Here is a 264,290-nt window from a genome sequence, read left to right on the forward strand (position 1 = left end):
TGGTCTCTTGTCATAGGTGAAAACTGGGACTCTGTTGAGAGGTTAAGGTCACTATTCAAAAAATAATCCTCAATTTATGAGGTGAAAGATTCTTTGATTTTCTGCCTCCAATTCGTTTTGCCTCTCTCATGTATCTACAGTGAGAGTTGAAAATATCTCAGGACAAGGATGGCTTGTAAAGAAATGCAATGAGACCATAGAAAACTGATGAGATGCTTTCTGTGGAAGCCAAGCTGCAGGACAAGAGAGGCAATTCACAAGTGGTAGAACAGCTGGCAGCTCCAACCCACACCATCTGGATTTGTGTGATTTTATAATATTTATTGTCACTAACTCTGAGAGGAATATGAATAGAGCTGGCTGCAAGTGGAAATGAGCTGGCTTTTCAATAGAGCGAATTGTGTGTGGAGCCTTGGCAGGGACACATAGAAAAGGAAGCATCTGATACCAGCCGGCCAACCATGAATTACCACTTCGTTGGTCAGGCTGGCTACATGAAGCAACAACAGAAAAATTTTCAGTCAGGCAAGGGAAACCCTGCTGAAACAATGGCATTTCAAATCTATCATTTAGAGAGGGGAAATAGAAGGTTGCCATCTCTCTATCTTTAGTCTGAAGCTTATGAGAGCCGTGCCATTTTTTTCCTTAAAACCTTAGCACCAATAGATGTGGGATTACTCAAGAATCTTACACTTATATTTAAAAAAAAAAAAATCCTTTTTGGGTCTTAGGGCTAAGAAAAAACTGTGACCCACCTCTACCAAACAGCCACAGATAATGGAACAATCCCTGAGTGCATTTTCTTAAATTTTCTGATTTAAGCCAGTTTGTGGTTTTGGGGTTCTCATATGTGATTGTGAAAGCACTGAGTTGTCAGTGTTGAGCATACTCATGTAGGCAGTGCGATGGCTGCCTTAGGAAACTCTTCTCTGGAGGTGCCTGTTTTGCTCCATGAATGCCAAAGGGAACGCTACTGCTCCTAACACAGCGATCCAGGTTAGAAGCTCAAAGTGGGACAGGAGCAGTTTAGGGTTTTATGTTTCTGTTCCTCATCTGTGAAATGGGATAATATGTTTCTTTCCTTCCTGCAGATCAGCCAAAGGATAAATTCCTCTTCTTCTGGTACCATGAGTTGATGATTATACAGAAGCTCAACCTGTCTTATTTTAAAATGTTTTTACTTCTCTTGGGACATTAGGAAAACTTAAAACTTTTCATCTGAGTTTACTCAATCCATACTTACAAAGGAAGACAAATAATGATATCTTCTTTCCTTCCCCTCTCTCTCTGTCTTTCTTTCTTGATCTCACACATTTCAGCCCTGTGTGGTTTGGGAACTGACCTATTTTTGATCATTGACTGTAGTACTGAAACAACAGAGAAATACATGCTATAAAATATGAAACAAAAATTAGCATTTTATTCTAGTAGGCTATATATTTTCTAAATCTTTTCTTCATCTTTGAAGTCAGGTTTTCTTTTTTTTTTCTTTTTTTTTTCTTTTAATGGAAAAATACTGGATCTCTATTCTGGGATTCACTCCAGAGCTGAAAACACTAGTATTTGTAGTACATCAATTTACAAAACCTGGTAGTTAAGCTGAAGAAAAATGTAGCAAGACATGAATGCCAGAGAAGATTAAGTGCCTAGCTAAGAAACACACAAAAATGCATCTTATGTCCAGCTTGCACTGAGCGCAGTGCCTCAAAAGGGAAAGGGCAGTCGCAGAGAGCAGCGCTGGCTCTTCTGTCCTTTGCTAGCAGAAATGGATAATAAAAGCAACAGCAGAAAGGAATGCAAAGATATGGCACTGGCATTAACAAGATACCCCTCTAGAAAACCCTGCAATGGCGACAAAAATGTCTTCAACACTGAAGACTGCTCTGTAACTAGCATGTCAAGAGGACAATGAGAAGGACACCAGTTTATGTGCATCTCTCTCATGTACTGTGGTGAAGATAAATCAAGAAGTAAAGGAGGAAACTCAGCCATTTCTGTCAGCAGCGTGGTGTGAGCTGGCTGTGCATCTATTGAAAAGGAGAAATTCAGCTAGAGGATCAACAAGAGGGACAGAAGACACAGTCTGTGTGAAACATGCTCTTTTCTCCAAATAGCCCCAGGGCAAAGCAGATGTGTGCCTGGTATGGCCCAGCTCTGGAGTGCTCTCTCCCACTCTCCAGGAACAGGGCTTGCCTCTGAAAAGTGTCTGTGCAGCTGTGAAGGCAAATGGAGAAGGGTGGATCCTGAGCAAGGTTCAGGCAGGTTCAGCCACTCAAAGCAACTGCCTGCATGTTAGAAGATTTGCAAACCATTGTGAGAAAGAAACGCTCCGTTGAAGTAAGTGCTTCAGGTATGTATGTATTCTTCATCCCTTTCTCAAGGCGGTGGAAGAGCCCTCACAGTGCCAGAGTGCTGGGAAGGAAACCTTCTAGAGGCAATGTACTTTCAAATTTCTCCTTCCCTTATCAAGCGATATTGCTCTTCTACTTCAAGAGAAAGGACTGAGAATCTTTCAACCTGTCACTGACTTTATCCATTTAACCAGTTTTTATGTCCCCACCTGGTGAGAACTCATTGTAGATGGAAAAAAAAAAAAAAAAAAAAAAGGAGACCTTGAAGCACAACCTAAAGAAGTGAATCCCAGCTGCACTTGCTGGGCATGGGACACCTCCTGCTTTGAATGCCCCATGTGTGTGCACCAGGCTCTGCCCCTCCCAGAGGCTTTTCCTGAATGAGTCTGTATAACACTAAAGAAGTTTCCTTATGATGAGTTTCCCAAGGGCATTTTGTACAATGCTCCATCACAAAGCTATAAATTCATTCACTTTGTATTGCATTCGGTAGTATTAAGATTTGAGTGTTCAGAGGAAAAAAAAGTCCTATTTTGGAAATGCCAGCCTGTGTAGACAGGGGTGAACATGAAGTGGACAGCAACATCTTCTTTTTTTTTTTTTTCCCTAGTCAAACGTGCTCACCCAGAGAACCAGCTGCTACAGCAGCTCAGACATCCCCAGGACCCAAGTCCTAACCGGTGACGGGCTGCAGAGGATGGACTGGGCAGGCTGGTGGTGGCAGCTGGCTGTGCTGGCCTTCCCAAAGGTTTCTCACACCTCAGCCTCAGTACTCCGGGCTCACTGCATGTGTGCTGTGATGCCACAGGAGACTCAGTGTTTAAGTGAGTGGTCTTTATGTGTCCTCAGCCGTAAGACAGAGGGTCAATGTAGTCTTGAAACAAAATTCTTCAATTGCAAATAATTGTTAGCAATCAGTCACTAAGATCCCTAACACAGAAATTCCTAAAAACAGATATATTTCACAGTCAGATAATACATTATCTACTCCTGAAAGAGTAGGAGAGTTGTATTTTTTTTTTTCTAATGTGTAACTGTTGAGCAGACAAATGGAAATGTGACCGTTATATAGAACATGGCATGTAGTAAAGAGAAGAAATGCTTCAGCTTCTTGGCAGCAAAATTGAATTTAATCATATTCAGCTCTTTTTTCCTTGTCCAGGCATGTCCAGAAAAAATCAATCTTATGATCAACATGCCACAGGAATCTCGTTTTTTTAATTTAGCTCACTAAGGGATTCTCTTTTGATACTTCTGATCAGACAGGAACAATTACTGTGCCTCAGAGCTCTCCCCTGCCTCCAAATCTCCAATTAGTCACATCTTATAACATTTTCCAATGTAAAAATAAGGTCATCTCTTCAAGTGCTTATGTCTAAATCAGGAGACACTATGGTAACTCATTCACAAAACAACATCTCACTCTTCCCAGCCACCCCAGGGCCTTCTGCATCCAGGTTTTCAAAATCATCACCTTTTAAAAGCCTTTGTCTGGGCTGTAAGAAAGCCACTGATTAAATTTTTGTTTGCTTGAGATACCTCCTGGTCTTTTGAGAAGTACACAGGCTAAGCCAAGCACTTGAATGCACGTGTTTCAGTTCACTAAACAGACCTTCTGAGATCAGTGGGATACTGACACATCCAAATTTGAGCCTGTACTTCAGTGCTGTAAGTCCAGAACTTTCTCCTTAACTCTTCCAGTTTGTTTCTTTCTTTTCAGAACTTTGAACTATGTTGTGTGTTTTTTCTTCAACTATGCTTCCAGTTGTGTCCTGGAGAAAGGTCACAGTCTTCACAGCTTGTTGATTATCTTGTTTGATTACACTTGGCCCTCAAAGGCAGCAGCTTCTCACCTACCTTTGGTTAAAATGAAAAGCCATACTGAGCAGGACAGAACTTGAGCCAATTGCTGAAGCACTTCCCCTCTGTACTGGTGTATTTTTTTTCTTTTAGGCAAGTACCAGAAAAGCTCTTCAACTGTTCACAACAAAATGTTAGTGGGAAAAAAATCCCTTTCTATTCTAAAAAGGTCGTGAAAAATGAAAGAAGAGGCTAACAAAAAACCTCCAACTCTTATTTCGTATGGGGCCTGGCTCTTCCTCTGGTGTGGGACAGAGATGGGGCCAGCCCAACTGGGGAGCCAAGCCTGAGTCACATTGTGAGAACACAAGTACTCACAGCACTGCCCACCCCACCTGGTGGGACTGGCAGAGGTGGGAGAGAGATCCTAATGCCCCAAAGACCTTGGAGGTGTGAATCCTCTGCCTTCATCCCTATGCACAGCATTTCCCAGGAATCAGAGCAGGAGATATTCGACAGCACAACTAACAGAGGCAGCCAACAGCAGGCGCTGGGCTTGGCTTCAAGATCTGGGAACTTCTTCTGGGATCTTAAGGAGATTCCTGGGACCTATTTGGAGATAAAGCTGCAAACGAGTTCATTAAAAGAGGTTAGCTGAAGAAGTTTGCTGCTTGCTAAGGGCTCTGGAGTGTTGTGGAGAGACTGCCAAGGCCCGTCAGCTCTGTGACTGTTACCCCCTGCTGCTCTTCCATGGGGGCACCAGTGATGTCAGGGGGGACCTGGAGCATATCAAGCATGACTGCATGGATCCAGGGATGGTGGTTAAGGGCATGAGGGCCTAAGCAGTGTATCCTCAGTCTCACCAGTGAGGGGAAGGTCTTGAGGCACAGTGGATGGATCCTATAGGTCAACAAGGGGTTGCACAGCTGGTGTCAATAGCAAAGATTTGTCTTCAAGTCCTTGGAGGCCTTTCTGATGATTGAGAACTTCTTGGAAGAGATGGAATCCCCATGACCAAGCAAGGCAAAAATGTCTTTGCCAACATGATGGCCAACCTGATGAGGAGAAGTTTTAAACTAAAAGAGATGAGGGAGAGAGATGATGACCTATAATCAAATGAGGAATCTGTTGACAAGCAAAGGGTATGGGATGATATGGACAAGAAACCTATCTTATAACCAACATAAAGCAAAAAGGAGCAGAAAGAGGCCTGTCCTGAGGGTATGCACACAAATAAGGGTAAGCCTACATGACAGCATGATGGGGGGAAGATCTCATACCTTTTCTGGGAAATCAGCACAACTGAGAGTTGCCTTTATGTGAGAGAGCAGCAGGGGTGCAGCTGGCTCTGTCCTGGGAGGGGTGATAAGCCAGCTGAGAGCTTATAGGTCAGGGTTAGAGGGTAGATCAACATGGCTGACATTGTGATGAGTGTCTGCTACAGACCACCTGATCAGGAAGACGTAGATAAAGCCTTCTTCAGAGAACTGGAAGAACCAAAATACAAAAATGGTGTATATATATACATAAAACCAGAAAGGTTTTATATACATAAACCCAAGACTGCGGTGAGGCACCACGGGACATGGTCTCCTCCCTGGGAGGAAGCATGGGCCTCACCATATTGGAGGCCTCAACCCAGAGAGAGTTCTGGGGCAGGATACCACCGTCCAAGGCTCAGGCAGCAGGCAGTGCCCGGTTGCTGCCCCAGGGCTGGGGCAGGGGACTGGTGGTGTCCTTGGGGCAGGATGTGTGCACTGAGTGAGGAGCTGTTGGCAGGCGAAGGAGTCGCAGAGGAGGTGAGCAAGAGATCGACAGGCTCTTTGCAGAGGCTGAACAGCCCCGAGGTCCCTTCCAAATGGAATTATTCCATGATTCTGTGATAGGAGGACAAACAATTGTAAGCAGATCTTCCTTAATAGGAGCATGAAGGAAACTCTGAGCACGTGTAATTTAATGATAGGCGGTATGAATGGATTTGTAGAAATATGCTAATTCAGTCTTAATAATGCTGAATAATACTGAAGATGTAACCTAGGAGTCTCAATCCAAGGTTTTGTACCTCATCTTTGAGAATGATGTGAAGCAACAAGAATGCTGAGATGGCTAAAAAATATGACCTTTAAAGAAATATTGAACAGACTCAGACTGTTAACCTAAAGAAGGCAAACTGAATGAGAAACAACACAGGAGCCTGCGGATGCTTCAAACTATCCTTGGACAGTTCCAAAGAGGAACCTGGTCTGTGCTTGTGCTGGATATGACAAAAATGCAGTATCCTAAATCTTCACAAACTCCTAAAGCACTGACCTATTTTCTACAGCCATGTGGACAGCCTATCACATCAAAACCCCTTGGTGCCAAGAAAAGAATTTTTAAGTGTTTTGACCCAGTGAAGCAAAATGAATTAAAATGCCATAGTCTGCTACATTTACCTGAGTTTCAGCCCTGGATAATTGCCTTTTGATCATGGCGAAGAATTGTCCCCCTGGTTTGCCTGTTTCCACAGATACCTGGGAAGCTTGCTTTCACCTTCACATTCCCCGTTGCTTTGCCACAGTACTCCCTAGCTGAGGCAGATGGTCAAGGCTCAAAGCATTGCCAGACTATGTGTCTTCATCAACAAAACAGTAAGCACGGATAATATCAGAGAGGGAGAAAGTGAATATTCATAGATCCACTGCCTCTATAAACATAAACAATAATGTAGAGAAAGTGAGGCAAGGGATTAGTAGAGTTAGATAGAAAGAAGTGACTTGGTTTTGTTTGTTAGTTTGTTTTTCCTTGGGGTAAATATTTAGATGAGTGAAGATGCTATATTTTCTCCACATTCTCATCTGGTAGGTTGAACTTGGCTGCATACCCACCCAGTCACGCTCTCACTCCCCTTCCTCAACAGTACAGACAGAGAAGATAAGATGAAAAAGTTCATAGATTGAGATAAGGACAGGGAGATAGCACACCAATTACCATCATGGGCAAAACAGACTGAACTTGGGGAAGATTAATTTAATTTATTGCCAACTAAAATAGCATTGGGTGCTGAGAAACAAAGATAAAACCTAAAATACCTCCCTGTCCCTGCCTTCTTCCCAGCCGCAACTTCACTGCTCCATCCCCAACTCCCCTGCCTCCCCGCCCAGGGACATGGGGAATGGGGGTTGTGGTCAGTCCATAACAGCTCCTCTCTGCTGCTCCTTCCCTCTCACGCTGCTCGCCTGCTCCAGTGTGGATTGTCCGTGGGCTGCAGTCCTTCAGAAGAACCCCCTCCAGTACGGTCCTCTTCATGGGCTGAGGGGAAATCTCTGCTCCAATGCCTGGAGTGCCTTCTGCCCCTCCTTCTTCTCTCACCTTGGTGCCTGCAGGGCTGCTTTTCACTATTTTTCACTCACTCTTTGTTCTCTGGTGGTTCTGCCCTTTCTTACACACACTCTCCCCAGCGGTGCCTCCACCTTGGCTGTGCCCTGCGGTGGGTGGGTTGGCCTCCCCTCACAGAGGCCGCCCCGCTGCCAGTCCCCGGGCACCTGCACCCAGCACCTCCCCATATTCTCTTCCTCTTAATAAAACATGTTTGTGTTTGTATATTATTTAAAAATCATTATTTGTTTATTGACTTTGAAAAAAAAAAAAAAACAAACCAGTAAGACTTGAACCAGCAGCTTTTTGCTTGTGATGGCGTTTGGCTTCTGCTGGCGGCTGGCAGAGGGGTTGCAAAGACACTGAAGTCTTCCACAGCTGCTGTTAAGTGCACACGTGTGTGCAACAAGGCTGTGTCCCGGGGTTCAGGTCGCTGATCTCCAACCTTCTCTGGAGCTGAGGCAGAATTTCTGTCCACTGTTGAGAATGATAGAAGAGTGAGTCAAAGACATAAACCCCACCAATGTGTTATGTACCCTGCTTTCTTGGCCCCACTCCCATATTTTCTCCCAGAATTGTATTTCAGTAGTTCAGGTTGCCTCTTTTTTGTCTGTCCTGAACCAACCATTTACTATAACACAGACTTCAGTAAAATAACATATACAGAATCAAAAGAAAAAAATGTTGTCCCTGTTTTACTTTCACAGGTCAGGAATAACTTTATTATTCAGAAGATGTGAGAAAAATCAGTATTTTTGGCTTTCAGAAACAGGGGTGGTTTTCAAAGTTGTTGATGAGGAAGGTTCACATTCCTATGCAGTAGCTCAAAGAAGTTTATATATATAGATGCAATTGGCTATAATATGTACACTCTATAGTATAGAAAACTTGTAATAATGGAATGCATACATTCCTGTTTCCTTTCTCTTTTCTAGTAAAGAAGTATATTCCTGTAAAGATTAGGAAGTAGGATTATTTTTGTGACCTAAAGCTGTGTTTCTCATTTGTCTTCTGAAATTTCCCTTTGACATACTGGACAGTTTCATTCATCACTGCACGAAAGCAGCCAGTGACCAACAAATGAAGAACAGGCTAAGTGATAAATTGCACAGACTAATTGTACATCGAGGATGGGATTCCTGGTAGCGCTCGGAATCTTCCCTGACCTAGCAGTATGTGACGTGAAGGTGAATATCAATGACTCCTGCATTCTTAGCTCAAATGTTCCCTTGAGTTGACCTACAGTACGTAAAAGTGCTGTTACCAAGGTTCTCCACAGAATTTACTTTTTCCAACCAGAAAATTTAGTATAGGGGAAAAGAAGACTCCAGACACTAGTTCTGGGTTTCCAGATCTCCAACAGGCAGTTAAGGACAGGACCCTCTCCAATTCTCCACAAATTCCCAATAAATGTCCCATATGCATACACATCTCAGCTATTTGGTGGACACACTTGAATGGTGAGGGATCGATGTACTGTTCAGGTGGACAGATAGTCAATGTTTCTTCACCAAGCCCACCACATGCAGGAGACCTCAGACTTACTCTGCAAATACTTGTCATTTGAATGGTAGATCTGTGGCAGACTGGATACACCCTGGCCACTGCAGATGCCCTGGGCACATTCATAAACTTCTGTCTAAGAAATCTGGAACAGAAATATGGCAGGTCTGTAATATAGATATAATGCAATACAAGTAGCATTTTTAAAAGCAACTAATTAACAGCATAAGGTCCATATTCCAGAATCACTTACACCTTCAAGAGTCTGCTTCATCAAAATAGGATTCAGTGTATATTTTCCCAAAGTGCTTACATCTTTTTTTGGTTTGAGTTTTACACTGTTTATGGCTGTGGTCTCCCTGAGGTTTGCTACTGGTTTGACAGTCAGAGAAGTATTACTTAATGCCTTCACAAAGTATGTACAAGGTCATATCAAGGTATCATTCTTTAATCAGGAACCCTACAGAAAACAGCTGAACAATAAGCGTACTAATGGCCCTGAATGTGCTTGTATCAATATATTATTTCACTGCATAAAGAAATCAATGTTCTTAAAAAAATTCATTGCAATCAAAAGGACATAGCCAATTTGAGAGTGCTGTTTACGGAATAGCTAGTGACCAATTTTCCAGTCCTCCCATTTAAATTAATGAATATTTAAAGAGGAGACTAATTTGATTTCCCTAAAACCTGCCCAGTTTCATTAACACAGCGGGGGAAAATACAAAATATGTATTTGAATGCTTTGTTCTTCAGGAAAAGCTATTCTACCTCTGATGTGTGGAAGATTAAAAGAAAGCAGTGATTAAAATAATATTAACACAGTTTGTATTACTCCTGTTATTTCCCAGTCTTAAATTCCATCAAGTAAAAGATGCTTACATTCCTTTTTTTTAATGAGACTTTTCAGAGAATAATATAAATGCTTTGTGGGAAGGCTGAAAAACCAATTTTTTTTTTCACAAAGCAGCAGCAACCATTTGGAGGGGAGGGCGACTCCAATATGACAAAGGCATGGTGTGGGCTAGGTTGTCTCCCAAGTACAGTGACACTATTAAAGCCATTCTGAATGTTGCTGCATATGAAGACTGTAAATGATACAGAAGCAGACCCTCATCTGGTAGAACAAAGATTGTCAGAAAAATCTTTCTGTTTTTTTTTTTTTTTTTTTCTGGATGAATTTCATTTACCTTTTCAACAGATTTTAAATCTTTTGTAAAATACTGCAAGGGGGCATAGCACAGTATGAGACTTGTAATCAGCCTGAAAAGAGTGACAGAAAACTGGCTCATTTGGTCTCTCTCAATGCTTTCCTTTATTCTAACCCGTCTGTTCACAGCTTAAATCACAGGAAATTTGAGTGTTTAACTCTTACAGCAGGTAGCAGAAAAAAGCACAAAGGAACCTGAGCAAAATATTTGAAGTAAAATCTAGATTCAGGAACAAATCAGTGGCATGACTCACTTGCGTAAACCAATTATTCTACATGCATAACCTTTATTGTTGTTGATCCACCTGAAAAGTGAATGCATAGATTTAACAGGAAAAAAAAATATCATCCTCATTTTTTCATGAAAGAAGTAACTAATTGAGTAAAAAGAAATTTGGAGGGAAAAAAAAAAAAGAGTATATATTAGCTGACTAACAACAGATTTTCTGCTTATCTTTGTGTGGAGCTCTAGCAAGAAGTGCTGGAGTATGTATGGCTGATACCTATCAACCTGTTTGTAACAGCGTGTAATAATGGTCAGAGGTCTGTCAGCCAGATTTGGGTCCCTAAGGAATTGTTTGCATGGAAAAGTAGGCACCTGTGGTTTGTCTCCTTACCTTCTGCCTAAATAAATAGACATATATATTTTACATCTCATCCTCAGCCTCCTGGGACAAGCACCATCCTTCTGTTATATGTTGGTACAATAGTTGCTCTGCACCATGCCTGGACTTTCTAGGAGAAACAAAATGTATAGGGGAACAGAGAATACCTGAAAAACATGAAGTCTGGAAATATCTGCAAAGATGAGTATATCTTCCCATACCAGGGCCCTTTGTCTGAGACTGGGACAGTTGTATTTTGCCTATCTCAATTCCATCTAGAATTTCAAGCAGATACTACCCTAGGGATATTTTCTTTGTCACTGCTATTTCTCCGTTGTTTCTTTAAAATAGAAACAGAATTTAACTTTCAAGAAACACATGCTGAATCCACTAAACCCAGTCTTTTTAATACCACTTTATCAATATTAAATATAACTCTTGTGCTCCACATCTAGAGTACAGAACAAGGGGGATAAGATATCGTCTGATAACATTATTCAGCATCCCCAAAGCTCCACTTATATAACCTGAAAGTCTCTGTACTCTAACTATAAAGTTTCAACATATAACTTGCACTGTACATCACTGTTAGTTCTGAATAGGCTAAGACAGTACTTACAAAAAACTAAGAACTTCAAAATCACTAACATTAATAACTGGCTTAATGAAAGACTTGTCCTCTCTAAGTCTGAGCAGATGCGAATGGAAGTAGAATTAGAATGAAACTTGCTCAGGGAGCAGGTGTCAAGCCATGTTACAAACACACATTACGTATATGGTCTTTCATCCAGCTTTTCTCAGCAGGTAAAAATTTTGTTTCTCAGGTCTTCCAGGCTACACCTACACTGCCAGACACAACCGGACACAAGGGACTTGAACACTCCCCAGGGGACTGTCTCTGTTGGTTGGTGATTAGCATACTTTGTGGAACAGCTTGGGCCCATGTCAAACAACACATTCCCAGGCAGATTCCCAATGCGCGTCCTGGATGTATTGGGTTTGCATGGCAAGATTTTGATAGTGTGTGGGGGGGGTACAGCGGCAGCTTCTGTGAGAAGCTTCTAGAAGCTGGCCCTGTGTCTGATAAAGGCAATGCCAGCCAGCTCCAAGATGGACCCACTGCTGGCCAAGCCCAAGCCCATAAGTTTCAGTGGTGGTACCTCTGGGATAACGTATTGAAGAAGGGGGGGAAAAAACCTGCACAACTGCAGCCAAAGAGAGGAGTGAGAATATGTGAAAGAAACAGCCCTGCAGACACCGAGGTCAGTGAAGAAGGAGGGGCAGGAGGTGCTCCAGGTGCCAGAGCAGAGATTCCCCTGCAGCCCGTGGTGAAGACCACGGTGAGGCCGGCTGTGCTCCTGCAGCCCATAGACCTTAGCAGTGAAGCAGATATCCACCTGCAGCCCATGCTAGAGCAGGTGGATGTGCCCAAAGGAGGCTGTGACCCCATGGGAAGCCCACACTGGAGCAGGCTCCTGGCAGGACCTGTGGCCCCATGGAGAGAGGAGCCCACGCTGGAGCAGGTTTGCTGGCAGGACTTGTGACCCCGTGGGGGACCCACGCTGGAGCAGTGTGTTCTTGAAGGACTGCACCCCATGGGAGGGACCCACGCTGCAGCAGTTTGTGAAGAACTGCAGCCTGTGGGAAGGACTCACACTGGAGAAGTTCATGGAGTCTCTCATGGGAGGGACCCCACGCTGGAGCAGGGGAAGAGTGTGAGGAGTCTTCCCTTTGAGGAGGACGGAGCGGCAGAGACAACGTGTGATGAACTGATCACAACTGTTCCCCATCCCGCCTGCACAACTGCGGGGGAGGAGGTAGAGAAAATTAGGAGTGAAGTTAAGCCTGGGGAGAAGGGAGGGGTGAGGAGAAGGTGTCTTTAATATTTGTTTTTACTTTCTCTTTACCCTACTCTGATTTGATTTGCAATAAATTAAATTAATTTCTCCCAAGTCAGGTCTGTTTTACCTGTGACAGTAATTGGTGAGTGATCTCTCCCTGTTCTTATCTCAGCCCATAAGCCTTTTGTTATATTTTCTCTCCCCTCTCCAGCTGAGGAGGGGAGTGATAGAGTGGCTTTAGTGGGACCCTGGCATCCAGCCAGAGTCAACCCACCACACTGGGCAAGGTCACCATGCTTTGGGAGGAAAGAGCAGTTTTTAGAGAACAGCCCTTTGCTCATATTATTTACTACCACTGTCATAGCTTTGAAGGCTAACATTAAACTAGAACAATTGGTGTCCTACACAGACATGGATGCAGAAGCACTGGGTAAGTTAAATGATAGTCAGTAGGGCTCTTTCCACTTATGGCACTCAAAGATTTGGCTGAATGTAGTGAGTTTACCTACATATCACAACACAAGCTGTGATTGCTTCCTTTGGTCATTATACTTTTCCCAGGGCACAATAGGCCACTTAGAGTCTATAAGAAATTATATAATTTCTACAAGGAGGCTGCTCTTTCCCAGGTTAACTCACCTTAAAATTAAAATCAGCTACATTACCCCAAACCAGATTGATCTGCCACGTATCTTAAAATGGAGAATTTGCACAGGGATGTGTGAGGACTGTTCATATCCTCTTTTGGCTGTCTCTGCCATGGGGGTGGAGATAGGGAATTGAGTCAGCAGTAACAGTAGTGCTCATGGTAGGACCTGAAATAATGTCAGCTATTTCCAGAGTGACTTCATATCTATCCCATTAGACATTTTCACAAAGTGCAGTGTCTACTATGTTCCCAAGACCTGAAGTTGAACCCAATATTAAACTGTGGATTAAAACTCTGTAGCTCAGACATCTAGGTATCCACGTTCTCAATTTGGTGGTCTATATAAACAATAGTATTTTTGATCCCATTAAAATAGACACAGAAACTGAATTATTTTCTGTTAAATTCAGTTTCAGTTCAATTCTACAGTGGTAGCTTTCCAATCAACAGCAAAACACCTCCCCACTGGCAAATTTGATTTCAAAACACAAGCTGTTTTCTTAAAAGTGATTCTGTAACATGTTAAAAGGATCTACTGTCAAGAAGTTATACTGTGAAACTGTCCTCTGTCTGGTAAATAAAAATCAGATACATATCGACCTTTGTGTTGCTCCAGCAGAGATGGTTTATCTGAATAGTATTAATCCTTCCAGCGAGGAGAAAACTGCTTTTGAAAATAATGTAAAATGTTTCAGCAGTATTCTTTTGAGTTTTGAGAATGTCACCACTGAGCATGGTGATGCCCAACAAAGATATCTGAGAATGCTGACTTAAGAAATGACAGTTCTGCACATTTTTATTACATTTCTTCCATCAAAATGAGCTCAGTTTGGTGTGCTAATGCAAGAGCTTTTTCAGCACTGGCTCTGAAGAGCTGCAGTCAGATTAACATTAGTCCTCCACATCATTTAAAGGGAGCCACAGTTCTGCAAGCCAGTTTATTTGTACACAGAATGTATTTTTAACAGCAACAGCTTCTAGTATTTTCTGCTTAAACTGCTGGGATTACGTGAAAGAAGCTAGAGTTATCTCAGCAGCTGCTTTGTCTGGACAAGACTGTAACAAATGCAATTTTGCTGTACAAAATTTTGGATTAAGAAAAGTCATCCTACTGTGGTCATCCTTCAAACCGATCTGAGACTACTGCATCCCCTTCTCCATCAAATCCTCTCTTACAGATTTGTGATAATGGTCCATTTCAAAGTACTGTGCTTCTGTAACACAAGCTAGAAACTCACTTGGTGAGGTGTGCTTTTTTCCTTCTTTCTCCTCAGAACTAAAGCAATATGGGATGTTACACCATTTGCAACGAATGGCGAACAAATGTGCTGTTTTACTTTGTAATCTCTCCAAAGCAGGGACATCACTGTGAATTTTATTGACAGAACCCTGGGTCCTAATGTATAATGCATTTCTAGGGGCCCACACCAGCATGAAGTGTTGCTAAACATATATAACAATAAGAAGGGCACAATGGCAAGGGAGTCTTGATGGAGTTGTCTGATAAACTGATCTTCTTCACACAGCATGCATTTTTGTAACAACTGAATACAAAAAAAAAAAAAAAATACACATCCCGAAGCTGGGAGTGCATAGGCCTATTTACAGAATGTGTGAACGTATGCTGTAAACTTGCCTCTAAAAATGGATTTAGTGCTCGTAGCAGAGGAGCAATTGAATATAAATTCCAAGTAGAAAAAGCTACTTCTGTTGATGGGTGTATTACTAGTAGAAGTAAGGAATGAGTGGGAATTGATATCTTCTTCTCTGATTGATATATTAATTTGTACAGTTCTGTGGTGCTACACATATTGACTAGTATTCACCATTTAAAAGACAGTCATATAGTCTAACCTAGCAGTTCAGACATTTTGTGCATTCAATTAGACACCTTCATGGACTATCCAGCCCTTCCCAGGTGCCTGAGAGAGATGGAATAAATTTTTTGCTGGCACTGTATTTCTTTCTTCATTGAGTGGAGAGAACACAACTATTATTATAGACTAGACACCTGTGGTTTAGCCAACTAAATTTAGATTATTTAAATTCTACTTTCAATGTCCACAGTTTTTCAAGGGTGCTGAAATGCTGGAGATTATATTAAAAATATTTTGCAGCTACAAGAAAAGCCTGTCAGTGATATTCATACAGAGCTCAATGAATTTAGTTTATCCAACATAAACTTGAGAGAAGATTTGATTATAGTGTAATTATCTGAGAGAAAAGGTAAGGTATTCAAAGCTTCTTTACTGATGAGACTGAGAAGGCAGAAGGAATTTTTAGCTGGAACATAGAGCCAATCATGTTCAGTTTGAAAATGGTCTGGATCAATAATTTGGGAACAACTTTCAGGGAAGTTGTTGCTTCTCCATTTCTTGGCACTTTGAGGTTTGAATTCAATGATTTCCTGCAGTACATGACACAGTGAAATCCAAACTACTGGGCTTAAACCAAGGTTAAGTGAATAGGAGCCAGCCTGCCAATCTGAGAACAAAACCGGTAGCATAAAGTCATGAACGGGATCACGGGGAACAGTCCATTTCCCTGGATGGGGTTATTGTACTCTCCTGGGGTTTAAATGGCTGATGGATCTAGTCAACCTCTTTTTTTTTTTTTTTTTTTTTTTTTTTTGGCACCTGCTTATCTGTTCTACTGCCTGATTAGAAGTTTATAAGGTGGGAAAATCTTACCACCATTTTTGATGTTAAAAACAAAACAACACCTCACATCATAGTATGAAAATAAAGTGATGCTTAGCAACAGGAAATTCAGTGCAATGTGGACTCCTTTGATTTCAGATTTCACTGATTAGCTTTATTTTAGCATATGAGAAATGGAGAAATAGAATTCTGGATGGCACAATGTTATTCAAAATCTCTCTGTAATATGCTGTAAAACCTGATTCTATATAGCAATGTATTATTCCAGTTCCCTCACTCCTTAAAAGATGTAGACACAATTATTTTTCATAGAAATAATCAGTTTTCTATGTGGTATATGGAAGCACGGTATGTACACATGTTCTACAACTTACTCACATCAGTTCCATTTCTCCTGTCACCTATCTTCACACTGCATCAATTTCCCCTCTCATTTATCGTGTTTTGCCTTTATTTAGACACCCCAAAATATAATTTCTCACATGCACTGAGTGCCTTTTCCTTGTGAATATTCTGTCAGATAAACACAGTTTCTCCTGCGAAGTTTGGTACACTAAAAACATCACTCTAAATAACAAAATAACGTCATGGAGTCCTTTCTTCAGTGCCCCTAATAAGAGCAATTGCCCTAGATACAGATCAGGAAGAACCTTAAGTTATAGGCCTACCTGTGACGATTTTGGTAGTTGCACCACCTGATTACGGTGCAGGGTTTCTTTCATTTGATATCTCCAGCTTGTTCATGCCCACTTCATACACAACTACTACCTTCTTTGTTCCTTCCTGTGGCTGTCTTGCTAATAAAGATATAGCAAAATATTTAGGCTTATCACACAGTCTCTTGTGCATTTTTTGACTGAAGCCATACATGTAACCCTATGCTGTCACCCCTGGTTGAAAATCATATGTGTCTATCCTTAACAGTGATCTTAGGTCACTTCAAAAGGTATTGGTATAGAAAGGCAACGAATGCTGATGATCTTCTTAAAGATTTTAGGAGAGGGTTGTCATGCTCTGTGAGGGATATTATTGACAGGTCATCCCAAAAGACTCTTAATTAACTTGGAAGGGGTTAGATGATCCTGCTTAATTCAGCGTGTGTTCTGTCAGGCACCTAATCAATCATCTTCTCCCAGAACATACTGAAACCATAGTTTGTTGTAGCCTGAGGTGAACTGGGACCATAATTTGGAATAATATGAGAAAAGTATTGTCCAAAAAAACCTTGGAAATAAAAAAAGAAGCTTGGTTTGGTTTCATGAGCTGATTGTATCTCCTTGACTCAGACAATAAGGATTCCTTTGGAACAGTTGAATGGCAGCTTTCACAGCATTCCTCAGGAGATATCTAACAAATATTATGAGAAATTCAATAGTTGGGTTAGAAAATTACTGTGGGGACAGGAGGAAAACCAACCTTCCATTAGCTTTGCCCGTTTTTACTGCTCTTTGTTAGTGTTCTCATCTAAAATCCTTTTATCAAGGTTTTCCAACTGCCATTTCCAATTACTCTGGATTGAAATTTGTCCATCAGGATAGGAATGTTTGAGCAAAATTCTATTTAAGTTGCTTTAACCTCTTTCTGTAAAGAGAGGAACAATGAACTGTTTACCTTACTATGTTTTCAGACTTTTGATTGTTCCACTGTTCTGAGCTCCTCAGAGAGTAATTTGGTAAAGTGGCTTGAGGTAGGTCTGGTGAACTCCTGTATTTATAGTTCCAATTCTGTCACTTCTTCTTGGACTAGTACTTTCACTTTTTTCCTATCACCCCCTTCACACATACAAAATAGTAACTGGAGGAGCCAAAGAGGAATTAAAGAGGTATAACCACCCCAAAGCGGTGCTCTCATGCCATTACACTGCTGTGAACTATTTCTTCCATGGCCCACTTCATCCACTCATTTGTTGTCCTAACTTCCTATGTTTAGTCTCATTAATATTTTAAGCTCTTAAGTCAGGGCCTGTCACCTTTATTTCTCTGTGAAGTTGCATGAATGCATTCTGCAGGAAAAATCAAAATAATAAAAAATATTAATACCAAATATTTTGGGGCAGTATACAATTCTGAAAACAGGGCATTCTATCCACAAAATATATTCCTTTTCACCTTTAATTATTATTATCTATTCTGAAGTGGCAGTTTAGTACTTCAAGTAGACTAGCAACATCTTTCAAAATCAGAGTTTAATCACAACATAGATTTTTTTTTCCTTTGAAATCATAACTTTGAATTTGATCTAGACCAGAAAAACTAAGAAATTTTCTGTCCATCTAAATGTCATTTGGGATGGGATTCATCAATCAAAATTCAGTTGCTTGCAGTATAAGTATCTGCATAAAAACAAGGCATAGAAGATCCAATTTACCTGAGACAAATCCTTTGAGATGGTTCTGTTTCTTTCCCTGAACTATGCCGGACTTCTGGACAAGTAGCTCATCTCTATGCTGAAGATTAAGTTTAAAGTTAGGTGAGATTAAGCTAGTGCTGGTGCTCCCTTCTTCAGCATTTTTATGCTTTAACTCCAGTCTCAAGGTAACTTGCTGCTTACTGTAGAATACCAGTTAACATCCTTTACAAACCAATTATAAGCTGAATGATCATCGCAGCAATTGAACTTTTCTCTGGTGAGGCAGCTCCTTCCTGGTAAGCACTTGCTTGGATACTGTGGCAAGGAAGATGGTTACGGTCCTGCTATTTGTGATATACTTGTTATGTGGATAAGAGCTGCAGTCTATAAAGCTGTCAATCTGGTGGTTTTTTACCAACAGAAAACTTGTTTTAAAGTGAGAGTGGAGGAAAGGGCATCACAAAGAAGTAAATAGTATCCTTCTATATTAGTAGCTTATGCTTATCTAGGGAGTATTTTTGATCCCAAGGTACTTCAGACAGCGTATCTGAAATGTTAAACGAATAAGATATTGCAAGAAACAAACTATTACTTCATGTCAGCAAGGACTGAAGGTTGCAGAAGCTTACAAGTTGACTCGTCTCACTGAAAATGTCAACATCAGCCAAACCTCAGACTAATTCAATTATTTTCCCTTTACAGTATGATGTCCAAAGGAAGTGTTCACAGTGCTTCAATGTCTTCAGCTCCCCTGCACATTTCAGTCTGTCTCAGAGCATGATGCTTTTGGTCCCGAACCCCTGTCAGCTCTGCTAAGCGCAGACAGCAGCAGAGCTGCCACGGGAGCTGACGTGTGTCACAATTTCCCTTGGTCTTTCTATTGCTCTGGTTCTGAATGAACTTTCAATTTGTCAGTGTCTAGGGTACATGTATTGAGGGATCCAACTTGTAGGGATTAGAGAGATACAAAATTCCCTATGTTAAGGTTATTACATTAATCTGCTTCATTGAAGGATGAAGCAGACTGGAGAAAGGAGTGGTTATCACACAGGCCCTGGGGGCTTAGGGCATCAGGAGAGGAAATGGAACAATTTATTACAGTGTATTTTAGAATACTTTCAAAGTTTGAATTATCTCTGTAATTTGAAATCTCTTCAGATCTATCAGAGCTTATCCAAAGATTGACAGAAATTAAAAAGAAGTGATTTTTAAAATCTGAAAGTGTTTGAGCACAGTTAGCAGAGATGAATGAACATCAAATTGCTGTCTCTGACACATACATGTGACACAGAAGTAGAATATAGATTAGGTTTTGGACCAAAATATTGATGCTGTAACCAACCTTTCATTCTTGCAGCTTCCTTGGACATACCACCGAGGGTTTAGGCCTAATGGCCAAAACTAGTAATGGAAACACCAAAACATTCTCCACAATGGCATCAAAGTACACCAGAAGCTTTTATTTTTTTGAATATCAAACATACACTGGTTCGCCACTGCCTTGAGATCTGTGTCTTCACTTAGATCTGCACAGTAAATATAAAATGTGACTTCACCAGGAGGGCAATGTTAAACATCCTTGCTACCATTAAACAAAGCCCTGTGTTTGGGTCTGGCTCGCTTAATGAGTTTGGGTCCATTAATTAAACACTCTTCACCTTTTTGCTGCCAAGCCTTTAAGCATTTTTAGCTGCTTTAACAGCATAGGTACATTCACTGCTGCTGTCCAGCATGTCATCTTTTTCTTTGCTCCTGTATTCATTAAGGCTTCATCTTCATTCTCATTGTATAGACAAGACTTCCTTTACAAGATTGATGCTTTGTTTCTGCCAGAATAGATCCTACTCCAGGTTTGCCAAAGCTCTGTGATGATATCCAGGGGGATGACTTAAAGCAATGAGAGTCTAGGCTGGAAGAACTGTGCTTTGCTGGGTTACTACCTGAAGGAAATCCTCTGGCTGTCTCAAAAGTAATTTTCAAGATCTGCTTTTCCTGAAATTAATTCCCTAACATGGGAGGGGCTTCATCCTAGCACCCAGAGCCATAGTTCTCCTGTCTTTAATGCAGATTTCCTGTGGGCTACCCCCTCAGCACTGCCCCAGACCAAGATTGAGATCCACATGAGATCTGTATGAGATTTATGGTTGGGAGTCACCCATAAAAATCCACAGAGCTTTTGGGAAATTTCCACCCTCAGTTCTCAGTTCTCATGATTATGCCTTAATAGATTAATATGATTCACCTGCTTTACTTTCAAGCTATCAGGTATGAGCTACACACCTCAAACAAACATGTAAGGACAGAGATCCTGCCAAGAAGAGCTCAAATCCATATTTGGCATGACTCAGTGAGTGATGGTGATTATGAGATGAAAGGGAGGAGGAGACAGGAAGGACAAGATCTGCAGCTAAGTCAGTTGTTTGGCAGCATGTGGAAAGGGATTTTCCAAAGCAATTTGGAAGACCTGGAAGCACTGACAAAATGGTTTTGGGCAGCAGGACAGACAGTCCTAGATGAGTAGGAGGGGAGGACAATATGAAATAGGGAGGCTGAGTGACATTAGTGGAAAGATGAAAAGAGCAGAGGAAACAGAGAGTTAAACTGTTTAGAAAACCAGGGCTGGCATCCAGGTCTGGTCTGTGAATTAAGTCCTATAACCAGGACCAATTTGAGGCAGTAGCAGAAACCACAACGTTTTTGCACAGCTTCAAACTGCTCCCCTGTGCTCCTATTTCTAACACTTGTACAGATTATTGTCTTCTTTTTTTCTCTTTTTACTAACCCCATTTCAAAAGTTTGAGTAGGAAGTGAAACAAAAATACTAGAATTCATAAAATTTTACTGCTTTATTATAAATTACAAACCTTAGTCTAAAATGAAATACATAGAAAGAATGATGAGCAGCCTTCTGCTTTACTTTTAGTATTTAAGGTCTGTCATACTTTCCTCTTGCTATGTGAAAAAACCTATTTCCGTCTCCTTATGGTATGTATTAAAAGTACAATATCTCTAGGGACAGCTAAAAGGAGAGAAAGCCCCATGCAAACAGAGGCACTGCACAAACAGAGGGTCAGAAACATTACCAATCCCAATGAAGTAATAAAAAATAAATTGGGAGGTACATGGTTTACAGATTTACCCACTGACATGGTTGGGATACAGGAAGAATAGGACCGCACGCCTGCTGCCTCCACTGTGGCCCAGCCACCCAACACAGATCTGGGCAGGGTGCGTGCAGCAGCTCTGCAGCTGGGCAGCTCTGTGCTGCCTGGGCTGCAGCACGGCTTAGCAACCCTGGCAGCTTCCACAGGCTTGTTCTTTACCCTTTTTCTTCCCATTGTATGTGGTTCATGCAAAGAGATCCAAATGCACACGTGTCTCTTCATCAGCTTCTGCTACTTTCTCTAAGGGGAGTGTGGGGGCTAAGCAAAAAGTCTCAACCAAGCCAGGCATGCTGTTTTTTCCTCTCAGAGTAACTCCATGCACTTTGCAGGGTTAATCTGCACTATTCAGATACAAGAAAATGTAGTGGAGGCAAATGCTGGGCAGGGTAATTTGGTATTGTCTGTAGAGAAGAGAAAGCAGCATCTTTCCTCCTTGCTCATCCAGGGTTTGGCTGAGGCAACAGCAGCAGGATTGACAGCGTGCAGCTAAATAATCAGTGTTGGAACAAAGGTATCTCTGGAGAGAAATCTTCCTATCTGAATTGTAGCTATACCTGTATAGGAGTAAAACACGGAGTTCCTTTGGTACACCCCCCCAGGAAACGTGCAGGAGGTCTGTGAGCAGCTCCTGCTCCCCCTTCGAGTTTGGCCACAAATCCTGCAATGCAGCAAGGACAGGGAGCTCTTCAAATAGTTTGGACTTGTGGGAGAGGTTTTTGTACTTCCCTCCCCAGCTGAGCCTGTAATCTTTGCATGGCTGAGATGAAATAGCCTCTGACACAAGGAGCAAAGGGATTTCTTCAGGGAAATGTAAATGTGTCCTATTTTGCTAGTTAAGCTGTGAGAGTCTCAGGCTAGAGAAGGCAAGCACATTTGCTGGTTTTGCACAATAGAGCCCAGGTTTAGCTGAGGACTCTTACTGCATCTATCATACAACAACCAGCAATAAACAGCACAATTTTCCCTGACAGCTGTGTGCTGAGAACTGTAGAACTTTCTTGGAAGAAAGGGCTTGTGAATAGCTCTCCACAGAGGAGAGAGTGAAATGCTGAACAAGGCTTGTGCATGGGAGCAAGCGCCTCTGCCCCTATTGGCACGGAGGGAGGAGGTGGCCCAGGAGGGCCTCTCTTCACTCACTGAATCCAAAGGGATGGATCTACTGCATCCCAGCTGAGGTACCACAGTTGCCAGCATTTAAAGGCAAATTCTAGACCACACATCTGTATAAAAGGGTGTACTGGCATCACTACTACTTTTTCTGATGATGCCAGAAAAGCTACTTCTTAATATGGACACCAGTGATTTATTTTCTTCTTTAAATTTTGCTTTTATTACAAGTATATGCAATACATTTATGGGAGATAATGCAATGTCAGCAAATGTTGAGTAAAGGCAATTTTAAAGGTACTATAAGGCAACTATAAAATAGTTGCTCCTTACCTCCCAATACTACTGAGCAATATATTTCCACTCAGTATGAACAGCCTTATGCAAAAAATTATGTAAAAAAAAAAATATTGTCCCTAGGACGTTATGATAGGCTAATAATTTTGCCGTCTTTTTACAGTTATCACTTCTATTAAATATCTCACTTGATAACAAGTGATGGGATGTGGTTGAACAAATTACACATTCCTGAGCAGAATCCACCAAGACAATTTTTTTCATAAAGAAGACTCCACTAAGACTATACTCTGGACTGCTTTCAAGATGTAATTTTTGTTGTCCTAAATAATTGTGTTCTGTTGACATTTGGTTAGTTAGGATGTTATTTTCTGGGGTATGCTATAGCACTAAAGTAAATTGCCCTAGGATTTAAAAATTACATTTGCTACATCTTTCATCTACAAGAAAAGGTCAAACCTTAGTAAGTTGAACAACTACTAGCAGAAATTGTCACTGGGCTATAGTGAAAATAGAAATCTCACAAAGCAGCAGCTGCACTCTAGAGAGATTAGGGAGGTGTAGGACCTCATTGTGTGGATGGGAAGAACAAACATCAGCTGCTTTCCATAACACCTCCAGAGTCTTCTCCCCTCACTAAACCCTCTCCAAAGCTGTTTGCCAGGCAAGTTCTCCTTTCAGGTTTCCCTGAATCCTCTAAACCCCAATTATCTGAAAAAGGATTTACAAGCACAACAGCTTGTCCTGCTAATTTTTCTTCAACTAGATCATTTTCTCTAATAAAAGACATCTTTCCCTGTAAATTGTGCTTCTCTTAATAACAGGCAGTGGTTGGAAATTCCTGTTTACTTTACTATTTACATGAAAAGTCATTGTAAAAAAATCACAGGGATTAGTCTTGAGAATGAGGCATAATACGCCTGGGAAATTGTTCACAGCTGTTCATCCAGTGACAAGAGCAGCTCTATAAAAACACAAAACTAAATAAATTAAAATTATTTAAAATAAATAAATTGTACATAAGCTTTGCCAAAATTCTTATGTTTGATATTTATTGATATGTTTGATAATGCATGGACAAGTTTTGATATAACTTGATTAGTGATAAGACTTCAACATGGTCAGGAAGTTAACCTGCTATTTGGTCCCACTGGATCCTCTTGAGATATCTCAGTGTTTCTACCATTTTATGTTGCCACCACAGAAAGAACCGATACCTATTAAAAAAACCCCACAGGGTAAAGACAAAGTTTTGCAGACAAATCCCAGATGCTTTTTATATTTTTATCTAAAAGAAGTAGTGAGTTTTGTTGTCTCTGAGATTATTCATATGAATAGAGATTAATAAATGGTTAGAAAGTATCGCTTTAAAACTAATGTCACAAAGAGTAAGCAGTGTGAATTATTTCATATATCAGTAATCCATTTCATATATTCAATAATCCATTATTTCAATGGGACATCAACTCAAAGTGTTACTGTCACAGTTAACAAGATGATTAGACTTGGAAGGGGGAGAAAGGCTGTTCTGGCCCAGACAATGATCTTCTCCTGTGGAATAGAGCTTGGTTTCCTGGGGAATGGCACAGAAGACAACAGGAAACCTTGTGAAATTAAATCAGCGGTAAGAGCTTGGAGTCTGTTATGAAGATGTGTCAGATCTGCTGTATTCCCCAAGCCAGGAGCAGAGATGTGATGCTGCAGCCTCCCAGCATCCCCACTTTACTGCCCCTCCAGGGTCTATTTTGACTCCTGCACCACAAAGTTTGAGAGCACGCTTCTTCTCCCTGCAGCCTTTGGCACATGTAACAGCCCCATCCCGACTAACCACGTAGTTTCTAAATCCTATTCTTGGTGCCTGTTCAAAGACAGTCCCACTTGCCAGAAGTCCATCTGAAACTTTTTGTTTCCTTTTATAACATCTTGAAAACCATGATTTAAATGCCATTCCTGGTTGTAACTCTAATACTTCAACTTAAGGACAGAGAAGTTTTCAATTCAGGGGACTACATGTGAAGACTCATGTGACTTCTGACCCAGCTTCTAGCAACAACAAATGTACCTGAGTCTTCAGAAGCTGAAACCATCAGATATCGCTACCTCTCCTGAAGGAAAATCAGACTGGTACCTCACATTCAGTGACACATTTGATTATCTGCTGCTCTTTCTAGTAGCCATTGACATTTGACTGTTGTGGCAGCACGGGCTTTCCCACATCACCGAGTGTCTGTCCATCTGGTTATGGTGACGTGACTCTTGGCTACTCTTCCAGTCTTCTACAGCTGTGCTACAACCGAGGCCAAAATGACAGATTTAGATCCCACTTGTGCTTTTTGGGTACCATCCCTGAAGTACCCAGCAACACAAAGCTGCAAGAGATGCTCTTTGCCTAAGGCCATGCTCCCTTAGTGCATGCCACAGGACAGCCCGCTGACTCACAACCTGTCCCCTTTCAGGGGACACCAAGCTCCACCCTGGCCTGCATGTTTCTTTTCTCTATGAAAGCTCTACGCAGAACCCAGTCAGAGCAATTTTGTTTTTTAAAAACACATAAAAATGCTAACCCTTTAAACATAATCTAGCATAGCTTCAGTATTGCTTGATCTCCTAAAGATCAGCTGCCTAACATTATCTAAAGTATCTTGACAAGTATAAAAAGACGGTCATAATTGGAACAACTTGCTTGGAAATGCACTACCAAAATATGCTTAGCCTTTGGACCACTGTACAGTCATGTGTCTGTCATAGGTACCACTTGGACCACTGGTAAGAATGCAGCTGTGGGATTTCATTTATTCTGGAATTTTTTTATTAAGTATTAATAAGAACACTAGGGATTCTGTTTGTCCATAAACACGTTTCAGACCAGTCCTGTTTGTTATTATTAATTTTGCTTTCTTTTGTTACTCTGGAATATAATCACTGTTATCATTGTTCTTTAATATAATTTCAGATGTGATGTCACCCAAAGACTTCCTTCAACTGGGAGCAAGGTCCCCTGGAATTGGAAAGACTATGGATACATGGGAAGACGTCATCTGTGCCCTGAAGAATTTCAAATGGAATTCAAAACACGTTGTAAGAATGAAGAATCAGATGGAAGATGAGCACAGTGATGAGATGAATAATCATGAAGCTGTGGTTACATAAAACACAGCTCTGTGATACCAAAGACTCACTAAGTCTGATTTTGTAAGTGTAATATAAGAAAACGCCAAGAATATCAGCTTCACCGTGTCTTGGCTGTTAATGGATGACTAATTTCTTGGAGGCTTCACATGTAGGCTGCAGAAGGCAGTGATGTCTTGAGGAGGATCTTAAAAAGGATCATGGCCCCACTGCAGGATGAGTGCAGCATGTACAAGGAATGATGTGTGAAGAAGATTACAGTCTTTTGTGAGCAAGGCAGAAAAGGGAACCTTCGAAGCTGGTAGCATGATAATGAAAGGCAGAAGGGCATCATATTCTGAGACAAAATCGGAAAAGTAGGGCAAAGTGAAACTGTGTGAAGCCTTGGCCATGGGGCGTAATGTCTCAGGTTCAGGAGAGGAAAGGATGAATTTGTGAAGACTTTCAGCAGGGTGGGAGAGCAGGGCTGCTGGCTTGGGAACACATTAGCTTTTGTCTCATCTTCTGATAGTTTGAAAGGAGTAATACAGGCAAAAGGAACCAAATGTGTTACTGTAGGCTTCACTGCTATGGGAGATGAGGAGGGTCTGAATGTCAGTATGTAAAGCATTAATGATAATATACTTTAGAAGGAGTTTCTTCTGAATTTAAATGCTGCCTGGATATTTGGAGAAAGGAGCAAAATAAAATGCATGTAGTGTACAGGATGACACAGGGACAGTGACAGTGGCAGCAGTAGCAGAGAGTGAGAAAGTTTGAGAATTTGACAGGGAAGATGAGGAGTTTTGATTTTCCTCAGTTAAGCCCATGATTAGATATCCAAGGGGAGATGTCAATTATTGGCCAAATTTCAGAGGTCAGGGCACGTAGTTAAGTGAAGAGGCAGTTTTGGATTGCAGATAGAAAAGGCTAAACTGAATTTGGCTGGAAAGTCAAAAGTTCTAGCTAATCATGGAAAGCTTAAAGGAGGACAATATTTCAGAAAGAAAATTTAGTTAATTTGCATAGAAAACATCTAATATAACAGTAATCAAAGTGGAGAACAAAGATACGAATTTTTGTGAGGATACCAACTTTTCAAATAGACTAATGTTTTAATAGGCCTTACTAATGCTTAATTACAGCTAGATCTTTATTAAGGAACTCAAGGAGAGTACTCTGTGATTCTTTACAGTGGAACAATGTAATTATTGTGAATCAACTCAACATCTTCATCTTTCTCTCATGCTACAAAGGGACATGAAAGTTACATATTTGAAAGGATAAACTATTGTTCCAGAAACCAAAGCTAGATAAAATGCAGGACAAGATTAATGTAAGGCTACAATTAAATGAATAAAAACCTTGTGGTATAAAAAGCTTTGATGATGGGAATGAAGGAACCAGCAGTTTGCAAGATTGTAACATGTAATTATTGCTAATAACCTAGTTTTAGTCTAGCACTTTTCAATTTAAAGTCTCTCAAAATGTCTTAGAGACTATATTGTAAAGGTATGCTTTTAAGAGTTTCATTTTGAGCTTTTTACAGTCGGAGAAAGTAGTAACAGTACTTGCAAAATTGCCACCATGAGCAGAAAGGAAATCAATGGCCATTCAGAGAACACAGTGCAATTTTGCTCAGCCTTTAGTGCAACCCCTCCATCTCACGTCTCCAAATTGCTTCAGCTTCACTGCTTTTCCTTACCCACTCCCACTCCCAAGTCCCCACTCCTCTTTCCTTCAGTGTCACTCTTTCATTATTTCTCACATGATTTTTCAAGGTCCCTTCCTATCAAAACCAAGGCCTAACATGGACCAAATATGATATTTCCTTCCTCGCAGAGTTTGTTTCCTGTGTTCATTCCTAAATTCAGTGTCACCTTTGCCCAGCGAGTGTGCAGATGTAGCGGGGACAAGGCAGCCCACTGCTCCATGCTGAGGAAAACCCTGGGACTAGGCAGGCACATCACTGATTGACCCAGAGCACACCACAGCGCTTGTGATTAACACAGCCTGGCTGCCATAGCAGTAACAAACCCAATGGCAAATGGAAAATGCATTAAATTAAGGGCTGTCTTTATACAAGAGACCTGTTGGATAGTGATTTTATCCTGGGCGAACACAATCCAGCTCCACACCAACAATTAGTAAAGGTAACTTATTTTTTTTTAGAACAGAAAATGAAGAACAGAAACTTAATTTCCTGAAGGTATTACTAAATGCAGGGAAATTACTCAAGAAGGAGTTTGTCTTGGTTTTCTGGCTAATAACTCTCCCTCTAACTTCTCTGCCAGGTCCTGTATACAGCTGATCAAGACTCACATATCTCACCTGAAGGACAACAGGACAACATTTACAAAAGCACCATGTCCCCATCACAATCACAGAGCACTGGTAAATGATGGGCTTATGGGAAAAGACCAGGAAAAATCTGTTTTTCTTGTTTTTCCTTGCAAGCACTTTACTCTCTTTGTGACAAGCACTGCTCAGGAACCATTTATTGTTTGTTTCATATACTAAAAGCGTCCAATATATTGTTGCATTTCTGTTATTGAGGCTAATAGAGACATATTTTTACAATAGTTAAATTTTCCTTTCCTGCCATGCTACAGTCTACACATATTCTGGTGGATTTTAGGATGTACAGCTTTTTTCATAGTATCATTCATTGTCAGTTGTACCATGGATCCAAGGCCCAAAGATCAAATTTATTTTCTCCAAAATGGAAATTGCTGTGCCAAGGAAAATCAGCTCAGCATGACACTGCCATCTGAGAGGGATTCTGGGCAGGAAAATACTACCACATTTGGCAATTTGTGGTCCTGATAAAGCACTATATTTATTTTTTTTTTTAGTCTGGTTATTAATTCCAACACTGTAACTTCAATTATCAGGTCTGTTAAATATCCTCTGCAGTTCATGTTACTGCACCACTTTAATGAGATGCGATTCAAATGAAAAAGCAAGTGTGGAACAGATGAAACAAAACAAATTGTGTATGAACAAAAATATAGTAAAACCTCCTCCTTATAGCTTTTTTACAAACCTCTATTTATGTCAGAAAGTTAGAATTTTTTTACGTTTGCATTTCTCCGTTATCTAGTAAACTGAAATGTGGCTTCAGTGCTACATGAAATACAAACTCTGAACTAAGCTGTCATTCACTACTGCCCCAAGATTAAATTGACATTTTGGATAATATTCTATGGCATGTAGTGTAAAAACAGAACCCACTCTTATGAGATGCTGAGAATCACTGATTTCAATGGAAAGTGAGGGCATTTGGACTCACTATGAACTTTCACTTCATGCTATAATATCAGTGTTTATACCAGCCCATCAAACCCTGTGTCACCTCAGATTGGAGTCAAAATCAAACATGGAAAGAAGAAGATGACAAAAATACAAAAGGACACACTGGTGCTGAAGTTCATTTAAATTTAAAAGTAAAGCTTCTTGCCAGCTGAGCTCTGTGCAGTACTTGAGTGGGAAAGTAAGAATAGAAAAAAGTGTATGGTAGACTGTGCCTGTCATGCACAGATGCATTTTTGGGAGTCACAAGTTACCTGACTGAACCTGGCATGGACATGCTGTGTGACCATGAGTAAGACTTTCTAATTTTCCTTCCTGTAAAAATCTGCAAGGTATCAGGTGGATGGGAAGGTTGAGTGATGCTAGCAGTGCATTCCTACATCCTTCGGTAAGTGGGAGAAGGTGCAGAAATTGTATATGGAGACAGCTATTTGAGGAAAGCGCTCCACAAGTTCAATGCATTTTGACCTTATGCGACCTAAGAAGTCATACTCTAGAATAAATGGACTAAACACATTAATACCTTGGTGGGAAAGATCCTGCAGAACTGAGAAAGACAGTTCCCTTGAACCAGTCACAGATTTCCAGAGGTGTAGATGGAGAAGAGCATGGTGAGGGTTGTAATATCTCTATTAACACTTCTTGATTTGTTGTACAATCTTCTGTGTCATTTGATGTGCTTGTATTTGCAGAGCTCCTCCCATTGATCTGGGGGCTGCATCTGCCTCTTCTTTTAATGATACAGACAAGTGAAGACAGAAGATCAGAGCTCTGTGGATGGTGTGAATGGCTGCGTCTGGGGAGGTGTGGAAGAATGAGTGTTTGCATAGCTGGAAGATAATGCACTGCTTCACATCATTTATCAGAGAAATCTGAGACCAAAGTCGTGGGGAGGAAGAATAAATACAGAGCTCTTGTGCTAGATATGATTTCTACAATATCACTTCAATTATAAAAGCCATGTAAACAGCAGGAAAATCACAAGGGCAGCAGTAAAAGTAAATGCATTCACATGAATCCTGATTTAGCAGTACTGGCATTTTTATAGAGGATGTTTCATCTTTGTCATTGCTATGGGAATAAAGAGAAGGGGAAATAATAAGAGCCTCCTGAATTTCCTCTGATTAATCCCCTATATATTTTCTTGTCTATTAGCAAGAGTTCAAAAATAACTGCTAGACATAATAGTCTGACAACGCAAGGGAATGATCAGGGGAATTTTATATCCTCATTAGCCAATCGTGCAAAATACAGTTTCTCTGATATTGTGTCCAGATCACTCCTTTTTCAGATAGCTTAAACCAGTGGCAGTATTGTACAGAATCTGAAGCCAGAGAGAGCATTACATTGTTAGAGACTGGCCTCCTGTATAACCACGCTGAACACTTTCTCCCACCTGCCCTTTAGAGTAAGCCCAATAGCTCATTTTGAATATAATGACTTTCCTAAATGCCTTCAGACCTGATGCGAATACAATGAGAGAGAGAAGAACCACCACTGCAGATTTTTAGCAATAGCCTACCACACTCATCGTGAGGAATCTGTGTCTTATTTTCCATTTAAATATGTCTGTCATAGTTCCTGGCATGACTTTCCCAGAATGGCTGAAGACATAGTCTCCACTAATTTTTCCCATTAAGGAATGTACACTTTGAAGTTAATTTGCCTCTCAAGCTCTCTTCTGATACACTACACAGTGTGACCTTTCAAAGAATTGGGTCAAGCAATGGGAACAGTGACACAAAGCTGAGCGCAGTAACTAACGTGTAAAAATACTGAAAATCTCTTCACCTGGAAGCATTTGCTCCCACTCTAAGATCATTTCCGTGAATCTCTCATGCACATTCGTTAATATTTCAGGATTGTTCCAAAACATGTTGCTATTAAAAACATGTGAAATAGTTCTGTACCAGGCTTGCTTGTCTTGGGGGTAAAAGCATTGCTTCGACCCTTTTCAGTGTCCTCTCCTACTACTGATGAGATTTGCATTTTCCTTCACAGTGACCTCCATTCACCTTTTCACTCTTTCTAATCCCAAGTGGTTTTCAGGAGTCCACAATTTGCCAATAAATACCCATTCTGTTGGTTTGGACTAAAGTTTCTGTTCCTGTATATTAGGATGTATTTGCTGTAGGAAAATATTTCCTGTATGAATGGGCTAGCATATTGAATTATTCAGATGTCTCAAAAGACTGTCTAGCCTTCATCAATATTTACCACTTTACCACTATCATCCAACGTTTCTGTCAGGAATGAACTCAGGATTATTTCCAGATCTTCACAAAACTTTCGGCAGTGTTCAGTCTACTGGCGATGCTTGCAGAATGTTTGCCAATGATTCCCCACTGAAAATTAGCGTTTAAAATTTGACTGCTAGACAGGACCGAATCCATTCTAAGATGTATTTCACTGATACTGTATTCCATATATTTTTTTATCATAATGATGTCTTATTAAGGAGTCTGGATGTATTACAATTATGTGGTTATCTTTATTAACTAAATTTGTAAACTTATCAAAAAGCAAATGATCTGTATTTGACTGGATCTATTTTCCATGCTTTACCCGTATTAATTATGCTGCCAACTTTTATTTCATTAACAAATGAATCCCATACAGCTTTCAGACTTCTGTGAGACACAATTCATGTATAATTACCTGGGTCATTCTGCTCACAGTATGAATATTAGCACAATATTAGTGTTTTCCAGTCTGGAGGAATGTTCATGGCATATCAAGGTGAACATATAGCAATGGCCCAGAAATCTCCGTCACTAGCTTTCATTCATCCGCAACCCCACAACTAATTCCAAGTTTGCAGGAGTTTTTATGGATGTAATTGCAAATCTCAGAGTCACTAAAAATAGCTGTGACTAAACTGTTATAAAATCTTGTCTTTCCAGGCAAGGTACACTGTGTTTCTGTGTATTAAAGAGTACAATTATCCTATGGCTGAGCTGTCATTCTAAAGCCAGATTACTTTCCTGCAGTGTAACATGGAGAACTACAAAGTCTTGCACTGCTATCTACATTTTTTCCCTTCTGTGTAATGGCTAATTCCTGGAACCAGTTTTGTGGTTTCATTAAATCCCTTAACACTTTCAGCAAAGTTCCAGGTCGAGGCTCATCAGATGAGCAATTGGTAGACATACTTGATAATGACTTACATTCAATATGAAAAAAAAAAAAAAAAAAACCAAAACCAAACCCCACAGATAAAATATGTTGCAATTTAATTAGAGACTTATTTTTAGACAACAATTTGTGGTGTCAGTATTAACTCACCTCCCTTCTTTTCCCTGAAACAATCTATTGAATATTACTATAATAAGGGAAGAAGAAATTAAAAAAATAAATGATTAATCATCAAGATTCTGGGGGTTTTAGGAAGAATTAATAACTGAGAGATTTGGGGGACTCTGATGGAAACACTGTAAAAATAAAATGTCCCCTTTTTTTGATAATTTTCTAAATTAAATTCTAAAAGTGTAGCATTTTCACAAACAATGTGCAAAATATGTATGTATATTTAATGAATTCAGATCTCTTACTGATTTTCAAAAGTCATCAGAGATTATTGTGACCCTCTAGTCTGACTTTCTACAATATATAGAGGACTTCCAATGACGTTACTGTTTCTTGCTTCACTCCATCTAGTATCAGCTGGTAAAGATCAAACTTTTTAGAAACATCTAGTGCTGATCCAACTTCCCTGTGTGATATTTCAGGCTTAATTATCTTCCTTGATAAAGCTTCCAGTTTATTTCTAGTGTGAATTTCTTTTACCTCAACTTTCAACTGTGTTTTTGTATAATACTCTGAAGGTCCTCCATTAGCAACATTTCCTTCCCTTTGTAGATACTTCTGAACTGAAAACAGACTTTCCCTTAACCTTTTCTTTGATAATCCAGATATATTGACATTTTAAGTGCCTTGCTACAAGGCATACCTTTCAATCTTTTAATCATTCTCAGGGCTTTCTTCTCTGAGTTATGTCCAATTACTCAGTGTTTCTCTTGAAGTATAGATGCCTAGCAGAAATTGCACTACTGTCAGATATATTTTTCCGAGTTCTGCTTGGTATGCGTTTTTTTCTACACCCAAACTGTGTATTGGTATGGACATGACCTGCACCCAACTTGCTATCAACCACAACACATTTTTCAAAACCTGTGTGACTTCCCCATATAAATCTCACAATCCTGCATTCCTTTTATGCTGAAATACTGCTTCTACTTGTCCATAGCAAAACACATATAGATTATTTTGCTCTCCTTTGTAAGCAATCTAGATCTCTAACTACTGCCTTCTTTTTTTTTTTGGTCATGTATCAACACTATATATTTGTGTCATCTGAATGCTTTATCAGCAATAAGGGCATATTTTCTTCTAGATCTTTGATAAAAAAGTTAAGCTGAACAGGGCCAGGACCTGAGTCCTATTTGGTCCTCACTAAAATTATACTCATTTCATGCTAATTTAATAAAGTTAATAATGAACTAAGATGATTTTTCCTTTTGCTCCTGCTATGTTTAAAAAATGTCTCTCTTGTGCCCTTACTTCAACTGGCTACTGATTGGTCCATGTTCAGTTTTCCTTTTCTTACTAATTTTTGAGAAATCTTATTTCTTATTTACATCACTTTCTATCCAGATGACCTCTTCTCTGAGCATGCATATGTGTGTTTGGACAATAATTGCTTGCACCTATTTCTAGGCTAATTTTCTAATACTGTGTCCTTCTGGTTTTGAGTATAGCTTTATCTGGGACTAGTAAACAACCACAAATAGCTCCCCATTACCTTGCACATTCTGCTCACAGTCTTTCTTCTGGATAATGTGTCTCACAATCACATTGTGCAGTGCAACTGCAAAGCCAATTAATAAAGGAAAGAAATATCATAGTGAAGGTGAAGGACAGGCTTGAAAAGGGACAGGAGCAGATCTGCTAAAGTGAGGAACAAAACCTGCTAATTACAATAAAGTGAGTAGCTTGCCAGTGAAAAGAGAAAGGAAAGGAGGGAGAGCAGGAGTTGAGAAGAGTTGTCACAAGGCAGGTGACTTGGCAAGGAAAGTCATACCTGGAAATAAATAATAAATATTTTTTAAAATAATAACTATAAACATACCACCCCTTGAAAAAGGGAAGAGGGCTTAGTACCTGGAATGAGACTTAATCAGCTAAATGCAAGTTCAGGACCCCTAAGTCATAGCTGTATGCTTTTCAGACTCTGAGTAACATCAGAATAGCATGGATGTCAACTCACATTCTAATGGAGGCTCAGTTAATTGACAAAAGTGGTCTGAAGTAGTTTTAGACCAGCTTGTATCACTCTGAATAACCATAGAAAATTACATATGTAAAAATATCCAAGCTGTTTTTTTACCAACACAGAGCTGTGCTCACACAAGGAGCATTTTGCTGGCACATATGGCAGCGTAGCTGCAGCAAAAATCACTCTGAGCACAGGGATTGTCGAAATGTAGCTGGTAGATGCCTTTTCCCTGGTGTACAGATGTAGGTCATATGCCTGACATACAGGTTTAGGCACACTGCTTGAGACTGTGCTGACCATAAACAGAACACACACATTAATATACATCAGTAAATGCTTGAGCCAAATTATGAAGGGGTGTAATAAAGATAATAATGAGTGTTGCAAATAGCCAGGAGCCATGACATGACTGTGCTTTATTATACTGAAAGAGCTTGATAATGAGCATGAAGTGGGCATCATTTAATCAGCTCAATTTTTCTTACTAAACATATTAGCCCATTGGGACAAGCCTGCTTGCACGGTTTAATAAAGAACATTATAGAAAAGAATTATATTCAGTGATGTTGTAACCTATATATTCAAATGAAAAATGAGGTTAAAGTTTAGAGAGACGATTTGGTAAAACTTCATCATTTACTACATCTACCATTAAAACCTCAGATGTAGTGTTTTTAATTAAGCCTCTTAGCTGTTCCCCAATCTGACAAGGCATTCTTTGTCTATCTTAAGGCCATGATAGCTAGGTCAGCAGTCTACAAAGAGGCATCATCAGTGCACAGGGAAAGATACTAAAACAACATATTAATGTATCTCTTGCTTACTACAGGGTTAGCAAAAATTTATTAAGAAAACTAACACGCACTCACACCCCTGCATAAAGTCCCACAGTGTAAAAGGAAAAAGGGAAGGGAACAAAATTTTTCCCATAGCATAAAGAACACATCGTAGATGAATGGAGGATACTTTGCATTTTGAAATTCTCAACATCTCACAGGGTTGCACTGAAGCAGAGATGTCACTATAAGGCACAAATTGTTTCAAAGATTGATGGGCCATCTTTTACTCTATGTATAAGCAAAAGAATGACAGTTGTATTCTAGTTCAATCCCAGAGAAAATAGATACATCATTTTCCTTGACTACTGTGTGCAGTTCTAAATTGTTTAATCTCTAAAGTGATGCTCTGGTGTTGGAAGAGATTCAGGGAAGAGTTTCAGAGGATCAGATCTGGGGAAGGCTCCCATAGTTTCGGCTGAAGGAACAAGCAGACCAAGATCATCCCTCTGAATATATACAAATAGGAGTAAGAGGAAATAATCTGGATGTACAAAATTGCAATGGCACAAAGAAAGTGAAGAAGCAAAAAGTGGTTCTTCCAATAAAAGAACTAGAAGCCTACAATTACAGCTAACAGGAAGTTGGTGCAAAACAATACCAGAAATAGCTGTTCACACAATGATGGTGTGCTTGGGACACTTGTTGCCAATGGAAGCTATAAGTGCAAAATGTTTGCATAGGTTTAAGGAGAGGCTGGATGAAGGCATGTAGAGGAGAGGTTCACTTTGGATCACTCAACATAGGAAACACATCAGGCTCAGAAAATTCTCTAAGCTGAAAATAGTGGGGGACTGGGAGACTAGTCAAGGTATCAAATCCTCCTCTCCTGTCCCCACTATTCTCTGGCATTCACTTGTAGCTGGAGACAGGATACTGGACAAGTCAAGCCCTTAATCTCCACCATGAACAGCCATTCTGATTTTTGTTGAAGTAGTTAAACTCACTGATTTAAAATTGGAAGAAGACTCTGGAAAAAAATCCACCTATAAAGTGGCCATTCATTTTCTCTCATTAACTACATGGTTAGGGACCCTGATATCTGTTTTCCTTTTCCAAGACAGCCAGTCCTTCTTTGATCATCTACATCATAATGAACCATTGCACCTGAATTAAAAAAAAAAAAAAAAAAAAACCAAAAAAAAAAAAACACCTCTCCACTGGAAGAAAAAGAAATTTAAAAAATCTTTTTACAAAGCTTTAGCACTGCTGGACCCTGACCTTTGACTGGGCAATGCTTCTACACAGACCATCATAATTAGTAGGAAGAAAATAGAGAAAAGAAGTCTTATTTCCTCATCTATTGTGGCTTGTTGAATTTCAGAGAACAGTAAAGGATCCCAGCATAAGTTTTCACCCAAATCAGCCTTAATACACTAGTGTCCTTTAACGCACCAGCCAAAGAGATATTTAGGAAAAGGCAGCAGTTCCCAAAGGGTTAGTTAATAGTAACCAGTGCTTCTTTATTCTCTCTTGTCATCTTCAGCAGTATTGCACATTTTACCAACCTCCTTCCATTGCCTTAGAGGACTGCAACTTGGGATTTTATGAGTAGTCTTCAGTGCTTTCTGCCAGTGACCAGCTGGGTGCTGTGTGGAAGGTAACTGTCTCTCAGTGTTTCTATTCTGTGCCTAACAGAGTAATGGACAGGTGATTACTATTTTTTTCCTACTTTGATTAGGAAAACCTGGTTTCTGATTACTGCAACAATTTGGAATTAGGCAAAACATATTCACTTTAAAGATACTTTGTCCCTAATCAAGACTCAGCTGGCTTTTTCTGAGACCAGAGGTGTGACATAAAACATATAATATATTTCATAAGCTGTTATCCAGAGGTTTGGTGGGGTGCAGATCTCCTTTGTTTGTCCCCTCCACACCACTCATGTCCCCTGGCCTGCCAGGGAGCATCAAGAGCTGCTGTCAGTGGGATCCAGCCCACGGGCACCCCAGGCAGGAACAAGGTGCAGGACAGGAGGAGCAGAAACCTCCTGGGAGCTCCAGGCACTGCTGCTGCACTTGCCTTCAGCCTCCTTCTTGTACTGTCCCCCCATCTGTCCCCCAGCCCTGCAGGCAGCATGACAGCAGAGCACATCAGCAGAATCCCAAATGTACACCTGGGGGGAAGGAAAGATGCTATTTTGATCTTTCCTCTAATGAAGAAATGACACCCAACAGCTCAGCTGAAACCCATCCAATGCCATACCTGGCTGTGGAAAACCTCTGGTTAAACCTCTTACACTGCATTTACATGGTTTCAGTCAAAAAGTCTGTAATCCAGCAAAACTGGGGACAGGGTAAAGTAAAAGATATTTAATATCAGAGGTCTGTGGGCTCCTTTATGGCATGAGGAAAGCAGAGGGCTTACACACACACACACATGCATGTGCACACAGAACATGGCTCTGGCCAGAAACTGGAAGAGCATTTGGTGAAGAGCAGGTACAAGTTACCATTTTAAGACTCCACTGTGTCCTTTGGAGGACAAGGGAAACTGAGCCCCAGGTATTACCTAGGGCTTGGGCAGGGGTAGGTGGTGAATAACCCTGCAGTATCCCAGGTGTAACTGGGAAAAGATAAAACTGAAAGGGGACACCACAACTCACAGCAAAAGAGTACCCTCTACTTCCAGCATCTGCACAAAACAACACAGTGTCGATAAGGATGAGCAAATGGATGATAAAATGTAAGAACTGTTCTGAGTTTTACAAAAAATGGGCAGGAAAAGATGGGAAGCCTGGACAATATTAAAGAACATATTTAAATCTCCCAGGATATCAGAACTGTACAGTCAATATTAATCTATTGAATTTGCCATAGGAGTAACATTAGTTGATAGAAGCCCTGTCACTCTCTCTTCAGTTTCTAAAGAAAATCTTTAGTAAAACATGTAGTAAAACAGATTTAGTGGTATGAGACAGTCTCTGATAAAGCTGCTATAACTTCGCTCTCCAGTATGTATTACCCTGCTGTAATTATACTTGCTGCAGCAGTATTTCCTCAGGGCAAATCCTGCTGAGAAAGCTGAGAGGGGGTTCTGTGTCGATGGCAGAAATCATGTTATTTTTACTTCACTGTGGGATTTTCTAAATGTTTCCACCTGTTAAATAGAAATTAATTCTCCTAGGGAGAAAAGTAAGACTTGTATAGAACCTGAAAACTTTTCTGAATCTTTCTATCCTGTAGTTGTTGAGATCATATTGCAGAAGAAAAGCATAGATATGAGTCACAACCTATACATTTTATCAATTTGATGCTGAAAACTTCTGTTTTTGTGATAAACAAAAACTTAAGACCTGGAGTTCACCAACAACCAATACTTACTACAGGGGTAAATCACTGCACAATCAGTACAAACGACATAAATGATGCCACTTAGGAACTAGTTTGAGAAGAAATCAGTCCATAGCTACACATGCAATGTGGGGCAACATCAAGATGGTTGTGCTTAAGAGATGGCATTTTTGCAGTATGTAATGAAAGACTGTGGCCCATTTCCCGCAGTGAAATACTTCTGTTTTGCAATTCTGTGTGAAGATATTTCGCCCCTAAGGAAGCTGAGTATGACTGGGCTCATGCATCCTCCAGCACTATCACCTCACTTCCCCATCAATAACAATGAGGCAGAGCCGGGACAGATTACAGCTCAGCTGTGCACCCCTACGGGTGCTGTGTGAGCCTTTGAGGACTGTTGACACTCGCCACTGGTTTGGACATCTCTAAGGTCTCTGGTTTCTGGGTGACGCAGTGTCTATTTGAGACTGACAGAGAAGAGAATTAAGTTCTGTGCCTGGGCTATGCTGTGTACACAGGTGTAGCTGAGGAATTGGGTTGGTGGTTCATGGCAGGAAAAAAGGATAGAGAAAGAGCAGTATGTAATTTACCTGCAGTTGTCTGAGTCTGTGGTTTGATATTTGAAGCTAAAAATGTATATGGGATGTGTCAGAGAGAGGACATTACACCTGGACCTGAAAAACACTCTTTTTCTCTATCCCCGAGCAATTATTACCCTTATATGTGTAGTGGCAATAATATAATTTCCTTAACAAACAGGGGACCTGTGAAAGTTAATCAATTAATAAGTGTGAGGTAGACAGATATTGGTGTTATGACCTGCTCTTGAGGTATTTGAGGTGGATAAAAGAAGGTCGTAAGTATTTGGAGGGAGAACTTGTTGAAAATGTGCACAACCAATTGCTCAATCACACTGAAATATTTTGAGGTAATGAATCAATGTTTTCAAAAATTTTGTGTGAAATCAAAATAATTCAGCTTGCCTTTAGGATACATTAAATCACAAATTATGATATCGGTATATTCAGTATAATTTGTTCTATCAAAAAAAATGAGACGATTTAATTGTTTGTCCCAGTGTAAGATCAAAAACTTTGGAAACCATTATGGGTTTCTAATGGAAGAGAGAGTTTATTCATTTTGACTTTTATGTGGCAGAGGTAGTGGAGGTCCTGGCTGAGGAAAAAGTATGACTTCTTGGAGGTCTGTCCATGCTCAGTTACAATGAATGTGATGTCAAAAGCTAAAGGTATTACATTAATGTTCTGTGCTAAGTGAAGACTCCCTGGGGAATTGGTTAATACCTTATGTTCCGTGTGTAGGTATATAAAAAAATCTTCTAATGAAAAGTTCACGAAGCAAAACGTCTTCAGTCAAGGCTGTCAAATGCATAGTCTCTTCCTGGAAGCAACTCTTCCATGCACTTATGACTCTGGGCTGCCAGCTTCCAAATATCTAGTGCAAAGCTAGAGGAAAAGTGGAGCTCTGTGCTATGCATCAGTATGCTGATCATTTCTCAGCATGAAAACAGAAATGCAGAGGAAAAGAACTTGGCATTAAACCTTGAAAATGCAATGTCTGCTATGGAGCCGAATACAGAAAGTTGTTGATTTGTCTTTATTCAACACCATATGTGAGGAAGGTACGCATCATTTCAGTTTCGTCTCCTACTTGTTCCCTCTTCCTTTTGGTGGGTGTCACAGACTTGTTCTCACAGTAAGCACTGTGCTCCTCTCTCTGATAAGCCAGCACCCATTTCTGAAACCTAGTACTGCCTGGCTGGCACGCTGCAAATGCACACACTTGCCAGCTCTTGATTGCAAGAGAAACACTATTTCAGGATTTCAGAACAGAAATAACCCTTCAAGAAGATGTTTATGTCTGAGAAAGAAGTTGCATAGCTAAAGTCGGACATAATTAACCAAATTCTGATTGTGTTGGTAAGTTCCTTCTTATGTTCATATAATATTAAAGACTTGAAGGGGAAGGAGAAATCACATTAGATCATAACCTTCTCTTTGCCAACATAAATACCTTCCTGTAGTACATCTACTATTATTTTCACTGCTGGTGTTATAATAGTCCCAATAAACTCTATAAGCTCTTCCAGGAAAATAATCTCTATCTGAATGGCTTGCACTTTGAAAGAGTAAGCAATAAGAAAGTTTGGATTTTGTTCTCTTTTTGTTTTTACTTTCAAATTCATTAGAAAGCAGATGGAGGTGAAAGAAAGGCCGTACTTAACAGAAGGAGAGCATGTAACAAATGACACATTGAAGGCTGATATATTAACACCTTTTACTTAATTTTTTGGCTCTGGTTCTCACAAATGCAATTGTTTCCAGAAGCTTATCAATATTAATATTAACCAAAAAAAAAGAGTTACAAAGCTGAACAAAGGATAAAATATTTTGAATAATAATTAGCCAATTTCAAGCTTTTATGTCACGTTGAAATACTCTCCAGACTACCATGCCAGACTGAATATATAGTAAGACTTTATCCAAAAAGCCTTACTAAGAGCTTCTATCTCAGAATTTAGGGCTGGTAATAATTCACTTGCTTAATATTAAATTACTTCCTTGGAGTGGATTTACTGAACATCCTCTATAAGAGATCCAGTAACACCCCCTGACAGGCAGCGGCTGCTCTCAGCAGAGCCGCAAAGCTTGGCACAGGTAGGACTGGCTGGGGGAGCCCCTGGGCTGTGGAGGAGAGCCCCGGGTTGCACAGCATCAGAGGTTGTGGTGAGGAAGACCATGGGTAGCCTACGAGGGTGGGGGGGCAATTGCAAAGCCACAGAGAGGACTGCGTGTCAGGATGAATTTGGGCCAGAGGAAGACGACAGAGGCAATCTGAAAAGCAGATCTTTGAGAGCTCATGAAGTGCAGAAGAAATTACAGAGGACAAAGAATGGCAGACATGGTTTCTATCTTCAGAAAGGGAATAAAGGAAACCCTTGAGAATTTTAGAGAGTTTAGCATAATTTCAGTACCTGAGAAGATTCTAGTACAGATTATTACATGGTCGATTTATGAGCACCTAGAGAATAATAGGGTGATAAGAAACAGCCAGCATGGATTTGTGAAAAACAAATCATGTCAAACCTATTTGATTTCCTCTCTTGTTAGGCCTGCTGATTAAGAGAACAGTCACTGAGACTTGTTCAGTAGGGCTTTTGACACTGTCCTGTTCTCCAACATTTCATAACACAGTGGGAGATGGCCTGGTTGAAATTACTGTACAGCAAACATGTTGCTTGAAAAAAATATAATGAGAATGATTCACATTCTTATCAACACTCTCTATCAAACCAGACAAGCATTTTATATGGGCTCCCACGGGGGGCTATCTTGGACCAGTTCTGTTCAATAATTTCATTAGCAGTTCAAATGATGGAATAGATGTATACTAATTTGCTGATGACACAAAGCTGGGAAGCATTGCAAACTTTGTGGAGGACAAGTTTAGAATTGAAATTATCTTGAAAAATAGGAGAAGTGGCCTGAAATCAATAAGATTAAATGAAATAAAGACAAGTACAAAGTACTGCATTTAGCAAGCAAATGCACATATATAAGCTTGGGAATATCAAAAGAGAAGGGCCTGAGGTTACTCTGCAGGAAAGGATCTGGGGTTACAATGAACCACCATCTTAACATGAGTCAAATGCAGGAAGCTGCTGCTCAAAAAGAAAAATATTATGAGATGTATTGGCAGGTGTGTCAGATAAGATATGGGAGTTAATAATTTGGCTGTTCTCAGCTGGAATACTATGTCCAGTTTTAGTTCCCTCCTTTGAGAAAAGAGGGTCCACAGAAAATAACCAAGAATGCAACAATTCAGACACCCTGACTTCAAAGAAAACTCAATATATTGTTTGCTTTCTTCATAAAATGGAAGATAGAGGAGATATAATAGTGGTTTAAAAAAGCCCCAACTTTTAACTGGACAGTGATTAGTTATGTTTCTTGTCTACTGAAGCAAGACAACAGTTAAATTTACAGTAATGCAAAATTATGTTATATATTAGGAAGTATTTTCCAGTTCTCAGGCTAGTAGGACACTGGAAAAAAACTTTTAAGGAAAGTTTTTATATAACCTTCACTGGAGGTTTAAGAAGAGATTAGACATGTCTCTTAGGAATTGTGTGAAAATACTTGGTTCTTCTGTAAAACAGGGGTTTGGCTTAATTGGTGTTTTTTCAGTCTTGCATTTGTATGATTTTTGGGAAGCTTTTCCTGATAATCTGCCACAATTTTAAATATGTGCTCCATAGTCTCTCATCCTGAATAATTCTTTTCCAAACAGATACATCACTACTACGTTTTCAGCAAAAGATGCTTTGATCTGGGGATCTCACTGAAGTCAGTGTCAGAAATCCTGTTGACTCTAGTTGCTGCCCCAAAATGGGGCTTTCAAGTGACAAATTCAAAAGTCTTTAGTAACTGTGAAAGGTTGTAATTTAATCTCGCTTCAGAAAATATATGATGTGAACTCTGCCACCTGGCTTCTGCTAGAGAGAAGGTGCTGGTATTTTTATCAGACAAAGCTGGGTTAACTCCTGTTAGAAATGCTAATGGCCCATTATATTATTTAAAGAGTGTACAGACTGTTTATCTGGTGCTGTTAACTGGTTATATTTCATTTGCTAATCACATCAAGCAAAAAAAAAGTCATGTTTTTTCATTGCACCAACTCCCTGGGTTAGTCGCTCGCTCTAGGCTAATCCTGTTAGAGCTGCATCTGGGCAGAGGCATTTCTGGCAGGGGGAAGTCCAGAGACAAGACAAAACTCTGTCCTGCCAAGAATGGTCTTGGCTGAGATTACAAGGTTATTAAAAACTGTATAAGCAGCCAGCAAAGTGCAAATGTCCATTGCACAGTTTTGCAGATAATTGGCTTGCTAGTAATGCCGTCCCTGGCACTGAGAGGACCTGGATTATGCACAATATCCAGAAGAGTAGTTGGAGACCGCACAGGACTCCCACACCGACAGCGCATCAAGCCTTACCTACAGTTCAAAAGATAATATGGGTGATTCCAGCAAGAAATCCAGGCAGTGGGTACCAACAAACTACCTCGCAACATATCAAGTAAAACAGCTGCAAAGGATGAAATTTCTTCATCTATGAGTTCAGAAGAATGCAGCTTATCCTCCCCCCAAATGTACTTGTCCACAGCAGCCTGTGATTTTCTCTGCCAGAAGCTGGTCTGCAGTAATCACCTCTCCTGACACCTCACTGCCCTCCGGAGATGAGTGCAGACTTGCGCCTGCCCCATCACCGAGTGCATCTTGGTGCCAGGCACGCAAGGGTATCGATGCTCGGGAATTTCCTGGGAGTCAGTAGGCCTTGGTCTGGAATTTGCTACAGCTGTGTTAATACATTAAGTCCTAAAAGGCTTACAAACATTTTTTTCTTTGGCTTCCCTCAGCCACGTTGCCCTGGGAGAGATCTGCACAAGCAGCTGCTACTTTGCTGTGTTTCAGAAGGGCCTCCAGGCAACCTGAAATCCCATTTCAGTCATGGGACTTTGGCTGCAGAACATGCCCTCTCCCTCTCTGCTTTGCCAGAAGAGAGATGTGATACTCCTCATGGGCATGCAGCTTTGTCTTTTCTTGAGGCTGAAGCTGATAGCTGAAGGCTTGAGTTTAATTTTTATCAACTCGCTTGCTATATATCTGTATATGTCTGTGTGCATGTGTGTATCTTGTTCATAAGATCTTAGCCCTTCCCCTGTTTATTTTAAGTTATGGAATAAGTAACTCTAGAAGTTTAAAAGTAAACATTGCAGATCCAACATAGTGGTTTGCATAGTGAGGCTGCAACCATTTCGAAAGGAGATGGAAGCTCTATGGTCCCCTGGGATGCCCTGTAGCTCTCAAAGCTCTGGGTGCTCTGAAAACATGCTTGCATGCCTGGCACTAGCATATTACTGGTTGGGTGTGCTGAAGCTGGTGTTTTGGAAAATCAGATCTGCCCGCGTTTGTCAATTCAGCAGAAACACAAGCCTGTACAGCCTTTTTTCTTTATATTCATATGTCAGCATTATAGAAAGCTCACAGCAGCTTCTTGGTATTGTTGGCTGGTGGGCAGCCCCACGAGGTTTGTAAATGGCGTGACTACACAGGCGGCATGAGTCATGGACCATGAAGAGGTGTGCTTGTGTCTACCCTTTTTCCAAAAATGTCAAAGGCTTTCTGTAAAGTGCTCAGGGGGATGGTTGTACGGTACAAGAACAGCCTTCCTGTATGTATAGGCCTAGCTTAATCCTTGCCCAGAACCCTCTACTTCATTAGCCTTTGAGGATTTATCGACCTTATCAAGTTCTTGTAAATGAATGACTTGCTTTATTTTTTTTAGCAGGTGGCTGAGACTATTAGTGAACCAGTTTATGGTGTATGTTTGAAATGCAGGATTAACTTCTGTCTGGGGGTGAAGCTGTTAAGAAAAATCTTTTTTTTTTTTTCCTTAATCTAATACTTACTTCTCCTGATGCACAGATATTCTTACTAATCGCTCTAATTATATAATATAGAGTAGCTAAATCTTGCTTTGTTAGCCTCCTACTTGATGGCACATTGTAGGTATTGCTTGGCAAAGAAGCCATCCCTGTGTTACTCTGAGTTCTGCAAGTAGAAAAGAACCATGGTTCTTACAAATGACTTAGCTATTTTGATTATTTATGGTTATGTCGTGGTTTGAGCCTGGTCCCCCCCCATCCTGGGAATGGGGGAGAGAATTGGAGGGGTTAAATGAGACTTGCAGGTTGAGATAGAAACAGTTTAATAATGGTAATAAACAATAATAGCAATAGAAAATATAAACGGGCAATGCACAATGCAATTGCTCACCATCTGCTGACCAATACCCAGCCCGTTCCCGGTGAGCGATCCCGAAATACCAAGATCCCACAGTCACAATCCTGGAAGTGAGAGAGAGCCCCTTCCCGACCACCCCTCCTCTATACAGTGAGCATGACGTTCCATGAGATGGAATATTTCATTGGCCAGTTAGGGTCAGGTGCTGTGGCCGTGCTCCCTCCCTGCTCCCTGTGCCCTTGCTCACGGGCAGGACATGGGGAGTCGGAGAGTCCTTGAAATCTCAGCAGCAGCTGGAAACATCAGTGTATTATCAACACTCTTCCCATACCAAACCCATTGCTGAATCTAAAACACAGCACTATTCTAGTTACCAAAAAGGAACATAAACCCTATTCCAGCCCAAACCAGGACAGGTTATCATATGACAGTATATCAGTTTTACAGATTTCAATATTTATTTCAGAATAAATATGACCTTAGTCCAACTCCGTGTTTATTTTTATTTTGTCTTTAAAATACAATAGAAGTATAAGAACAGTATTTCTTTATCCAAATTTTCTGAATATTTATCCAGTCACTCATGAAGTCAAAACCAGACATGGGGGAACCATTCTGCTCTGGTTTTATAAGAACCTGAAAAGTTATTAGCAGAGAAATAAGCTATATAACCAATCTTCAATAAAAAGAAAGGCTGTAAGCAGAGAAACATCCATGGATATGAGTTATATTACACAGAAAAGAGTCTGAATGAGAGTGAATGAATGACATCATTTCAGGATGACACAAGTTCATAATAGAGAAACAAAAGACAGTGTAGAATTTCCAAATAGTCTAACTACATTGCCAAAAAGATCATGTAATGAAAGATGAAACTGAATGTAAGACAGATAGTTGCTGTTAAATTAACTGATAGAAATGCAAGGCAGAAGGCAGCTGCATCTACCTCAGTACTACAATAAAGAGGACAATCAAATAAATCATAAGAGAGAACATGAACATCACCAGGCATATCTCACTGAAAAAATTTCAACAGAAAATAAAAAAACAGATCAAATAAATGTTAAGCTGTATTAAGAAGATGATAAAGAATAGTACCAAATCAGAAGACCAAATACTTCTGCTGCAGGTCACTGAAGCCTTTTTAACTAAGCTAAAAGGAGGTCTCTAGAGTGCATAGTTTCAAATACTTACAGATGAAAACAGTAAAAACAGTAATATAAAAAATATGCATAGAATGTATTCTTCCATATGAGGAGAGGTTTTAAAAGTTAGGGTAGAAAAATGAGCAAACATATAACGCAGAAAATAGGAGAGAAACTGAAGTCTACTACTGACGAAAAGCAACTACCCTTGTAGAAATTAGAAAATCCTCAAAGACAATTCTTTTCCACACATTATACAACTGTCACGTGGAATTCACTGCCACTGCTCTTGAAAAGTTAGCAAGAGTTAGATACTTCTGAGAGGAATAGAGCAAGTGGGCTTTATCACTTCCCGATGCCCTGTCACATGGTAGGGAGAGGCTCTGCCATTGCACCACAGTCCCTTAAGCATCACATCTGCCAGCAGTCTTAATGACATTAAATGCTGCTGTACTAGCCAGGGTGAAAAATGCACGAGGCATATATGCCTTCCCGCTTTCCATGGCTTGCCTTGCAATGAAGAACAATTCCTCTACACACGGGGTAGTGCCTAGCCTCCTTTTTGGAGATACAAAGCTTAAAATCAAACATGCTGTGCCAAACCAGTTTGCTGCTGGCCATCACTGGAGGCAAAAACAGGATACAATTGGTCTGATTGGGTATAGTGCAGCTCCTGAGGTTTCTGCCAAGCATAGCTGTCATTTACTCTTCTGGGAGGAGACAGGAATATATAACCACTTAGTCATTGCATATTCTCTTTGAAATATTTTCCTTCTAATATTCAGATTGCTGAAGCCTGGTGTGAATTTTAAATTAAGGAACTAGCAGGGAGAATTCATTTCTTTTTGTTAATGGCTTTTCCTTTCAAGCCACATTATTATTCAGTTGCCATGGTTTATCTGATTTTGTAAAGTACCCAGGGAGATATGATAATGATTGGGCACTTAGAAATACAGTGATAGAGAGACATAGTATATCTGTGAAGGGTAGAATATTAACTTTTTCCATGTTGGTGACCACTCACTGCCTTGGTCAGTTAAAATCCAGACCTTTTTTCCCGTATGTATTGAGTATGTTAGATAATTAACTTCCAAGAAATGTTACTTTCTCCACTAAAACTGTTAAAATTCCTACTTAACCAGCAGAGAACAGATACCCAGCAGAACTATGTCTTCTCTAGAAGCAAACATGTATTTTTAAAGTAAAGAACAAATTTTGGTTTCAAATGTAAGCTTCCCAGTGCTTGCTCATTTGTGGAGTTCTTGCTTTAAAAGCTGCTGTGTGCTAACTCTCCTGCAGTCATTAGGAAAGCATATATGCGGTAAAGCTCTGTGCACTTCATTTCCCACAGCCGTCTCCAGAGCCCACAGGTCTGCTGCAATCTCAACATCTTATTTACAAGTTCTCTGGTGTGGGGAGAAATCTCGCAAGAGGATATTTGTATTTCAACTTGGATATGTCTGTAGTGCCCGATATCCAGCATGTTCCACCCCAAACAGAGCTTTTCTCAGCTCTAAGAGTGTTGTCTCCAGAATACACATCTTCCTGCACCAAGCTGTGGGAGGGATGCTCTCAGCAGCCTTATCTGCCACCATCTCTCATTGGATTTAGAGGCACCAAGATTTTCTGAACTATCTTCAAATGTTATTAAATGCACTACAATAACCCAAACTAGTGCAAATTAGGGCATGTGCCTGGAAGAGGCTGTACCAGGCTCTGGCTGGTTGTGCAAGCCGAAAAGCAACTTATTTAACAACCTCAGTTCTCCATCTGGCCTTTTGCCTACATATTTTGAAGAATTTTTACCTTCCCAAAGTGCTCCTAATGTCAAGTTCTTGACACGTACATTTGTGTCCCATGCTGCCAACTTGTTCTTTTGCTGGGTGGACTCTTATCATGATGAATAACATGATCAATTGTCAAGCAAAAATAGGATCCAGCCCTGCACATGTCTACTGCCACGTGTGGCAGTGCTGCTCCTGAAAGGGGGTGGGCACCACGCTTCTGGCCTCACTGCGTACTTGGCCTAGCTTGAAGCACTTAAGCTGTTCTTCAGGCTCAGAGGAATAACTTGCATGGTTAAGCCATAAGCTTGTATTAGAGCATTATTGATCATGTCAGGTTGCTCAACGTCTTGCGGGATCAGTTCCACAAGCGTGCAGGCTATGCAGGTGAGCAGAAACGAGTGTAGCAGTGAGGTTGCATTGTGTCCTGCAATTTTGAATGAAAGCATTGCTTCAGCCTGCACACAAAGTGGAAACAGTTTTGTTCTGTAAATGATAAAAATCACATAATTCCAAAATATTTATATGAAGTACAAACACTGTATATTCAGGTAACCACTATCAGACTATCCGATACTGATCTGCTGTGTTTTTATAGGAGGGGGTGTATGCTTATTGGTGCATCCACATGTGTTTATATAAGGTTTTTATACCTATTTTCATGCATACATGCCATTTGAATAAAAGATTCATAGTAACTGACTGTGGATGTGGCTTTCATGTTACACTATAAAACTATTAGGATGACCTGATATTTCTTACTACAACTTACTTCCTAGAAATTTCAACCACATTAATGCACTTTTTATATCTTTCAGCTTTAACCACTAAGATGAAACTAAAAGCAAAGACAAGTAATTATAAATGTAGCAATATGATGCATTATAATCCATAGAAGAAAAATAGTTTACAAAAATCTCCAATAATAATATGTTTTCTACTTCAAATCTAATTTATTAAAATTAAGTCACTCTTCTGCCTGTAATATGCTTCTTTTGAGACTATTATTTCTTTTAAGCTCAGTGAAGTATCCAGTTGAGACCAGAACTCTCTCTCTGAGTCAATCTTATCTTAGCAGAAATGTGGCCTCTAATATTATACAGGCACAGAGCCCTTTGGCTTTAATTGCCTTGCAGAAGCCCATGTTCATCCTTGCAGGAGGAATAACAGAGCTTGTGGCCTTCTCACTTTCCAAATGGTTCAAGAGACTGCAAAAGACACAGGCAGTGCTCTTGGTTAGACTTGGAAGGTGATCCAAGCTTTTGCCAATAGAGCAAATACCTACCTTGTTCTTGATCAGACAAAGCTTTAAAAAATAATGTTCTTGTAATCTGTGGTACATTTCAGGCTCACATCCTTTCACTGCCAAGTCAATTAAAAATAGGTACTGCTACACTGGAAAGAACTCAAAGAAAGGCAACAAAGACTTATAATTACAAAGTAGACCCGTGGCCTCTGGGGCAAAATAAAATAAACTTAATGCAGAACATACAAAGGCAGCACAGAAAAACAGCTCCAAAGAGACAGTGTAAGATATCCAGAAGGTAACATCAAAAGAAAGAACAGGAATTGTTTTGGGTAACCAGAATTAAGCCTTTTAAAAATAACCTGTTTTGTTAAACCCTGAGATTGTTAGGGATGGAATTATTTAAACAGCTAACCAAGAGGGTGATTTTGTAAGGAACCTTGGTGAGGCACTGGAACCAGGTGTTCCAAGCCCAATCAGATAAAACATGAAAGATAGTACAGAATTATAGTGATAGAGGGACACAACATCCTGTAGTACTGGAAGGAGGTTTATAACATGGCTGAAGCCAACAGAGGTCAGAGAGCTTGCCTTAAAAATTGAAGTTTAAAAAGATAAATAATGGATGCTGTAGGGAAGCAAAAAAGAGCAGCTCAGATGGTTACTGGTTTCTGGGGACATAAACTACTGTACAGACTTTAATGAGGTATATAGGATGGAGTGATGTGCTGAGGCATCAACTTGAGTGCTTTGCTTCTGCAGGCAACTACGACAAAGCCTCATTAGTAGCTGTATCAACATAAATCTTTTAAGTACTTAGTTCTCATGGCCCCCCTAAATTCTTTAGTGTGATACAAAAGGACTATGCAGCAAGATGAAGGCTTGAAAATGAGACTGGGCACATTTGAGCCCCATGCAGGAACAACAGCACCATGAGGCTGAAGAGGATTCTCATGATGGGCACCTCCACCCATGCACAGCTCCTCAAGCAGCAGCTATGGAGCTTCTCAGGCGAGGGGAGTGTCTGGGCACCTTATCCAGGGCAATGAATCTGCAAAGGCCACAAAGCTGACCAGAGAGTTGACCAAAAGGGAAAAGGCTGAACAGAGGAGTGAGTGTGTCTTTGGTTTTGTCACTCTGAGACTTAAGAGGAGTCTCCAGCCTGGCTTCAGAGCTCAGACTTCTGTGCAGGTTGCCTGAACCAGACTTTCCAAGCAAAAGAGCTTAAAGGGGGAGAGAAAATGGTTGTGTGAAAGGAGTACCAAGGAGGGAAAAGGCTGAGAGAATTGGAAAGAGGAAATAAGGGGCAAAGTGAGAAAAACCAGGAATCAACATCAGTCTGTAGGTTAAGGGGTAGGAAACTTATCTAGAAATACCAGGTTTCTGTCCTTACCTAAATGAGTATTTAGCAGAAAATACATTGCAGCAGGGGCTGGCATTCAGGCAAGTGTCCTTGCCACTCTGCTGTTATGGAGTTATTCCTGCTCTCAAGGAGTGTATCCTTTTCCCACAAGCATTTCTATGAACACCCAAAAGCAGATAACAAGACTCTCCAGGGACTTTGCAGAAAAACATTTACTGCTTGTTTCAGTTGTTTAGGCATAAATACAGTGCCAGGTGAGTTCCTTAAGCTTTCCCTCACCTGCTTCTTCGGAGTACAGACCTTCTGTAAGTCCTGTGGTGCATCTACTGCCTGTGTGTTGATGTCCTGAAGACAATCAAGAGGTCTCAGGCCACCAAATCCTTCATCCCATCTCCAACAACTACCAGGAGATGACACCAGCCCTCATGTAGGCGCCTGCATGCAGGGGCCTCAGTGTAAGTGTATGTAGGTGTCACTGAAGACGAATCACACCCTTCACTAGCAAAAGACATTGATCGTAACCAGGTTTAGGTATCAGCTGCATGGACAATTTGGGGACATACATTTGTCCGGCTACAGGGACAGTTTGATCTGGCACATCTCTACCTCTCTGTTGGTATAGACCTAAATCACTAGACTCTTCACATCCCAGGGAAATGGACCATATAGCCTTGGACAGGAGGTAATAGGCAATATTGTCCCAAGAGATGCAACAGAAAAGTATCTCCTAGTACCATTCTGAAGGTCCTAAGGATGCAGTAAGGATTGTGTTAGACAAGAAAATGGCACATAAGGCTTCCCCTACCTTCAGGGTGAGATGCTCTATAGGGCCCTCTTTATAATAGGAGCAGGACCGTAGCCCTTTTGCACTGTAAGGTGGTAGTTAGTGAGAAATCAGTGTTGTAACTAACAGCTAAGATGAATCTTTAATATAATCAGGACAGCTAGAGAAAGAAGAAAGCATTTATAACAGGTTTCCATATGTGTGGAAGAAAGTTGTTCCTCAAGCTGATAAAAGAAAAGAAATCACTAAAAAAAGGTGATTGAACTGGGATTTCAATCTTCGGTTTCAGGTTTATAGAGCCAGAGGGACTGTCCCATCCCCAAGGACAGGTGTCAGCACCCAGCAGTCCCTGAGCTCATCAATGCAAAGAGGGTGAGCAGAAACACCAACGGCACACAGGAAAAAGCTATGATTGTGGACTATCTATAAAGGACAATCTCGCACCTCTCAAAAAGCAGACCTTGTAGAGAGGCTTTGTTGCCCTTTGCCTTCCCGAGTTCCCTGCTAGCCTGCTACAGTAATTCTAGGAAAAGGAAAGGGTAGGGAAGGCATCTGGGGAGGCTGTTCGTATATTGGTGATTAGAGCAAACAGTTCATGTAGAGTACAGAAAGCAACAACCCGCAGGGTTATGGAAAAATGGGGTGTAGAAATATAATATGACAGTTGGGCATACACCCATGGTTTGGAGCATATCCATCAGGGACATGAGGTAGGTTTGCCCCCACTTGGCTCTGTGGTTCTCAGCTCAAGACATCTGCCAAGGGCAAAATAATGGGTTGCCCAATCAAGGACGGTACTTTTTTCTGTAAGCTCCCTCTAAGAAGTGGAAAACAATGCATCTTTTTGTTCCTATGCCAGAGTTATCCAGAAAAATCACCCCACTATCAAGACCATCACATTTAATTGAACATCCTTGGGTATTTTAGTGATCTTCTTGCCTCTCAGCTACACCCTGGAGAAGATTCCTGCTTCCATTTGCTCTCCAGCCCTGAGACTGATCAGAGTCACATAACCCTCCCATTGCATGTCAACACTCCAACAAATGTTGTATTTTATTAAAATAGCATTATAGCCTCTTAGTGACTTTCAAAAATCAGGTCATTGCCAGATCAATGCGGCTATGTTTATTTCATTTCAGGGATTGATTTTGGTGCTTTAGGAGGATAAGCAAATGGCTGATAGCAGTTGACTCTCTGGCACTGCAGCATTAAGCAGTCTGACTGTAGGCTGAACCAGTAAATCTCTGCACCTTTTAAATTTCATTTCTAAACAGTCTGAGGGCAAAATTTTTACTCCCAACCTGCAAATGACATTTTGCTTCTGGTACTGTTCTTTTGTATGTCAAGAGCTCCCATTGATATACAGAAAAGACAATATTACAGTCAGGAGCCATGCTGCACATCTGAGAAATGGTATTGCTCTTACAATGCCCTTACACGCTGTGAAATGCCTCTGTAAGAAAGTGGCACACAGCATTCACGTTTACCATCATTCAGCAGCTTCCATAAGACATGTGCTCCGGTTACAAGTAAAAAATGTTCCAGTTATCAGCCCTGTGGGCTCAGATTGGGCTCTGCAGTTCAAGCTGCCGTCTTTACTTCTCACGTGCCATCACTAGTGATAAAGTGCCGTGAGTCATTTCAGTCCTCAGAGTCACTTGTATACATCTGTTTTCCTGCAGCCCAGATGCAAAAATGTTAGTATTCAGTAAATGACTCAGCTGATAATGTTTTACAATGAAAAGCATCCGGCTAATATCCCATCACTGTGCTGGCTGTTCTGGGATAACAGGAATGAAACTGTGTTAAAAAAAATAGTAGTTTTACCGCTCCAGGAATCACTGATGACCCTAATATATAGGTTTGTATATGGGAGAGCATCCTATTGTACATAGTTGCTTTTCAGAGCAGTAGAAGGCTAATGGTTGCCAAGTTGTTATAACATCCTCCTTGGATGTGGCATGTGCCTGTTATGCACAGCTGCCTTCATCCTGTAGGTCAGCTGTAGGGAGAGCCCCCTCCTCTTGCTTGGAGAGGCTCTGCTGCTCGCAGGGAGCCGATCAGGCATGGCAGGCATTGGGCAAGCAGGCCAGCTCTGGGTGAGGAGCATCCCCACATGTAGAGACAACCTGCTGCCTTCCTGAGCCACTGCACGGTGCTAAGAGGCGTCTCCTGAAGGCATTTGTCCAACAGAAATGAGGCTTTTCATCTGACCTGTCCTTATAATTATTATTGTTTATTTTGCCACACGATAGCTGGAGGTACAAAATATATTTAGTCAGAAAAAAAAAATAGGGGTTTATGGCATTCTGAACAGTTTCCCATAAAAAAAAATTTTCATTTCCCAGAAGACATAAAAGTCCTGAATCTCTCATAAATCACCCCAAGACACTTTTGTTACAAAGTAATTGAGACTCTAGAGCCTCTTAACCTTCTTTTAGCCCTATTTTTCATCACATCTCCTACAGCTGAAGAAAGTCCTGCTTGTGGTAGGAGATCATATTTAATACATTACCCTATATGCCCTTGTTGGACCTCAACACTCACTTTCCAGTACTTTCCAAGGTAATACAATTTATGCTTTCTTTAAATCTCTTCCAGTGCTAGTTTTTTTTTAATAAACCACAGTCAGCTTTAGAAGTCCAACTTTAACAGAAGTGATTCAATAGCTACTCGATTGCCTTGAGCTTCTTCAAACAGTGCTTGAAAGGGAGGATGTGGTGAGACTGATAATGGGGTATGGCGTCTTTTATTCCCAAACTGCCAGACTGCAACCAATGCTCTTGAGGTCATTCTGATTGGAAAAACTATATGAAATATGCTTGTAGCCACCTTCATTTTCTTATGGCCCATTGCTTACTGAAAAAACGCCTGCCACTGCAAGGTGCAGAGTTATGCTGCATTCTGAGCAAGGGGCAGCTGGTGAGGATGAGCAAGACAACACTTGCAGCCTGTTGTAGGACTTTTGATAGTGTTTGTAAAAGTACCCTCTGTTTTGGTTGGGTCTTTATTATCACCAAAACAGTTGGAAAGTAAAATAAAAATATGGTCCCAGAAAAGGGGAATAATAAAGAGACTTTCAAATGTACGGTATTTTCAAATTCTCCATGGTTTGCAAGGCAGTCTTACTACTTTAGGAGACTTCTCACTACTTTAGGAGACTGTCATTGTTTCTGAACATATAAACTTAATATGGGAGGAGAAATGTCTTAAGACCCTTTTCTTTTAAGGGTGGTGCTTCTCGCTCAGGTGAATGTTGAGAGACATTGGCAAAGCAGTGTGGAAAAGCTGTGCTGAACAGCTTGAGCCATAGGTGCTCTGTGAGAATGATATCCATACTGCTCCCAAACCCCAAAACAAATCAGTTTGATAGAGCAGATTGATAGAATATCTGATGCTTTGGGGGGCCTGGGATATGCAACATGACCCACATGAAAGGACATACGCATGAAAGGACAGACTACTTCTGTAGCACAAAGAGGATGCAGAGACTTCTTGGACCATCTGCAGGTCCAGGTCTGCAGGTCCCACCTTTGTGACAAAGCAGAGCTTATTTTCCAGCCCTGCTGATGTAACAGCTCCAGTAAGCCAATTCAGCATCCCCAATATGAGCCTTCCCAGAGCTGATGTGGAATTTAAGGAAGGCAAGAGACAAATTGCAACCTGAAGGTACCTACAGGTTAGACATTTTTCTCACTTAATGCTTTTAGTAGAAGAATTGCATTTCAACCTTTCTTCACCAAGTAATGTTCTTCTCATAAAGCGGCACCACAGATTATTTCCAGGGTGGCAGAAATACATGGCAGGAAAATTCAGCAGAGCCAAGGAAGCGGTGTTATGTTAGTCCCAAGGGTTTAGCATCAAGTGAACTGACCTTAACAGCAATATTCTGCTGCCCCCCAGGGGAAGGAAGGAACATGTATGGATGGGCTCTGAGTGACCTGTACAACTTCAACCCCAGCTCCGGAGCTAAACTTCTGCTCCTGGACCGGCTTTCTCCAGCCTCTGTGCCTCTGGGAAGCAATGTTTAAAACTGCAATGTTTAAAGGAGAGAGCCAGAGGCTGTAAAAGCGGTGGGTGCTGCAAGACTCTTTATTGCCTTTTCACACAATGAAATACGGAATGATGATTGCTTACCTGGGTGTGCGGCGAGAAAGGCGAGGTAATGCATATGTATGAGAAATCTAACTGTTTGCAGAAACAACAATACTAATGTCAATAGGCACAAGAATAACTTCCCGTTGCCAAATAACATGCATTATTTAGCAATAATACATGTGCATAAATAAGGAAGTGCACCGACTATATTTGTTCTTTCTTTTGCTTCTGAAAACCATTTGTTAGTAGTACAAAAAAAATGTTGTTCATGAAAATAGACAAGGCTAATCTACTACACAGTTGTCTACACATTTCCATAAAGATATGATGTTCAAAAGAATAGATCTACTCTGCTTAAGATCATTCTAAATAAATGGCCCCTGAAGGCCACAGTAGGTAGCATGGAAACTGGAGCTTCCGTGGCTTTACAAGAGAAAATTGTTGTCCCACAAATTCCTCCTGTCTTCCTACTCCGGCTTCTCCTCTGTATTTAGGCCCACTGCATGTTGTCCAGTCCAGTGTTAAATGGTTCTGGAAAATTACTGAGGTCGGTTTGATGTACTCCTCAATAATCAGTTTCTTTACCATAAGTGTATACCACCATTTGAATATAATGTTTGCATTTGTCTATGCTGATTTATACTAGATCATGTTGTTATTCTGCTGGCAAAGGACTGCAAGCTCAGTTCTGGGAGTGCACAAAGAGTGAGAACGTGGTATTGAACTCCTTGTGCTCTTTGGTCCTTCCAAGTTAAGAGATGAAGCAATTGGTAATGCAAGTCAGAAAAAAAGTACTGCCTGACCCTCGGAAGCAATCACAAGAACAAGCACTTGTGTTTCATGTGATTACTCTTCCTCCACAGAGAAATAACCACATTAACCCATGTTAGACAGGCTATTTCTCTAGGTTTTCTACCTGAAAAGTAAAAGCACTTTCAGGAAAAAAAGAAAAAGGGACTTTTCAGAAAAAGTAACAGCAATACAAAACAAACCTGAGAAAATCAGTGCTCACTAAACAATTCCAATGGAAATGCAAGATGTATACAATAACTTCATTATCTTTACTGCAGGTAAAAAATGACACTTGATGTTAAGACTTCAAATCCAGGTCTCAAGGCTAGGGAATGTGCATGCATCAGGAGCTGAAATAAGGCTGCTGGACAATTTTAACCTGAGTATTTCTTTGCATTTCTGCCCTCCCCGTTTATCTCCGATGTGAGCATCCCCAGGGTGTGTACTGGCAGGTCCTGTAGCTGGTGTAAGTGCCCTCCAGCCCTGGGCCACTGCAGCAGCCCTGGCAGGCAGGGCACGGCAGCCGGAGGCAGCAGACCCTGCCTGTTCCAGCAGGTTCTCCTGAGGGCTGTGCTGCTGGGGTCTGGTAAATCTTCCCTGAGCACCCGTGTGCAGAGCTTCCCATGGCGTCTGCCACTTGATCCAAATTCAAGGAGAGTGATGTGCATATCCCCAACACGAGTGTGAGCCCTTGCCAAACCACAAGCCTTTGCTTGAAAGCATGAAAGAACTTTTCAAGGAACTGGTTAAGATCATTTATTTAATTTTCTTAGCTTTTGCATAAGCTTACTCTTGGGTACAGCTGAAGTGTATAAGCTTTTTTTTAAAAAAAAGATAAAAAAGTAGAGTGAGGCAGTTGGCTGGCATGGAAAATGTCATGGCTGATTTGCAAGCAGATAAGAACAGGTCCTTTCATTATCAGAGATGGCTCAGGATTCTGCTTACTGCAGGATATGCCTTCACTCATTGCCCACATGTGTTGCCATGCAACATTTTCCTCTGCTCTGATCTGTGTCCATGGCTGAAGTGAGGTGACCCCAGGTGGTGGACCTGCTGTACAAGGGGCTCTCCACCTCAGCACAGTCCTTGCAGGCTCCTACTGGAAACATGTCCTCCTGGTACATGCATTCATTGGACCTATAGAGTCAACCTAGTCCTTAAGTCTTTTGTAAACACACCATTCAAAAGACCCCAACTGCATAAAAGTTGAAGTCTGTCCTACCTTGACTTGGGAAACATTATCTTTCTGGTGTCTCAAAATCATTCTTGTCACTCTCATTAAGACACGCTGTGTCTAGCCTGTCTTCTCCAATGTAGTGTGCTTCAGATCAGGAGGATATATATTATGTATGCATTGAATTAGAGGTTAAAGCCACATCTAGGATGGTGATTATTCATCCTTACCATCTATTTCCAGGAGATGTGCAGGACTGCATGGTCTCAACACACTTGGATAAGGTCTATTAAAAGTTCTCCTTTATGCTAAGAAGATTTGAAAACTCTGCAGCCTAAGCAAGTAAGCTTCCTGACAAGATTTTTTCATATTATGTACACTTGGTTTTATCCTAAACTGACTGTAATTTGTTAAGATACGGTACACAAAGAAATTAAACCATAAACTTTAAAGCATCCATCAATTTCAATTTGATTTGTTTAAAAAAGCTAAATTATGGGTTAACTCAGAAGGTAATAGAATTCAGAAAGAGAGTACTTGTGATACAAGCAGTCCCTTCATACATTAATTTTCATTTTTGGTGAGATGAAGTTTGAAATTAGATTCAGATTGCAAATTATAGCTTTGTATGGGCTCCCTATTGCTAGCTCGTGAAATACTTAGATTCCTGAGGATGAAGCAATTTTGCTTCCCATAATAGACTGCAAAAGCCTTATTTCCCACTGGTAGAATAATAGGTCTGCATCTTGAAGTGAGAGCGAGCCATAGCATTGCTCCTTGACTTGGTCACCAACAGGGATTCATTAAACTAAAACATATAACTGAAGAAGAAATGGTGTCATAAGGTGGATTTCATTTTAATTCAAAGCTTATCTTTTTCACTTCCCCACTACTACTAACACTACAGCCTGAATTCTATGAAGGAGTCTGCCCATCCCTTAATGCCATACACATGCTTTATTTACCTTTCCCCATACACTACTGACTTCTTGCTTTGTACCAGTTTTCAGGCTCCACAACACTGACAGATGTAGAGGGAGAAAGACACTTGTCCCTTGCATAAACTGGTGGATTCATTTAGCAGAAAAAATCCATTACATTTAGAGAAGGAAGAAGGAGTAATGTTTATGGCAGCAAAGCAGATGTGTGATACCCCGTAACCCTGGAGGTAACATATTAAGTTTGTAAATTGTCTTCCTGCTGTCTCCTAAACATCCATGGCTGTATTCATCTGTTATTATTACCTTTCTTGGAGCAACAGGGAGGAAGGCTGTGTGGAAACGGAACTCAGCAGATGCTGGCAAGCACCAGCTGGGACCAGGTCTGTCACTGGGCAGAGGTTCATGAGCTGAAATCATGATCAGCCAAAGCTTAAATACCAAATGAAATTGTTCTGCTATCTCCTGTGGCATAAAGAAAAATGAGTGCTGTGTGGGTACAGAAATAAAATTAAGTAAGAAAAGTTCCTATAAGAAGAATGGAGCAGATTAAAAAAAAAAAAAAATATGGAGAATGACTGGAAAAGGTTTGAGTTTGGTGTCTGGTGCAGAAAAGGACAGATATTAGGCGATAGTTCTGACTTTTGCTGGTTCTGAAGCATTTTCTGCTTTTCATAGCTCACAATTAACTCAGACTGATAATGAAATTGTGTTACTGCATAAAAAATGAGGAATAGTGATGAAATTAAGCAAGTGTCATATGTACTTCAACAGTACAAAACAGACTTTGCAACTGATCACAATTTTAGCAATTTATATTTCTAAGCAGAGACCAGACTGGGACTGGGAACTGGAACAAAAGATTCAGAGGGAAGTTCCAGCAAGACCCAGGATTAATCCTCAACAAATTAAACTTAGATTTGTTCTAAGTAAAATTGAAATCCAATCTGGTATGAAGCCTCCAGAATGTGACTAGCTCTTTGACAGTCAAGAGTCAGACACTTTAATAAAAAGGATGCAAAACTTGAAGCTGGAACCATCAAAAAACAGTGTCAGAAGTTATATGTCCTTTGGCAAACATCATGAGCTATGATGAGATCTGACCTTTGGGAACTAATGAGAGAGTTACGGTGGAGTATATCACTCAGTGAGAGTTTACAGAGAGCCTCTATAAGGGTGCTCACACTACATGGACAAAAACACACCAGCAATTTCACTGAAAACCTTTGTATAATGGACACCATGCAGGGAGATGGAGCATGAAATCAAACAGAATTTTTATTCATTTTTAACTGAGCAGAGGTGAATAAACTAACAGTGCTAAAAGCAGCGATACTAATGCTAAAAGAAGAAATACAGGGAATAGAAGGTAAATGTCTAAAGTTCAGGATGGAGAGGGAGAAATCCAGCATCTCTGAAGTGGGATTGGAACTGCAGGGAGAAGAACAGTTGAATAAAGGCTTAGGCACAGCAGAAATATCTGCATTCCTCTGTTGGAAACATGTCCATCCTTTGGTCTCACTAAGAGCATGTGCTCATTTGAGAAGCTGGGAACCAGAGACACAAAGAGATGGTATGGGGATGTATTCCAGGGGAGAAGGGAGCTGCTAGCAGAGTACAGGATGGAGCTGGAAAGAACATCTGCCCCATGATTCCTTTCTTTAAGAACATTCTTCTCACGTAAGGCAAAAATAAGAAAAGAGGACAGTTTCATTACTCTGCAAACCTCAGAGCAGAAGAATCAGAAATGTAATGTTGAATATATGTAAAAAGACATAGTTCTTCACTGATGCATGGTTTCAGAAGGATTTAAATCAATATGTAAACAAAACTTTTCCTCCACTTGTAACACCTGAACAGCTGGAAGAAATGGCTGGTATTTGTCTATGCTTCATGCATCAGGACTGTAGCATTTTCTCACTAGTTATCCTCACTGGACTGGCAGTCAAAGTCAATGTGTCTCCAGCATCCGTTGGTGCCTATCTGCGGACAAATTGAACCAAGACACTAGTAAAAGTAGTCTGGAGCCCAGAAAGCATTTTAACTGACCCAGGGCTAGAGATAGCTGCTAATGCACAAGCACTGAGTGATGTCTGAGATGCCTTAGGGCATCTGAGCCTGGTCAAAGTAGCATAAGCTCTATGTTGACATCTCACCCCAGTGAACCAGCTGCTGCACACCAGGTGGGCTATGCTAGGGGATCCCAAATGGTCTTTAACACTCTTATGCAGGCAACTGTACCAAGCCCTTCAATGTCCCACTGGGTACTTAGACATTTACCATGCCTGTGAACACATTCATGCAGACATCTGCACTTAGACATTGTAGCCTTGAGCTAAATTCTGCCCTTGGAGTCTTATATATAGCAGATGTGGGAGAAAAGGAGACACAGTAAGGTTTATGGGTATCTCATAGGAAGTTTAAGACCATGTCTAGTAGGATGCCTTTACAGGACAGAGAAAGTGCCATGGTTCCTCCAAGTGGTGAAACAGGTGTGGACACCCAGCCTAATTCATCACCCGATGATTGCTGGTGTGCAAAGACATGTGACGTGTGTGAAAAGTGAAAGAAGCTGATGGAAGTGTTCAGAGTTGGAAAGCACAAAAAAATTGTACATGGATGCCTCCATGCAGATTATATGCAAGACTTCTTGCAGCTGTGGGGTTAAAACTGAAGACTGGTGGTTAATGTACTGTGGGTCCTAGCAAAAACAGGCTGTTAGCACACTCAAGAAGAGAAGGAGGCCTTGGCTTTGTTTTGTGACTGTAAACTTTCATGTCTTTATTTATGAGAGCCATGTGTGCACTGAAACTGATCATAAACAGTTAGTAGCAGTGCCAAAAAGAGAGCACACCAGCTCAAGCTCTAAGGAAAGAGACATCTATTTTTTCAGAGCTAAGACACTGATGGCCACATGTCACCCCATCTCAAAAAGAAGAACTAGAAATTACACTAATATGGGCAGCAAGGTACTGAGTGGCTTTCATGGAAGTTATGGTTAAATAAGCAAGAACTCCTGGAATCATTAATAGGATTGAGGACTTAAGTAGAAAATGATTGTTCATAGAATCAGAATAATTTAGATTGGAAGGGATCTCTGAACATCACCAAGTCGAACCTCTTGCTCAAAGAAGGTCCAAACCCACAAAGTTGCTCAGGGACTTTCCCAGCTAAGTGTTAAAATCTCCAAGGATGGAGATTACACAACTTTGCTTGGCAACATGCTCCAGTGTTTGACCACTCTCATGATGAACATGCCATGTTCCAGCTTTTGTCCATTGCCTCCTGTCTTACTATCTTGAACTCTCAAGAAGACTTTGTCTTTGTCTTCTCTACCTTTCCATCAGGTTGATGAGATCCCTCCTGAGCCTTCTCTTCTCCAGACTGAACAACCCCAGCTTTCACAGCCTTTCTTCATGCCACAGAAGCTCCAGTCCCTTAAACATCTCAGTGGCCCTTCGTTGGACTGTCTCCAGTATGTCCATGTCTCTCTTGTGCTGGGGAGCCCTGAACTGGACACAGCACTCCAGGTGTGGCATCACCAGTGCTGAGTACAGGGGAAGGATCAAGTCCCTCGACCCTCTAGCTAACTCTTGGGTAAAGCACGTGGGTTTGCTGTATCCTTTATTGCACTCGATGCAAGACCTAGAGGGAACCATTGCAACGGTCATGCATGCTGCATTAAAGCAAGCAGAAGGAAGTTCTTTTTCACAAACCACCCAACATAACTGTGGGCCTAATCACTGCAGTCTATTTTAGAAGCCAAAAGTATAAATTTGTTTAAAAAAGGATTAGATGAATTTGTTAACACAGACCTACCATTGCCTATTAAACATGATAATTCAGACACAAGCTCCATCCCAGGATACAGCTAAGCTGCCAGCTGCTGGAAGCTGGGATGGCATGCCAAGGGGAAGGATCATGTCTCCCTTCTACCTTTTCTCTTCGTAATTGCTATATTTCATTGTCCTCACTGAATTACCGTGGAAGGATGAGCTAACATCTAGCCTGAAAAAAAGTAAGACCTCCTTGAATTAGAGAATAATAAACCCCAGGTGTATCAGCAAGGGTCAGAGGTTCAGTGGGAAGTGACAAGAGGAGAGCACTGAATAGAATATGTCTGACAGCACCACAGCCCCTAAGAGGTGCTCAGTGATGCTTTCCTAAAAGCATGAAAACATAGGATCACAAAAATAGCTCAAGGGTTGACAGGTACAGGTTGTATCTTTTTGTTTCTCTGTATAGCTGACTGCATAGGGCTTTAAAAAGGGTGTGAACACCGATGGGGTGAGGGGAAGTGTGCAGCCAGGTTCTGGAGAAATGACACTTCAGTGCGTTTGTCTGTGTTAAGATATTCTTCATGTCACTGAAATATGTACAGTGAGGGGCCCTCCAAACTGCACTGTGAAAAAATAGGTAACACCCCTGCACACCTTGGCAAAATGTGCTGCTGGAGGCAGGAGGGTAGGCAGGCTGGTGGCTGCTCCAACTTCCTGGGGTAGGCAAATTCCTACACAAATAGAATACAAATTAGGGAGGATTTGGAGGAGGCAGGCACACTTGTAAAACACTTGACAGGAATTCAGTGGAGCAAAGACCTGAATAAAATGATGTTCACGTCAATCTGATTTCCGAAAAAACTCCAAAACCTGTCTGGTCCCAGCCAAAGCATGGATCACTGATTGCCAGAGCTGTTGCAGGATGAGACTGCAGAGGGTGATTAAGGCTCTTAGCAGGTGGCTGGGATGGCATATTCCCAGATTTTTTACCAGTGTAAAAAGAAGCCTTCAAAAAGAGATGGAATTTGGTTTGAAGGCAACAGAAAGGCAAATGTTAAGGTATTAAAAAATTATTTTTTAAGGAAAATATGGAAGCCTTTATTGCCATGTTTTATATTGGCCTCAGAAGATATGGAAGGAGTTGCTTAAATTTATTGCATGTGTCAAAGAAAGGAGGTCAAGACACATATAAAATCCTGGACTGGTGACACCAGAAAATAATCAAGTCTTTTGTGCAAAGTACATTTACTTGTGCTTTTGGAAAAAAAATACAGCCCAGTTGTCCGAGAAGAGCTTCCCTTTGTTTCTGCTAGGGATGAGCTAGCTAGAAAAATACTAGCTGCTTGGGCCACAGATTAGGGACAAAAATCCCAGATTAATGGCAATTTTTAGAAATATTAAGCAATCCATGTTATTTCCATACAAGGGAAAATGAGGAACAAAACTGGCACTCACTCAGGCTGGGTGTGGAGCCCTTCCTGCAGGGTAGCCCCTGGGAGCAGCACATAGTCAGATCCCGGTGCCTGCTTTCGGCAGCACCAGGGAAGAGCGAGTCATCCTCTCTTGGTGTTTCAGTCAACAGAAAATTGAAAACAAGAATGCCTGAGAGTTGGAAACCAATGCCAGAACCGCAAGGAACCTGAAGAAATACAGTGCAAAAGAAAAATGTGGGTATGACTTGGAATCCTGGAAAAGTCCATCTCTTCATCAAAATGAAGCTGTGCAGAGCCACTGTGGGAAATAGGGATCACAGGCAGCAGCAGCCTCACTGTCACCTATGAGACTGCTGCCCAAGCTGATGCACATGGTGGAGGAATGATTGATACCTTCTTCAAGCCCCAAAGGGAAAGAAATAAGAGGTATGAAATTAGACATTTTGTTGCAAATAACTCACAAAGCCTCTTCAGGCTAGTACAGACAACAAACATATAATTCAACCCAAGAAAATAACAAGACCTATCACTGCCCTGCTACCACACAGAAGCAAAGGAGAATTTTTAATCAGGACTTCAGGAAAGATGATAACATAATTTTACAGTCCTTCAAAAAGCATGGGAGAAAGTATAACATTGTGTGTTAAAAAATGGAAAAGAGCAAGCCCTGAGGAAAAATACTCTTGAGGTGTTGTTGGGTGTTCTTCCTACTATGGAAGGCAAACTGCGAATATGCAAGCCCTCTTGCTTATTACAATCTGTTTCACATGGCTTTTTTGCTGTTTGCTCATATATTACTTCTCTCTGTGTTAATCAGTCTGTCTGCTTTATTTACATATACTGTGACTCCTCTCATTTTGATGTGCCAGTACTTCTCAGCCTGAAAGCAGGAAGGCACAATTAACAGAGCTGAACGTAAACATGCAGCCATCTCTCCCTGAGTCTCAGGTCTTGTGCTGCGGCATCATGTCTTTGCTCTTGAGCAGGAGGACAATGCAGGTGACCTCCCAGGAGATAAGATGCAGAGTCAGAGTTTTTTCAAGGATAAGCGCCAAGATATTACCCTAAGTCCTGGAAGCATTCCCTCTTGCCCCAGATTAACCTTCATTTCAGCTCCAGGCCAGCTCACAGCAGACCTCTACAGAGCTGAAAACCTGATTAAACTGCAGCAAACAGCTTTCAGGAGCCAAGCTAGTTTTTTTAAGGCTTACCAAAGTATCGCTACATTACAATGCAAAGTGCACTGAAGATATAGTTTAAGTATAACTCAGTTTATTTACACATATCTCCGATCTCGAGAAGAAAAAGCCAGAAGGCATGCAAGACAATTCTTTCCTTCAGGAATTTTACCAAAGAGCAAATCCCTATTTCCCAGGCGTCAACTTTGCTTTAGGGACTGATGCAAATCAGCACCTCCAGCAGAGAGCAAACTATTTTGCTGCTCCTGCAATTCTCTCTCTCTCTAAGCTGATTCTGCATAAAACCATCACATAACTTGAAACTCAAGGTTTTAAGAACAGTAACTGTGTTTAACATAGCAAGTGTGCAATGCTTGCCATAATAATATATTTATTCATGAGCTGTCTCATAACTGAGGAAGCATATTTTACCATAACACTCAGCTACATTAAAACAGACACTCTTTGTAGTCTGGCACTATTTTGCTTGCTCCGGTATATTGATACAGCTAATGACCACAGCTTGTGCTTTTTTCACTAATCACAGAAAATCCCTTCTTTGATAATACTGGGCTGTGACAGAATAAGAAGAATTAGGACCATGCACCAGAGACCCGGGTTCCCCTGCAGAGTGACTTTGAACTGCCATGCCAGAGCAGCAGAGAAATGGGATGTCACTGCCTTTAGCCGCAGCCCCAGGGATCAGACAATTGGCCTTTGTGAGAAAAACCAGGAGTAGCTAAAACTGGGGAGAAAGGAACAGCAGAGGATGATAGCCAAAACACATGGGCGACATCAGTTTGGAGTACCTGCCTGCATGCATGCTGCTCAGGGCTAGGGGAAAACATGATCTGATTGCAGCAGTTATGCTTAAAAAGCCCCAGTAATTCTCTTTCTATCACTGTGTGATAATTTGCCCCTTTTGGGATAAGACTGTTACATGCACCAATACCCGTCTGTACAATTTTGGGGAGAAGAGTGGATCATTTTGGTCCATCTGAAACACATGTAAGAACATGTCAGACAGAGTACATCATCACTCCACAAAATTATCACTAGAGGAAACTCTACAGTTTATTATGCATTTAATTTCTGTACTAGTAAATTCTTTGCCAGAAATCTGTGGCTTTACCTTAACTTCCCAGGGATCAAAGGCCATTTTGCCACTACTCTCAATAGGAGCAAGTCCAAAATCTTTTAAAATGTCCTAACCGGCTGGAGGAAGCATTCCCCTCCTATCAGTGTGCACCGTGCACAGAATCTTTCTTTCAGAGACATAGGAGGAAAAACCTGCATGATCTATTGAGTCAAGCTGCACTGTAGGGACAGAGAGACAAGAACAGATTAGACTGGTGTATACAAACACCTGCCCAAAGAGTAAGATAAGTTTTCCTCCATGCTGACAGCAAATGAGCAGAATTCTCCATTTGCTTTCCCAATAGACAGGAGCACCTAAGGTAAAGGTATATTACAAATATGCCCCTTGGGAGACTGATGCTGTGTTTTCTGATGGCCCGTCAGCTTGCTACTTTCCCTTGATTTATTTGAGCAGTGGTGTGTGTCTATCTACAGGGTGCATATTTAGAGGACGTGAGAGTATCTACTCAATTACTACAGATAGACATCCAGGAGTGAGATTTGGCTGCTTTGGAGGTATGCTCTCTGTTTACTCCTAAGCATCAGTTTGGATGACAATCTCTCATATTCATGGTCCAAAAGAAGTCACAGATGATTCATGTGATTTGAATCTTATCCTTGGTTTCAAGTGCTTGTATGTCTTATTCCATATCTAATTAGCCTTGCAAAATCCCAGTTTGCAAACACTAATTGGAAGCATGCAAGGGTAAGTGTTCATGTAAATCCTCCTCTGCATCTTTGGATGTATCAGCTGCTACAAGCAAACAAATCTGACACTGGAAAAATGTCTGGGAAGTTTTGCCCATGCAACTTGAAAATTTTAGCCTGTATGTGTAAAAAAAAAAAAAAAAAAAAAAAAAAAAGAAGGAGTGTTGTGTTAAAGATGATTTAGAATAGGAATCAGGAAGAGTTACAGACAGGCTGAAAATTGCAGATAGCAAAGGGAGCAAATTAGTAGTAAACCTACAATTTGTAGACCTTATAATTAGCAGTGGTAGAATAACACAGAGATAAATTAAAAACTGTTAGTGGAGTGACCAGCTCAGGGGACTGATAATAAGACTGTATTTTATTTTGAGCTTAGTGTCTCTTGCCAGCAGGTCACTGATTCTGAAAATGCCAGGTTGAAAACCAGCAAGGATCACTACTGTCTGATGCAAAATTGGTTTACTGGTTCAGTCTAATGTTTCACTGCCAACATAGGCCCTGTTGTTTGCTGACTCCATGAAGAGGCCAGAGGCTCAGTGGATGGAAAATTAAAATTGCACCTCCCTAGAGAAACACTTGTCTGGACAGAGAAATCCTTGCCGAGGAGTGAGAGGCAAATTTTCTTGTTTCTTATATGTACTAAATGTGATTTTAAATATACAGTTGACATTTCTAGTACTGTCAGTCAGAGCTTTTGACCAATTGCTGACAGACCTAGGGACACAGCAAGAACTAATCATTAGGAAGTAGAAGACATAAAATTTAAACTCAGTATATTTTTAAACATCAGGTTGACGAATTCTGGCACAAAATACCAGGAAAATAAGTGGATGATTCTCCAGCTTTTGATATCAAGGCATAGAAAAGATACCTTCTGAAAGAAATGTTCATCCAAGTTACTGGATTTATGTTATCAGATTCCTGCAGGGTTATCTAAGTAATACTAAACTGTATTATAAGGGACATCTGCCTGTTGGCATAAGCAGACTGTCTTTTCATTGTGAAAAATGCATGATAGTAAGGAAACTTCAGTTCCTAAAGCACGATCCAAGTCACGAGAGAAAGGGAACATCCTTCAATTACTACTGTGTTATAAAGAAAACATTATGCAGAAAATAACTAAAGAACTACCCATAACAGTGACTTGTTAAAAGCTTGGGGAGGTATGATAATTTCACATAAGTTTCTATTAGAAGCCAGTCAAAACTCAATTTAATGTGGCCTTCCTTCTTCTCACAACTTCAGTCAGGTTCTTCTGTGGCAGATAATGCCCTAATATTTTTTTTATCAAACGTAAAATTATTCTTTGGTGTTAATGCCACACTACCTTCTAAGTCACCTGGTCTATCCTTTCTGTAAGTCCTCCTCCTCAGTGTTTCTAAGCCCATCGTTTTCTTGGTTGTGTTATGCTTTGGCAGTACCAATGATACATTACTGCTCCTTCAACAGATATACCTCCAATTCATCAGTCTTATTATATATGTTTCCAGCAATGTTTATTGTAATAGATATCTCATATTTCTTTTCTTTCTCTTACTGTTCTCCTTTCTCTATCATTGTCCCTTACAACCTTTGTCCACAGTTCAGGTCTTTATGTGTGTACAATACCACTTTACGCTGGACAGTTTTTCACTAGAAAATTGACTCCTGATTTACAGTGGGAAAAATAAAACATGGCCTCAGGCCTTTTGTCTTGAGATTTCTATCTTTCTCATCATTAACGCTTAAAAACGCCATTGGGTGATTTCTGCTGATACATTCAGCTCCAATGCAACATTGTCTCTTCCCCCAAGACCTCCCACGTTAAAAAAATGAAAATAAAAAAGATACATTGTCTTATCTTTCTATGATAATACAATAAGCAGAAGGAGGGGTTTGAGATGCCCTGAGAGCATTAAAAAAGGTGTTTGTCATCTCAAGTGACAGAGAGGACTTAGTCACCATAAAATCTACTAACCATAAACCGCACAAACTTCACACACATTTTGTGTTATTAGTATTACAAAGCATTTATATAGTGCCATACATTTCTGCAGCCATTTCTTCCAAGCAGATAAAGCACATTCCCTTCCTCAGAGAGCCTGCAATCTAAATAAGTCAAGACAAATATTGTATGTGATAAAAAAAGAGGACAAAAGTTCAGGGGGAATTGATGTGTGGAGACAGCTGATAAGGAGGAGAGTGGAAAGGGAAATGATTAAAGATTGCTGTTTGGGATCTTCTCAAAACTAGGGAGAGGCTCAGCACATGACAAAGTCTATGGCAATAAATGCAGTACTGGTAAGACCTCAGTTGCATTTCTACTTTGAAATGTGTTTCACACAGAAGTGCTGCTGGGCCATAATGGCTCCTTCTAGTCTGCGCAGATGAATTATACATAAAGTGAGTCTGCATGAATTATACATAAAGTGGGCATTGATTTGGGTACAATGTTTGTATATGTGGCCAGTTTGGGATTTCATAAATGGGTCCGATTTTCAAGAGGGGTGTACTAATGCATACAAATACTGTCCTTCTGATGAAAACTCTCAAGTTGGACACCCAAGACAGAGGCATCTGATACTGAAGGGAAGGTTATAGTTTGCGAGCAGGGTTTCATCGGCTGACGAGAGCTGCTGGCTGCACGCAGCCAAGAAAGCTGCTGATCCAGGGAAAAACAGAAAGTATTTCAAAAAGCGCTGCTTCAGCACCTATGCCCAGCAGATAGAGGGTGACTGTGGGGCTTCCCAGCTCCAGCTGGAGCTGTGGGGTACACATGGCCACAAGTCTTGTGGGGCACCCTCTCTCTGCTCATGGGGCCTGGAGGTGGTCTGAGTGCTGGCATTTCTGGGAAGGTGATGCAGGGTCCCCCAGGGAAGGCATGCACCTGAACCCCTTTCTGCCTGCTCCACCAGGCAGCCTGAGCCAGGGTGGGAACCTATTAATTCACCTTATTGTCTTCCTCTGGAAAGAGATGTTGTGCTGTGTATAACAACCCACCAAGGGAGCAGGTGCTGCTGGGATAGAGCCAGAGCCTGAACTGGGCTGCAGAGCGTGGGACTTAGCACGCAGGACGTGCTCTCCAGATCACCCCCTGCCTCTGCTGTCAAGCAGCCTTCAATTTAGTGGCCCATCCTTCACGTCCTCCAAAACCGACATTGCCAGGCTTGCCCTGTCATTGCAGAGGAGACTGTTGCTCTCATTAAATACATCACAGGGCTTCACTGCACAAGCAGGGTCTCACTGAGGTCTGACGCTGTGATTTCAAACTTTGGTTTATTATTAATATTAAACTTCTTTCTGTTACTTGCTTCAGGTGGCATAAGCAAAAGCATAGCTATTTGGATATACATCCTCAGGGCATTTACCCAAAGCCATACGGGTTATTCAGAGATTCATAATAGCTACTTAAATGGCTCAATGAAGCAAAAAAATGAGCATCTTCAAAGTTTGTAGGTATAATCCCATCTATAGTTCTATGATCCTTGTATCAGTGTACACTTTAAAAAAAGGCTTTGTGGGGCATATAATTTATGATATGGATTGGGAAGCAAAACCAACATAAAGCACTGGGGAGAAGGGAAACTTGAAGTTAAATTGAATATTCAGAAAAAAAACAGGAAAGGAGGATGTAAACAACATCAATACATACATAATTCAAGAAATCCCTCTAAGTGTGCATTTCACTTTAAAAAAGACTTCTAATTATGAAAGGCACAGGAAGGAGAGGAGGAAATAGATGTCAAATACTAGCATTTGATTAGGCCTGCTTAAGAGAAGTAAGGGCTAATATTTAGGTCCAGATCCTCTAAGTGTATAATTTTTTCCATCATTTTTATTATGCGCATTTTAAGAATTATGCATAAAATACACAACATGAACTAGCTAGATACTCCAAAATATGTCACCTGTCTCCCTCCATAAGCACAGAAGGTTGGGACCTCCACCTTCTGGATGAGCCAAGCCAGTGTCTAATTATGTGAAGTGCTAATCTCTTCCTACAAAATACTGATTAGTCTCAGCATGCCACAAGAGAAAAGGTGTCAGTGCAAAATCACTAAAGAAGCAAAATGGTCTCCCCTTAGATGGGACAGAGTGTTTTCAAAAAAACTAGGAAACATTATTCCTCAAAACAGCAAGCATGACAAATGGGAACTAAGATCTGAGTTTAATCAATTCACCTCCTGTTCAATAGCAGGACCACAAATAGAAGTTGAAAAAAGAATGAGTCCGGAATGGATTTGTTTCAAAACTGGAAACACAAATAAATCCCACATTTATTAAGTATGTTGTTCTTGTTGGGAGACAAAGTGGCAGCTCAGTGTAGAAATGTAATACCAGCATTCAACAGAGATTCAGTTCATCACCATTTTCTACTTTAAAAAAGGACCTCCCTCCAACTCAAATTGCATCCCAGCAGTATATATTGGGGGCCTTTCGAATTTCTAAAGCTTTTTAAAATAATTTTCAATACCATAATGTTTTCAGTTTTTATTGCCATCCTCCACAGAATCACAGAATGTTTTGGGTTGGAAGGGACCTTAAATATCCTCTAGCTCCAACCCCCCTGCCCTGGGCAGGGACACCTTCCACTAGACCAGGGTGCTCCCAGCCCCGTCCAACCTGGCCTTGAACCCTTCCAGGGAGGGGGCAGCCACAGCTGCTCTGGGCACCCTGTGCCAGTGTCTCACCGCCCTCACAGTGAAGAATTGCTTCCTTATATCTAATCTGAATCTACCCTCCTCCTTGTCCTGGGTTTGAGTGAGTGGTGGAGTTTTTTGGTGGCAGGGGAGGGGGCTATAGGGGTGGCCCCCTGTGAGACGCTTCTCAAAGCTCCCCCAGCTCCAAGCCAGCTCCACCTCTGCACCAAAACTGAGCCAATCGGCTGCGCCTCTGCGATAACGTATTTAAGAAGGGATGTGGTGACGGGCAGTGGGACTTGTGAGGAGGAGTTGCTGCAGCTGCGTGAACACCAAGGTCAGTGGAGGAACGGAGGAAGAAAGGAGGGGGGAGGTGTGCCGGAGCAGAGACCCCCCTGTATCCTGTGGTGAGATGGCAGGGCGGGCCCCCCCTGCCACACATGGGGGTCTGCGGTAGAGCAGACACTGACATAGGGCCTGTGAGGGACTTTGCATGTTCAGTTAAGGTGATTGTGCCTGAATTCAGCCAGGACCCTGTGAGAAAAAGGACCCCCCGCTGTTGTAGTTCAGCACTGGGAGGATTGAAGCATGCAGGGGTGTCCCATGCTGCCAGAGCAGCTCAGGAAGGGCTGAAGCTGTGGGAGAGACTCCAGTTGGAGAAAGTTAGTGACCCATGATGGAGCAGTGTAAGGAAATGTGGCAGCCCTTGGGAGGGACTCATGTTGGAGAAAGTTTGTGGAGGACTGTCTCCTGTGAGAGGGGAACCACAATGGATGAGGGGAAGGAAGAACCAGAAGTTCCATCCCCCAAAGATGGAAGAAGCGGCAGCTCTGACTGCACCCCCCAGTCCCTGCCCCTGAGCTGCTTTGGGGAGGAGGCAGAGATATCAGGATCAGAGCTGAGCCTGGGAAGAAGGGTGGGGTGGGGGGAAGGTGTTAGTGTCTGTAATAAATTTATGGGGTTTTTTTCTTCCCCTAACAAGTCTGTCTTTTGCCTGTGACCATAATGGGTGATTTATCCCTCCCTGTCTTATCTCAAATCCCAAGCCTGGCTTATTTTCTCCTTCTTAACGCTGTGGGGAAGGGGGAAGTGAGAGGCTGTGTGGCTCTCAGTTGCCCTCTGAGCTCAAACCATGACACCCCTCATCCTATCACTACACTCCCTGATAAAGAGTCCCCCCCCATCTTTCCTGTAGGCCCCCTTTAAGTACTGCAAGGCCACTATAAGGTCTCCCTGGAGCCTTCTCTTCTCCAGGCTGAACAACCCCAACTTTCTCAGTCTGTCCTCCAGTTCATGTTTGCTTCATTACATGTCTCATCATACCCAAGAGAGAAAGTTCTACACATGATGACTGAATCCACTGCAAACATGGACAAATCATACTGAGGAAAATGTTTTAAGATGATATTTACCCAATGCAAACAGACACCATCCACCAAGATGCTGAGATGCTTCCTGGGTTTATAACTTATTAGGCTGAGGCCATTACAGGTCAGGGACAGTATCTTCCTGTGTGTTTCCAGAGGAAATATCTCAACGGTGTTTAGTTCTAAAGAGGGACTTTTGGTGCTGCCAAATGCCAAATTACTGAACAGTAGTCATACCTGAGCTAGTAGGGATTTGACCTTCTCCATTACTAAGACTGGTCTCAGGGCCACTAATGCTGCAGAGTAGGGAAGGAGGTGAAGGACTCATTAGCTGATCTCTCTTCTTGCAGGCTGAGCTGATGCCAAAGGGATGCTTGCAATGTGCAGTGGGGGACTGTGTCAGGCATACCTTCTCCATCAGCTGTGGTAAGCATGTCTCTCATGAGAAGCTGGGCTTCTGAAAAGGCTCGTGTCCCTCTCCCTTACACACCTACCACCAAATGTCACTGTCACCATTACACTATCAAGCTGAAATTTTCCAAGTTGTAGAAAAATAATTCAAAAAGCATGGGCCAAATTATATAATTAATTGAGGGTCATTGAACAAGAACTTCTGGTTTCACTCCTGTATTAAGGGGTACTTAAACGCTTTATTTATACCAGCCACTGGACAGGATGCAGAAACTTTTTCTCCTAACAGAGACTGTCCCTGAACTATCCCTTGCTTTCAACTGAGTGTGGTGATCCGTAGGTTGCAGTTTTATGATTTATTTCTCTTGCCTAAAACTTGAACTGAACATCTGGTACTGGCAATGACTCCTGGGGTTCAATCTCACCCGTCTTCAGCCAGAGCCATCTTCCCCCTACAAACTGCCCAGTGGTGCAATTGTCACTGTTTCGTTTTCTGCCTTGGCAGGAGAAGAAAAGATCATGAAACATCACATCACCTGTCCAGGAGGGGACAGTGAGGAGTCCTCCTATCTGACTTCTCTCCATCAAATCACTCGGGTTGTCTCCATCCCAAAATACTGGTACTCCTTAACAGCAGATAGCTGAAGCAGTACTTCTGCCACTGGGGTTGTCTCCATCCCAAAATACTGGTACTCCTTAACAGCAGATAGCTGAAGCAGTACTTCTGCCACTGGGGTTGTCACTGGCAAAATATTTCTGCAGCAGAATCCTTCATTTTCCCAATAATGATTTAAACTTCTTTTGAGCTTAAACACCTATGAGCCCTGTTATGTTAGAAATCTAGTCAGGCTATTTCTCTCTACTTCCAGTGCAGTCTAGTAACCCAAATGCCTCATTTACAGTTATACCTAGAGAAAATATAGTATCTTTTTAGCCTTCTGTCCGTGTTGCTGCTGTGGTTCACACTGTTAATCAACCCCTCATGTAGCATTAAGGTTTAACACTCTTCTTGCTAATATTCTCAGCTGTGTTAACCTGTCTCTAATTCACACTCTTCTTATTTAAGTATGCTCCAGCAGTGATTGAGCAGTGTGAAAGTGCTGCCTGCAGGCTGGTGGGGAGAGGGGGGGCTTTGGGATGAGGGGAACCTTTAAAGCCAGTCCTGCATCACCGTAGTCAGTTGCAAACCCTCAGTGCCCACCACAGTTCAAAGGAGCACCCACTGCTCCCTGCTTCTCTCCCTTGCACCTCTGAAAAAGTTACCTTGAGGTTTCTTACAGTAAATAGAGTTGTAGAGAGCAAAAAGGTTGAACATCTATGGCTCCATATCGACTGCCCCCCCCTAAAGTAAAGCCTTGGCTCATTTTGTGTCTGTACTCTCTCTTATCTGCCTTCTTTTTCACACATGTCCCACAGATTAACACTCCTTTTTCCTAATGATAGATATTTAAAAGATGCTTTCACCTATGTGCATGTTTTTCTGTTGAGGTGAAAGAGAAAAGAGAGTCAATGCAGAGATGGAGGCACTCATTGGCCCCATCAAACAACAACACAATTCTGGAGGCAACTGCAACAAATAGCACATCTTTTACATATGTCAGATGATTCAAATTGCCTTTCTGTCGATTTATATAGAGCCAATAGGATGGATTTATTTCAGAAGTCAAAATCAGAAAACATTTATAGATGTATAGAAATGACTGATGATGCTGCAAGCACTCTTTCTTGGCATTGCTCCATTGCTTGGCTTAAAAAATGCTTTTGACAAAGCAGAACTACAGTCTGCGAGTAACTTTCTTCATGGGTGATCAACTTTAGCAAGAAATATACAGACCAGATAAAAAATCTGGGTAAATAAACTATAGTTCTACTCTTATGAAATACAGGGTCTTTGAGAAGCTGCCTCCTTGTCCTTTAGGTAAAACTTCATTTTGGTAATCAAGTTCTATTCAGACCATTAACAGTTTATAAACTCTCTGTGCTATGTACAAGTTGTAAAGTCCCCATTTGTACTGCACAGTGCTATCAAGAAAAAAATCACAAATATCTAACGTAAACTTCCCTTTCCTGTAAGCTTAACCAGATCAAATCAAACACTTTGACGAAGTATTAAGAGTGGGAAAGCCATCCAGTTGTCTCTTCTGTTTGCCATTTGGTAAATCACCACTGGAAGTTGGTAAAGGTCTGTCTGGGAACAGACAGTAACAAATCAAAGCTGCCAGTGTCCAGTCACAGAAGCTTGTGCAACTATGATACACCTTTTACTGGACAGATGGGTCCCTCCTTGCAGTTGTTCCATATTCAGGCTGCTCTCTGCATCCTTACATCTCCAATAAACGGACTTCATAGAAACGCAATTGTGGTTTTTGTATCATTCGAAAGAGTCATTTCTATATGCTGTAAAGACTCTTATACTTAACATACATGAGGATTCAGTTTTGCATCAGGGTCCTTGACTTCCATATACTCATTCTTTACCACAGAACTTCTAAATATCAGAAGCACCATTTTATTATAATAAACATATGCTCTTTCATTATCCATATGTTGTTGCATATGTTAGTATTTCCCCTTTCCTCTCTCAGCTTTAGTGTGTCCCAATCCAATTAGCCCATGCTCAGTTTGTCTATGTTTTGAAGTATCAAGAAGATCTTATCAGGAGGCAATATTATAGCATCATATGTTAAAATGTTATTTCTTGTAGCTTAAGAAGTCCAAATAAAAATAGATTTTACAATCCACTATGGAGCCTCCAGTCTGGCTGTATCATGTAAGTGATTAATTATTCACTTTCATTTTATGGAATTTCTTGTAATGTAATTACATGAACATCTCAAATTGTATTTATAAGTGATAGAATGATTAAGATTTTAAATATCTCATTTACATGCTAGTAGTAATCTTCTCATGAATATAAGATAAAAAGTTATTGGTTTATGAATTCTGTCTGAATGAACAGTATTCACAGAATTTAAACAATATCTATATAGCTACTTTTTCTCCCCTGACTTTTTATCTCCAGATGCACAGAAACACAGTTTTGATTCCAGAACATGCTCTGCATTTAAATAATAATGGAGCATAAGATAATAATAGAGCACAAGCTCTGGCTGAAGAGTAATTCCAGCTCTTCTCCATTTCTGGCAGGCACACGATTTCCATACACTAAATTAATTACTATAGGAGCCATAAAGGAAATTCTTACTGGTACATACTGTTACACTGCTATGACATACAACTCTTGAACTTTAATTCATTTTTCAGACACGTTAAATTCAGGTCCCTACCTCGCAGTATAGAACATGGCAGCCTGTCCACATGTTAGCCTATTCTGCAGCGCGTTTCTGCATGCAGTACGTGACCATCACTAGCATAGCCATAGCCATACAGCACTGTCTTCTCCAGGTTTTAGGATAAAGTCAGCTTTGCAGAAAAGCACCTGAGGTGCCTGGTGGACACCAAGCTGAACAGCAATGCAAAGAAGGCTAACAGTATCCTGGGTTGCATTAGGAGAAGTGCTGCCAGCAGGTCGAGGGAAGTGATCCTTCCCCTCTGCTCAGCACTGGTGAGGACACACCTGGCGTGCTGGGTCCAGCTCTGGTCTGCCCAGTACAAGAAAGACACAGACATACTGGAGCTGAGTCAGCAAAAGGCCACTATGATAAGGGGTCTGGAGCCTTTCTCCAGGCTGGGAGAGCTGACGTTGTTCAGCCTGGAGAAGAGAAGGTTCAGGGGGATCTTAACAATGTGGACAAATACCTGAAGGGAGGGTGCAGAGAGGTTGGATCCAGGCTCTTTTCAGTGGCGCCCAGTGAGGCAATGGGCATAAACTGAAACACAGGAGGTTCCCTCTGAACATCAGGGAATACTTTCTCACTGTGAGGGTGTCCAATCACTGGCACAGGTTGTCCAGGGAGGTGCTAGAGTCCCCATCCTTGGACATATTCAAAAGTTGTTTGGACATGGTCCTGGGAAACCAGCTCTAGGTGGCCCTGGTTGAGCAGGGTACTGGACCAGATGACTTCCAGAGGTCAACTGTTCTGTATTCCTGTGGATCCAGCAGTGCTTTTGGGTATCCATGAACTGTAATGTTCTGGAGACTGTTAATGGTGTGAATCCAGGATATCTGATTCTCATCACTTCTTCACTCTGTACTCTGTTTATACTTTCATCTTTAGAGCTCTTACCACTTTCTCAGCCAACCTGCTGATTATACTTCAGACAGCATTTAACATCATCAAAGACGAAATATCGCAATAGTGTCAGATGGCTTTAATGCAACTTCGTTTCCTCACCAAGAATAAGCTAAATTCTGTTTCTCTAAGCATTAAAGTAATGCAAGGAATGATCTACCAATTAATGATCACCCCTTGATGTTTTATCTCTTGTCTTGTTTTTCCTAGATTTTTGTGTCAGAGCTTTCCTTGCTAGTCCAATACTGCTGCCTTCTAAGTGCCTCTGCTCTTCCTACAGCTTCTCTCAAAGACACAAAGACCTTCACAGAATGTACCCATATAAACACCTACGCTACCATTTGCTATGCATACACCTTTGATTTGGATGGCAGCACAGACCTGTCTTTAAAGTAGAGATTGCTGTTATTTTAGCTACCTTCTCCCTGTTGGTATGTCAAACTTCTCTGAAGTGTGGCGGAGTGGTTACGTGCCTCCAACTTGATCCAGAGATGTGTAAGATATCTAACCCATTGTGTGGTAAAGTCTGGCATACTGCGCATACTAGATCAGTTTGTGTTCTGCAGTGTTGAATTTTTCTATCACTGTGGAAATGCAATACTGAATTAAAGTTTTTCCTCACCTCCTATTTTCTGCTTTGCTTAATATATGGATTAGAAAAAAAAAAAGCGGGTATGTTCTGACATATTCCCCTTCTCACACATTTTATAATTCAGAGTTCTATGATGCAAGCGATGGGTTTCCTAGAAGACTTGATGGTGAAATATGGAGACCATTCTGTTAGAAAAGAGGGGTGCATTTCTGCTCTAGTGACAGTGATGCCAACCAGGACTGCATATCTCCTTCAAAGCTGATAAATAATAATGACTAAAAACAATGAAAGAGCGAAATCCCGGGAAATATCCCAGATTTATTTTAGGGTGAAAAGTTCATCCTGCTGCACTGAATCTTGCAACAAATGCAGGAAAGCCCAGCACTTTCTTGCCATTAGAGATCTCCAACAGCTGATCAGGTAAGAGACAACAGATAAACAAGAAGAGTTTCTGAGGTGATAGGTTTGCAGTAGCCTTTGCTGTGAGACCTGCAGGGTGGTTTTTATTCCCTCCCAAGCTCCGATACTCTTGTGCACCTGTGGACTGAACTGTCCCACGGTGCTGTGGCTGGGCTGCACCCAGGTATGGGGCTGGCCAGCCCCATTGCTCAGTCCCCACTCGGGGCTTGGCCCCGACCTCACCACGTCTCCAGCAGCGGCTCCCTGCGGCACCACCCGCCCCAGCAGAAGCACATCAATGGGTGCATTCAGCATCCTGACAGATTCTCCCATTTTTAGGTTGTTTAGCTCCACCCCCATTAAGATCTGAATAACAAAAATAGTCCATTTTATAATGAGCATCTCATTTATTTGTCAAGACTCTGAAAGATTGGTGGTTTTCATGCACAGAGAAATCTTTGCTGAGATGATTACAGCAGAGTCAATTACTTGTTTTGGGGTAGGTGTTGCTATCAAATTAATAATAAAATGCCCATCCTCTTTTTTCTTCAAGCATCCTTTCTTATTAGAAAATCATGATAGTTCTGATGATGCATTTCAGGAAAACCATATCTCCTTGATAAATGTTGCAGTAGTTGGTTGCATGGTGCCTCCAAGATGTCATGTTTCCAGGCAGGGATAAGGTCAGTAATCCTCCCAGGAGTACTGCCCAGAACCACCAGGTACTTGCTTTTGTTTCCACATAGATCTTCCTCTTGCTTCCCCATCCTCACATTTCCATCACAAGTGGAGTTGAATTCACCCCTGAAAAATGAATTTACTGTTTGTCATACAAGAAGCTTACGAGGATTACATAAAGCAGCACCAGCCGTGAAGAGACCTGGACAGTTGTTTGGCGGAGAGGAAATTCCAAAGTTATTGTTAATGGCAAAAATTTCTTTATCTCATTATTTTAAATGGTATTCAAAGTAAGGAAAGCTGATAACACAATATAGTCTTTTACTTCATCGGTTTCTCTGAGCAAGCATTTTCTAGTACTTTCTTACCCAAGATATTTAGCTTGTTTTCTGCTTGCATATTATTCATCAACAATCTTCGGTCTTAAAATATGGTGGTCTCGTTGTTCCAGAACAGTTTTACAAACAGATTTCAGTCTCCTGAGTTCTTAATTTAGGATATTTGCTATTCACTTTTCATCCAGAGCCCACCATAATTTCGATTCCCTGACCAGAGTAGAAATTCAGCCTGTCAGCCAACTTCCTATAAAATAAACATATGTGCTACTTATTTTTTCATCTTCTTCTGCTTCCCTTTCATATTTTCTTATCTCATTTCATTTTCTGTGGCTTTTCCCCTACCTCTCTTCTTAAGTGCCTCTCTCACATTTTTCATTCTCCTTGCCCCTTTTTCATTCCACCCTTCCTCAATTTCCCATCCAGCATTTTCTCGAGTCTCATACAAGTTTAGAAAAATGTGTTTTCTACAAGTTTTTAAATAAGTTTTCTAAACTTGTATGAGACTGCTTTCAGAGGAGAGAGGGTTTCCCAAGTCAAGCACCTTTTCTCTGGAGACTTCCACAAGAGCAGTTACTAAAAAAAATCCAGAAAGCACCAGTTTATAGTTTCAAATCCAGCAGTGCTGCATACAAATGTGCCTTATTTTAAGGAATGTAATAAACCTTTATCAGCAGCTGAAATATGAGGATATATTTTTATTTGTTGCCAATGGCCAACTAAATGTGTTTAGTACATGAAAATTCTCCTAGTAAGAAGAGATCACTTGCACATATTATTAAGAAAAATATTTTGTCAGTTTTCTAAAAACCACTCGGTTGTTGACAGGAGTTTGTCAGAGAGCAGAGGTCCTGCTGAGAACCTCGGAAAACCCCAGTATGATAATAATGGTTCTGGTGAACAGTCCTTTCCATCCATCCAGCTAATGTATGTGAAGTCAATAATGACTAACACTGTATGAGTTGCAAGCAATAATTTATTAAAGCATATATGTCATGGGAAAAGCAAGCAGTGATCAGCTTTACTTTCTGATCAATTAACAGCACTCAGACAAGCAGAACTCAAATTATTTTGAAACCCCAAATGAACCGATCTAGTCATTAGGAAGTCTGTGGTGCTACTTTATGCAAGCAGCTGTTCATTTTATCATATTTACTTTTACAAATGACTGTTATCATCCTGCAACCTTAGCTTTATGACTCTTTGGAAACTACCCAAGGTTTGATTTTTAAGGACTCTATATGCAGTTTAATCTACTTCAAGAGAGAATATTGAAAATTTTGAATGAATTGGAATTGCAGTAGAAAATGTTTCAACAGCTATTTGCAAGTAATAAAAATACAATGTAAGCTCCCACAAACAGTCCTTTTCCAGCCATGGACTTTCTGAACAGGGAGTTTGGTCCAACATGGCATGCAAACCCCTGTGATTAGGAAATGTCTGACAGCTGCTCCCATTTAAACAGCCTGAGATCCATACCTCAAAATGGCCTGCAGAAGCCAGTCCCCAAGGCCAAACAACTTTGCACTGTACGCGTTTCCTTTGCCTTCATGCTGTCATCATTTGTTTAACCTGCAGTGCCTCTGCTCCTCTCCTTGTCTTTCCAGGAGCCTGAGTAACCCTGCCACTTCCACTCATCATCAGATGGCAATCACCATGGGTGACAGGAGTCAACATGGGATTCAACTGCCCGGAATGGGAGCAGAGTCTTTGGGATGGGATGTGTTAGAAGTAGGAAGGAGATAATGTATATGAAACAACCTACGTGCTTACTACAGCAGTGCCAAAAAGCCTGGAAAATGGGATTATACTGTACAGCTGGCCAGTGCTACCAGTGTCCTGCCCCAGTGAGCATCCAACTGGAGAAGCCCAGACCAGTACTGAACAAGCCAGTGAGCTACAGGATGAGGCAAACACTACTTTCCTTCCAGAACAACTTCTCTTCCTCTTGTTCTCACTTCTATCGTTACTCTGGTTGTTATTTTAAGAACACTAATTGGAAGGGAAGATGAAAGGACAGGGCAGGTGGAAAGGGATATAAAAGGCAATTCAAGTAAAGAGGGAAAGAGAACCAGGGCAGAGGGAAGAGCCTGATAAAACTCTACATGTTGCCTTCCCCTTTGGTGAAATTTAACTTTCAGGCACTCCCGGATGCTTTCTTTCCTTTCCTATATGCAGGTGGCTTTTCAAGATGGATTGCTTGGCATTTGCTGATTTTCTTCCCCAGTCTCTTCATTTGGCAGCACATACTGCAGCTACTAATGCGTGTAGCCCAGGAAAAACAATTCAGCTGCAGAAAAGTAGCCTGTAACTCTATTATATTTTAGGGAGACCCAAACTTTGGGAAAGAAACTGCACTGCCCTGTGTGTGCTCTGCCATCCCTTAGCGACAGCACATAGTAGGGATTAGCCTGTGCCGTTGGACACGCTCTGCCACAAGGGATGAAATGTTATCCCCCCGAGAGCAGCAGCCTCTCTTCCCCGTCCCCATTACAACTGTCCTTCAGTGCCAGGAGCAGACCCCTGGAGACAGGCGGGGGGAGTTGTGCAGGCACACAGGCAGCCAACAACAGCTCCATGACCATCCTCACCCACCTCGAGTTAAACTAGAGGCTGCAGGGATGGCAGGAGAGACTTCACCTGGGCTCCCATGTAACTAACAGCAAGGTACAAGCCAGTGCACTTCTTTTACTAGATAAATTTTTATCCCCCCAAAAAGCCATCATTTTTCTCTAGCTAGTCAGTGAAAGCATATTTGCTTGCACATAGTCTATTACAGATGAAGTTAATTCAATATCATCTTTATTTTGTACGGGTGAAGCATTGGCTGCTGAAAAGATGAAAAGCTCTGTGGGTCTGGTGTTACTTTTTGCTGAAATGCTGGATGGAGCTGCACTTTGTTAAGAGAGACAGAAATTATCTACCCAAGGGAAGAAGTCCATCTGTCTGAGCCTGGGAGATAAATTCAGTCTTTAATAGGGGACCTTCCTAAATTATTTATTCCCATTTGGATAGTATAAGGTTTCCATAGTCACTGACCGTCTGTGATTTCTAAAGCGCTGCTCGCTGCAGGGATCCTCATTCACCACCTCATTTCCAGTTGTCTTGCTTTCCCTTTGTATGGGGGGATTTAAATGCAGAGAGCTGTTGCACAAACTTGCGTTTCCATCCTCCCCGTGCCCTGCTACAAGGCACTGCTGATCTTCCAAACAACTCTGCTCCCACATGTCACCTCCCCAGCCTCCACCCACACAGGACCATGCACTAACATTTCCTTCCACTCCTATGGGTGACCTTTTGGTTTAATTTCCCTTAATGTTTTTTATACAATACAGAGTTAGCCCAAAAGCAAAACACACATGGCAGCCCATTCCTGTTGCTTACATGCCTCACAGTAATACACATCTCTAACAAAGATCCAAGCTGAAGGCTACTTACAAAGAATCGGGCAGCGCACGTCTGAGACATATATGTAAAAATTTCTTTTAATCTTTCTCTTTTCCAGTTATTCAATTAAGAGTAGAAAGTATGTTGACAAGATGACCATACTTGCTTCTAGGATAAAAGGTTTTAAAGTCCAAGTGGTGCTTGTATTGGTCTGGATATGGCCTCTGCACCCTGTAGCGTTACTGCCCCATAGCTTTTATTTACTTCCTCAGCCATTTAGAGTTGTTGGTGGTTTGCAAACAGCTAGTAGTTATTACTTTGGTTGTTAAATATCAGGAACACGCTTAGTGCTATGCTGGATGCCTGAGCCACAGCCCTCCAAGACAAAATCCTCCTCCAAGGCACACTGTCCTTGAGGCTTTGCACCACCGAGCTCACCCAGCGCTGGGCTCACCCTGAGCACAAACCCTCACACCCAGCGGCTCCTCACTCCCCCTACAACTGGAATGGGCTGAAGTTCAAGCCAAGTTCATTACGAAGTTCTACCTAAGTAAAGGATCTATGAGAGGGGCAGGTTGCTTGGGTATCCAGCAGGAAGAGGAGGGTTGGAGAGGACCCCACACTGCTTTCCCCTGTACCCAGGCGAGGGACCCTGCGGATGCTCCGGATCGCTGCCGCCCGCAGCCTGCACCAAACCTCAGCAGAAACCTCAGTTTCACACTGAGCCAAGTAAAAGGAGAAGAGAGCACTAGGGACAGCCAAGCGGCAACTCCAAAATGGTTTGCTGTGTTTGTGTACAAACCTGAAGCAGCTTTGGCAAGCCTATTGACAGGGTTAAGCCAGAAAAGTGTCTGGATTAAAAACCTGGCTCCTAGTGCAATGGCTAGCAGAAGGTTTCCTGACCTACGTGGCAAAATGCCAGCACAGACACAACTATATCGACAGAAAACACTGTGACAAAGCCCAAGCTTGGACTCAGTTTTGAGATGTACACCTTGTTCTTATCAAGCCAATGCCACAAAAAAGCCATCATTCATTAGAACACAATTTAAAAGACTTTGTATTTGCAACAGAGAAAACTTGACGGGTTATATATCACCTTGCAAAGGAAAAAGGTTTAGGACAGGACAATGTGAGAAATAAAATTCTGTCTGGAAAAAACATCCTTGCAGATGTGTGTTACGTGTTGGTCATGCAAGAGGAGCCAGTCTCACAGAGCACACACCTTACTATCTCTGTCACTTCTAGATAGGTTAATGGCCATTTTCAAGGTTGCATCACCCTGTATCTTTAATACAAGGGAATTATCCTCCCAGGCTGCAGGTTCTTCAGGCAAGCAGTGATACATCTTCCCCAGAAACAAGGGCCATCACACCACATTGTTGCTGAAATGGCATTTTCCAGCCACTCAAAAAGACCCACATGGGAGAGACTCAGCCCCCAAAGCTACAATCTAGAAAATACATCGTCCTTCCAGGGTTTGATAAAAGAGGTGCAAGGACAGATTTGACTGGACAAATGCTAAGCAATGAGCTGAGGGAGAAAAGTTTAGATGTACATGTGCCTACGATTTTGAGAACCACTACCACTCCCTGTTTCCAATTTCAGCTCATGCATCATTCACTCAACACTCACCTTGCTACACGCACATGATGCACTACCATAATATCATGCAATTGGAAAAGTTTCGATCCTTGCCAAGAGAAAGTAATATAAAAAAAAAGTATCATTTTTTCAGATGCTTACTTGGGTTATCTGATCATTTTTGCTGACAAATTCTTCTGGGTCTGGACCTCCTGTGTATTCATGTATAACCATAGCTAGAGAGTGGGCTGAAGAAGGAAAAAGTCCCAGAAATTAGCTGCTCCCCTGATCAGTCTGATTTGTATCAAAGGAGACATTTGCTTCTTCCAGTAATTCATTAACTCTCTATTGTTTCACAGTGTATACAACAAAATCTTTGTAAAATGTTTTATCATTAAATCCCTTGCTGCTATTTGTGGCTCTGCTGCTATTTAAAGGGGTTTTCAAGGCTCTGGCTCACATCTCTATGTACTGCTACTTATAATGGCCGTCACTATGGGAATCAAAGACTCCATTATATCAATAGATGGTACCTGTCACGTTGTAACATGCTTTTTATGGCACGATATTTATTTTTCAAAGATGTATTCCTCCTGCTGTAATCCTACATGTTCCTCCTTTACACTTGCAACGTGCCAAGCTTTAAAGCAAAAGACAAAGCAGCTGAAAATAGGAGTCTTTCCACCTACCCAGCCCATTCCTTTTCAGCGAGTGAGAAATTAAAACACTGGGCTTTGTGGATTAATTGCTGACAGAGTCATTTGATAACTAGGATCCCAGTAGAAGCTTTTATAACAACATTAATAAAGATGCGCTAGCACTAAGATCCCTGCATGCTGCATACCAATAACACCAGTTAGAATTATTGCCTTCAGATAATAAATCACACATTTTTTAGGAGAAAAAAAATTATTAAATCTGACTCCCCACCTCCCCGGGATTCAATATCAGCAGGGTTTTTTTAAAAAAAAAAAAAAGAAATGCTCAGAAGCACAATCCTGCTGCATCTCTGCCAGCCTGAGGGCTGCACCTCCTGTGTCCTGCAGTGCAGTTATTCACTTAGAAGAGGCAAAACCCCACCTCTCTGTACTTTGACATCTGTTTTCTGCTTCACTAAGTAGTGGGGCAGGTTTTGTTAGCCACCATTAGTGGCATGGGCTGGGATGGAAGGAGGAGTGCCTCCCAGCCCGGCTCGAGGGTACCAGAACCAGAAGATGCTCCACAGTATCTCTCCTAAATCTTAAGGACAGGCAGAAGAAAGGGTGTCTGGAGCACAGGGCAGCCCATCCATCGCTGCACCCTCAAGGTGCAAGAAGCCAAACACCAGTTACGGCAGTCTGAGGTGACTCTGCCTTGCAGAGGAAAGGCCAGGCACATACAGCTCTGATTAACCCTCTCCCTCCTCCTCCTCCCCAGCTCCGAGTGCTGCAGTTGAGTATTGGGCTAACTAAGCTCTAAGGGTGCCAAAGGACCCAACTCTGGGCTGGGGAGGTCCGGCAGCAAGGAGGAGCAGTTTCCAGATCTGAATCTCGCACCTAGCTCCAGGATAATTTTACTGGACTTGTTCTGGGATGTCTGATACGGCGGAATGCTTTGCACAGCATGTGCTCCAGAGAAAACACATTTGTCACCTGCAGCACGGGGACGCAGCAGAGGGCAGAGGTGCCAGAGTAATGCAGCAGGGCAGGAAGGGTGCTGAGAACTTGTCTCAGAGGGAGAAACAGCAGCTGGGCTGTGAATAAACAAGATTAAAACAATTTTGCTTCTCCTCAAATTCCCACAGCAAGCACAGGTCTAATGAAAGAAGACCAGGATGGCTGAGTTTTAAGCAATTACAACAGTCTGGACCTGGTGTTACAGACCAGCAGGATCAACTCTTCTGGGATAAGAGATTCTCTGTCTATTCCTAGCTATAAGCAGTGCCAATCAGAGGAATATAAGACTGGAAAACAGCTCCTGAGCCTTTAATACCAGTCACTTGCCAAATACGCTGGTCCTATTTCATGAGCTGACCAAACTTCGTTTTAACAATGACCAGGTTTTATACCACCACTATCCTATTCCAGATCCTCAATACACTGATAATGAAAAACATTTTATGAAATCCTTGCTGAATGCATTTCCAGTTGTTTCTATGTGAATGATATTCTTCTGCTTAAATAGCTTTTCGTCCCCTGTTTCTCCAGACTTTAGTGTCACAATGTGTTTGCAGGGGACAATTAAATCTCTTTTCAGCTTCAGAAAGACTAAGTGAGCCTTGCCCTCCCACATCCATCCCCCAGTCTGTCCTCTGCAGCTCCTTCATCTTTCGTGCACAGGGATGCCACCACCGTGCACAGTCCTCCAGACAAGGTCTCAGCACAGTCTTCTACAAAATCACCTGAATGCTACTTTCGCTCCACTGGAAATATGTCACCAGGGATATCCTCAGCCTGGATTTGCCTTTCATGGTTGGATCACACTGATGACAGTATTCATCCTGACTGGCTAAGTGACCCAGTGCTTTCTCTCCATTTCCATTTCCATATGATAAGTTCCCAGTTTTTAGTGCAAATTCTCCACATTAGTCTTTATCTATCTTGCCCTTTATTCTGCTGAAGTTTACTGCATTGTCTGCCTCTTTGGGATACTAGTCTTTTTCTGCCTGATATCTTCATTTTCCGCCGTATTGACAATGTGTCCCATCTTCATGTTGCCAGCAAATTTCAAAAGCATTCTCTTACTATTAGCTTTAAGGATCATTCACAAAACTCTATCCCAATTTAATATTTCTATAGTACACTGTATTTTTCCATGTTAGTTGATAATTTATTTAATTAAATAGTTCCTATTATTTAAAGAAGAGTGTTGATACTTTATTGTGTTTTTTGAAGAGTGAGGATTGCTTTGTATCTAAGGCTAATTTCTATTTCGATTAATAAGGTTGTTGTTTAGCCTCCCTGTTCTCAACAGTGTTAGCACTTTCCTTCTCTGTACTGTCCATTCTCTCTTTTTCTGAATTTCCATTACAGATTATAATATTGTTGTTCATTTGATTTTTCCTTTTTTTATATTAGATCTCCAGGCATGGAGGTTAAAGAAGTCTCTTCCATCCTTCTCCCTTCGTTTCCAAGTTAAAATTCTTATAATTATTTATGTCAGTTTCAAGCCAATAGGACTAGTACCCCAGCAGACAAATAGCTTTCTATTTTAGCAGTGATACACAGAATTAACCACTCAGCATATCTGTGTGAGTGAAAGACATGAAAATGCACCCAAACGGTCCTTTTTTTTTTTTTTTTTTTTTAATTCAGGGCGCATATCCTAGGTAGACTCTGAAATCTGTACCATTTCCCTGGGTACCACTGTAAACATGACCACAATACAGTATTTCATTTGTCTAAAGATTCTCAGTCCTGGAGAGGCTTTTATGCAATAGCATAAAAGGGAGTTTGTGGGGATGCAACAAGAGAGAGGAGCAGTATTTACAACACTTGCACAATGAAAAAAAGCCTTTAGATTTTCAAGTTAGAGGAGCAAGACCCCTGTGAAACTCTGGGGTTGCCCACCTCTCAGCTGTGGGGCTGGCGCAGGCTGCCAGCACCATCTGAAATGGGGACAAACACGGGTGGCAAAGAGAGCAGAGCCAGTCCTGGGAGACGGCGTTGAGTCTTGCACACCCACACAGGCCCAGACCAAGAGGTCCTGGCCAAGCCTGGGGGGGAGAAGCAAAGCAGCACCTTTGACTCTTATTTTCCATGAGTAGCTATCATGATATCCCATCACTGTGGCTTTTAAGTAAAGAGAAAGAATATGTGGAAAGACCCATAAGCTTCTCATGCTGTGTTAGACACAAACGCTGTTCGTTTGTATATAAAGCCACTGTTACTCTTCAGCTGACAAATCTGATTTGTGGCCTTTAATATCTTCAAAGTAATGCTCTTGCTAATTGTAGTCATGCTATTGATTTTCATAGAGGTGTTTTACTCCGTATGAACCCATTGCTTTTAAGCCAATTAATCATGCATCGCTAACTTAACTGCAATGGCGGTTTTAATGTGAATATTCAAGTAGTGCTTCACTTCAGGGTTTGTCAACAGCTACCATCTGAAGACAATTTCAAAGCCTTAAGAAACTGCTTAATATAGTTATTGGATGCTCACCAGTTCATAAGACCCTGCCCCAGCTGCCTCATATATTTTATGCAGAACAAAATCTTCTAATTAAGCAGATGAAAGAAAAGAATTAACATACCACCTAGGGGACTGAACATACATGATTATTAAGCATTAAAAAAAAAAAAAAATTAAAAAGGCATGCCCAGCTCAAAAAAAGGTATTAAAAATGAGTTAACCTGGGGGAGCAAACCTTCATTACACTGCAATGGGGAAATGAAAGAGAGTTTAGGCAGACCTATTGACGCAACTGACACTGCAGGGATGTGCTGGAAGTAAGGTATAAGACTTCTGAAGCAGCTGCTTGTGCTCTTTAAGTTCTTCAGTGCATTTTCATTTCCCTTTTTGGGACACCGTTGAGGAGATTTTCTCAAGGAGGCCCTGCACAGCTTGCTGTGGATCACAGAGCATAGATCATAGCATGATCTGGATTGGGAGGGATCTTAAAGGTTTTCTAGATCCAACCCCCCTGTCACAGGCAGGGACACCTTCCACCAGCCCAGGTTGCTCAAAGCCCCATCCAACCTGGCCTTGAACCCTTCCAGGGAGGGGGCAGCCACAGCTTCTCTGGGCTACCTGTTGCCTGGATGAAGTGATTCTCCTAAGATGCAGTGATCTTTCCCACCCAGTGGGCACCAAGACCTCACATCCCACCCCCACTTCAGGCTGCTGCTGTGCCCATTAGAAATGAAGACCTTGATTTTCAGTCCAGGTCCAACAGGAACACAGGGCAAAGATGTATTCCCCTGACCTTCTACACAGAGTCTCAGCAGCCCTCCTGTCCTGCTCTGTGTCTAAAAGGACTTCTACTGTTTCAGCAACAGTGTTTGCTACTGCATCGATGGTAGTCAAGTCAACTGCACCATCACGTCAACCCACATCCTTCTCCCAGGCCATATGCATAGGCTATATGTCTGAGTAGCAGAAGGATGATGGATAAAGCTGGAGCATTGATTGCATCCAACCACCCCAACCATAGGCACAATTATGAAAGTTCTAGCTGGCAATTGGTTTGGGAGGGGGACCATGGGAAAGAGGTGTTTTCATTCCAGGTTTAACAGAGAAACTTAATGACAGAAATGACAAAGCTACTGTGGTTGGCCCACCGCACCTTCCCTTACCTCCAGCTTTACGTGTCTGCCTGCAGAAACAGTTATCTTCACCAGGACTTTGTCCAGTTTCTTCTGAAGCAAATGTAAGTCTTTGCCCACATCAGGAGAGCTGTTTGTTCTTTAATGGGCAACAGTCACAATAGGGGTATGCTCTTGCACACTAACTCAAACTCAAACGCAGCGAGGGAAGTAGCTGTCACCTCAATATCAGCAGCATAGCCAGAAATGGAGAGTTCATCCATGCTAGTCTGGACTCCTACGGTCAGAAGTCTGAGAGTGGAGATCTTAAGCAAACTCATTCAAAAGAAGAGAAGACTAGAGTGTGCAATTCAGAGCATATGAGAGTGATTCAATTCATATGTGCAGTCTTGGAGTAATTTTTGAAGAAAAATTAATTGAACATGTGAAGAAGGATGGAAGATTAACGCAATATACCTGTCAGATGAGCCTAATATCTTTCTTAGAGACTGCAATTGATATTTTTAACTGTTCTTATTATACACTGCTAAGACCAAAATCTCATTTATCTAGACATCTGTGAAACATCTACTCGGCAGCCACACAGTAAATGATTTTGTTTTGAGAAGGATGAGTACTATCCATGTACCATGTGTAAGGATGCTTGAAGGGAAAATGTCAGCAGGATGGGCTGGAAGGGATGGTACAACGTTGGAAGAAGATGATGAGAAAAGTTTTTCAAGGACTGGGTCTGGTTTAACTTTAGCAATATTAATAGTGCAAAAAGTGAACAAGTGGTAAAGAAATTTGCCAAGTACACTATCCTCAGTATGGGAGAAACTGGCTGTCACACAGGGAGAGATGGTCCTGAAGACAGGAGGAATCTCAAGGGAGTACCATAACACACAAGGCCTTGCACTTCAGCAATAATACTAAAAATGTGCGCTGTAATCTGGGAGTTCCTCAGCTGGCAACAAACACATAAAATAATGTGTGTGTGTGTGTGCACATGTGTACTTAGATAAATGTATACACTTATACATATACAAAATCACATGTGCATATTCAAAGAAGCCTCCATGCCTTGCAGCCACAATAAAGGCGAGTGAAATGTTGTGGCAACTCCAACAAAACACGGACTGTCATTGGTTTCTCACACAGTTCTAGTCACCTACATACAATAAAGCTGAGTTCTAATTGGACTAGACAGAGGAGAGAACTTTTAGGATGGGCAAAGCTATTGGCTGCATTTAGTAGAGAGGCCTATGGCAGCTTGGTTTGCTTCACTGAGCAAGACCCGCGGGAAGGACAAGGCTTCTCTACATCAGGGGATAAACTCTGGGAAGGGAAAAGCTACTTCAGGTAAAATAAAGTACTAGCACAACAAAGAAATGGCACAAACCAGCCAGGAAAAATATGAGATTGGAAATCAGGAGGTGGTTTCTGACCACTGGAGCCAGCAAAAGCCACAAAGTGAGGCAAAGACAGTCTCAGACGGGATTTGTGACCCAGTGCACTGGGGGACCAGAAGATGCAAAAATCCTTTCTGGACCTGTACACGTAGGAATGTCACAGGGTCAGCAGCCCAGCGCAGCTGACTTAGTGGTGAGACAGATATAGCTTGTGATGTTTGGGTGAGGGGGGCTTCATTCTGCGATGACACCAAGACCAACTTCAAGTGAGCCCAGTTCCATTGCAAACATCTCATGCAGCTTTATAATCCATAAATCAGTTAGCATATTAAAATGCATTACAGGAAGAAATACTTTGCCTAGGGCCTTTAATAAAGCTTTTAAATGTGCTCTCTTTAGTTGTGTTGCTTCCTGTTTGAAATATATAAATAATCAGTACATCAATTATTTCTATCTATTTTATAGTCAAAATGTAAAATATCTCTGGCAAGTACCCTTGTTTATTAATTTCTGTGTGATGTCTAAAAAAGAATTAGATAATTAATAACAAGTATACTTATTATTTAGCAATTATATTGAAGAAAAGTCTTGAGGCTTCCACAGCAAACATTACACAAAAATTATGGAGAGATAAAGGAAGCATAAATAGCATTCTGCTGCAAGGGACACTGGAGTCTTCCTCAACAGAAATGGTGAGAAATAATTAGGGCAACTTACCCAGTTCTTTATCTATGTGGATAATAATACAACATCCCTGTTGCATTTGAGGCACACTGAGTCCATAAACTCGTGGCCATGAGACATAAATACTGTGGACTTACATCCAGTATTGTTCATAGCAACTATACTGAAACTGTAAACTCCTCTTTCAGACAACTATTCTAGGACAGAAGGAGGTGAGACACATTTGTACAGGAATAACTAAGAACTGTTAATCATCATCAGTTATGTCTAACACTAAAAGATTTTTCTTCCGTAGTGAACATGACTGACCTAATTATCTTAGCAATTATTATTTATCATAATTTATTATAAACCTAGAACTATTTCAGCAGGATTGGTGAAGATACTCCAGGTTTACATCCAACAATGAGAACAGAACCAGCACTACTATTTACAATACAAAATAATTAAATGAAGCTTATTTCCTTCATATGTGTTATCCATGAATGGATTTAAATGCCATTGTTTTACCTTTATTCAAAATTTTCCAGGGATTTCAGTAGACCTGTTTCAGCCCAAGGAATTCCGACAGACAACGGGTGGTGATTCACCTCTTTCATGGAGTGACTAGACACAGAACAAAGACAATATTATTCTGCAGAAGGGGGATCTACAAAGTCTTTATGCCAATAGAAACCTAAGCACATCCTTGCAAAACTCTTTAACTCTTTCCTCTTAAATGAACAAATGCTTTCTGATGTAAATATTCACAGAAAGTCAATTAAAACTTTTTTACAAGAGGAAATTCTTTTCACTTGAATGAGTAACCACATTTTAATATACATATTTTTTATATCTATATTCATATATAGATGTGTGTGTGTGTATATATCTTCAGTATTTTCTCAGTGTGAGTAGAGATGCTTGACTCAATGGAGCCAATTTTTCCAGAGAGGTAGCTTCTGGCTCCTTTACAGCTAGTAACAATGTTATGCTCTGAAGTGTTATAACAATTACAGCACTGAAGACATGTCATGATAGCAAAAGTTAAGATTTTTGTATATATTGACGAAATTCTACTTATCTCTGTGGGTAGTAACATACCCTCAAGTACAGAAGAAAATGTCTTCAATGCATTAATATTGATAGTATTATTTGTGTCTTGGAATTATGAATGCAGGATGCAAAAAAAATCTTAAGTACTAAGAAGTGATATGTTGCTTCAAAGATAATCCTCCAGGGATAAATCCCAAATGTCAGCTTCAGAAAGCTTCACACAGTGCATAAACATAAGAGCAGGAGGGCTGCAAGGAGAGAGGTAAAGAAGTTGTACCGTAGCCTTGCAAATACGCCTCTCGTCTAAACTTTTGTGGATTTATTTGGACTTTGCATTTTGCATCTTTCAAGGGATGGAAGAAGTTGACACAAGGCTCAGTTCCGCCAGGTTCAGTTTATGCAAGTGGAGATGTGAGTGCATGTGAAATATAAGAAGGGACTCAAAAGAGATTGTTTTCCATCCTTAGTTCGTCTGTATTTTTTTTTTTCACCAAAAGGACAATTTAGCACTGTCTGAGCTGGAGAGCACTAAACCCCTACATCCGTAAGGACCTTCTCACATCAGGAGATACCTCTACTGCTATTTTTCTCAACGCTTCCCTTTCTTGCTGTTGTTCAAGCTTTGCTGCAGAGCCACCAGGGAGAAACACCACAGCTGGCTACATTCAGACCAGTTAAAGCTTTTCAGGGAAAAAAAAAAAAAAAAAAAAAGAAGAGAATGATGTGCACCCCAAATTGCTGTTTCTTTTTCTGTGTCCTGGTCAGATGCAATCAGCTGCAAACTGAGAGTCACGATATTATCGTGCACTATTGTACACTGACAGGAGATGCTGAGATCAGGTCCTGTGTAGCCCCAAGGATGTTTGCTCAGCAGCACCTGGAGGGTGACTGCGCAAGGCACTCTGTCACCCCAGTGCCACTGGGAACACTCTCAGTTGCTTTTGGACAGTGATTGATACCAAAGAGCTGAAACCTCTAAGAAAGGAGTGAAGGGAGAAAAAAAAAAAAAAAAAAAAAAAAAAAGAGAATTAAGTAATATCAAGCTGGAGAGGGACCAACACAGATGGTAAAGTAGCAGAGGAAAAAAGCATTTCAGGGAGACTGCATGGAAAAGGAAGGAGTCACATAAAAGGAGAACACTGTCTGGAAAATATGGTTAAGAGAAAAAATAAAGAAAAACATAAAAAGACAAAGAGGTGCAGAAATATTAGGTTGAAAACAGATGAGCATATCTAGAAATATAAAATACTACAACCTAGACAGGAAGGATATCAGTACAGGGGAGAGAGAAACCACTGTAACAAAGCCCCAGTTTTCTAGGAAGCTATATTCAGAGAGGGTCTTAAACTTACACAGCCTTGCAGGCCCAGGGCTATATAACCACCACCAATAAACTCAGAGCTTTGCAGCAGTTTTGCAAACCCTTCTATCAGAGCAAAGCAAAGGGTTCATGTCTCTAAAGGTCTTGCTCTTGGGAAGACCCCAGATCAGACAGGCAGAGCTCCTGCTCAGCTCCTCCTGCCAGCACTGAGGGGCCTTCCCAGGTGAGGCAGCACATGGGGGAAACGAGGAATATCTGCTAACAAACCTTCAGTGCTCAGAAACAAGGGCAGTGCCTGCTGTGAGCTTGCCCAGCTCGCTCAGGGACAGGCAGCAACGGGAACACAGGAAGGCACCCCCAAATGGGGTACCCCACGGACCCCTCAGCTAAGTGGCTTTATGGGACACCTGAAGCTGCCTGAAAAGGTGGTTGCCCAAAGCTGGTAGCACTAATGAGGAAGATTGCCATCCTGATTAAACAATAACCAGAGAATAACAAAGAGAGCGGGGAGGGGGAGATGCCATGGAGCTGGAGGAGGAGCAGTGAGTGACCCTGCGGGGACACTGCCAAGGCATCGCCCCACAGCATCGCCACCAGCTCCCCAGGGGGCACAGGAGTAGCTGGTACCCAGCCAGTGACCCACAGCACAGGGGTGGCCTGGGGGGGGGTGGGATGACACCCTCTCTCCCCTTCTTCAGGGTGCCCGTGGGGCCACGCGGGGAACCTGCCCACAGCGGTGCCTTAGTGGAGTGCCGGCAGCGGCATGGGTGGGTGCACCGTGAGAGCACCCATTTCTCTGCAGGAGGGTCAGCACATGGGCACCTGCACCCGCACACGAAGCATGGGGTGCGTAATGCACCCTGCCTGGGGGGGGGGGGTCTTCAGTGCCGAGGCTATCAAAGCATGCTTAGAAACATGCAGGCATTTATTAACATTTTGCAAGTGTCTGGTACTGTGGTTTATCTGCTGTGCTGCTGATGTCAGTCCTGAACATTGAGTTCCCTGATTGCAGGTCAAATACACACTGCTAATAAATCAACAAATTGCTTTAATCCAAATTTAATTTAAACCATGTGAGCTGAACAGTTTTTCCTTGAAGTAAGGCTGCACGTGCCAGTGAGGCTGTATGAAACCGGGACTGTGCTCTCCACAGTGGCAGCAGTAATTGTGACACTGGGGACACTACCTTCCATGAGCAGTTTTAGCATCTAACCTGCCTTCCAATGTTCTCCTGACGGTGATCACTAGAGTGAAGCTACCCACTGTGTTCTTCATACTGAGGTCCGGGCAATTCTTTTGTAGCTCCAGCTTCAGGGAGACATTTTATCCTTCTCTCTACTTGCCTGTAACGCTTGTGCAGTGTTGGATTATTTCAGATAAAAGTTTCAGTAGTGAGTAAATGAACTTGTGATTCTTAATGACAGCTGTGAGAGCTCCTATCTTTGCTACTGTCATTTTGTTGATGGACCATGACTGAAGAAACAACCACAGTTTGATCAGCTAGAGAAATGCAGTGAGATGCAGAGTAACACCGACTAGGTGCATATTAAAAAGGTACTGAAGATAGACCCGAGCCAACATTCACTTTCTGGTGACTGCTGGACAGTTAAAATTCAGATCCAAATCAGGACATCTTCTAGATCATGAAATTCTAATTTTCATCCTAAAAAGTATGAAAGAACACTGTCCTGCTCCTATTAAGCGGCATTATACACTGCTGATGCTGACATGCTCCTGGGTAAATGTCAGCATAAGCTCTGCATTGTGGATATATTTCAATGACGTGCTTGAGTATATTACTCAGGGGTTTTAGGACAAAGACTACAAAAGAATTTCAGGTCTCAGAATGTTCCATTCCTGGTCAGGTTTCATAAAAATGACCCAAATCTCAGCAGTTGGTGATAAAAAATCTCCATTATAGAACTGGCTAACATAAATAGACAAAGCTGTATGGTCCAGATCAGCACACATCTGCCTGGGTGAAGCATCAAAAATGATCTCTACATAGAAGAAAAATGATCAGAAGTCCTTATCTCACTGGATTTATGAATATTTCCACTGCATTAAAAAAGAAAAGAAAAGGTTGCTCTGCTGACTGAATCCTGCCAGAGGAAAACGATGTATTTCTCAGGTCCACCATGAATTGACTTGAAAGCAGCCTACATCCATTAAAAGTACAGTTTTAGTGTGGAGTTGAATAGTCTGCCACGTCTTCCGTTCTGCTTCACAATGCAACGGTTAATTTGCCCTAGTGTGTTAACTATGAACACAAAATGTACCCCCACATATTCTTCAGACTGGGAGTTGCTCTATTTGAGCAGAGACCCCAGAATATTCCATATCACCGGCCACGGATTGACTCGCTCCCTCGGGCCAGAGGTGCTCCCGCTGGCGCTTCACAGCTCGCCGCTCGCCGGCTGCAGCGGCTGACTGACCGTCCTATGGAAATAGTAGGTGGAAAATCAATAGTTCTTTGCTGATTAATAACTGATTTTCCCCTGACCAAAACGCCGCGGTGACCCCGCTGTAGCAGGCAGCGCAGGTCGCAACGTGGCTGCAGCTCCGTCTTTAATGTTGCCAGCCCCGAAGCCGCCCCTTTTCTTAAAAAAAAAAAAAAAAAAAAAAAAAAAAAACCAAACAAACAACAACAAAAAACCCACACTGATTTCAGGATTTACTTATTTTAATTCTTCCCTCAGCAAAGACCTGCCGGCAGCGCAGGAAGCGCGCATCCCCCCGCGGCAGGTGCAGGAAGGGCGCAGCGCCGCCGCCGGCCGCCAGGTGGCGCCGCAGCCCGCCCCTCGCGCCGCCCGCGGGGCCCCGCGCAGCGCTGCGCCCTCCCCGGCGGGGCCGCGGCAGCCCACGGGAGCCCACGGGAGCCCACGGGAGCCCGCGGGAGCCCACGGGAAGCCACGGGAGGCGGGGGATCCCGCCCCCCCAAGCCGGCCCGCCCCGCTGCTGCTGCAGAGTGCGGGGCGCGGGAAGGCGGGGAGCTGCGCGTTGCGGGAGGGCCCCGTGGCGTGGGGACTGGTGAAGGGACCGCCTGACGTCCCGGCCGAGCGGCGGGGGCGGCAGTTCCCGAGGTTAGTGCCAGTTGATGTCCTGCTCTGAGAAAATTATTTTAATACATGTGGCTCACGTCTTCGTAACGGGCTCCACTGCTTATTTACTTATTTTGGACCGGTTTATTTATGCCTCCGTATGTTTCAGCTCTGTAGGGGTGAGGAAGGGGCTTCTGGTAGCAGCAGCAGGACATCTCCCCGCGAGGCACCCCGGGGATGTCAAGGACGGAGGACGGTGAGATGGATACTGCTGAAGACCTCAGACCAGGCGATACGGGCTCTGGTGCCTCACTACACCATCTGCGAAGTGAGGGCTGACATTTCTCTTCCATCACGGGAACGCCACGAGCCCCACGAGGATGCTGGCAAAGCGCTCCGGCGTCCCCCGGCCCTGCGGGACCTGTGCCGAAAGGCTGGAGAGCTCTTCAGGCAGGTAACCCAAAGGAGCTCCCTTGTTCTTGCAAACCTCTGCAGCAGGATTTCACTGGCATCGCTTTTGGAGGTTGCAGGCATGACCGCTCGCCTCCCCACTGGCCTCTGCCCCCAGTCTTGCCTTCACCCGCCGGCCCTGCTCCGGGGCACCCTGCCAAGAGCACTGCCGCGGTGGGCAGCCGGAGTAAACAGTTCACAGGGGCCAAAGCCAAGCTTGTTAGACTGTCTAATCAAATCTTTATTTAATACCAGCCCTCACATTTACTCAGGGTCTCCTCTCCCAGATATGTGCCTTGCTAAAGTATGTTTTCTTGCAGGGTATCCAGCATGCATAACCAGAAATGGAGGGTTCACCACCCGGTGCTGCTGTAGCAACGGCCTGTTTGGCTTTAGCATTTCCAACAGGCTTCATTTCCCATTTGGTTTTGTTCCGTTTTATCCACCTGCCTGTGGCTCTTATTATACCTTTCCCCAGTAGTTTAAAGAGCTCTTTAGCACCCAGATTTTTCTTCTCGTGTAGGTATTTATAACCGTAACCAAGGCAGCTCGGGGTCTTTCTCATAACCCCATCATCAGAAAGGCTTGTCCTTTGCTACAAGGCAATCCCTCCAAGCCTTGCTTCAGCTCCACAAGACTTTCTGCACTGCTTACAATTTTTCAGGAGATGAATGTGACCACCCTTTACCTCTTACAGACAAACGGTGTTTGTGGATGACACGTCAAATGGAAACATGCACTGTGATGTAAAATCAAAGGTCCTGATTCTCATTCACATTAGAGACCTTTAACTAACTCTGGCAAATTACATTTCATTTAGATCCAATGTAGGGCTGCCCTAAAATGTTGGTGTTGGAAAGGGGCCAGACTGGAAATGAGTCGAGTCTCAATTATTTTTATTGACTTAATACTAAACCACTGACCATACCGTTAGGGTTACTGCACTTTTGCTTCTTTTGCATTATTAGAAGCATACACTGACTGGCACTCACATACCCTGAGTTGGCTGTGCATGAGTCCTAATATTTTATAGTGGAGTACAAAGATTTATTTCCATCTTCTCTTATTTAGTGAGAGCAGAGGTGCAGTTCCTGAGGGGGCTGCTGCTCCATGTTAGAGTGGAGATGGGAGACCTGACCGACTTCTCTCCAGCCCTACCTTGGCACAACTTCATTCACTCTTTCACCAGATACGTGCCTGATTTATGTCAGCATTAATAAAATAAGAATCAGGCCTGCTGCTTGTGCCCTAAATTTACATTGCCCTGGACCACTTCACTAAGACATCGCTGCTTCTGCATGCAGAAATTTCCTTTGTTCCCTTTCAGTACGCTGCTAGTAACAGCTAAATAGGGGGGGCTGAAAGGAGATAAATACATCTGCATTTTTAAGCATGACTGATGCTTTTTTGCCTTAAAATTTCTTACATGTGGCATCTACTTGCCTGAGTCATTTAATTCCCCTTTTACAGAGACTGCCTCCATTATTTTTCTGCTTTGTCCTTGATGTTTGCTTACATTGTCCCTGTTTTCCATGTCAGAGAGCACAAGGTGCTGTACCCCATTAAGGATGACTAATACACGGACAGAGAGGAAAAAAGAGAGAGATTAAACCAGAAAGAAATGCATACTAAAAACATTGCAGAGTACTTAACAGGAAAACCCTGCTGCTCACATGAAAGCAATCTGGGAAAGGAGACTATTAGAAAGCAAATGCACATGACGGAGGTGGAAATACAATTAAACCACCAGAGTAAAATAACAGAAAATATAGTAGTGAGGTTAATAATAAACTCCAGTCATGAAAGCACAAAGTGTAGAAGGGAAATTACACTGCCAGTCATCATCTCTTTATTAGGGAACTCATTAAAACCAGAGCAGTACTGCTTCTTCCACTGGAAAATTTGGATGGGCACGAGTGGGTCCCTACTGGAAAGAGACAGCCACGTCCAGGAGAGCTTTGTGTGGGTGCAGAGAAGGGACGATCCCACTGCAGATGCTAATGCAATATTTTCATTAATTGGTTTATGCGCTTACTGTGCATGTGCATCACAAACACAGCTTATTGCTCACTACTACTCCCTTGGCTTCCTTTTATCTCATTCTGCCTCACCTACCTTGCAATTTAAAGCCCCATATTTCAATTTCATGACAGGACAATCTGTAGCAAAATCTCTGCTCCTCTCTGCTTCAGTCATCCTGGCTCATCCTCTTCTTGCTTCACCAGTACTCAGCTCTTTTCATACCGCCTGTCCTTCCAGCTTCATGCTTCGCACTCCCAAATCTCCTCCTTAAATTCATTTTACCCTTCTCCCTTCCTTTGCCTTTGCTTAGAAGAAAATCCACTGTCCTTGGCTCCCTGTGCAGCTGGATCGTGGTGTGTCAGGAGTCAGGGATGTAAAAAGACTGGAGAAATCAGGAACCTTGTGGTGGGGAAGAAGGGGACTGGGGTTGGGGATGTGCGTAAGTGTGGCTGCCTGCATAATTTTTGCCCAGTAAAAATGGCAATAACAGTGAAAGAAAAATCTTGATGAAAGCAACACATTTACAAAAACATTTCAGGTTTGTTTTTTATTGAAAGTGAGAGCTCTGTCAATACAATTTGCTGAGACTCGGAGACCTTTAAATAATTAGAATAACTTTTCTGCATCTAATCTGAGAAGTGCAAGGGTTGCCAAAATAGATGCTGTTTCCTTGTATTCCTCTGTGGGTATATTATAAGCACACACTCAAACATGCATTCTTATTGGGAGCTTCTAGTCCTTAGTTGTAATTTTCCAACTAGAAAATCTCAAGATAAGGACACCAGTCCAAAATTTCACAATTTTTTAAAAAAGTTTTTCTATTGCGAACATTTTAAAACAAAATAGTTACAGTGCCAAATTAAAAGTGATCTTGAATTTTCTTTAAAAACAAATGGGAAGCACTCAGGGAGGCTTGCAAAGACAGAGTTGGGGCTGGGTGCACCCTTCCCAGTGACCTTCAAAGCACTTTTAAACCCTTGTTCAATCTTGCGAACAGTGCCTCTGTTTTGAGTAGGAGCTTCTAACTTTCTATGAACTTTCTAGATGTAGAAACCTACTGCCTCTGTGTTTATTTACTGTACTGTTCTGTACTTTTAGATGATAAATATTTTGGAAGAGGGGTCCTATTTAGGTAAATATATATATGTTTCTGTATGAGCACAACATTGCACTCAACATGAAAAAAGGTAGCTTCAGCACAATGACAGTGGGATTGAGTGCACCCTCAGCCAGTTTGCAGATGACACCAAGTTGAGTGGTGAAGCTGATTCATAGCAGGGAAGGGATGCCATTCAGAGGCACCTTGACAAGCTTGAGGAGTGGGCCCAGGTGAAACAAACCTCATGAAGTTCAAGGCCAAGTGCAAGGTCTTGCACATGGGTTGGTGTAATCCCAAACATCAATATAGACTGGAGGATGAATTGATTGAGAGGAGCTGTGCAGAGAAGACTCGGGGGGTACTGATGGACGAAAAACTGGACATGAGCTGGCAGTGGGCGTTTGCAGACCAGAAAACCAACTGTATCCTGGCCAGCAGGTCGAGGGAGGTGATTCTGCCCCTCTACTCTGCTCTCATGAGACCTCACCTGGAGTACTGCTCTGGGGTCCCCAGATGGACCTGTTGGAGTGGGTCCACAGCAGGGCCACAAAAATGATCAGAGGGCTGGAACTCCTTTCCGGTGAAGAAAGGCAGAGAGATTTGGGGTTGTTCAGCCCAGAGAAAAGAAAGCTCTGGGGAGACCTTATTGCAGCCTTTCAATATGCAAAGGGTGCTTATAAAAAAGATGGAAAGACACTGTTTAACCAAGGACTGTAGTGACAGGACGAGGTGCAATGGTTTTAAACTGAAAGAGGTTATGTTTAGATTGGATATAAGGAATAAATTTTATATAATGAGGGTGGTGGCACACTGGAATGGGTTGCCCAGAGAAGTTGTGGGATGCTTCATCACTGGAAGTGTCCAAAGTCAGGCTGGATGGGGCTTTGAGCAACCTGATCCAGTGGAAGATGTCTCTGCCCGTGGCAGGGGTGGTTAGACTAGATGATCTTTGAAGGTCCCTTCCAACCCAAACCATTGTATGAACACCAGATGTGTAATACTCTCTCTCCAGTTGCCTCTCCTGTTCTGAAGAAGGAAAGAAAAGCTGAGTATAAGGTTGCGGGAAGCCAGCTGAAGCTGTGGCTGTCCCCAGCACCCGCAGCCCGATCCCTGACCAGGCTGCCCAGGGAGCGCAGCCCTGCACAGCCCACTGGTGCCCCAGCCCCAGGGCAGCAGGCCTACGGGGTGGCCACCAAGGGTGAAGGGAACAGGCAGAGCCAAGGGAAAAGTCAGGGAGAAATAATTATGAGAGCAGATTTGGCTAATGTTTCATGGTATCTTGTTTTCTGTATGGGGGATACTTCTGAAGGAGGGGTGAGGGTGAGTGGCAGCTTCGTTTCCAAGAGCTGCCTTTTGCTCCAGCTGTTTACTGGACTTGTCACTGGCAGGATTTGGGCTTGCATGCTGTTTTCTCTTTTGATTTTTGCTAGCTCACCATGCCCTGGGGAAGCCTTGGAGAGCTTCCCTTTCCTCTGCCCTTTCTGCTGCTGCTCTCTATTTTCCTGCAAATTGTTTTCTCTGCCACTGCAATGGGTTTTCACACTTAGAGTTTTTTTTCTAAGGTTTACAAGTCTGCAATGTCCCCCAGTACAAAATCCCTGGAAGCAAATGAGTTTGTATCAACCAAACCTGGACAAAAGGAATTATAATTAACACTTCAGGTCATCAACACCCTGCTCATAGCAGCGTGGTGCTAAAGCCAGACTTTTAATCCTCAGATCATCATAGGGCTCTGCTGTGGGGCTGACCTGATCCCCTTCATAGAGTACATGAATGCCCTCAAGTTGTGTGGACCATGGGGGTCCTGGTGCCAGCAGTGGGCCCTGTGGCTGGTGGTGTGGTCACCCTCCTCCTCCACTGTGCTCCTGGCCAGCCTGGCCCTTTGAAAAGCTGGTCAGAGCTGGATGGGCTTGGTGCAAGAGGATATCTCCTTCCAGACAGGCTGTGGACACATGGGCTGTCACCCAAGTGAAGCACTAGACCTATTGGTTTGTAAAATGAGGAAAAATATTAAAATGGCTGGAGAAAACAAACCCCATATTTTAATTAATATCATCGCAATTAGTGAACATCTCACTTTTAGAAAGAGAGAAATGCAGGGTCAGCTCTTCCACAGCCTGGAAGCCTCCAAGCAATACCTGCTGCTGTCCCAGGTGGGAGCACCAGGTGACATGTAATCCTTTTTTAATCCCTCTCTGGCCCTGTGATTCCTGCCCTCGGTGGCAAGGATGGCCCGATCGCCGGTGTCACTTCAGTCAGTGCATAGAAATCACACTTTCTTTCTTCCCCTCATTTCTGGCGTCACTAGCATATATCCTCATAGAGAGGACATGCTTCTAGAAAGTGACAAATGCAGGCTTAAGCCATCCCAGCTGGGTTTGGGCTGAAGGCAATTGCTGAGCTGCTCAGCCAAGGAGAGGCCAGGGCAAAACAAGCCCAGCGAACACTGGAGTTGGCACAGAGGGACACGTTCCCCAGGTTAGGTGCCTGCAGGGTGGTGCTGCAGCTGAAAAGAAAGGTTTGGGGGTGGAATTGGGTCAGAAAGTTGGACTTAAGAGAATTAGACCTTTCATAAGATCTAGGCTTAATAGTGGATGGTAAAAGGGGAAGAATCCCTGGTGTGCTTTTCAACCAACTGTTTGGTGGTATAGCCTCTACATTTAATTCTCCTCCAGTTAAACTTGAGGAGAAACACTTGAAAACATGAAAACAAGTGTCAGAATCCAGACCTTAAACACCTACCCCAATAGCCTAAAAGAAAGCTTTTAGTGAAGGGGAAAATATTCCTCTGACAGAAAATAAACCTTAGGAAAAAAGCCATAGGCAAAAACTGAATATATGCTGAGATTCAGGGAAGGCAGAAGAGGGATTTCCTTTGGGATTGGAATGGCATCCAGAAATCATATTTGAAAAAAATAACCATCAAACCTACTCCCAAAATTGCGCAAGCATTTTGCAGTCCCTGAGTGCCTCCCGCTTCCCTCCCCTGCAGTGGATGAGGTTGTCACTATATGGCCTTCTTCGATATGAAATTTAAATTACTTAACTATAAATTGCTTTCCAAACAGTGGCTGACACCTTGTATTTTAGTCAAAGTCGCAGGTGATGTGTCCAGGTTTCCGGGAAATGCATTCAGAAAGAATTCTATCGATTTAGACCTTCATACAGATCTATTATCCCCAGCAAAATTCTCCAGGGGGTGAAGTTTGTTTTTTCAGACCATGCTCGCACCAAACGATCCTGTAGCACCAATCAGACAGGGCACTTGACAAAAGTGGTTTGGGTAAGATAGAGACATTTCATTTGATGGAGAAATTAATGTAAGAAAATTCTATTATTCTGAATGTTTAATTTGATTTTCTTCTTCCTGGTTTCACCTCACCCCTAGACCTTGTTCTGGTGTAAGGCTGGGATGAGCAACTGAGCCTGACTGTGGCACACGGTGAAGTTCTGAATTATGTTGGCTCCAGCCTTGCAATGAACTCTGCAGGTGTAGGAGTCCATCTGCATTGTCAGATTAATGAATCCATATAAGGTGAACCCCTGTGCAAGCTGACACAGGGAGCCTGTTCGTTATCTCTGGGAGTCCTTAGTTGCTGGAGGGAAGAACAGAGCTATGAGGAGCTGCAGGGGACAGAAGTCCTACAGGGGAGGGAGCTTTTTGCCAGCCTCTGTTGGAATCTGTGGAGAAGAACTTGGGCTTGCCTACAACCCATTTGCTTTTTATTTGTAAGACTGGTAGGACTGCTTCTTGTAAGATGCAGGTACATTTTAAATTTGGGGTTAATAAAATTCTATTGACTCTTTATGCTCTGTGTTAAACAAGAGCCCTGAGCACCACTCTGTTTTGAACAGGTTCAATCATGAGACTTTAGGCAAGCAAGGATGGGAAGTTGCAAAAGGAAAAAGCCCCTCCTTGGGAAGGTTCCTTAGGCAGGGCCCAGCACTGCAGCCGTAGCTGAAGAGCCCACCTATGGCCAGGCAAGGGGCAAGATGCAGGCAAAGCCCTGCAAAGCTGTGGGGTTTGTCTTTGAAATTTTTTTTTTTTTTTTTTTTTTTTTTTTTTTTTTTTTTTTTGTGACTGGGGAAGAGTTGCTCATCAAGGGGATGCAGGTAACGCAATTGTGTCTCCTGGGTTTCTGGGCTGGACCTTCAACCAGTGCTGTTTAGATTATTCAGGGTGCACTGCTTAGGTAATTTAATTCCATGCAAACTTCTGCAAACAGCTCCTGTCAGAAAAGTAACCTCAGTCCCCCTATACTTACTCTACGTAATCTTTATTTTTTTTTAAATGTAGGAGACTGGACAACCTTTATTTCTTGTTTATTCGTATTTAATATTTTACAGGTTCCCTATATCACGTTAGTGTCTGCTTCTTCTGCTGTTGTTGTTTTCTCCCAGTTGCAATGTTAAGAAATCAGGCAAGCAAGCTTTATTTCCAGAAAGCTATAAGCAGTTGAAGAAAAGGTTTTAATAATGAAAATGGCTGCTTTATTGCATTGCTGTCTAGAGCAGCAATACCTAGAAGGTATAAAAAGCATGTAGCTCCCTATTGAGGAGAAAAAGTCTGTTTATCACAAAAAAGCCTATTTAGCATCGAAGGAAGTATCTTAGTTTTCTGTAAGAGCTTAAAAACTTCTCATGATTTCTTTAGTTTTCTACCTCTGTGCTATAGTCACTTATTGTCTCTGAAATTAAATTATGAATTCTTCATGACTAGAGCTTCTTTACGTGCAGCCAGTGCTGAGAGACCTTCATCCTGGTGCATTATGTGTGATTATCCATTCCCTGCATAGTGGTAATGCACAAACGAGGACAAATGCCTTTATTTACCCTGTAGTCGTATGAATTACACAATAGGAATATTCTACTGAAATCTTTGTACAGTGTCTGACGCTCTGACCTTGTTAAAGTCAGTGGCAAAGTTACCATCGAGCTACCAAACAGCAAAAATTCTATTTAGAAATTCTAATGACCCTTAACATCTGACCTGACATTGTGAACAGGTGAATCTATATCGGTACGGAGAGCCTGTGTGTGAGCAAAAGGAGCACACCCTGGATTTCAGGTGATGTTTTGCATCTATCAGAGAAAAACTCTGACATAAGAAGGAGGAGCCATATTTAAAAAAAAAAATCTGCATTAAAAAATATAGAAGTGTAAATTTTACATTAGTCACAGAAAGCTGGAACAACAAGAGGAAACTGAAAAAAACAATGATGATCATTGCTATGTCATGTATCCAAGTACAGATATTAACTAGCTACCAAAAGTAGTGTTCTGCCTGGGCAAACTTAATTCATGCATGCTATAAATACAGGTAGAGGTGAAGGTAATGAATTATGAGGAAAGAAAGGACTAGCAAACCCAGCTCTTAAAATTATATATAATTTAACACTTAATCCTTGACAGGATTCTGAGGAAAATAAATTATTCAGATTTTACAATAAATAGTGATCTATAAAGGATCTTCTCATGGAATGACTTTGGTGACTGTGACTCCATCTCTACATTTTAATCTAGCCAGCAACTCTTATAATAGTGAAGTTAATATATTTGTCATATGGAGCTCAGGTTGGAATTTGAAATTACTGTGCTGCGCTTGGTCCATGGGGGTTTATATATGTCATTGTAGGTGAGGTTTTCTGAAAAGTCTACCCAAATATGCATAGCATTTTAAAAGCAGTGTGCACGACTGACCTTCCATGAAATTCTTTTTTTCCTATATTAGTCACAAAAAAAAGTTATTTTTGACTAGATATTTCATGCAATTAATTTCAACAAAAGCACAGCAGCAGAGGACGGACCATTTAAATAAGCTAGTTGTATTCATGTCAGCTGGCTTTGAGGAGATTCTCCAAGACTATTTTAGGATTTATTCTGAGCAACCTTTGAACTGTTAATGATCATTTCTGAAAATTGCAGGTGGACAGGGAGTCCCAGAGGGCTGGAAAAATGCAAACAAAATCTATCTTAAGAGCAAGACTAGGAAGAAATCTGTGGGACATACAGTGATGGATGAGTTTAACTTCAGTACCTGGAAATGGTCTCACTGAACAGTCACTTAATAAGCAACAAAACAGACAATATAGAGTTTTGTTAAGATCAACTCCTATGATACCATTCTAACAAAGTTCCGTAACAGGGTTATAAACCTAGCAAAAACATGAGGAACCACAGAGAGAATTTATATTGACCATACCACATCTTTTGACAATCCCACACAATATTCCCACAAGCAAACTGAAGGAAGATGACCCAGATAAAATTAGGAGTTGGATATACAACTGATTGCAAACTACGATTTGAGTTTATCATCCAGTGGGTTTCTTAAATGCAGTGAGAGAAGAGGTACGGCCATGTAGAAGTTTGTACTGATCTGTTTGGTTTTATTCTGCTGCAGAAACGGATCCAGATGAGAATCAATTGCAGTTGAAAGTGCAAAATATAGCACTGTTGGAAGACATTCAAATGCCCTTCTGGAATGCATTAACAGGTATAAAATATAGGAAGTGTTTTTTTTTACTCAGCTTGACACTAGTGACCCCAGCTGGAAAACTGTGTCCATTTTTGGGCTAGGTATTTTTTAGAAGGATGTAGCTCTATGAATCACACAGCTCAGAGGTGAGCAATGCAAATGGTAAGAAATGTGACTTCTTGAGAATGGCTGAAAGAACTGAGCCTGTCTTTTCTAGAAAGACAAGGATGATGTGAATCTTCACATGCACAAAATATGGACTCTTCCTTCAAAATCAGCAAGAAAACAAGTAATCTCAGTTGCTGAGAGGAAAGGTAATTTAGATTAGACATTGCCCCTTTTAACTGAAAGGGCCACTGAGCATTGGTTACCGCAGAGACCACCAGCATCCTCTACACTGAATGTTTTTAAGAGCAGCTGACGATGGTGTAAATCTCATCGATTTTGTTTCAAGGATGGGGATAGACTATATCAGGGCTGCTTGTCCTGCCAGCCATCCACAGATTGGTTGGACAATTTGCCCAGCCTGCTGCCAGCCAGAAGCCAGCGTGACCTGGATGAGCTGTTTGGGGATGGCAGCCTCTGACCAGCTCACAGTTTCATAGAAAGATCTCTTATATGGTGGGTGCATGTCGGCTTCCCTGGCCAGAGAAGGACTGAAGCCATTTGGGGAGGACAGTGGTTGGGAGCAGGCTGTTGCCAGTGCCGTTTGTCTGCTTGGAGTTCATTCTCTGCTCAAGACCGAGGATTAGGTCGCGTGAAATACGAGGGTGGCAGCAGTATACACCCGAATCTGCAACAGAAGGATATGGCTGGTCTCAGGGTATCCATACTGAGGTCCTGGGACACCTGGTCGTCCATTCAGCCTGGGGTTCATTCGTCCATAACTGGCCTACAGAATCGTGATGCAGTTATTCCCCAGTAAAGATGTGCTGATAAGGCTGGGTGGTAGTCTAGGAAATATGCTGAACTTCGACACTGATCTGCTGGTTGAAAATGAGTGGAAATCATTAGACGAAATGACCTCTTGAGGTCATTTTCAGCCTTACACTGCAGAGATTTATGTGAAGTAGTGGAATAAGTTCACTCCTCTTTGGAATAACAACAGGACTAAAAATGGAAGAACAAATAACAGATAAAAAATGGTATGGTTTCTGTGTCCACTACTGATAGAGCAAGTTCATGAGGCTTTTCTCTTTATGCTACATATACTAGAATGCCAATGTAGATTTGGAAGAGCTGGTGTGTTAAACTATGCCATTTGAGAATAATACAATACCTCATCTTTAGTGAAAACTTCTGGCAAATAGCTAAACTATGTTAAATTGGATTACCTGAGAATTACAAATAGTGTAATTTGAGAGGAAGGTTGTGACAGGTACAACTACTTGCCTTGTCTTTCTACAAAGGATGAGATGCCTTATTCTTTTCAAATGCCAAAACTGGTAAAGGATTTCTGAAATAATAATATTCCTTAAAACAATATGATAAACACAAATCCTTAAAGTTCTGCCTGCCAAAGAAATGAAAGTTTCTGCATGTGGTATCTCACTGATAATGTACTGAATTTCAGGCTGCAGGGCAAGAAATCTGCTGTGGAAAGACCTAATTTTTATGCTTTGGGAATTGACGTCTGTGAGAGCCATGGTATCATTACACTGGCACATAGTGTTGGATGCAGGCATATTTTTATTTGGGATCTGCTTGTGCTTATCAGAAAAGTCTCCTAGCATACAAATGCCTGGCACAGCCCCATTCTCTGAAGGAGGGGATGATCTGTCTGACAATCTATCTGAAGTTACGGTCCTACGTGCAAGCCTCAGTGAAGCACGGCAGGGGTGGCCCATCCCTAATGAAGGATGGTGCTTTCATCCAGCCCTAATTATTAAATTGCAGTGTGTGCTACCGTGTTCCTGTATCCAGCCCTCACCCTTAAAAAGATAAGAAATCAAAGTGTTTGAACATGGCGAATAGGAGTGTAAGCTGTTTACATAATCACTGTTTACATTCTGTTAGAGGTGACAAAATCGTCACAAAAAAAATTGTCTGTGTTGATAAAGAGCATATCAGTAAACAGCAGATTAAGCAGGACACAGAGAGCCTTACAGCCCAATTATACATAATTTGCCATGGACATGATTTGAGAAAGAAATGCACACAATGACTTAGAGAAAATTGCTTAGCTTGGCCACATCCTTATTAACAAAACAACAGTGCCTGAGGGCAAATTGTCCTTGGAAAACAACTCCTGGGAATAATAGCATGTCCATGCTCCTCATCCTTTGCCTTGTGATAAAGAAGGGCTCTTTCCTCCCATTCCCTACCTCCTCTAGCCTTAGCCTCTTCAATATCTACCTGACCCACACGCTTGCCCACAGCTGCTTAGACATGCCCCCTTACCCTTGGAGAGCCAGGGTCTACACCGTTAATCTGTTACGGGTTTTCGGCAGCTTGGTTTTTGGGACCTGTGCAGTGATTTCCTCCTACCTTACGGCCAGGGTACCACGGATCTGAGAGACTGCAATACCTCTCCCATCCCTGGTCTGCTGTTTTATCCAATGAACATTCCTGTGTCCTGCCCAAAGTCTTATTCCTACCTTTTCCTGCACTCATGCATCAACTGCAAGCACAAAGGCAAATCAAATTGCCAGAGAAGTGACTTCATGAGCCTAACAGCAGTGTAAGGAAAGTGTCTCTGCTACTGTATTTCACCCCAGCTATTGATGAAAAATGTGCTTTTTGTTACACCACATCTTCAGCAATGATCCCATGGGGCATTTTGTTGATCATATTTCAGTGACAGCTTACAACAAGTTTTCAAAATCAGAACTTATTGAGGATGGGAAAGATGGTGATGTTGTCCATTGTTTTCAGGTAATGAAAAAGGGATTTTAGAAAAATTTTGTAATTCCATCAAACAAACATGAATATTAAGGACAGATTGTCAAAAATGACAGCCTAAAAAAGACTGAAAGGTGCAATGTCTTTTCTCATGACTTAATCTTTCCTAAAAAGATGACCTAATGCCTAATGATCTTTAAAATTAATAACAAGAGAACATGCTAGAATAGGAAAATAATCTTTTAAGTAATATTTGGATGATCTGGAATTATTCAAATTACCACTCCTGTGAAAAAAACTCAGAAATCACTGAGCACTTTATGAGTTTATGGGGAACGAGGAAAATCCTGGAGAACAAGAACAAGAACAACCCCAGGAAGGACAGACATATTATCACTTTTAGAAAGGAGGGAGTAGGATTCTGTACAGAATACCTGGCTAGGGAACAGTACCATAGAAATGGATTTATAATAGATAACAAAATTAATCTAACTGTTCCAAATATGATATGGAAGGCATGGGTTGTAAATGTTGTCCTTCATATGGCACTGGTAAGATCTTGGTCAGAGCTGTATTTCTTGTATTGGAGTCCACATTTTAAGAAATATACAGATGTAATGAGAAAATGTATTTATTTTGAATTAAAAAATCATTTACAGGAAAAAATGGGTTTTTTATAAAAGCAGAGATGAAGGGGAGGTATTGGTGTTAGCTGTGCTAAAGGCTGCTATAAATGGGAAGCTGGTCAGTTATTCTCCGTTTGCACTAAGGCAGTAACCAGTGAACATATAGTAACAGTAAGGCTTATGTTAAGTATCAGGACAACTTTTTTACGGTCAGGACAGCTAGGTACTACATCAGGAGATGGCTGGGTTATCATCATGGGAAGTTTAGACAAATGTCTCCTGGCTTGAGATCAGTGGTTGGACTATATGACCTTTTGTGTCTGGTATTTCTACAGTTTGTTCTTCCTAACACATACCTTGATTTTTGAAGTAATTCGGTTTGTGCTGCACTCAAGTTCCAGCTGCAAGCTCTTTTTGTTTTGTCGGCCATATGCTTTCAAGCACAGAGCAGTGTGCTGTACTTGACAAGCTGGAAGGTTCTGGTGACATCCTGCTGGAACACAGAGAAGGAATACTGGGAAGGTGTGTGAAAAGGGAAGGAGGAATATATTAACTCTGCACTCGGCAGCAGTGTTAGAAACAACATCAACGTAGAGCCGGTTCCTCGGTGTCGTTGAGCCAGCTAATCACAGGCTGAGTTTGGAAGCTCAGCGCAAGGGTACTGTGTAACATATATATTTATGGTATCATGACCACTGTTAGGGTTTAATGAGACTTTCAGTGAGGGAGGAGACACCATGAACAGATGGAAAGGCAGCAGTAATCCGGCAGACATATTGACAAGGCATGCAGGCCAACTGGGTGCTGACCAAGCCCAGCTGTCCCTCTTTCTGGTCTAGTCTATTTGAGAGAAAAAAGAGGAGGCAGGGTTTCAAGTAACACTCCCAGTGCATGAATTTCTGGTTGGTGTTGATATAGCGTGAGCCTTTTCCCACTGCCTGTCTTACCCATAACAAAGATGCCATCTTCACTGCCTTGGAAGAACTACCATTCACAGCCTGCACCAGGATGCGGTAAAGTCCTTTTTCTTTCTGGTATTGGATCTGTACAGACAAGCCTGTCTTGAGGAGAAAAATATGAGCTTAGGGAGGAGATGGTTTGAAAAGGTGCCTGCTCTCCCCTAGCCATGATAAATCCTCAGCTATTCTGGGACTGTAAGGTTATTGGACAGAGACCACACCTTCGTACATGCTTTTTCATGTTGCCTGCCTAATGTCTTCAAAAATATTATACAATTAATGTATACAACACATATAATAGTATATGGTAAGGAAATATCCCCAACTGGGCCAGCTAGCTCCCCAAACTCCCTGAAAGTTTGAGGAGGCAGGTATATGCTCTAGGTCTCTGAAGTGATCTGCCAGTCTCCAGCTGCTCAGACACTGCAGTGCCATAAAATACTCATCATCTCAGAGATGTCATAAACCACTTATCACCTCAGCACTCTGAACACCAGTTTTCAAAATATATATTTATAAAAACCAGAGCAGTGTCAGCCAGTTATTTCCATACAGCAAGAGCCAACCCAGAATTAATTATAAAACCAAGTCCCCAGCCAAGACCAAGAAACTTTCCTATCTGCTGATTCACAATGTGAGGTGTCACCCAGCTGCCTTGCAAGACAGTTTGCAAGCCTTGTCATACAATACCCACTTACTATGGTGATTGCCAACTGTCTCAGTGTCACTGCTGTCAGCCCAGGTGGGGGTTTAGCCAGTGAGATAGAGGAGAATAGATTCACGCAGGGATGATTTAGTCTTCAAGTAGGGTGAAGCATGCTTGCAGAGAAGTTTGCTTGCGCTTGGAAATTCTGTTTAAGTCCACATCTGGTTATGCTAAAACATTTATTCTGTCAACAAGGCCTCATGTAGGTCTGAAACAGAAAGGTGTGGGAAGTTTCTTTATGATTTCAAGAGAAACTGGAGCGGACCGTTTGACTTCTCAAGGACAAAAAAAAAAAAAAAAAAATTCATCAACTTGAGACTCTTACAAAAAATCACAACATGGTGAAAGAAAACATTTTCTTTATGAGGAATAACTCCAGGGAGTAACCTGGAGGTGTTCCTCTTGTGAGGGCTTTTCAGTAAGTTGCCGTTTCAGACCCAAAGAAAAGCTTGTATGCCTGAACACTTGTCTGCTTGGGGTTTTTTTACTGCATCATGTAGTCTACTAGAAAATACATCTTTTTACAAGCTTGCCTGACATATGCTGGGACACTGGTGCTACAACAACATTACCTCATTAATATAACATTACATTAAAAACAAAACATGGAATAAAACATTCAACCCTCTTTGTATCAGGACCAAGGGTCAAGCGGCCTTTTTCAACCATACGGCTTTTAACTCATTTTTTCATACCCAGGGCCTGCTCAAAATATAAGCAAACTGATCAGGTCTGGGTACCGGGACTCAGGGAGAGCTCAGGGACTTCTGATACAAATTATATGAATACAGAGAAGGGTTAGCCAAACAGCATAAGAATGATCCTCTTCATACTATTTGAGAAGGTAGATTTAAAGGAAGATTAAAGGTATAAAGGCTGAATCATAAGGCAAGTGCTCGAAAAGACCACTTTAAGATCTTTAAGGCAATCTTAGTTGTAGTGCTTGCAATCCCTGAATGCCTGAGTTTGCACTTCTGGTAATATTCTTGTAACATAGGGGGGTTTGTGCATGCAGTTTTCTAGGCTGAGAAGTAAATAAACAATTTCTCTCCTGTGCAACTGTGTTACCCCTGAAGGTTATGGGCCGTGGTCACATCTTCCGCTCTGCTGCGCCAACCTTTGCCACTATGAGCAAATGCTGTAGTTGCGAGATGTCACCCGGAATGTGGCTCAGCACCATCAGGACACTCACTGGCAGAGGTTTCAGAGGTGTTTGCTGGCAGCAGATGTTTGGTGAGAGGGTGGATTTCCATCCGTACCCGCACCTGGAGGACGTCCCCTGAGCAGGTTCTGTGCACGCCCGTTTCCCACCTCTTCCGCTCTTCACCACCGAAGCCCATGGCACCGAGGGATAATTGAATTTTTCAGCATTCAAGATTCAGCTCTGCATTTCAAACTCATGTTGTCTTATGTGTAACGCATTTATTTTCAGTTAAAACAGTGCTTATTTTGGTGATGGTTTCCATCAGGCCCTGCTCACTCAGCGCGTCCCCCTCGCACGGTGTCACACCACGTCACGCCTGCCTCTCCCTGCTCTGTCCCTGCGTGGCATTTCAGAGCTCTGGGAGGCAGGTATGGCACCTTGCTCGTACCACCCGCCTGTGACCACAGAGGTCCAAATGGGCATTTGCAGCTCTTCTTTCCAGGAATCTGTCGCTGGTTGCTATAGTGATAAACAAGTTGGCTTATTAGGAAAAGGAACAAAGGAGTAGAGAAAATTATTTCAAAATGGCCTATGTGCATACATAAACATGCAATCTCGTTCTTCATTGTCAGCTCGGGCAGCTGGTTTCTCGTTTCTGGAATGGCACAGACCCCATATACCTTATTTTAGCAAGTCCAGCACGGTCTTTGTTGCCCATCTTTTCTGGCACACAGAGTCCTGCATGTGAGTGTGGGGCCCTCACTTCCGAGCTGGATGATTAAATTTCTCAGGGACTTCCACAACTGGATAGTGCAGGAAAATGTGCTCTCTTAGAAAAAGCGTTAGGTGATCTAATGAGACTAAATAAGTCTAAATGAGCAGAAGAGGACAGAAGAAATAATGCTTTTGCTGCATCCTGTGCTGCTGCTGCTTTTTTTTTTTTTTTTTCCTTTCTTCGCCCCTCGCTCATGCTAAGGTACCTCTGTGCAGACACTTAGGGCGGCAGTCTGTGCCTGTCAGATGGCAGAACATTACTCTCTCAGTAGGATACCTGGCTTAAGGATTGGTGTTTTGGGCCTTAACTTATGCATAATAAACATGTCCTCATTTGAATCCCTAGATACACAGTGACTGCACTGAGATCAGACTTGTGCCCTTAAGTGTGCAGTAGACAGTGGATGTTCTTTGACACCCCTGTGAGATGCAACTTCAATACTGTTTTTATGGCTAATCACACATTTTGATTGACTGGGCAATGCCAAAAGGTGTAAATTCAAGCACTAGGAAGTACACTGCATGTATTTAATTTAGACAGGCAGACTAGTCTTTTGCCTGCTACAATTTGAGTCACCTTGTATCTGGTTTTATCCATCACAGAAACAGGGCCGATGAACCACCTTTGCATGCCGGAGCTGATTACCCACCTTCTGTTATCACCAGTCACTGCTGTTGAAAGAACACCACAAAACAGTCCAAAGAAACGAACCATCTTTGGGTTTAATCTGTTAAATTACAGGCATGTGAAATAGAAACTATTTCTCTGCAGTTTTATCCACTAGTTAAAAATAATTGCACATTTTTCTATGTTTATCCAACCGGTTTTGCTTCTACTTCCCACAGGACTGTAATAGTTCTATCAGCCACAGAACCTACAAACCAATAAATTTTCATAGCTTTATTTCAAATGCTATCTATAACTCTGACCATCTTTCCAATATCTGAAAAAGAACAGTCTGTAATGTTGTACCTAGCTTGAGCAAATCCTGGTGTTCAGAAAATGAGGGGAAATTCAAATGGAGCAAGCAAAAGGCTCGGCCAGCCTGTCCCCTGGCCCCGGGGCATGTCCAGCGGAGAGGCTGGGTGGGCAGCCTGGGTCGCATCAGGAGCCTCTAGATGGAGCTGCCTGGTGGGTGACCCCGCACGGTGAGGGGGGGAGAAAAGCAAAAAGAACGGAGTTGTTTTAGAGAAAGTGGGACAGTACGTCTATGGCACAGCTATAGCAACTCTCCCACTATCCTTTTCTACAGATGTTGGAAAGACTGAAACCAATGAAGAGGGAAAAAACTGGGGCGGGCACGCAGTTGCTGGCTGGCGTTCCCATCCCTTACAACTGCATCCAGCCAGCACGAGACAAAGAGTCTGCAGTGTGCTCCAATTTGAAAAAAGCCTCTGTGCGCCTGTAAAGAATGTTCCCAGGGATGAGGTTTCTTTTGTTTCTACGTGCATATGCACACTTGCACATACACACACACACACACACACACATACACACACTGCCTTCTAGCACTGTGTCAAGCATTCTGCTGCCAGAGCCAGGCATCCTCTGCTGGTAAGAAGCACAAGAAACTGAAGTAGAGGTAGTTTGGTTTTTGTTTTGGTTTTGGTTTTAAAAAAACAAATGAAAAATTGGGTGCCAAGTCCTGACACATCTCTGATAAAGATCTTTGGAGAACGGGGGCAGTGATCAGCAATACCATAATAAATGAGCCAAGCCATACACTACTGCAAACAAACAATTCTGGACCAGATCCTGAAGAGGAATGCCTGCCCACACACCCTGATACAACCCAGAATATGCGCTGTACTGCATATTGTGTGAAACCATAGGAACAGTCTGAGTCACACAATGATTGGTACCATCCATCACAAGTTAGAAACTCGTCCTTTGTTTCAGAGTTGCACCTGAGGCCTCAAATCAAATGTGACAATTTTTATAATAACCATCGCTAAGGTGTTTGGCAGGAAAAAACTATCATCTCTGTAGATAGTTTGTCCCCACAAATGGAGTGGTTATTTGACTGGATTCCTCCAATTTCCAAAGGAAGAACATTTTGCTTTGCTTATCAAGAAACAACAGGTTAATAAATAACATCTGGCTTGTATGTAGTGCCTTCATTATCTTTTACCTCTCCATCTAAGATAATCTATACCTAAAGCTAACAGTAGATGCTGCTGCATTATTTGATATCACACCTGATGGACCTGACTCACGACCTCTGTGTCTGTTACGTGGCACGTGAAAACATGTTACGACAGTTCTGGGGTAAAAATAGAGTTATTGCTATTTGTTATCAAACAGCCAAGTGTCTCACATTGTTACGCTACCAATCTTGTGTACAGTTGGAAGCAGTAAACACTTTGTTAGCAAGTGTACAGAAACACGTAGTTACCAGCTTTCAGGAACACAATTAAAGAGATGGAAGAACACCAAATAGTTCATTGGGATATCTCCCTGGTGCTGAGTTAGTGTTTGTGCTCCTTCCTAAACTGCTGCAATTACATTTAGCTATTCTTATTGCTGCCTTATAGCCATAAACTATTAAGCATTCTCTCTAGGCTAAGCTCTGAATATGACATGCAAGTCCATGGAAGGTAATACTTTCGGATGAAAGATAATACAAATATAAACCCGGTATTTTTTAATAATGTAATATTTTTGGCTATAAAGAACATCAATTAAACACATCCATTTGTAACCCTTGGGTTTTACGTTCTGCCCCAATAGCTTTTTAGGGTCCTAACAGGGTATGATATAATATCTAGAAGTGACTAGCTTTGAATTAACTTTTCCAAATGACTACTGACTTTCAAATGAGAACAAGCAATAGTTTCTTGGTATGTTGCTCTGATACATATGTTTGCATTATGTGAATGAATTATCTCTGTAAATAAGATTGTACTGTAAATGAGAAAACAATGGTACATTCAGTGATTGGGCAGAGACAGCATTTAGATGATTGTCCTCTAGATAAACTGCATCAGCACAAAGTGGGCAACTGTAATTTCATGTCCGAGATGCTTTTGATTTGGATATATTGAACTATTTATGCTCACTGCATTCCCCCATATTATTTAATTAATCACATAACAACCCTTCCACTCCTCCACTAAACATGCTAACTCTAATTAGCTCTCTGCTACACAGATGTTCCCTCATTTCGATGTTCAGTGCCTGGTCATGCGTCACCCTCGCTTTCGCATGGATTTCAGATTGTATTACATCACTTCAGCGTCCCTTCTGTATGTGAGCCCTCTGGGTTAATACGTTCTTTTGAACAACAAATTGCAGATAGATGTGAATGCTAGGTATACATGGTGTCCACATTATCTGCATTTGTCACACACATGCAAATACGAAGGATCCATATAAAACAGAAACAAAAGCAGCAGTTTAAGCCGGGGAGGCTGAAGACATGACCGATTTCTCTAAGCCGCGCTATTCCTACTGATAAGTCAATGTATCAGTGGTGAAGCACTCTGTTTCTGAACTCAAGTAGTCCTCGAGTCTGTGAGACCACCATTTGATCTACACAAGGGTAAATGTTTTAATCAGAGAATTGTGGAGAATTCAGTAATTTGTAAATACTAATGCTGTGCCTCTGCGGTTTTTACGCAACACGAAGTTTTAAAAGCATAATTCAAGCTCTACGTAAGCGTTTAGTTATGACAGCAGGGAGTGTTGAAAAATGCATCGGAAACTTTCCTGGCAGGAAGGGATTCGTAAGAGGTTTTAGACTGTGCGTTTCACGTGTGTTGCGGCACCCGACGAACGCCTTTTTTCACGAAATAAAGACAGGTGGATTGTTATGAAATTCTCATATACGAGTGTTTTTGGAACAGGAGCTCTCGAGCCCGCCGGATCTGCGGGGCAGCACCCCGGCGGGAAGGGGGGCAGAGGCGGCTCGGCGGGGGGGGGGGCGGACGCGGGGCAGCCCCTGCTGTGTCCCCGCCGCGGGCCCGGGGACGGGCGGGCGGCACCGACCGGCGGACACCGGGGAAAAACGAGGGGAGCGGCACAAATCGGCCGCCTCATCGGCAGCCTCTTACTTCTGCGGAGCGCAAAAAAACCAGCCTGCCGTTTGGCGAAAAAAAAAAAAAAATAAAAAAAATAAAAAAGAAAAACAAACCACAAAAAAACGAAGCCAGCGGCTGCCCGCCGCTGCGAGGGGTAAGTACTCGGGCACGTACCCCCCCGCCCGGCCCGGCGCTGTCCCGGGGAAGGCGTCCCGGCCGCCGGCCGAAGTTTGGCTCCAGCCGCGGCGGGAAGGAGCCCCTCGCCGCCAGCCGGGCTCCAGCAGCCCACCCCCCCACCCCGCTCCCAGGGCGCCGAGCTCCGCCGGCCGCTCCCCGCGGCGCCCGGGGGCGGCAGCCGGAGCCGGGGCGGGGCGGGGCGGGGCGGAACCCCCCGGCCCCCGCCCGCGGGGACCCTCCCTCCCGCCTCCCCGCCCTCCCCTCCCCGCCGCCGCGCACCGCCAGAGCCGCCCGGGGAAGCGGAGGAGAAGGAGCGTCTCCCTAGAGCACGCACGTTAACCCCCCCCCCCCCCCCCCTCCCCGCACCGCCGCCGCTGCCGCGCCGAGCTCCGGCCGCGACGGCGCGGCCCGGCCCGGCGATGCCGAGGGCGAAGGAAGAGGAGGAGGAGGGAGAGCGGCCGCTCGGGGAATAAGAGGCGCGGCGGGAGCGGGGCCAGGCGCTTGCCCCCCGTCGGACCGCCGCAGGGCACCGCGGGGCGCCCCGGCCCGGCGGCGGCGGGAGGGAGCGGCGCCCCGCCCGGCCGCCCCGCGGGGGAGCGGAGGGGCAGCCCGGCCGCCCCCCCGCCGCCATGCGCTGAGGGCGCCGCCGCGCCCGTCCATGGGGCGGCGCTGAGGGGCGGGGCGGGGCAGGATGAAGTCGCTGCTCTTCAGCCGCTTCCTCCTGCTGCTGCCCTGGGTGCTCATCGTCATCATCGTGCTGGACATCGACAGCAACCGGGCGCCGCTCCCCGCCTTGGCCCGCGGCGGGAGCGGGGGGTCCCGGCCGGCGGCGGCGCGGGCGCCCCCCCCGCGGCGCCCCGAGGCGGCGCTGCCCACCATCTATGCCATCACGCCCACCTACAGCCGCCCGGTGCAGAAGGCCGAGCTCACCCGCCTGGCCAACACCTTCCGGCAGGTGTCGCGGCTCCACTGGATCCTGGTGGAGGACGCGGCGGCCCGCAGCGAGCTGGTCAGCCGCTTCGTGGCGGGCGCCGGGCTGCCCTGCACCCACCTCCACGTCCCCACGCCGCGCCGCTACAAGCGGCCGGGGCTGCCCCGCGCCACCGAGCAGCGGAACGCCGGCCTGGCCTGGCTGCGGCAGCGGCACCAGCACCTGCCCCCCCCGCAGCCCGGGGTGCTCTTCTTCGCCGACGACGACAACACCTACAGTCTGGAGCTGTTCCAGGAGGTGCGTGCGGGGCGGGGGGGGCGCGCGCGGCCGGCCTCCCCTCAGGCGCCTCGCCGTTCGTTTCCCGCCTCCCCTCGCCGCCTCTCGGGCGCCTTGCCGTTTCCCGCCTCTCCTCGTCCCCTCAGGTCCCCGCCGCTTGCCCGTCCCCGTCCCTCACCCAAAAACCCGGGCACGGAGGAGTCGAGCCTGCTCCCCGGCGCGGACACCTTGCAGCGCCCCGGCCCCCACCCGGGCTCCCCTGCGCTGCCTGCGTGTGAACACCCCTCTCTTAAGTTTTCCTCCCTTCCACGCTCCCCCCCGCCCCCCGACTCTTTACCGCTGTTTTCTCGCTTTTCTGCCGAGCCAGGCAAGTTTAGGGTTTACATAAGGGATCCAGTTTTGTTAAAACTGGGATGGGAAGCGCTCTTTGATATTTATTTTTCTCAGGCTGCGTCCCTCTCCCTCGGGGACAGATTTGCATCAAGAGTCGCCATCCTTCACAGTTTTTTCTTGGCGCGAATGAATTAATTCGGAGCCGTCTCCTTCACGTGGAGTTGCCCGGTCTTTTTGAAGCCTTTCGCTCTTAAAAGCAGCAAATCGTTTGTGTAATGACTAAACACCCTTTCAGGAGTCTCTTTTGTGAAGGGACCTGTTTTCGTCTTTATTGCAGCCCCTTGGCGAAGGGGTTTACTCCTTTTCGGTGGGAATTGGCAAGCGCTCGGGGGAGAGGGTATCCAGCTTTCTTTCTGGGTTCCCCCTGACAGGAAGGAGGAGTGTTTAATAATTGGACATAAAACAGCAGAAGAAAGATCATGTACGTCTTCCGTGACAGCTAGGAGAGTAATCTTGGCAAGGAAGCAGAAAAGTAGACAGGCAGCAGATAGGGAATGTACAGAATTTAAGACAAACTGTGGTCCGTAGCTTCCGCTGGTGGACAGTACTGTATTTAGTGGTGTACACCCGTATTCTGCAGTTCGGAAGCACTGTGCTTCCTCACATGCTTTACAGTCAGTAGGTTAAAATAAACATGATACACAGAAACGTGATACACGTGAAATCCCCTAGAGCAAGTTATTTTAGATGTGACTATGTTAATCTGTGTTTAGGTTCATAATGCCTCCCTTTCCATTTCCAGTAGGTGGGCAGATGTGGAGTCCCAGTTCAGCAGGGATGCCCTACTTCCTTTGCTCATTTGGCATTCAACATCGAAGCTGCTAATTTGAAGACCTTTGCCTGGAGGCTAAACCTTTGTTGTAATTGATTTTCTTAAAATCTGCTGGCTGTGCTTAGCGAATTATAATGCAGAGTAATTCCACGTACCCATCTTTGATGTGATGGGAGTATCCACTTCTCTTTGGGGATATAGAAGTAATCTGATTCACTCGTAGGGAGTCTACAAATTGATACAGAAAATACACTTTGCCACAAAGAGTAGTGTGGGACAAAAGATATTTTGGAGATGAATCTCTACTTTTTTTTTTTTTTTTTTTTTTTTTTTTTTGAGTACAAACGCTAGGGACAAGCTAAAGGAACAGTATTGGCAGGCATATCTCTTCAGTGACCTACAGCTACTGAAAGGGAGTCGAGTCAGGTTTATTCTTTTACCATTTCCCGTATAATTATTGTAATTGATGTGAATGGTGAAACAAAAAGGTACAAGTTACCTCTCCAATCAGCTAGGAAATGCAGGAAAAGAAGGGGATAAATCCATCGGAAGGGTTAACCTTGAAAATTGCATGCACGGGAGGGGGTGCAATCTGTGTTTCCTTTTGATGACAAGAATGGTAACCTCTGGCATGCAGCTCTGCAGCCCTAAGGCTTCTCTTTCACCAGCTTTGCTGGGAAAGAAGAGGTGTTTATTCTGAGCCCTGTGTTCGCAGGGAAACACATGTGCATGAATGAGTTTTTCCTGTGAAACGTGGTGGTTGGAAAACTCTGTTCTAGGAGCAGAGAAGCAGCTTTTGCTTCAGTTGCCACTACAAGTTCCCATGATCATTTTCTGGGGTCGCTGACGAGCTGTATGCAAGGTCTCTGGGATGCTGTTGGTAGTAACACAGCGAATGCCTTGTCGACCTGGTGAGGTTAATGGAAGTCCCTCGCCAGGATTTGCCACCGGGATGTGCCTTTACGACAAGTGGGAGGTTGCGTTTAGAGAGAGACGTAGTCTTGTTTTCAGCAGAGGCACTGCCTGAGGGTTGTGTATTTTTTTTTTTTCTTTAAAAAAAATCTTCTCTGTCTTTTTGGATTCTGGCTTGACAGCTCTGTAGTAAATCTCCATCTCCTTCAGGAACGGATTGATTTATGAGGGTAAACCATGCTCATCTTCTCCAAGCATGAAGAGAGCAGCTTCAGAACACACTGTGTGCAGATGAAATCTGGCAGTAATTCCTGTCATGAAAGTGGCGGTAACGATACCTGAGAGGGAGTTTTTTTTCATTTTGTTACCCTGCCAGGAACAATTCTCCAGACCTGCAGTCGTGTAATCCCAAAGGAGGTTTGATAAACTGTAGTCTGCTCCCTGGGGAGATCAGTATATACGTAGGCAGGAGCTCTGTATTATGGTCCTACCACCGTCCTGCGCTGGCTGGGTGACCTTCAGCATGTTCACTGACACGGGCCTGGGGACGTGTGGGTCCCAGCCTGCCAGCAGCTGTGTCTGCTAGCATCTGTCCCCAGGCAGTTGTGTATGTTCGATGGTTTATGAAACAGTAGGTCTGTTTTCTTTGTAATGGTTTTCTGCTGAGTCAAAGTGGGTTACAGGAACAGCAGTGAGGGCTTGGGGGGATTGGGAACCAACACTAGTTAGGACTGTAGAACCAACCTGAGAGAAGCGTTGCTGTTAGGGGGGTGTTTTGCTTGGAGCTTGAAAAAGCATTACTATGGAGCAGAAGACATGCCAGGGAACTGCATGTCAGTGAAGGATTATGCTTAAGGCAGCTCCTTTGCTATGGGTTTCCCTAGTGCCCTTACAGAAGACGGAGCCTTTTTAACAGAGCAAAATCAGCAAAAGCTTTACTGTGAGGGTACATGTATAAACTGTAAGGGCATGATCAAAAAGGAGCATGCTTTGACATGAAATGCCATGGGATACTTCTGAGAGCCTTTGATGAGGAAATTCTAATCTCTTTCCAAAGTACTTTTGTCTGGTGCTTATAGGAATGAGGACATTATATTTCATATGGAGTGAGCTGGGCCCAATAGACCTGGGGAAAATGTGTTTCATTAAAATCGGGAAAAGAAAACCCCAGTTTACAGTAGTGTTTTGCTGGAAAATGTCACCATCTGTAGTAAATCTGGAACCCACTGGTGCTATTTATAATCGTCGTCTTTCCTAAAACGTATGATGGCATGTGGGTGTAGAGCATAGTTTTTGACTGGCAAAACTATGTCCTCAAAGTCAAACTGGGCAGGGTCTGAGCCGGTTTAGTTGTGGTTTCTAGAAACAAGGTGGAGAGCCTGGTCTGTCTTTCTGCTGCTACAGTGTGCTCAGCATTGACTCAGCTGAGCATTTTGTTAGGAAGGGCTCACCTTCCCTGGAAAAGGCTTCAGGGAAAGGACCAACTTGTTCAGTGATTGTGAAATTCTTTAGAGTACTAAGTGGGGCTGCAGCAACGATGAAGAAGTATTTCCAGGAGTGGAGGTGTGGTTTTCAAGTTATTCCCAACTCTTTCTGCTTGAAAGTATAATGGTGGTCAGGTGAAAAATTGTGCTTTTACTTTAATGCTGGTGGTTCTGGCATATTGTATTTTGTCATTTATTATTTTGGGATCCAGGCCTCAAAAATAATTCATATTTTTTCTGCTCAGGTATGGTCTGTTCACCTGGAAGTGTCCATCTGCATCTCTTCATCAAAAACAACAGTCCGCTTTCTGAAAATATCTTTTATCAGTTGAACGTCAGCCTGCGCTCATAACAAAGCCACTGAGAGGCCTGAAATCCCAACTACTGTATTTGACATGCTTTACAGATGTTTCTACATGCATCATTGTAACTTCTGTTTTTCACTATAGGCTGTTCTTTTTGGAGTGGCACTGTTAAAGTTTCTGTTGCGTTTGTGCTTCATCTTATACCTGAATGCAAGTTATTGTAATATTGTCACTGATGCCTAGCAACTGCCAATTTCACATTTTTAGACTTCCAGAAAGAAAACCTGAGATAAAGCTGGCATTCCACCTTCATAGAGAGATTTGAAAACCAAGATTAGCCTAAGCACCTGGAAACCGAAGACAGATGTAGCTAAGTTCCATCTCCCTTAACTCTTCACCTCATTCATGTGTTTCTATGTCTCAGGTGTTTTCTCTGCCCTTTCTGGTTTTGTGTAGTCGGCCAAAGGCCACCACTTCCTTGGTCCATGCATGGATATGGATGCAAGTTGGAGGAATTTGTGCTGGAGGTCCACTCCACTGTTGATAGCGCCAACTCCCCTGAAACCTTTCAGGGAGAAGGGTGAGCTGCTGAAGTAGTACAAAGGACTCACTAAGTAAAGGTCTTCAACATGTGTGAGAAAGTGAGCTTGCTGCATTCGGAAATGCATTGATTTTTAGAGATTCCTGTCTAGGTTATATCTGTCACCCTTGCTTGTATTTTGCTCAGACACTTAAACTGAGATGTATGTGAAATTAAAATGCTTGTACTTAAAACTGTGATCTCCCTCACTGCCACCCCTAGCCCTTTGATCACCGGTGTCTAAAATTTCATAGCAAGATTTGCTGCGTGCCTAGAGCATGCTAGTATGGCATATACCACTATCCTGTCTGAGTGCAAGTTGAGAATTTGCAGACTGGATCTCCTTAGAGGAGCACGTGCTATAAAGTGAGATCCAAATACAGCCATGCAGCATGGAGTTCAGAGGAAATCACAGCATTAATTGTAATTTCTAAGGAAAAAAAAAAAAAAAAAACAAACCCAAACCAACCTTTTATTTAATAGTTTAGCCGTTAGCCCTGTTGTGCACTGAATTGGGGACCGGAATTCAATTTGATAGAGTTGAATCTGGAAAGGAGATGGGAGGAGAGATAGCTCAACCCCTTCTCCTGAAGTTGAGGTACTCTTTACAGGTTACTCAAGATTCATGGAGCCACAGGGAAGGTTAAGAATAGGATTGGTGAAGAGGACAGTCAGCTGGATTGCTCTTCTCGGGAGTAACTTAAACATCAAATCAAACAAAAATTCCTTAAAGTTTTGAAAGGATGCTATTGCTTATGTAGTGGCCCAAACTGGCCAGGTAGGATCATCCTCTAATCAGCCAGATGGGAACAAAGATTCATGAAGAACAAAGGAAAAATGGGAAATGTTTTGCCTTGGTTAATGGCTGTGACCAACTCGTTGAAGGTAAGGGCTGTCTAACTCTGCTAGTTTTTATAGTGGCACTGTAGAGCAGAGGGCAAGTTGTGCAAGTGATTCAGACTGAAAACATTTTTTTACACTCCTGCCCTATACTCTTCTAAAAGGTATGTATGAAGGTAGCAGATATTCTAATGGCCCTTCACAGTTCGTAGCTCCCCAAAATAAATCCTTGTTATTGAGATTAAAGCAGAAGTACTTACAGGCATCACCTGTCACACGGGCTTCAGTTTTCCCATGATCATATTTGTAAAATATTTTGAGAGCAACTCAAAAAAGACATTACAGAAGAGGTGAATATTTACTATTTATTCCAGCTTTTGACTAGGAAAGGATTAGCGCTTGTTCAATAACTTCTACATAACTATCCTAATCTTTATATTAAGCTAACTTCTGTGTATTTTTTGATGGATATATTTATGCAAAAATTGTAAAAGTAGTATAAGTGAATCTGTTTATCTTTTAAAATGTGGAGATCTTTTGTTATATCTCCTGGTTGGAAGAATCACATTTTTTACTATAGTCCTAAAAATAACATTCAGTAGTCTAGACAGAATTAAACATTAGCTAGCAGTCATTAGTTATTTTCTTCATAATAAAAGAGGATCTAAATATGAGTTAGCAGTGCATTAAATACCTTTCTAGTATATAAATGATTTAAGAATACGTGACAGATTTTAAATGCACAGTGACATTCCCCTTGCACATAGACATGTAATACCTATGCTAAAGAGGCTGGATTAGAAAAGGCTGGTAGAGAAACAATGAAATAGTTTAAAAATTAGAGGAAACAGTGACAAAAATAAAGCTGTTCGAAAGAGATTTATCCAAGTGAGGGGACTCTGCATTACAAAGTATGTAGCACTGTCTGTTTCTGTGCTTTGTCAGCAGTCTTTCTTACCTGAGAAACTGATACTGTTACTATTAAATTAATTATGAAGGGTCAGCAGCTCTTGAGAGGTTCAGTGAACACAACCTAGTAGAATAACAGATAGCAGCATGAGAGAGTTAGTGAGTAGAAGGGCCAAAAGAAAACATGAATAGCAAAGTTTTGGAAGTCTTCCCAATTCAGAGAAATTGGCTCCAAACCGCTTTACTTAAATTTAGTACATTTTTCTCCTGTAGGGAAGCAATATTGACATTTGTGCTCAGGGATGCTGGTATAATTTAGAAGCATTAATCATTGTACCCCATATGTAAAATGTTATGTGAGAGAAGAGGGAATTAATCTGTCCTCCCTCTGCAGTGTGACTGGGTAAGAATCAGCGGAGGAGGTTTACGGCAGATGTTTGGAAAAAAGCTTTCTAATAGTGAGAATGGTGAAACAGTAAATCAGATCACCCGCGAGGGTTGCAGAGTAGGCTAGATCAATGACTGGCACCTTTTTTTTGATTTGTAGACCCTTTCTACATGTTTTCCCATGGAGACATACCCTTCACAGTGAAGTTTACTGACAACAAACTTGCTTTTTGAAGTTACTCTCCCCTAAGCGTCACAGTCCCTGAACCACAAAAACCACTGGCGCAGATTTTCTGTGATCCAGTACCTCCTCTGGAGCGATGGTAAGTAGGGGCAGAAGCTCCCTCTAACACCTAAGTAAACAGGGACAGCATCGCTGCAGCTGAGCTATCCCTCTGACTCGTAGTGCAGTCGTGTGTAAGTTCTGTTGAAGCAGAATTTGGCTTTAAGTGACCTGTGAGTAATGCAGGATGCCTGTGTGAGAACTGCTAGGGAACCCGGCTGTCCTCATGCTTTAACCCCTAACATTTTCCCCAGTTGAAGAGTTGTAGTGAAGGAGCTCTAAATCCTGTCTTTGGTACTAATAAATTGGGACTTTACATAGAAATCTATCTGAGTTTCGCTGGGATGGGGGGGTGAGCCTGGATGATAACCTGTCGCCTGACCAGTACAGGTCACAAATTACACAGGGGTTGGAGTGATAGAGAAGAGGGAGGAGGAAAACAGCTTACTCTGTCTGGCAGCCAGGTTTGCATTTGCTGAGAGCTTTGAATCCTGAATGGAAACGCATTAACATCGTGCTGCAAAAACACTAGGATGGTTGTTCCAGTCTGGAAGCCTTTTCACTGTAGCAAGTGTGGCCATGTGTCCTTCTGTCTGTCATTTGCCTTCATTTCTCTTGGCCTCTTACATTTTGTTACTGGCTTGATACCTTCACTATCCATCAGTCCGGCACGTACCATTAAGCAGCTTTTCTTGATTGACTAATGAGGTGCTATTTTTGGCAATGCTTTTATCACTGTCTTTTATTGCTCAGCTACATTTTCTGCATTTTCACTTGTTATTTTTTAGTGGTTTCTACTAATTTACTACTTTAAGTTTCTACTGTATTTACTGTTATGTGTCCATCATCTCGCTGGGATTTCTTTGGTCAATTGCTACTCTCCTGTCATTTTCTTGCCCACTCCTTCCCAGTTGTGTCCCCACCACTTCATTTGGGTTTGTTCAACCATCTCGGAGTCCTTTTCTCATCTTCCCCCATCCAGTACATCACTCTCCTCCTATGCCCAAGACCCTCTTTCAAATAATCAAAATGTAAATAGTAGACAAAAGCATTTTCAGAGGGAGATTCGTCCTACCTTAAGATAGGTGTCTAAGCCAGGCAGGATGAATCGCATCAGTAGGTTCCCATCTCTGTTCATTAACTATAGAAGTCTAACTAGGATAGACCAGATGCCTAGCTTATAGAGAGTTAAGTGTAAGAAAGATGAATACCATTCATGTAAGCTACTAGGACTTAAAATGCTGAGAATTAAGACAGCATGTGCTACTGCACATTAAAATGACAGAAGAGCAATTTGGGAAGCTGTTTGTAAGTTACAGGATTTTGGCAGTTGTTTAACCCACAGAAATAAAACTATTTAGAATTAACATGTTTTTGAATCACCTTTTTGTGTCCCAATGATTAGTAGCATCAAATTCCAGATGGAAGCTGCCCTTTTAATCCACATAATAGCTTTCTCCCCATCATGCATAAATACAGCCTTAACACATCAATATGTTAACTGCAGTAATGCTATTCTCAGAAGATTAAAAGAAATATTCCTACTTTAATCTGCCTAGCATATCCTGAGGCTGTAAGGTATTTCAGAATTAGCATAAATACTGGTCTAGATGTGTTCTTTCAGCTTTTACTTAAAGGGTTTGCTGTATTCTTGACACCTGCTTATTTAATTCTCCAAAAATGTAACCTGTGAGGGTAAAGAAAGTAACCCAAGGACAAAATAGAGCTCTGTAAAAGGTTACATACTTCCTTCTGATGTGTGCTGGCTTTACTGTCTTAACTCAGAGACAGTGAGATGGACCCAAGGCTGTGATAATTAAAACGTTTTGGGATACTTCATGTTGGTTTCGTGAGGTCTGTGAGATACTCCTCATCGACAAGATTTTCCTACACCTTGTGTATGGTAAAGTATTAATGTAAATCAGTGTGGTTCCGCTAGCATAAATGCTGTGGCTGCTGTTCACCCCATTCAGAGGTCTCGTGTGGTTTGCCTCGTTTTGCAGTACAGCTGCCCAAATGCTTACCATGAGGAAAGGCGGGGTACAGGCTCACCAGGCATTAGCTGCTCTTTTGTAGTCAGAGTGTGCCTGCCCTCATCTTGTGGTGTTTTAGGTTTACCGTGGGTACAGGTCGTTGGCACAGAGTAGATAAATGCTATAAATCTGTACCCTAGTAATTTGTTCAGGCATCCGTACCCTCCAGAAGGTATTAATGGCAACACAGAAAAGTTGGCAGGCATCAGTGTTTGTCCTGCTGTTAGTACTGGTGTGGCAGAGTTGGGGGTGTGTGGCTTGATAGTGCCCTTGGAAACCTATTGGAAACGTGCCCGTGTAGGCAAGTGCAGCAGGATGATGCTCTGTGTCCATGCCCGATGGGTTGGGATGTTACTATAAATTCACTATTAGAAAAATTTGTGAAATGGATGCATCGTGAAAACCAGAGCTAAAAGATCTTCCTGAGGTTTGACTGATTTCCCTATCCAAATAGTTAATTGCTAACGCTGCATTTCCTAAATGGAGGAGTGGGAGGGATTGGAAAAATAATCTTAAACAGGAAGAACAGTTACAGACAAACACATTTAACAATAACCTGTAGAGACATTCACGGTAGTCTCTCACTGGCAATTAAATACTCAGTGGTTTGGATAGAATCCTTATCATGATATCGCGAGAAATCCCTATGTTGCCACTTGTATACGTACCCTGTTCTTACACCATATGGACTGCTGCTACTGAGTGAGATGATCTGACTTGCTGCAACAGTTATTAGGGTGGACGTGAGAAAATATTGCTAAACAAATGTAAAGATACACAGAGGATTGGCGGGAGAGAAGAAGGTGCACACCTCTTTTCTGTGTGTACATACATATTTGTGGATTTTGAAATATGTATTTTCTGCCTTCCCTATGTGAAAGTTCTCCTAAGAATCTGCTAATGTTTCTAGCTTAGAACGTGAACCAGAGTGACGTGTCATCTTTGTTTTTTCTGGTGCATCTTCTGGGAGTCTAGATGATACGCATGATAAATCTTTCACCTTGGCAGAAAGAGAGGGAAGTGTTTAACCAAGGTTGTCTTTTACTTCAACATCTATCGATAGGGGACTGCAGTTACAAATATGTAAAGCTGTGTGTTTTTGCTAAGAGGAGTGCTTAGAACCAGAAAGGGACAACCTTTCCCTAAGGAAGAGGCCTCAACTACAACAGAAGATGAGATTGTTTTAAAAATGGATCAAATTGAGCCCACCTTACACTGAAATAGTTTAATACTTGCTTGAACAGGGCCGTATTTAAGCATACTAGTTAAAACAGTGCCTTTTGAATCCGTGTGGTTACGTTGCGCAAGTTGCTGTGTCCGTGGGCGCATCCCCTCAAGTTCTCATGTCAGTGATTTCTCGCACGGGGAGCAGCGCATCGGGGTTCATGGTATGTCCCATTTACCAAAGAAAACAGTCTACTGACCACGGAACTGAATTCACTGACTCCCACTCGTGCGTGCTTTTTGCTAGCGTAATTTTTTAGTATCTACAGATTCCTCTGGGTTAGATGAGGACTACGTTTCCAGAATTGCATTTAGTTACCTTTACACCATTGGGAAAAACTCCTGTTACTGATAGCAACTGATAGCAAACTAGCAGAAGCATCCTGCCTGACCTGCTTTTAGGCCTCAGAAACTTAGCAGAGCTTTTCAAGAGAAAATGTGTAAGTTAAAAAGGTTTAGCCCAAATTTAATCTTTTTTTTTTTTTTTTTTTTTTTTTTTTTTCTTTTGTGAGCCTTTGATAGAGCCGAGCTGCATCTGTTGTACAAATCTGGTGCATTGCTGGTAGACAGAGCTGTGTGCCACAATTTCCTGTGCACAGTGTATTTGTTACCAGTCTCAAATTAATTGTACTTGTCTTAATGAAGTGTTTGTTAACCATTATTATTATTCTATTCTCTCTTGCTGGGCTTGTACAATACCTCAGCAATAAGTTTACTGTAATAATGCTGTAGTCTTGCAGATGAAAAAGATCTACACCTTTGAATCCCAAAACAAATACTGTTTTTTTTTTTTTTTTTCATGGCTTTTAAAATTTTTCTTATAAAAAAATAATACGAACAGAATATTTTCAGTAGAATTGAGGTGCCTACAGGCTAGAGAGCTGGAGATTTCACAGGAGGCGTGTGCACACATGCAGCTTTCAAATACTTACTCCGTCGGGCTGAAACCCGTAAGCTAGAATTGCTTTTAAATACCCGGTCTGGACGCTTAGCGCGCAGGCTTCGCACCGCCACTTACCAAGGCAAGCCTGCGAGGCCGGCGTGCAGGCCCTCACGCTGTGCCTGCCTCTTGCAGATGCGTACGACCCGCAAAGTGTCGGTCTGGCCCGTGGGACTGGTCGGAGGACGGCGGTACGAGCGCCCGGTCGTGGAGAACGGCAAGGTTGTCGGCTGGTACACCGGCTGGAGAGCTGACAGGCCCTTCGCTATTGACATGGCAGGTAAGCACCGAGTGTCGTGATACGTGAGTGTTGCTCGTAATAACTGTTCTTACAGTTTGCATGAGCGGGACAGAAACGGATGTCTCGGTGTAATAAGCAGCTTTTAAAACTCCTGAAGTGCTGCCGCTGTGTGTAGCCCTTTAGCACTATGTATCCTGGAAGTCTTAGCTTGCACATCTTGTCTAATTAAGTTGCTGATTGGTGATATCTGAACTTACTTTCACTCTTTTTAATTTTATGCGGTACCTTGGCTTTTATGTTGTATAAATTGTCTGAAACAAGTTAGCTGCAAATTAATTCATCCAGTTCATTTTTGCAAGGAGCCCCTGCCTTTCCTTGTGCCATCAATGTATACCAGGCAGTATAAATGCAGACCCTTCTTGGACCTCATGCTGTAAAATGCTACATTATAATGAAATTATTCATTTTTTTAATTGGTTATTTGGAATGATGGCGATAACTGCAGATGGCTATAATTTGAAACACTGGCATGAGGGGAAAAGCAGCTCTACTAGGAGCACTACCTCCTCGTACTTTTACTGAAGTCATGGAAGAGAGGGTTATAGAGACAAAGATACAAGTGTGAAGAGTATAGGAAGTTACTGCAGATCCACAAACAAGGAGTTACTACTTTGTGAGAGAACTTTTATTAGTCTTCAGAAAACGACTGCATAAATTAAATCACATTTTTAATTTCAGCAAGGAGAGAAATGGCTGCTGTGCAGGCTGGTAAAAAATTGTGTTTACATCTTTGTTTCCCTCAGGAATGCAGTGGAAGGGCACAGCTAAACAGAACAGAACCAGTAAATCCAAAACTGCATCAGTGTCTGAACAGGTGCAGTCTACAGGATGCGTGTTAACACTCAGTTTCCTGCCCTTGACCCACCACACCCCTGACATTCATACCCCCGGGGCCTTGGAGGACTTGCTAACAAACCTAAGTCCATGCTGTAGTACATCACTGGCATTCCTCCATCTGCTGGCATCAAATATACAAACCACTTAGGTTATACCCTATATTGCACATAAAGAAGATCAAGGATGTCTTTTGAAAATATTACCGTGAAAAAAAAAAAATAGGTGCATCTCTGTTTATAATCCATGTTCTGATTCCCAAGGCAGGGTAAGGAGGCTCTCTTCGGTTTACAGAACTATCTTTTCATAGTGATTTTGAGAAGAATTTGATCATGAGGCAGAGTGTGAAAACAATGACTTCTTAAAAGGTTTGGGACCACTGATTTAACTTGTGGCTGTTCAGAGGAAGCACATCCTTGCTTTTAAGCACATGAACTTCTTACTCTGGACTTCAAAAATGCAGGGTGAAATTCAAATCTACTGCAAGTGGAGACAGATCCAGCTCAAAGACCTGAGCTGGCCAACTTCCCAACATTCTTATTTCAAATATACTCACACAGAGCAATCACATTAGATCAGTTCAGTAAACATTGGTTATTTCCCTTGAGAAGTTTGTGGTTGACACTGCTGTTCTCCAGTGCCAAATTGCATTCAGAAAGCAGAGTAGCTCTTTCCAGTGTTGCTTCTGGTCTGGCAACCAACACACCGTATGAATTAGTTCTGGTGTTTTTAAAGTTCTGCCTCAGTTTCGACTGAGGGTTCTAGAATCTGACAGAGACTTCCTTACCCTCAGGGAAGAAAAGCAAGAGAGAATTGGGAGTTGTAAGCAAAAAGTGACATTGGTTCTGAGGTAGGCACTGTGGTGTTTATTATAGACCCGATTTTAAATCTTCTCTATTAAATGATGCTGTTAGTGATTTACTTTTGGCTTGTTCCCAGTGCCAGAGCTTTTGACCACCCATGAGAACAAGTTAGATTGTGATTCTCCTAATGTCCAGATTGTTCAAGGAAAACAGATGCATGCTTTACATTAGCATTCCAGGAGCTGCTTCAGTCATAGAGAATCATAGAGACTCACATCCATGCCTGTGAATCACTGGGCAAGGAGATTTTGGATTTGTGGTCTAGAGCTCATCCCCTGTGCCTGAAGATCCTCTGCCAGAGCCTGAGGAAGCACAGTTTTGAGATCTTTAGTACATCACATCTTCCTTATGGTTCCCTGAGAAAAAAGCTAGTCTATTAATGACACTGCAAAACATCGCATATTTTGTCTGAATTGTAAAGAGCCACTGCTGGAAGTCTGTTGTGGTTTGAGCTCAGAGGGCAACTGAGCACCACACAGCTGCTCACTTCCCCCTTCCCCCAGCGCTGAGAAGGAGAAAATAAGCCAGGCTTGGGATTTGAGAGGGGACAGGGAGGGATAAATCACTCGTTAGGGGAAGAAAAAAAGAACATTAATTTATTACAGGCACTAACAATAACAACAACATTTAACAGCGAGAGTAGGACAGTGAGAAGCATTGCCACATCTTGAGAACACCTTCCCCCACCCCTCCCTTCTTCCCAGGCTCAGTTCTGCTCCCGATACCTCTACCTCCTCCCTCAGCAGTCCAAGGGGCAGGGACTGGGGGGTGCAGTCAGTGCTGCCGCTTCTTCCATCTTCGGTGGGGGGAGCTGCTGGAACTTCTTGAACTGTGTGGAAACCAGTATATCCATTTCAACAACAGCACTGAGCATTAGCATTTATACACTCTGGAAATGATAAACACTCCCAGTTTCTAGCTTGCCTTCAGCTACTATCCTATCTAGAGCATTCAGGAAGCAAAGGCATTAATCACAGCAAAAAAAAATCTTTAAAGAGTGGCTCAGTCTAACTGGATGAAGAAAAATGGTTGTGCCTTTTAACAGAAGCCATTGATCTAACACAAGTCAAGGTGTGAATTAACAGGAACAGCTTCCGTAGAAAGAAGCACAGATGTAATCTTTGCCATGTCTCCCAGGTATCTTGTCCTCCAACAAATTAATTCGTATCTCGGTGGCTCTTCAGTCAATTAGATTTAATTTACAGCCTTGCATTGAAACCCAAAACACCTCTTCACATTCCAGCTGTGAAACTGTCCTATGGCATTTCGCGTGCACTTACGCCCAATATGACTTTGTAGGAATAATGATCAAGAATTGCATGTGTATAGCACTGTTCAGTTATGCAACTCTGGAGACAGTAATCCCAGATTAATACCTGTTTGGGGAGAGAGTTCAAAGTAACAGTGTGTTTTCATCTGTTACCACAGGGTTGTTGTCTACTGAGCAAAATAACTAGTGCTAGTCTGGTCAAAACCCGAGCCATCTCCTTTCTTTTTGATGCCAAGATGATCCATCTGTGATAAAAAGTCAGCTGACTGTTGTCACTAGAAAATGTAGTCTATCCAAAGTCTGTTTACATAAATACAAAATTTCATACATGAGAAATTAAAGCAGTTATAAAGAAGAGGTGAAGAACTAGTGATCCAGGAGATAAGTCTCCTTGAAATACTTTCTCTCTTCAAGTTGCTTCTTTATTGGATTTTTTTAAGAAACAAAGACTGCATGACCACTGATCAAAGAAACAAACCTCAGGCCACAGGCCAGTCAGTGCACAGTAATCCACGTCCTTGCCACGTACAACACTCAGCTTAATAATCTAACTTTTATTTGGTACCTGAAAACATGAGGGATTTTTGATAGCACCATAAAATGGCAGTTTGCAATAGCGAGGTCACGTGTTACTTGCAGGGGGCACGGCCCATCTGAAGATCTGTGTGTAGGAGAAATCCACCCTGAGAACTGAATCCAGGTTTCTCAACAGAGGAGCAAGCTTTGCAACAAGAGAATGTAGGAGAAGTTAGTGTATGGATAAGTTGGGGCCCTGAGGGCCAGGGAGTCAAGCTGAGACACACAAAGATAAGCAGCAGAAAATCTGTGTCCCTCCTGCTTAGAATGGGATTCCTTCTCCTCTCTAAGAACTAGGACACTATATTAATTTTGATGTTTATTTCATTTTCTCCTTTATGGATGACTGGCTTAAATCTTAAAAATTACATCTTTTAAAAGAGGAGCAGCAGCTTACACGGCTGAGGAGGGCTCCAACAATGCCTGCCTTTGCAAAGCAAACATTTTCTGAGGGGCTCAAAATATCAACCACACTAATGCCTGGTTACACCAAAAATGTGGTTTCTTCTAACTGAAGAAAAAACCAAACCACCCTAACAAAAAAACCCGAACTGAGCCAGGCCAATTTATTTATCAGCGATAGAAGTCTACAGCCATCTCTCAAGGTGCAAGAAGCTGGCTGTGTGCACCCCCCACCGCTGTCTCTTGCTGAGGGAGTTTGAACTCTCACCCTCGGCTCTTCCCCGGTGACGACCCATGGCTGTGACCAGCACTGGGCTGGCGCCCAACTCGTGCTCCCTCGCAGCCAGGCTACAAGTCGTGGGAAGCAAGAAAAGCCTGCAGCCCGCTGAAGACAAACCCTCTCCTGGGGAGGGAAGTCCCAGCTGCCGTGCTTGTGTCAGAACCCCGCAGCTGCAGCGGGGAGCAGCCACGTCCCGGCCCTGCGGCGAGCAGGTGGTGCCGCTGCAGAGCGGGAGCACGGGCAGGCTGCACAGCCAAAGCTCACACCTCCTGAAGGCTCTTCCTCACGAGAGCACTCTGCAAGGCGTGGATAAGCCCCTTCCATCCAGACACCCTTTCTTTATCTTGGGCAGGATGTAATGTATAAAGTTGAAAGTGTTTTCTTCAACCGTCTCTGTGAGCGAATGGGCACCTCAGTTTACACCTAACCTGTAGTCTTCATCTGCAGCATCCAAATCTTTATTTAAAAAATAAAAAAAAAAACACTTTCTGGTATCTTCCTGTGCTTTGCTACAAGCAAGAGCACAATAGTTAAAAGTGGTTTCAGTATGTCTTCTTTACATGTAATATGGTAATTACTTCCTTGTATTTTCCTGTTTGAAAGGCTCCCGTAAAAGGCACAGACACATTCAAGGAAAATACAGTAGCAAGGTAACTAGTCAAAAAGGGGACAGATTTATATTCCATTAGAGAAAGTTATACTCCTTTTTACATGAGAAAATGTTAATACTGGCTTTAGAATTAAATGTTCTTGTAGTTTTCCAGAACAGATGTCAAAGCTGTTACTTCTGCTGTTTCAACGGGACAGCTGGAACCACTCTGAACTGAGGAGAAAAGGATCCCTTTGGTAGGCTTGGCAATTAGACATTAGCAGTTACAAACGTAATTTTTCTTTACAAATATATCAGTCAAGTTTCGAGTCCTACTTAAGAAGCATACATGCACCTGAACCTTGCTGAATGAAAACCAGAGAGTTCTATAAATAACGGCAAACTGGAGATTCACAAGAGCTGCTTCAGAGAGGGCGAGTTTGTCCAAACTAGTGATTTCTCAGTCGGCAGTCTCCCTGAGGTATGTTGTTAGAGGAATGCATTGCAGAGAGGCGTGTGCCCTGATGAAGCCCTTTCAGTCTCTAAAGGCCACAGTTTTTGTGTCTAAGGAACGTATTTTAACCTTTTTTCCTGACTCTCACCTTTAAACCTGTAAGTTTTTGTACAGTATAAATTTTATACATTTTTCTTTTACTTAAAATTCAGTTTTATCTCTTCATTACAAGCAGAAAGGAAGGACAGTCCAAGATCTTAGAAACACCTGACTTTTCAAGGCAACACTATGCATTCTCTACATGATGGGAAATTGATTAAACATGTTGAAAATATGGTGCAATTAAAAGACTACGATTGCACCTTCAGGGCAAAACAAAACAATGTAGGATGTACAAACCTACCGAACACTGTCTACCCATACAATCAAATTCACACATTTTTAAGAACAACATGGGAGATTTCTAGGCTGAAGCGCACAAAAACCTAAAGCTTAGGGGTTTTTCTTGACATTTTTTTTCCCCTTCCCTCTCCCCAAGGATTTGCTGTGAGTCTTCAGGTGATCCTATCGCATCCGAAAGCTGCATTCAAGCGCCGTGGTTCTCAACCAGGAATGCAAGAATCTGATTTTCTGAAACAGATAACAACAGTGGAGGAACTGGAGCCAAAAGCAAACAACTGCACAAAGGTACCGGTTTCAACGCTTACTAAAATGCTTTTGTATCACCTCTGTGGATGGCTGTACTAAGGCAAATGTTATTTTCTAGGTTCTTGTATGGCACACACGAACAGAAAAAGTAAATCTAGCTAACGAGCCAAAATACCATCTGGACACAGTCAATATTGAGGTGTGATCTGGAGACACGGTAACACAGGGAGCGCAGTACAACGGACGTGTCCCAGGGTGTTGGAATTCAGCCAGTTAAACGTGTCTGCGTCTGCGTGAGACCTTTTACCAGTCATCTGACGGACTTCTGCGGGAACAAAAGGGAGTTGTCAGATACTCTAATACGCAAATCAAGCGGCTGTGCTTTGTTCTAACTCGTTTGCATGCAATTCCGAACTCTCGTCCTAATAAACTGACACTTACCTTTGTTTCAAGGCTGTTTCCACATAGTAAAAAGAATCAAAGAGAAACATGGCTGCAATGGAGTATTTTAAAAGTCATCATTTATGTATATACTTTTTGTATTTATCCAGCGTAATGGTGTAATTATAAACTGACTTAACTCATGAACCGTCAATCTAAATATCTGCATAAATGGATCCCCTACACGGAACGTGTTTTCCTTCATTAGAAGTAGACTTCTTGAACAAATAGCGGTCAGATAGGTCATACAATAATGAAATAAAAACCCACAATCATTTATGGATTCATCCTTTTAATATAGGGAAATAACATTTTATCATTACGAGGCACCATAAAATGTAAACACAATCACTGTCATAAACCTGGATATCTCTGCAAGGAAAAATAGATCTGTTCACACTGAGTTACCTTGTATACCCACCGTGCCGCCAGTTCTCAGCATTAATACTGTGTACCTGCCTCGGGAGCCAGACGGGATACGTTATCACCGGAATCTCAAACGAATCAAATGCTCATTTTTAAAAGAATAAACTATTGATTTGTAGAACTACAGTAACATCCAGGTTTATCTTTCTTCCAATAACCGTATTCCCTGTTATGCACACCATAATAACATCACAGTGAAATGTATGATGAAACAAAATTTGTTTGATACACTAGAAAACATTGCTCAGTGATACATTTACATTCTATTTATATATGATTAAACATTTGTTCATACAGTACCTTCTACAGGATTACTGGGTAATTTTGGAGGGGTCAGGGTTCATATCTTTCGGATATTACTAACATGAGAGCTACGTCCCTTATATGCAAACATTTGATCTAGAATTTTGAGGGAAAAAAAATCAGTATGTGGTGGTTAAGCAGCTTCTTAAATATATGGTCTATGAAATCATATGCATTGTACGGAAATGCTGCCCATGATGTATAAATGTATTCTTGATCTGCTTTTCACTACATCAAATTTAAATCAATATAGACCACAACACGGTCAGTCAGTTATATTCTTAATCCGAACAGCTGGGGGAAAAGAAAAAGAATATGTACATGGAAGGAACAGCGAAAGTAAATGCGTTTGAACAAGGAATGCTGGGTGGCTGTCCTCGGTGAGACTTCTGGCGCAGCTTTCATTTCCACAGTTGTGTGCTGAGAGTCTGACCGGAGGAGCTCCCCGTCCACCCCGCCGCCGTGCTGGGGGGCTGCCCAAAGCCCATCGCGCTGCTGGAGCTGCTGAGGTTCATTCCAGCCATCTGCTGGCTCATCTGTGAAGCACACACGCACGAGCCCGGTTAGCACTGGCGCAGCGCCCCGCCAGCCGACAGGCAGTCGTCCCCCCCGCGAGCAACCCAGGTCCAGGACGCTTCCCCACCGTTAATATTTCTCATTAAATAAAAATACGGACTTGGTGGAGGTTTCCAAGCATTTCCCAAGACAGCAGCTTTCCTGGAACCATTCAGTCACCGTTACACATCAGCTGACTGGCCGTGGCACTTGCTCCTATGTGCCAAGTCTGTCTAAACACCCCGCCGGTGAATTTACGGAGCGTGTCACCAAGGAGCCCGCTGTGTCTCAGTCGACCAGAGCTTGCTTTCAGGGTTTCAGAGCTCACCAACAAAATTGTGGCAACTGCGCTAAAGAAACACCAAAGCAAGGAATGCAGCCTTGGCTACAGTTGCAGCTCCAGGTGTTTTGTGTTCCAGCAGAATTTCTTTGGAGACCTCCAGGTGGTGAATACACAAATTTTTATAGAGATTGTCCACTAAGGTGGCAACCAACAAAGAACGAGGCAGAGTTATAAACCTGAGCATCATCTAAATCTGACCGTTCTTGCTCTATCATCTAGTTAAAGGTGGGAAAGAGTTAAAAATTCAGCACGTTCACTGCAGGGTTGGTGCAAAAATAGTTCTAGTCTCTACAAATACTGCCTAATCACTGTAATTTTCAGTGCTCAATGTAAAAACATTCCTCAGGTTACTCTCCCTTGCCTTCTCAAAAATTAACACACACTGACAAGCCAAAACCTAGCTGCGTAGGCAGAGTAAGGCTGTTCCCTCTTGTGAGTTTGAGAGCAAAAGAGCATTTGGAGCCACTAAATCGGAACGGATGAATAGGGGCCTTGGATAAGCAACATCAGACTCAAGTTAGAGACAGCATTAGGTGAAAATCAGAGTTCATGTAAGCATGAGCAAACAATACCAGTCTGCAAAATGAAACTGAAACACCGGTGAAAAAAAAACTGTTGAATAAATTACAAACTAATATTTCAGGGTAAAAATTCAGTACCGTGTGCTTTCACACGTGTATCTGCAACACCAACCCATCCCTGAGCACGGAAATGAAAACAACGCCGACAGAGGCATGCTTTACCCAGTTAATCTCTTCTGAGGTGGAATTCTTACTTAAGACGACTATATAAAGCCTGCTATTCTGGTAAGTAAAGCAAACTCTCCCCCTTTCAACTGGAGCCAGAGATTAGATCACAGCTCCCCCACAAACCGTGGAATGTCAGCATGCTGACATCATCTGGCGCGCAAGGGGTACAGGTTAAGAGCTTGCTCGGTGAGGCAACTTCTAATAGATACTTGGTAAGGAGCATGATTTTCATTTCAAAGCTCATATGGGTCTTTTTAAAGTTAGATAGCTAGAAAAGTAAATCCACAGATTTTTTTTTTTTTTGTAGTTTGAGATTTTGAAATTCTCACCTTTTAAAAATTACTTTTCAAACCAGAATGACACAGCCTGTATTTTTCAAGTAGGGGCCGTGTTATCCATGTAAAAAATGGTGCTTACTTGCATAAACGTTCACACTGCAGGACTGAGCAGAACAGTAAGAATTAATATAATCCAATCGAAATAACTCTCTAAGGTTCACTACTTCCTGAATTACTAGAGTAAGCAGCATGGGATTCTTGTAATTCAGAGAATACTATGAAAAATAGTTGCTATCGTCCATACTGAACTCCAAGGGAATCATTTAGGTTTGTGTGTCTCCCTCCCAATCACCTCTCGAATAGCTGGTTTCAAGATGTTTCACTGGATAATGTACCAATATAGTACTAAGTGTACACTAACACTTGCAGAGAACCTTTCAATCACTTTTAAGAAATAAAAAAATAGCATGGAAATGCTACAGATAAAGAATAGATTAGCCTAAGCGAATTGTCTACAGGAGAATGTTAAGAGTGCAAAGCACCGCACGTTCCACTGAAATTTATCCTGAGGTCTGTAAATGAAAGTATTAATTGTTAATGGCTATCCTCAAGCACCTAAATTCTGCTTTTAATTATATGGCTGTGTTTACATTTCAGTATTTTGTAACTACAGCTAAGCTAGCTTTTTACCTGGGTAGTTCAGATGCGGTGAGGAGAGCAGCTACAGAAGCAGAGATCCGAGTTTGGTCTATCTTATCAAAATTTATCCTCTGCTTATGTATTAGTTATCTTTAGTTAGGTTATTCACTGATTTTTTTCCCCATGTGCCTCTGAGCAGTTCATAGCCCAGCAGCAGTCTGTAAGGTAGCTACACCGCAATGTCCCTGCTGCAGCCAACCATTTTGTATCTAAAAAGCAACATCTTTTTTAAAGCGGGCTTGCCCGGGAATAGCAAGTTTTTACCTGAGAGAGGTTCCATTGAGCTTGTTGGCTTTGTTGCAATCCATACTTATTCTGTGGCGCGACCATCTGTCCCACCATTCCACCTTGAGGTCCAACGACATTCTGAGGAAGTCCCATGACACCAGTTTGTGTAGTACCAGTAAATCCATTGGGCATTCCCATTCCTACCATCACGCCTGTGCTCTGTCCCATGACTGGCACCGATTGTCCCATCATGTTTCCCATCATCCCCGTTGCTGCAGGCACAGGAACTCCCATGGCTGGAAAGCCTTGAAACTGAGTTGATGGTTGTGTGGTAAATGGCATAGACGACGACCCCATGAACATAACTGGACCAGAAAAGGGAAGATTTCAGCAAAAGTGTTTTGTGATTTTTCTCCCCATCCCCGTAAGTCAGAAGTGCACCAAAATAATTTCAAAGGATAACTTTGTCCAGCTGTACGTCAGTGCTGCTAATTTAGTTTCTGGTAAAAGTAAAAAAATGCTTAAAAACTCTCAAAGGGAAGGGACTCACAACCAGAGGTTAACAGCCAAAAAGAGTCTGGCAAATCCCCGTGGTGAACCAGGATCTTTTAATTGCTGTATTGGAAGTCTTTGTTTTCACACAAACGTAGCTAAAATCAAGATATGACAGCTCTGTACTGATCCTGGCAGCCTGCTGTTTGCACAGCGGAGACTTGGACTCTCAGCGATGAACTGGATGGCAGAAGCTCAATTCACAAATCTTTCAGTACATTGTATATTTGATAATTTGAACAGCTATAAATAAATTAAAATCACATACTTTTTTTTTTTCATTAGTTTTTGTATTAAAACTCAGTAATTTTCTCATTTTTATAAATGGTAAAAATAAAAATCTTCATTTGACTATAGGTAGCGGGGTACACAACCTTAGTTTTATACTTGTAGGAGATTACTATTTTAGGCAAAGCTCAAAATAGGACTGCATGGAAACCTTTCCAAAATTATTTACCTGGAGCATTTTGCTGCTGCATGGTTCCTGTGCCGTACAGTGATAAGATGGAGTCTTTGGAGAGCTGTTTCTTTGCCGACTCTTCGGATTTTGTTGCTTGCTCAGTGAACAGATCGAGATCCCCGGACGCCGCAGACAAGGCGGCAGCTGCTGGTTTAGTGGAAGTGCTCTGGGAAATAAAGGTCAAGACAGGCTCCTGAATGAAACCAGCAAAAGATGTTACATTAACTATTTACTGCACAACCTCGCTCCTGAACCAAATAAAACCCAGTTCATTTACAGAAATTAAGTAAATGAAGATTACAAAAGATGTATGACCAAAGACAAAAAGGCAGTACATACGATATGGAAAGAAGATCAGACAGAGGTTACAAACCATGCAAAACTAAAACCCCCACCAGCTTCAGGACATACACATACAGGTTATTCATTCCTGTTCTCTTACATTTTTCATCAGTGAGAAGCATAAACCATGAGCTCTAGTTAGATTATGAAAAATAATTAGGGAATCAATGAGGAGATTACAGTTCACATCTCATTAATCCTCTCATAGGCAGGATAGATTAGAGAAGAGCTAAAACAAGATTAAGTGCTTTGGAATATACTACTATGACTAAGATGAACAGTATTTTTGGAGAAAAGGCAAAAGTAAAATTTCAGTTGATCTACTTGAAGGAACAACTTTTCTAGAATACATTGTTTATAACTGACTTCAAGTTCTTAAAGCACAATTAATTAACTGAAAAAGCCTAAGTACCTAAAACCTACTGTAGTCTAGGTCTGAAAAACTAAAATACAGGATGTCAGGCTTTTTATTGCTCTTGCACCAAAATGTTTTGTAAACAAATTACATCCAGGTGTCTTTCAGTGCTGTTATTTTGCTGCTCATACACATACAGTTCCATATGGGGCCTTGCTTAGGTTACTAGCCAACACACTGCAGTCTTGCTGTATTTCTTAAAATCCCCAACACATCCTGTTACCCATGGGAATTTTTAATGCAAATCAACTGTATATGCATTGAAAAAGAGCCAGGATTGCACTGCATACCTAAATTATGGCCCTATTTTAGTTCAGCTAAATGATCCCCAACGGCTTAGCGTACAACTGCCTAATCCCGCAGCACCTGCAAGTTTCAACTCTCTCCTACACAGAAGGAAAATCCTCCTTGCACCACCACCATGAACACACTGGATCTGCAACCAGGTCTGTCCGTTTGCTGTCATCACATACCGAGGTTTGTCAGATGGACAAGAACCTACCACAACATAGGCAGAGAGGGTAACACACCTGTATTGTTGCTTAAAGCAACAACCTCCAAACTTTTCCTGGTTTTGCTGGAGGGCTGCTGACTAGGCCCTGGGAAGTCCACTGTGGTCACACTGGATTTGTACAAACACCACAACACAAACAGTCAATATGCAGCTTCAGAAAATGCATCTGACTCCTGAAGTGTTAAAAAGCTGTCAAAAAGCCAAAAAGCTCAGTGTTGTAAATTGGAGGGGAAAAAACCCTGCAAAACAATTCTGGTACCAACTAAATGGGCCAGAAACCATCAGGAGAAAGGAGTGCAGATTCACATGGTTGATGGTGTAAAGATCTCCAAAACTGCTGTGGAAAGGGAAGAGAAAAAGAGTAAGAAATGGAAACTCAGCAGCAACTGAGCCCCCTGCAGTTATACAGCTGCCAATTTGGGCCAAGGTCACTACACCTTAGAGTAAGCCAGAAAAGGTAAGGTGACGGCACTGCAAAGGGGAAGCAGACAGAACAGGACCAGGAATTGTTCAACTCCTGTGACACCTTCTCTTTGGCCAATGTACACTTAAAACTATCAACTTCCTTATGTACATACTATAAAGGCCTCTTGCTCACTACTGACAAAAATTTCTGACTGAGAAGCAAAATGCAAGTTTCTTAACGGGTAGTAGGAAGCCCTCTCCATTTGAGCCAACTCTTTTTCAGCGTACATAACCAGTCTTTGAAAATGCCAGAGTTGGATTTAGTAATATATTCAGGTAGAAGCCCATCCAAAATTTGTTTTACCCTGCATACACCCAAGAAGTCCCATTACTGAATTACTCCATATCTACATGGTCCTCCTACCATGGTGCCTGCCTGAGACAGCCCCCGTATGACAGCCGTGCTCAGCAGATCAGAGAAGTACACGTAAGCAGCAGAAGCAAGTTAACAGAAGCAGCTTCCTCCCTGCTGCCTGCACTGCAGTAAGGAAGGGGTTTGCTTTCCCTTAGAAGGGAGAAGAGCAGACACATCTGGGTTTGTTGTTTTGTTGTGGTTTTGATGTTTTGTTTTGGTTTGGTTTTTTTTTTTGTAAATAAGTAACAGCATCAAACTGTTCTCATCTGGGATGAACCACAATTTGGAATGTCTCCAGATCTATGAAAGACTGTTACTAGAGGTGTTTTAACAAAATAAAGCAAATCACTGCACGTGTGCACAGAAGAGAAGGGAGAGCCAAAGACCTAGAGGACTGATCATCCATTATGTTTATGTCATGAGATTAAATGTTCATTTAATGTCTCTTCGTTCAGTTGGAAGATTCTGAGAGGTGCCAAAGCACTGAACAAGCACTCCCTGAAGTGTCCATCAGCTAAATAAACGGAAGGTAATGCAAAATACATGGCAAGAAAACAGCAGGTAGCATTCAAGTGAAAAAAACAAAACAAAACAAAACAACAACATTGACGTGATTTTCACATAGCTAACATTCTCATGCTACGCAAGACCTCTGTAAAAACACACCTAGCATAAATAAATATAATAGTTTTCCTCTAAAAAAGGATACACGTAGTGCTCTCAAACAGCCATTATACCAAAACTAAATGCTCATCAGCTGGTTAGGGAACATACTACCAACTGCTTTCATGACTGCAGTGTAACAGAATTTTTCAAAACTACTGGAAGTCATTTCCAATATGCTTCATGTTTAAACATAAATATTTTTTTTGTCATCAATAGCTTATGTATTACCTGTAAAAGGTAATAACTATCCAAAGGAAGTTTTCACTATGAAATATGGGTCAGATGTGTCAGGACCACAAATATGGTAGCTGAATCCATCACTTTACACTGACTACACGAATTGGACGTGGCTGACAAGAATTTTGCATTAATGCACGAGACTAAAAATAAGTAAATTCATTTTGGCTTTAATTCTCAAAAGACAGCAAAACAGCAGATAAAGATCATGACATCCTCAATATTTTAAGTTGGTCTGACATCTGTAGCAGTCCAGATGGCATTGGTCATCACTGGAAAGAGCCTGGCTCTGTCCTCTTTGCGCCCTCTCACCAGGTATTTATATACATTGATGAGATCCCCCTGAGCCTCCAGGCTGAACAGTGGCAGCTCTCTCAGCCTCTCCTCATAGGAGAGATGTTCCAGTCCCCTAATCATCTTAATGGCCTTATTGGTCATCGTGTTGGGTTCTCTCCAATATGCCCATATCTCTCGTACTGGGGAGCCCCGAACTGGACACAGCACCCCAGGGATAGAGGTGAGGCTGACTAGCCTACAGTTCCCTGGGTTCTTCTTTTGCTCCTTCTTGAAGACAGGTGTGACATTTGCTGTCCTCCAATCCTCAAGTACCTCTCCCAATCCCCACAATCACCCAAAGATTATCAAGAGTAGCCTCATACAGACACCAGCCAGCTCCCTGTGCGCTCACAGGTGCATTCCATCAGGGTCACGATCTGTGTCCAGTTTGCTTAAGTATTCCCTGATCTGATACTCTTTCACCAAGGGCACATCTTCCATGCTCCAGCCTTTCCCCCTAGTCTCTGGGGTGTGGGCTTCCTAAATGCTTGTCTTGCTAGCAAAGACTGAGGCAAAGGTGGCATTCAGTACCTCGGCCTTTACATTTACATGTCCTGTTGTCACCAGGATGACCACCCCTTTCAGCAATGGGCCCACATTTTCCCTACTCTTCCTTTTGTCACTTATGTACTTATAAGTCCTTCTGTCGCCTTTGACATCCCTCACAAGATTCCACCCCAACTGAGCTTTGGCTTTCCTAACCCCACCCCTGCATGCTCGGAGAGTATCTCTTTATTCCTTCCAGGTTCTCTCTCCCTCTTTCCACTTTCTGTATGCTTCCTTTTTGTGTTTGAGTTTGGCAGGAGTATATTGTTCATCCATGCAGGCCTCCTGGCATCTTTTGCCTGACCTCCTGCTTGAAGGAGGTGATCCTTGAATACCAATCAGCCTTCTTGGGTCACTCTTCCCTCCAGGGCCTTATCTCATGGGACTCTTTCACATACACATACAGTTCCATATGGGGCCTTGCTTAGGTGACCAGCCAATACACTGCAGATCCCCGAAGCAGCCAAAGTCTGCTCTCCTGAAGTCAAGGGTTGTGATCTTGCTTTTTGCCCTGCTCCCTCCTCTCAGGTTCCTCAACTCCACCATCTCATGGGCACTGCAGCCAAGGCTGCCTTCAACATTCACATCCCCAACAAGTCCATTCTTGTTTGCAAGTATGAGGTTGAGCAGAGCACCCCTCTTTGTTGGTTCCTCTATCACTTGGGTCAGGAAGTTGTCACTGATGCTCTCCAGGAACTTCCTGGATCACGTATGTCCTGCTGTGTTGTCCCTCCAACAGATACTGGGGTGGCTGAAGTCCCCCATGAGGACCAGGCTGCTTCTAGCTGTCTGTAGGAGGCCTCATCTGTTCTCCCTGGTCAGGCAGCCTATAGCAGGCATCCAACACAGCGTCATCCATATTTGTCTGTTCTGAGGTCCTTACGTATAAGCTCTCAGCTGGCTCATCGTCCACTCCCAGGCACGAGCCCCATGCATTCTAGCTATTCTCTCACATCAAGGACAACTCCACCTGCTTGTCTTCCCAGCCTGTCCTTCCTAAAGAGCTGGACTGGAGCCTTTCATTGCAGGCTCCAGTCATAGAAGCCACCTCACCACATCTCCGTGATCCCGACAAGATCACAGCCCTGCAACAGGCACACAGATCTCCAATTTCTCATGTTGGTTCCTCACGCTGCATGCATTAGTGTAGTGCTCATTTCCCCAGAGGCATGTGCTTTTTCCACAATGGTGCCTTATAGGCACTTTCTTGCTTACATGCAAATGCTTGAGGTGACACCACTTAAGGTATCTTTTTTGGGGTTTTGCATTCCTTTTAGTTCATATCACTGCAGGCCCTTTGCTTGTCAACCCTGTCCATCACTTCTTCACAGGGCTGCTGGTAAATTCCTCACTGCTCCTAGTTTAAAGCCCTCCTTACCAGGCCAGACATTTTACTGGTAAAGATGGCTTTGCCCTCCTTGGTGAGGTAGATCCCATTTCTCCCAAGCAGATGTTAATCCTCAATCAGGGTCCCACAGTCAGATAAACCAAAACCCTCTTGCCATTACCAGCTCTGCAAGCGATAGCTGACATGCAGCATCAGTGCTCTCCTCTTTACACTCTTTTCCTTCACCGGCATGATTGAGGACCACACCGCCTGGGCCCCCTACCCCTCACTAACTACCCCCAGAGCTCCGTAGTCAACTCTTCCCTCCAGATTATCCCTGGCAGTGCCCACATGGAAGAACAGCAATGGGTAACAGAGGGCTGGACAAGCTTCAGCATTTCCTTCACAACATCCCAGATCCAAGCCCCTGGCAGGCAGCAAAATTCTCTAGACCACAGGTCAAGTCAGCAGATGGGTGCCTCTGTCCCTCGCAGCAGGGAGATGCCCACTACTATCACTCGCTGCTTCATCCTGGTGGCCTTGCATGGCTCAGTATCAGCTGCCTCAGCTGCTTTACTTGAAAGCACTTCAGCTTTGAGCTCCATGAACCAGTTCTGCAGTTGCAAGTCTTCAGATAGAGCTGGAACCATGTCCTCAGTGTCAGAAGTCACCATCTTCCATTCTTCACGTCCCCCAGAGCTTGCACTTCTCTGTCAGGAGCAGACTCTGCCTGTGTTTCCACCGCAGTTGGGGACCGGGGCTCTTGAGGCTGCTGCATCTCTGAGAAGATCCTGTCTGTCTCTCATCCCCTCTGACGCTGCACAGCCTGCTCCCTTCCTGCCATAACTCCTCCACCTGGTGACACGTCTCTTGAAGAACAGCAAACCTCCTACAGGAAAGACCACCATCTCTCGTGGCCTCAGGGAGAGGCTCCAAGCACTCCCTGCAGCCTGCACCCACCATCTGAAGCTCTGTCTGGGTCGAAGCCTCCGCCCCAGCAGGGACAGCTGCTCTTACACCAGCAAATTGAGGGAGCAGTAGAAATGAAAGAGGGAAATGGACCGTGGGACACGTGCAGTTGAGTGAAGGACTGCAGAAGAGAAAATGGCACACACAATCTTTCCTGCTACCTGCAGGACTTTGGCACTGGCAGTATGTTGTAGGTAAGCAGGGATGGGCTGCAGAAAAGTCAGGCCTCTATGGTGATAAATATTGGCCCCATATAACATTTTCAATTTCTCCCTGCTGATTGGAAAAGGTACCTGCATTCCAGGGAGGCAGGGAAAATATAGCCTAGCACATCATTATTCTTATGTAAGCAAGTAAGGCAATACACTATAAAGGTCTTAAATTCTGTGGACAATTCTTATCCTTTTTAACTTTGCACTGTCATTGGACTTGCTGGTTATTTCAGCTCTTCCTGGTTTTGATTATGCATATTTTGTTTTTAGGCATCTAGACAGTTCCACTAAAAAGTATTCAACTGTTACTTCCTGGTAATAACTGATGAAGAAACGAGCACTCAACTATATTCAGTTCACAGAATCAAAGAAAAGCACTAAGAAATCTCATCTGTTCTCTTGCTTTATGGAATTATCAGCATTACCTGAAAAATTCAGGTGAGGATTTCTATCACTGTCTCAGGTGATAGAGATGAACATAATTATCCTTACAGTAAGATTAAAAATTAAAGTTTATTTCTTGCTGTATGTCCAGTACTCATGGCAAACAATGTAGCCTTTTCCTTGCAATTAAGCTTTTATAGGCTTGAAGACATTTATCTCCCCTGAAGTCTCATTTCTAACTCTTTCTTCAGATTTCCCTTCCCTAGAACTTAAAATATTTTCCCTTTCCTCTAGACTCTGTCCAGCTGGTCCCTTGTGGTTCTGAAATATGATGCCCGTGTTTCCACTGTGTTCCACCTAAGGCATTTCCAGCACCAAAGAGAGGATAATCACAGAAACAGAAAACGGTCTGGATTAGAAGGGACCTTCAAAGATCATCTAGCTCCAACCCCCCTGCCATGTGACATCTTCCATATGATTAGACCAGGTTGCTCAAAGCCTGGTCCAACCTGGCCCTCAACACTTCCAGGGACGGGGCACCTACCACTTCTCTGAGCAACCTGTGCCAGTGTCTCACCACTCTCATTTTGTAAAATTTCTTTCTTATATCTAGGCTGAATCTACCCTCTTTCAGTTTAAAACTGTTACCCCTTTTCCTATTCCTACACTCCCTGACAAAGAGTCCCTCCCCACCTTTCCTGAAGCCTCATTTAAGTACTGGAAGGCCACTAGAAGGTCTCTCTGGATCCTTCTCTTCTCCAGGCTGAACAGCCCCAACTCTCTCAGCCTGGCCTCACAGGGGAGGTGCTCCAGTCCCCTGAGCATCTTCATGGCCTCCCCTGGGCCCACTCGAGCAGGTCCACGTCCTTCTGATGTTGAGGGCCCCAGAGCTGGACATGGCACTCCAGGTAGGGTCTCATGAGAGCAGAGCACAGGGGAAGAATCACCTCCCTTGACCTTCTGGTCACACTTCTGAGGCAGTCCAGGACACGGTTGGCTTTCTGGGTTGCAAGCGCACATTGCTGGCTCATATCCAGCATTTCACCCACCAGTACCCCCAAGTCCTCTTCTGCAGGGCTGCTCTCAATCCACTCATTTCCCATGCTGTATCTGTGCTTTGGATTACCCTGACCCAAATGAAGGAATTAAACTTTAGCTTTCAGATACCTCAAAGTTTAGAGAGGGGCAAAATAAATGTAAGCACAAGCTACAAACAATTCAACTGATCATATTAGAATAGGACTAAGTGGCTCTCCAGTAAGACCCTGCTTAAATAACTTCCACAATAAAGCAAATTTCTGCTATATCCCATTTTTACATAAAAACTGAGGACTTTGACACATTATCATCACTACAATTTGTTAACAAGTTGAAGCTTGTCTGCTTATCGATGGCAACCATGCTAGGTACACACACCTTGCCTCAGGGGAAAATGAGTATTTAAGAACATCTAGTTATCTAAAACATACCACTACTTTACATGAAAGTTTGTCATACATGAATCATGAAGAACACATACCACCTCTATAAAAATATATTTTTGTAGCCACTGAACTAACCATCAGCTCTCAAACAATACAATTAAAATCAGGCAGACAGGCACACACAAAAAATCCCCAAAAGTTTAAGTTGACTGGATTTTAGTATGCTGCTTGGAGCAAGACTTACATTAAATGTTTCAGTGAATTAATTCTTTCAAACTTTATACTTCACAGTTCTCCCCTTTTCCCCTTCCCTACAAGTTTCAGTGAAGAATGAAGATCACAGTTTTGCTGGAAGACATACCCATACTAAGTCTGAAATTACAAATCTGTCTAAAACAATTTAGGAAATTATTTTAAATATATCTAAGAATGACAGACCTTTGCTCAGTTCCTACACAATGTCTGGCAACAAAAAACCTGTTCTAATAGCTGTAATTTAGCTATGCTTACTTCACATGAAAAAGCATCACTAAACATACAAAATGTCGTCCTCTCTTTTTTTCTGTCCATGAGTACTGCATAATGAGTAAATTCATAGCATATGCCTTTTATCTAGCTTTATAGTAGGAGCTGGTTATATTAACTCTTCTTAAACCCCCTTGAATTTGCTAAAATTCTAGGAAAAAGGTTACACATTCACATATTCTTTACCAGTCCTTTACAAATTCAACAGTTTTTATTAGCACCCAGCTATACAGAATAGTAGGAAGAAGTATTTTCTTTTTGAAAACTGTAATAATGACACATATCTGAAAGCAGAGTAAAAGTGCATACAATCCTTAATGCTCAAGTCATGTTTGAAAAGGGAAAAACAAATGTTTTTGTTTTCACTTGAAAATCATGTTTTGGCTATGTCAGCGGTCATAAATCCTAAGGTTTGTAGACATCACGTTGTTTCAGTCGGATAATAAAGCATTCAAACAGACATTTCTGTGCTCCACAGTGCCATAAAAAACGTGCATTTAGCACTAAATGCTGCCTTTCAGGTTAAGCTGGAAAAGAAAAGCAATCCTGTGAAAAAATCAACAGTCATACATTGCTTCTACAAATCAGTTTGAGGAGGACCATTAAATTCCCTTTTCTTTCAATGTTCACAAACCCCACTGTGATATCTCAGAAGCACCTACTATGCAGAACATCATGGTGAATACCTCTGAGAAAGCAAGCCAAACTATTCCACATTCTTTGACTTCACTTTTTTATTTCAATGCATTCTGTTAATAGATATTCAAACAAGTGCTACTCATCTCAAGAACTGACCGTGGATTTCTACTCCAAATTTTCCAGTTCCAAATGTAGGAGCTGAATGTGAGGGTTACTCAGCTGCTGGACTGAGTGTTCTCGTTTATGCCCACTTTCCCATTTGTAGTCTTATGCAAAATAATCACACAACATAATCACAGCACTTTTTTACTTCAAGAAATTAAACAGACCGAGTCCTTACAATCTCTCATTATGAAGCACTCTTTCCAGTCTCCAATATTCTCATGACTCTTCTCTGAATCCCTTACAACTTTAATACATATTACAAAGTGAAAGATCTCACAAAACACTCATACCACTGCCAAACGAGAAGCACTCTCAACTCCCATCCAGCATCAGTTCCCAGACTAGATACCACCGGACTGAAACGCAAGGCCTGCAAGGCTTTGTTAATCCTAAAGCGAAACAGAATATTCCCTTTGCCCCAGGTTACCAAGCAACTCATGTAATCAGCATCAGAAACCTATTTTCTAATACCTACCCATGCTACCGTCTCTTATCTGGGGAAATTATCTGAATAAAATACATTTTCTTTGAGATTGCTGATTAAAAAAGGAAGATAACCAAGAATTAAATTTTGCAGTATGCCATAAGGACTATGTGCTTGATAAAAGTTCTATTTGCTGCACCTGATTATGGCACTTAGAAAAAAGCAAAATGTCACTAAAAGTCTGGACTGGCTTGTTAACAGCAAGCAAATATATTCATGCTTTCTAGCATGCAAACAAAGTGACACCAGATACTGAGAATAATACTGTCCTTTCTACCACTTTTTAACCCATTTACTAAGTGCCATACTTGGTCTAGAAGCTAGCACAATAAAAGATAAACTACACTTCACGTCTCTCACAGAAGGTGCATCTTTATCACAGAAGTAAACTTTAAATGATCTATGTTCTTTAATTGCTAATACATATAATTCAATATGCTTTAGCAGCCACTCCATTATTTAACACATCATCAATCATCAACACCCAGGGAATCACCCTTCACTTTGATTTTTCTCACTCTTAAATATTTAGCCTTCTTTTGGATTTCCTGTATTCTACAGCTAAATCACTTGTTTAACCAGCAGGTCACATCACTTGTTCATGGAACAGAAACAAGAGAAGGCTTTTGTCCTGTTTCTCATGCTGCTCTTCTCCTGAGCAGACAGTAACTACATACAGAAGAAGTCACTTAACAGCTTCAGAAAGGCAGGAAGGGGGAAAACCAGAATTCAACCTTACCCATTACGTGCGTTACTACAGCTGGCCCACTTATTTTGGGGCCATGTGGAAACTTTACAATTCTATATTTGAATTTACTCAATCTACACTCAAACTGGATACATTAAAAAACTCAGTGAAGCTGGAAACGGGCTACTGCTTTTCACATCTAGCTCTACAGGTAGGCTCATCTAGATCAATTTTGACGTAAGGCGGTCGAATAGCAGACAACAAGCACTCAGACACTGTTCTTTCTGGTACTTTAAACAGAGACTTCCACAAGAGATGAGAAAATCTATACCAACACTTTCCTTTGCAATTTGAACTAGCACATCCAAACCTAAATGCACATTTGACTCACCATTTATGGGTGGCTTAAGGCATGGTGGGAAGCTCGGTCTATCTGTAGTTTTATGTTTAAAAAGAAATGTGGTTTCAGTCTCTAAAATCCTACCTAGCATACTGCACAAAGTCAGCCCTCAGCAACAAGTAGGGGAAGGGAGAGTAAAGGATAACGAATAAAAATTACAATCAAATCTGCTAACAGCACAGATATGCTTTGAGATGACAAGAATGATCAACAGAACATTTGGAAAAAAAATTACAATATGCCAGTTCAATCAGAATTCCTTTCCATCATCATCCCTTCCATTTTATATACTACGAAAACTACTGGATACAGAGAAACAAGTACAGATCACAGGTCCCAAACCATAAATTCAGGATCACATACAGCTCTTTTCAGTTCAGCTGAGTGAGACAGAAAGCCTTCTGCAAAAATAAGCTTCTAAATTACCTTAAAAGGATTCCAACAGATGGGGAGGTTAGCTGAGTGCTCCTCCAAAGCCTTCCTCTCAGAAGCCAGTCTGGGTAAAGAAGACTGCACATGTGCATTCTGATCTGCACCAGCCATGTTCATCACCAACACCTCATTCTTTGAGGCTGATAGCTACTTTAAGAGAGCTGCAGCTTTAAGCAGTTTCTTTGTGTGTCCAGAAGCTGCCTCTCTCAGCTGCAATGAGCGTGGCAATGGGGTCACTTCCAAACTATCATAGCTATAAGACAGCGAGCAGGCCAGGTGCAGGGGTTATGCTACCCTTCCTTGAGGAAAGAAAGGGATACCAGTTCCAAGAGGGGACAAAAGACATGTCAGCCCAGGTAGCAATATTAGTTTTTCTTGATATCCGTTCTTGATTTTGAGTATGAACCTTGAGATCCCAAATCTTTAGCAGCTCTAAGAAACATCTGTTGTAGCCTTTCCTAAATTTCAGCATCACAAAGCAATAAGAGGTCTTAAAAAGTATGACTTAAATCCCAATAATCTGAGAAGATAAATTAAAAATATATTCAGCAATACCTACTAAAAAAAGAACAAGACAAATGAATATAAATTAAAAGAAAACATGACTACCATCACCAGGGTAAGACAGAATTCAATGTAGCTGGACAACCAGGGGGAATCAGAAGGAATGACCACATTATCTCCTAATTCTATATCCAGGCAGTACGGAAGCTGGAAGAGGTGAGAAAAGTATAGTCATTACAGCTAGAGTCTCCAGCCATGAGTGCTAAGAAGTATGTATTCCTTCTGTGTGAATGAACAATTCCCTGAAGTAAAATAGGTATGTGCACGCGCATTATTTACACACACATGTAACTAAATAAATTTTACCTGAGCAGGAGGTACAGCAGCTGCTGGTAAAGGATTAGAGATCATTGGACCAAAGATATCCAGGTCATCATTCAGCGCTGTGACAGCAGCAGTGCCTCCATTTGTAACAGATGCTTCAGCTGGACCATCTTAAAAGACAACAGAATCAAATTATAAAGTGAAAATTGCTAATATTTTAACAGTATCAGAATAAAGCTGCCCATTCCCTCCTACCCTGCCCCCATAAAAGATGTATTTGATTTTTGAGGGAAGACATTTTTCAGACTGTGATATTGTTTGGATTTTGTAAGGACTTCTTCCCCTAAAAAGGAGGATATACTACTGTGCTTCAGAAAAAAAAAACCAAAAAAACAAAAAAAAAAAAAACCAAAAAAACAACTAAACCAAAACCAAACAAATCACAACAACAGAACACTTAAAGATCTCCCTAAGGACAGCCATGCCAACTTATCAGTACACATTACTCATTTTTCAAATGTCTTTTTCAAGCATACCAACATTTTTAGTGAGATTTTAAACAGATGTCTTACTAAGAAGGCCCAAACTTGGTTGCTATGTATCAGACAAAATACACTGATCTGTGTTCTTGAATCAAAATTTGTATTGTAGAATCCATAAAGTTATTCTTGATATGCTAATTTACTTAAGGGTACATAATTTAACTTTGCATTAGGAAAAAAGTCCATCCCTTCCCCTTTTTCAAAGTACTTTGCACTGACTATTCTATAGCTCCGCGTGAACACCCACACTGGGCCAGGCACACGGGGCTAATTATCCCCAAGAACCTAGGGCTCTTGCTCTCTACAGTTAACCTTCCATGGCCTTGGTGCTTGTAGCCACTTTAACACATGAATGCATTGAGTGATCCAGGTGAAAGTGGCTATGTGCAGGACAAAAAAAGGGCTGAAGTATAATGCTTTAAGCAGAATTGTAAGAAAATACTTTAAAAGATGTAGGGACAACAATATCACTAAGTATTTTTTAAGGAATAGAGCAACCATTTCTCATTTGATTCAAGCTGTCTAAGAATAAGTGGAAAGAATTGGTTAATAAATTTTATTCTTAAGCATATCACAAGCAGGTTGCTCAACAAATAGAAAGGTGAGTCTAGATTCTGCTGAACGCTATGATGACTGCATAGTGTTAACAGCAAAATTAAGAAATCTTTATACAGCAAAATAAGAAGTTATGTCTCAAAGTATCCAATACTCCCTGCAGTAGTCAGACTTCTCTGGCAGAACAAGCTAGCTGAAATAAGGCAAAACTTCCTCTCCAAACGAAACACCACCATGACAACTGGCATGGCTGTTTTGTATATCACAGGAGGATCAGTATTCTAAAATTCCTGGATTACAGTACACTGAAAAAACTACTATTAACATCCTAAAACAATTTCTACCTGAGGTTTTAGCATGTCTAAAGAATAAACTTTCTTTTAGCTGCATGTTGTATCTACTGCTCTCATTATTCAGAGTAAGTTTCTGTAAAGCAAATTGTAACTCACATGGCATCCTAATTAAAGGATTTAGGTTGTTTTGTTTGTTTTTAAAGTCACACAGTTATGCATAGGTAGGTAACTTCAGATACATCCATCAGAAACTTCAGATGTATATTTACAAATTAGCATAGCAGTACATTCCATATTTCAAACACAACAGAATACAGATCACCACCATTAAACTTTGAAAAGCATCAAGGACATAAAAAAAATAGTTGCTATGTATTCCAGAAAAACAGTCACTTCCTCCTTTTACTAAACTGTAAGAAGTTACTTTTCATGTCCTACATCCACGACAGTTATTAACCTGACTGAAAAGATCCATTTTGAGATATGAAGTCAATCACTAGATTATCAGCATTAACAGTTTAGTGCTAACACACGAAACATGTGCCTTAGTACCCCAGAGAAACATGTAAATCTGCAGGCAGACATGAGGTTTAGGGTCTTTAAAATTTCTAAAACTCTAATGCTGACAAAGAAGCAGTCTGATTAGTAAAGTGCATGGTTAAGATGAAGTATTTAATTAAAATCAAATCACAGAAAGCTTCTAACACTTATTTAAAATAACACAATGCCATCTCTCATGTAATAGCAGATGGGAAAAAATGTTGCTAAAGAGAAATCTCAGAGGATTCAGTATTTTATTTTTCTAAGAAAAAAATACATAATAAAACAAAAGAGTAAGTTTATTACTTAGAAACAAGGTCTCTATTCTCCTCTACTTTTTCATTTAAGAACACAAATAACTGACAGACTATAGCAAGATTTATCTCCCTGCACATCAAATACTGTAATTTTTCATTACTTTGCTTTGCCACATGAACTCACTGCAGTTTGAGACTATCCTTTCTGGTAGTCCAGGACATCGAGAAGTTGGAACAAAATAGAAACAATAAGAAGCAGCAGTCATTTCACCAGCCTGGAAATCACTTGTCTGAGGAAACTATCACAGTAGACCAACAAGATTTCTGGCAGTTAACTCATACGAGAACGCACTGCATTCTGAAACAATCCATTCAGAATTTTTAACCACTCAGAGATGCCTTCTTATTTCTGTCTGTCTTCCAACTCCAACGGAAGGTGCCCCCCCCCTTTAGCTGCCTTGCATTAAAGTATTTATTTATTTTAAAGATAAAGACTGTCACTGATGTATATTTGAAAGCTTGACACATAAGTCACGAATGTCAAAATCTGACAGCGTGGAAGACGTCAGAAGCTACCACCATCCATGCCTATCTCAATTCAGTCTTACTGTAGAGATACTAACCTTTATGCCTTAGCACATATAAGAAATATGGCACAGCTATAGCTGCTACAGAAACCACAACTTTGAACTGACTTCAGTACATGTAAAATCCCCAGCATATTTTTTAAGCACTTACTGCACCTTTTTCATACAGGGAATTATGAAACAGCCAGGCTGAAGGGTGCTGGTTTGCAATTCTTTGGGAGCTCTATGATTGCTTTTGTGACTACTTCAGAAACACAAATTATTTTATACTCTAATTTAGTATGAAACACGAACATTAAGAGTTTGGTATTTGCTAATTCTCAAATCTACTTCATGTCAATGGGAAACTGAGACCAAATTGTGCATGCTAGCAATGGCAAGCAGACCCAATCAGAAGGACCAAAATACCCTGAAGGCAGGGATATGAGAAGGACAAAGTGAGTGGCATGTGCAAGAAACTGAACCTCAGCAAGCGTATTTATTGCCCAATCTTGTGCAAAGCTCCTGAGGGTAACTGTGCTGTCTGCAAGAACCAAGAAAGACCCAACAATCTCCCAAAGGCAAAATGGCCATGGGAATGGCTTGGCAATATTAGATCTTCTATGCTGAGTAAATAGCGAGTGGCTTGAACAATGACCATAGAAGTGAAGTAGCCACCTCAGCTAATTTCATTACTATGTCCTGATTTGATTTTGCTGGGAGGATTGCCGTTCTAACAACAATGTTCTGACATTCTTTGCTGAAAAGCAAAGTTACAAACTCCCCTATGATTATGATAAAGCAATTTACATCTTAGTACAAAGGCTTCCTCCTTTGCCTATTTCTGTTCTGATGAGTAGTAATCAGTGGACAGCAAATATATGTATAATCTGCTCCACCATTCCATCCACACCAGTGCTTTAAGATGAGTGTAAAAAATATACCAGCAAGTTAAGTAACAAGATTCTTTTGAGGTCATTCTGCAGACAGGCAGTTCCAAAAACATCTCCCCAAAGGTTCACTGTTTCAGATAAATTTAGGAATGAACAGTGCATAATTTTCACGCAGAAGAACTGTCTGGAATTAATAATTTAACGTTCTCATTTTCTCAGGGAGGCACATGTATTAAAAAAATATATCTCTTGTCACATTCCGAAGTGGTTCAGTTTCTCACAATGTAAAAAAGTTTAACATGTAAGACTGAACATTTAAATGTAATCATTTACTAAAACAAGCATTTCACATATTTAGAACATTCACAAGAGAACACATTTGCAAGAACAGTATTTTTCAAGTATTTAACATGCTGCTTCTAAATTAATATTATGAAAACCTAGGTTTTCGCTAGATTGCTTCTGTACGAGTGTTACTTGGCAATATACATACCTTTCATATCTTAATGAATTTTACACTAAAAATAAATATTTCCCTATCTGAACCAGTGCAGAAACCAGACGTTTTGAATTACTGTTTACAACACGGTTTTAAGCCTGTATGAATAGTACTAACAGATGATCCTGTCTTACTGATTTCTCAAAAATGTAATAGTTGGAATATTTATATCTATTAAAAAGTGACTCCAAAAGCATTTCCCCCCGCCATGAAACTAAAAGATTCCATAAAGAACTGCATTTCAGAATATAGAAGAAATCGAACAGAGTTTTCACTCCAGTTTATTACTTGTAGCAATACTGGTATCTTCATTTAAATAAATATATGCCTGCAGGCACACACAGTCTTGTATTTTAACATAATACTTCACACTTCTTATATAGAGATTATGGATAGTCTCAACTCCAGTGCACCAGGTCATGGATTAGGAAGCACTTCCTCCTTTCCCTCCTCCTTTTAAAATATTTTTGTAGTGTAAGCAAGATACTCCAGAGGAGTCCTGAATTCTAAATTATTCTGAGTATATTACTTTTCATCCAACTTGTGCTGCCTACCATTAAAAAACGATTAGAAGAGATGATGTGTATTTGACAGAAAGAAACATGGATGAAGACTTTCCAGGGAACAAATAAAAATCAGATTAAGTTATACAGGTCTGTCTGAGTATTTTGAGAAATTCATAGCTTCAGCCATCACAGAATTACTTTGAAAGAACTAACTTTTAATCAACAGTACTTCCATCACTTTTCTGCAAAACCCATCCATAACTAGAAAAGAAGTATTAGATGTGGCAGAAGTCATTGCAGTGAAAGTGTAGGCAAGGCAGAGCTTCCATGCTCTGAGAACGTAATGTGGAAAGTCAATAGATGCTGTTCTTCACTGTTGTTCCTAGCTGTGGTCCCAAAAACTTTTCTTCTTGCAATTCACGACAGATAATATCTGACTGCTGTATGCCATACTGTGCAAAAGCAGATGCTGCTTCTCATTTCAGATTAGAAAGTCTTGTTTAAATCTGATAGCAGAAACGAAAACTATTTACCAGGATATATTTAGTAAGTGAAGGGTTCCAGTGAAGTTTACCTTTACAGTGCTCTTCTGTATATATTTTATTAATGCCTGATATGACAATTTCCAATTCAGTGTTGCCTTTTGTTATGAAAGCTTTCACATAGACCATTAATTCTTGCCATATTTATCTGTACCAACAGTGAGAATGACCAGCAGAATAGCTTCAAAAAGGACATCAAGAAAAGGAAATAGGAAGAAAGATCTGCTCTTAAATTTTGCATTATGTTTCTGAAACTCATTTTCTATGGGGCAAACTATTTACAGCAACTTTGTAACTAAGCTGCCATGTATTTTTTATATATACAATCATTTATGTCAGCCATACCAAGACTTGCAACAGAGAGAGAATATGCCTATTATTATTTATTACACCAAATTACTAAGAAAGGCAGAACTGAGAGAAACAGTTCAGTACTTTAAATAAAATCCGAAGCAAAGATACAAACAAGGTTTGTCTCTCTGAAATTACTGTGGAATTATTTACTGCATTAGTTAAGTTGTATTTACTGCTAAAAACTTTGCAGAAGTGAAAAAGCATTCATTGGGAGGCCATTTCTATATAATACTTCTTAAAATAAAATGTGGAAAACCAGGAAGATAACAGTGCTGTATGCCTCAAGTGGTTGTAAAGGTTTTCATTTTGGGTAGATACCTTGCTTACCTAAGCAAAATCTTAACATTTATAGTATTGCTGTTAACATGTTTATGAGTTCAAGGAATTGGGCCATGCAAACCTCGTGAGGTTCAACAAGGCCAAGGGCAAGGTCCTGCACATGGGTCGGGGCAATCTCAAGTACAAACAACGCTGGGTAATGAGTGGCTTGAGAGCAGCCCTGAGGAGAAGGACTTGGGGATACTGGTGGATGGAAACCTGAATTATGAGCCAGCAATGTGCACTCACAGCCCAGAAAGCCAAGCACATCCTGGGCTGCATGAAGAGCAGTGTGGCCAGCAGGTCAAAGGAGGGGATTCTCTACTCCACTCTCATGAGACCCCACCTGCCATACTGTGTCCAACTCTGAGGCCTCCAGCATCAGAAGGGCAGGGACCTGCTCGAGTGGGCCCAGAGGAGGCCACGAAGATGATGGTGGGCTGGAGCATCTCTCCTGTGAGGTTGGGCTGAGAGAGTTGGGGCTGTTCAGCCTGGAGAAGAGAAGGCTCCAGGGAGACCTTCCAGCGGCCTGCCAGCACTTCATGGTGGCCTACAAGATGAGGAGGGGCTCTTTATCAGAGAGAGTAGTGACAGGATGAAGTGGAACAGTTTTAAACTAAAAGAGGGTAAATTTAGATTTGATATAAGGAAGAAATTCTTCACTGTGAGGGTGGTGAGGCACTGGCACAGGGTGCCCAGAGCAGCTGTGGCTGCCCCCTCCCTGGAAGGGTTCAAGGCCAGGTTGGACGGGGATTTCAGCAACCTGGGCTGGGGGAAGGTGTCCCTGCCCTTGGCAGGGGGGTTGGAGCTAGATGATCTTTAAAGAGCCCCTCTAACCGAAACTATTCTATGAGTCTATGATCTATATATGTATATGTGATATTTATGTACTTAAAAATGTGTATTTATTACTTCTTAAATATAGTTCTCCAACGACCAATCATGCTGCTTTGATACTTACTAAAGAGCACGAACAAATGTACATTTGTCAGTTATGCAACATTCAGCTACATTTCATACCATGATAAAGCTCTCAAAACTTCACAGAATTCCTGCAGAGAATATGTCCCTCACACAAGCAGATAAGCAGCTTTTTGCATATCATACTTTACCCCCAACCATGCTGGATGAATGCCCCATACATCACATTCAGTTAATAACAACAACATAATCAACATCTTTTCTTCTGGTCATTCATTGTAACTTACTACAATGCTTATTCCAGAATGTGCAATTGTCTATTTTATGAAGGACGCATCTAAGCATGGCAAAAGATGCAGAATATGTAAAATGCACTTTCGTTCTTTCTGATAATTCTGTAAGGTAATATAGTTTAAAAATATTAATTTTTCATTTTTTCTGTATGTTGAAATAATTTCTAAGTGACATACCTTGACAAACAGAATGATCCAAAATTGCCCATGTAATATGCCAAGATTAGATTCCCACTAGTGTACATAGCTATCATACATTTTTTTACAAGTATTTTAAATAACTGTATTTACATCAATCTGGCGTAAGTAGAGACATCTACCTTCTAAGACAAAAACCCCAAAAAGGAGCACAGAGCACAAGGTTAACACCAGAGAGATGAAAATACAGCACTGCCAATGACTTAAGTGTTAAAGAACTATGGTTTACAGACTGTGGTTTCCAAACTGAAAAATGTTTCCTATAATTCTATTAAAAATTAATGTTATCAAATCCCACATTATTGATTTTAGCATAAATCTTAAGTCCCCACATTTTCAATAGGGTACTCTTTCAGTGTGGATAAGATCCAAATAATTGTAGAGATGACTAAAAAAGCAGCTTCAGTTTTAACCTACAGAAATAGGTTGTCATTTCTCACAAATTGGGAAGAGAGGGAAGGAATCTGGGGTTGCACAGCAAGAAAACTAACACTATTGTTTGTGGAGAGTATATGAGTACTTAGCTTGTACATGTCATTTCCCCACCTTTCTGTATGTGGAGAACTGAGCTAAAATCTACTCTGAAACAAAAGGCCAAAAGCCACAAATGTTGTCAGATCATCAAAAAGTGAATATCCAAACAGCATATCAATAATTAGACTGAATAATTAGTTCCTGAACAGGAACTTGAGGGAACCACATGAATCTATTTAAAAAGGCTCAAAAGAAACACGAACATGATAGTACAGTCACTGAGGATATTATGCCTCTTCTGCTATTACAAGATATAAAGATACAATTTGCCTAGGCATATTATCTTGACAATTTTGCAATTTGTAAAGAAAAACAAAAAACAATTTATTTTTAGAAATTTATCTTGTCGAGCTACAATTTTCACTGGGTAAGTCCTATCTCACAGGATGCTTATCTCCTGATGAGGTCAGTATTACAAACACACTGAGGCAAAGACAGCAATGACCCAAAGGTTAACCCCATGCCCAAATCCAGCACTGAGGCTTATTCAAGAAAATACTTTCCAAGAAGCTGGTCTTTTCTGGAAGCCAATATTATTCTAGCATTAATTGTGATCCATTAAAATTACTTAATCTGCTATCATAAGCAATTCCGATCTGCCCTAGTAAAAGCTGCTGCTGTTCTTCATTTGCAGAAATGAAGTCCTAAGAGAATGAATCCTCATTAGAAACATGTCTACTCAGTAAGAAGAATGAGCTACACAATCGTATCCATTTTAATATTGTTTGATATGACATATCAAACATTTTAATCAGCAGTGCGCTGCTGCAGCAACGAAGGCAAATTGGATTCTGGGCTGCATCCAGAGGGGTATTACTAGCTGAAATAAAGATGTGATCATCCCGCTCTACTTGGCGCTTGTCAGGCCACACATGGAGTCTGTTCCCAGGTCCGGTCCCAATTCAAGAAGCGGACGCTGACAGACTGGAGAGGGTCCAAAGGAGAGCCACAAAGATGGTCAAAGGGCTGGAGAACCTGGCCTATAAGGAACAACTGAACGAGTTCGATCTTTTCTCCTGGAGAAGAGAAGGCTCGGGGAGAATCTCATCCCAGTGTGCCCGTACTTAAAGGGCAGCTACAAAGGGGACAAAGGCTCTCTCTTCACAAGGAGCTACATGGAGAAGACAAGAGGCAATGGGTGCACCAGGAGAGGTTTCATCTCAACATAGAAAGAAATTTTTTACAGTGAGAACAATTACTGGAACAACCTCCCCACAGATGTGGTAGAGTCCCTATCACTGGAGGTTTTCAAGATGTGATCAGACAGGATACTAGATAATCTCATCTAGGCTCCTTTTCCCATAGGTTGGACCACATGGTCTTTTGAGCTCCCTTCCAACTTTCCAATCATATTCTATCATTCTAGTGACACACTGGGTTGAAGTGATCTTTCTTTTAATACTATCTGAAGTAGCTTAGTGCAGGCATTAATTAAAAAACTTTGAATGAGATATGCAGGTCTGCTCTCATTAACACATACCTTATTTGCAGCTCAGTGGGTATCATGTGCCACTGGCTTATTATACTGCCTTTCAATTTGTTATTTAAAAGATCTTTACTCTCCCTCCTCTAAAATTATGGGGTTTTAACATACAAATTATAAACTTTGCCCTTTGTATACCTCACTGAAGAAGCACAGCTGTTGAACACCAATTATAATACTTTTTCTATTGCATATTACATCTCAAGTTAGTCTATGTAATCCAAATTCATTATCATACCATAAAACGGTATGACCAATATTGTTTCCAAATCATGACTAAAAGGATACAGAAGCGTAGCAATCTCAAAACCACATATTGATCATATTTTAGTTCTTAATTAGGTTGTTGGTCTGATAAAGGAAAATAAAGAAGAATCAGCTTTCCATCAAATCTAAATTACCTTTTTTTAATGGGTCCATTCATACATCCATAATCTAACTTCTACTGTGTTAATTAAGATTTGCTTGCTTACGGTAGCAGATTACTTAGAATGAGATATGGACCACAACACACAGATAACTGGTACAAAACCAGTACTTTACAGCTACTCTATATTCAGAGGGAAAATAACATGCATTTTGAATGACAGTGTGAATTCTAAAACAGAAAAGCCATTTATTGTTTTGTTGCAATATTATTCATACCTTAAAACCAAAAATTAAAAAAATTTTCTACAAAGTCAAGTTTTTAGAATAATTACGTCTAAAAGACTTAGCAGCCTCATCCAATATCCTGCACAAATTACGTAGAAATTTAAGAATAACCATTCTATTAATATAAATTGAATACTCTTAATAACCAGTCACAACTCTTCCAAAACTTTTCCTAACACTGAACAACAAAAGGAAATAAAAATAGTGACTGTAGTATTTCTTTCTTCCAGTTCCATTTTAAGATTCTATTGAATGGAAAAAAAGACATTTCAGTAACATAAGATTAACGGAAGACCAACATTATGAATATAGCCTTCAACAAGCAGAGGAAAAGCATAAAAACACAACCATATAGCCAGAAAGTGCAAATTAAATGATTCTGGTCAAAACCCATTTATTTACAAGACAAATACACAGCTACCTGCCAGTCAGAAAGCCAAAAGTTATACTAGATAAAAATGAATTATGGTCACAGTCTGTACACAATAATGAAATGTCCAGTGTATTAAGTTTTACAAGATACTAGTCAGCTGCGGTCAGGCAGTTTACTGTTAACACAGGAATTTAATGATACAAGGTATTTTACAGATATACAATTCAGATGATCTCAGCATTTTCATTAAAAAGTACACTTGTATCATAAGCATTGAAATACCACAATCCACAAGCCCTTTGAAGATCACTTTGATAACATCCCCTTCCCACAGGAGCTCATTACTCTCCTTAGCAAAACACAAGTATTGACATACCCAGATCCCTATGGCATTTTCCTTTACAGTTTCAAATTCATAGACTCAATCTTACGGTTTTCAAATTCATCTAACTATCAGTAAGCACAGAGAAAACAGAAGCATCTCAATTAAAATATAAACCAATGTATTTGTGTTTGATTTAAAAACAGGTAATTATGTATTGCTTACCAAGTCCTAAAAGGTCAATAGTGGGTTCTGATGACTTTTTTGGACTTGCTTTAGCTTCTGATTGCTGATCCTCTTTCTTCTGTGGCTTTAAAGGAAAACAGACATACACAAGTAACCTTTTTGAAAAAGGTACAGTGCTTAAAAAATTCTCATTAAAAATGCTGCTCCAGTATCAGAAGTAAAAACCCTTTTCTATATTTGTTTATCATAATGAATTTGATTTGTAATGAAATAAGTTGCAGTTATGGTCAAAAGGGACACGGCACATTACTGTAAAGAATTATCCTTATACTTTCACTGGTATGCAATCAATTTTTAAATAAATCTAATTTGTGGGATAGGTTGAAAGCAAAAAGCTCTCTGTAATTTGAATTATTGACTAATTTAAGCATCCAATCTATACAGCTCTGCAGCATTACAGAATAAAATCTTCAAGTTTTCAAAAGCTTAAATTTAAAAATTAGAAGCAGATTAATGACATTATTTAGCCTTCCTGAAAGCAGCATCTGCAGAAAATGCAGCCTTACAGATGCTAAGCACCGATGCACGCGATCTGGGTTCAAGATCTTTTCCTTTGTAAACCTGAAGGCAAATAACAGCATTCTTCTCCTTTGGAAAAAGGAACTCCTAGTCTTTTCTTGTCTAGACACTTCAGAATGTAAGATGGCACTGACATGAAATTTGGTTATGAAAATGATTTCATAAATCTGTTTATAGTTCTTCTCATACAGGTATCAGGCTGATCACCCAAATCCATCAAAACAATAATTCTTAAAATTAATACAAACTGGTTTATAGTAGTGACATGTCAAATGCATTCTCTTGCATGCATTTAATATGTGTTTACTCGTTCCTTAACACAAAACGATGAACTGGATTAGCTGACCAATGACTACAGCCTTCAACTAGAACAGATGACCAAATAATGGTGGTAGAGCACTGTCAGGCTGGGCACTGGGCTGACACCAACAGAATCTGCTTCACTCTCACCTTTATCATACCCATAATATGGCTTTGATAGAGTCACTGAAGCTCCTGAGGTTGCTGCAGTCATTAAATCTTAATATTTAGTATTAGAAGAAATTTATAGTTCAACACATGGGTATAAATTTCTCCTTATTTAGGTAATACTTTCCTTTTCTCTCCTGCAAACTGGGGATAAAGAGTTGTCCTGGGTTTAAGTGAGTGGTGGGGTTTTCTGGTAGCAGGGGAGGGGGCTATAGGGGTGGCCCCCTGTGAGAAGCTTCTCAAAGCTCCCCCAGCTCCAAGCCAGCTCCACCTCTGCACCAAAACTGAGCCAATCAGCTGCACATCTGTGATAACGTATTTAAGAAGGTATTTGTGAGGAGGAGTTGCTGCAGCTGCATGAATACCAAGGTCAGTGGAGGAACGGAGGAAGAAAGGAGGGGGGAGGTGTGCCAGAGCAGAGACCCCCCTGTACCCTGTGGTGAGACGGCAGGGCGGCCCCCCCCCGCCACCCATGGAGATCAACGGTGGAGCAGACATTGATTTATGGCCTGTGTTTTGTTTCGCCTGACTGATCAAGGTGCTGTGCCCGAAGAAGGCCGGGGTCTCATAGGAAAAGGCAGCCCCGCTGCTGTAATTCAGCGCTGGGAGGATTGCAGCATGCGGGGGTGTCCCACGCCAGAGCAGCTCGGGAAGGGCTGCAGCCGTGGGAGGGAATCCAGTCGGAGAAAGTTAGTTACCCATGACGGAGCAGTGTGGGGAACGCTGCGGCCCATGGGAGGGACTCACTTCAGAGGAAGTTTGTGGAAGACTGTCTCCTGTGAGAGGGGGACCACGATGGAGCAGGGAGAACAAGTTCCAGAAGCTCCCCCCACCGAAGATGGAAGCAGCGGCAGCACTGACTGCACCCCCCATTCCCTGCCCCTGCGCCACTGGGGGAGGAGGTAGAGATATCGGGAGCAGAGCTGAGCCCGGGAAGAAGGGAGGGGTGGGGGGAAGGTGTTCTCAAGATGTGGCAATGCTTCTCACTTCTGTTAAGTATTGTTGTTAATGTCTGTAATAAATGTTGTTCTTTTTTTCTTCCCCTAAGGAGTCTGCCTTTTGCCTGTGACCATAACGGGTGACCTGAACCCCTGGTCCTATCTTGAATCACAAGCCTGGCTCATTTGTCCCTTCTCATCACTAAGGAAGGGAGGAATGAGCAGCTGCATGGTATTTGGCTGCCAATCAGGCTCAAACCACGACAATATTAACAAGCTTGGTGTTTGTGAAGATCAGTGAGAAAACTCAAGAGTATTCAAAGATGGCCCAAGTGAACAGAAGCCTATCATACTATTGACACTCCTCTTTCCTGAGAAAGCCTCCACTGAAAAGCTCCAGGAAAGCGTGGCAATTAACTGAACTCCATTTCTGCAGCTACTGGAAACAGGTATCTTCACACTCAAACTGATCCTTGTTAATCTCTCAGAGAAATACTTGCTTCCTCATGCCAAAAGTCCTTAAGTTGACTTTACATATCTTGTTCAAGATCAAAACTGTTTGGGAAACTCTCTGCTGGAAAAATATTCCATGGATTCCTGATTCTATATTGTAATACAAATTTCATCTTTGAGTATGTGATATGAAGAACAGCACACTGATTCTAAATGTTATTCAATATTGCAGAGGGAAAACCCCTTGTCCTTGGTATGAGAAAAAAGTATGTTTTTGGAAAGTAAATTTTTGTCTATCAAAAATATTCTAAAAGTGACCATTCAAAATTAAGTTGTCTACAACTGACCATATCTCAGTAAATATGCCATAAACCACAAATTACTATTATGAGCATCAATCAGTATAAACAATGAGTATTTCAGAACAGAATCTATCATAAAAATTTGCACGTTTGTTTCTTCTCCATCTCTGTAAGGAACATCACAGGTCACAGAAGCTGTAAAAAGTGCTTCTGACATGTTGCTTGATATCAGGAAACTGACTTTTTTTTTTATTTCAGCAGCTTAACAATTCTGAATATAGAACAACTTCTTTAAATTGAAAAGCAAAACTGTCAGAATTATATTAAATGTGCAAATCTTCATTACTCCAGATAAGATTTATGATAACTACCTAAAAGCACAAGTTTAAAATAAATTAAATCTTGACAGGGTTGGTTTAGAATACAAACTTTTCACAGAAACGAGAACACTTTTGCATATGTTATTAAGAACTAAACAGATAAGAGTTCAAATAGCACTCTCTTTTATTTAGTACTTATTACTGTAGCAAATTAGTACTTATTAGTGCAGCAAATTAATCTCATTACCTAAACTAAAAATTTAAAAATACAGTAGGAATAATCTACTTACAGCCTCTGCTTTGTGAAATGAACGTTTTCAGTAATTATTAAATGCATATTTCTGTTTCATCACTCTCTCAATAAGAAAGGCAATGAAGGTACAAGGTATAATAATATGAACTTTATAAAAATAATATAATTTAATATACCCTTTTCCAATAGCATTACTATATCTCTTGATCAGCAGTTTCCTTCACATTTTGCTCCCTTGCCAGTACATAAACTAATAGGTTTTAAGGTTACTTCATAGTTAGTCAGTTTAAGAAAAATTGTAAAATTAATTTTCAAGCTTGTTAGCATTACAAGTATTTCTAGACATTAATACTCCACTTGTTTCCTTGATGGAGCTTTTCTCCTTAAAGCACTATTTAGCTACTTTACAGCAACACAGTTTTCACCAACACACTAAGCTTCAGTCTGAAAAATGACAAAAAGCTATTAGTCACCTAACAACTTACCAATACTTCATCTGTACAACAGTGGTCACACAAAGCAATATTCAGAAGCTATCTGGCACAAATAAACCTTCCTCTTACCCTTAATTTTACCTGCAACACTATGCTGTTCCCCCCATTCTCTCACCATAGCACACACCAGTTGCTGGAATTTCCTATTCTCCTGTCCGAGATTTCAAACACTTTTAAAATTTGGTATGTCTTTGTTTCTGGTTAAACTGCTCCATGCCACATATGAAGCCTTTTGTGCAAATTCAGAAGACATTTGTTTGGTGCTTAAGGTCTGCCACGATTCAGACATGGAGAGGAACTTTTCTAAAGTCACCTACACTTATGCATAAATTAAGTAAGGTTGACACTAATGGGATGAGTTAGAACAAGAAATTCGCATGCATGCAATTATTCTTAATTTAAGAATAAATAATCCCCCTTTACCATGCTGTTTCTTAAAACAGTCATGTTCTCTCATGAAAACTGACCCCATGAATCTTGGGCTACCTGACTGTAGAAGAAGGTATAATGAAAAACAATGCCTGACTAAAAGTGTTCATGCCATATTTCTGAGTCTAGAGCAGAGGACCTCCAGAAGTCCTTTCCAGCCTATGTAATTCTGGCATAAACAAGGTGTTGAAACTTTCATAAAAGAACAAAAAGGGAAGTCACACTGGAGCCACTTGAAAATTTTATTCCAAATCATAAAGAGAATCGTGATGTTTAATTTCTTTTTAGTAGTTTTGCTCCAACAAGACTTATACATGACTAAGCTTTATGTAGAGAGTGGTCTTTTGAGATGTTAAAGCTAAATATTGCACACAGCAAGCACAGAACTGTGCAACACGCAAAAAACTGAACAACAAGGTAGTGACATTTCTTAATGTTTAATTTAGTGTTGTGCTTTATCTAAAAATTACTGCATTTTGTAGAGGTACAATATAGCATGAAAAATGCTTGGGAATCCTACTGCACTGGGATTCATCTCAGTTTCTATTACTAGCCTGCTTGGCTCCCACAGCAATTATTTTTAAGTATTGACACCAATACTAGATAAACTATTCTTTGTTGAGTCCTTTGGAAAAAGGCTGCATAAAAACAGGAGACTAAGCAGCATTAAATAACCTAAAAATAACATTAAAAATCTGCTATGAAAAAGCCAAATAGAAGGGAACAGGTACACAACTTTGTGCATTTATTTTCAAGTGGAGCCTTCAAGGTTACTGGGATTACTGTTTTTTTTACAACATTCAGGGTTGGCTTAGCAACATACATGGTTTTATTAAGTGAAATACATAGCTATAGTAATTCCTAGATATATTTACTTTGGGTCATATATTAACAGCTTCTCATGTGAAATGATTTTTATGGTACTAATAGATTCTTCTGAAACACTGTCCTTGCAAACAGCACAGCATCGAAACATCTTTCACATGTAGAACTTACACTTCCATTTTTCACAGTTGTCACTACTGACCACTACACTGTTCTTCAAGGTTATTCTCATGTTGGAGTACCTACTGAAAGCAAGCAACGTGATCTGCCTTAAATTATTCTGAGATTACAGTAAACAGTTTATTTGCAAATATCACTGAAAGAAACTGAGGCCAGAATAAGCTTCCAGGGAGTCAATTCTTCTGCATCCTCTGCATGATCAGCTTATCTAGCATGACTTGGAATTTTCTGCCTTAAGAAAAACTGAGCCCCTGTTTTGAAAAGAGCCACAATAACCCATTTAAGTTATCCCTTGTTCAGCAGGTATTAGGTAACTGCCAACTTAAAGAGGCAAATAAAGAACTAACCTTATAACCTCTTACAAATATTTTCACCTATAAAGCACATCTCTTCAGTAGAGGCGCAGACACACTCATTATTCAGATCCAATATGGGCATCATAAATTTTTGCAATCACCTAGATGACAGGTAACTGGCATACAGTAATCCTTTACTGTTTTTTTCCCCTAATGCTGCCCTTTTAACCTTTTACTTAAGTACATTCTTCCGTAACTCTTACCTTCAAGATAAGGAATATCCAGGAAACTACCAGCCCCTCAACCTCACCTTGATATCTAGAAACGTGATGGAACATCTAATGCTGGAAACCATTTCCAGGCACATGAAGGACAAGGTGGTGATTGGGAGGAATCGGCATGGTTTCACCAGGAGGAAGTCATGCTTGACCAACCCAATAACTTTCTACAATTTCTTGTTATGATTGCCTTGGTAGACAAGCAGAGCAGTGTGTATTGTCTACCTTGACTTCAGAAAGGCTTCTGACACTGTCTCCCATAACATCCTCATAAAGAAGCTGATGAAGTATTAGCTAGATGAGCGAACAGTGAGGTGGGAATTGAAAACTAACTGAATGGCCAGATCAAGAGGATGGTGATTAATATAATTGGAGGCCAATCACTAGTGGTGTATGCCAGGGTCCAGTCCTGTTCAACATCATTAATGAGCTCAACGATGGGGCAGAGTGTACCCTCGGCAAACTTACAGGTGACACAAAACTGGGAGGAGTGACTGATATGCCAGACAGTTGTGCGGCCATCGAGAGAGGCCTCAGCAGTTTGAAGAAACAGACTGAGGAACCTCATGCAGTTCAGGAAGGGAAAGTACAAAGTCTTGCTCCTGGGTACAAGCAACCCCAGGCACCAGTTTATGCTGGGGAACCCCCAGCTGGAAAGCAGCTTTGCAAAAAGGGATCTGGACGTCCTGGTGGACACTAAGTTGACCATGAACCAGTAATTTGCCCTTGCAGCCAAGGCGGCTAATGGTATCTCCTGGGCTGCTTCAGGAAGATTATTGCCAGAAGGTTCAAGGGAGGTGATCCTTTCCCTCTACTCAGCACTGCTGAAATCACACCTGGAATGTTGTGTCCAGTTCTGGGTTCTGCAGCAGAAGAGAGACATGGACATAATGGAGGAAGTTCAACGATGAACCACAAAGATAATGAAGGGACCGGAGCATCTCTCCTAGGAGCTGAGAGATCTGGTACTGTTCAGCCTCGAGAAGAGAAGGCTCGGGGGGTTGCATCAATGTATATTGATATGTGAAGGGAGGATGTGCAGAAGCTGGAGCCAGGCTCTTTTCAGTGGTGCTTGGTCACAGGACCAGAGGCAATGGGCACAAACTGAAACACAAGAGGTCCTGTCTGAACAACAGGAAACACCTTTTCACTGAGAGAGTGAGTGACTAATCACTGCCACAGGTTGCCCAGGGTGGTTGTCAGTCTCCCTCCTTGGAAATATTCAAAAGCTGCCTGGATACAAGCCTGGGCAACTTGCTCTAGGTTACCCCTGCTTGAGCAGGGAGTTGGGCCAGATGACCTCCAGAGGTCCTTTCCAACCTCAACCATTTTGTGATTCTGTGATTCTCTCAAACGATAGAGAGTACAGAAATTGTCAGCTATTTTATTCACTCTTGGCAGACGTTTTTGCCAAGGCTGAAGGTCTTTCATGCTTTCTGGCACTCTAACAATCTCTTAATTTTCTCAGTGGAAGGGGCTAAAGCAATCTTCTGTGGAATACTGTGATTTCTCAGGGGCTCATCCATCTTGGCTGGTGCGATGTCTAATGCACAGAAACACTGCTCCAGATTGGGTTTGTAGCAACAAGCCCTTTCCTCTAGGAGTAATCATTCCTCCTTACTGGATTTTGTCTCATCTGTATCTACCATAGCCTCTTCCTGAAGCTACCCTGCAGAGGTCATTTTAGTAGCAGCTCTTTAGATTGCTTCAGCAATTAAATGCAAATATCTTCTGCAGGCACATTATGCAATATTAATACTCCATAGTTAATAAAAGGAATCTGGGAAAAATAATCAAGTACTACTGCAGGAAAGGCAACAGTTGCTATGAGGATCGTCTGGGAGGCATGCCATGATGATAGTATGGGAAGGTGAATACTTAACAGGAATCAAGAACGATTAGACTGAGGTCAAAAGTAGCTTTTTCTTCTATTGTCTAATCAGAACTTCTATTTTTTTATTCTTTAGAAAAGACTGTGTGATACACAGAAGACTAATACAAATGCTATTCCTTCATAAAATATCTGAATTTTGTCTTAGTATTTAGAAGATAGACAAATTATCAAGCTATTAGATAAGCACATGGATAGCATTTCCCTAAGACCTGTGTTGACTGTATTTTATTAAAAGTATAAGACAAATGTGTGTAGTTTGCTAAAAACTGATAAAGGTGTTATCATAGAAACAATTTCCTCTTCAAGTTTCTGCTCTCATTCAGTTCTCCATTTAGTGTCCAACGATGACTGACTCCCAATTTTATACCCAAATTCAGCTACATCTAGATCCTGTCTGCTGTACATCTACAATACAGTAAAAGTATAATGTGACAGCACGGCACTAATATCTTATCTGTAAGTAGTCCTCAGGTAACAAGATTAACCATCTTTCAGTATCTAAAGCGCAAATATTTTTAAATAGTTAGGAACTTCCCATAATTCTAACAAAATGAACAGTTGAGGAAATTATGTTTACAGATAAAAAGCAGCATCTCATTCCTACTTAAGTAAAAGGAAAATACAGAAATTAGTATCTGGATCTTCACCGAATTTCCACTTTCACTGGAAGTCAATCAGCTTGAAATTAGGGGACAGAACTATATATGCTGGCAATCTACATATACCTCCACAGTGCACCATGGTCGACTTTAAGGTTTTGTCCTAAGAACTCATCAAAAACAAAATTAAAAAGCAGACAACTGTGGAGAACATCAGGCCACTTATTACAATCTTAAAGTAGGACAAAGCCTACTTAATACTTCTATGTAATGTACGTTTCTTAGACTCACATTGAGCTGATGGTTTCATTCATGGAAGCTGCAACAGCCAGACTGCTTGTAATTCATACAGATACTGGCTATGATTTAATCAATCTTGCTCATTTTCCTAAAATTTCACCTCTGAGATTTTACAGTAATTTCCAGTCCATCAGGTTTTGGTGGAAAAGGCACAAAAATTTGTACTTAAGTTTTGAGTTTTATTTTGCTCAAAGTCTGACTACATCCTTAAAGATCAAAAGAACATCACTGCAGAAAACTTTCCAATTTACATAAACCGAGAAAGTTTTACATTCCATCATAAAAGAGTATCTTTTAATTCAGCAACCTGCACTTAATGTTGCATTGCTGTGCCTTCCCCCTTTATTCTTTCTTTACTCATTTTGTACAACAGTAAAAGTTATCTGAGGTTTTATTTTGAAAAATAGGGTAAGAACACCAGTTTAGGTCAGAAAAAAAAATTTTAACAATTTGTCCATACTAGGTCTCAATTTAAAAAGCCATGCTCAGTTTTATACAAACCAGTATTACCTTTTCTTGAACTCTCACAGTGTATTGCTCTCAATATACCACTATTAAGACCATTCCAGTTCAATTTAATTTATGTGAAACACTTTCCTGAAGTTAAATGAAGCCAAATAAATCAGCAATAGTGTTAATTACTCTATTTATACATTAAGTTCTAGAGTTCATTTTACAGACTTGTTTCTCCCTCTTCTATGTTACTCGAAAGCAAAGTATCTAGTAAATAAGGACTTTTTTTGACAAGGACAAGAGAACTGACATCTACTTTATACCATTTATTTTGAAAACTAATTGCCTATATGGGTCTGGCTGGGATGGAGTTAACTTTCTTCATAGCAGCAGGTATGGTGCTATGCTTTGGATCTGTGGCTATAACTGTTTAACACACCAGTGTTTGGCTAATGCTGAGTACTGCTTGCACAGCATCAAGGCTTTTTCTCTTTTCCCCATTCTGCCTCTGCAGCAGGTAGGCTGGGGCTAAGTAAGAAGTTGGGAAGACCTGAACTGACCCAAGAGATGGATGTTCAGTACCATATGATGTGCCTTCTGAACTTCGTGCCATCAACATATGCCATATTGATGTAATACTTTTGATAACTGTATCATTTTAGTTTTGTTAGTTTTGCACAACCATATTTCTTGTTTCACTAATTAAAGCGAGCTAACCTCTAAGAACCTTGTTTAAAAAATTCAAGGACTGTATATGCACACACACATACATATATATACACGTACAGCCAGCAGTAATTCACCACTGTTGGTCTGTTTTCTTCATAACCACCTCCTCTTCCTACAGACCTTGCCAAGCAGATACAAGCACCACTTTAGTCAAGTGAGTACATCTATATGTGGAACTCACCCTACACACCTCAGTCAATTCCCAAGTTCTGTCTCCCCATTGAAGGTTAGCATAAATGAACCTTGAAGGCCTGAATCTGAGCATTACAGTTTTGCAGTAGACTCATCCAAAGGTAAACTCTCACTCCCTGGAACGAGCAGCTATGTCTTCTCGCAGAGGCTCAGACAGCAAGTCTGAAGGAGACGGGATTATGAAGAACACTAAGTAACACCTGAAGCATAAGCTGCATACGGTGGGAAGCCCAGTGTCTTAGGCATTTCATGAGATTTTGTTCAGTCACCTATTTTTGGAGATAACCATTAAATGAGTAATTCATTCTGCCTCAGAGGAAAGAAAAATAATGAAAGCATTGCCAAGTCAATCCTCCTCCTTCCTCTGCACAAAGATTACAGTATAGCACATACAGTGTTGTCTACAAGGGATATGATTATTTCATGGTCAAGACAAAAAGGAGGGTCAGTACCAGCATGACTGACAGTCACGCATCTATTAAATTCACATACATAACAGGATGCTAAGAAGTCTGTTGCTGGTGTTATCGATGCTCCTTTTCTGCAAAACAACAGCTTGTCCTTTCCCAACTCACAGCACTGTGCCCATATGCATTTCTGGCTACTAGGTATAGAAGATGGGTAGGGGAAGACAAGAGGGAAGTGGAAAGCTTTATACCAGCTTGCTTGGTTGACAGAACAGACAACATATGTGAGGTCTTCTGGTAAGTGTTAGACTTAGAAGGAGAAAAAAGTAAGAATATTCAGATCTAGCAGCAACTACATCGCTCTGCAGTTAACCCCATTCTCTTTTTTTAATTACTATTGTGGCAAAATAGGAAAATAATCCAAGTTTGTGAAATTATTAAGGACACTGCAAACCTTTCAGAACATTTTTTTAATATGACCATACACTCCAGAGCCTATAAGTCAGTCTAACCTTTGTATTTATGGGCTACTTTCTGCTCATCCCTGCTCACCAGATTACTTTCCTCTGACAGGTAGCTGAGGGCATTTTACACTGGAATTGACAATGGTGAAACAAACTTGTTTGGTAAGGCTTAGTTCAAAAGTGTCAGCACACAGTGAAAATACTGTGGTTATTTTTCACTGTAAATGAGCGACTTTAGGAAAAAAGAATAACGTTAGGTAATTCAAGTTTCCATTTTCTACTTCCGTAACCTCATGCCAATTATCTTCATATGCACAAACTTTAAGGGTTTAAGAGTTCTAAAAGACATGACACCAAATAGAAATGTAAACTCCCCCAAAAACACTTTAAAAACAAGCGGAACTTCTGCTGAATTCTCTACTACAAGATATTAATGTAAATAATTTAGCAGGTTTCAACACTAGTATTTAGGATTAACATTGACCTTATTCTCATTTACGTTACCCAAAAGCACTGGAAAGGGTAGCATAAATGGTGCAAGATGTAAGCCACATGACTAATAGCTCTGAAGTAGAAAAACTCTCCAGTCAGAGCAGTCATAAGTTTCTACTGTAAATATCTCTCCTACCCTGAAGCAAGATATCAATCACTGTCAAAAATCTGATCCATCAGCTGCCCAGTCTGGCTACCTGCTCCTATTTTCATACTTTAATATTACACACAAAAAATACTTCTCTGCACATTTTCCTTAATTTTCTACTTCAATGAAAAATTCGTATGAATATAGAATTCAGTCTGTTTCATACACATCTGACTACCCATGCATTTCTTATTTCTATACCCTACCTTAACCACAAGAAGCTTTATGAAACCTGAAGATCCATCAAATAATTTAGTGGAAAGCACTTTTAACTTACTTAAAAGCAATTTCCAGTTTACTCACTTGAGCTCAGAGATGCTTGCTTCTATGGTTACTGAACAAAAAGTCTTTCTTTGCTCTTATTAGGTAAGAATTGTATGCCTTGTGCATAAAGTAATTGGATTCCTTCCCTCTTCATTACCTGCTTGCAATAAAACTTGCAAGACAGCATAAACATTTGAGAATTCCCGTATGAGAAAATAATGTTAGTAATTTACTATAAGCTTGCAATAGGTTTGTAGATATGATTTTTTCCTGACAGCTCATATACTTCTAATATTATTCCAATGAATCACTCTCAGACACCAAACTACTCACACTGATGTAGGTAAGCTAATTTAAGCCATTTATACCAAGCAAGACGACAAAACTGAACTGCCTTTTTTTGTTGTTAAATAGGATTCTGTACACATGAAGGTCATTCAGTTGAAACACACTCCTGAAGGAGACATTTTTAAGTGGTCCTTGATCTATATCTCCACTTTAAACACCTGGGTATATGGATTTCATTAGATTTTCACAGTTAGGTCAAGGTGCTTGTACAAGATTATGTAAAATGTGTTATATCTTTAGTCATTTGAGTTAAAAACTTCATGGCAGAACTAAAAGTCAGCTGCACTGTAATCTTATTTGATTAATATGATTTTATTTGGGTCTAGTATATGCTAATAATTTCTATGGAAAGTGGATTAAGACTATTCCTTTGTCATTACTTACTGACCACTCATTACTACCATTTTATTTTAACCTAATTTAAAATGTTAGCTCAGATCTCATTTACTTTAGTCAATGTATTCCAAAAAGGCTTAAAACTTTTCATGTCTCATACTTAACTGAATCAGTTTAGCTGCTTTCTAATGCATCGCATTCTCAGAGGCCCTTTTACCTTGCTCAAAACAAGTTATTCGATTGTAGGAGTGTAATTTCCTAAAATGAAGTTGTCTTTCTTTTTATACTTACTGCTGAGACTATGGCAAAATATCAAAGATTAAATCTTCCTCTTTAAATTCTCATATTTGTGTATTAAATCTATACAATAACAACAGTATTTGAAATACTAGTTGTATTCATTCATTTTCAAATATATGATGTTCTTAAAGCTGACAAGTTCAGAATAGGCTCTGAAAAAAAAAAAAGGGGCAAGCTTTCTACTAAGTTTGGCACTTGAAGAAAAGTGTCAAAAGATTGCAAGATGATTTCTAGGTAGCAGTCACAACAAGAAGTAGGAACCTGAAGCCGATCTAGAGATGGCAAGACTTCAGAGTATGATAGACACACAGTCTGAGTGCAGAGGTATCAAAGTTTTCCAGGGATTCTGGGGGCAAGGATTTGAGCAGAGTTTGCTGCAGCTCTAAATCTTTGAAATGACTGCATTTGAGCCCAGAAGCAAGGACCTGTTTGCAAGGACACAAAAGGCGGGGGGAAAGCTGTTTATCAACCCTTTTTCTATTTAGTATTATCTTGCCGTGAAACTTGATTTAGATAACACAGAAGCATTCTACTTTTAATCCAATAAAACCTACTTTTTAAATCTTTTAGAAGAAATCATAATGAAGTAGAAAATCTAGACAGATCCATCTTAAAGCTGTAGCTGATCCAGTGTCCTATTACGACATCTTTAAATCAGATTAAGGTCAAAGTGTTTTAATGTATTTCAGTTCACAAGCTGCGAAATGCAATAAACACGGTTTGTGTTTTTATAAGCTGTTATAAACAGCTTCAGTTTTAGAACCACATATTACAATTATATGAACTCAGTTTACATATTTCTACTCCATTTCTATTGAGCTCATTAGCCTGGGCAAGATGGCAATAATGCAGCTGTATTAGTTCCAGTTCCTCATTAAACTGTTTTCTTTTATAACTGTCTTTCTGAAAACCTTTTGAGTCATATATAACACAACATCAGTGCACCCAAGCAGAACTAAGGGGTATGTAGTATTTGTAATTCCTTCTTCACACATCTCCAGACAAGAATGAGCTGTTTCAGGAATGGCAACTGACTGAGCTCACAGTGAAAAAACAATCCAATTCAAGCATCGCTTTCCATCCCTATTTGTGAAGGTATACTTTGCAATCTTTTCCTTATCTATAACAAAAGTGATCTTTCGCTGAAAAAATGCTTTTTGCATGAAATTTAAGTTCATCCAATATCAAGACCCTACACTCCTAGCCAGTCACCAGCTCAGACCTTGTATCTTTCCATATGCTGATGTCCAACTCACTGGCTAGTACAGTGTGAAATTTGCTAGCTGTCCAACACACATGTGTGAGCACAATATGAGTGTCTCCAGTAGCTGGTCTTAGACATGTTGCCTTTGCAATAGTTGATTTCAAGATGCTGTTCTTTGCAGTTGCTGACCCTTAGGTTCCTCAGACCTGTAGTCTCTTTCCAGTGACTGCAAACAACCTCTTGCCCTACTTGTCTGGTAGTCCAACTTGAAGTTTGCTAGTGTTCACACACATATACAGAAGAGACAACGTACTCGCACACAACATGGTTGCAAATGGAATTTGGCAAGAATACAGAATAGCCTGCAGTGACCAAGTGCAGGGCTCCAACAAGCATACTGCCCAGCAACCTGCATATACGTGACTGCCCCTTTCTATCCCCTTCCCCCTGGCTTCCTTATGCTTGTTCCACCCCAATCCACCTTGACTCCTCCATTCCCGGCTTTTGGTTTGTCACTTAAACATCCCATAATAAGCTTCATACAATATTCTCTGCCCTATCCCCAAATTATTTTCTCTCTGCATCCCACAGTAAGTCCTATAGCATAGTATGCAATCACCCCTTACTTGCCTGAGGTTCCTGAGAGAATCTCTTTCCTTGACCCACCTCACCACTCTCCTTTGATGAACCTAGGACAAGCAGACCACTGTGCTCTGTTTTCACTCATTAGATTACTCTGGTTCTGCTCCCTGTCATTGTTCCTCTGATTCTTGCAGTCTTTATATTTTAGTCACATAGTCTTACAGCATCACACTGAATATTGTCTCATACAAACCAATTCTGAACTAGGACTTTTCCTAACACAATTGTTTCTTAGAGTGTTCGACTGATACTCTGTACTGGCACCTTTTCTGTCATTATGGCAAGCATGAAGTCTAAGCTTACGATGACTATAGAGATGCATTTAAAAAATGCCCGTCAATGAGCTCCATGGAAACTCAATCCTGTCACTGACCACTAAATGGACTGAAATAATCCCACAGGTTAATTTTTCTTACTTCTATATCAGCTTGCTGATTTTCTTCTGCTGCTATGGAAGTTAGGAGCGAACTGACAAGTACTTTATCATCCTCATTTACATGTACACCATTCTGTTTCAGAACTGCAGAACTTAGTAAGAGGGAGAAATGGATAATAAATACTTACGCATCATTATCTGTTCATGTCTACAGCCATTAGTTGTATTAGTTTTTTTCTGACAGCCAAGTTTTTTTTTTTTTCCTTTGGTTTTGTTCTCATATGGAAATTAACCACGTTCAAACAATTACTTTAGAAGCTAATTAATTTTAACCTACCACAAACAACACCAAAATGTATTTCTCTTTACCTGAGTAAACTCCATTTTCTTGGTCTTCACCCTCCATATCATGAAAATCTTTAACATCAACTATCAAGAAGTATTCTAGCCACAATCCAGTCTAGCAGTCTACAACTCAACTGGAAATCAGTGAAACTTCTGATTTTATTCCTCCAGTTTTAATAATGTGAACCTATATGAAATTACTGAGTATTCTGAAAATGAGTATTTAAATCATCCTTACAAAATATAAAGATCACTAGAACTTTTTAGATTCACAGCTTCAAAGATTCTGAAGCTTTACAACTAACCCTTCAAAGTGATATATATTACAAGGGCTCTGACTTGCTTGTTCAGGCACACATTTCAAAATTTATGCTGAGGTTCAACCAAACCAATTTCTTTTATACCACTAAAATAGTCAATGTTTAAAGGAAGGAAAAAGATACATTGATACGTATTTACAGTGTAAACAGAAGATTAACTATATAAGACAAAAAAATCTGTAGTTTATCCTGAGCAGAATTTACTCATGTTACTACACAGTGTAAAATACACTATCTGCCTAGCAGACAAGCCTGTAGTACCTTACTCTGACATGAAGTACACTTTCCTCAAGTTGAGACCATACTTGCTAAGTAGAAAAGAGGGACATATTTATTTTTCAACAATACACTGACATGCACGGGGACCAACCTCAGAACTGCCCCCATTTTCTAGCCATAGGTGCCAATTTTATAAAGGAAACATTTCAAGTAAAACTGAAAGACAAGCTCATTCAGTTGCAACCCTTTTTTCAAAAGAGACAAGAGGCAATTGATTGCAGATGGGTTAAGAGGTTTGATTAATATATAAGGAATTTAGCATTAAAGAGATACTAGTTATCTGAACAGCGAGGTAGCTGGTGACTTAATTTTGTACCATACTTATCTCACAATCATCTAGAATGAGAAACTTGTTTATTTCCTCCAAACTACGTTAAAAGATCCTGCTTCTATCTTATCTTGCTTTTATCTTTACCACAGCTACAGTGTTATCTTCCAAATACATTTGATTTAATTTTGTGAAGACATAATTCCGTAACAGGATGAATGACAGTTTTCTGTGCAACTGTTCTAGTGACATGAGCAATTATCAAAACATAATAAATTCAACAGTCCAAGTAAATACTCCTATTCCTTTTAGTAAAAAGCCACACAATCAATACCTGTGTTAACTATGAATTCAAACTGAAAGACACTGAAAGTTGCATGACAGTGTTTAGAATCATGTTGAAATTGCTTATGACATTTTTTAAAAAAATAAACAAACTTAAAGACTAAGCTAATGTTGGAGCTTTTAATATTGTCAGTGTCATCTAAAAATATTTTTTAATGGAAAACAAAGTTGCTATCTTTACTCTTAAGTAAGAGTTGCATATCTGACAGTGCCTCTCACTACCCCATTGCCCTATCCTGATGGTCACACACTGGTGAGATCTCTCCCCTAGGGAGTTCAAGCATGTTCTAGCTTAAGCACACTCAAATGAAACAGAACACACAAAGACACTTGATTGCTTTGCTCATGCTCCAATGCTTGCATTATTTTAAGAAAACAAAGAGAGGCTATTATTCAAAACAAGATAAGATTATTATTTTGAGTGACATTATTTAAATGTCTTTTTCCTGTTATTAGCTTTATCAGATCCAATCCTTACCCTTCTTTACATTCAGTTTCATGTATCAGTACCACTTCTGTTAAAATGTCATGCTTTTTGTTCTTGCTTATTTGATTGATTGTACACAATCTCCTAACTAGTTATAAAATTTTTATAAAACTTTTTAGATGAGACTGTGTATTTGCACTTTCAATCATGCATGCTGCTGTGGTTTCAAATGTCTCAGAACGAATAAGTCTTGGTCATATAATTGTTTTTATCTAAAGATAGCATTCATCCATGAATAAGGTTGATTTAGTTCCAGCTTATTTAAATGTGCTGACTTTTTTTTTCATTCAAAATACACATAAGCATATGCAGATGTTGCCTTCCTAATTGTTTCAAAGTCTCCAGGAAAAAAGGTGAAGCTTATCACAAGCAAGCAGGAGAAACCTGAAAATGTGATCTGGTAATAAGTATTATCAACTGAAAACCCAGGGCAGTTTTGGTTTTGACCCTTCATGGAACTAAAATACAACTGAGGATCATTTAAAACAAAGCATACTTACCAATACCTTTTTCTTAAAAACAGTTTGGCAAGTTAAATAAAGGCCAATTTAACCCAAGCTTGTTCTCAGAGTTTTAAGATTCTATTTCTACAGAATTAAAAAAAAAAAAACTACATTACTATACTGTTCTTCTACAGACCAGAGTTGAGAGGATCAAGCCAATACAGAGAACACACAATGGGCTGAGGAAAAACACAATACCCTTCCTGAAGGTTGACTCCTTTTTCAACACTGAAAAAGACAAACACTCTTCTTCCCACCTGACAGAGAAAAAGGGGTTTCTTTCAATTGCTTCCACCTGCAATATCTATTTCTTAATTTCTTTGTTTACAACTCCCAATACGTAATAAGAGACACAACAGATTAATTTCATTAAGTAAGACCATTTTTCAAGGCAATCCTCAAACATAAGGAGCCCTTTGTTACCTGCAAAAAGAATGAATTGCACAGTTTTGGGAAGAATCTAATTTGATTTGCCTTTCTCCAGATTAGCATTAGAAGCAGCCAAAGAACCCAAAATAATCTGATCTCCTCCATAAAACTGAAAAGGTATAATTAGAAATGTAAAACCAGACTGGGACAGGTCCATAAAACGCAGACTGAGAGAACAAGAAGCCTTAAAACCCTTCACCCTCTGTAAGGAGGCAGTGAAGCAGGTTGTCCTATGTCTTAATACATACTTCTAAATCCTGAGCTTTAACTCATATCTACTTAGACTGAATTTGCGAAAACAAGGACTAAGAGTATAAATAAGACTATGTATTCAACCAGAAGGCAAGACACATTTCTATCTTTCTATTCCTCTGACAAAACACTTGATTGCTTGTATATTATAATTTAAATTCATATTACATTTTATATAAGAATATAAAGAAAAAACATTTAAAGGTTAAATCAGAAAGGCAAAATTTAGAAATCTAGGGAAACATATTATTAACTATTCAAGTGATTTTGCAAATATATCATCAATACGGTATCAAAATAAAGAAAACATTTAAAATATTTATAATGTAATTCTGTATTTAAATTATTGTTCAGGTCAATATTTGTGAGTCAACTTATTCCTACAAGTTGAAAGTAAACACCTGAATATATCACTTCTACCAAACTGGTATTTAAGTGGAGACCAAAAATTGTGTGGGCTTTCATTCTTTCATGCATTCCTACAACACTATTCAGTTCTAAAGAAGTGAAGAACACTAGAGCACTATTTGCTCTAACTCATTTCTCCTTGTACAAAATGATTAGGATGATAATCCGGAATACTTTGGGTAAGTAAAACACATCCCCAGAGAACTAACAGGGACTAATAGTTCCTCTTGTCTCACTTGCCCAGACAGGTTGATTTTTAGGGGAGTTTTAGCTCTCTTTGAGGAAAAACAAACAAAATCACTGCCCTAATAAGCTACATTAAGTTCTTCCTATTTGGTTAAATGAATATTTGACACATTGTTTTTCCTATATAGAGGAAAAAAAGCTGCTAATATGATTTGTCCTCACGTTTATTTGAGGGGTTCACTAGCACTTTTTAAATGCGAACAAACTTATGTCAGCAACCCTGTAATGTGGGCCACCTGGTGCTGGTTGGTAGCAGCAGGCTGAAAGGCAGCAGCTCACTGCTACTGCTGAGTTTAAACTGGCAATTTAGTGGCCAGTTTGGGGAAGAAAAACAGCATCTGATATACTACCACTGAAAGATAACCTCTAACTGACCCATTCCTGTCACTTAAATCAACTCTATACACAAACAAGAGCCAATTTAAAACTTAAAATGCAGTATAATAAACTAAACTCACAGTATCAAATAGTACCTCAGTTAATCTAGCTCAATGGCTGCAATCTTTCAGAAACATTCATCATCCTGTTATGTTCAGTAAAATTAAAAAAATCTTAACTTTGAATGTCAATATTAGTTTGCAAAAGCACCGGTAGTTTGTGAAAAAAAAAAAAAAAATGCTGCTTCTCCACATTCTAACCACTTAGCTTTACTGTCCCAATATAATACATTCTTGTCTTAAAAGGGCTTACTTTCAATAAATTAGATGTGGTTTCACAGTGGTCCTGAAGATGCAGTATTTTTCAGTGAAACCATCACAATGTTTTCATGAAAGTCTTCAACTGATGCGAAACCTCTAAAATAAACACCACAGAAAGCTATGCATTGTTGAACCCTAACATTTCCAAAGCATTCAGTGCCATGGATTTAGTTGAACTTTCTAATTTTGGGTATCAGAAATACTTGCCAAGTTTTCCAAATCACTTCTGGCTTAATTCTGGATTGCTAGCACTGACACACACCAAGTTTTCTTAATTTAAAACTTAAACCATATAAAAAGTTGAACCCTACAAAAAACTGAAAGTTTAGGCATATGGATTTGCTCCTGCTTTACTCTGGGAGCACTCCAAAGCCCCAAGATGTCGTACTTAGTTATGTCTTTCTTGTCTGAATTTGGACTGCAGATGAACATGAAAAGATATGTCTTGAAAAACCCTTGAACTGTCCTCGTTGCTCTGAAATTCAACATGTCATTCATACAGCTCAATCCAAGTTCTCAGTTCCAAATACTGCAATTCAAGTGCATTTACTAAATGAGGTATTATTCCTTATACCATTTGATCGTTCACAAACACTACACCTCAGTCCATTACTTGCAGTTCTTGTTTATCCCTGGGGCACACAATCTCCCCTCTTCACACACTGCCCATGTCTCAACCATGTCCCTCACAGTCCTGATCCCTCAGCACGAACGACCGGACCGCATCCCGTCTCCTCCCTTTCTGTGCTTCCTTTCAGTGGTAAACTGGTACAAGGTGGATGGGGTGCACTCAGAGCCTGCTCCAACATGCTACACGAAGCAGCAGCATGGAGCTTACCAAAAATGCTCCTCTGTGCTATGAGCAGAAACTCTACCTAAAATGACTGCATAGTTTAAATTTTTGTTCAGAAAACCCTCACACACCAGTAGAATACGTAGATGTAGGCTACGCATTCTTTATAAAGTCACCAAATGTCTGTAAATTGAGCACATTCAAGTACCCAAGGATGAGCAAAAATCCTACCCAGGAGACATACTAGAAATAAAAAGCAGTTCAGTGTTTCACTCTGTTCTCAAATGTAAAACTTGTTCAGTCAGCTTACGCAGAAAAGACAAAAAAGAATCATGGCTGATTTGGGAAATGTCACCAACATTAAGCTGTTAGAAAGAATAATTAATAAGCAGGGAAAGCTCCTTAGCAGCTGATGAAAGAGTGGGCAGGATAATGAAGTTTAAAAAACATGTATTAAAAGCCTAACTGTTAATTCTCACCTACAAATAGAAAATTTTCATGTGTTACCATCAACAAAACAGCAAAATGATCGGTGGTCAAACTACTGACTTTTTTCGCTCCCCAGTACGGAAATGAACTCTTAAAGATTTATTTTTTTAGCCAATTTAAAATCTCTTAATTGTGTGTACTGAACATCTAAAAATTGCTTTAATTGCATGACAGTGTGCTTTGTGCTGTTATTCTTGCTATTGACCCATAAGAAGCATTAAGAAGCATGTGATTAGCTCAGTTTGATTATTTATTCTTGCAATGCAACACATTTTTATATTGCTAAAATTGGCGCATTTGTTGCTTGGAAACAAGCTGGGCTTTGCCTGGACATCTCAGCTCCACATAACCTGACCCCAGTTTTCATGTCATTGAGAACTGTATAATAATTGTTCCAGCAGTCTTCTTGCCATTTTTTTTCTTTTTCTCCAAAGTAACTGTAAGGATAGGGTTATTTTAAGCATAAGCACTGAGGAAACTTGGTCTGTAATTGCGGAAATGGCACAGGGAGAGGGGAAGGACAGACCCTGGATAAGTTATGCAAGTTTCTCAACTTCCTCCAATTAGACTGAAAAAAGTATTACAGCTGCCAGTCGCCTGGCAATGTCATTTTATTTTATTAAGAATTCTGCAGATCTGATGTGGAATGTCACATTGTTGGCTGCTTCCAATAAAATGCTAATCGCTGGACTAGACCCAATCTGTAGCTGACATAGTAAGATCTTGTTATATTACAAATTACCCTGTAATTTTGTCACAGGAAGTGCAATGGCCCAGAAAAAAAGTCATCAAACAAGTATCCTTGCTACATTGTTCTGCAGTATATCTCTCTGATCTTGAGGAAGTTTTACTCTACATCTGAAATCACTCTCTCCAACTTGAAAGTTCATAAAAAAAATGTTTCCTACGAAACTCGCTTTAAGGACATGATAGTTCTTACTGAAAAGCAATTTCAGTAAGAAAGCCCGCTATTGTTAAATCAGTTAAAATATAATTTTCTGTACTTTCTACTTACCAAAGCATGCTAATCAGCAAAGTATCTTTTATGCCATAATTACCTGACACATTAACGCAATATTGGAATAATATGGTTTACTAAATCAACGCTACGAGCCTTCAGCAATATCTGGAAATGCAACAGAAATAATACTAGACATTCAGCTTCATAAAGGCTAAAGATCAGTCACTAGAGAAAGGCTCTTACGTGGATGTAGGAGCAGATTAGACAGCTCTATGAAGGAGAGATCAGAACATGAGCATTGAATGTGAACATTAGTTTTTTTAGGATGCACAGTCTTGTTTTCAGAGCTAAGAAACTTAAACTGAGTGTAAGATATAGAAAAAGACGACATGAGGAACTTAAACACTTGTAGGAGTACATGACAGTTGTACAGAGATCTGAAGTTTTCTATAGTTTCAGCTTTTTACCAGTTTAAGGCCTGTCATAGGATGGCTAAAACACTGCTTGAATTACCTTAAGAGAAGTCTCAAAATTGTGGTAGAACTGACAACTACTCGGTCACATATTTTTTATTAACTTCCCAAGCCTGAAATGTCTAGACTGGACATATACCATGCCTGCAATAACGGCGACCAGTGACTTCACATATGAAATGTCCAAAGAATTCTCACGTTCCACTTCCTTCTCCAGAAAGCTGAGAACTGGGATAAATAGCCATCTACTGTGTGATAAGGTTGCTAAAAAATGATAGTATGGTCAAGATGCCAGCATTCCCCTACCGATTCAACATGTAATATTTACAATATCAGACAGTCTCTAACTGAATGTGAAGTGTATCATTCTTAGTCAGACTAAGAAGAATATTAATGCTTATCATCTCTCTGAAGCAGTCAAACCACAAAAGCATTATATCATTCCATATTTAAAAATAAAACCTTTTGGTCCTCTATCTTACCAATACTTTCCAATGGAAATGCAGGCATTTGATATAGGTCTCTTTCCTTTGGATTCTAGGCAGTGACTGCGATTTCAAAGTATGTAAAGTTTACAGGCGCTCTCTAAAAATAGTTTATCTTGAATGATCCTTAAAGGACTTGAAAATCCCAAGCTTAGAGAACCTCTTAGATTAAAAAAATGACACATAGATGAGTTCCATTTGAGTAATCAGTGCTGACACATTAATAATGAAATAAAATATGCTGCAGTATTTTAAATATTTTGCAGCTGTTACAACAGCAATGTTATCTAATGCAGATATATTTACCAAATTCCACATTTTGTAGTACCAGCTCTTAAAATCAAAATACTTCTTTTTACTTGATTAATCATTAACTGGTAATCTAACGACATTTCAAATGTAAATCTAATCAGTGGCATTTAAATTAGTCTTTATTTCAAGTATGAGGGTAATCCCTCAGCTGTAACTACGTGTTGTCGTCTTTTTCCCTCACCTAACCAAATATTCCCAGTCATGGGACAAAGTTCAGGCACCCTTGCAAAGGGAAACCCTCTCTCCCTCAGACCAAAACTAGACCTCTGGGTTTTAAGAAAGTTAAGATTTCCAAACCACAGAAATGTTCTTGGCCTGTATAACTAAAGCATATTGTTCTAAGGACCAGAATAAAACATTTCATTTGGCTGGATGCCCTTGTAAAATTTTAATAATCAACAATTCCAGTATTTTTATTGTCATCCATAAATACGCTTTAACCTCCTACCATATGAGTAATGATATCCTTTTCCACTAGGCTCAGTGAAGCTACACAAATTGTCATAACCAAGTCTGCTTCTGTGCTAACTTACTCCAAAACTGCTTTCCAATTTCAGGAAAAAGATATTTGTATTGGAGAGTGGCTTTTTTCCCCTCCAAGTGTGCGCATATTTTTGTATCTTGTTTTATTGTGCAAAATAAATGACTTCTATTTGAAAACTGAACTAGAAATACATCTGCAATCATAATGTATGAATACACAACATTTTTCATAATTGAAACACAGCACTGCTGGGGAATAAACTGACAGATGGAAACTCCAATGCATTCTGCAGACTACACTTGCAGATAAGAACATACTAATGGATTCATATTCTCTGAGAGAGGACATCTGTCTTAGAAGAAATTATTGCATTTAATACTTAAATTACCCATTCCATTTTGCTTAATATTAACTCTATACAGAAGTGCACACAATTTAATTGTACCTACATTGCTAAGGCTGCTCATTATGCTTTAATATAACTGCATAAAGAACTACCTTAACTGGTTTGTTTGACATGATCTAGTTGAGTATTTTCAAGTTACCTAGACTAATTAATTCAATTATATAAATTATACGTTTACATTTAAAATGGATTCACTTATGAAAGACAGTATTGACTATACACTGCTCAATAAAACTGAAAATTTTATAGGCAAGAATAGCAACGGTACATCTTAAAAACCTTAATTACCTGAGCTTAAATCTTAAATTCTAACTCACTTTCCTCTCCCCCAAAACCACATTCCTCATCATACAGTCAACCAACCTTTGTACACAAACAACAGCACAGGTAAACCATTCATGTGGATTATCCAGATTACTATTCCTACATATACATACATACACACATATACACACACATTAAAAACGTCAGTTTTTTAAATCTTTGTACATGTCTAATGCTATGTGTAATTTTTAAATAAATGGAAAATATAAACTATTCTTACCTTTTCAACTGCTAATTGTTTTGATGGTTTTTCCGATTCTCTCTCTCTCTTTTTCTCTTCTTTCTTTTTTTCTTTTTCCTTCTGAAAAAAAAAAAAAGGCATTTTGCTAGTACTCAATAACACTGCATTTGCAAATATAATGAGTGTCCAGAGTCATACCAAATATAAACAGAGATCTTCAGTTCCTCCCTTTCAATTCAGTTTTTGCTTCTATCTCCTCTGCTTCCAGAAGTGACTCACTTTGCTCAAATAGTACTACTAAAAATATTGTAACTCTGAAATTTCAAGAAATTCTCAAATATAGTACTACTAAAAATACTGTAACTTTGAAAATTCAAGAAATTCACTGTTTCACCTGCTCATCTGCATTTCTTCTTATAAGCAGAAGGAAAAAAAAAAAAAAAAGAACAGTGTTGCTTCTCCTAAGCTAAGCAGATCTGAAAGGAAAAGAACATCTACAAGTACCCCATTAACTCTGATAACCTCTGTCGGTAGGACAGACACCAGTGTCTTTGACCAAAGAACTATAGTAAGGTAATTTGTATGCAGCTTTCTGTAGAGAGTCACTAATTCTTGAAGGCTAATCTAGTAGTCTTAAAAAACCATGCTCCTGAAAGTAAAAGGTTGACTTGGGCCATATGACAGACCCGATGAGTTTAAGGCATTAAGTTGTTCTAGAAATAGAAAACAAAAGAGATCCCTTTACTTTGAATGGATCGTACATCACAGAAGTTTTTTCATTTTAGTTTCGAATGAATAAATGGGGCAATATTACAGACCCAGTGGGACTGAAGAAAAGCATTAAATATTCCTTAAGGCTTTACAACATAATGAAGATGCGGACTTTTTAGGCTAGCAATCAATTGCTTTGACACAGTGTTAGTAGTGATTTTTAGACCTAGCAATCTGTCTGCACTTACTTTGTACAACTACAGTATAGGACTAGTGAGCATACTTGAACTTTAAAATGGATGGAACAAGAGTTTATCATATGTAATAAAGGTGATGAGACAGTAGCTCCTAAATGTTCTTTCAGTCATTAGACTTGGATCCCTTTGTTGAAAGCTTCAAAACAGCTTTGTTCCACAAGACACTTTTTTAGCAAGTTTCCTAATATTAGGAGGAAGTTTGAGAGTTTAGATAACTGTCCATGCAGCTCCAGTATTAAAAATAAAACAGATTACTAGGCTACAGGCTTCTGTCGATAAGGATTTTATTTTTTTCTTTTTACCACCCAATATATGTAATTTTTAAATCTGTGTAATATGGCATTTGGTTAAAATAGTTCTAACACTAAGATGGAGGTGGGTTTGGGGGGTTTTCCTGTTTTTTTTGTTTGTTTGTTTGTTTTTTGGTTTTTTTTTGTTTGGTTGGTTTAGGGTTTTTTTGAGGGCGGGGCATTGTTTTTGGGGGGTTTTTGGTTTTGATTTGGGGCATGGGGGACACAGACCCAGGTAACACATTCTTCACAACTCCAAATAATCAATTTTTAAAACTTTCACCGTATTTACCAGATGGATTGGGGTTACTCAATTGAGGTTACTCAAATCCCAAATAACCTCCATGAATTATTTCATCAGGCATTAAACCCAACACCCAGGTCCTAAAAAGTAAGACTATCACACCAAGCACCTGCTTAAACGTGGGTGTCACTCAAGCAACAGAAAGCAATGACATGAAAGTGCAGAACAAGGGAATTCGCAATGTCTGTTTTGAAGAAAATAAAGAGATCAACTTAGATTTTAGTGAGCATTAGGGACACAAAAATGAGCATAGCAGTCCAAACCAGAGGCCCAGCCATCACTGTATTTCACTTGTGCCAGTGCCAGATGTTCAACTAAAAGTCTGTATGACTGGAACAAGCATAGAGCAGTGTTTTATTTTGAGGCCACCATAATAATCTAAAACTGGCAGGATTACTGAACTAAGATTACAAATGCATAGCCATGCCTTTCAAATGAAGTTTAACCTTTTTTTTCATTACTGTATCACCGATCTCAGTACCAACCTGCATTCTACTCTCAAAATCCTGTGACCATAATCATGTTCTGCACACAAATATACTTTCAGACCAGTAATTTTTCCAGAAGTCTTTCATTCCCTGTTCCCACTCCAACCTTCCCAAGTTGAATAATTTAAATAAATATAATCTCTTCTCCCGTGGAAGCTTTTCTACATATTTGACAACTGTGATTTCTTTCCTTTCCTCCTTGGAAAGGTTGTTGGAAGTGTCGTAACAATACATGTACTTTTCAAACACCCTACCTTAAGTTTCCTTGAATATGTTTAAGTGAAAGTACAATTAAAGTTTTTGCATATGATCATCTTCAAGACAACCTGATTTTCAGTTTGACTTCAACATTTTTTTTAAATATGTTTTGTTTGAGAAAGCCTGCTGCTAGATGAAAAAGTATCTGGAAACTTTTATTCTTCAGGACTTTAAGCACTAGGATGACTTGCAGGAAGTTTCATATAGTGAACACATCATAAAGGTGACCAAATACAAATAAATGCCTCTCATTGTCCTTAACAAATCCCTGACAGCATCATAGTGAAAATATGAAGACTTAAACTGTTCATCAGTGTTTCTGCCTCCACGCCTCGCAAAACCTACAGGGACTCTTTCAATTACCAGTGTCTTTATTTTCATTCACTTCATGTTCACTGTGGACTTGAAAACCCGTAATTCCTTCATCTTCACACTTCACAATTTCAATATGCAAGCTTTCTGCTTCAGCTCCATTAGATAAAAATGAATTCAGACTAAATAAAAATATTTCTCAGATGTTGTATTCATGACAGAACTTCAACTCAAGTGTTTTATTACTCGAAAAAGCGGTCAAAAGGCACTGTGAAGATAATAAAATGAAACTGGCTTTATACTGGTCTTAAATTCTAAGTAAAAATTATTAATTTTTCCCCCCAGGATTAATTTCTAACATCATGGCATACTAGTTACACAGAGAAGCTTTCAACTTTCAATGCATCAAGAGAGGTGGGTAAGAAACGAAAGGTGAGTTTCATTCTAAGTGGCTGCTACTATTCCTGGCACAACTTAAACATGTCAAAATCTCCATAGCTTCTGGTCTAGTCCATGACACTGTCATTTAATTAATGTTTAAATACAGCTGAACTAAAATAATTTATAACATCTGTCCACATTTTCTGTATTTAGAAGAAAAAACATGATTGATGTTTAAATTCTAAGTTTTTTCATATACTGCATAGTCTCAGAGTGAAATATCGAAAAGAGCCTAACATTGAACATTCACATTCTAAAAAAATTTATTTCATTATTGTTGCAAATTGTGATATTTACTGAAAGTTCATACAAAGGATGCCTCAATCTACTTCTTGTGTGTTAAGCTTTTCAAAGGCCCTTCTAAACAGTAAATGTAACGTCAGCACTTACACACATATCCCAGCTAGAAGGCATATTAAAACAAGTTACAGAATTAATTCACTGACACTTCTGTTATTCATCTCCAAGGAGATTGAACTAAATGGCTGGAACAGTACTGATAATTTAGATTCTGAAACAAGCAGGTAATATAAGAAAAGATACTAAAAATTATTCCCGAGGAGACAGGACAATGCCACTTATGCTCACTAGCTGGGAATGAAATAGTGTTTCCACAGTTTTGTGACACTAAACCAGAGTAGAACCAGAATTCTGACATAACACCAAGAGGTAAAAATCACATATGTGCTTTGTCCTGCTGTATCAATTCTTTTCATTTATCTAGTCCAGGGAGCAAGGAGAGAAGTGTTTTAAATGTCTGAAGGATTACCAGCAATTCAAATTCTCTGCTTAGCTCAGTGAAATTACTCTATGGAAATGTAAACATTTGTGCAAAACAGTAACCTGACAAGAGTTACACCCGAAAACAATATACCTCTGCTTTGCTCTTCTCAGCAGCAGCTTGCAGAGAAGGAGAGGATGCCAAAGGCTGAGCAGCATCAGAAGAGGATATCTGTTCAAAACAGAGGAAAGAAATGAGAAAGAAAATAAGCAAGAACAGATAGGAAGGGAGGGAGCAGAGGTAGCTAAGAGACATGATTTTAATTATTTTTTTTCAGTATTTTTGGGGGTGGGGGAAAATCATACAACATAGAAGAAACAAAAAGAGGAGGCAAAGGTGTGTGTGGGGGTTGTTTGGTTGTTTGTTTTTTGGTTTTGTTTTGGTTTTTTTTTTTTTTTATCAGCATGATTTTTAAAGGAAATCTGTCAGGTAGGAATGAGTGAATTACAATGAAATTCACTAGAACAGAATATAAGAAAATGAACCTGGATAAGATCATATCACAGGCCTAAGAAAAATAATTAGGTTTCATCCATTGTTCAATTTTATCCAGTGTGACTATTGAAATATTAATGTCCTGAAGCATGAAGGCACACTGTCCCAGAGGAGGGGGGAGAGAAGAGAGTGCCTTTGCTCTTGTTCACTGTAACAGAATATTTTTATTAAGAGGAATGCAAAATAACTCTGGAAGTTATACATTAATTAAAGTTCTAATTAACTCTTCTCTGAGAGCATTCCAAATGAGTAAACATCTTAGGGTTAATACAAAGCCGCATCTTAGCAGTAGGATGCCAGACCTTCCAGACAGGTGGTACTTCTTTTCTAGGAATCAGTATGTAAAATTGCTATTAGCAGCACTAGACTTCCAGAATTATCCAAAAGGTGTAAGTTATATGTGCAACAGATGCAGTTTGCTCAAGAAAATATGATTTTTCTAAATGTATTTTCATACGTCTCGCTAGCCTATTTCTTTATGCATAGTTGATCACTTTAATGAAAACATTATCTTTCTATTCCCCTTACTACAGAAACACAACTGAATTACATTTACCAAACATGTAGAAAATCTTCAGAGCTATAAAGCTGACACTTCTACACTGTCTTGTATCACCCCTACTATCTATAAGGAAAATCTAAAAATAAATGAAGCTATTATAGAGCAGGTCATTATGTTGGATAAAAATAGCCAATTCAGATGGCATGTTTTTACTTAGTTTAAAAAAACCCAGCTTGCACTAAAAGGAAACTGAAAGCTGCAAAAAAAAAAAAACCACAACCCATCCCTACCTCATGTCTAAATACCCCATACTGCTTACAGAAGATTCTACCAGTACCACATCTTATATAGCTGGAATATTCACAGAATATATATATATATATATATATATATATTTTCAGCATTTTTTACAAACTCAGAGACTCTGCCTATCCTGAAACGTGGTGCAGAGATTCAGGAAAGATATTTATAAGGTTTAAGTTTTAAACCAAAATTTCACCTGCAGAAATATGAAACTGAATCCTCATTTTTAAATTTACTATTTGAAAATCCTCAGGTTATTAGAAGATTTACGGATACATCTGCTGCAATGAATCAGTTTCTCAAACTGTAGCATTCTGTTGCTATAGGAACACAGGGATCCTGTTTATTCAAATTACACCACATTGTAACCAAATAAAGATGTCAGAAAAATTATTAGGTAACTACATATATTAAACTATGAGCTCTAACACTATGTTCCTTACTAAGATTTCAGTTAAATGCAAATGATAATGGAACATCTTAGGTATACTTTAAAGTTTCTAAAGCTAAAGTGGGATATTTTTTTTTTTTCTCCATTCTTTTGTGTGCTTCAGATTTTAAGAGAATTTAAGCTTGATAGCTCTTCACAGGTGAGCAGTGAGTAACAGCTACTCACCACACAGAACCAGGTAAGAAGAATTTCATTTAGGGGTTGGGGGGAAATCAGCACTACATGTTTGCATCACATTTCCAACCTTCCATAATAGTTGTTCTCAATCAGCATACCATCTTCATAAATTAAAGTATTATCTAACCTAGGATAAAGTAACCCTATCAAGGCCTGAAAGTAATTAGTATAGTTTTGCCAATCATGTAATGGAATCATAGAATCTATGGAGAAGTGTCATGCAAGCTATAAGCAGGAGGCAGTGAAAAGCAGTTGCAGTCTAGCCTGGGATATGGAACAAGACATACAAGTTGCGAAATGCCCAAGTGTAATGTTTAAAGACAAACAGCAGCACGACATTCACTTTGGGCTAAAAAACAGCACTTGAAAGCACACTTCACATATACAAATATTCAACTAAGAGTACAAAAGGCACATGACTGAAGCTAATCTTTAAGCGAAGACACATTACAATGTATAAAGAACTGATTAAGTTTATATAATGAAAGTAAGAGTATGAGTTTGGGCTGCTGAACAGCTTTATCACCACTGCATCATGTTAAATTCGTTATCTACCATGCTATGTGAGATAAGGAAATCTGAATGAAAAAAATCCAATCGGGTCAAACTGAGTGGCTGGATAAAGCTAAACATAAAACAGGATTAAAAGGGAGGCCAGTGCAGTCAGTCCGTTGGTGGTGAGTGGTTAAGCAGTCTGAGTATCAAGAGCCGATCAGGGTACCAGAGAAGCCTGGAAAAATACTTGCCATTGTGACAAACCAATGCTTCAGGGACAGCTGACCTGTTAACCACGCATGGCCCACGCTGAGAGCAGAGGAGCCTCAGTGAGAGGCAGCACTCTCCAGCTGGGTTCAAGTCCCTGCAGTGCCAACTATTCTGCCCCGTGTCTGTGCTCAGGTGTCACATAGTGTCATTTCCATATACCAGAACTAGCACCAAATAAAACCAAAACCTAACACAACACTGCAACGTAGGGGTATTGTTCTACTACATTGGGATTTTTCAGTTAGAAGACCAAATTTCCACTAACATCCAAGTCGTCATTACAGATGCTAACACCCTCTTCAAGCATGAAGAGAAACCAAACACCTCAGTCACCAAGTGCTTGGTTTTCAGATTTCAAAATACTCATTTTTAACCTGAACTAACCCCATATTTTAGCAAACCAGTTAAGTTGCTTGATAGTCTGATATGTCAACAAAACCTCGCAGGTTTTACCTTGTGCTGTCCCCCAACTCCTACTCTGAAAGGTTGCGGTATGTTCATATTTTCAAACTGCAGCACACTTTACAGATGTCATGTATAGCAAAAACCTCAACAAATAATCCTTCTCATTAGCATAAGTCAACCCTAAACAACTTTGACACTATTGTGATGACTTCATTGCCAAAACCCAGGTTAGACTATTCAAAGTTAGTATTAATACCTTCTATGTCCTGTTTGCAGTGCAGACATACCATTAGCTATGAGGGATATTAGTTATTGAACAGATGAAACACCAAGGAACAGTGGTTGGCAACAAGTGGTGTGCTGCTGGCTTGTATTTCCTGTAAATCTTTGTTTCTAAAACTACTGCAGTGATAAAGCAGCTCATAGAGCTGTTTCTGTCTACAGTCAGAAGAGATTCATTAGCTTCCCAACAAATGACAAACGAGAAAGAATCTGCTCAGTGACCTGTTTCTACCTTCGTGGCCTGTAGTGGAAGCGCCGAGGTTCGACTAACCCACGGATCAAACCAGTCACCCATGACAGGTATATGCATCCAGCTCACTCTGAGTAAGTGCTGCACTCGGTCCTGGTGAAACTGCCTTTAATTAGTTGAAAGCCACAAATGCACTTTAAATATTTATAGCAGAATCCTGATCAACACTCAGGATGGCCGAGCAAGGTTTTAATAATAATTTTAAAACTCTTTCTTAGGAGACTGAGATCACTGAAAAGGAGCACTATGCAATCTCACAAAGCAACGTATAGGTTTTCTGTTTGGTGCTTATCAGCCTTTATTAATAATGACTTGTTTCTATAAGTTTTGTCAGAAACATCAGTAAAGAATGATCTACTCTATGCTTGGGTCCAAGTCTGAGTACCTAAAATACTGTTGTTTACAAGCAGACATCCCTTCTTTAGTGTAGCAAAATCAAAAAACTCTGGTTGGCAAAAAAACACTATTCCACAGCAATAATTGTCTTCTGTTATCACTTTTCTAATTTGTCAGTTTTAGTCTAATTGTCCTATTCCAGCAGAAACTGAGAAAAAAGCTAAATAATCAGCTTCTAGAAAAACTGGCCAATACTGACACCTAATATGAAGGCTGAAGAGCAGAGAGCAGGGAAGGTAGAAAATATCTTTGTTTAATCTAGATCCAATGGAAACAGACATTTGAGCAAGTAAGTACTAAACGTAAGATTCGTCATCATGACCACTAAAGACAAGTGGCCAAAGCTTCCCCCACTTTTGGCCACGTGCAAAGCAATAAATTAATCTAAGTTTTTACATCAAAGTCCAAAAAGCACTTTCCAACCATCTTCTGGAATTCAAGTAAAGAAGCACACACTGATCTACTCTGATAACATGTTACCACTACGCTCTGGAAAACTGTCAATTAAGACGTTCTTGATCATTGTCACTCTGAAGTACTAGACAAAACTGATGGCAAGCCCTGCAGCCAAGCATACATGCTGCTGGAAAAGAAGAATAAAGTGCTTGTGTGTATTAAGAATGTATTGCCAACTGACAACCAGCATGTGAATATTTAATTTTAGTATTTAACTTAAGAGTGGTTCGGTCTTTTGATTAAGAAGTGAATTCAGAATTGCCAAAAAGAGGGGATGAAAGCAAGGAGCTGTTTCTGAAGCTTCCACATTTATACTTCTATGCCCACAAAATTTTGATCATGTTTCAGACCAGAAGACTTGTAGTCATTTCATTTTTAGTAATTCTTGAATCTCTTTCCATTGTTTGTGTTTTGGGACTCCATTTTAGAAAGCTAATAAAGTAAATATAAACATTTTGTATAATGAAACCCAATACTGTCTTTAAAGGATCATGTACATGCAGTGCTGAGCAAGAAAATAAATACACATGCAGTAGTACAGTAAAATTTCATTTTCACCTATGCTCTGTAAGATTCTTCGGTTCACAAAAAACTTAAGGTCAGAAAACAAAGTATCTGCAGGTTTACAATATTACTCCAGTTTCCTGCTCCTCTTACATGGCAACGTTACCTGTCCCCATTTTCTCCATTAAAAACTTTTATAGCATTTATTAAATTATTACTTAGTAGTGGCATTATCCACATGCATGCTATATTAATAGTTAACATAAAATCATCAATAAAAACAGTATTTGGCCCAATGGTTTTCACGTGGTCTCTGCACCAGACTACTATTTCAAGCAAAAAAAAAGTATGTTTAAAAGCAGCATTAAATGGAGCTAGCAGAGAATATAACATACAAAATCTCTGAATTATTTTAATTAAGTTTGTATTAACATATTTCTGATGGTAGATAGCAGTCATACAAACACTCTTGGTCATTAAGGTCAATGTACTAAATAAAGTTTTCACCAACTTTTATTTGTAGTTTTTCCAAAATACTATTCTTGGTGTAATGCATGTTATTATTTAGCCTTTTATTAAAAAGGATTCAAGTGAAAGCTTTAGAAACCTATATTAATCTTCTGTTTAAATAAGAAATTTAGGGTGTTATCACTCAGAAGAGTCAAGAGATTAAAAAATGAGTACGTTATCAAACCATCTCAATATATTCAGGAAATTAACAGCTGAACCAAATACTGAGGTGCCCTCGAGTGGCCATTTTCTATGCACACAATATATGGGGAAATAACCTAAAGGAAGAGGACTACGCTACACTCATTTGACAGGTTTTAAGTTCAGCTACTGCATATGTTTTTCTTATTTCTGCAGACTTCTGACTTTATTACTGCACACCTCCAACAAATGTTGGCAACACTAAAATTAGTATTTTATTTTAAAGCATTTGCAATTACAGACTGCTATTAGATGCATACAAACACAAAACCAATTGCTTACCATTTTTTAAGGAGGCCTATTGTCAAAATACTGAAAGAAGTGTAAGAACACTAATGCACTATTAATAACACTTATCTATGAGCTTCTGCAGAAGTTCTTTAGGCTAACTGGCAAGGATTTTTTAAAGTTACTAAAATTTCTCCCCTATTCAGTGCTCTAACTGGTGGACACCATATAAAAAAGGTTGAGTGTCTCACGTTTCACAAAACACAGCAGTAGCTGGATTTTCAAAGAAGCCTGTGCTGCTCTTCCGTCAATATTCTGAACACGCTCACCACTCCCCCATCCCTTCAGAGTGCCCATATCTCATTACAGGACTATGGTGACACTTGTGCACAAGCTAGCTGTAGTTATGACTGTCTGCAGAGCTACAGATGTTCATAAAATTTACATCAAGCAGAGACGCAATTACTCAATGCTCTGGGAAATAGAGACATCGTTAATAGTATTAGACTTGAGTGCAAAATGTTTTTTTCCAATTCTAACCAAGAGCATCCATACCTAATGTTGCCCACATTTTTTTTTTTTTTTTGATTATTGAGCTTCTCCTTTAGATAAACACCTCTTGAGATACTACAGAAAGTCACCAGGGCTTAATTAAAGGCTGATGACACAAGATATATGAAACAGATGCTTTTAATCTCTTACTGGAGTGCCCTCCATTTCCCCCGTCCAACGTTTTCTGTATTTGTTCCAGGGAAAAACATCTTTAGTGAGAGCTTCCCAACACTTCAGAACAATACCTTTTTTTTCTCTTATGTGGCTTGCCTTGCTGCTATCATTTACATTTTCACGATCCATGTTAAACTGGCAATGTAGTCACTACAGATTTCAGCTTTGGCAGAAGTTTTGTTTACTTGGGCACAGCAACTTGTAGCTAGGCAGTCCAGCTGTGTGAGCTACTCCTCAGATGAAAGTACTTACGGAAGTGGAAAAAACAAGACCCTGCACGTAGGAACTACTGGGAGTGCAGATGGCATACTAAAAATCCACACCCTGGCTTCTCCAACTCATTCATTTAACCACGGCTTGGCAAAGTCCAGTTCGAGGGCAGTCACTAGTGGTATACCCAGGCATTGATAGGGAGGCCAACACAAACTGCTTCATTAATGGCCCATTCACGGGGACAGGGTCCATCGCCAGCAAGTTTGCAGATGATACAAAACGAGGAGGAGTGGTTGCTACATTGGATAGGTGTGCTGCCAGTCAGAGAAGCGCTGACAGGATGGGCCAACAGGAACCCCGTGAAGTTCAAAGGGAAGTGCCACGTTCTACACCTGGGGAGGAATAAGCCCATGCACCAGTACAGGCTGGGGGTCAACTGGCTGGAAAGCAGATTTGCAGAAGAGGACCTGGAGGTCCTGGTGGACATAAGCTAGCACCGTGGCACGTTCTGGACTCACAAGTACAAGAGAGACAGAGGTAGACTAGAACAAGTCCAGCAAAGGGACACTAAAATGATTAAAAGACTGGACCACCTTTCAGACAAGGACAGTCTTAGTGCGTTGAGATTGTTTAGCCTGGAGGAGAGAAAGCTAAAGGAGTTGGGGGGAAAGAAGTCTTACTAATGTGTATAAATACCTGGTGGCAGGGAGCAAAGACTGAGGCAGGCTGTTGTCTGTGGTATCCAGAAACAGGACCAAGAGGCACTGAACATTGAGACACAGCAAATTCCACTGAAATGTAAAAGCTTTTTTTTATTTTTATTTTTAAAAATCTGTGAGGGTGGTTAAATACTGGAACAGGTTACCCAGAGAGGTTGTGGAGTCTCCAGCCCTGGAGATATTCAAAACCCAGCGGGACAAAGCTGTAAGCAACCTGTTATAGTTGACCCCACTTTGAGCATGGTAAATTGGATGATCTCCAAGGGTCCCTTCCAGATTGAGCTATTCTGTGATTCCATAATTCAACCTGTTCTAACAGCATGATCTTGCAAAATAAATGATTCCACTTTCACTATCCCTGCCCTCAAGTCATAATTCTTGTACAGTATTTCAGTGCTTCCTATTGATGCCTATCTTCATTAGCATATTTCAAAAATACTTCATATCATTTGATTCACAAATTCTTCATAGACCACTAAAAACCTGCTACAGTTCTTGCAATATTGGGAGGGATAACTGGTAAGTGCTCTCCAAGCCAATGACTGAATGCTTCTGAATGCTAGCTACTATAAACTTACTGTTCACGTACCCTATAATACCCCAATTTATCCATCTTAAGGTGCCTACGTGACATATTTTAGTGAGGTAAATGTATTAGGGATTTAATCTCCTTTAAGATAACTTTCTGGAAAATGTGCTATCACAATCTCTAAAGTCACACCACATTTTATCCAGTTGTCTAAGTTCATACTTCTTAAATTATACAGATCTTAGGAAAGCATGGAAAATGTAGACCCATTATTCTTTTCCTTCAGTGAACTCAGTTATATGAAACTTCTGCTCCACACATAATTCACACCCTTTCTTAAATATAGAAGCTTCGTTTACTATCCTCTAAACATTGTCAGTATGTGATAATATATTCCCACTTGTAATGGAATAGATTGTGCCAGTTCATAATTTTTGAGACTGAAAATATCTGGAATCCACTTAAGTTGATTCAACATTCGCCCTCAATAAGGCAATTTCCATATGCATTCTGAGAAATTGTGCTTTTTTTCTCCTCTATACTGATTTTTATTAAAATCTGCAGAGATTGTTTGTGATGATACCTACACAGGTAATCTTTATCCACACTCAGCACAGTGACCTCACTGCTTCTCCTCCTTATTTGTATGGCATAAGGATCATTGTATTAGATATAAAAATAAACAGTAGGTTAAGAAAGGTTGTCTTTCTAGTTTTTTATTTTACGTCAAGGAGAAGGTATTAAGTTAAAAAAAAAAAATGGAAAATATGATTGTGTCAAACTTGATTTCTTGAACCTTTGTGCAACTTTAGTACACTTTTAACTTGGCAGCATATAAATGCAGTCAGATTAAATTATTTGGAACAGGTACCAGATACCCCTTCATTAGTGCAATCCTATGTCTCAAAGAATCACTCCAGTAGCTGTTACTCAATAGTGTTATTTTAGACAGATTTTATTCTTTCTGGAACCTTGGTTCTGAAAGTCACACATTTCCTCTTGGCTTTTTGGTATACTATATAATCATCTACTTCAAAGCTTACTTCCTCTAGCCAGTAATTTTGGGCAATTATTATTAACTCCCCAAAACCTAAACCAAGTAACATTTGCTATTTCTCTTGGCCACTGCAGCTAAGATCATGAGTCTCATTAACAGCTGTCCCTCCACCTTACCAGTTGCATAGCTCTGATTACAAGTATTTGGGACTCGATACAGAGATCATCAGTCAAGATGAATACTCTGTTCAGATACTACTTTCATAAAAACAAACATCCCCAAGTGTGTCTCCAACAAGGCTCATATTTGCTCCACTTCTATTTACTGCAAGAATTCTGAAAAAGTCCTGAATACTCCTGAACAGTTTCATGTCAGAACCCACCTGAAGGACTTTTAACATACAAAATTACCTCATAGCACTTGACCTATGGTAACTGTCTGTAGTTAACTACAGAAATGATGCAACCTATCTTAGGTGCACCACATTTATAAAGATGCCCTAATTGCTTCACTACTATGTGAACTCTGTTTTATTGGACTCTGTGCTACACTTTGCATCATTCACAGTGTATGTATGCCTAAAAATCAAGGAGTTTGGCAGAAAATTAATTGTTGGAGGATAGTATTATGCTGTGGAAATTTAACATAAGTTGACTTGCTAACAGCTACAGCTGCTCCTAAGTTGATTATTCAAAGAGCAAAAAAAGTTCCTGCCATTAACAATACCAAATTACACATGTTCATGTGCTATTCACAGAAAAAAAAAATATATACCCAAGCAACTTCCTGTCAGCTTCAAGTGTTTTTACTTGTATTATTCCTCTTTTAAATTTTAAGTATACATAAGAAGCATTAAAAACCATGAAGTTCTGAACGTTTCAAAATTATATCATAACAAAATAAAACAGGACAGCAGCTGACCAGATCAAGAGATGTGGGTTTCTTCAGCAGTCAGTCTTTAGAAGGCTTGACAAACCAAGATCTCACCACAGTATGACTATGAACTACTTTCTGAGAAAGGAAGTGTTGATCTTTTACACTGGTGTGACTCTTGTTAATGTTGTGAGAGAATTATGATAGGCATTGATTTGAGAAATACTACTTCTAACTCTGCCATTGGCTACACTGCTTAAATGAAAGATACTTTGAGAAAAAGGACACATTTTCCTAAATACCATACAGTTGTCTTCACAGTTTTAGTTGCAATATCACAACCCTACAACTGTATCTAAGCATTTACAGATCATTTGAACTATAAGAGTTTTTCAGAAAGCTGACATTCATCTGAAGATACTTCCACAGGGTACAAAAAAAAACCCAGTCTGCCTCTTTGGGTAGGCTAATGTATTCACATTTCTCTTCTTTACATTGATCAAAATAAAACTTGAAAGTAAATACTGCTACTTTAACAGTAGCTAAATGGAAAAATTTTCAAAAATGGCAATATTCCAGTACTCTAGAAAAAAAAAATATTTCTATAAATGCATTGTTAGATGTTTTTCTAAAACTTTTTCTTCTTGTCTTACAACATCATGAAGCAGCAAACACATACATAACTTTAAAAAATTCTAATGATTAGAAAAAGGTTTCTGTTCCAAATCAGATCTAAAAAAGTATAAATGTTCCAAAAAAAGCTGAAAGGCACCCATAAAACTCATCCACATTAAAATATTCCTTAATATACCATCAATTTTAAATGTATTATCAGTGTTGGTAAAAAGTAATCAATATACGATTTCCATCTATATTTTTTCCCAGGCTTCCCCCCACAGCTATGTTGCTTATTCTGAATTGGAGCTCCTGCTTTTTGTTTCACCTGAAGCACATGTGAAAGTAGTATATCTGTGAAAAGAAGGAACAAGCATAGTGTGATCATTTTGATAAATTCTCTACCTACATCTCCTAACCTGACCCAGAGCAACATAATTTGCCTACCTGAGGCTACCATTCCTGCCGCATTCCACAAGATATTTTTCAAGGCTAAAGCCTAAGATTGTGGTTAAGAATTAAGCCTAACTAATACCAGAAAGTCTGCCAGTACCAAACAAAACAAAACAAACAAACAAACAAAAAAAAAAACCAAACAAACAAACAAAAAAAAAAAAAACATAAACAGCCAAAACCACCAAACATCACTGTTCAAGGTTGTCAGCCTCTCAGGTCTTTCTACAAATAAGTCACAAGCCACCAACTCCAAGCAAGAAAACGAGAGTAACTGTTTACTGATAACCCACTTAACAGCTGAGTAAATTGTACCACTCATTTAGTCCTGAGCAGTGATAGAGACAGCATTTCACATTTTCCCAATGATGATGGATCAGAAAACTGAGATTTATGCATTTTAATAATTTTAAATATTTTTAAAGTCTGCCTGCTTTTACTCAGCATTAGATTTTTCTAATGTATAACTGATTTCTACTTAAATGCATTAATCTATTTAAAATGTAACTAGACAATGAAACCGCAGTTGCTGTTTATGCCCGTCGCTTTACCCTGCATTGCTTTTCAGTGAACCATGAAAAAAAATAATTTCATTTTTCATATTTGCCTATTTTTAGTCTGTATGTTTGATGTTACTACTGGTCTAATTTTGTTATCCTGTGTATCTCTAAAAACCATATTTAGTAATGAAACAGTCTTCTCAGAAAACAAAACATCTTATATAATTAACAATTGTAAATAAAAATTTTGTAACAAAAGAAAGATACGTTAATCCTGAGCATCACAGAAGCGAGAACTGAACCCTGACACATACTGCTGGGCTCCAGTGAACGGAATACACTAACACAAATGTTAGACATCTGTTAGACAAAGTTGAAAAGCTTATCTTTCCAAAATTAAGCTAAGAGAAATACTGTATTGCATGTTTCAGAAATTCTATTCAAAACAACTTTTACCTTACAGAAAGCTTTTACTATAAGCAATTTGTAACAGTGGACGAAATCTGGGAAAACCCCCTAAATTTTTAAACGCCTCCTCAGTGACATTACCTGGTTAAGGAAAGCAATCCTTAAGGCACAGCAAGCCTGTTTCTGCACTTCTGTATTACCTGCTCATAGCCAGAAGGGTTTCATTTTACCAAATGACAACATACATACACATCTCCAACTTAAATTGCTCCTAATCCAAGCAGAAGGCATTGCTATTTCAAAGGTGGTAACAAAAAGTAAGTGTGCTAAAAAGCTCAGATCACCCCAACAATGCTGATTTAGATTAAAAATAGGACACCGGGTGCTCTTCGCAAAAGTAAGTGGGGTAAAGAAATTTTCCAGAAGGAAATCTTGCCATGGCATAGCACAGACACCCCACCTGGACAGCTCACAAGACTATTACTCATGAAAGTATCATACTAGCAAGTGCTTTGGTGTTACCAAAACACCTGGCAGAGGGCTGAAGTCTACAGGCAGGACTCTCCCCCTTTCTCCACAGCTGCCCCTCAGTTCCCAGGGAATCTTAGCCACCACCTGGCAGTGTGGGAAGAGGGAAGGTGTCTCAGATGTCATAAGGACTGCAAAAGAAAAGCTTTAGAAATCATCACCACCCCCTGCACGGGGCTGCAGAAACACATACACTCCACAGAACTCCCTTCTTCACCCCATTCTCAAACTCCTCACAGACCTCCATGTGCTGGAAGTGTAGGGTAACTTCCCCTCTTCCCTGCCAACAGTATCCAGGAGCAGAAAAGCAGTGTATCAGACATACAGAACGGCAGCCCAACTTCACCTTTTCTTCCTCTTCCCTGTCAGTCCCATGCCCACTCGAAAGATGATCCCTGAATACCAGCCAGTCACAGCACTACACATGCATGCAAGCTGGGCTGGGGCCAGAGCCAAGGAGGGTAACCCAATGCAAGCAGCAGACTCAGACTCTATGTGCTACACTATTTCAGCTAATTTAGAATCATGTACTTTTAGGATTTTGGTGTAACTGTGATTTCAGATTGCCTACCTCAGACATGATGTTCGGTGGCCTTGAAGAAATACAGGTGAATGTGAATGTGCATGAGTCATCTATTGCTAAAACATTTCATAATCAGATTTCATTCCTCTCTCTGAGAGATTATGCCATTTACATTAGTCCATGAAAGAAAAGCCCAAGTAGGAAGAAATAAAATGGTGTTCCCCCCTCAGCAGTAACATGCATCTTCTCAGCCTGTCTGGATTCTATCCTTGTTGCTGTGACAGGTAAGTGATTCATATTATTCTGCAATACAATAAAGCAAACTATGATTACTCCTTCAAACACATTAAGGCAACAGTGGACTACTATATTAGACACCTAGGTCCTGTGTTAGGAAAGATCTTGGGAGTCTTCTGAACTTTTTAAAGAAGTACAATTTTTAACAATTCTTCCTATTTTCTACTTTGGAATAAAAGTAAAGAAGGGTAACTGACAGTGTAATTCAAACCACAACTGTATTTTACTTCTTAAGTGAAGCAATTTTCCACCTTACTTCAACAATGGTTAACGAAATACACTTCTCTAGTTTCCAGGATTGGGGTTTTTTTCTTATCAAATGAAACTATCATTCAAAGATCCCTTTTCTCAGATGAGAAAAGGCAGCACAAACTACCACTCTTTACACTCACCCTTGCACCCATTTCACTGTCAAAGTTCACTGCCTAGTAAACAGAGTAGTAAGTTACGTGGTAGGCCATACTTAATTTAAATAGGTATAGAGGAGTGTGTGTTTAAGAATTAATACACCTATATAAATAAAAAAATATATAAACTAGATTGTATGCCCCAGAAATAGCAGTATCCAAAAAAAATAAACAAGGCTGTGAACTTCACTAAAGGCTGTCACTCTCAAAACGGCTTTGACAAAAAAGCACTCCCCAGCTTACTGTACTGAACACACAGCTACACGACTGAACAGCTGGTTTGCCATACAGCTCGTGTTTGCTATTACAGTGCACCTTGCTGCAAAGCAACAGTCTGGAATTGAGCAGAGCAATAAGATCCTCAGAAGAGGGGCCCAGAACACCCTAGGATTTCTCATCAAGACATTACAGAGAATGAGGGAAGACAAGGTCACCAGAAACCATAATCTTATCTCATCCCTGTAACATAGAAAAAGATACTCAGAAGGGACTCAAAGTATACTGTTGAAGAACTACCCATCACTGACAGAGAAAAGTACAATATAAAGAGTCAGAAGCAAGCTATTTATTGGATCATAACGCTTTGCTGTTATATATGTAATAGACAATGTATGTTGAACTTAGAGAACCCAGGAATAGCTGTCGAGATATACAAAAGAAAGCATTTACCTCTCTATCAAAACGTTTGACTGTGAAAGACATTTTAACATACATAAAGTTTTCTACATTTCTCTTATGTAGCTTTCAAAAAAGAAATGTAGCTTTCAAATTTCTCTTATGCAGCTTTCAAAAAAGTGACAGAATTCTCGGTGAAACCGTTTACTTACATTGAAGGCATTAACTGCATTTTTATCATAATACTTCTTCTTTTCGTATTTATCCCTGATGAAAAATTCCACAGCTCTGGAAGTAGCTATCTTAAGGAAAATATGCACTCAGGTAAGTAGCAACATTAGCCTAAAAAGATGACAGGTTATTCAAATTAAAGAATTGCACCAGATTCTTGCTCCATCTCATTTTGTAGTTTTAAAACAACAGAACAAACTGCTCTACATAGAATAACTGATATTGCAGGGTCAAAAAAGAGCTTTTTAACACAGAGAATTAATCAGTTTAATCTCTTAATGAAACAATATGAGAAAGATATAGTGTATAAGTAACTCAGTGTTCCACAGTTACGACATTTTCACTTGGTATTTATAAGCTACAGGGTCGTAGTACTGCAAACACCTGAACAAAGGTACTCGTATATAGTAAATAATTAAAGTACAGTTTACCTCCATAACCTGGGAAACAATACTTTCTCTTCAGATAAAAGGTGAAATGTATGTACCTGTTCTCTGATTTGCACAAATTATATCATGCAACAAAAGCTGATCATAAACAGCTCTCTGAGATTACTGGAGTCCCTCCATGAGAAAATTCTATTACAACAAACATACCTGTGGAAGGGAAAGAAAACTAAAACACTAGTGATAAAAAGATATTGAAGCAAAGGTGGAAATAGCAGAAAGCATATTGATGCAGAAGACCAGAACTGACAACTCACCAATTCAAACACAAAAAGGACTACTAGTTGTTTTCTTCAATTATTAACCCAGCTTCTTAAAGCACCTCATCCAAAGCAGGATGAGTACTTTAACTTTAGTAAAGCTGATTCTCTGGTATGCATAGAATAAATTTAAACTAATTTGTTCAGCAATGTGATAATCTATTCAGTAATCAAAATTGCAGCTGTGGAAGCTCAGATTCATTGCATCTTAAACCTCCACAGCAAATTTTCTTCAATCGATGGAAAAATGCCTTAGCTCCACTATCTCTTAAGATTAACACTGAGCTCAGAGCACTCAGTACCTTCATTCTGTGCATCAAGTTATATTGTCAACAATCACATGTCATTTCAAATTGTATTCAAGCATCATCTGAAGACACTGCCTCATAAAAGTTGCAAAAAAAACGTTCTTTTCTATATCTTCCCAAATATATCTACATTCTAAAGGGCATCTTGAGCACTTTGAAAGTACGACTGTCTTAGAACTAATATTGAATTATTCTTTACACATACCAAAGGACTGTCATTTTGCCAAAAAAATCAATGTATATTATCAAATGACAGATGAATGGAAATCGTGTAATATGCAACTCCCACAACTTTTCAAATTTAGCTAAGACTAAGCGGATTCCCTCAGAAAGTTTATTTTCAACTTGCAGTACAAACTAATATATTATATAATCTTAGTGGGGGGAAGGGAGAGAGAAAGGGAATTTAATTTTTTTCCATGCTTATGGGATATGACAGGATAACTATATTAAATTGTAACTGATTTAAGTAAACAGACAAGATTCAAAACTAGATTGTTAGAAAATACCTTAGAGCAACCTATCCTTTCTTCAAATAAAAAGTTTTAGTTCTTTGCCAAAATTAACATTTTCAGATTGCACATTTATTTTGCCATGTGTTCTAAGTTCTGGTTGCTCCGATTTTGGTGTCAGATATTTTAGTTATTTGGCATAAATATTTCCCTATTTTTAACAATTTCTCAGAATGCACACTTGGTATGTCAGACAAGCTTGGTATTTCAAATAAGCTTTACTTTGAAAATTATTAACACAGATTCTTAAGTATTTATATTTCATAGGGTTTAATGTTTCAGGATGCTATTACACTGGGGTATTAAGTTGCATATTTTAAAAAATATCCACTTTACTCACGTTATGCCACTTCAATATCCATGAATTTTTGGACCATGTCTAAGTTTCTTTAGACCAATAACCAACTCCACTATTGTTAACAAAAGAATTTTAAGCAGCCTCAACAGATGCCAAAACTGTATTAAGAAGTGAGTAAAATGAAGAAACAAAAAAAATTATCTGCTCTACTCTTGGAAAAAAACCACTTTGAAACAGGAAGCTGAAGCTGCCATACAAAAAAAAAAAAACATCAAGACAATCCTCAAAGTTAGCTTCTATGCCATAGCATCCCTGCCAAGTACAAGGGAAGAATAAAAAAAATGCCCAGAAAGGTCAGTCTTGTGTTTAAGAAAGCAGGAGTGATGGGTGACCTTCAGCAGGAGATTTTGGGCAAATCCCACATACATGTTTCTCCTGTGTCTCCAATCTACTACCTAAAAAAATAGAAATAAGTATATTATAGTGCTACAGGAAGTTAAGCACTAATATAGAAAATATACAAAAGTGCTCATTGCATGCAAAGAGTTTTCATAGTTCGTCCAAAATAATATTCAGAACATTCATAATCAGAATACTGATGAGACACAATGTTGATTTTCTAGTGATACAGAGGGCAAAGAGAAAATGCAAGAAAAGACCGTAGCACAGCAGCTTGTCATGAATGCCAAGTAAGTAGCTGCCAAAGTTATGGGAAAATTGAGAAATAAACCCAAAAATGTTGGCATCCTCTCTCCTGGTGCTGTATTTTTAATAAAGAAAACAAATGCATTGAAATATATTAAGTTGACCGAGTCCACCACTTAGAAACTGACAACTGTTCAAAAGGCTACATAACTATTTCAAAGTATACAGTATCAACAAAAGAACTATTCCGAAAGTCAAAAAGCAAGACTTTTGATCTGGTCTGACAAAAAAACCTTAGAGTAAAGCATTACTGCTTCTCCTGCAATAGCACAAGTGAATTCAAGTTAGCTGCAGTAAGAATAAAATATACATCTCCAAGATCCACTTCTGAGTAAGTTTTAGTCAAAGTATTTCAGTCTTATAGCTAAAATAAAGTTCTAGAATATTACAGCTGGAATACTGCAGTGCTGTCTGGTTCCAGTTACCTTTTTCTTATGTGTTTGTGTGTTTAAGTTAAAAGCTACCGAAACATGGAAACACATCTCTGTTTTGCTCAAGTGCATTTCATGAGGTGTCTAACCCTTCCAAAAAAAAGTCTTCTGCAGATAGCATAACAAGCATAGTATCTAATAAGCAGAACCACCAAAATCACTTTTGGATATAGAAAGAGAAAATTCAGATCCAGTTACAACTAAGTCCATTTATCAGCCTCCATAGCCTGTATCACCATCAGGCTAAGAGATCTGGAGAAAGATTCCACTCACTTAGCAGTACACGCTTAGGATCTCATTATAGCTAGAGTTTCAGTAAGATCAGGTGAAGCAAATCCTACCTGTGGAGTAACTTCACTAAATCAGAAGCTAATATAAGCCTAAATTAATGTCACTATACATTATCCTAATGATTCAGTACATTTGAAAAAGGTGGTTTTTTTAGGGAAAGCTATTTATTGATGGTAGACAATTTTTCTTCCAACCCTCCCTCCCTTCCAGGTACATTGTGATAATCACGTACCAACACAAGGGGCGGCTGTCAGGGAGGTCTGGTTTATTTAGATATTCCCATGCTAGCTATATGTATTCACACACTTCACAAAAGGTGCACACTTCAACTCCAAAAAATTACAGAATACTTAACCTAGAGGAAGAAATCCATACTTCACTTGAGTAAGATCCAATGGCTTATTTTACTTTACCGTACAGCTCATTGTTTCATCTTCAAATGCTTCTAACTTCAGCTGCCAGTTACTCAAGACAAAGACAGAATATCCAAGAAGTCTCTAGTATCACTCTAACTTCCTACATACAGGGGAATTTATGAAGTCACCTCTTCTGAAAGCAAAAATAAATAGGTCTTGCCAAATCTTGTTACAAAGTAGATTTGCTATAACTGAAGTAATTTAAACCTTTTCTGAACTGTTCCCAACTTCCACTGTCATTTTTTATACAACAATATCAATGAAATAAATAAGGTGAGTTGCCAAATGTAGCAGTTCCTTGAGACAGTCATAACATCCAAATTGCATTAAAAGTAATTTCAATGTGAAAGCTAAAACAAAAAGGATACTGATCTGTTTGAGGCCTTCGAAAGTTCTCTGGTAGATTAGCTTCGTAGAGTAGTCTTGCTTTAGTATTTCCCATTTCCTGCATGCACTGAAGAAAAGTGGTAGAAAACAGTTAGTTCTTGTCCGTCAATAATTTAAATCCTGAAACAGTCAGAATTATATTGGTGTGCTTAAATGAAACTCCAAGTTTTTATCTTGGAGACCTCTCTGCTGACGTGTCTTGGGAGATGCTCCCATGGCACAAGGAGGGCTGCCTGCCAAGACCTGCTGGATAAACACGAACAACATAGAAGATGCTGTTTACAGTGTAAACTAACCCTTTCAATGAAAAATAAGCTTTCATCTCTCAGGATGGCTCTTCAGATGAGGAGTGCGAAAATTTGTCTGGCAGCAGAAAGAGGCTTCAGACTGAAGCATACCTGGAAGTCAGTACTTGGTACACCAAAAGAATGCACTCAAGAATAAGGTACATGTGTGAATGCTACCTTACTGTCCACTACTGAAAAGGAAAGAGCTTACAACACATTTTCTACAGATACAACAAAGTAGCAGCTTTCAGAGTCACTGCAGGAAGGTACAGTAAAACTAAAACGATACAGAAGAGATAGCTAAACCAATTTATGAAGTGGGCTTTCAGAACTTAAACTCATTACAGTAGAAATATAACACATTAAGAACTACTTTGATTGTAAAAAAATTTAAGTTGAGGCATCATGATAAACTCAAATCCTTTCAAAAGGACTCCTGGCATTCCCTCCATATCAAAAACATATTTTTAGGGTATTTTACCTGTATTTGCTCTGGTGTCCATTGGTCCAAGTTGACAGACTTGACCCTTGATATATGGACCCCAAGATTCCGATGGATTCCAGCACATCTGATGCAAATAAAAACACCGGTGTTCCAAGAGGCCCATCTTGGACCTAAGGGGTATGGGGAAATAAATTAGTTGTTTTCAAAATTCTATATACTGTTAAGATTTTCTTTAGCATAATTCTATACTGACAACAGAAATAAACAAGTCTGAATAAAGGTTCACAGCTGTTTCTCTAGGATATCTATTATTTCTAATAATACCTATTGTTAGCAATTTTATTTACAGCTTTCTACTTCTAAGTGATGTCACATAATATTTGAGTTAGCCAAATTAAGCTAGCAAGTCATGTGTTGTGCCCACTGCCCTCCCCACCCACCAAAAACAAAACAAAAAAACAACACAAAACCCCCTCAAGCTTTAGAAAGTTGGCTTACTAGTAACAACAAGATTTTGCTTACATCTTGAATAATCCTTACAGCTATGCATCAGATGCAAGCATCAGCAGAAAACAGTAGAAGTTGTCCTTTTTTCTCCAACCAAAAGCTTCTGATGCATCTGCACTTAATTTGAAATTAAATGCAGGGCAATCTTGTATTAATGCAACAAATCCTTTAATACCTTATACAGCACAGACTTTCCAACAGTAGCATGCAAGCTCTTGGGGAATGATTACACAGATTTGCAAACCAACTGATGAAAATATCCATGACTAAGATTGGTGGAAAACTGAATACATTCAGTATCCTTGATTCCTAAACTATGGTATGAGTTGCCATTCACAGCCCAATGAATTATCTCACAGCACTGGGTGGATTTATGAAGCTTACCATTGCTTCTCAGCTGTGTTGGCATGTTGAAACAGACCTGAAGCATGATGACCTGAACTCCCACAGTGACATTTGGGATGTTTGACTTGAAGCTACTACACAGTCTCAAATTAAACACATTTATATCATTTTATTCCAGCTCAGTACACCACTACTGTCAAAGGCACTGCTTTAGAGTCCATCTAGTTCTGAGCTCTAAGATTAAATAATTAACCATCAAAAGCAAGAAGGTGCACTGAAGAGCTGGAAAACATTCTGAGCAATTATTTTCTGCCTGTGGTTGACAGATGAGCATCTAGACCACTCATACAACTGCAGCAGTTTGCATTTCAGTGTTTATATATTGTATGAACACCTTCCTGGGGCCTAGAAAATAATTTTATGCCTCAGTCTCCTGATCTTTAGCTTAGGACTGTGTTGGGTCGACCCTAGACAAACACTCACAGAGCTGCTCACTCACTCACTCTACTCTCCTGCAGGACAGGGAGAAAAAAGAAGGAAGGTGAGAAGATTTGTAGACTGAGATAACAGTTTCAGTAAGTGAAGTAAAAACCGCACACAAGCAAAGAAAAAAAAAGGAAAAAAGAAGAAAAAAAATTATTTCTTCACCACTTCCCATTGGCAGGCAGATGTCTGGCCACTTCCTAGAAAGCCGTGCCTCAGCACACACAACACTCACTTTGGAAGACACCACCATAACCAAGAATGTCTCTTTTTCCTCCTCCTTTCTTTAAGAATTTATTGCTGAGCACATCACCATATGGTATGGAATGGGCAATTAAGAGTCAGCAGCTGTCTCAACTGTGTCTCCTCCCAATTTCTCCCCTACCCACCCATCGGTGGTAGCAGAACACAAAGAAAAGCCCTGATAGCATGCAGGCACTGTTCAGCATTAGCCAAAACAAGGAAGCAGGACAAATTCCATCAGTTAGACTCTGTTCTTTTGAATTGGTATTCAAAAATTTCAAGACACCTTCACAGCTCACTGGATTTATTGCAAGAAGCCTTCCTCTTACTAGTGGAAATACTGGCGATACTTTGTGTAGCCACGTTGCTTTTAACTTGTCTTGTTCAAGATCTCAAAGTCAGACCACCTGATGTCCACTGTCTGACCTTTAAGACCAAAATTATTAAGATGACTGGCGGTTTTTGAACTAGGTGCTACCATCATAAAATTGGATCTCAGGGACCAAGAGATCTAACAGCTACTCGTTAAACACAATTTCCCACATGCCGTTTCTATGTTAAAACTACTGTCAGGTAAGAATGAACAGTGAAGCCGTTTGCAATGTGCATCTTAAATAGTTTAAGAACTAGCAACATTTTGACCTGCATTTTTATTTTCCCTGATGAAACATTACAGACACAGAATACTCGCCCTGTCCTGAATCTGTGTACAGGAAGATCTGACTTACAATTTATACTACTTTAAGTTTCAGTGCTCCAGGATAGTTTCAGAGACCATTTGCTTCAACATATTAATCAAGTTTCAGCTAAATTAGCACACCAGAAGAAACTTAATCAAAAAACCTCCTTAGCAACCCCATTGTAGATAAGGTACCTCAGCTTATGCAATTGCCTAATGTAGCCATGATGGTTTAGAAACGAAAAGGTAAGGCAAGGTCTTGTGTACCCAACAGCTTCCCCAGTTTTTCCCCCTAACTGTAACCCAGGGATGTGCATTCTAAAGAGGGAAGCCAGTTTTGGTCAGGTTACTATAGGGACATGAAGTGTTTATCTGTAGTATCTATATACTGTCCACATTTTTATCCTACAGTGTGTTTAAACAGTCGCTATAAAGTTTTTACCACAACAGAGTTTGTACAACTACACACCACATGAGTTTCATGTTCTTCAGCTATAGGCAAGTTCTACACTACTGAGACAAGACCAGAATGAGGGCTTGACATTACTGAAGTCCTTTTAATAAATGAAGTGGGAGATCATTAACATTGTAGTTTAATATTTTAACTTAAAATTTTACTAACAGAAAGAAAGATAACAACACAAGTTGTGAATTAGCTGGTTTTCTCCTGGAAAAGAACAGTTTTGTATTTTCCCAGAAGCTCACATTTCATTAATTTGTTCTTATTTCTGAAATAACTTAGGCAACCCAAATATATCCAAACAATAAAGTATCAAATTAAGCAGTGGAATAACAGACAAACCTGAGGCCAGAAAAAAAAGTTCACGTGTAATCTCTGAATTTATTTCAGACTCATGACAACATGCAATATTAAATGCTGCAAATGAAAAATGTTTTAATTAATACAAATCAATTACAGCCACAGTTAAGCAGTAGGAAAAAGAAGTTATAAAACAATATTTGCTGTGTGGGCAAACTGACTTAACCAGTCAACTAAAGCTTAGTCTGTAAACTTTCTCCATGTGAGAAATGTTTAACAATAATTTGGACTGATTCAATCAACAATTTACAGTTAGCTCAATTCTGTAGGAAGTCAGGATCCTTATTTCTGTACACAGGAAATATTCTGCACTTAACAGAAACATTCACAGGTTTCTTCTTGCTGGGTCCTTAAAGATACATTTGGTTTTCTTCAGCATCATTTACAAAAGTAGCCTAGTTTATCTGCTGTATGTATTTTGCTAGCGAATTAAGAAGACAGACATTTGGCTTCAGAAATTAAGACTGGATGTTAAGAATCTTGATGACTGCTATTTTATGCTATTTAAAATATCTTTACATGTCAGTAGCAATGATATCTTACCTATCAAGAGCTGCATTATACAATGCAACTCCAATCAGCCAATATTAACACGAAATACTGTTTGACATAAGTTTTAATTTTAATTTTATTCTTTTGAAATCCATCCGATTATGAGCTTTTTACTAGAAGAGCTGAGCTGTACTTCAGCAGCTTGCTGCACCACTATCAATGCAACACTGATATAAAAATACACTTCAAATAACTTTTTCAGTCACTTAAGATATAGATAACTTAACTGCCTAAAAATATTTTTAGCCTCTTTCATCCTTTGCTAAAGTTAATTTAAGGAAAAAAACATAGGACTTACTTGTGCTATCCTGAAAGCGGCCAGTGTTTATACTAGACTATATACTAGGACACTATGAAGTCCCTGAAACACTGCCTGGATGAACCAGGGGAAAAAATTCAGCAACCTAAAGACAGATTGTTGTTTCTAAAATGATAATCTATTTTTTTTTTTCCCCTCAATCTAAGCCTTTCTTTTTTTCCTACATTTGTTTACTCATTAAACTTAATTTTCCCTGTCAGTTCTTAATAGGTAGTTAGGTAAGGTTAGCTGTGAATGTGTGTGCTATCTTCCAGAGAAATTACCAAAACAAGATATTGAGTACATTAGGTCATTCTTGTGAACACCCGACAACCTTCCTTAGGGTGGTCTGACACTAACAATTTAAGTAACCCTTAAAATAACTAACCCAGAATAAAAACCCACAAGGTTTATTGTACATAGTTAGTCTTACTGGCAACTGTAATTCAATTATCTTCATAAAAAGTAGTAATTAAGTTTTGATTTGAAATTTAAACACAGCACAAGTGCAAACTTGTTGTAAGAGCTAAATGGAAAGGTGGATTTGAGCTGTCATATGGCTTCACCCAAATTAATTTGGAGTCTTGGCTATTACATGTTAAATGGAGAACAGCAAGCAACATTTTCTGCTGTACAGGGCCTGGCAATGGTGGAGTTAACTTTCTTCAGAGCAGCCTGTAGGGAGCTGAGCTTTGGATTTGTGACTAAAACAGTGCTGATAACACTAATGCTTTGGCTATGGCTGGACAGTGCTTGCACAGAGTCAAGGCTTGCTTTCCCATTCCCACCCAGTAGGCAGGGGATGGGCAAGAGGCTGGGAGGGGACACAGTCAGGGGCAGCTGACCCCAAGTGACCAAAGGGACATCCCAAACCGTATGACATCATGCTCAGCAACAAAAGCTGGCGGAAAGGAAGAGGAGGAGGAAGAGGGGGACATTTGTGGTTATGGCATTTGCCTTCCCAAACAACCATTACACATGCTGAGACCCTGCTTTCCAGGACATAGCTAGCTGCCTGCTGATGGAAAGAAGTGAATTACCTTCTCTTTTCACCTCGCATGCACAGCTTTTGCTTTCCTTATTGAACTGTCATGATGTCGAGTCACAAGTCTTTCCACCTTCCTTCTATTTTTTTCCCCATTCCACAGGAGAGGAGAACACATTAGAGCTAGGGTGGGTATTCAGCTGCTCGGTGGGGTCAACCCACTACACCCACCGCTACGTTAGTTTGCATTCAGGAACTGTATACCAAGTTTTGAGCAGAAAGTAGAATTCAAATAGATGCGCAGAAATGGCATTTAGAATATGTGACATTTAGAATATTTAATAGGTCCTTTATTAAAGACCGTCTTGACTCTAAGAAAGAAAAAATATGTAGCCACAATACACAACATTTCCTAGTATGTCTAAGTTTTTAGAATTGCTAGATAACTTGTGAATTTAAGAAAAAACCCAAAAAGTTTTTTCCAGTTACAGTAGACTTCATGCCAGTATAGTTATCGTACAGAACATTCTCTCTACTTGCAGAAATATCTATAGCTAATAAAAAAACCTGAAAATATCTCAAAAACTGCCTTCAGCTGTTTAAAACTTAATCAATAAAGAGCTTGAAAGTAATTTACATAATTTTATACACAAGTCTTCACATAAGCCAATTTCAAGCCAATTTTTAAATTGCTGAAAAAGTTATCCATTTTCATATGACATTCTTTTATTCTAAAATGCACTTCAAAGTGTGAATTTTGTGAAAAAGGCATCATTTTTACATATTCACTGGTAAGGTGAAAGCTTTTGTCCCAATGTATTTGAAGAATTTTTTCACTTTTTTCCCCACACTTTCCCCTCTTCAGGATATAATTCTCGATGCGTAATTTCTCCTCCATATTATTTAAACTGGAGTAGTACCTTGCACTTGCCATTTGTGTGTGTGCATATACTCCTTTATATCCCTTTCTTCTCCATCCCCATAACTCGTTCAGTTTGGGCTGTATGTTCTACTCCATTATATTAGAAAGCCGATTGAAGAAGCTGTAATAAACACTCACAGTATTGCTGATACTCTACTAATGTAATTATAGTTGATACAACCAAATTTTTGTGCGTACAGCTGATATAGATATTCAGGCAAGAATAATGACAGGAATGGTAACACTGAAGCTGGTATAGTGCATTTCCAAAAGAAACACAAGACAAAGCACATTAGTTTTTAGAAGTCTAGGGTTTAGGTTTTATTCCAAATTGCTTGAGTTTCATTTTGCATCAGCAGATGCATAGTCCTGTATCATCTATACAACAAGGTTTACAAAATACTGCTCATTTAAAATGCTGAGGAAAAAGTACTTTTCTCTGCATTACAAAAAACATGGAAGCCTTATATACTGTGTATGAATCCAGGCAGTCAATACAGTGTGAAATATTGCTATAGCTCTCCTTTTGATTAGTTTGTGTAAAAATCCTTTAGCTGTTTTAAACATCTCAGTCAACACTCCACCATCTACTCAGCTTCTACCTGCAGTAAGGAATTAGTCAGAAAGGTTATACACTACCAGACAAGACTGGGCAAGAGTAGGACTACGTCACACAAACAAGTTTGTTTTTGTTTTTTTTTTAAAAAAAAAAAAAGGCAGTGGAGACCAGAACAAACTAAAAAGAGGCAAAAATACTGGGATATGACATAGTTGGGGGATGTCCACAAAGGAGCAAGTGTAAGATTACTGCAGATATGACTACAGAGTAGGATAATGATGATGGTTGCCTTCCTTACCACAATAATTTAAAATTTCCTTCCCTCCATCAGTCCACTACCATCTGTTCAGTTTACTGGAACTGCAGGTTAATACTGAAACACTACTTTTGCTGCAACACAGGTGCTGCTCACTCTTACTAAACATCTCAACTTACAGAGAACAAACAGGTCAGAATTGGGATAAAAAGAGCAAGCACACAGCCCTTCAATTTTGTATTTGCTGTCAAAGGGAAGGGTGACTGTTTTACATCTCAAACTACACTGAACCAGTTGGCCAGGAGACTAATAAGTTTGAAACAAAGTTTTAAATGAAGAAAGCTTGTCAAGATTGAGTTTAAATAAGTTTTGTATTACAGAGGCACACAAAAACAAAGTTAGTTTTCACTCTACATTCTCGCAGTTACCAATTAACAATTCCACAAGGAAAGATGCCAAGTATTACATATAACAGATCACTAACTGCTTTGCATCTCAATATAGGCTGTGGCAAACTTATCTTGGGCCAACATCTTCAGAGACTTCTGACAGACGACAATTCTTCCTTTCACTCAACTGCACTCTGCCTGTCCTCTGACCATAAAGCACAGTGAAGTTACTTTAATTCTCTTCTGTTTCTCCAAATTCTACTGCTGGTTGACAGACTTCATTTGTCAAATAACTGGCTCCATCTTGTGGAACAGAGAATTAACTGCAAGAAAATCTACACCTCTCTTCTGCCTCATCCTGAACAGTTGCTAGCCAGTTCCCTAGATCTATCACTTTTTGGCCAAAGACTTACCCAAATCCCGCAGTGGCTGCATCAGTAAAACCATGCCCATGCAGTGCTCACTCTCTCTGCATTACTCCCCCATGCACAAATGTTCTGCTACTCAAGATTTAAACCAGGTTTTCAAAGTTTTCCAGAAACATCTGTAGTTTCATGAACAGAAGACAAGCTCTCTTATGTATCAGATACAGAGAAAAGAAGGAAAACAAGCAAGCAGAAGTTGTATTTTGTGTAATTCAACACAACAGCTATGTAACACAAAACAGTCCCTCCTCCAGTGGCTACCCAGGGAAGAACAAAAGAACAAGGCAGAACTGTATCGATTTATCCTCCTGAGTTTTTCCTCCTCCAAACACATAACACACTAGAGACAGGGATTAAGTCATGGTAATATTAAAATGCTCAAAGCCAATACAATTATTATCATCCATTTTCAGTCTAATCCTTCTGCTTCAAAGACCATATCTCACTAACTTCATTGGAGGCTTAGTTCTCCCCCCAAAAGGTAGAATCACATCTACCATTTCCAACCATTTTTGATCATAGAGTCTCAGAGGAGGTGGGGGAGAAAGAAAGAAAAAAATCCAAGAATACACACCCCTCCCAACAACACAAAAAGCTTAATTGCAATGTTAATCATGTCCACTAAATCAGACTTTGCCAATTAAAGCATAAATCTTCTCAGAAAGAATAAAAGATCTTGCGTAAAGATCTTGAAGGAATGGAAACTGTGCAAGAACCACAGTACCAGAACCTTTATTCTCAAACAAAATGTTCTTCAAGGTCCTTGAATATCTAGTCTTTTGAAACTACTGATATGGGATTATTTTCCTATCACTTGATCCACTGAATTAGTTTCTGATTAAGCAGAATAGCCTGAAGCACATTCTTGTGTCACATCTACTCCCCCCACATTGTTTGATTTCTTTTCCTCTACAGTAGAAGGGGCTTCCTCGTTTTACCTCCATACACAAAGACCAAGAAAACCATACAAGTACAGTCTTTACATGTTTTTCAGATGTCAAAGTATGCGGGAAAATACTGGTTTATGTAAACAAAGACAACAAAAGACCATAGCTTAAACATACCTCTAGTCTTTAGAATTCTCTTATAGATGGCTTAGTAAGCCTGTGTTGACAGTCAATGCTGGAATTTGAGAACATAAAATTTGCCAAATTAAAAAAAGCGTGGGGGGAGTTCAAACAAGAGTGGCTATTTTAGTAATTTTAAATAAAATCAAACTCAAGAGCATAAAGTTGCACCAAAGGCAGACAATTAAAGCAACTAAACATACTGTTCCTGAGCCCAGCTTGATAACAGCTGAGATTTGTGTGGTTCAAGGTGTATTGCAAGAACTGTGGGAAGACAAGCCTTAGAAGCATCACTTAGCTATTTTTAGCCAGTGTCTGGTAAATGGCATAGAGTTTCAGAGACAGAAACCGTTTGTCTTTTCTATCTGGATAACCATTTTTCATGGAAGTCATCAATACATCCATTAAGCTCTTTACTAATCATAACACTGAAGAGCCTGTGTAGAAGTATTCTGAATGAACCTCTTCCCTGCACAAACTGTCCCACCGCTAGTTTAGAGAGAAATACGTATCAACCAGTTCCAATTAATCCTTTGGCTCACTGATCCATTTGCTTCAATAGCATCAATAATGGCTAAAAATGTTTCAAAGAAATTAAAACAGCATCCTTATTTCAAGGGCTGTATAAAGCTTTAACTAGAAAGGAAGTACAGTAACACAAATACTCTCTCAGTTCTATGTTCAAGCCACAAAATTTAGTGGCTGGCTTGATAACTACTTTAACTCTGGAATATATTTAAGTCATACAACATTTCAAACATCAAAAGCCTTATACAGAAAATTAAGTTAGGAATATGGAAAAAATGTAGTTCTTAAATAAGAGAACTGATCAGTTACAGCTATTGGAGATACACAGGTAATGTCAATTTATTCTTGACATTAACAGCCTTTTTCGTGCTTAAGAGCCATCTGGCACAAGCAATCTTGTAAGGTGACAAAGTGAAAAAAATTAAAGATTTTTGGGTCTTACTAAAAATCTGGGTTTTGACTGAATAAGATTGTGAGAAGATAAGTGTATCTCTTCAAAATAAAAAAAAAATAATTTTACCAAACATCAGGTGATGATATAATGCAAAAGCTAAGCTGTTAAACAAATAAAATACAATATTTAGAGTTCACTGTGAAGTTATATACATACATACAGAGTTGACCACTCTTCACGTAAAGTAGTATTAAGAGGAGAAGATCATGAATCATCAAGGCCTCCTATTCATCTTATTTCTAAGATGACAAGATGTAACATCTTCCTCATTAAAACATGTATTTTTAATGCAAATATCAGTTTAACTAAATGCTTTGTTTTGAAGGAAGGTTCAGTACAATTTTCCAAAGTTTGTATTCCTGACTTGGAAGTATTTCCCACCACAGATTTCTACAACCATCCTAACCCTGCCCAGGCAAACAGGATCACAACCAGCTACTGAACCATCAGTGAGCTGCTCCTGATCAGTGGCTGGCAACCATGGCTGCCACGCTCCTGTTTGGTTACCCAGAGCGTATGCAGAGTACGTGGGACATCGTCACAGCACTACCATCACCCTTATGGGATATTAGCCAGCTCCAACACACCCTTTAAGAAGTACAGTCACTGCTCTAAGAATCAGAAATGACAGCGGTGCCAACCCTGGTGCATTCAATAAGCTAACAGCTTCAGAAATCATATTTCAATTTGGCTAAGGAATAGTACCCTAATTTTATCCTGCCTGTTCACTCGTAAAGAGAAAGACTGCTTGTGTCAGAGTTCAAGCTGCAAGAATAGGTGTGCAAGCTGTTATTTCCTGTTAGCAACATTTGGTACCTTCTAAAAAAGACAAGGTTACGTAGCATATTCCAGTATTAGTAGAAAGCTTCTGGAGCTGGTCTTGACTGCATTTTTTCCTTTGTCAGCAAGGAACTGCTAAAAGGCTTACTGTTTTAAGTGTACAGCTTATATTACTTTTATATGCAGAAATAAAAGGGAAATTGGGGAACAGTGAGCTCTTACAAGATGTTCTCATAAGTTGATAGCTAAGCATCAAGTAAAAGCATTATTGATAAGAAAAAAAATACAAGTATAAATCTATGCTACTCTGTTGAGATGTAGCAAGAGCCCCCCTGCATAGCCAGGCACAGGATAAAAGTTATATAAGCATCTGCTGCAAGAAAATCTCTGGTGAACAACTGAAGTTCTTCCTTTAACGATAACAAAAACCTCAGAAATAAGATTTGTTTGCAAGACAGGTTTATAATATAGTCTGTTTACTATAAACAAGAATGAAAGCTTACCTCTCTTTACCTGAGAGAAATTATCTAGCAATTGCATTAATCAGCTTCCCTTTACTATTTTTACTCAAATACAACTGAAGAGACTCTTAAGTAAACGCTCCCCAAACTATACCACCTCTGTGCAGCTCTCAGTAACTCTGGAGGACTCTCCCTCATATGTTCTGTATTACAAAGCAGGTAAACACATTTCCATGACCTCTCCCACATGAACCTATGTTTGAGAAAGATACAGAGAGAAACCAGAGATCCAAATCTGTAGACAAGAAGCAAAGTGCCAAATTTCAGGCTCCGGACTGTAAAAACACAGAAACCATCTGTAAAAAACAGCCAGTTAGTTTCTTGTACCAATCTTCTCTGCTATGCTGGTTTGTGCTAGGAAGGACTTTTTCATAGCAGCCCATATGATTCTGTGTTTTGGATTTGCAGCCAAAGCATTGTTGTAACACACCAATATTTTAGTTATTACAAAGCAGTGCTTGCACTGCATCAAAGCCCTTTCTGCTTCTCAGATGCCCTGCCAGCAAGTGGGCTGGGGGTGGGTAAGAGGCTGGGAGGGGGATACAGCCAGGACAGCTGAGCCCAACTGACCACAGGGATATCCCAACACCATATGATGCTGTGCTCAGCAATAAAAGCTGGGGAAACGAGGAAGGGAAGGACTTTTGGAATTACAGCATTTGTCCTCTCAATTAACCATTATGGGTGATGGAGCCCCGCTTTCCTGGAAACAGCTGAACACATGCCTGTCGATAGAAAGAGGTGAATAAATTCCTTATTTTGCTTTGTTTTCCTGTAAAGCTTTTGCTTTACCTGTTATTCTGCCTTTATCTCAACCCATGAGTCTTCTCTCTTACCCTTCTGATTATCTCCCCCATACCACAGGCAAGGGGGACAAAGCGAGCAGCTGTGTGACGCTTAGCTGCTTACTGGGATTAACCCACAACATCCGCATTCACCACGGAGACTTGGTTCACCTACTTTCCACCCCATATACCGTCTTCCCTCATTTCCTCTGCACATTAAATAGACCAGACTAAGTAGATTTTTATGTTGCCCTCCTACAAAGGGCCTATCCACCCACCCTCAAACACTAACATATTGCTGTTCTCAGGCACAGAAACGGCTACCACGTAAATGCAACTCCATTCTCGGATGATTCCCAAGTTTTACTGTAACAGTATTATTAATCTTCAGAGCAGCACTTTCTGTGGACCACAAGCTATTAACTTAATAAACAGGCCATGGGAAACAACAGACTGAAAAGAACAAACAGAATCAAGCCTTTCCCTCACTTTAAACTCCAGTGGCATGGACACAGATCCTTCCCACTGATCCCCAGGACTTGCATGCCAGGTTAGCTACACCCCACTGCTGTACTCCCCCAAAGTCTCAGCAACCAGCTCAGCTCTTGGAGTGCTTCAATACCCAGGCTCTTAGCTGGGTTTGGGCCAACCCACAAAACACAAGGCATGTGTGCTCTGTGAGATGTTTAACACCTGCTCTCTAAGAGATACAGCTATTAGTATTTCCTCAGCCAGTGTATAAAAACTATAAAATCATTTAGGTGTAAATGGACTTCTTAAGGTCATTTAGGCTAGCTGGATGCTCCAATCAGATCTAATTGGACCAGGCTGCTCAGGGCTTTGTTCAGTTGTCTTGAATACAAGTTATGTTTCACCACCTGAGGAAAACTTGGTCTAGTATTTGACCACTGCATGGTTTCAAAAAATAAAATAACTTCTTTATATCCAAACAGAATGTATCATGCCACATAAGGCTGGAATGTGCTTTGCATTTTTCTAAAGGCTTCTTCTTGCTTTCTAAAACTATAGCAATCTCCTCTGAGATTATACTAAATTAAATATAATTCAAATTAACAGAGTTAAGCATTCCAGCATGACAGACTATCATCAGCACTCAGACATGATACATCATTGTATCAGCTACATGAGACTGGGAAAGGAAGAAACAAATTTACTTAAGTAGTGTTCTTCACAGATGTTTTAACTAGCTTTGTGTTACACAAAAAAAACATGCTCTCCATTTTTTTGAAAGTTATTTTTCCAAAGTGATTGCTACCTGTAGTCAAAAAAAGTTGTGTCTGTAAAATATTTTTCCTCAAAACACCATTTTCTTCAGAAGCCAGGAAGAAAAACTGAATGCAACTCCAAAGTACTCAGCTGCATTTAGTCTGGAATACAGAATTGTAAGTGTTTAGAGTGGAATTAAGGTTGCTTGAGAAGTATCAATTCTCAAAGTGTCCTCCCAAAACTCTGCAGGATCCTCTAGCACACGATCGCGAATCTGTAGCATTTTTTAAAGCCTCATTCAAGACCAAACACTTGACAGAATCTTTTTACTATATAAACATATTTTTGAAGTAATCTTTTTAAATAGGAACTCCATGAACACCCAAACTCCATGGAAATTGCAGTGAACAAGACAAGTGTGAAGAGGCATTTAGCATCACTTCTCCCAGAGGCTGCTTGCTATGGGCTGCAGAACACCCAGGAAAGTGAACCATGGCTTCACAATCCTTATTAAAGAGAATGATAGTTACTTTTTGCTCAGAACACACAAGAAACTCTCAGTGGTCGTGGTAGGTTAACCTTGGCTGGCTGCCACATGCCCACCAAGGGGGAGAAAATAAGATAAAAAACCCTCATGGGTCAAGATAAAGGTAGCTTAATAAAGAAAAGCAAAGGCCACCCACAGAAGTAAAATAAAACAAAGATTTATTCTCTACTTCATATCAGCAGGCAACGTCCACTTCCTGGGAAGTAGGGCCTCAGCACACATAGCAGCTGCTCTGGAAGACAAACACCTTAACAATTAATGCCCTCTCCACCTCTCTTTATCTTAGCTTTTATTGCTGAGCACAACATCATATGGTATAGAATATTCCTTTGGGCAGTCTGGGTCAGCTCTCCTGGCTATGCCCCCTCCCAACCTCTTGCCCACCCCCAGCCTAGTGGCCTTTGGTGAGGGGAGGGGGGTGGGAAGCCGAGGAAACAGGAGGCTGGAGAGACAGCCTTGATGCTGTGCTAGCACTGCTCAGCAACACTGGTGTGTTATCAACACCATTCTTGCTACAAATAAAAAACACAGCATTGCGAGGGCTGCTATGGGGAAAGTTAAAAGTTGACTTCATTCAAGACAGACACAATACAGAAGTTCAGTATTTTAAAGTTGAGAATAACTCACCTAGGCATCACTTAGCAATGAGAACAAAGACCAAAAAGCCTCCACAATGTGTTACTGGCTTGTCTCTTCAGTTTAACCACTGCTTAAGAAGGGAGCTCAAGTGCACAAGCACATTTTTGCTGAAGATGTAAAGGGTGAACATTAAGTAATGCATTTGCCACGTTTGAAGAAAGGGGTGTTTTTGCCATTATCTACAGGTAAAAATCAATCCCTATGCCTAAAAGCATTGTTACTTATTGATACACTAGTTGCTTCTAGAAATTATTGTGAATGACAAATTTAAACCCAAGTGACTTGAGCACACATTACAAGGAACTTATTTTAAATAACCTCTCAGTCCCAGACACTGCCATGTTTTGAATCCACCTGCAAATTCAGCTGCATTCAAGAATAATAGGTTACACACATATTAATCACTTCCATGTTCTTTTGCAGATATTATTACAGGACAACTACTGCCTTTAATCCTACTAACGGCGTCCTGTACTATGAAGCTTTATCCATTTTCATTCATGAACTTCAGTAAATTTGCATTATGGATTCTTGTTCCCTCCTCCTGAAGAAGGAGGTAGTACACAAGACAAGTATGGCAATCAATAGCCAAATGTGGAATACCACATTCTTTCTCATCTATGCAAGAGGGACAGTTCCCTACTCCTTGTCAATACAACCATTTTCTCACACAAAATCAGAGCCAGACATAGCTTTGAGAGGCATAACTGCTCTTTTACCAAACCACAGCTGCAAAGTTAGTTGCTTGGCAACATTGCCTTTAAGTATCACACATTGCTGTTCCCCAGCTTCACTCTGACAGGGACTGAGCTACAATCTCTACCTCTTTCCTGCATGGTCTATTGGAAATAAATGCCTTTCCTCGAGAGACATGGGGCAACTGACAGTCTAGGTTTACTGAGATAGGCAGTACACTGACCCATGCAGTTGTCCATTCCCCCATAAAACTTGTCACCATCTCTGTAAGCTACAGAATTAGTACTCTCTATATCCACATCTACCACAGACTTGAAGTACTAGGATGTTCTTTGAACCTCCAAGTTCTTCCTCCTCTTCAGAAGGTGACCATAGAACATAAAAGCATCTAGTGCCTCTGGTCAAAGGAACACAGATGTACTCGTAAGAATTTTGGATAAGCTGGAAACAAAGCAGGAACTCAGAAGTACCATAATACCAAGTAGAAACTCCATGACAGTACATATTCAGACATATACATTTATCACATACTGGAAAGCAACAAGTGATCAAGACAAGAGAGTGAAGGATAAATAAGGGTTAGCATTATACCATGTACTCAAAGTCTACTGTAAACCAAGATGAATATAAAATAGGTATCCATTCAAATCTAAGCTTGCCAAGTTTTCACAAAGAAAATTAAAGTTGTGTGTGAATGACTTTCTGTGAAGCAATTCAATAGAAAAACGTAAAAAGTAATATTGCTCAAGCTCTCATCAGACATTAATCGGGTAAGAGGTCAGAGCAGGAAGATAACAGGAATTTGCCGTAGTCTGTTTTGCCCAAGTCTTCCAGAGGACATCATCTGCAGTCATAACACAGAACTCCAACCAGCGGTTTTAAGATACATGGAGATTTGACACAAGAAACTTCAGTTCTAAGCAACTTTCTACCAGCTCTAGCAGGCAGTTTAACGTTCTGAAGGTATTCTCCCAGTCAGATTTAAACAGCATGTCAGTCAAAAGACATCAGTTAATCCTTCTACATAGCCCCTCAATTCCCACTTGCTTCAAACAGCCAGATTTGGTCCTTTTTACCTCTGGATGCACAAACCATTGCAAGATTTCTTTATCAGCTATTTCAAGAAAAGTCAAGACTCTACTACAGCCTGTATTTACTGCCATTTAATCACTTTCTCATAAAGGACCTCAACTTCAAGCAAAGCATCTTTTTAATCTACATGGGCAGATGCTTGTACTGAAAAAACAGAAGCTTACATGGTATCTGCAGTGGGACTCCATACCGGCTCATAAATGATACAATAGCTGAATTGGATCTGAAGTAGCTGAGATTACAAGGGAACCCTGTTCACAGGGCAAAGTCATTAAGTGCCACGGAATTTAGTTTTGGCCACAATAAAAAGCATCTAAATTCCTAATGTAAAGCTGAATCGTGTTCAACTGAACCTTAGTGAGCCAGTCTAGGACAATGTGACACCTGAGCTAAATTAACTGCTGACTACTCTGAGTAATGGCTGATAACTGACTCTCTTTAAACCCTATAGAAATCATGGAATAAAGAAGGAGTCACACCTCCAGGAAAAGGTACCTCCCTAAAACTCTAATTATCACATACATATATATATATATCTAATTGCTTCCTCAGTATTGTTAACAAGAACTTAAGACTGCAGCACAGCTGCTCTTTACAGTGATCAGACCAAAGAGGTCAGATTCACAAGACAGCATCAGTTTCAGTTCCACAAAAGGAAGATCAAAGCAAAGATCAACAGCATCCTGCAGTGGCATCTTTTTCAGGTCCCTAAGGAGTGTCAGAACCACAGCTTAGCTACCATTAGGAGACACATGCCAGTAGTCCCTCACCAAAAGAATTAGGGTGTCTTGGACTTCAAAAGGCAAGAACATGGTCTCATTAATACTAACAAACATCTTTCAGGAACTGTCCCACCTTTATGGCTGACACAGAAGAAACAACTTAAATTGCCAAGGCCTATACTTCTGAATGTAAGGCAGCAAACTAAGGACATAGAGATTTCTGCATCTCCATGATCCAACTAGAGAACTTAGGAAGTTATAACATAATAATAAAAAGTCCCACAAATACTTTTATTAGTAGTCACAGAAAAATTTATGTTGAAAGGGACCTCTAGAGGTCATCTAGTCCAGGTTCCTGTCAAAGCAATGCTAACTTAAAAGCTGCATCATGACACTTTGGATCTCATCCAATCACATTTGGTTAAGTCCTGAAGAATGGTGACTGCACCCACAAACACCATTTTAAGGGCTTCAGTAAAAGGCCTTCAGGCTATGAACACAATTTCAGCAGCAGACACTTGTATTTGTAGAGAACCCTAATCTATTAGAAGCTAAACAGATTTCCTGTGACTTATTTCAGAATATTTTTCTGCACTAGAGTCAGGAGATAGAAGCAAATCCTTTCCTTACAGGCAGGAAAACACACCAGTAGAATCACTGCAACACCCTGCCCACTTACAAGTCTTAAGCTAAAGCTGCACACTTCTCCCAGAAAGAGAGGTGTCTTCTGAAGAGCTCTTTGCTTAGGTGAAATAATTAATTGTATCTCTCAGGGCCACAACAGCAACTAATTCCTAACAAATTTTTACTCTCATGAAGCTAGTGTCAGCAACAGGTAAAGCAGTCAAAAAGAGAGCACTGGCATAGTTTTATTTAGTAACAGGAATCAGGAAAAAAATCCTGGTGATACAGCATCAGGAGGGACTGAATAGAGTTTCTGGTCCCTTAAGGTCTTATAAGTCAAGAAAAATAACAGTGAAAGTACCAGATGATCACTAGGATTACTGGTGATACAGTTCCTTACTATTATTAGAGATCAATATATATCATTTCAGTTGATAAGCTTAAGCAAGACCCACCCTGAATGAAAGTGGTTTGGCTTCCTTACTCCTTGTGGAAGGATATTGCAAAGCCTCACTGGACAGCTGGAAGTCTCCAGTCGTATCTGCCAAGTCATATTCTAGTCTGCTGCTTTTGTATGATCTTTACCATATTGATCTCACAGCAGCAATACCAACCTTGCAACAGAATCACCCAAAGTACTAGCAATTTCTTGATCCAAGTAGCCTGAAGTCACATCTGGTATTTGCAACTATATTCACTTGTACAAGATATCCATAAAGCAGTAATCAGTTACTGTTTGGTTACTCCTCTGTGTTTAAGTCTCAGTATAGGGCTAGAAGTTGCACTTGAACTGATGTGTAAAGTGGCCTCCAACACAATCCAATTGTATTCCATTTCCCCTGGTGTCTTACTTCAGCAGTTTCTCCACCTTAGGAGGAAAGACAGAGAAGGTACAGCAGCCAGTGCCTTGTCCTAGAGCAAGCTACTACTGTTGATAAGCTGTCGCAAGGCTTTTTTACACTGACAGAGGCAAAAGCTGAAGTCATGCACAGGCTGAGGGCAGTGGGCAGTAAGTTATACGTTAGCTTTAGGTTAATTCCTGAAGAAAAGGGACACTATTTAATAAAGTATGCTGACAAGATTAACACAGTGAGATCAGCCATCAAAACAAGTAAACAGTAAAAGCAGCTTCAGAAAGTGATGTTCATACACATTTAGGTTAGTCTCCCAGTCACAGAAGAGATCATATGCAAGACTTAATTGTCTACAAAAAACCTGAGTCTGAACAGTTATAAACATACCTGGAATACTGCAGATCTGTTTTGACAGCTAGTTTGCCTATTTCAATTTAAACTAGATTTTTTTTTTCTCCTCTACTGCTAAGAGTCTTTGTGTTTGAGATTGGCAAGTTGTCAGGAAAGTTAGGTTTACTTGAAGCCAAGACTGTAATAATTGGTTGTGGCTACACAAATTTCAGCACTGCAATTTTTCCTGTTCAGTCTCTCCCCATGCTACTAAGAGCCTGTATCTGTCACTCTTCAGACAGAAAAGACCAAGTCTTGGGTCATATGCAGATATCCAAGGATTGCACAGTGCTACTATAAGTATTTTCATTAATATTATAATCAAAGGAAACCAATTTTAATCTGGTTAAACCAGGAACAGTGTCAATGTGACTCTTCGTGCTAGGACTAGATCATTTAACCAGTCTTCAAGAACCACCAGGCATGAAGTAAACATTAAAAAAAAACAAAACAGAACACCTCATCTGATACATAAATTTTCTAAAGGCTCAAGACACCTGCAATTGTGTATACAAAGGTCTGCAAGCTTCCAACTATGTTATTTTAACTTTGTTACAGTTAAAAAAAATTCTAAAGCAGTTGACAATTCAGGTAATTGCCTTCTTGACAGAGAGATTAATTTACAAGCATACTTCAGTAGTCAATCCATTTCTACTAAAGGCAACGTCCAAACAGAAAAGGTACATTCCAAAACATTCACACTGGCTTCAAGCATCGTTAGGAACTATAATTGGAGTCTTATGGCCCATATTTGCAGAGACAGTCACACTAGACCAAGACCAAGCCTTCAGTTTACTTCACAGGCCTATTTGCTTAAATGGATAGTCCTTTGATACTGCTGAATATCTTGCCCCTTCTGAGAAAAAGCATTTCCTTTTGTGCTTCATCACCCTCTTCAACTACCAATTTCTTGATTCAGTATTAATATCAGCACCCAAATACCACCAGCCTTGCTGCCAAGCAACAACACGAGCCTAGGGGACTTCTAGCATGTTATAAGTAGACACTAAGTACATAGAAATAGCAAATTACAGCCCCTATAGTCAAAGGATTGCTGACTGAAGTTAACAGTTGTTTTCATTTTGGCTCCATTTGACAGATTTCTAAAAGGTGTTATTGCTTAAGAGATTCAAATATCAGAATTGGAACAACAATAAAAATGCATTTAGTCTCCCTCCACAGTGAAAGGGGAAAAAAAGTCACATGCTTTACAACAGCTTTCAGCATAGTCTACACATGAGACAGATGGACAGATCTATAGCTACTTCCTTCTCCTAGATCCTTCCAATTCCTGCTAGCTCTACCTAGTTATACACACAAAAGGAGTATAAAGGAATTTCAGTCGCTTATCTCTTTCCAAAATTCAGAATTACTTAAGTTACTGCCAACATGCCTTACCATTTTCTACAAATCCTAGAAACATTAGTATAACTACTTCCCAATAGTGTAACACTGGGAAGACATCTACAGTCTTACGTAGATGGCTGTTCAGATAGGGATGTGAAGTCAGTACACAAACAAGCACTGCCTTATCAAATGTCATTCCAACCTTCTCACTCTTCCAAAAATCTCAGTGATTGCAAAGGCAATTCCAGAACCTTTGATTTTTAGGCTTCTTCCCCACAGAGGTGTCATCTAGTCTTTCCAGTAGCTGTAAGACTTACAGTTTAAAGGTGACGTGGCAACTACAGTATGGCCTTACAGCAGGCAGTTTCCAACACATTTTAGCAGTGACAATCAGATTCATAGCAGCTATTTCAACAGTAAAATGAAAATATAGAATAAAAAGCACTTCTGGAAACGGTTGCCAGAGTCAGCAATCCTAATTATTGCTTAATGTTTACTCTGGCAGATGCGTCCTCAGCTGTATTCTCCCACCTTCCAAAAGTCTTGCAGAACAAAGCTAATATCTGCATACCTCACACCTGAAAAAGTAGGCCAGACACCAAAGGATGGGTTTGTTTTTGATACAAGACCACCAATAACAACAGCAAGATTATTTTGAGGAAAACCAAGAGGTAGCCTTTTTAATTCTTACACAGAGCAGGCATGCAACAATACAGGAAAAGTGCACGCCTGAAACTTCCTCAGAAGCAATGCAAATGGTGGTCATATACTGAGAGCAAGGAGAGTTAATTCAGTAATTCAGCAGTGAATCAGCTGTAGGACAGCAGTAAATTCTGATGAACATCTTTTTGACATGAGAAATAAAAGCCAGTAGAGAAGACTTAATGATATGAAGGAAGAGCTCAACAGTGGCATTACAGTAAACACTATCAAAGCAGTGAGGGATAAATACACAAACAGGACCACGGTAAATTTTTTAGGGTCAAAAGGACATTTATAAGATTTCAAGTTATATCTAGCTACCTAAGAATTCCCAGAGCCTCAACATGCAAGATTTCAATATCCCTTGGATGTGTTGATCTGAACAAAAGCCTAGGGTAAATATAATACCTAAGGTTTAACAGGGACTGTAACAGCTACCATGGGAGGAGGGAATTAGTGATGATAGCCTCTTAGCTTTGGTTAAGAACCCATACTGAATTGCCAGCTATCTGAAAGACCATACCAAAACCAATGGGTTTAAGTATTGCCAGACTAAGACCCAAGATACAACTGCAACTCAGTTAACACAACCAGAGCTAATCACAGAGATAGTGTTACCCAATAATAAGGTAAACAGGAAGAAAGCAGGAACCACAACTCAGGGGATCCTACTGAAAAACAGGGGAGGATGACAGACAAAGGAGCAAAGTTCACACACAGAAGAAAGTAACAGAAACTTAAGCAGACAGCATTTCAAAGAAAAAAAGAATCAATTACATTAACTAAAGGAAAAACACATATTCTGAACTGGGACTGACATCAGAGAAGTACTAAATATTTTGGCATGAACTGTTTCACATTCGTGCCTGCAGAACCCAGGATGAAGAGAATCTCTAGTGAAACTGGCAGTAGGGAGCTCCAGACTAATGACAAACACAACCAGAGATTAAAGGGATGCTATTAGTGATGCAAGAGGTGAAGGAGATTGTCACAGTCTGGGGAAAGCCACACAGACAGCTCACAACCTCTGGTTAGCTAATAGGGCCATGTTAAAACTTGCTGCCTCGGACATCACTGCATACCAGAACTAGCAAAACTACAACTTTTCAAGACATGAACAAGTCATGAGCACTCAATCACCATGGGATAAATGTGAAACACACTAGGAAAAAAACAGCTGGCTGCAAATGAAAGAAGTATCCTTCACTTTTTCTCTTCTTTTGGTCAAGAAGTAGTTTCAACAAAGATTGATATAACAAGACAGACTTCAACAGTGGCATTATGTGCTCACGGCAAGCTTCATTTTCAGCTAAACTACTGATAATGTTTTTTCTTCCAAGCCACATCTCTTTTGGAAGTATACAGATATCTAGGCGTCAGGGTTTAGAAGAGGATCTCAACTTTGTTCACAGAACTCTCCTTCCTAGAAAGAAACTTCCTAAACTTAAGGAAAGAAACCTACACAGAGTGTCCATATAGGACCATCTTTCGGTCAAGTGCCTCTAGAACAGCTTAAACTAAAATAAGTTTATCATTCCACACTCTCCTCCAAGAAAACCATACACTTAACTACAAGAGTATGGGCAAAGGCAGATGACACTATGAAGCTAATACAACACAAGATTTAAAACAAGAATTGCCGGAACAGGATGAGGCAAGTGCAAATTAAACTTGAAGGAAGAGAATAAAAAACAAAACAAAACACAATTCCCTCAATATTGTAAACTCACGTTGCATCGCAGTATTTTAATGTCAGCTTTCCTGGGGGATAGGGTAAAAGCAAGCTATGCCTCTGGCATAGAGAAACTGCAAGGGAGAAATGGGGTTGAAGAAAAAAGAAAACAGAAGCCTTCAGAAGAGAAGTCAAATTTTAGTAAGGTAGCTAAGTCATTTACTAGAGAGATTGAAACTGAATTCCAGGTACAAGCAGGAGAGAGCCTGGTCATGAGATTGGTAGGTCCCCCAGAACCTGAACAGAAAACACCCAAACTGAAGATACAGCAAAGCTTGAACTTACAAAAGAAATCTGGATTAACCAGAGAGGTATCAAAGTAAGGAAGAACAGAGAAAGGTGATCAGTAGCACAAATATAAGGAGGAAGCTGAAAGTGTCAGCTCTGTTCAACTAAAGTGGCAAAACCATGCATCAAGGACCAGGCTTACAAATAATAATTTGACTGGGTGATGGTTAGAAAGAAGGAACTCAAAAGACAGGACAAAAATTAGTTGGAGAAACCCAAACTCTGATCTTGAGCAACCCAGGTCCGAGTCCTACACTATGGAATAACACACATATGGAATTCCATCAGCGTGCAACTCAGAGCAGCATCAGCATAGAAACCTCAAGTGCCAATAATGCGCAAAACATACAAGTATGGTTTTTCCAGAAAACCACTGGTCACAACAAATCTTTTACACAGTAACCAGAAGTCTGGGGGCAATAATCTTCTAGCATAGCTATTCTTAAATTACTTGCAAAATGTTGTCTTTGGTGTAATCCATACTATACACTTCTTAGTGTTATATACTAGGAAAATAAAGTCTTGCTTCTGTGTTTCTGACACAAACAGCATTGTGCAAGGCACTGCACAATTTATGTCCATGGTGAAAAGAGCACCATGCACGGATTGGAAAGGGAAATTACAAACTTAGTGCCATTTCTGGCTGCTCGAACTAACTCACCCTACTTAACCTCCAGTTGAGATGGAGAAGGACTGAACAAGGCAGTTCCGCAGCTAATCATACAGCGCAAACACCTGGTTGTTATTCAGGAAGTGTTATACTTAAAACAATAAGTTACTGTGTGATCCTCTTATTTAGGGTAGCATCTTAATGAATCAACTCCAGATGAAAGAGGAATGTGCTTCCATTTCAAGGCCACAGAATGCAAGGTAAATACAGATATCTAGCTACTTTTGTGCAGAATAAAACTATTAGACTAAAGAGAGGTAAGATGACGGGAATATAAACTTCAAAATTTCATTTGTCACCAAAGCTAGTAGATCTGTGACACCTTTAACTAATCACTGGCACTCAGACTCAAAGAGCCTGACATTTACAAGACAGCGTCAACACTGAAGGGCATTGTTGTGGACACCCAACACTCACCTGGCACCTACCCCCAGCACCGGCCGGCAACTTCCCGAAGGCCCACTGACACAGCCCACTCCTGATCAATACCTGGCAGCGCAGGGAGAGGACGCGGCAGTGAAACTTCAGGAAAGGGCTGGGCCAGTCATTGCATAAAGCCTCAGCTGGGGGAGGGCGGGGGGGGGGGGGGGGGGGTCCCCACTTTAGGATAACGTGGCTACGGCTCAGCTAGGCGGAGAAGCAGAAATCGGTTCGCAACGACATTAAAGGTTATCTGCCTTCCATCGCCCGCTGCCCCCCTCCAAGCCGCGCAGCCCCCTCCGGGCCCCGTTTATGGGGGGGGGGGGGGGGGGGCGGCCGCCGCCCCTGCGGACGTGGAGCGGGGCGGGGTGGGGGTGCGGCGGCCGCCCCATCCCGGGCACCCCCCGCCCCAAGCGGGCCCGGGCACGGGCAGGGCCCGGCGGCAGCGGCTCACCGGGGCTACCCCGCCCGCCTCCCCCCCGCCCCGCCGTACCCCCCGCCCCGCCGTACCCCCCGCCCCGCCGTACCCTTGGCCTCGCAGTCCGCGCAGTACTTGTTGTCCTCCTCCCGCAGCAGCTTGGCCAGGATGGCCTGGTGCTGCTCGTTCTGCTTCTGCGCCTTCTCGCGGCAGGAGCGGGTGGCCATGGCGGCGGGCGGGCGGCGGGGCGGGAGCGGGGCCGGTGCGGTCTGAGCACCGCCGAGGTCGCGGCGCTCCGGCCCTGGCGCAGCCACGGGAACCGGCTGCCGCCAGCGCCGACTTCCTCAACCGGAACTACTTACGGGCGCGGACGCATCCGCCGCCCGTTCGTTCGTTCGTTCGTTCGTTCGTTTCCCCCTCCCGTGCGCGCGCACACGCCCACCCCGGCCACGGCGGCCCAGCTCCGACAGCGATAAAATAGTCCGCCGCGTCCTAACGCCTCCCCGACACATAGCCGTTCCGAAGCGCGGCGGCGACGCTGCTCCGTTCCGTCCCGCCGCGCCCCGGGGCTTGGCTTTGGAAAAGCACGGGGGGATGCTCGGGAGGGTCGCCTCGGACAGGGCGGAGGAGGTATCCCTCCGCCGGCGGGTGACCCCGCCCCCCAAGGAAGGGCGGGGCGGGGCGGGGCTCGGCGCGAGCCGCCTCACCTGTGCGGGCGGGGCGGGCGGGAGCGATCCGCGCCCGAGGGCAGCGCCCGATGGCGGGCGGGGAACCCGGGGGCGGCGGGGATTTTCTCCCGGCAGCCGCCTCGTTCTTGCCCCTGCGCCGCGCTCTGGGCCTTGGGGGCTCTTCTCGTAGCCCCGGGGCTCGCTGTGAGGGCCGGTGCCGCCGCCCCGGGCCCCCCCCGGCCTCGCACCCCACCTCCGTTTTCGCCTCACCCCTCAGGGGAGGCCCGGGCAGGAAGATCCGCCCGGGTCGGGCTCCCCTGAGAGTGGCGGCGGTAGCGCACCTACCCTCAGTATGGTCGGCCTAGGCTCGGCGCTTTGTCCAGGAGAGGGGGGATCTGCGCCTTCCACTGTTAAATTATTTTACCCTTGGACTGTGAGGTATCTGGCAGTCCGTGCCTCCCCAGGTGGCAACCTACAGGTGGAAACTACCGCAAAACACAGAGCCAAGTGCTCTGCCAGTGTCAATGGTGTTAGGCAGTCCTTGGGGCAGGCGTCTTTCTCTAGGCCAGGGCTGGGATTAAAAAAAAAAAAAAAAAAAAAAAAGCTGTTGCAGCTTTGCAGCTTCTCCATTGAATGTGCACTGCCATAGCAGTAATTTGCTCTCTGAACTTTCTCCCAAAATCATGTTTTTGTCTAAAAAAGCATTATGGGCAGCAGAATGGTGCTTTTTCACTCCGGCTGAGTGAGGTGGTGTGAGGCTCTGAGGAAGGAAGAGTTGGATCCCAAGGCTGCTCTGGGAGTTGGACCCCACAGTACCTGTGGAAAGCATAGCCCGGCCTGATTTCCTGTGACCAAGGCTGCACCCCTACACTTTCCCCTTCTTAAGTACGATGTGTCTAGTCTCCCCTTTCTCCATTTTGCATTAGGTCCCTTTGCCTTTGCTGTGTACTCTGTTGAGTCTGTTCACCGGTAACATCCTTTTTGTCAGCTCAATTCTAACTTGCTTTGTTTTTTCCCTCTAATCCAACCCTTCTGGAAAGAGCTGACGACTATATATAGCCTATAAAATACTTAAGTGAGGCAGATGGAAATTCAGGTCTTTTCTCTCTGAGCCATTATATCACTGAATCATTCTCTGTATCTTTCTCAGATCCGATGGTAAACTAATTATGCCTTAAGTTTGGAAGAGCTACAACAGAAAGAACTGAGAATATTGTACATCAAGTCACTTAGTAATTAAGCTAGTACCTAACATGGGCCACTCTGTGGATAAGGAATTGGCTGGATGGTCACGCACAAAGAGTTGCAGTCAACGGCTCAATATCCAAGAGGAGAGCAGTGACGAGAGGCGTTCCTCAGGGGTCGGTGTTGGGACCGGCGCTGTTTAACATCTTTGTTAGTGACATGGACAGTGGGACTGAGCGTGCCCTCAGCAAGTTTGCCAACACCAAGTCATGTGGTGCGGTTGACATGCTTGGAGGGACCTTGACAGGTTTGAGAGGTGGGCCCGTGCAGACCTCATGAAGTTCAAAAAGGCCAAGTGCAAGGTCCTCACGTTGGTTGGGGAAATCCCAAGCACAAATACAGACAGGCTGGGCAGAGAATGGATTGAGAGCAGCTCTGTGGAAGACTTGGGGGTGTTGGTTGATGAGATGACTCAACATGACCCAGCAATGTGTGCTCGCAGCCCAAAAAGCCAGCTGTATCCTGGGCTGCATCAAGAGAAGTGTGGCCAGCAGGTCAAGGGAGGGGATTCTACCCCACTACTCGACTCTCGTGAGACCCCACCCAGAGTATTGTGTTCAGCTCTGGGGCCCCAGCATGAGGACACAGACCTGCTCAAGTGGGAGTGCCACAGAGATGCTCAGGGGGCTGGAGCACCTCCCCTGTGAGGCCAGGCTGAGAGTTGGGGCTGTTCAGCCTGGAGAAGAGAAGGCTCCAGGGAGACCTTCTAGTGGCCTTCCAGTACTTAAAGGGGGCCTACAGGAAAGATGGGGAGGAACTTTTTACAAGGGCATGCAAATACCTCTGCTCCTTGTCATCCCAGAGCCCCAAGGAACAGAATGTTTTTCAGAAAGGCAAAAGCTGTGGGTAGGAATTCCCTGAGAGAGAAAAGGAGATGAATTTGGCTCTCATATGCTAGGTAAGCAGCAGCACTGCTGTTTTAGAAGAAAATAGTACTTGCTTTTGTGACAGACTTGACCTGGAAATTACATGCAGTCTGAAACTCTCTACCATATTGCCAGAAGGTATCAAATAGCTTTGAGCAATCACTTGAATTTAATGTGCATCAGTTTCTCTGATTCTAAAATGAATACAGTGATACTTGCCATGAAAAGTGGCGATTGATCCAGTCCTGTGCTTGAAAAAACCTACACAAGTGCAGAGTGAGTGTATTGGCTTGTGTCTGCTTTGGCCCTTAGTGCCTTAAAACCAGACGCCCTGATTGCGTATTTCCTGGGTCTAACGCCTGCTTTGTGCACGTACTTGGGTGGATTGATGTGGGATATCCTCTTTAACTGTCGAGTTTGAAGATTTGCTTTTTGTGTTCAGCTGTGAAAATTACCCTTTCCTTCAAAGCCCTTATCCATGCTTCTGTAAAGTAACAGAAATATGAAATCACCTGCTTCACTATGGGGCTGAGATTAATAGGTTATTAATATTTTAATAGATAGTGCTTTGAAAACAGCATGCTGTAAAAGCATTATTAGGTATTACCCTGAGAGCTCAAATGAATCTCAGGAAGACAAAATGTATCCCTTTTGTGCCTTTGTTGCTTTTTCTAGATCCTAAAGAGAAGCAGAGCGTTGTAGATGTGAAGTTATTGCCTGAAGCATTTTTCAGAGGGGAAAAAAAAGAAAAAAAAAAGAAGAAAAGATGTCTTTCAGGATATGGTGTGATTTATAGAATGAGTTAAGTTCTGTCCACACCATGCCGTGAAATATTGTGCAGAGAGGCCAGAGGTGTCACCACCTAAGGCTCCTTCAGAAGGAGAAGATACACAGTTGTGCTGAGCCTGTCAGCTTGGTGCCCTTTGCTTCACCTTTCATTGTGCCCTGCAGAGCACAGCCTATACAATCCAGTTTTAGAATTGCTTAAGTACATACTCACGTGTTTCAAGACCTGTATCTTCAGAATTGAGTTTCATGTGGCTAACTGAATTTTCCATAAAAGTAACTTAAATACCGCAGTTCTGCAGTTCCCAGTGCTAGATATTGTGTTGTGTTCAGTAAAAGCACAGATTTATCCAGCATGAAAACGACCTCTCCCAAGCTGCCAGTATTTGTCATCTGATAGGCTATTCCACTGTTTCGCAGGGATACCTGTAGATAGATACCATGTCCCCGTATTTAAAGGGTGGCTACGAAGAAGATGGAGCCTCCCTTTTCACAAGGAGTCACATGGAGAAGACGAGGGGTAATGGGTACAAGTTGGTTTCCCCAATACTGGGCACTTTTAAGGTTCAGCTGGACAGGGTGCTGGGCCATCTTGTCTAGACCGTGCTTTTGACAAGAAAGGTTGGACCATAAGATTCTTGAGGCTCCTTCCAACCTGATATTCTATAATTCTATGATAACTTGTGAAGTTCATGTTGTCTTATAACCTGATAGCTGAAATTCACTGAATATAATCTTCCTGGCTAAAATTCACTGACTTTAGACACCTACCTTATTCAGAAATCATCCCATAAACCAGCTTTAAATAGTATTTTCTAATCAGGACAGTATTAGCATAAATTTGACTTAATGGGAGAGAATGTATCAGGTGCAAAGTTATTAACTGGATTGAAACTAGGTGATAAAATAGCTGTGTTTTTCTAATGATGCCTCATCCTCAAATATCAAAGTCCATAAATAAACAGGGTTCCAGTTAGAGCTGTTGAGTTTGAGAATTTCTCATTCGTAAGAAATATCGGTGCTTCAGATGTTTTCACTTTCTTAAGAAAAAAAAAATATATATATATAAATTCCTGGGAAATAGACATTTCAGTAATGTTTGTGAAACTCAACTCTTCCAGTTGGCTCTCCAGGCTGTGGAGTCTGGGCAGCCCGTGGGGTCAGATAACGTGGTACCTGCAGTCCTTGGCTGGCAGAGAATGGCAGAACCTGAAAGGTTAACCACTGTATTTCAGCTAACACTTTAGGTGGAATTTCTACCACAGACTTAAGAAAATCTTGAGCTCTGAGCCAGTCACCCTGTCTACCCTTGATAGCCAGTGGAAAGCAGCAGACATTCCTAAGGGTGGTTTGTCTTGTTCTCAGACAGGTGTCTGACTGCGGTGAGCCAAATTGCCATCTGGAAGAGCCTGTGTTGGACAGTGAATCACTTTCTGGATCGTTTGTGTCTCCTCATTGACTATAAAGGGTAGAGAGGGTGACCATCTTGTACCTGAATGTACAGACCTTAGACATTTAAGAAATGAATTCTCAGCATTGTTTTTAATTAATGAGAATTTTTCAGCGGTGTACTTTGTGTAGGAAAATTCCTGCTCAGCTCTAGTTCTCATACCTTCAATCAAAAAAAAAAAAAAAAAATAAAGCCATAGTAACGTCACGTTACATGAAATAACATCTGCATCAGGGAATTTACAACTATACCAAGGGCTTCCTTATTTTTTTCTTCTTTGCTTAAAAAGAAAAATACAACCCCACAAACAAATTCAGTGAAGTGTTAAAAAATGCCATCTTTTTACAAAAAAAAAAAACAACCACCAAGTACCCGCCTTTAAAATTCAGAAAGTTTAGAGTTAGTTTTCAAAGCTCAATTTTAATTCTGCTTTGATAAACCTTTTCAATGTTAATATGCAAACTATATGTATATTTGAACATAATGCTTACATTAATTTATGCCTTACAGAACTTAAACTATCCAGGACAAAATGAAAACTGTAAAGGGATCCTTATGCAATGCAAACTTGTTAGGTACAAAACCGTCTAAACTATAGTTGAAAATACCGTGTATATAGGGGTGACAAGATTATATTTCATCATCCCCGAAAATGGGCATTAAATGTTTGGTAGCCTTGGAGGATCACTGCAGTTGGCAGCCTGAGGGATAACCCCCGTGCACTTGCTCAAAGAGTAGCATGAGTCTTGTGTCCTTACAGTTTCAGCCCTTACTGCCTGGCCTGTGAAGCAAACAGTTACAGCGTCACACCGGAGATGGTTAAAAAGTATAAAAGGAGTGAGATTTATAGGTGAGGCTGCATTTTCAATGACTTCTAGTTTCTGTACAGCAATATGACTGGAGAGATGAGGTATTAGAGGTAATAAATTTTTCTTCCAGTTTCTTGATTCTTCCTTTACTGCTACACAGAGACTGAGCGCCTGGTATTAGATGAATTCTCAACATCATGACATCCCAGATAATGCAGCCTAATTTCTATAGGTACTGAGCATTTGAAATACACTGAAATCGAAAGATTGTGGTGGTGTTTGCACTTCTGAAAATTAAGACACAAATTCTGAAAACTAGAAAGGGATCTCCATCTTGTATGAAGTGGCATCATCTAGTGACATCCCAGCACATGATGATGCTTCAACAACAATCTTGTTTTCTTGAGAGTTATTAGTAAATCTGCAGTATAATTGTAAATACAAATGAGTACCTGGGAGGTAACTATAAATTAAATAGATGGATGCAAATGACTAAATGCCTTTAAATAAGCTTTGCTGTCAGTCATGATTGTGTAAGCTCAGGAAAAAGAAATACCATACTCTAGAGCTAATATGCATATATACAATTATGTTTTAAGCTACTGCATGTATTTTGCCACTATATCCTAGTGTGGATTATAGTGTAGGATAGTGTAGGTGTAGAATATAAGGAAATGGAAGCTCCATATGGTTCCGATGGAAGCATGGAAGAGATCTGAAAAATTAAATGCTTTGCACTTTCCAAGCTCATGGTGTATTTTCATCTATTTAAGGCTATGTGTGTGTTTCAGCCTGACTCTTCTCCTTTCAATATATCTCATTCTAAGATTGGGCTTTTTGAACAGAGGGACTGTTAGATGGAACTCTGTGAGTCATGCATTTGGCTCACTCAGGCTTTGAGGATAAGAATACCAGCCTTAGATAGCAGCAGTCCTTGATTTCTAGCCAAGAAGAAGAGCAATAATCAGATGTAAAATCAGGTGCAAAATCATAAATTTGAAAGATTAGGGAGAAATATGAAAAGAAAATACAAAGAGGGACAACTGAGCTCCATTGTTATTGCTGTTTCATGTGCTACTGAGCAAAAGGTAGTTTTTGAAACTTAAAACCGTATGGTTGACTGGGTAAACGACAGGATAGACACTAAAGCTAGGGCAGTTTCTGATCTTAGCTTCACATGGAACAAATCTCAATTTTAGCTCTTCAACAATAGGAACTGTGATTCATGTAGCCCATTTTTTCACCCCAGTGAAATCATGATCTTGCAGAGTGCAGGTTAAAGACAAGCTGATGAATTACAAGCTTCAGACTGTTGCAGACAAAAGTGAATCTATATATAAATAGCTTTTGAGATGTTTTTTCCGCTGTAACAGTATGTTTTTCCTTCTCTTTTCTGTAATACTGTTTAAAAACTAGTGTAAATGAATCAGTGTGTATCTTTTCAATGCACCTTATGATGAGGAGTGGTTAATAATTGCATATTAGATCTCACCTGTTTGAAAGTCTGCAGTGGTCCTGCCAATGCTACCTATTTTTGTCTTGGTAGAATCTTCCTCAGAGAAGCGGAAATGCTGAGGAGAAGTGTTTTAAATACTTCCATTTTACTTTTTCTCCTTCAAGATAATTTCATACTGGGGGAAACTGAGGGGGTGGGGTCACAGTAAATCATGCTGGCTTCTGAGTTTCTCTGAAGTTCAGAGATGCTGAAGAAGGATCATTTCTACTTCAAAAGCTGGGTATTTTCAATGAGCAGAGTCTTTTATCAGTAAAAGAATGTCCATAGCACTCATAAGCTGAGCTCATATCTACAGGAAAACATGCTTCTCCTCAGCCACTGGATACTCAAGAAATGAGAAAAGTGATTTGCTGTAAAAAAGAAAAAAATATAATCTCTTCTTTCAGCCCTTCTGTGATCGACCACTCGAGGAGAAACACACTTGGATGTGTTCACAGTGCAGTGGCTACATCTGGCAGCTAAAAATATCTTCTGGGTGGCTGCCTCTGGAAGCACGCAGTGAGGGATGGTTGCTGTGATGTTTTCCTTATTTTGTGTACAAAACTTGCAGTTATACCACGCAGGAAATGTGATGTCAGGAGAATGTGAGCTCTGGCTCCAAGAAATCGCGGCTTTTGAAGAGCTGCGTGGCCCTATGCGGTGTGTGCAAGAGAAGGGGATCTCTCTGGACAGGCATCTGGCTGGCTGGGATTCCCTCCAGCCCGCTAGCTCGTGTCCCCTTTTTACTGCCTCGCTTTAGGCTGACGCTGAAATCCCCTCTGGATCAGATCAGGTTTTCACAAAACAGGGAGGTTTTTGCGGAAACCCCCCTGTAACTGCAGTGCTTTCCAACAAGAGTTTTTCTCTCTGTAGAGAATCTGTGTTGGTCCTTTGCCCCTCAGCTGTTTCCTTTCCCTGTTGTGCTGTGCGGCACTGGTTACCCCTCACCTGGCATGTTTGTCTTTACGGACATGGGCCCATAAGATAAATGTGTCATAATAAAAAACAAAAATTAACATTGCAACGCCTGTGCTTTTATTACTACAGCATCTTTGACATCAAAGTCCTGCTCAAAACACTGGTACTGTAAAGCAACAGGGATTTTCTAAAAGCAATATTATTTTGATTGTTTAAAAATAGACTTCTATCTTTAGAAAGTATATTGAATTTTCTCTTTTATGGCTTAATGAATTGCTGTTATGACAGATTTAATCAATCTGATGAGTCCATGTTCAATGTTCTGGCAAATATAATCAGCCCTGGAGTGTCTTCTTACTCCCCAAAGGCACACTGTTTCTGTTTATTTCATTCTGATGTTTTATCTGGAAACCATATTTCTTTTTCTTGAAGAAATGTGTACTGTTCCAAGACATACACTGAAAGACATGTATTTAATTTACTGAATATGAAATTATCTTTTTATTTAGAAATTGAAAGGAGAAGGTTATAGAACAAAAAGTCCAGCTAGGTAATGGGTGCAGAAGTTACAGAGAGAAAAGGGAAAAGAAAGATTGATCATATCAAAATAACAGGGCAGATTTAAAGACAGTTTGCAGTAATAAAAAAAACTTTTAGAGACTCCAACACAAGTCCTAAGTCTAATTTCTAAAAATTATCTATATAATGTCTTTGTTTGACTGCATGATCGAGATCTACTTTCTATAACCCAGATTTTGCTTCTGAATCTTCATTCTGTGTTCTTTAATGTCACTTGTCTGCCAGATTATTCTAGGGCCTTTGAAGTGCAGAAGGATGGTCTATTTTCATGCTTTACTCCCATGCAGAGTTCAGTATGCACTGCAAGTCTTTGAGGGAGGAATTTGCCTCCTGAAAAATATGAACCATGTTACCGAGTACTATAAAATAATAAATAAAAAAGAAAGCAGAGAGATTCTAAGCTAAAAAAAAAAAAAAAGTCGATGTAATGTATCTTGTAGGTGATGTTGAGTCTACTAACGAGGATCATTATTTAAGAAACACTGCTTTTTAAAAAAAAAAATTGGTACCTGATTCTGTGAAAACAGGAGTAAGTACATGGAGCAGTAGAACTGACCGTTTCTGTTCTTCAAAACGTGCAGGTCAGAGCCTATGGTATGGAGTGGCATGTACCTTTCCTTTTACAGGAAAGGCAAGAAAAACTTTAAGTCATGATGTAACAACTGCTGCTTCATGCTAGTAGCTTTAATACATTGCTAGAGCCTGCTCGTGTTCTGGAATGCTGTGCAGAAGGGGCCTTACTCCATCGGACCAGTTCCAGGAATGACCTGGAACATGCAAATTAATGAAATAAGGTGTCCAGTGTAACACTTGAATACTTTGTGTGTCAGGATGATTTAGGCTCAGAGCTCTAGTTAAATGTTGTTGTGTTAATACAGCACATTTAATAATAGTCTAGTGCTAGGCAGGACACAATTACTTGCTCTCTAAAGGATAATTTGTAATGAGCAATGTTGTTCTTACAACTCTGATGATGTGAGATCATCTCTGGATCTCCAGTTTAAATGACACACCCAAGGTCAGCCATTATCTCTATGTATTCTTATTATCATATAGTCTGATAGGAATTGTCTTTAATATGCACGCATAGAACATTCATGTCCATGACAGCTCCTTAATGCCAAATAAGATTTTTAGTATTCTCTTTATTATGAAGTACAAGTAGTCATCTTGAGCAGAAGGCTCTTAGTAAGTGAATTAACAGTAGTTAAGATTAAAATAAAATGGCTTTTAAGTTATGTCCATTAATTTAGATTTATAGTTCTAATAAATCTTAGATCTTTCCTACTACAACAGTTCTTGAATTCTGATAATCATGCAGCTATGTAAAATGTCATCCTTTTGACGCCCTATTCAGTAGAAATCCTTATCAGAGTGCTAAAACGGACTGTGGAACCCCTTCAACTCACTCAGGGGAGACTTAGGATGATAGTATGACTTTTAACTGATGGAAAAATGCAAAATAAAAATAGATTAAAAATACATCTGATGGAAAGGTGTTGTTGGACATGTGTCTTCCTCTGCTAGTTCCTTGGGAGAGGGTGTTTTATAGTTTGATTAGACTTTGCTGTTAATAAGTATTTAGTTTCATTTCTAGTTTGGGGCTGTTTTCCATGAAATCTCTCCAGATCAAGAGTGGGTACTTCTGTCTTCCTGATGATTCTGAATTTACCTGTAAGTCAGAACACTGCAAGCAGTTCATAGCTTTCTCTGGTTTCAGCTGAATCTCACTGCCAGTACCTCAGATAACTACTAAGCAAATTTCCCTTCGTGTCACACCAGTATTGAAATTTATCCATGTCAGTGTTATACAGGTTTCTTATATTCTCTGTGACTTTCTCTCCTTGCATTTCAATAGTTAAAGACAAGGTTTCATGTCCTTCGAGTTGAAGTGTTCAGACACATGATAGATTAACTAAACTCCTTAAGTGTCTCTCTAATTACAGGGTGGTTTGCATGGCATTGATGATGTAATTTAAAACTACAATTCCGAGCTTTTTGATCTTTTTTTCGTAGCACACATTTCCACAACGTACCTGTGTCATATAAAAGGAAAGAAAAAATAATTTCCTATGGCTTTTTTTTTGGACTGAAGATTTAACGTACCAACTGCATCAACCTCACTTCTGCACCACACAATATTGTAAACAGGCGGATTTGTCAACACATGTAATGTGGCTTTTCTGGTACTTTCCTGTGATGTGTCTGGTGGTTATAGTCAGAGGTAGCATTTCACTCTGCATGAAATGGGCCTAATCCAACACAGGCAGACCCAGTCCGGTTTTGGCCAAGTCATTTCACCTCCAAGGGCTTACTTTCCCCATCTATAAGATGAAGATAATGCTCTGGCCTCCTTTTAAAGTGGTATCAGATTTATAGAGGTGAAGTGCTGCTAAAGAACATTTTATTATTAAGTCCTGCATCCCTGGAGCTCGGATTAAGATGGAGGCGTTTGCCTTGTGCTTATTTGTTCTTTCTGAAATACGTGTCTGCTTTGTATTTATTTTTGGAAGATGGCATGGACTTTGAGGTTCAAGGAAACACTTGCTTTGTGCACTTGAGAGCAGCTGTTTCACTTTGTTGACCCTTTATGTCATCAAGCTGTCTGAGATACAGGAGAGTTTCTGGCATGACTCATCCTGGAATCACAGCTCCCAAGAACATGCATCAGGGGAGCAGAATTGGAAGGTAAGCAGGTTTTCCCACTTCTGATCCCATTTCTGGCTGAGACTAAAATACCTCATGTGTCTTAGATTACGTATCTCTTAGGTTGAAGACTAGTACTCTGAATGGACCTAATTCAGAAACCAGTTTGGGGGCATTAGAAAACAGCCTAATGCGTATTTCCAGACCACTTTGTGAGAATTAACTACAAGAACCATCAGTATAAGAAACAGCAGATGACAGAAAAATGCTACTACTGCCTGATGTGTGGCCAGTTTGGTCAGCTCAGGCAGGGGATCTACGGCAAGAAGCTTTGTGTGTCCCCAGTGCTCGGAGGAGGTAAATACCTGGGAGGAGGCTGCAGGCCCCTGAGCCACAGCTAATACCAGTTTGTAGCCAGCGATATTTCATGAAGTTTGAGAAGTTCTTGCCCCTCAGAAAACCAAGGTGAAGACTGCAGAGCTGGTCTCCAGCTGAGAGGTGCCCAGCTGGTGGGTGCCAGCTGGCCTTCAAAATGCATGTACTGGGCTTTAGCTGTGGGTCTTACATATGTGGGGGTACAGCCTTCTGTTTTAGTCCTAAAGCTTCCATCTTTCATCTGTGGTCAGAACAAAAAGGTCATATTTTCCGCTATGGAAAATCCCCTTTTTAGTAAAATAAAAATAGAAAACACATTTTTTTTTTTTTTTAAGTATTTTACTTTTATTAATGCAAATGTGGATGAAGGAAAACATTTAAAAATAGATCAGGTGAAATCTACATGGCTGGTAGAATTTGAAGCTTTGTTCTTAGTGAATGATTGCTGTGAGGAGTCCTACTCTTTTCCTTTAAAATTTCAAAGATAAACAACTTTCATAGATGCAATTTGTTTAAACTGTACTTTTAGCATAAACACTATGAAAAAATATTGGCTGTTATTAGAAAACCGAAGAATTTTATGGTAAATTGAAATTAAGATGAAATGGGATTTCTCCTCCTTCAGCTAACCTGATTTCAATGTTAATGAAACCCTGACTGAAAAAAGAAACCTCCAGGAAGGGTAAAAACTGAGAAAAAGTATTGAGTGTAACAGAAAAGAACCGCTTTAAAGTGGTTAAAAAAACCTAAGGTGTTGCACAAACACTGATGAGATTGCTCCTTCCGAGAAGAAATTTTATTCTGGTCACACGCAGACATACTTGTTCTGACAAAGATGCGTAAGCACTGACAAAGTATCCACATGCTGCAGACAGTCTGAGTGTGACACGTGGTTTAGTGTGTTAAAAGCAGGGGTTTGGCTGCTGCTTCCAAGAGGTCACTCACCTGAGGACAGCGTGTGTTTGTTTTCACTTGGGTCTAACTGATAGATGCAGCTTATCAGTCTTCTCCTGTTTCCGTCTGCTCCTGTGTGGCCTTTAGCGGAGCCCAGTTACGCAGCTTTTTCTGACACATGCCCCTGTGCTGTAGGAAATAGCCTGAAGATGTTGACTGCTAGGGAGTCTGAGAAACAGACTTCTTCCTTCACAAACAGGCTGACCTTCACCTGGCTGAACAGTGTTACCTCAGGTTTTGTTCGTATGTCTCTAGTTGTGCAAACTGTTGTTATGTGTAGCCCTGGCCAGGATGCTTGTGTTTATCATTGATTCTCTTCATGTGTTTGCAAAGAAAGTAATCCTTTCCTCTTACTGTAAGGGTTTAGATCAATAATTTCCCCAAAATTCTGCTGATATCTATTTTTTCTTTGAGGAAGAGGACAGACACGTGTTAATGTAACAGTGAACCCACAGCACCAGTGTCAGCAGCCTGAAGAGCAGAGTGGGACCTCAGCACTTAGTCTTTGTTCTGATGCTTTCTCAGGATGCACACAGTATCCATGTTTCTTTGCCTTTAAAAATATCTCAGATTGGGGTCTAAGAGTATTAATACCTGTACACTTCTTTAGAGAGGTAAACTATGTGAAGGGGCATGTGTACAAGTATATTTCCAAATACATTTTTAATTACGATTGTCCTCCGCAGACCCTAATTCCTTACTCCATGCAGTAACTGGCATTCCCCACCATCAGCCAACTATAAATTCATTCACATACACAATCTTCATTGTTCTTGCACCCTTTCTTGTTTTTCTTGTTCTTAAACACACTTCAGCTACGACTGACGTGGTTTAGTTCATATGACACAGCCCTCTGAGCACTGATGACCATAAACTGAGAGAACATTGATTACGGAGTATTTGGCTCGACGTAGTTTCCAAATTCTTCCCATTGTTTACTGATGATGCAGGGGAAGCGTTTTGTGCCAGTTCTACGACCACTGCAGAGCAGCGATTCAGCCTACAAGTAGAAGAGCAAACACCATGAGGTACAGAAGCTGCATGAGCCTCAACTGGGTAAGAAGAATAAGAAATATGGGCTATATTTGGCCAGGACTTGTTTTTTAATGTCAGGGATGCAGCAAACTGAATAGCTGGGGAGAAACCAAGAATGATGTAGTCCTCCAATCTCTTGTTTTGGCACGTGCAATTAAAGGGCAGGATTCAGATCATGGAAATCGAATGCTGTTCACATTAGAATTTCAGGTGGAAAGAAGAGTAATAAAAATAACATATATGAATAGGATTGAACACCACATGAATAGGCAAAAGCAAGGATTCACCTAAGAGTGTAAAGTTTGAAAACGGAACTAAGCAAAAGACTGCATCCAACAGCATTTCACGTTTTCTTCTCCCATTACTCTGAAATGGAACATACCCAACAGGCCTTCTTGTGGCTTCAGCTGAATATTTGCAATGAGGAAAAAAGATAATCTTTATTCATATTGGATTCAGTCTCACATACATCGAAGTCAGTAGGGTCTCTAGTTTAAATTTATTCTCTATATTACTTTCTTTAATGATGTTTATCTTTTTATTGACTATCTTTTTCCACTTAGGAAATGCTGCAAGTCCTCTTGAATAATCAGAGCATTAAAAAGTCAACTGTAAGAAACAATTTCAAAGGAGAAGCCAGTCAAGTGCTCCTTCAGTTGTTTCCAAAGCTAATTTATACCTTTGTATATTAGTTCTGCCTCCTGCCAATTTATTTTGTTTACAAGACATAGGACTGCTTGGGAAACATGGGACCTGAAAGAGAACTGTACTGAAAAACTACATGTGCTTAAAAGCTAAACTGTAAGATCATTGTAAGAGATAATGGAAGACTGAAGCCGAAAATCGTCTCATTGTTATTCCACAATGCCTGCTACGAGGGGACTTCGACCAAATCACTGGACAATCCCTCTGTCAGATGAAGGATACTGGCCTAGCTGGATTTTGGGTATCGTTCCAGCAGATACTATCAGTTCTTTTACAGATTGGTGTCTCCCATCAGAATTTCTCTTTCATGACCACAAAAAATGTGCATTTCTAAACAACTTCTCAGTAGTGGAGATGAGACATTAGTATTTGTTTTTTACGCCAGTCTTGATTTGCCAGTAACTTTTTCAGTTTTCAAGATTGTATAAAGTACTTATAAACTAACCAAACTCCAGAAGAAACATTACTAGCTGTAGTTTTACTACATAAAATATTTTATTATAATTGTTATCTCTCAAGTTTTGATGCGTTGTGAAATGGTTTAATGAAGTGCCAACCTCCCACACAGGGATGAAATTTGCAAATTTCTGTATTAGGTGTGTATATATATATATGTGAATAAGGATATGCAAATGTATGTAGATATTCATGTTCTAGAAATGGTTACAGTTTTCAGTTTCAGCTCTGCGTGGGAGGCTGTTATTGAAATAATTTCCTCCCGTGGAGAGGAAAACCATACACATTTTGTCTCGCCAAAGAAGACCAGGGAGAACTGCATGACTAGTACTTGGCAGGAAATGCCAGAAGTCGGGGCTGCTGCCTTTAGGGTGGCTGAGAGCACTCCGGTAGCTCAGAGGAGAACCTGGGTTTAGCAGCCTACAGAGCCTCTCTGCCCCCGGAGAGGACAATGTTGGGATGCTGTTGAGCAAGACTGTAGGTTATTCTGCATCTACATGGGGTAGTGGGAAAGCACAGTGACTCACACATGCTGCAGCTGCTTGGCTTTGCCCAGCCCATAGCCAAGGAATGAGGGAAGAGAGCTGAAAAGATTGGGAGTGAGGTGGTAGGAAAGGACGATGAATTTGGAATCAGATGGAGGGTGCGCGAGAGGGAGCTGTGACATTTAGTGATATGCTAGGTCGTACTGAACATTTCTTACTGTTCACAGGAAACTAAGCTGACTGGCTTCCCACAGAACTTGTTCTTGATGTGTGCCACCGGTGATGTGCTGCACTGTGTTCCACTGCTCATGTACTCAGTTCAAATAACGCCTGTGTGCCAACTGGTGTCAATGAATTACCAAGGCATCAGTGGCCAGTCTCCAGTACACTGAACCCTTCCCAGAGTCCATGGTAAATTCAGGGCTCTTGTCCCTGAGTCTAGCAAAGCAGCATATTCATGCTAAAACTGGCTCTGATAAGGCAACTTCCTTGGAGACAGCCTAACAAAAAAAAAAAAAAAATAAAAATCCAACAACACAGGCTTAGTGTTTGCTGTGTGTCCAGGAACAGTACAACATCCAGATCAATTCTGAATTTTTATGAATATGTGTCTGGCTGTTGAAGTACAGCAGATGGAAAGGGTTCTGTGGACTACAAAGTGAAATTTGGGCTGTTATTCCCCAATTATGTTGTATGAGAATTTCCTGCAGACCAGGCCGCCCAAAATTTTAGAGGGGTTTCTTGCCAAATTTCCCCATACTTTACCTCATTCCATACCTTGTCATCCATACCTTACCTTTCATACCATACATACCATACATTTCCCCATCCCTATACCTTACCTTACCTCATTCCATACCTTACCATTTCTCGCCCAGCAAACAGCAGATAATGAAGCAAGCTCCCATGCATTAATTTTCTCCAACAGACCAGGAGCAATTGTACTTTCCTCTGCTCAGGGATAACAAGCCAATGTCATGTTTTCCAGTTCCTCGGTGGTCTAAAATAATGCCAGCACCATCATTAATGCTCCTCTGCCATCAGCCCCCTGTCTCAACAAGGTCTGAAAGGACAGAACCTTTTTTTGTTCCCATAAACTGAAAGAAAAATCACATGCAGTGCAGTGACAGGGAGAATCCTGGGATCATGTCAAAGCAGAGATGGAAGAGCACAAAAAAGAGATAAGAATTTAAACTTTTATTATGATATGAAGAAAATGAGTAAGTTTTCCATTTTCATCTGATGACTAGACCTGAGAGGTATGCAGCACTGTAGGTCAGGACCACTTTTCTTAGTGAAGGACAAGTGCTCACCTCCACATGCTGCCAGTGCAAGGGCTCAGAACATTTCAGGCTACAGGAGGGGCATGAGGAGGGACCTGCTGATAGGCATGCTGAGGGACCTCCTTGGTCACCTGGGGTTTTCTAACTGCAGGAGTCCCTGACAGACCAGGACTGCGGGACTTTCTGCAACAAGGAAAAAGCTAGGAGAAAAGGTCAGTTAGATGTTACAGCGGCCTTGCCGTTCAGGAATGGAAGGATGGACCCCAGAAACAGAGACCCATTTGCTGGGATTCAGGGTCCAGCCCCTGCAGCAGATTAGCCCAGGCCTAGTGCCAGTTCAGGTGGGGAGCCCTCCTCCTGCCTTCCCCCGCTCCCCTCCGTGACTGCAGCCAGCGCCTGCTGGCAGAGGTTCACCCACCCAAGTGCTCGTGGACCTCTGCACTGGGCACACGGGTGGGCAGCAGAGGTGCCCCCCACAGCACTCCCACGGTGAATGGCTGTGAGCCCTTCCCGGGCACCCAGTGCTCCCTGCTCGGTGCCTGACTGCCCTGGCACAATTAAACTGTCACTGGTGGCAATGATCAAACAATTCTTTTTCTCTCTGGCCCCAAAGTATATTAGGCTGTGGGCCAGAAAACTGACAAAATGAGGCCTTTTAAGATACAAGTACTGCAATATATAAAATATATAACAACTGGTTAGTAATACACACACAGAGGGTTACCTCAGGTAGGTATAGTTGACACAGCATGCTAGTGTAATGCTTCGGACATCTCATTCTCCCCCCTTATTTTCAGTAATATGGGGAAATTAAATACTTTTCCTTCCCTTGCATCCTTGTACTGTTGTGCTTTCTGGATTCCTGCAAAGCACCACAATCACTGCGCGAATCCTGCTTAGGGTATTCCATTTTTTTCTCCTCGTGCAGGGTTTGCGGAGCACAGCAGGCCTCTGGGATACGGCCGGTATTATTCACATTTTACTACAAATGGTTTTACAGGAAGGACCATCTGGTCATCAGCTGCCCGAACGCGCATTTGCCTGCCCTCCTGCACCTGCTCGGTGTGTGATTCAGCCTCTCCCTGCCAGGTGCTCTCCCATCAGAGATCCTCCTGAGCGAGGGGACGAGAGGATGCAGCACATCTCCCGAAACAGTGGCGAATACAGTCGCCCCTCTCAGATCTCTGCTCTTAAGGAGGAATAAATCCCAGCTTAAATTCAAAATGGAGGTGACGTATAGGACCAGAAGGTAACTGCCCGGCCCAGAGATCAACCTCATGCTATTCCAAACAACTGCATCAGTGCTCAAATGGAAAGGTCAGGGCCAGCATCCGAGCTGACGTCTTGCATAGCAGGCACACACATCGCTGATGGTGTCACCATGTTCTGGGAAGCCCATCTACCCAAAGCTCTGTGCCGTTTAAGAGATGTTTCTACCCACATTCCTTCACAGGTAAGCCAACAACATACCTGCCAGTCAGGTCTGTACTACCTTAGCACTGGGTTTCTCTGTGCAAACTAAGCCATCGACTCGTAAAAATCACCTAAGTGACTTGTGTTGGGGCTGCCCCAGCATACCCTCATGTCCATACTGGACAGACTGGACCACAGCCACGAGCTCTGAGAAATGTTTAATAACGTAACAAGTGAGCCACCTTCAACAATGCTCAATTAAAGGAGGCTTTGAAATGGGCTGGGGTTTATTTGTAAAACAGGGAGACTGGTGCTACTTGTTAGAGGCATCTCTTTCTCCCTCTTCGCATCCTTGACTTCCCACAAGAGCTACATTTTACCAGAATAATCAGCCCGAATGTGCTAGTAAGATGCAACTCAGGGATGGAGGAGTTCCAGTCTATAGGGATTATCTTTTTTATTTGACTATCAACAAGATCTTCACACACAAAATACAAACTGTCAAAAGATTTACTTCAGAGAAAGGAGGGAGAGGGAGAAACATCTGCAATTTCTGATTAATTTTGTGAAAGATCCTGTTACTACTCTAAAGGAACCGAGGGTACCTATGAAAAAATGACTTCAAGTATGGCAAAAATTAAAAGCAGGATTAAGTAACATGTAATGTAATAATGAAAGAGCTATAGCTGTCACGACCAGGCTGAAAAAATGACATCACTGTATAAAGGGAGAATGAAGCAACATGCCTGCCAGACCAAACAGTTACCTTTCATTATGCTGCAGTCCTATCTCAAGAAAAACATCTAGGGAAAAAATCTGTCTAAATATCACACATACATACTGTAGAATTTGCAAGTGAAAGCCCTGGGGGAATAAAACAGGCTAAAAGCAGGATGTTCCCTGAGCTAAGCAACATTTGTTCATGTATCTTCTAGGAGACGGTGAAATTTTCCCCAGCTTTCAAATGGAAACTGGAAACACATCATCCTTTGTTCTTTAACCTCTCACGAGGAAGTCACACAGACTAAGGGTTTGCTGAGCAAATACACTACATTTTTCTATTCAGTTTTATCTTGATATTGGCTCTTTCTCTTTCGGCAGCACATTGGATGAAGACAGATTAGTTGTTAGTTTGATGCACTTCACCCTTTCCCTGTTAGGGAAAAAGCCACCACAAATTCCTAGGTTTGAGATACTTGCTGTCACCTGGATATAAATATATCCAGTGTTACCCTCTTGGCTATATGATGCTTTAGGCATTTGTTCGGGAGGTGGATAGGCAGAAGGAATTTAAAGCCCTAACTTCAGCCTTCTTCCTCTCATTTTAAGGGAAGCAAACTGTAAGGAACTGAAGGAATTGATGCCTCAAACATTAATTGACACAGCCTCAAGGCCGAGCTGTGGCCTTTGTGATTAGTGTAAGGAACACTGCCCAGGGAAGCGCGGAGTGTATGGAAGGATGCACAGCTCCACTTCCTGCTGCTATAGTGCCAAATTCCTCTAGATAAGCCTCAAAAGAAGGAAACATTGCCTGAATGAAACTATATGTTCAGACTGAGTGAAACTATATGTTTAAGGAAAAGGTAAGAGAGATAAATAACCAGCACCAGATGGATCTAATCAAAAACTGGGGGAAAAACAAAGCCGGGGTGGGGGGGGAGGCAAGCATGACCACTGACTCAATTGAACAAGGGGGTTGGTGCACCCCATCCCCCCTCAATGCATGTGCAGAACCCACGCTCCACCCTTTCCTTGTCTCTCATGGAAATAAGTTCGTGGAATACCTGACTCTGTCTAGTATGCCTATCAGCTGATAAAATTAACTTAAAAGGCAACAGAAAACTTTGCTGTGTGTGCACCCACCACCCAGGATTACTGGACCTGAGACAACGCTGCAACCAGGGGTGGTGACCAAACTCTTCTACTTTCCTTTTCCTTTTCCTTTTCCTTTTCCTTTTCCTTTTCCTTTTCCTTTTCCTTTTCCTTTTCCTTTCCCTTTCCCTTTCCCTTTCCCTTTCCCTTTTCTTCTTTCCCTTTCCCTTTTCTTCTTTCCCTTTTTTCTTTTCCTTTTTCTTCTCCTTCTTATCCTTTTCTTTCTTACAGGTTTAGCAATAAAAGATCCCATTGATTACTATCCTTTTCCAAGTTTAAGTTGTTTCTACCACAAGTGAAACATTGTAACCAGTTGTTTGGCGTCATTTCACCTTAATTTAACCCGAGGGGATCACAGAACTTTTACGGCTCCCCCGGGTCCCAACCCGGGTTGTAACACAAATTCCCTTTTACAACGTTCCTAAGAGCTGGCCCTGAACGTCCCCTTCCCGGCCAGCTGCGTTTGGGAAGGGCACGGGCAGGAAAAGCACTGCAGGTCCTGCTGCCTCATTGCAACCCTCCCTCTGAGAAGGGAGTGAGTAGTTCACACCTCATGTTCACTGACACCCTGGCTTCTCTGCTGCCACCACCACAAAGGTGACGTCTATCTAACGGTGTCTTCTGTTTATGCAGGCTTTATAGTTAATGGGGAGGACATGCTTAAAGCTTCCTCCCATTCACCATCTGTACTGAAGAATTCATCTCCCAGTACCAAGATAGACTACTTTTTAGAGGCACGTCTCTCCACTGCAACTAATTACAAAGGAAGCACTGATGGCTAGGTAAGTCACTTCATTTCAAAGCAGCTGATTAGGAGAGAGTCTCAGTGTAAATAATAGTTCAATATCTGGCTGCTAGAAGTAACCTGACCAGCAGTTTGTTTCATAGCTTACCTAAATTTGTCAGAGACTAACATCTGAAAATTACAACTGTGTTTTGATGGCCAGGTATGTCAGCTTTATTATAAATCAATTTGTTAAGAACCTTAAAGAGTTGCTTTGAACATTCGCATCCTAAAAATGGCAACATTCAAATATGTGATATTTTACAGGCCCAAGACTATAACTGACTGGGAGACTTAATGCCTGGAAAATGCATGTCAAAGTCTTACTGCTGTAAGCTTTAATTGGCACTTCTGATGTTCTTTGAGGGGAAAAAAATAAATCTGTTCTCACAGTAGAAAAATGCAGAGATATGCTGAATATTTCTGAAGAATACATATATGGTCAAAGTTATTTGTCAGCTTGGTTTCCAAAGGATGGGAGGCCAATATCTGTGCTGCCCCATGACTTTAGAAGCCAGTGAGTATCTTCCACCTATTCTGAAAAGGTGTCAAGGAAATAAGAGTTTCTAAGGTAATTAAGTTCTTGCAAGCTCTGTGAAAATCACTGTCTGGGAAAGAAGTCCCAGTAATGCTCCCAGAGGGGAAAAGAAGGGCAGAAAGATGCTTGGTCTCTTGCCTGGTGGAGGTAATGTCAATCACCAAGGAACATGGAGAAAGACACTGGATCTGCCTACAGGAGGTATAAGACATTCAGAGGAAACAGGACTTCATTAGTTCCGCTCTTCACAGCACTCTTTTAAACAGAGCTCTTTCCACAAGATTTGCCAAAGCCTGATTTTATAATTATGATTCAATTTCTACCATGCCGCTCTTTCTGCAACGCAAGTCCCGGGGAAGGTGACGCATGGCCATTCCCCTACCAGCAGTTACCAAGATGTAAGAGGGAGCACAGCCATACCAGCATTAGAATGTAGACAGGACACCTCAGCTGGTCTGACATGAAACGCCAACTGCCAGCTAAGCAAAGGCATTTTCATATTGCATGTCACAAAAGCATGAAACCAACCACAAATTTTTATGGTTTTCATCACCATCAGCACACAGAAACACACCTCAAATAATTTCCTTATACTTTGATATACTTAATGCTATGTTAATGACTGATGAACAACTACAAAAACCACAGAACTCTAAATCATCTTCTCTTATAAATGAATACACAGTTTTGCTATTTTTCTGACACTTCAGAACAAGGTGTTGTGGTCCTTTTTAAATAAAATACCAAAATAAGTGTAGTAAAAAGACATGTAGCATATCTGTCACTACAGATCACTGGAACTTGTGATCATTTATTGCTGTCAACTGAAAAAGCAGTGAAGTCTTACAACAACATTCTATGGTCCTTTACAATCATCTGCTACAAAAAAGGGTAATTTTATTCAGGTTTAACTATGTAATAAACCTTGTGTTTTAACTTAGTAAAATCAACACTGAAATATATACTTTCCAAACAAGGCAATATATAGCAAACATTTTCTTTGGCTGTACATTGCGACTTTATATATTTTATAATAAAGTAATTACAGAGCAATTCCTTCAAACAATAAAGGCTTCATAATTTTAATAATGTACCAAATGTATCTATGCAAACTAGCAGAAACAAGTTTAACTTTAAAAGAGAAAACCCACTGCAGAAACACAACTTACAGCTTCTCAGTAGAGAAAACAAAACAAAGCAGCAAGCGTCCTCCGGTACTATGAGAATTTGCTTACACAGGCAGAGCAATTTTTCTCTGTCTCCCAGAAATTCAACAGAAAATGGATACAACCCCTGCTGCTTCACACTGTTATACTAACAAAAAGAGCTACAAAAATAGATTAAATCAGTATTTATGATAAAAGCATACCTGTGGCTAATCTAATGGCTAATGCCACAAGGCATCACTTTACCCTGATGCTATATTCCAGTGAATTGCTAATGTTAAATCATCTGGGAAGAGCAAGGTGACAGCATGAAAAAGTGCTGAAGAGCTTCTTTCCTAACTGCGGACACTGCAAGAAAACAAAACCGAAACGATCATTTATGCCCTACGATATCATTGTATCAGTTGTTGCATCCAGACCATGATTGGTTTTGACAGGTACCACAAGTGATGTTGCAGCATCCCAGGATGTTATTTTGGACTTAATTATTACTGGAGCCTAGGGCTCCTCTTCTATGTAAATGCCAGATTGCCAGACCACACAAAAAGGCCCTTTGCCATTCACTTTTTGGCTGTTAGGGGTTATTTTGCCCAAATGTTCAGTTTCTTATCTCTGACTGACACATTCCCCAACCAAATTAAGCAAACACTTGGTGGTTACTGACCCTGGTCTGACAGATAGTAAAAAGGGCCTGAAGCTCCCTCCTCAAGACTGAAGTGGAATCCACTACTTCCTGAGAGCCAACTCCTTGACAGCTATTTACAACAGAGGTTAGCAAGAGCCTTTTTATTTTTTGGAAGAAAGCAAAATCCCCGCCTTTGTGAGGTAGTTTGTCCTGTTGGTACAGACCGTGCTCTCAGACGCACCTGCCCAACGCAGGCACCCCAGGGGGGCGGGCAGGGAGTGCCTGGGCCCCGCCGGGGCTCCCACAGCGGCAGCATGAGGCGCCGGGGCCCCGACGGCACGCGGGGCAGCCCTTCACCACACGGCAGGCAGAGGCTGAAGAGAACTGACTGAAACATAGACAAAACCTTGGAAAAGCGAGACCTGTTCTTTATATGCAAAATCAAAAAGGCGCAGTTCTGCAGCCAGGGAGGACTGCGGCTGCCATCTGTGCTCAAAATTCAAAATCAGGAACACCAAGAAGCGGAACTAGGTAAAAATTCATGAAAGGTGGGCTGGGAAGGGCAAAAGCTGATAAGAGAAGATAATGAACTCATACAACTATCCATAGATAAGGAGACTAAGATTTAGAATTCAAAAATAAATAACTGCAATACTGTTACCCCTTCACTAATTAATACGTTAAGCCTATTAATGAAGATGCAGAAAAGGCAGAAGTTTCCAATTCAGATTCCTGCTTCCTATTTGAAAAGGTGGTGTATTTTTTGATGAAGTATTTTCCAACCCACTGGCAACTGAAGAGGCAAAGCATTACTAGAAATAAGTATTTTAATAAACAGCATATATTAAAGATAGCTGACCTAGCATATCCTTAGGTAACTGAAAATATCAATAGGTTTTGGGAAAATGTAGCTGTTGCACTAGAAGGGAAACTAGAATTAATCAAGAATAAATGCAGACCAATTTTCCAATATCCAAACCTTGCTGCAGTATTTAAATTTATAGAAGATTAAAGGTTCAAAATGTATTTACCACTAGTTAACAACTTTTATGAAAAAGAAGCCTAAGTAAACCTCATTTTGCTCTTCAGCAAGGTATTTGGTTGATAAACGGTACTTTTGTAGGGCATCATCGCCGTGAGTCAAAAGTCTTAACTCACAACTGGCATGACACTATGTCACAACTGGCATGATACAATGCACACTGGGTGTGCAAACCAGCGGATTTCAGTGAGGAGCTGCCCCTCTGGCTGCAAGTCAGGTGGGTTCTAGGGAGGTCGGACAGGTTTGTGATAGGACTAACACACTTTAATGATCTAATAAAATCATGCAAAAGGCAGAACTGGGCAAAGCTGTGCACTCTTACACAGAGCCAGAGTAACGCAAACCAACCGAAGTCATGAAGCTGACTTTCATTCAGGTACAACTTGCTTTGGCATAGCAAAAGGCAAAAACATCTATATAGGAAAAAGAAATGTAGGCCAGAAAAGGGGAGACTGTCCCGGGCCCTCGCAGAAACTTTTATTCTGTTTTAATGCCTACTCTGGTGGCAGTAGCAGCTAAAAGGAATTGTGAATATATAAGCTGGAGCGTGTAGAGTAAAAGAGAAAAGGTTGAAAAATCAGCAAAACACCAGGAAGGAAACACAAAGGGCTGAAGAAAAAAATTTACAGTTGAAGACTAGAGAAGATCCATTTGTTTAGGCTATCAAAAAGAGCTTGCACAGAAATGAATAGAGCATATGTTCACATATTTTAATAATGACAGCTTAGTTATTAATAATTACCCCCACAAATGGTAGATTTGCACTCTACTACAATATTTACAACTAGGCAAATTCTTGAATGAAGATTGAGCTCAGTCTGAAAGACGCTTAGGTCAATGGCAGATTACTTAGTTTTAAGATTATTAGATCAATGCAATATTAGATCATCTAAGGTAATTAGTCCCTTTTGACCATAAGGTGTCAGAAAGTGAAGTTATTTTTCCCCAAGCAGCATTTAGCCAGTTTTCAAAGAGGCATCTCCATTTATCAAGGACAAGAAAATGCAAATAGCATCTAATAAACTAGGTGATAAAGAGCAGCATTCTGAAACTGCATGTAGAGCACCCCTGCACTACTTGCAACCATGAGCTGACCCTCGCAGAATTAACCCTCCATTTCCAACGTGCCCTTTACAGCTGTCAGTCTGAGATGAGGTAAAGCAAAGTTTTCTGTCCCCTCTCCACAAACAGGACAGAAACCCCAACCCACTCCAACGGAGACAGACGGGTGGTTCTCCATGAAAGGGGATTATCCCAATGAGCCACTGCGCCAAAGGTCAGCTAAGCAGCATGGGGAATAGAGGAGCTGGAGACGCGTGCACGCCTGCAGGGCTGCGATCTCATTGGCCTCACAGAGACGTGGTGGGATGGCTCCTGTGACTGGAGTGTTGGAATGGAGGGTACGTTCTGTATGTAGGATGGACAGGGGAGGAGATGAGGAGTGGGGGTCACCCTCTATGTCAGTGACCGGCTGGAGTGCATGGAGCTCTGCCAGGGGGTGGATGCGGAGCCCACCAAGAGTTTATGGGTCAGGATTACAGGGAGGGCAGGGACAGGTGACATTATAGTGGGAACCTGCTACAGGACATGCAACCAGGAAAACTGAGTGGATGATGCCCTCTACAGACAGATAGGAGCAGCCTGACATTCACAAAACCTGGTCCTCATGGGGGACTTCAACCACCCCTGTATCTGTTGGAGGGACAACACAGCAGGTAATCCAGTAAATTCCTGGAATGCGTTGATGATAACTTCCTTCTCCGAGTGATAGAGGAGCCAATGAGGGGATGTGCTATGCTGGATTTTGTTCTTACCAACAAGAAGGGGCTGGTGGGGGATGCCTTGGCTGCAGCAACCATGAAATGGTGGAGGTCAAGATCCCTAGGGCAGAGAGGAGGGAGTGCTGGAAGCTCACTACCCTGGACTTCAGGAGAGCAGACTTTGGCCTCTTCAGGGATCTGCTTGGCAGAGTAACATGGGATAAAGCCCTGGAGGGAAGAGGGGCCCAAGAAAGCTGGTTAATATTCAAGGATCACCTCCTCCAATCTCAGGAGTGATGCATCCCAACAAAGAGGAAGTCAGGCAAAAACACCAGGAGGCCTGAGTGGACGAACAAGGAGCTCCTGGACAAACTCAAATACAAAACTGAAGCCTACAGAGGGTGGAAGCAAGGACAGGTGGGATGGAAACAGAGAAACTGCATGAACAGCCAGGGATCGGTTTAGGAAAGTCAAAGCCCTGACAGAACTAAATTTGGCCAGAGATGTCAAGGGCAACAAGAAAAGCTTCTGTAGGTACGTGGGTGATAAAAGGAAGGCCAGGGAAAATGTGGGCCCCCTCTGGAAGGAAACAGGAGTCCTGGTTACCTGAGACATGGAGAAGGCTGAGGTCCTCGTTGACTTTTTTGCTTTGGTATTCACCAGCAAGTGCTCCAGCCACACCACCGAAGTCACAGAAGGCAAAGGCAGGGACTGGGAGAATGAAGAACTGCTCACCATAAGAGAAGATCAAGTTCAAGACCATGTAAGGAACCTGAAGGTGCACAAGTCCATGGGACCTAATGAGCTGCATCCATGGGTCCTGAGGGAACTGGCAGATGAAGTGGCTAAGCCCCTATCCATCATATTTGAGAAGGTGTGTTAGTGTGGTGAAGTTCCCACTGACTGGAAAAGGGGAAACGTAAGTCCCATTTTTACAAGAAAAAAGGAAGATCTGGGGAACTACAGACCAGCCAGTCTCACCTCTGTGACTGGCAAGATCATGGGGCCGATCCTCCTGGAAACTATGCCAGGGCACACAGAAAAGGAGGTGGTGGTTGGTGACAGCCAACATGGCTTCACCAAGGGCAAATTGTGCCTGACAAATCTGGTGGCCTTCTACAATGGGGTTACAACATTGATGGATAAGGGAAGAGCAACTGACACCATCTACCTGGACACGTGCAAAGCATTTGACCCTGTCCCACACAACTCCCTTGTCTCTAAATTGGAGAAACATGGCTCTGATGGATGGACCACCTTGTGGATAAGAAATTGGCTGGGTGATTGCACTCAAATTGTTATTACTCTTCGGAATTACTCTTGTGAGACCCCACCTGCAGTGCTGTGTCCAGC

General features: G+C 40.9%; 2 protein-coding genes and 1 long non-coding RNA gene across 4 annotated transcripts; 2 read left to right on the top strand and 1 right to left on the bottom strand.

Annotated features, from left to right (window-relative positions):
- The first annotated feature begins 118,940 nt into the window (after positions 1-118,940).
- Positions 118,941-138,155, top strand: B3GAT2 (beta-1,3-glucuronyltransferase 2). Its single transcript, XM_042802989.1, has 4 exons — positions 118,941-119,904; positions 131,081-131,225; positions 137,053-137,201; positions 137,281-138,155. The coding sequence occupies exons 1-4, from the start codon at positions 119,368-119,370 to the stop codon at positions 137,365-137,367; spliced, it is 918 nt and encodes a 305-aa protein (XP_042658923.1). The 5' UTR covers positions 118,941-119,367; the 3' UTR covers positions 137,368-138,155.
- Positions 123,786-128,582, top strand: LOC122154481. The gene is made up of 4 exons (XR_006166409.1): positions 123,786-124,329; positions 124,941-125,214; positions 126,626-126,788; positions 128,534-128,582. It is a non-coding gene; the product is annotated as an uncharacterized LOC122154481 (long non-coding RNA).
- SMAP1 (small ArfGAP 1) lies at positions 137,879-237,592 on the bottom strand. Of its 2 annotated transcripts, XM_033002647.2 has the most exons (11): positions 237,092-237,592; positions 213,053-213,186; positions 212,266-212,351; positions 208,212-208,287; positions 193,765-193,842; positions 189,869-189,949; positions 165,418-165,502; positions 154,592-154,719; positions 142,194-142,362; positions 141,221-141,549; positions 137,879-138,868 (listed from the first exon to the last, which is right to left on the bottom strand). In XM_033002647.2, the coding sequence occupies exons 1-11, from the start codon at positions 237,207-237,209 to the stop codon at positions 138,734-138,736; spliced, it is 1,419 nt and encodes a 472-aa protein (XP_032858538.2). In that variant the 5' UTR covers positions 237,210-237,592; the 3' UTR covers positions 137,879-138,733. The 2 variants fall into 2 exon arrangements, with proteins under 2 accessions (XP_032858538.2, XP_032858539.2); XM_033002648.2 differs by lacking the exon at positions 193,765-193,842 and having other exon boundaries at positions 237,092-237,591.
- Between the last annotated feature and the right edge of the window lie 26,698 nt (positions 237,593-264,290).

Source organism: Tyto alba, unplaced genomic scaffold, assembly GCF_018691265.1.
Source record: "Tyto alba isolate M040663 unplaced genomic scaffold, T.alba_DEE_v4.0 Super-Scaffold_40, whole genome shotgun sequence".
NCBI lineage: Eukaryota > Metazoa > Chordata > Aves > Strigiformes > Tytonidae > Tyto > Tyto alba.

What these genes read in the sequence shown, in the direction of transcription:
- SMAP1 (XM_033002647.2), bottom strand. Translation starts at nt 237,209, where the DNA reads ATGGCCACCCGCTCCTGCCGCGAGAAGGCGCAGAAGCAGAACGAGCAG. An exon ending in CTGCTGTACCTCCTGCTCAG is followed by an intron (nt 142,363 to 154,591) that starts GTAAAATTTATT and finishes TTTATTTCCCAG; the next exon opens with AGCACTTCCACTAAACCAGC. An exon ending in CTCAATGGAACCTCTCTCAG is followed by an intron (nt 138,869 to 141,220) that starts GTAAAAACTTGC and finishes TGTGCTTCACAG; the next exon opens with ATGAGCCAGCAGATGGCTGG.
- B3GAT2 (XM_042802989.1), top strand. Translation starts at nt 119,368, where the DNA reads ATGAAGTCGCTGCTCTTCAGCCGCTTCCTCCTGCTGCTGCCCTGGGTG. An exon ending in GTCTGGAGCTGTTCCAGGAG is followed by an intron (nt 119,905 to 131,080) that starts GTGCGTGCGGGG and finishes TGCCTCTTGCAG; the next exon opens with ATGCGTACGACCCGCAAAGT. An exon ending in CTTCGCTATTGACATGGCAG is followed by an intron (nt 131,226 to 137,052) that starts GTAAGCACCGAG and finishes CCTCTCCCCAAG; the next exon opens with GATTTGCTGTGAGTCTTCAG.